This window comes from Triturus cristatus, chromosome 8, assembly GCF_964204655.1.
Source record: "Triturus cristatus chromosome 8, aTriCri1.1, whole genome shotgun sequence".
NCBI classification, from domain to species: Eukaryota; Metazoa; Chordata; class Amphibia; order Caudata; family Salamandridae; genus Triturus; species Triturus cristatus.
The window spans coordinates 619,639,649-619,928,006 of NC_140591.1; positions in this window are offsets into that span (position 1 = coordinate 619,639,649).

Sequence of the window (288,358 nt, forward strand, 5' to 3'; positions counted from 1 at the left end):
GCGGGATGGAGCCTGGGGGGGGATCTGGTTGGGCATTCCGTGGGGATCGGATACTTGAAGGGGATCAGGTGATGATCTGACCAGGGGATAGGAAGGGGCTCGGTTGCGATCAGTTCGGGGATGTTTGTAAAAATGGGGTCCAGGAGATGGCCCTTGATGTGGGTCGGATGTTGGTTTTTCAGAACAAAGTTAAGGGAAGTTAAGTCTTCCTTGAGTTCTCCTGCTAGTTTGTCTGACGGGACATCAAAATGGACATTGAGGTCTCCTAAAACTGTGAAGTTGGGGGAGAGACATGCTAAGGACGTAATGGTTTCCACCAACGAGTTGGCGAACTGACCTTGCGGTCCCGGCGGCTGATATACAAGGATGCCTGAAAGTGTTTTAAGCGGAGAGAGGTGGATTGATAAGTGGATGTTTTCGCAATCCTGGATCGGACTGTCTCTAAAATAGCACGATAGATGCGTTTTAAAGATGATCGCGACTCCCCCCCCAATCCCAGATGGTCTATCATGATGTTTGATTAGATACCCCAGTGGCAGTGTTTGGACGATGTCAGAGTCCGATGTTGTATTGATCCAAGTTTCTGTGAGGAACAGAACCTCAAGGTCTGTCTCAGACAGGAGTAGGTTAATTTCTGCACTATGTTTGGGGAGGGATCTGCAATTAAGTAGGGCCATCTTAGCCCAAAGCTTTTTGGGAGGAGTGGGGGGTTTCAAGCTAAAAGAGCAATGATGACAGCTCGTTTGTCGGTCTGCTAAAGAGAGCGAGTGAAGACATGAAGCCAAAATGGGGTTCCTAAGCTGAAGGAGGTGCTTTTGCGAATAGCTGATTGGTGCTGGAGTAGGGGATGCAGGGGTCCAGGGCCCTGGGCCCGGTCTGGCGCCGACGGGCGCAGACGGGCTTACCTTAGGCACACCTTCGGCGCGCTGTCGGCGCGCCCGCTGCGCTCGTCCGCTGCGCTTCCTGAGGGGTGTGGCCATTTATACTGGCGATTGGCGGGAGGGGCTAGCACTAGTCTGCCGACCCACTCCTCCTCCAATATGGCGACCCACACCCGACAACAGCCCCAACTCGGCTGCGGCGGCGAAAGAAGGCGTCAGGCGCCTGCCAACTAGAGACTCCCAGTTCTAAAAATAACGAATAATAAGCAGAATGTTGCTGGTGCATTTGAAAGCCTGAAATGTATGACTAGGTACTCAAAATGTCCTCTCCGTGTTTTGCAAGTGATTTTCCTCTGATCCCCTGATCATATATGCACTAGATTATGAGCTCACCTTAAATAAAGGTTAATGAAGATTTTGGAAGTCTGAAAAGCGATACATGACTAAGTGGTGTAGGGATGAAGTAGCGTGCAATATTAAATCTTCATCCAGATTTTCCTTGAGACATTGATGTAGGACCACATCTGCTTTAACTATTAATAGGTGTCTTCTTTAATGTAGCATAGGCTGCCAGGTACCAAATTAACAGCAGACCCATACTATGAAGAATTGGGAAGAAGGGTGTCTGTTCTCTTGCTAAACTATACAACAAGGTGATGGAAGGAATAATTGAAGTAATCGCAGCCACTGACGAACACACAGGCCTCATTCCAGACCGATGTTTTTGCCCACATTGCCATTCTATGCAGAGACCTGTCATATGCAAATCCATCTGGACAGAACAGTCCATGTCCCCTTAAGATGGAGCACAATCAACCCCGACCAGTTTTGGCCTACTTATATCTCGTTAGTGAAGTATCCATGTGTGGTCCATTGATGGATTTGAAGGCAAGATGAAGAATATCCCCCACAGTTTACTGACAAGATGGGGTTACTGTACATACCTTAACCGTTGTAATGAATGTTTGACGTATTCCTATCGTTTTCATTGTCCGAAACAAACACCCCTATTAGATCCTATTGATTGCCTTTTCAGCTGTTCAATGTGGTCATCTTTCGCTTACCTGATGATCGGGTACATAGGTGGCTAGTTGCCAAATGACCAGGATAAAATCCGCTTGTGTGGGGTAGATTAATTTGGGAATGGCCAATTTCCATCTGTTCACTATGACTTTGGCCATGATTTTTATATCAGCATTAATCAACGATAGTGGCCTGTAGTCAGTACATTCCAGAGAGTTCCTATCTAGTTTACGAATTAGGGAAATTCTAGTTTTGATGAATTTGACCTATAAATGCCCTTCATCTAGAGCACCTTGGAACACCATGGCTAGTAAGGGAACTATCAAAGGTTTGGTTATTTTATGGAATTGGGTTGGGAAACCATCATATCCTAGGTTTTTATGAATGGCCACCTTGTCCTCAGATATGCCCTTATGCATTGCCTCTGACTGGTCTGGTCAATTTGGGGATTTGCAATTGGCTGAAATAGTATTTTTCTTACCTTGTGTCTGACTGCTCTTCTGAGGTGTAGAGCATTTCATAAAAAGCCTGACTAATAAGTCACCTTTAGTGTTACGTTGCAATGGTATCGTCCTGCTGGATTGGACCTATTGGAAAGGGATGGCCATTAATCTGCCAGCGTTTCCTCTGCCTTGATAGTGTCTTTGTTGTAGGTGGAAAAGGGATATCTCTGCAGCCGCTGTGCATTTTTCATTCAATTTCATTTTGGCCTGGAGTATTTATTGCAGTAATGTTGATGTTGGTCATGATGAACAATGATGGATTCAACCCAGATCTGTAACTGGGGGTGAGTGTCTGAAAAGTTTCGGCACTCCGTCCATCATCTCCTTGTGTTTGCTTTGTTCTCACTAAGTTGGCAGGGTATGCCCAGACGTAGATGCCTTGTTCACTTTGCCACTGGTTTTAAACTAGCCTGGCTGAGGAGGCGTGTTACCCCGAAACCGGTCCCAGGATGCTTGTTTCCGGTCCAGGGAAGACCTGGCTTGGCAGTTCAGGCTTGACTGTTCCCATTAGAAACAGGCTCAAGACTGATTTGCATATGGCTGGGTCTGAACTGTGGTGACGAAGTGAGCTAAAGAACTAGGATGGATTCAACTCAGATCTGTGACTGGGGGTGAGTGTCTGAAAAGTTTCAGCGCCCCATCCATCATCTCCTTGTGTGTGCTTTAGTCTTTTTGAGTAGGCAATCATCAGTGTTTGGGTTTGCAACTGTTGCCTAGTTGCTTGTGCTTTCTTTATCTCTATGGCCCAGTCTCTCATGATTGCACATCAGATGCATGCCTTTCCCTGGCCCTCATAATGTCTGGGCAGAGGTGAACGATCCTTTGTTATCATTCAAGAATTGTTCTTCATGCTTTTGCAATCTGGTTTTGTCCTGCTGGTGTTTGATTTTTGACACGTTCATACACCAGGACTCTGGTCAGTGGCAGTCAGACCCTTGACTGAGTGCAGGTCGACAACATCATGATCAGAAACCCCCCTGGGTATTATTGAAGTCACCGCTATGTCACAAAACAAATTAGATTTCAGTCAGACATAATCGATATTAGTACGCATACAGTGGGGACATGAGTTAAATGTATCATCTCTATGGTGGTATCTAGTAACCAAAAAACAGTACGAAATCCTTGGGTCTATTCAAAGAACAGTGTAAGTGTGTGGCAAGCCACTACCAAACATTAACAAAGCTATTAACACAGAACCAATGGCTATACACCACAGCAATGACTGTGGGCACTTCCCTTTTCAGGACAAAATCCCTCACTCACCAAAGGTGAAATGCTTCATCATATGGGATTCTCCTCTCAAAGGAACAACCTAATTCCTTCGAGGGCTACAACCCCCTCTCTGAGAGGGAGGAGCTCAGGGATGTTTTCAGATATTGGTAGGATGTTCTAAATCCACATATGAAGAGTAAATAGTGTGAGTGAGGGCGCAGCGCAAAACAATAGTAAATGTGAAGGAAGTGAAACTAAAACTGGCTAGGGAGCGTAAAAAAGTATGCTTTATTCCAATACACCCACTGCCAGGATTAAAAAACAGTGCACCAGCGTTATGGATTTAAACCGCGTTGGTGGAGTGGAAATTAGTGGTCAACATGTTTCAGCCTAGAACCCAAACGTGGGCATGGCTTTCATCAGAACCTATAATGGTGCTGCTGCGTGAAATGTGTAAGTGATTGAACAGAAAAAGGATACACAAACAGACACGTTTCTCAGTCCATCTGTTCCTTAGGGAAGAATTACCCATAATAAGGAAGCCAAAAGACACCAGAGGTCATGTATACACTCATCAGAATACTGCATACGATGATGTCAGAAGTGGGTTCTGTACAGATAAGTACAGTCAAGGCTTAAATCCACCTATGAGCCGCCAGGTAGGACTACTATCCACACCCAATGCTAACTGCCTCCATTCATTTGATACTAGTATGATTGGGCAAAAGATGCTTATCTCAGAGTAGGTATGGGGTGGGTGTCCTTCTCGAGGTGGCAGCGTTGATATGTATGGGTGACAGGTGCTGACTTTGCTGGTTGAAACCAATTTGCCATTTTAACCCCTCTATGCTCTCGGTAGAACCATTTACGGTATAGTTAAGTCTCTGTCCATGGGCCAGCAGCTTTCTCTGTTGTATTGCTGCAGCAGATGGATTCACAGTCTGGTCGTAGAGTAAGTGGGATGGTATTGGGAGGCAGGTGGGCACAAACATCATCACAAAAAGAAACAAAAAGGAGGGCTTAACTGAGATTATCTGTTTGTGTTGTTTCCTCGTTAGTTCTTCTTGAATGACTCACCTGAGTTGGCTGCCGCCTGCCAAAGACGGAGTCTGCTTTCAATGTCTATTGATTGGCGCCACCGTCTCTGGTACTTGGTGGGTGCCATCAAGCTCACCCCACTTTCAGTTGTCAGTCTAGTCTTGCAGCCTATGGCAGCGATGGTGTTAAGTGCAGGGGTAAGAGTAATCACATCTTACGTCTACAGTTTGCACTACTAGGCTGCTAGGAAACCTGATTCAACCAAGGGGCATATTTACAATAAAGTAGCCAAGCATATAATTAAGCTAAGACGGCTAACGACACGCTTCAACACTTTGGAGATGCAGGGCTGCACCATATTTACTAAAATATGGTGCAGCCCTGTGTTTCCTCCTGCACTGGCGCTAACTTTAGCTAACTTAATGCAGCACTCATAGAAGTTGGAAAATTGCATATTTTTTTAAATTATTGTTTATGTGCTGGAAGGGGGATCTTCCTGCACAGAAACAATCATAGGCAATGTGCTGTTTCTATGTGTGCTGTGAAATAAAGCATTTCTCTTCATTTTGCCTGTTTAAGACCAGGTTTTCCCTGGTCTTAATTTTGGCACTGCCTCCTATTTACGCTGCCCTTGTAAATAGGGGGCAGCGTCAAAATCAATGGGTGTTGCGGTTGAATGCCCACTGAAACACCCATTGCCCACCCCTTCACGCTAAACACAGCGTGAAAGGGTGCCTTATTTACAAGGCAGTGTTAAGCCACATTAAGTGGTTTAACGCTGCCTTGTAAATAAGGCGAGCCCCTATTGCCATCGCAACGCCACTGAAAGTAGTGATTACAGGAGATGTATCAGAGGTGACAATCATTTCTGTATGTGCCGGAACCCATCAATGCATCTGTCAATTGCTTCTCATGGTCAGGCCTTGCTGTGAGTCATGGCCCAATGTCAATGGGCAGCCCTTTGTCTCTCTTCTTTCTGTGTCCGTGACCTGATTTGGTCACTGTATGTTCAGCCAGTGGTCTACTGTGTTTTGCCATGTATTGAGCCATTTTAAATGAATGTCATAGCCCTTAGCCTGCTGCCTTACCGAGAGCCCCAAGGAGATGCAGCCATGCTTCTCAGCACTAAACCACGACCCTATGGACAGATCTTGTGTTTTTTGGGCGGGCTGGATATTTTTCCCCTAGTGTCAGACCAAGCAGTGATTGATCCATTGTGAATACAAGAATAAAGAGCACATATGCCTTTGTGAACATGCTTTCAACAACAAATTTACAAGAATAATACCTGGTAATTTCACGCTAATTTCCCTGTTTAGAGAACCAAGATCAAGAACCTGGGTCCCTGATTCCACATATGAACTGGGTGTCCATAAAGTATAATTGACTTTGGTTGCTAAAGAACTAAGGGGCATATTTATGAGAAAGTGGAGCAGCGCAGCAGTCAACCTTGCTGCGATGCTCTGCATCACAGGGAAAGGGCAGGTGTGAGCCGCATTTAAAAGCCTACAAAGCATTCTTGTCCTTGTCCCTGCATTGACTCTGCTTTGGCTACTTAGTGCCAAAGCAGGCCCCCTTGCACCATGGTGCAAAGGTGCCTGTGTTGCATGAAGGATTGTTTTGTGTAGGAAGAGGCACCTTCATGCAAAAAAAAATCCTGAGAGGCAAATGCTACTTTCTATATAGAAAGAGGAAGTAAGGGGAGAAATAAACATATTTCTCCTCGTTATGGCTCCCCTGGGAAGGCATATCTTTTTGGTGCATTCCCAGGTTTACTAGTCCTGATAAATCTGGGAATGTATCAAAAACCATGGGAGTTGTGTGGGAACATGCAAGCAATGCCCATGGAACACCTCCCTGGCGCAGAGTAAGGCAAAGCAGCGATTTGTGCTGTGTTGCTTTACTCAAGATTTACAATGCCACTCATGGCCATGCAAGGTGGCCTTGCATGGCTTCTTAATCTCATTTTTGAGTTCTGTCACTCTTGTACCATGTTGCATGGTGCAATAATGATGCAACCGGGCTCGTAAATATGCCATAGAATGAAACTTACATGACTGTGTCATAATATTATTACTCATAAATACTAAGACATGACTATGTGAGATTTGAGATGATTGTTTCTTTAATTGTAAGAAAATCACACATTTGAATGAAGAACATTGAGTTTGCTTTTGTTATGCAGCGGAATATTTTGTGAGTAATATACATTATTTAAGAGACATTCAATCATTATAATTCGAATAAAAAAGATTAAGGAACTCTTGAGCATATGTTTGCCTACCTTAATTACAAATAATTACATTGAATGGACATAAAATTGGAGTAGCACAGAATGGTGGGATAAATATAACTGGAATGAAAATATCCTTCCCTTTCTGGTGCTGTGCACCCTGAATATCAAACACAGAATATCAGTGGAACACATTATCAAGGACAAAATAGCGATCAAAATATTGAGCAATAAGTCTATATTTTCTATGCCTAACTCCACATCTGTGCACATACTCTGTACATATATCATCAAGGTAAATAGATGTGGAGCTAGGAATAGTAAATGCATATTTCCCCATATGCACTTGCCTTTCCAAAATTTGTCCCCCTATATTCTGTCTTCAATATTTTTGTACCGTGAAATTCTGGGGGTCGATATTCAGTAGTACAATCCTATCTGGAATTTGTACACTTTGAACACTCTAGCAATGGACTGTGAGATACCATTTTACTACACCCACAATAGCCATTGCTGGTTTTATTCTTCATTCTGCACTTAGGAGAGTTGTCACTGTCATCAGTAGAAAAAACAGGAATTAAACTAACAAAAAACATTTCAAGCAACAGCATGGATTGTTGGAGTAGTTGGGTGTTTCGTGGGAAGGAAGACAAAAGGTTCTAAAAACGAGCAGACAAAGACACTTTAAGGCTTTGGAGAAGCTTTTGAGCAGTATCCCTGGAAAGCTAGGACAGTTCAAGCTTTTCAGGCATACTTCTGGAAATGTTCTGTTAATTGCTATTTCTGACACAGTGGAGCCATTTTTGCACCCATAAATGCATTTTCAATAATTACACTTGGTGAGATGCCTTTGCCTTTTGCCAGGACACATTTAATTCACAGAGAAAATATTTATCCATGCGGAGAAAGCCCATGCCCCAACCAATATATGCGTGCTCCCCAATTCCACTCCGGAAAGACATTGGGGCATTTTTACAAGGACTTAACACCACCAAAACATCCCTTTTAGTGACATTCTGGTAACGTTAACTCCTTCGCCTTATTTACAAGGCGGCGTTAGGCTTAACACGCCTTGCAAATAATGCCCATGTTCACGCAGCAGTTAGCGTGAAAGGAGCGGCCAATGGGTGTTGCAGTGGGCATTCCACTGCAACACCCATTGCTTTTTGATGCTGCACCATATTTACAAGGTATGGGAAAGCGCCAAAAATAAGACCAGGAAATACCTTGTATTAAACAGGTGATATGTGGAGAAATGTTTTATTTCTCCTCGTATTTTGCTCTTTCCGCATGTGCTGCATTCTACAGCACACATTGATAGAGCAAATCACCTGTTAAGATTGTTTTTGTGCACAAAGGTGTCCCTTCCTGCACATAAACAATCAGCCCTGTAACACAACCACCCTAGCAAAATGACACTAGGGTGCCTGCGCTGGTGCTAGGCAGCTTTTTAGCACCAACGCGAGGGGGAATACAGGGGTCTGCTTTAATTTTGTAAATACGCCACATCCCTGCATTTTAAAACTGACGGAGCGCGGCATTACCAATTTTGGAGTGACTCCACACTCCGCCTGTTTATTGTAAATATACCCCATTTTCACTTGCCTCTGGCATGAGAAAATCTCTAATCATTTCTAGAGTGGGAAGGGTAAGAGACGATTTTGAAAATGCCATAGAACACTCGACATGCGTGTAAGTAAAAGGATTTGCAAGTGGAAGATAACTTTTTGTGAATACCGTGCTCTCGTAATATGAGTTAATGCATGATTCCGTCAGATTTACACATGCGAATGACCAAGCGATTGAAGTCTGTTCTCCATTTCACCTTTGGAGATATAAATCAGATGCCTGTGCAATATTTCAAGTCCAAAACCAGCTACAAGCGTTTTAAATGGTGTGGCTTTTTTTTTTTTTAGATCCTAGCACATTTGTACAGAGCACTCTTCTAGCTCAAGTGATGTGTGAAGTTTATCTGAATTATAAGATCAAATCAAAATATGAATTTGTTTGGAAATACAGTCTTTGAAAAATAGATGTTTACCTTACATCAGACGCTTTAAAACATTATAAATAAATCAAGTAACATAAACTAAATGTAGCCAGACAGAAAAAAATGGATGTCCTACAAGGGGCCGACATCCATTTTTCATTCAATATTCATTCCTTACATGACCTTTGATGACTTTAAGCAGATATTTTGCCTTTAGAGAAAGTAATGATATAAAGTATTGATTGAACTATGGCATGCTGGGCCTTTTCTTGGAAGATAATAGTTTTCTTGAAGAGAAATGGGCTTATTTACAAGGCCATTGCGCCCCCGGTGCATCACCTTTTTTGACTCTCCAGTGGCGCAGTGTGCTGGCCCATATTTACAAAGCCAGGTAAAGTCACTCTGCGTGACTGTTCACGGCCTTGCAAATATGGGCCCCTTTCACACATTACTCTGCATGAAAGGGGCGTTCCATGGGTGTTGCTTTGGGTCTTCATCCACAACTTCCATGAAACTTGATGCATTCCCAGGTTTACAACATTTTGTACAACTGGAATGCATCAGTATCGAGTATTTCACAGTAGGACACATGCTGATGCACTCCAGACACAGGTGTTTACCCTGCAGTGATTTTGTCACCCACTCCCCTGTTGTCTTGCATTCCTTTTTTTAAATGTATGGTGCCCCCCCCATGCCCATACATTTCTTTACGGTTCTCCTTACTCCCCACCATGCCCTTTTACAACCTGCTTCTGCTGCGTCATTCAATTGCAGGGCAGGCAGCACGATGCCTTTCGGGACCTAGGATGCCGCACAAAGGCAACTTCCTTTTCCATGCGTACAAAGATTATTCACGTAGGGGAACACAATATCCTCAACCATGCAGACAATACCCATGCCTAGATAGATGTTTGATGCAGGTCCTATAATCATCAGTCACCACCCCTGCCCCACTCTCTCCTCATTTGGGGCATTTGCCAGATGTTAGGGCAAACAGCACCCTGCTGCTTGTCTTGCGTAAGCGATTGCTCTCAGTCCACATCTGTAGGCTCTGTGTACCTCCAGTTGTTATCTCTCAATGTCTCTCTTTCGCGCTCACATCATTTTGAACTGCAAATACTCTGTTTGCCAAGTTAACCTTGGCAGAATCCAACACGGTGATCTGTGCAACTCAGGTGGGGAGGCTCTACCTCGCCTATCTTTAAAACATCAAAAGTTTAAGACAATCCTTTTCTTTTTGGAAGGAAGACTTTACCAAAAGAAAGCAAGTCTTTGTGCCAAATAAACTATTTACTCACCTTGTCACCTATTTTGGTTAATGTTTGAATGGATTTTTGAGGCTGCAACAATAGCCCACCCAAGGCACAAAAACAAATGTAACTTTATGAGGTTATTTTCCATGGTAGACATGTAAATCATCTAATGTGAAGATGGGTAGTAAACATTTTGCATGTCAATAACATGTCTCATTCCGAATGCTGCAATTTAATGTTATTAAACTGTATCTGCTGGATTAAATTGTAGTTTTTTTTAAACTGTTTTTATTATTTTCATGTTCAAGGCATAGATATTTCTGACATATTGAAGCATATACATATAATCATTACCTTTGCATTAATGAAAATTGTGACACTTCGTTTGATAAAATCGTAAACATTTCCTTAGACTGGTAACTGTCTTCACATTACATTTCTAACTCTCCTCTGTTTTCATTATCTGAGTCCTCCTCTGCTTCGAGGTCGGGGGGTTCACACATGTATCCCCTGTATTTATTCCATGCCCCCCATATCTTGTTCCATTTCCCCGGACAGCCCTAAATTGTAGTTTTTAATGATCAAATAATGTATTTCCGAGTGTGCATAAACATGACATCTTAACATTTATACTCTGCAAAGCCAGCATCCCTTCTGTTCCTCCAGCAAAATTCAAAAAGACTCCAGCCAGGGATTTGCCTCATGAGCAGTCATTCATTTCAATGAACCTGTCCATGATGTCTTGGAAGGTATTGCTTCTTCTTCCTCTTACTAGAAAGATCACTCTTTCCATAGTCATTGGTTTACCCATTTCCTCCATCAGCTCCTCAGTTCATGGAAGGTTTTGGTTCTTCCTTTCAATTGAAATGTCACACTTTTCATAATGATTGCCTAAACCATTTCTCCCATCCTCTTCTCAGTTCATGGAAACTGTCACTTCTTCCTCTCAATTGCAAAGTTAGTCTTTTAAGTCATCGACATACCCATTTTCTTGATCCATTCCTTAATCATACGATTTTCTTGAGACTTTTAATGCCACAGTGCTGCGTTAGCTTATTACCAGTAGGTAAAGCGAATACTTCTGAAAATTCTGTAGACACCCAGTACAACTGGATGAAAGACCCTATAGAATCGATGACTCTAGGAGGAAGCGGGCAGTCACTCTTATGCTACCCTCCTTCCCCAATGGAGTGAATTACTCCAAAAAATCTAAAGGTATCACCATCCCTGTCAAACAACAAAATCAGTCTCACCCAGACCGATATCCATCCGAAGTGAATATTACATAAAGTGCCAACTGTGAAAAAGCCTGAGGTCTGTTCAGGAAGGAATACCTTCTCCACTAATTCTTCGCACCTTAGATAGAAAGGCACTACAGATATTTCCCAGTAACTGCCCAGACTGAAGTTGTTATATTTTATTCAGGGCACCGGCAGGACTATGTTTAACTGCAAACATATTCTATATCCCTAATGAAAGAGTTCATCTGGGAGGATTCCTAGACATTGGTGCTTTACAAAGCAGTGCTCAACATGTAAAAAAACATAAGAGCAGGGGCACAGCGTTTTTCTTAGTAGAACTCGACCACTGGCATAGCAAAGGTGCCATGGGCCCTTCAGCAAGCAAAGAAAAAGAGCCCCTCCCTTGGTTTCATAGCAAGAAATGGTTATTATTGAATGTATGATGTTACTACGCCATCTATTACCCCGCAGTAGGTTACAACGCGGACGTTACATCGTCCGCGTTGTTACCACTCATGGCTTTACATGGCAAGTCGTTTCTACGACTTGCGCTAGATGGCCCGCTGGATTTAGGAATAGTATAAATTACTATTCCTACTCCAGTTAGCGCAACAGCAGGGAATGTGTTGGATTTAAAATCCAACACATTCCCTGTTATTGCGCGCCATCTAGCGCAAGTCGTTGAAACGACTTGCGATGTAATGCCATGCCTGGTAACAATGCGAACGATGTAACGTCCGTGTTGTTATCTACCCGCGTGGTGTTACCAGTGTTGTAAACACTGTTTCCCGTTTTTATTGGGGTGCAGTGGTCCGCTCAAACATCAGGCCCGATGCCACAGCACCTTCTACACTATTGACAACTACACTGCTGCACTTGTACATTATGTGTCATAGTGGATACTCAGGATACATGCATGACCATTGTGTGCACTGAGGCCAAAAATAAAAGAGTCTCAATACATGGAGAAGTCAGGGATGCACACTCGCCAGAGCTTTGCTAGAGACCTTTTCCCAAAAATGCTTATTAGCGGCACAACAGTAATTTTGGGAAGTCTTGCCAAGATCTGCATTGCAGAGATGGATGAGAACACACACCTCCACTGCTGGGCGGAAAATCCATGCTAGGGATAGATAAATTCAGCTTCCTAAGCAGATGGAGTTGGAAGGAGACCTTGTTAATTCTGAGAAGTGTCTTGTCAAAACTGAGGGTTGGTCGATGTTCAGAACAGGATACGTGCCATATTTCACCACCAGATAGTAAATACCCAGGTGGAACTGTGTTTAGAACCATTTTTGTACCATTTGGGAAGAATTATTGGAAAGAATATGTAAGAATTTTGCTTTGGTTGGACCTTTTTAAAAAGATTGAGATCCTCAAAATTGGTTGACTTTTCAGGGAGAGATTTTAGGCTTGTTGTATTCTCCACGTCTGAGAGGCTTAGATCTCGTTGAGCATCCTTAGCGTGTTGGTATATATGAATGTCTTTGTTCTATAATATTATGAGGAGAGGTACCAAATTTATAAAGGCTATAGTGAGACGATGTAGCCTTTTGGAATACCACAATTATCTGTGAGAGTAGATGATTCAAAGGGGCCCACAAATTGAGGTCTTGAGAAAAGGAAAAATGGGAACCCTTTCAGAACAGTTCTACTGAGTGCATTCTGGATGATAGAATCCATAAAAGTGATTTGTGGTCCTGCTTATCAAACCCTGCTGAGAGGTTAAGAAGGAGGAGTAAGCAGGCATCCAGGATTTTCCACAGATAATTTAGGATCTGGGTTGTGGCTGCATGTGGATATTCCATGGAAAACACTCTTTGTGTGTTGTAAAATAAGTGTGAGGAACCCCGACAGTTAGAAAAAGTGAGTCTAGAAAACTTTAGAGAAGACTGTTGCTAGATCTAGTGATTGTTAATCGGAGGTGGAGTACTAGTAAGATAGCTGCCGAAATGAGCTGCTACATAGCAGCAGGAAATGCTTTTTTAATTGTTACAGAGTTGATGGACTATAATAGCAGGGACTGTTAGTGATATTGAGGAATGGGGATAGTGGTTTAAGCTCTGCTAGTTTTTGGTTAAAAACTCGGCCTAGTCCTTGGAGTTCAACAAAAGATGTCTGCCTAGGACAGGGGTCGATATAAGCCCAGATGCACTATTCTGATCCTAAGAGGTTTCCTACCCTGTTATCTTTGAAGATGAATACCATATTTAAGCAGGGGGTTAAAAGCGGTTTGGAAAACAAAGAAGAGGTATTTAAATGAAAACAGAACCATTGGATAAATAAGAACCACAGGAAGTCAGGACAACTAACAGATCCATCTAGGTCTCAGTGACATGGTTGGATGCTTGTCTGTAGGTAGCAGTGTAGGCAGAAGCAGGGGCCAGGCACTCAGGAAGTGGCATAGCCATCAGATGAACAGACGTCTCAGAGGAGAGCCTTCAAATACAGATAGGTCTCATAATAGGATCAGTGGAGGTCTGGTGGGGTGGTCAGTAGCAGGAGTGGAAGATGGGATCCACAGACAAATCTTGGATGAAATAGGCAGCATGAGTAGCTAGGAAGCAGAGCCACTTCAGTGCTGCAGGAAAAGAGAATAACAATCTGAGGATCCGGGTGCAGGCAAATGTCATGCTAGTAATCAATGTATCCCACTTGGAGCTGATGCAGAATCCAGGCCGCCACTGACTAAATCAGCCCAAAGGTGAGAAGTGGGAGAAAAGTGTTCCTTCACTATCTCCAAGCTTAAGGCAACAATGGTTCTCATTGGTATGATTTCGCAAAATAATTTTAGAATAAAATGACTGAATAGCCAGTGTGCTTAATAGCATACAAATCAAAATACAGCCTTCTTACTGAAGAATAGATATTTATATATACAAATTGTAACCAAAATGCATGTAAAGTCATAGTTACTAATTACAACACAGAGCAATGTATCCCCAGTGTCAAAGCTAAACAATCACAACAGTCAGAAAGCGACTCCATTACGAAAGGACTACTCACTTGAGGAATGGAGAGGTTTTGGTTCCTAACTACATGAATATTAACCTCCAATAATCCATGGACCATTAATCCATTACTTTAATGAATTGATAATTGGAGCAACTTGGTCTCCCAACTATGACTTCAGGCACTAGATGTCCTTTTTAATATCTGCTTACTTGTACGGTTTGGCCTCTGACGGAATCTTGTATAAACTTTCTAAGATTATTCTACATTGCTCTTATATGAGTATTATGAACTTTGACCTTGTGGTCAATGCTACATTGGTTTTCTGTACTGTGTTCATATGTTTGTTTGTGGCCTAAACTTATTTACATACTGGCTTGTCTAAGTTTTCCCCAATACCGGATTACTGTGATTCCTGTGTCCTTTTACTCTTCTTTGGGGAACAGATGCTTGGGTAACATTGTTCACATCTGTTTGACATTCCTATTTTTCTAATTCTGTTTTGTCCTGCACTTATACGTTGTATTGAATAAATTAGTAACTGTACATTGTACTTATGCTTTCCCTGTAATCATGAACTAGTCTCTTAATTAGTTGTTGACAGAAGCTTCTGGTGTGAGGGCGAAGTTACGGCGGAGTGGAGGGGTGAGGGTGATGACAAGGAGGTGGGGAGGGGAAATGGACAACAAATAAAAAAATGTAATAAAATAAAAAGAACTTACCTTTTGCCTGCCACCAACGTGTTATTCATGTCCTCGCTGCAGCGCACGCTCTGGATGCGGTCACCTTCTTGCTACTGGCACTCTCCTCGGTGCTGACTCGTACAGAAAGGGAAGGACTTCTTCCCTTGTAAAACACGAAACCAACCAATCCTGGAGCTTCACCACAATCCCAGGGCTGGTTGGGGCAGTTCAACCCAGTGCTCATTTTGAGGCTGGGCACCTGCGGCCGCAATTCCTCTGCTGTTTCTCAGCTTTGGGATTGCAAGCTGTGAAGTGCGCAGGTCAGATTGGCCGGCTGGAGACGCACCGGAAGGAGGCTACATCCTTAGTGCAATTGCACTAATCAGCACCGCCCCTGCCATTGTGCTTTAACAGCATGGGCCTTGTACACATTAACATTTATTTATTTATTACCATTTTATTAATGTGTGTGTCAGCTGCACTTGCAGCAGGGGGGCGACACTCCTCCGCAATAATGAGGAGCTTCCACCGATTGTTGATAACTAGGCTTGGCATGCATTCTGTATACGGGCCTCATTTTCAAACCATTCATTAAAGCGTACCTTGTGCATGCGTTTACACTCCTACTGACAGTAATGATAATACCCCACTGCCTGCTGTGGAATGGGAGCATTCTCGACTCCCTGCTCCTGTTATCAACAAAGATTTTGACTGCTGATTGTGACTAGCTTTCTTCTCTTTCCTTTAGCGCGTTGACATCAGACAGTGACGGTTCACCCACGCTGCCCTCACTGATTTTGGTACTTGATTGTGCTTGGCACTCATCTTTGCAGCCGATTGTGGCTCAGCTAGTGCATAGGTGGCGAGTTCCAGTGGTAAGTGAAAGGAGCAAAATATATTTCTAGGGCCTGTCATGTGAAATTCCTTGAATTTTGACTTACTATTTTTATTTTCTATATTTTCTTTGCTTTGTTTTTGCGAATACAGGACTGCACCCTGAGTGAGTAGATATTTTTAAATTTTCATATTAGCGTTTGCATGTGTGCCAGTATGCATGCCTTTGCTCCCTAATCCTTGTTCTTCAAGGACTTTCAGGTAAATTCTTCCATTGAGTATCCAATTCAGCAACATCCACAACACTTTATCCACAATTACTTCTCATTTTGTTCATTCTTTTTTCCATACATTCTTACAGGACATCTCACTATCCACCTTGTCCTGATGAGACCCTAGTATCTTACCTAGAGGGCTGAAACGTCACTGCCACACCCTAGTAACAGAAAAGCAAAGATTAGCCTTCTTTCACTTTCTGATTGTTTAAAATTGTTTGGCTTTGTCACTAGGGACACATTGCACTGTGTTGTAATATGTTACAATGACCTTTCATGTATTTTGGTTATACTCAAGTAAGGGGGATGTATTTTTATTTGTATTCTATTAAGCACATTAGCTATTTGGTAATTTTATTCTATAAGTATTTTGTGAACTTATACCAATGAAAACCATTGTTGCCATAAGATTGTTACTTACCCAGCTTCCCATGGGTTTAAGGGTTGCTCTTGTAGCCTGATAAGAGACCGTCACTCTCTCCAGCATTCTGAAGTATGCATTGATTCCTAAGAGGAAATTTGCCCCCTAATAACCGACTCCATGGGTCATAGCACACACCAGTTGCTTATGGTGACACCACTCAGTTGCAGTCACAAACAAATGAATACATTTTATCTATCACAAATTGGGTGTCACTGAAACTCTTACATATCCTTGTTCCTTAATCCAATCACAACTTTGTGACAACCATTTAATCAAGTGTCCTTGTTATCTCAGTGTCCTGAAGAGAACTCGACATTTCTAAAGAGTTCGAAACACCTTCAACACCAAAGCACACTAATTATCGCTGGCTTAAAACTGTTTGCCATTTTCATTGATTCACATATGTGTGCATTATAAACACTCATAGAAAGTTGTTGTCCGGAAAATTGTCACCTGTTCACTTCTGTGTGTTTTTTCACCTCGGGACACTGTGAAAATTAGTTGATTTGTCTGCTTTTTTAACATTGTATGTGGCATTTGTACAATTTCTATGTGGCCTAAAAATTACTATACTATTTGTGTATTTGCTTTACTTTTCTGGTTTGATTAAGAGCAACCATAAAGCTCGAGTATAGTGGTGGCTTTACTTTATTAATTGTATGCTTAAAATATATTTCTATGCTTATCTATAAAGTTTGTATAAATGATTTTCAGGTGAACCCTTGATTTGAGTATATATATCAAGTATTCCTGAACACTCTTAAAAAGAGAATGGGTTAGGAGGAAACAGTCTTTTTTTTTATTTTTTTATAGAAACCTTTATTTGACTTCAAAGAGTTACAGACATGGGCCTACAACGCCTTGGGCCGGCCACTTATTAGCATGAGATATATCATTCCACCGTTATACAGATTGAGCAATCCGAGGATCTCGTCAGTCCGTCAGTACTCCCAGTGAAGGCAAGAGCAGTAGTTAGGTGACAATATGAAATACGGTTCCAATTTTCGACTTAAAACTAATAAACATTACACACAAACAAGGCAATAAACAGTGTGAACATCAGGACGCGCTCCCCGGGGTAGGAAATCAATGACCTGCGGCCGAGAAGGGAGGGGGGCCTGGGAACAGAGGAAAAATCAAACTGTAACCTACTCATAACCTAACGGGTGAGGAATGGTCAGCTAGGGGGACAAAGAAACATCCGATACAATAGTCAGGGGAGGGGCACAGATTTCTCCGCGATAAGAATTCCACGGACCCCACACCCCAGTCCATTTCCTAGGCTTGCCTCTCGCTACATACACCGTCTTTTCCCTAAACATGCACCAATCCATATTCTCCTTCCACACCGAGACCGTGGGCGACCTCTGGGAACCCCACAACTGTGCGATGTTTCGTTTAGCCACCATATTACCCAAAGTCGCCCATTGCGTCTGCGCCAGAGGAAACAGTCTTAAAATGGTTTCACTAATTTTTCTCAGAATGCTACCAACTGGTGAAAATCAGAAACTTGGTTTCCAAATGGCTGTGTTCCTCATTTTTCGTTCTAAGCTCCCATCTATGTAATCTATATTTTTTGTCTTTGGGTGAACTTATTGAAGATCTTGTCATCTTATTTCATGAGTTTACAGATGGCATCCTTATTTATTTGAAATGTGTTCCCCTGAATCTATGTCGAAGACAAAATCCTCATTTTATAGCTTTTAAGACTAAACTTTGCATCCTTACCCCCAAATTCACGCTCAGCAACCAATCTGTTCTGATTTAAAGCCTCCAGGTTTGTAGGTATAATTCCAAATTGGCTACTTCTGCTAAATCCTTGTGTTTCCTACTCAGTGCACACATAAACCTCATAAGAAAGATCAATGATATGGCCAAATCTAGCGGATTTGGGGGCATATTTACAAGGGTGTTAAGTCCTTCACCTTATTTACAAGGCAGCGTCAAGCCACTTAACATGACTTAACACCGACTTGTAACTAAGGACCCCTTTCACGGTACATTTAGCGTGAAAGGGGCAGGCAATGGGCGTTGCGGTGGGCTTTCTGCCACAATACCCTGACCTTTTGCCACTGCCTCCTATTTACAAGGGTAGCGTAAATATGGAGCAGTGCTAAAACTAGGGAAAACCTGGCCTTAACATGGCAAAATAGGGATAAATGTTTAATTTCTCTTTCTTTTAGCTGTTTCTATGTGAGCTGCATTGTGCAGCACACATAGAAATAGCACATCACCATGAAGGATTGTTTATTTGAGAGAAGGTGTCCCTTCCTACACATAAACAGTTATTAAAAACATGATGATTTGCAACTTCTATGTGTGCTGCACAATGCAGCACACATAGGAGTTACAAATCACCATTAGTGATTGTTTATGTGCAGGTAAGGACACCTTCCTGCACATAAACAATCCTTCCCTCAACGCATGCACCCTTTCACTATCTTTTATTTTATTTTTTATTTATTTGAGTTTTATATAGCGCTGGCTAGACCCAGCGGTATCAGAGCAGTTTACATAAGGAAACAGCATGTTACAAGTTACAAACATTTCACATTAGTTACAGCATGATTACGTAGTCAAGACAGGAGTTACTAGCGAACAAGAAAATCAAGACCCAAAAAAACCAGGGAGAGTTGGGAGACCACAGGAAGGAGACAGCAGCGGAGAAACTGACGAGACATATGTCCGAAGACCGGCTGGGTAGGTGATGGCCATAGCCATAGTTGCAAGGGTGCCTTTTTTGGTGCTAGGCCGCTGAGTTTAGCGGCAGTGCTAGGGAAAACACAGGGATGTGCCGTATCTTTGTTAATACAACTCATCCCTGTGTTTTCAAAATGGCGGAGTGTGGCGTTAGCAATTTTTGCTTAACGCCATGCTTCGCCATGCACTTGTAAATATGCCCGTAATGTTTAAAAACTCAACAATTTGAAGCATAACCTCTCCCTTGAGGATCTAAAGCTACCATTGAAGACTTGGATTTGGATCTGTTTTTCTCATTGGCTTTCTGAAAAATAGACTTGGCCCACTTACAGCCGCACTTTCCGCTGCTGCCAGTTATTTAACAAATACTAAGAAATGGGACCATATAACCAGCACACTTGCTCACCTTAAAAAGCTAAAGCTGTTCCATACAAACTGCTTCCCTCATGAACAAAGCTCTGTAGCCCCAGTCACAAATATCTCTCCCCGAAACTGTCCATTATTGGAAGCTCTCACAACATACGCAGCCAAAGAAGAACTTTGGTCATTCGAATTTGAAGTCTACACTTCGCAGATACTTCCCTGGTAATTCTCCCAGAATATGATATGCCATTTTTCTTCCTAATAAGAATGCTCCTTCTTTTCAAATGTTTTAATTCCTTTCAAAGAACATGATCACTGGGAAACATCTAGCTGGGCTGTTTGATCTCAAGACTCAGGCATACCATTTCAGTGTGGTTCCCACTCTAATTAATTCTCTCACTCTGCTTTTATCCCTGTACCTTCAAAGCTGGGATGAATGCATGAGAACTCTTTCATTTATCCTTTTTACTTTACCCTACTTGTAGTTACCTTGAGATTAATGTTAATGTATACGTGCGTGCCTGATTACATTGCTTAGTTGAGTGGGTGATCTTCCACTATTTGCAACCAAAATGTGAATTTTAATGCTGCTTTTCGAAACGAGATCTATATATTTTTGATACCTTGTACTGTATAATTTTTCCATACCCTGCTTCTCCCCGTTTCAAATGCTACCTGTGGTACCCTAAATGCCTTATTTTAACTGTAGCTGCCCAATGCTGAATTCTAATGGCCTGTTGAACCATGCAACGCTATTTGCTTTGCAGGGTTCAAACTACAGTCTTTGACAAATGGACTGGTGTAACTTGGGGTCTATGAAATTTGTGTAATTTGCTAACACATAATTATGCAAACATTTGGCAAAACCATGCAAAATTATGTGAAATGCAAATCTGTCATTTTGTGCTATCGTTTAGCTTGCAATGCATCTTCACATCAATTTTTGACATGAGGACGCATGTAGTGCTAACAAAACAATGCAAAAGAAAGGTGTCCTGTGGCTCCCATGCATTCACAGTAAATTGTTCACCAAAAATGGCGTGGAATTATGAAAAGTGGCACAACAGAGTAATTGTTGGAATTTCACATAACAACGGTAACGTAAAAATGCCTCAAATTATGCAAATTATGCTGGTGCAATTTAAATTTGTCCCAGGCCTAATAGCAGCCCTGCTCAATAGCTGTTGACTATATACTGGACACCTCTGTATATGGTCGCAAATGAGGTTAACACCTCAATTGAGGCGATATCTAAATGCAATAAGAGGGATGAGGTATTTACTATAACATCCACCCATGTAAATATAATCAAGACAAACCATGTGGTTTGGTTGATTTGATAGATGATACTCCCATTTCGCCCATAGCACTTATGGCAATTGCCTTAATAGGATTGTGCCTATTACAAATTTGGCCGATTTGAACATTGGGGTTAATACAGTGGGTTCCCCCATGAAAATTTCCACACGAGAAGTCTATAAGTCAACGATTGATTTCACAATGGTTTCTTCGACGGTCGAAGGTAGTTTTAGTAGTATTGATGCCAATTTTAATAGTTTTAATGATCACACCATTTTAACTGGTACAATAACCTTGAACTTTAGTGAGAAGGTCACTCATCCGGTAGTCGATCGCCTTGTATTGGCCAGAAAAAACGGTTACCAATTGAAATGGGCCCAAATAGATAGGTTTAAATTCATCCCTGAAATAATAAAAACAACACAAACTAGTATTGAAAGGTGTTTGGACTTAAGCATAGCACCATCAACTCTGGTTCTCTCATTTACTGATCTCTTGATGCATATAAACACGGCTTTTACTCGTAAAAGCAATGGAAAGGGCCTCATACAAAAGGGATGGTTTGACTCCATGTGTAGCAAGGCTAAGAAAGCCCTTACCATTGCTCTCAAAACTCGACCACATGACCAAACCCAGGTCGCCCTCCTGCGCAATCAGTTTAAACTGGCTAGAAGAAAAAGGGACTAAACACTAAGGAAGGAAATTTGGGGAAGGCTTGCTCAAGCAACTAAGTCAGGAGACAGTAGAGAGTTCTGGGACATAATTAACTCTTCATATTTTAAGACCCATAAGGACCCCTCACTGGATATAAATGTTGGAGAGAATGAGTGGATAGAGCAATATTCAAATATCTTCACGCCGGCTGCATCCCTTGTTCTCTGCTCAACCGGCCATGTGAACAATAGAAAGGCATCCTTATCATTTACACTTACTGAGGTTAGGAGGGCCCTATCATCATGCAGTACAGGAAGAGCCCCTGGCCCGGACGGGGTCCCAATAGACTTCTTCCAGGACAACTACGACCTCTGGGTTCCCTTACTGACTAATGTTTTTAATAATATAGCAATTGTAGGCCCCCCTCCTCATGGAAAACAAGTATAATAGTTCCTATCCACAAAAAAGGGGGATAAGAGTACTCCTAAAAATAATAGGCCTATCTCCCTTTTAGATACCACCGCGAAACTCATGGGCCATCTGCTCTAAGCTAGATTAGAGACTTGGGCAGACGATAGAAATATATTAATGCAGGCCCAGTATGGATTCCGACTGGGTAGAGGTAACTGTAGATCAGTGCCGCAATCTCTCACTGATTATCGATAAATATACCATGGCTAAGGGTGGGAAAATCTATCTTGCCTTTATGGATCTTTCAGTAGTGGTTGACTGCGTTTGCCACCCAAAACTCTGGTATATTATGGGAGAGATGGGGATCGACCCTCCAATAGTTGATTTTATCCGGCAACTATACTCGGAAGCATCAGCATCGGTCAGATACGGAAAAAACAGGGAATGTACCCACCTTTTTAAGATCCGAAGAGGGGTAAGACAGGGTTGTGTCCTCGTGCCGTTCCTCTTCTACATCTATATGAACGGCGTAGGGAACGCTTTCTTGGGTGTAACCCCTGATCTCCCCGAGTCTGAGTCTATCCAGATCCCAATTCTGGCTTATGCAGACGACGCAGTCCTCATTGCTAGAACAGGGATAGGGCTGCGTTGTCTAATTACCACTTATGCCGCCTTCATGGACTCTCTTGACATGAAGGTTAACCAGTCAAAATCGTATGTAATTGTTGCCGGGGGGGGTGTTCGAGGTAACCTATCCCACCTACATGCAGAAATAGGGAAAATCGAGGTGGTGGAATCCTTTCCCAATCTTGGGGTACTCTTTGATAAGAATCAAACGTGGGCTAGATTAATTGAAGCAAGGGCCATGGGAATGGAGAGGAGTTTGGGAGCATTAAAAGCATTTATTTTCAGGATGGGCATGAAACCTTTGGCCACTATTAAGCATATTTACCAGGCTAAAACGAAATCTGCGGCCATATATGGAGCGGGTGTATGGGGTTTGGCACACTCCGAACGACTACAAATCACTGAAGATAAGTTTTTTAAATATGTGGTTTCCCTTCCCCAGTCAATATCAAACTATGTACTCCATCTGGAGCTGAGCTTGCCCCATTTCACAGATTCAATTAGGTTGGCTCCTCTGCTCCTGTGCTTCTCAATTTGGCGAAGGGAAATTCTCCCTGTAACTCAGAGTATAATAAAAGGTTGCCTTAGCCTAGACAACTCCAAGAAAATCAGGTGTATTAACTACGTCGAGCAAGAATTGAGGGGGTTGGGGTTAAATGTACTGTTTGCAGGCCCGATGTCTTGTAGGTCAATGTCCAAGCAAAGACCGGTTGACACTTTTATGCTGAAAGCGCAGTACACTCATAGGGAGAAGAATTACAGGAAACAGTCTTCTTTGGCTTATCAACCGCACCTACCTATTTGGGAAGGCGGTCTCCCCTATTTAGAGGAGGTCACAATACCACATCATAAATTTATATTATTACGGTTTGGGCTAAATTTGATCCCACTAATGCTGGGATTTCCATCGAAAACCTTTAACCGTTCGGATTTGTCAAAGTGCCCTTGTAACAACTCCTCTACCCAAACTGACCTTCATATTTTGTTCTTCTGTGGCTATTACCTTAAAGAAAGGAAAAAGTACATTGTACCGATTTTAAAGAGCCATTATTTTGTCCAATGTAGGGTTGCACTATTCTTTTTAAAATCTCTACCAGGCCCCCTAGTGTGCTTCTCGCTAGCCTCATTTTTTTGGGCTTGTAGCAAAGACGGAAGTCTTTGGGACTATAAAAAATGTTTTAGGGTTGCTTATTCATTTAATCATATATACTGTCTTTTTTTTCAAATCTGACTTTACAATTTTTAGTATTTATAAATTGAAATCCTGCATGAATCTAAAAACTTTTTTCGTAAGAAACTAGTTGAAATGGTTATTATATTTATGAGAATTGTTTTCTTTTAACTATATTGCTGTTTCTGTACTATTATGATCGTACTTAAAAATGATCAAATAAAGTTGAAATACGAAAATAAGGACAACTCTGTCAGTGTCTTCTGAATGCGATCTACAGGCCTTAGACTAAACATTTGTTTTCTACTACCTAGACAAATGTATCAAAAAGTGAACATGAGTGTAATGTTAGTTTTATTTGAATTACTAACCACTTTTTTAAAGCACTGGCTAACCACATGGGATGCAGAGGGCTCCACGGACAACATTAGAGCATTAGATTTAAACAATAGAACAAGAGAAAGGAAATAGAGTAACATAACATGCATTTTTGTAAAGCTTAGGTTGCCTCTGTGGTGTATCTTGATGCCTAGTTTTTGGAAAGATGAAAGATGAAGTAGAACTGCATGAAGTCGAACCTTTGACCATGAGGTCAAACACAGATCCCTGCATTAAGATGCTGTCAGATCACAGTAAGAGAATAATTTCCTAAAGAGAGAAGAGAACAGATGAGTCTTCTATGAGTTACAGAATGGGACCAGGTTAAGAGTCAGTCTTATATTTGCACTCCTGGGTGGAAAAAGTGATAGCTGCCTCTGCCTCTTTGCTTTCTTTTTTTTTTTTTTTTTTTTAATTTTATTGCACATAAAAACTCAATACAAACATGGGCCTACAACCACCAGGGCCGGCCGCTAATATATACATGTTCGACATCATCAAGGAAGAAATAGGCCCCCTGGGGCTCAGCCGAATTAACAAATTACCGAGTGCACCTCAGAGGTTGTCAGGATACATAACTTTTAGAAATACAAACAAAGAAAGAAAAATAAAAGAACACCAAAAAGCAAGGCGGAAACCATCGAAAAAAGGGCGTCTAACCACGGCCGGGGGATCACACAGTACCTACTCCACCCTCGGGTGGTCAATGAGGATGATCAAGGGGGGAGGTGGGGGCGACGGGAGAGCCACAACCATCTACAGGTGAAATGCAATAGTCCGGGAACCTCAGGAGCAGGGGGACAAGGCAGCATCGGATGTGTCCACGAGGGGGGGTGTGCAGATGTTCCCTCGGTACGTGTTCCACTGGCCCCAAATTCTACCCCACGCCCCCGGCTTACCCCGAGCCACATACACAGTCTTCTCTCTGCACATGCACCAATCCATGTTCTCCTTCCATACTGACACGGTGGGAGGCCGCCGGGAACCCCAAAGCTGTGCAATGTCCCTCTTAGCAACCATGTTCCCAAGGGCCGCCCACCGAGTCTGAGCCGCATTATAGTCATTAGTCTCCCACACGTTCAGCAAACATCGGCGAACCTCAGGCAACAGAGCGACCCCAGTGACACATTCCATGACAGCATGCACCCGGCGCCAATACTCCGCCACCTCACCGCACTCCCAAAGAACATGGAGAAAAGTGGCGCTGAGCCCACAGCCGCGCCTACAGAGCCCGTCTTCAGAAAAACCCATCAGAACTAAACGAGGGCCCGTCACGTAAACACGGTGGAGAATTTTAAGCTGGACAAGACGGAGACGCGCGGGTATGGCCACCTCCTTAGGGGAGGACAGCGCAGACTGCCAATCCTCATCGTCCAGTTCCACCCCATCCCGGATCCACGCCTCCCGAAGACGCACGAGGAGATCCGCCCGAACGTTTATTTGGTTTTTATAGATAAGGGAAATAGTACTGTCGGGCAAGTGACCGTCGAGTATGCGGTCCTCGAGTGGCGAAGACACAGGGACTGCAGTCTCAGCCCCGATGGCCGAGAGCAAAGCGTGCCGAACCTGAACGTACCGAAAGAACTCCCTCTCACTCAATTCGTACTCACTCTGCAGCGCAGCGAAGGATTTGACCGCACCCTTCACCCAAAGGTCACCAACTCTGCTGATGCCAATCGTGTCCCAACGCTCGAATCCCTTCGTCGTCCAAAGGCTTCCCAATCTTTCAGACGCAAACAAGGGGGTCGCACCCGTCAAACGATCATTCCAGCCCATGGCCACATTCGCAGTCTCCCACAAGCGTACTGCAATCTTAGTGGGACCGGTTAAGTTCCTCCCAGCCGATCGAGAGTAAAGCGCTCTGTTAAAGTTGCCGCCAGGCAACAAAAATCTATCCATTTCGAAAGCCGGATTAGGACCAGGTGCGTACGTTGCATGGTTAATAGCAGATAGCTGGGAAGCCCAATAGTACCTCCTGATGTCCGGGAGCGCGATGCCCCCGTCGTACCAGGGGAGAGTCAGTTTTGCAAGAGCAATACGTGCACGACCGTCCCAAACAAGTCTCCTTTGTAAGCTCTCCACTTCCCGGAAGTAGGCCGCCGGAATAATATCAAAGGAGTTCTGAAGTGCGTAAAGGAATCGGGGAAGAGACATCAAGTGCCGCACGACCGAGGGGAGACAAGGGAAGCTGACGCCAACGGGCCACGTCTAACCTCAATCTCCGAAGTGGAGAGAGGAGATTACACTCGTAGCGGACCGCCGGGTCCAATGAGACGTACACCCCCAGGTACGTAAAGCCGGAGTGGGACGCCTTAATGGGAAAACGAGAAGGCAAGAGAGGAAAGCCACCGGATATAGCATAGACACAAGATTTGGACCAGTTAATGATCAAACCAGAGTTCTTGCCGAAGGAAGTGAGGATGTCAAAGAGCACATTGAGTGACTTACGTGGTGAGGTGAGGTACAAGAGAATGTCGTCCGCGTACAACGAAACACGATCCTCGAAGCCAGGGGCCAACTGGATCGCTCTTATCGACGGTTCCCAACGAAGCCAAGCAGCGAGCGGTTCCAAAGCCAACGCGAAGAGCAGGGGAGACAACGGACACCCCTGCCTAGTGCCCCTCCCAAGAACAAAAGGCCGGGAAACCCTCCCATTAACGACAACCTGTGCCAGCGGAGCAGCGTATAAGAGTTTAACCCAATTAATAAATCCCGCCCCGAAGCCAAACTTTGCCAGGGTGGCCCAAAGATACGGCCATTCTATCGTATCAAAGGCCATCGTGGCGTCCAAGGAAACCAAGATAGCCAGCTCTGAAAGATATTCCGCCCTTGCAAGTACGCCATGTAGGCGCCGCAAGTTAAGGGCCGTATTCCGTTGCGGGATAAAACCGGATTGGTCCGGATGCACCAGATCGCAAATAACAGTAAGCAGGCGGTTCGCAAGAACCTTGGCAAGGATTTTCGGCTCGGCGTTCAACAGAGAAATAGGCCTGTACGAGGCGCAACGGTCCCGGGGCTTACCGTCCTTGGGAATCACGACTATAGTGGGCAGACGTTGGTCATCAGGGAGAGAACCAAGTTCAAGCGACTCCAAGAACATACGACGGAGAAATGGCGCAATTTTATCCGGTTGCAGTTTATAGAGTTCAATCGGAAGTCCGTTGGGGCCCATAGCCTTGCCTGAGCGAAGGGAGCGAATCGCGGTAGCAATCTCGTCGACCGATAGTGGGGCATCCATCTGCTCACGCTCATCCACCGACAAGCAGGGCAAAGCAATATCCTTCAACAAGTGACGAGAGTCAGCCTCATCTCTAGCCGACACCGGGGAGTACACAGCACAGAAGTAGTCCGCAAAACACTCCACAATCTCACCAGGGTCAGTCACACTCACTCCCTCCGACGTCTGAAGCACGGGGACCACTCGATTCACTCTCTCCTTCTTATCAAGCCAAGCAATTAATTTACCCGCCTTATCCCCAGCATCATACAGTCTACCCTGCTGTTCCCTATACATTGTCCGAGCAGCATCTGTAACAAGGGACTTATATTCGAACTGCTTCAGGCTGAGGGCGTGGAGCCCGTCCTGAGTGACACCCGTCTCCAAGGCAGCCTCCAACCCCGATATCTCAGCCTCCAACGCAACCACTTCCCCGTTCTTAGGGATAGGGCGTGTCCGCGAAGAACCGTTTTGAAAGCCTCCCACAGGGACACTGAGGACAAGACGGACCCTCATTCTCAAGAAACTGATCAAGCGACTTAATGAGACCCTTGCGAATCTTGGGGTCATGCAAGTACCATGGGTTAATGGGGGCGATCCGCCCAGCGGATCGCATCCCGGTATCGAAGAGGAGCCACAATGGGGAATGATCGGAAATGCCCCGGGCCAGGTGCTTAACCTCCCGGACCCGGGTGGTCTGGGCTGCGGGCATAAGAAAATAATCTAGTCTGGAGAGACTCCCGTGGGCCCCGGAGTGGAATGTGTACTGACTCTGTGTCGGATGTATCAACCTCCAGCAGTCCACTAGACCGAAAGTGTCCAAGAACCCGCCGAGCCACGCCTGGGCGGCAGAGAGGGCTCTGGGAAGGTAACGATCCAACTCGCCAGAAATCACGGAATTAAAATCCCCACCCACAAGCAAGAGACTATCAGGAAGTTCAAGTAACATACGACCCACATCAGAGAAAGTGGAGGTCTGGAGGCCCGGGGAAACATAGACCGAAACCAATGAAAGAGTCTGCCCCTCCCACCGTCCAGTCAAGGACGCATAGCGCCCTCTATCATCAAGAGTGACTTTGTCGATCTCAAGCGGGAGGGAAGATCGCAGCAAGATGCCCACCCCTCTGGATCCAGTGGTGAAGCCAGAGTGTGCAACCAGTCGGTAGCCCCCCCTGTTCATAGCATGACATACATTGCCCACCAAGTGCGTCTCTTGAAGAAATACCACATCAGGGGCCAACCCCACGTTTGATACGGTCCCCCAATCCGTTGACGTTCCAAGACATCAGTTTCAACCCGTCCCCCCCATCCCAACACAAGAAGCTGGAGTCCCCGGGCACGCAGCCAGACACCTGAAACTAAATGGAAACAAACACACCGCCTTGAAAAGAAAAAACACACCACCCAACAACCACTGCCACCCTCCCACCCCCATACCATTGCAACTCCCCCACCCTGCACCCCTGCGGACAATACAGCCCCCCCAACTTGCAGTGTGCCTGTCGCCCTAACAATCCCATGCTACAAAAAGACCCTAGAGGAGGAAAGGGACCCGTCCCCGCCCGCACCCAGACGAAACATTAATAGACAAAATATACAATTGAAGTGGAACCTGGCTGAGCGCAGAAGGAAATGTCAAAGTGGAGGACCAAGAATCATTCCTGCAGAGGCCCACCGCCCTCAGCACCGCCAGTACGCCCGGGTCGTTCGCCCCGGTCCGGCAGGGAATCCAACCAGTCACTCACGGTGTCAGGGCGTTCAAAAAAGATAGTCCGATCTTCATATTCCACACGAAGCCTGGCAGGGAAAAGCATAGAGTATTTGATTTCCAGATCTCGAAGACGGCGCTTCACCCCCTGAAAGCCCATTCTCTGTTTCTGAACGAGTTGGGTGAAGTCCGGGAAGAAGTTAACGGAGGAATTCTCATATTTAACTGGGCTGTGCACCCTCGAGGCCTGCAGGATCGCATCCCGATCTCTGTAATGAAAAAGTTTTTGCAATGATAGGCCTCGGGGGAGCTCCTGGTCGAGGCCTACCGCCCGGGACACGATGGGCACGCTCCACGGCGAAGAACTTGCTCAGGCCTGAAGGAGCAAGATGATTAAGGATGAGATCTTCGACCTTGAGGTCCACCGGACGATTGTCGGAAGTCTCCGGTACACCTATGACACGGATATTGTTGCGTCGTGCCCGACCTTCGAAATCCTCCAGCCGCCGGGACATCGTGTCGTTTGCAGACTTTAGATCGCCAAGAGTTGCCTGGAGGTCTGATACATCCGTAACAAGAGTGGATGTCCTCAAGTCCAGCGATTGAACCCTCTCGTTAGTCTTAGAGAGATCCGCCCGAATTAATGTGACATCAATGGCAACCGTGTCGATTTTACGGGCCAGAGCCTCGTACTGTTGGGCGATGGTCTCCCTTATGCCGTTGATGGCGCCCATAACGTCCTGCAGCGACAATTCCGTGGGGACGGACGGGCCCCCACCGGAGTCCTCCGTGACGGCAGTTGCTGGCCCGGGGGATCCTTTACCCTGGGTATAACGATCGAATGATGTTACTCTGGACTGGTCCCCCACGCTGGGATGTCTTGGTCCTCCGTTTCTCGGGATCCCCCTTGCCCGCCATCTTGAGCGATGCTCACCGGTGGGGTCCGCCCGGACCGATAGCAAAGGGGCGCCAGCAGATCAGACACAGACTGTCCGAGAGCCCACTCGGAAGAGTTTGAGAAAAAGGCACAAATCAGTCCAGAGCAAAGGCCGGAGGACGCCCCAGCCGAGCGAAGTAGCTCCTCGATCAGGCCATGCAAAAGTGCAAAAGCGAAACTGAAAGTGGGGGCGCGGTCATTGGCAAGGCTCCGATGCCGTTGTTGTTCAACTACTCCCCGGCCCCACAGTTCACCAAAGCACCGGGCACAGCTTCCAGGTGGGCCTCCAAAGTGCAAGACGCTGTATTTCAGGGCTCCCAGGTCCGATTTACGTTTTGAAAAGAGTTATGGATTCAGCCAAGGTTCATCTTCCAGAATCCGTCCCAAAAACCAGGATAATGTCAGGATACGTTGCGAGGAGCGGCAAGGGTCCGGGGAGCCCTGTGCTCACGCGACCATCTTGGATGCGCGCGAAGCTCCTCCCCCTCTTTGCTTTCTTGGTTCTGGAAGGTGCAAAAAACAGGGTCTAGGAGGTAGGGTGGCTTGATTCGGGTGGTATTTCTCCAAATTTTTGCCTGTTTCCTCCACTTTTTGCTATATATTTTTGTTGGCCTTGGGACTCTGAGCCCTTTACCACCACCAGCCAGTGCTGAAGAGCATGTGCTTCTCGCCTAAAACATGGTGAAATTAGTATATACCTGATTGGTGTTATAATTTACTTATAGGTTCCTTCAAACTCGAGGTATAGTATATACCTAGGGCCTGTAATCTAAATGTTACTTGTGGGCCTACCAACACAAGTAGTCTTTCAAACCTACCGCAGGCCTGCCATTGCAAGGCCTACGTGTGCAGTTTAATGCCACTTTGACTTGCCATTTGAAACCACTTGCCAAGCCTTAAACCCCTCTTTTAGTACACATAGGTCACCCTTAAGGTAGGCCTTATGTGGCCCTATGGGCAGGGTGCTTTGTAACTAAAGGTTAGGACATGTACTTTTAAGTCTTACTTTTCCTAGTGGTAACAAACAGCTAAATTTGTTTTTCACTACTGTGAGGCATGCTCCTCTCAAAAGCTAGCATTGGGAATTCCTTGACACACTTTTAAACTGTAATTCCTGATTAGAAAGGTGTGGCTAAAGCATGTTTCATATCTTTGGAATGGCAACGATAAATCCTCTTTAGTGGTAAAGTTGGATTTGACATCACAATTTTAGAAATGCCACTTTTAAAAAGTGGACATTTATCTGCTCTAAACTGTGTTTTGCGTGCCTGCAGCCTGTGTCCAATACATGTCTGGGCAGGGTGACAGCTACACTTTGTGCATTCTCTCTAGACAAACGCAGACACAGGAAGGTGAGGCTCATCTGCATTCTGAGCACTCATCTGCATTCATCTACATTCTGATGGGTGTGCCTGGGCAGGGAGAGATGGGAGGGGCTTACACTTACACTTCAATATGAAGTGTCCTGTCCACACACAAAGAGTATCTTTGAAGTCACCCCTACATTAAAGGCACTTTTGGGTACAAGTACTGGGGCTCTGAACCTATCAGAACGGTACACTATTGGACCTGGAAAGAACTCTATTGGATTAAAGATTGCTGTGCTGTAAGGATTGCCACTTTGCTATGACTGACTGTCTGAGGAACTGCTTCCCTGCTTTGCTGAGCTGCCCTGCTGCCTACTGATCTCTGCCCTGTTGAGGACAAGGACTGGACCCATCTCATTTGAACCCAGTGTGACTATGAGGGCTGCTGACTTGCCTCCTGTTTTCTGGAGTCTCAGGGACACAAAAGACTTCCTACAATCATGCTGGTGCTGCTGGACTCTGCCATCTGCCTGAGGTTCCCCCTCCAATCCTGGGCCTCAGAAACGAGTTCTGTGAATGTTTTGCTACAAAACCGACACATCATCACCACTGCACCAGTTGGAACCGCTGCATCGCCCTTTGACACCGACACAGAGGCTGTTCAATGGCAGCGGATCTACAGGTGTTATGTTTGATACCAAGTTGTCTTTCGAGGCACAAATCAATTCGGTTACTTCCAGTTGTTTTTTTATCATGAAAATATTGAGGAAGATCCTTCCTGCCATATGCTTAGATTTGAGGAAGACGGTGGTGTCAGTGTTGATTGCCTCAAGGCTGGACTATTGTAACGCTCTTTTCTTGAGTGCTCCGAGGCGCAGCATTAATTAACTTCTAACGGCTCAGAATGCAGCAGTAAGAATACTGCTGGGTATTTCTACGTTTGATTCAGTCTCCACCGCCCTGGTCTGTCTTCACTGGCTACCTGTTGCCAAAAGGTTTCAATTTAAACTACTTTGTATTGAGGTCAAATCTCTCAACAATGTGGGGCCCATACAACTGAAGAAAGTTCTAAAGCCATACACTCCAACTAGAGCTCTTAGATCTGCCAAACTGGGAACTCTAATTGTTCCCAGAGTTAACAAGGCTAGATTGGGAGGTAGGAGTATCTCGGCCACAACCACCAGCCTATGGAACTCCTTGCCTACGATGCTGAACAAAGAATCAAACCTTCTTAGATTCAGAAAGAGCCTAAAAACGTGGCTGTTCAAAGCATAATTCCTCCTTCCGTTCTACTCTGACCAGTATAATCAAAGGCAGCGCCTAGACACCCCAGGGTATTTGTTGCGCTTTACAAATTTCTCATCATCATCATCAGGCTGCGATGATGATGCTCTGCACTGCTCAACAACAATGGAGGGCCTTCATCTCCATGGAGCTCAAAAACGCTGCGAGAACCCATTGCATGAATCGAAACAAACTCATTATGATCTCGACATCGATGCTTGCTCCATCCAAGGTACTTTTTCAGCGAGACATGCGTGAGTCTTGGAGCCGACCTGCCCTCCATCACGGTCAGCCTGAATTTTCGATTTGTACCGGTTCCTCACGACCTCAAGTCACCTTTTAATCGCAAGTGACTTCTAAGCCTATTTTTGCATTTAATCTTTAAAAATTCATATCTCAACGTCTACTGATCGGATTTTTGAAATATATATATATATGTAACTCCTAGAGCGTGTCATGTCATTAAGGCCGAGTGAGGCCGAAACGCGTCATGGCGGTTGTGGTTATGGACGAATAAACTTAAAAATTATTGCACGAAGATTTGGGTTCGTCTCCGTTTGTTCCCGGGAGAAGGGAAGTATTGGTGAACGGTGAAAAAGGAAATATATATATATATATATATTATTTATATAGATATATTCTCAAATGTAAATGTAACAACCTATACAACCACACCACTTTGCAAAGCCTCATTGGCCGTATTTGCTGAATCGAAATTTTGAACATTAATACGCAGGAGACACGACCAGGTCACGCATCATTCACACTAACCTTTTTATGGTGACGGCCGCAATGGCAGATGGCATCACAAAATATCTCGTTACCGGGTGATACAAATAAGGCTGCACCCAATATTTTATACAAATGAGACCTGCCAGGCAGAACAAATATTGGGAATTTACAGAGTGCAGTCCTGAAAATTAAAATTCCCTATGTGTACCTTTTGAGATGTGTGGATAGAAATAATATTGAAAATTATGGAAAAATCTATTATTTTCACATTTTACACTTAAACATGTGACCGCCATAATTGCCCAATGTATGCAACTTTTGTAACTTTCTGTGTGCTTAATTTGAGACAGCTGTTGTAGGTGGGGCCCACCGGCACTCATTTTTGGGGATTTGAACTTATTGAGCCTAATTGACTTTTACTAGGGCCACTGGAATAATGTGGCAGGTGAGAGCCAAATTATGTGGAAGGCTTGAGTAAATTATATGGCAAGAAAAGGCAAATTATGCGGCAAAATGCAGCACATTTTTTTGATAGTATTACTTCCTTATTTTGTACTTTTTATACTTGTAAATACTGTCTGGGCATTGGTTGCATCTCTTTAGTACCAGTTTAAACCCAAATACAGCAATAAGCAAAAGAAAGGTGACCGGTCAACCTTTGCAAAGGGCCTTCACCTGCATGCCAAGATGCGTTGCTGTATTTTTACTAATTTTTGAACTGTTTGAGCTAGAAGGATTTTTTTTTGTTAAAATCTGCAGATTATGCAGCAGATGATAGATTTTGTAGCAAAAGCAGTAAGTCTATAATGATGTGAAAAATACTGCGGCATAATTCCAGTGGCCCTGACTTTAACCCAGAGCAAGAAAGAGATAAAACAATAGGGGGGAAGAAATAGGAAGAGAAAGACAGAAATAATAACAGAGGGGAAAAGCAGGGACGGAAAATAACCTATAAGAGTGAGATAAAGAGGCAGAGGGTGTCTGGTGGTGGATGAAAGAGGCAAGAGGTGAAATGAGGATTAACCAGCCTTGATATTCGCGACCCCAAGCTTCAATAGCACCGGCTGCCGCCTTCTGAACAAAACTTTGGGCCCCAGTTCTTATTCTTTTATAAATTAAGCACTGAACTTAACTCTCAGTTTGTTCGCATGGAATACAGAGGAGACAAGTTCCTTTGACAGATGATTCCATAAGAGTGTTTAACATGAGAAGGAACCAAACTTTCTTTATGGGTGGAAAGAGATCAAACCAAAATGTTTATTTTAGCTGCTCTTCTGCCTTCAGATGTAAGTTCGAAGCTGTACACCTGAGGGTAGCAATCTAAAACCGCTCTCCTGTTGTCCCAGCTCTATTTCGCAACCTGTGCTTACCCCCCTTTTTCATATGCACCAAACCATACAAGAAAATTACATGTGTTTCAGGGCATCAAAACATCTATTTGTTTTGAAGTGTTCCTTTGTTCTTTGAAGTTGTGTTTTCTATTTCCCCTGATGATGCTAACATATTGCCTGCTTGAAAGGCAGACAGAGCATGGCAGATGTGTTGGGCATGTGGGTGCTGCGGAAGGAAGCGGTTTCCCTTGTGAAGGTAACCACATGAAAGCAGGCAGGACGTCCTTTGCTTCTTGTTTCACGTGGTGTTTCTGCATGGAAACATTTATTCAGCAAGTTGTGGTATTCAGTGTTAGCTAGAGCAATGTGTGCAAAAGAGATCAGGGTGATTTGTGGCAGGAATATTCTGCGCATGCAGTATTTCTCTGACAATCGCAGAATAGAGCGGTTTGTGACCGCAAGAATGCTTTTTGGGATGTACAAGCCCAAATTGCGAGTTACCGAATCGCAATTTGGGTTTTGCGATTCGGTTTTTGGAAGGGGTGTGTTAAGGCGTCCTTTCCTAATACCAAATTGGAATGGTGTGTATAAATGTTTTGCGACTGAAATGAAGTAGAGAAACATTCGCAATTTACCTTCAATTGAATGTTGGTGGTAGCCAATTCGCAAATGGGAAGGGGGTCCCTAAAGGACACCTTACCCTTTGAGAATGGCTGACTGCATATTTTTTAAGAGTTTCAATTTATTCTTTTTTAATGCACCCCATTTTCCTTTAAGGAAAACGGACTGCAATTTTAAAAAAGCAAACTGCTTCATTTAAAGACAGTCACAGACCATGGTGGTCTGTTGAATCGCAATTATGAAATCACTAGTCCTAATCATCGTACATCTGACCCATAATTCTTTCGCAATTCCCCTTGGATCCTAGGTTCTCCACTGCAAAATAATGCTCAGCCTGACAAAGGGCGCTCCACCCAAACTGCGGAAGCCTAACTAACCTGTATGAGTTAAGAAAGTTATATCATACTCTAGACTGCCATAGCAGTCTCAAGACTTTGAATGGCAGTCCACACAGGGGAGTGGACTTAGGGCAGTCACACGGCTGGTCGTTTAGTAGGAAAATGGAGGTAGGCCTCTTTCTGTCTTTAAAGCTCTGAGATAGGAACACACTACTATTAGAACTGATAATTCAGTAGACTGAGTCTGACTAGGTGAGTGGGATCGTTAATGCCACAATCTTCGATTCTATCTGAGAAGTGCGTGAACATGTGCTGGCCTGCACTTGTATGTTCCTTGAGCAGTTCTTGGATCATACATGCTTTAGATGGGGATTGACACTTTCTTTGATTATATCTGGCTAACCTCTACATAACATCAAGCCCTCTCATGAAATTACTGAACACTCTCTTGTATTACACATTACCTATGCATGGTCTTCACTAGTCTCTATGGGTGATACCAAATCCTCTTCTTCCTGTTCAATGTACATCTTTAATTACATTCTCAACGAAGGATCGATTGGATTATGAGTCAACTATTTTGAAGTCCTTCTGCTACAAAGGATGAGGTCTGTTTGCTGCTTGGTATGAGCCAGTGGATGGATTATTTATCATGCACAACTATGGAAACTGACCTTAACATTGCACGTCATGCATCAGTTCTCACACCCAGTGTTTTTTTCAGCAATGTATCATTTTCCTTTAGAGTACTGTTTCAAAGCATCTGCTCATTGGTTACCCCAAATCCCATTCATAAGAATAAGGGGTGGAGGAAAAACATTGTCTAATGTTACTTGAACCCTGATTTGATCTAAGGTGTCGCCTAGACTCGGTTAAACAAGAGAAATTGTATTGTACATGCCTAGAACATGCAAGCAAGTAGGCAAGGAAGCAAGCAAGCAATGAACCACATTGCAATGCGTGGGGATTCCAGCTGTTTCAACTAAGTCCTTCAGTTGCTAATGCAGACCCCAGTTTTATGTTACCACTCTGTTTTAGTAAAGATAAATCTGTGGGGAACTGGACCCACTCAGCTCAATCCATAATATTATTTTTTTAGCTCGTCTGTATGTGCCAGTGGCAGAAGAGTTTTTTTTCTAGTCACTGCACATTATTGGTGAACTTTGTGAATGAACCATCAGATAAAAAGTCTGAATTTACAAACGTGGCACAATTAAACATGACCCATATCGTTCCCAATATTATTATGACTTTTCATAAGCAGTATTGATGAATGTAAATATTAAGGCATTTACTAATACAGATCTTTTGAATTCATATTTCCCTTCAATATTATTAAAATAATATGATAGGAGAGGCACAGAAGTATATGCATGACATATGTATTTTAAATATGGCTTAATAGAAGGTTACCATCATAAACAGAGTCGTTTCCTGGTAAACTAAAATGATGTTGAATCAAAAGTTGGGATTTGATTTGAACACGAAGCGAAGTGTTGATGAAATACGTGTTGGCAAACAATATAGTCAATGTGAGAGAATGTTTGAATTATATACAGCTATCCTTAGCTAAATAAAGAAACGTTGAGTGTTATTACATGGAATAGAAATGCGCGATTGTTGCCTTGATATGGTGAGGGCGCCAAGTGTACTCCTCCTAATTTAATTACTGCAGACAAAATAAAAGGAGTGACTTAATTTAGCACACATTTGTGTGCATTTAAAAAAAACGTGTGTGACCCTTGGTCGTGTTTACTGAAGTGATGGACGAGCCTTGAAGTGTTGACTTCTCAGGTTTCACATTCAATGGCCTACTAAAACCCCACACGCCAGCTGGTACAATGCACCTCCTTTGCTTCCATGTCACAATATTTCAAATGTGTATATTTCCATTACACTGTTTGAAAGACGCCCACAGTGAACTCTCTCAAGGAATGTGCAACGTTCATATTTTTGTTTTCCAAGAAACCACAATATCCTCCGAGGGCGTCAACACCTCTGCCACAAATGTGATCTTTTAAGTCAGAGATGTGGAAAGCTTTGGACTCCTGAGCTGAGTTTGGCGGCGCGTGAGTAATTAATAGTTGAATGGTGTTGTAATTGATTCACAAATACACAACCTGTTAGGATGCTGCCAGCGTGGACTGGTAAAAAAGTCTTATTTCCAAGAAAGGTAGGGTTTGATTACTATGGAGCCTTCAAATGACCCAAAGAGTGATCATTTTGTATGTGTTTTCTTTTAACCAATAGTTTATCAAATGTCTGCTAACAAAATGTAGGCAACAGCATTTTGAAACCAGGGGCTTCATGTAAGCCTAGGCAGGTTGCAATTAGTGGTCGCAAATTGCACACCTACTTTTTGCTACCTGCCTGAAGTTTTGTGATACAACGTATATGCTATTAGGTACATTACAAGATGGCCACAATACATCCTGCCTAATGAATGACAATTAGGCAGGCAGCTCTTAGTTACCCCTTTGATTTGTTATGCAGGCATAATGGCCTCCAAAGCACAGCAGACCTCTATCCATGCATCAGCGATCCCAAACGAGAGGCATATTTTAGGTCTTGCCTAGACAGTGCATGCCCTGTCTCTGCAAGGCATTTTGTTTAGAGACAGTGGGTTTACAGCCCGCCCATAGCTTACCATTGTTTAACTTCAGTGTCATTCTCATTTGCTTCGTTCTAGGGTGGTCAGATTCTCAAAACAAAAATCCAGGACAGGTCATAGACATAAACGTAGGACTACAGTTTGCAGCCACGCTCAACATAAAAGTAGGACTATTTGACAGTTGTCATAGACATTGAAAAAAGACAACAATGACTGCCTCCTCCACAAACACAGAAGAAGAATTCAAGACAACAAGCCAGAGGTTTTTTATTGGCTGTAATCTTTGCACCAAAAGTCACGCAAACCCAGCGCAAAGAGCTGCCTTGGGTTTTAATTTCCAACACAAATCCTGATTTGAATTGGAAAGTAGCCATAAAGTAAAATAGCAGTACACACTACTTTGCATCAAGGGGGTGTACATGGGGGTTCCACGCTACCACCTGTGAATTTTGATGGCAATCTCTAGTGGGAAAATTATTTTACTTTGTCAAAGCATAGTATTTTGAACTAGAAAGGGCACCCTTACAGTACAAAACCTATGCTTGACATGCACACACTCTTGCATTATAGTGCAAAGGTGTGTGCACTGGTGCAAGGCAGCCTAATGTGTGCTACCTCTAGGGACAGAGCAGCAGAGCCAGATCTCAGAGCTATGGCTCTGTTGTACTGTCTCCATTTCATGCAACGCAGTAACTTTGGTTACTGCTCTGTGTGAAAACTCAGCAAATCTGCCCCTTTGTTTCTCCAGGAAAGACACTCTCACATGGAATGGCCAGCAGTATGAATGACATGTGACTCCTACACCTTGTAGCCCACATCTTATGTATATACAGCACTCTGATACCCTGAAGGATCATGTTCGAGCTTTATAAAACTCTGCAAATAAATAAATACATATTTCCTATGCACTGATGTACAATGTTGTATAATTCATGGTCTCTATATGATATGCAAAATTATGTGGCAGGTGGAATGCCACATTGCCTGGTGATGGGTGACACCAGTATCCTATGTGGTTCTCTTTGTACTGCTGAGTGCAGAACCAACACTGGTAGCTGAAGAAGCTTCAGTGACTCATCAAACCTTCAAGTAAGGCCCCTTGCAGCATCTTTGTTTAAAAAAATAAGCTACTCCGCAAAAAGCAGAGTTGCTTTGACCCATTCATGTAGCCCAGAGGGATCCACTCCTCCTAGTGTGCGCACTATGGTTGCCTTTATTTTCTTAGTATCATCATGATTTTCTGACCCTGACAACTAAATAAAGACAGCAAGGCAAAGTAAAAAATTATAGGAGATGTTTTTGTTTAAAGTAAATTTAAAATGTGATGACATTGCTAATATTTGCCTCTGGGAAAGATGGCAGCCCTAGGGGCCACATCCAACTCTGACTTCTGCCTAGCAAAGTTTAAACAAATGTCTGGTATTTGTTTGGGCGGAGGGGTGGAAACACAGCACAGGCCAAATAACAAAGAGAAAATGTTGCATAGCCGTTTAAGTACATACATTGTGAGTCTTGTGCAGGTATGCAGGCTGGGAGGGCAAGTCTCTTGTGGCTGCTGATGAATCCTGGCTGGAGCAGCTCTGATACGGAGGAAGGATCCTGACTTGCTGGCGCTGTCAGGGCTGGGGAGGGGTCATGCAGGTTGGTTCCAATCCAAGGTCCTTTCACTTTTGGCTGCTGCATAATTCTGCTGCAGTCTAACACTCGCTTTAAAAGGGCAGAGCAGAGTCACACTGGTGGCTGGCTGGATCTTGCTGTAGGTGGTGACCTCTGACTCCATTCAGCAGAGAAGGGTGCGCTGGTGCTTCGGACACGTGCTGTACCAACAGCTGGCACAATGACATTCTTGCTGGAGCAGGTCCTCATGCCACCTCCCCCTGCAACAGTTCTCCTGTCCAGCTTACCCGCAGTCAGCTGCCCTCTGCTGCCTGTCTACCTGCTGCCCTCTGTTTGTGCCTCATTTGCTTCTTTTTTGCTCTGTTTTGCTATTTCAGCTTTTTTTTCTGCCCTCCCGTTTTGCCATTTCTGCTTGTTTTTCTAGCCCTCTGTTTTGCCTTATCTGCTCGTTTTCCTGCCCTCTGTTTTTTTTTATTTGTTTGTTTTTCTGCCCTCTGTTTTGCCTTTTCTGTTCATTTTTCTGCCTTCTGTTTTGCCTTTTCTGACCTCTGTTTTGCCTTTTGTGCTCGTTTTTCTGCCCTCTGTTTGGACTTTTCTGCTTGTTTTTCTGTCCTCCGTTTTGCCCTTTTGCTCTGTTTTGACTTTCTGCTCATTTCTCTGCCATCTGTTTTTTTCTGTTTTGCTTTTTCTGCTGATTTTATGCATTCTGTTTTGACCTCTCCTGCTCTGTTTTGCCTTTTCTGTCCATTTTTCGGCCCTCTGTTTTGCCTTTTCTACTTGTCTTTCTACCTTCTGTTTTGCCTTTGGTGTTCATTTTTCTGCATTCTGTTTTGCCTTTTCTGCTCGTCTTTCTGCTCTCTGCCCTTTGTTTTGCCTGTTCTGCTCATTTTTCTACTCTCTGTTTTGCCCTCTTCTGCTGTTTCCCTGCCCTAGGTATTGCCCTTTTCTGCTTGTTTCTTCCCTCTTCCCACTGTTTGCCTTCTCCAGCTGTTTCTCTCCTTCCACAACCCAGCACCCTGAACTCCACCCTGGACCTAATTAATGGAGGCCACACCAAGACCTCGTTCCAGCAGTCCTCGTTCCAGCTCCCCTGCAATAGTTCTCCTGTCCAGCTTGCCCGCAGTCTGCTACCCTACTCTGCAGTCTACCTCATGCCCTCTGTTTGTGTCTCTTGCTCTGTTTCGTCTTTTCTGCTTTTTTCTGCCCTCTGTTTCTCCACTTTTGGCAAATTTTTCTGCCCTCTGTTTTGCCTTTTCTGCTCGTTTTTCTGCCATCAGATTTGACTTTTCTGAACATTTTCTTCCCTCTCTTTTGCCTTTTCTGCTTAGTCATTTTTCTGTCCTCTGTTTTGCCCTTTTCTGCTTGCTTCTTCCCTCTTCTTCCATCTTCCCACCATTTCCTCAAGACTTGGCTTTTAGGTGGACACCTCGCACCTTAGCACACAGATACCCCCAGGGGTGACAGTGCCATGCTCTACAAATGCTGATTGATTGATTGCTGTGCTGTAGCGAGAGAAGGGAAATCCCGAGAGAAAATGTCTCTCTTTAAGTGATTTACCTTCCCACTCTAGCGCTCCAGAAGTGAGAAGTGAGCATGCACACATCATTTTGACACCAGTGCGCATTCCCAACACAGACACTACCCAAAAAACTGGATATTTCTTTGCTCAACACAGTCACCACCCAAAAATCAGGTCAATTATTAAATTTAGAGAAAAGCGTCAGTACACTTCTCCAAAAATCTGGACAGTCCGGGGGAAACAGGGACATCTGGTCACCCTACTTCATTCCCATTTGTCACAGCATGCCTGTGCGATTTCCTCTCCTTGTGTTTGGCCCACCCATGGACCTTGCACCAAATACTTGTGTGCTACTTTTTTTGTGCTCAATCACTCCATATGAGTGCTTGTCTTTTCATGCCATTCCCAATATCGGCTTCCCAAACACTACAGCATGTGTTTCTTTTGCCTCCCACCTACTGATTTTGCTTCTTTCCCCCCCTGCCCCCATCCATGTTGCTTCTTTCCCCTTTCCTCACCTTGTCCTTGTTACTTCTTTTTCGTCCCCTGGCCATGTTGCCTCTGTTTCCTCTGCCCCCGTCCATGTTGCTTCTTTTCTGTCCTGATGGCCTCTGTACATGTTGCTTCTATTCCCTACCACCTGCCACCATTCTTGTTGCTTGTTTTTCCTCCCATCATGTTCCCCGGTCTGCTTCTTCTCCCCCTCACCCACCCGCCCCTGTTTTATCTGTTTCTTCTCTCCCACATGCTACGTCCCTGTTTCAGCATGTCACTGTTTTGTCTCCAATCACTGTTTTGTCTCCAGCCACTGTTTGGTCTCCAGTCACTGTTTCTTCTCCTCCCCCCAGCTGCCCCATCCATTTCCTCTCCCCCAACAGACAAAAGGAAAACAAGCATTTGCAATGCAATCGGTCTCGCCTTTGGGACCTTATATTTTTTAGCAATGCAGCATATTAGCCTGGGTGCTGAAACATCTACTGTTCTTTAACCTAGAGGCTAACTTGCCTGCTGAGAGGGAAGGAGTGCACAAACCCTGCAGGATGTGTGAGCGTCTAAGACGAACCAGAAGCAGCCAACCACGGAGCTGAGTGTCCATCCACCTAGAGAGAAATGTGCGTGCTCCTGGATTTGAGTACAGTCTTTTCTCGGAGCGTCTGCACCACCGCACTTTTGTGAAGTAGGCGGGTGACACTTTTAAACACCTCTTTCTATTTGCGATTCAAAATAAGAAGCATTACCCCTTTGACAAGTCGGAAAAGCTCTCCCGACTAGTAAAATTGATCTAGCAGATAACAATGCACTTGCAAAACACATTTATACATGAGACCCAATCTTACTGAAATGGTGTTTTAAAATTTCCCCAAAGCAGTTCCTATGAGTTTTGTTAAGTAACAGCCATTCTTGACCAGTTTGTGCGACCTTGAGTTGCCTTAGGCTGAAATGGAAGATAGTTGTCTCCTGTACTATGAAGTAAGAGGAGGAACAGATAGCTGAAAACGAAACAGTGCCTACTAGTTAAAAACTGTATCTGGCTGCACAGCACAGAGAGACTGAAAGATCGGGAGACAACAATACTCCGATGCAGTAGAGTGCGAGAAAGGAGTATCAAAAATCAGGTAGTTCTAAAAGCAGAGTTCAGCAAGACACCCTCCGAGCAGTATAATCTATCCACGAAAAGCTGATAATCATGCAGCAGAATGCTATTTGTGCACAGGTGCGCCCAAATAGAACAACTTTAAACGGCTTCAGGATGAGGACATCAATTAAAAATACAAATTGGCAAGGGGACAAAAGTTCAGCTATGAAAACCTTTCATCAGAGCCCTGATCTCCTGCTGTTGGTGCGCGACAAGAAAAACTTGAGTGACTCATCCTTTTAAAATGGTTATTGTTGGGAATTTGTGACGATTGTCAACCTTGGCAGCAGTTACAGTGATTTCAAGGCTTAGTTGCAGTCCCTATGGGCTGAGATCCAACTACAGTCTGGGAAGGCATGGCCAGGTCAAAGTGCATCATGACGGAGGCTGAGCGTCTGTAACTGATCTGAATTTCTTTTGTTATTAACGCCAATATTTTGCAAAAGCTTTCGATTAAGGGCCTACCACAAAGGTTACCGCCTTCCAAAGATCCTTCAATCAGTCCATATGTAAGAAAATAAACATACACTGAGCAATACCAGGTGTAGCTCGAAGCACTTGGGGGTGAAGGCATTTTGCGCATATATATTGTCAAAATATCTTTTAGACTCCAGAATTCAACCCAAGAATGAGGCAAGATTATGCAGCAATTCACGAACGTCAGAAGAAACAGATTGGTGACGGGACTGAGGAGAGAGCAAACAGAGAGCCTGTTTATGCTATCATGGCTGTGGAAGTCTTGATGCATCCTCCCTGTGTTTGATCTTGGTAAGTTGTATGCACCTGTGCTTTGACGAGTAGTAGATTCTTAATGGACGTATCTGAGGCGCCTGAGGGTAGGTGAGGTTGGCACAGGCTGTGAGCCTGCTTCTCACTATCTTCGAACAGGTCCTGGCTGCACTCAGGCATAATCTTGCTCGGAGATACCAGCGGTGAGAGAGGCCGAATGTATTTTTGGCCCTAACATGGGGGCCAGATTCTATGGGTGATTTTACGAAGTCTGTAATCTTTATTACGCTGGTGCCCCTTGTAATGGGGGGCTGTTGAGCTATTGCTGAAACTGATTTAACTCCTGTGCTCCTGAGGGTTGTCAATGGCTCACTCTGTCCGGTTTGCATTCGCCTTGCTCCCACATTTATGGGTGGATTTTAGGCTGCCCTGTATTTTGCCAGACCTCATACTTCCGAGGGAGGAGGGTCCGCTGAAATGGGTTGGAGGAGTGTCAGTTAATAGGAGTTTAAGCAGAATTAATGAGGGGGTACCGTGTCAGATGGGCAAAAGCCGCATCAGCATAAATGGCGGCCACCTCCGCACCTACCGGCGACAGGCTGCTGAAACGGTTCCCAATTGGGCTCTCCATTTTTACCCTACGAGTGGGGGGGGGGGAGAAGAAACTTAACTCATCAATATAGCACCTGGCACTGCTTTTGGTGCAATTTTGCAGTGACTCGTTTGTCAGTTTTCTATATGGCAGACAGGAGCACCCGTAACATCACACAAGGACGTGGTCATGTGTTGAATCCCAGGATGTTGAGCGGGTGTGAGGCTCAAACCTGCACACTCAGTTCGAAGGTCGGCATCTATAGACTTACTCCACATCCTCGTCTACAAGACCTGAAGCATGTTTAATATCATATATAACGAAATCACAGGTGGTGCTCATTTGTACTTGTAATGTTACTTGTTTTGTTCTATACCCGGATGAATGGACAGAAACAGCAAAATACCAGTTGCGCGCACACTATGGATTTTTAGCAAAAGTGTTTTAAGCCATGCCCTCTATCACATTGGCCACGCCCCTATGGGAGACACCCCCCAGTTTTTTCATCCTACTTAAAGCCCTACTGCAAGTGAATATTTACCGATACATATTGGGCGGCCCTGCTGGAATCCGTTTTGTTGCCGGTTTGGACACCTGCACACATCTCTGTTGATTTGTCCATGTTGCTGAGAGTTAGCAAGCTTTAACAGTAGAGCAGCACTTACCGGCATCATCCTTGGTCCGTGCCACATTGATGCTGGCTGCGGGCCAGCGGATCCGGTGCGGAGGCTGATCTTCAGAGCTACGAAGGGAGCGGTGGGCTAACTCGCCCCGTCCCGTTTGGTTTTGGGTCCTGCTGGCGGACGGGTTTGTATGCCATTGTCTTACCCTCGCCACTTCCGTCTCTCCCGGGTGGTAGAAGGTGGCTCATGAGCAGCTCCCGTGGCTCAGGTTTGGCTGCTCTCAGTTTTTTGCCACCTCCTCTTGTTACCTAAGTTGCGCTAATGCGCTGTTAGCGCTCTCCTTACAAATAATAGCATACGGTGTGTTCGGCGCAGGCGCAGCCCCAGAGGTATCACGCGCTTGCAAAATAAACAAGCGCTCGCCATGACGTTTTTGTTTCACTTTTTCTGCCGTCCCACTTGGACAGCCTCGCCTGCTAAAAGGTTTCTTATCATTATGGGGCCATGTGTTTGGCCCCATAAAGATAAGAAACCTTTTACTTCAGAAGGAAAGCAGGCGAGGCCGTCCAAGTGGGACGGCAGGAAAAGCAGAGCGAAAACGTCACCAACAGCTCTTTCCCAATGGCTGGCCACCGTTTAGCATAAACGGTGACGCCGGCCAATGGGAAAGAGGGGTGGGGCTTAAAGCCCTTTACTGAAAAATCCCCAAAACGTTAAATCTCGCAGCGAGACTGCGCATGTGCGCAGCCTAAACTAGCGAGACCTAAAAAGGTGCTATGATGCGACCAGCACTGCCCACTACATAGTGCTTTTTTGCCGTCCATCCTCCCGTTCACCACCCACACATGCCCTCCCATTCACCACCCCCACCCAACTGACATAAGCCAATAGCTTACCCATAGGCAAGACCTGTTGGATTGACCAATGCGTGTTTAAAAAGCAACCCATAGCACTTAAATACAGAGGTACTGCTTTAAAAGAAAATATTTCCCCTTTAGGAAGACATCTGTGGAGCAATCATGGTTCTCCTCTGAGGCGGCAAACAGTTTTGCCTAGGGAATCTGTGCTCTGAAGGCATCTAACCCTTTGCGAATCAGATACCACCCTGACCCGGGTGTCAGTATCTGATCAGTGGTTTGCATTCACAAATCTTTGAAACATATTGTGAATTGAAATTATAAGGAGGTGTTACTTTCTGACTCCCCTCTATTCACATTACAGAATCAGTGACAAAAGTTTGCGAGTGGGAAACTGATTTCTGATTCACAAAAAAGGGTCTTGGTAACTAGTAAAAGTCACTCTACAGTCGTAAACATTGTGATTTTTGAAATCACATTAAATTACATAACCACCTATAGCTAATTGTCAGTGATGTGCCATTATCAAATTATTTTCTTAGTGGTGTGCGAGTGATATGGTGAATGGTTAACAAATTACAGAATGAATATGTGATTTGCATAGGACACAGCTCCAAAAATATATATAAAGTCATTCAACTCTTAAGGAGCACACCAGCAGGGAAGTGAAAGAGAAACAAGCATTCATTAAGCCAATGTTTTTTTTTTAACAGTAAGGGGATTTTACAAAACCCAAGTGCAACCATCTCTATTACAAAAGGAGAGGTGCCCTTTTGTGGCAAAAATGCAAGCTTTACATACTCATACATAACAGTTAAAGCTGAGGCTGCATCAGTACAAGCTTCCCTTTCCTTGAAGATATTTGAATGCTTACAATAGTTGATCTGAAAGTGGGTAAAACACTTTTCTACTACTAAAGAAGCTTTTAAACTCTGACCTACCAAAACAACAGCCTAATCTCTGACCATAATCCACCCCTTATGTACCAAATACCCTAATGACCCATGGCAACAATACACATAAATATTTACCCCATTCAAACACTAATTACTTTCCAATACCTCACATTTACCTATAAAAGACACAGTATATATGCCCGCCAGCTAAACAGCAACCTTAGAGTCTTCATACAAGGAGGGAGGGAGTATCTAGAAATCATCTACAGTTGGGTGGGTACTACATCTGGGGCCTGATGAACTTACATGCATGTCACAATTAGTGCATACCAGCTTTTTGTGACCTGCCTGTGTTGTTGCAATGTAAACTATGTACTAATAGGTTGTATCATAAAATTCCTATTCGAAGGAGGTTGCAAAATGAGCTGCCTAATGTATGTTAATTAAGTGGATTGCAATTTGTAACCTTCAGAGATTGGCAGCATGTGCAGATATGGGTCCAGTGCTTAATTTGAGCCAGTAGTTTCAGTGTTCAGCACTGGCATTTAATTTTCCCTATAGGCACCAATAACAGTCTGCCACATGGTGACACTGTTTGCCTAATTTAGAGATTAGCACAGCAACAGTTGTTTTTTAATTAAATAAACATTAGAAATGACAAATACCTGTAGCCTAAGCCATTCTTATATATTTGGGGGCCTAGAATAGTCTAATTGCCACACTTAGGAATGTGATGGTTAGTAGTTGTGTTGGTACTGTCATTGGCAGCACTGACAGGGGCAATGGATGGTGCAAGGTGCAGTGGTATCCTGACAAGAGTCATAACACTTATTTTATTTACAAATTGAGTACTATATGGGGCTCCGCAGGTATAGCACACCTTCATCCTTGTACTTGCATTCCCAAACAAGAACATTTTTTAAAAGCAGACAGTGCGCATTAAAGGGGCAGGTGCAACTTTAAAAAAATTACAAATTCCTTTTTGGTAGCCATTGTGGAGAGAAGGCAGTCATTGTCTGGCCTGTAAGAAGTAAGTATAGGCCCATGCCATCAGTTGCATGATAAACAACAGACCCTATTGGAGTTCAGTGGGGTCCTCCAATCCTCTGGGACCTGATATCACTCCTTTTGCTGAATCAATAATAGCTATATCCCTATATATGTGCACAAACCGTCTGGCAATGGAAAAACTAGACACCATGTGCAGTTTGTGAATATGTAGTGCACAAAGTGGCAATGGTAAAACAGGAAGCTAGGTCGAACCTTTGAATAAAGGCCTAGCAATAAGCGGCAAGAACCTGTTGAAATCAAGCAGAGCATAAGCTTGGGAACTGGGCACGGTGGGCCAGGCAGGGCTAAAACTAAAGAACATATATACCCTCATTACGAGTGGCCCTAAATGGAGTGATATTTATCGCCCCTGATAAAATCTGACTCCCCAGAGTCTGAATTTACAGGGTGTGATAAATATCACCTCATTATAAGTGGGGAATAACATGCAGATTTTGGTGCTTACTGCACCATATTCTACATTTACTGATCAATTCTGGGCCTTTTTTTCCCCCACAACTTTTGTCAGGTTTGACATGTCAAAATCTATCAAGGGAAAACTTCAACAGTCCGATGATTATCACGCAAAAAATAATTCCGATCTCTGTGCAAACACAAGTTTACACAGGGATAGGAATATAACCCTGAACTAATACTGAGGGCCTTGGAGTCCATGAGAATAGAGGAAGTCTGGAAAATGGCAGCATGTACCTAGTGGTGGTACACTAGGTATTGTGTAGAGCTGATGAAGAACACTTAGGGCCAGATTACAAGTCTGGCGGCCCTTGGATCGCCAGACTCATGGAGGCGCGGCAGTGGAAGATCCAGCCACTGCAGCACCGCTTCACGACTGCCCAATTACGACTCAGGCAGTTGAACCACACTAGGACTGCGGTTCTCTGGTGTATGAGTGGTGGTCAGAGGTCACAATATGCTTGGCAAGACCGCCACGCTCTCGCCAAGAATATGACGAGTTTCCTCTCAGCCAGGCTTTCATGCGGATGCACACACGGGGGTATAACATGAGCCCCCATGGGTGTATGCACTTAGGTTTCTGCAATGTATAGAATTGCTAGTCCATGCCGTGCAGGAACCTTGTGAGGCGTTTCCTTTGCGGTGCCTTTTTAAAAGGCACCACTGCCTTTTAAGGGGCACCACTGACTTTTAAAGGGCACTGCAGGGGGAACCGCCATGCTGCCTGCCTGCCAGACTGCGAACAAGTTGTAATCTGGTGGGCGGGCAGCGTGAGCTTTGGAGGAGCGATGCCTGTCGGTTTGTGCAGCCTCACCACCGATCTGCAAAAATCTCATAATAGGGCCCTTAGAGAGCAAGGTATGGTGAGTCTTCAAGGGGAAAGAGGAAATCAAATAGGGTCTGAAAGTGGAAAATAGAACAGGATGGGCAAGTCAGCAATAAAACTGGAGGCTACGTAGTTTGGGTGATGAAAAGCAAGTAGAGAGCAGTGCTTAGATGCACTGGTGACCCGCCTGTGCTGTGAAAGAGCTGCTGTCTTACTCAATGTCTACCATCAATCTCCACTGTAATTAAACCGTCCCCTTTGTACTCTTCTCTTCTTGTACAAGCAGCTCCACTTTCCATTCGTAGATCGTCTTGGTGCTTGGCTCTTGCAGAATCTGTGGGCCCTGAGGCTGCACCGCAAGTATGGTTGAGCAGAAAACCATATTCAAGAGGCACACAGTAAGACTTCTTCTAGCATTTGTGACTCACGCCACCTTCTTTTCTTTTTATAACACGTTTTATTTTTGGAATAGGCAAAAAAACAAAACACAACTGTGATAATCTCAGACCTGAGGGGCCATCATATCAACAACAATTTTGACTCTTAATGCAAGCAGAGTTATCCACACCAAAGTATATAGGCAAAATCTCTAAACCAACGACAAGAGTAGTTGCAGTCCCTTCAAATAATAAAAGCTTCCCATCACCTGGTCACTGTCTTGGCCTAATTCCTTAAATCCAGTCCATGCCCTCCAAATGCGATCAAAATATTGAGGGCTTCCCCACATCTTCTACACCAACTTTTCCATTGCTGCACATGAGTCCACGCCTCTGTCTCACTCATGTACTGGTGTGTATCCCACCAGTGCCTTGCCAAATCTCCCTCGGTCACTATGTATGCTGTGGCAATTAAGGAGCACTTGGCTCTGGAATATCCCACTGTATCCATGATCCCCAGTAGGATGAACTTGGGGTCAAACACTAATGGTATTCCCACCACAGCCCAGCATTGATGGCAGTCAATCAAATATGCTTGTGTGCCCAGGCAGGTCCAAAGGATATGATAGAGGGAACCCGTAGAGAAACTACAGTGCAAACATGTAGGGTCTTGGGCTCATCCCATATGTCAGAGATGCTCCAGGGAATAATAAATACGATGAAATTACTTAAATTAGACCAGGCGAAAGCGTATGGATATTGCAAGCGTTCTCGGAGCCATTTGGCGGGGGTCGGTGCTGACCACCCGTGTTCACCTATTTAGTATGGTGGGGCCGCGGGCGTGCAGCTGGCACCCCGAAGGCACACCTAAGGCAAGCCCGTCTGTGCCGGTCCGCGCCTGGCCGCCACCAGACGCCAGACCTGCTGTCGGTTTGGTCAGAGATAAGCTCAGCTATTCCGCTGGCGACTTGCTGGCTTTTAGGGAGGCAGTGAAATTTTGTGGACATCCTATGGAAAAGCTGCCGGAGGGCCCTTTTTGTTGTAAATACTGTGGCTTCAATTCTTGGGCCACTTACTTGCCTTCTATTATGCCTTCCTCCCCTGGGCATAGTATCAAAATCTTCAGTCTAAACTGTCGCACTCTAGCGAAGAACTTTCTTGATTTTCACGAGCTGCTGCAGGATGAATCTCCTGATCTTCTTTCTTTAACGAAGACCTGGCTATCAGCGGATACTGTGGCTGTGCCCAGTGTCCGTGGGGGATCTGAGGTGTTTGTGACTGGAGTTTTATACAGCCTAGAAATACCATCCATGCCCAACTCATCAGTGACTAATTTACATTCAAATGGGTTAAACTCGAGAAGAGCCTCCAGTCTGTCCTTGTAGCTCCTCATAGCATGTTGCAATTGAAGGTAACAATATAATAGTGAGGAGTGCATTCACAAGTGTGGAGATGCCAATCAGGTCCCCCTGACGGAACCCCTAGAGGTCCACTGTTCCTGCCAGTCATGTCCTGTGCCAAAGGGGCGTTGCCCTGTGAGCGTGCCAGAGCATCTCATATGACGAAGTGCCAGATACCAACAGTGGATCAGGACCTGCGTAACAGGTGGCAGGGAGCACATAGGCGTCTGAGCATACAGAATGAAGAGTAACACATAGGACTGGAACAGTGATAGCTCCAGTCTGTGGGACGGATCATCCCTGTCTGCCCGAAACCAGTTGTTTATATTGATCAGCTGCGAGGCCCATCCCAATACTGCCTCGAACGTAGAGAATCGGCACTTTTCAGAAAACACCCTAGGGATCTTCCCATCCTACCAAAAAGTAGAAATATGTGTCAGCATGGCTGTAAGGAAAGTATGGGCAGTTGATAGGGATAACGCTGCAGCATGAACAGGAGGCAAAGAATAGACACCATCTTAAATAGTGCCCCTTGGCCTGTGATGGAGAGTGGCAGCCTGGCCCACTTGTCCATGTCTTTCCAGGCAGTGGCCACTAATGGGACTATATTAAGATCCCAGTATCTTGACTGGGAAAGGGCTACAGTCATACCCAGATACAGAAACTGCCTTATGCTATTCGAAGGTTCAATGCTCCCCGAATGGGCACCAGGGTTGATTTGTTTATTTCTTGACTTTAAGCCCCAAGACCTCCCCATACATCTCAAAGATGGCCATGAGCCTTGGCAGGGAGTCTTGAGGCCTCCGGAGAAAGAGAAGCATATCATCTGCGTAGAGCGATATGCGATCCTCAAACCCCCCCAATCGAAACCGCTACGTCTGACATCAATTTGGATAAGGTCTGCTAAAAGCTCCATCACCAGAGCAAACAATTTGGGTGATAAGGGGCAGCCCTGCTGGGTGCACCGTCCATCTGGGGAAATCTTGGAGAGGGCCCCATTAACATGGAGAGGAGGTTGGCCTAACTGCTAGGGCGGTCGACCTCGAATCTGAGGAACTGGGTTTGAGTCTCAGCAATGACGCTGAACATCCTGTGATTCTGGGCAAATCACTTAATCTCCCCGTGCCTAACAAAAATGAATGTGTCCTCATGTAATGCAACTGGTGCTATGTAAAGCGCTCTGATACCCGATTTGGGTCAAGTTCGCGCTATATAAAACTCTGTAAAATAAAAAAATAATGTATTTTAAAATGGACCTGAACCCACTCGTCTGTGTACACTATGGAGACTGCCTGCTGGCCCTCCTCTGCATTAAGAGGTGCACCAAGGTCCCCGCGTTCCTTTGTCGAGAGCCTCAGTACTGGCAGGTTCAGAATTATGTTTCTATTGTGCCATCAAGTGTTTTGGATTGAGAAACCACTCAGCCAGTCTCTCCCAAGAGAAAATTAACTTCGACCGCATTGAACCCTAAACACACCCTGGGTGCAGTGACGTCAGGAATTAGTCCTGACATTGTGGACCTAGTGTGGAAACATGGGTGACTGATGACTCGTGCTGGCAATGTGCTGAGGAAAGGGCGCTATGGAGGGAAGAAGCAAGGGATGTCCATCACAAACCTATTGAACTGCCCTGGAGGGATGTGGTTGACGAATGAGAGTCCCCTGGGACTGCAGTTGACTCTGACGGGGGGGGGGGGGCAGACTGTGGGGCCAAGTCCTAGCTGCAAAAATTAACTGAATACTGATAGAACTGAGGGTGCGTGGGTGCTTGTGCTGCCGTGGGCAGAATTAATTGCTCTTCCTTGCCCCCCTTTGGTCCCCTCCACTAATTATGTTTTTCACACATTCTGTGAGAAGACTTTGGCATGCATGGACACAGTTATAGTTTTTTTAATTAACTGAATATTAGTGTTATCTTATTGCATTTATTTCTCCTGAAAGTGCGTCCATAACTCCATTCCCTTGTGGATTTTCTCTTGCTCCTGCCTGCATAGCATGGACTAAAAATTGTAAACTCAAGTTACTGATTTAGTGTTCACATTGTACTGTATTGTTGTATCATTTGAAATGCTAATAACCAAAAGTATTAACTAAGTGTGTTTGAGTCCTTAGTTCCATGGAGTTATCTATGAGGACCAGGAAGGAACCACCAGCTATAAAATAGATTTGCTTGGATCTATAGCTTGAATCAGTTCAATATTAAGCCTATGTGCATGAGCAGTATGTGGAAAAAACAGTTACTGTCTAAAGCAAGAGGAAAAGGAAAACTCTTAAGTGATTTGCCTGTCTTCCCTCCAGTTCAATCTGTGGGCCTAGTCTCTTGAGAATATTCACAGGTGCGGTCTACAGTAAGGCTTCATTGATCAAAGTTCTTCTTGAAGAATGTTACCAGAGTGCATAAATACCTAACACTACAAGACAAGAGGCAGAAATGCATAAAATGATCAGTACCACAGGCTTGCACACGAGATGCAGTGGTCTCTTTTCTCACCCCCTCACTCTCAACAAATAGTTCAGCCAAGGTAACAAACAGCATACTGTAATTCTAATTTTAAATGTAAATATATTTATATAGTGCCTACTACCCCTGATAAGGCATTGAAGCAGTTTTCGGCGAGTAGCAGTAGAATGAGGTTTAGGATGAGTCAGAGAGTGGAGGTAGGGGATATATTGAGAGAGGTATAGGATGAGACATACAGTAGTGCATTGGAGGGAGTTGAAGTTATTTTTATTTCTTTCTGCAGTAAGAGTAAAGTAATAAATATATAGATACATAATTATATAGAAAGGGTATACATGTATAGGGACAATAAAAAAGAAATATAGAATTGTATTGCATAAAGTTCCGTATGTGTAAGTATGGATAGATACTTAGAAATTCAGACTTTCATATGTTGCTGTATGTAAAAGCTAATTTATTGTGTATTTTTATATTTTTTAATTTTATATTTACTTAATGTTTATGTTTTCTTCAATATTTCAATAGTGAAGCACTTATAGATACAATTGCTATGATTACATTTACATATTGTGATGGATAAATATAAATAAACAGAGACCCATAAGCATCTAATCAAATAACTTATATGAAAACTATGCAGAAACCTATATACATGTTAAGCATAAAATAATATACAAATATATATATATATATATTTGTTTAACCATAAATAATGTATACATTTGTTAGGCAGACATAAAGAATATCTATATATGTTTAAACCATAAATTACCTACAGGCGTTTGCCAGTAGGTAGTTATAGTTAGGACCTATTATCCATAGGAAAATCGTAACATTCTATTCCCAATAACTTTGGCGCCGGTAGACTAATCTTTGCGAAGTTTTCAAAACTAATGACCCGTTCCGGTCAGCTCCTATCCTGAAAGTTTGGGGGTGATTCGTGAACCGAGGCACAAGAAAACAGAAAAACTAAGGCGGAAAACAAGAAAAGGGGGCAGGGTAGAAACACCCTGACCCCCTAGGCCTACAAGGACCCCCAGGACCAAAAGAAAATCAAGGAATTAATTCCTCAAATTAAAACGTGCCACAGGGTGTGTTTGCACTCATGTGACCTCAGGCCCCGCCCCCTTCCTTCACCACTGTGCAAACTCACCCCCTGGCAAGTTGTAAGTTGGGGAATTAATTCCCCTTGAATACTAAGGGTCCCTGGGGGCCAAATAGCCCACCAGGTACCTCCAGTATGCGCCAGGGAGCTGCATTGCAGAGAGGGGTTTAGAGGCCACTCCCCTTTTTACACCTCTCTGCAAAGCAGCTCTGTGACTCTTAATGGAGTTACCTGGTGAGCTAGTTGGATCCCAGGGACCATCAGGATTCAAGGGGACTTCATCCCCCAACTCAAAACGCGCCATGGGGCGCGTTTGCACAGTGGTGAAGGGAGGGGGCGGGGCATGAGGTGACATGTGTGCAAACACACCCTGTGGAGCGTTTTAAGTTGGGGAATTAATTTTTCTTCAATCCTGAGGGTCCCTGGGGGCCAACTAGCCCACCAGGTACCTCCAGTAAGCGCCACAGACCTGCATTGCAGAGGTGGTCCAGGCAAAGCCCCTTTTTACACCTCTCTGCAATGCAGCTCTGTGGCGCTTACTGGAGGTACCTGGTGGGCTAGTTGGACCCCAGGGACACTCAGGATTCGAGGGGACTTAATCCCCCACCTTAAAATGTGCCATGGGGTGTGTTTACACAGTGGTGAAGGAAGGGGGCGGGGCCTGAGGTGACATGTGCAAACACGCCCTGTGGCGCGTTTTCAGTTGGGGAATTAATTCCCCTTCAATCCTGAGTGCCCCTGGGGGCCAACCACCCCACCAGGTACTTCCAGTAAGAACCACAGTAGGTGTAGGTGTTTTCACTGTATACTAAGTGTCTTTTCGCATAGCACTGGCTCTAGGCCTGGTTAATCAGAGTCAGTTACCACCAGTACCCGTCTGAAAAAGTTGTGGGTACAGGATGATTTTGCAACAAGGCCTCTTTCTGCTCCTCTGTTGGTTCTTTCTGGACATGTCTTGCTTCTTCCTGCACTTTTCTTCGTCTATGTGGACTTCTGTTGCCTCTTTCTGCATTTCGTTTGCTTCTTTCTGTGCGTTTTCTCTTCTTTCTTCAGATGTCGAACCTCTGTAGGCATAGTTAGAAACTAGCATTTAAAAAACCTTAGAAATTCACTTAAAAAACCATAGGTTTCAGGCATGTTATAGTTAGAAATTAGCATTTAAAAAACCTTAGAAATTCACTTAAAAAACCATAGGTTTCAGGCACGTTATAGTTAGAAATTAGCATTTAAACAACCTTTGAAATTCACTGAAAAAAATATAGATTTTAGGGAAAGTTATAGTTAGTTGGACATTTCACTCGTACAAAACCCGTGAAATTCCCCCATTGTAGTTAGTTCAGCTAACTATAACTTACACACCGCCACTCATCCATAGAGGTACTCAAACACCTAGTCAGTCATGCAAATAATTATTCATACTCCCTTTTACTCACCTATACAGTTATACACACACCAGCTCACTTAGTCATACAAATACTAGCACATTCATACGTTCCTATACAATCACTGATACAAGAAAACACTCATCCATGCAGCCACTCTCACAATCACACACTCTTACTTATAGACATTTATGTACTCTAACACACATATATACTGCCTTTTATATATTTAGTTACTTACACATGTACAAATGAGATATTCATTCACTCACTAACACACCCATACACACACTCACCCACCCATACAGTACATCACAGATGCACACTTCAAACTATGCACCCAGTGAATCACCCACTTACACATTTATGCACAGAGTCACACACACCCCACCCACACAAACACTCAGGCACCCATACAGATACTCAGACAACCAATCAATAACTCATATAGACACTTAAGTAGTTATTCACAAACCCATGCCATCACTTACACACCAACAGACAGACGGATACAGATATTTACACAGTTTAGTCACTAGCCCATGCATTCAGTAACATTTGTTTAATCACTCACTTATAGAGTCAGTCATGCACCTAGTAAAACATTCATTCAGACACTTATACACCCACTCATTCTTCAATATGCCTTTACCTATATATATTAAACATATTTAAACTTTACAGAAACACAATCACTGGATGATGTCATCAGTGATATCATTTGAGATGTCATCAGTGATGTCATCAGTGATGTCACTGACCATGTCATGAGTGATGTAATATGTGACATCATAAGCAGTGCATTGCGGGGGCACAAGTTATAGTTAACTGAACTAACTATAACGGGGGAATTTCATGGGTTTTGTACAAGTGAAATGTCCAACTAACTATAACTTTCCCTAAAACCTATGGTTTTTTCAGTGATTTTCAAAGGTTTTTTAAATGCTAATTTCTAACTATAACGTGCCTGAAAACCTATGGTTTTTTCAGTGAATAGTATATATGTACACACAGTGTACATTTATTTTTTGAGTGTAGTGGTCATGTAGGAAAAAGCCAACTCTTGAGTAGTCTTCTGAAGATCAGATAGTAATCTGTGGCTCTTATGTTTGGGGGTAATGAATTCCATAGTTTGTCTGCTTGAACAGAGAAAGATATTCCACCCATGGTTATTTTCTTGTATGCTGAGGTTTTGAGGTGAGGTGCTAACCTTGAGCGGAGGTTCTTTCTTTGTATGTATTTGGTGATTTTATTCCTGATAAAAAGTAGTCCTGTTCCATGTGTTGCTTTTTTGGTGATACATATAAGCTTGAAAGTGGATCTTCTGGCAACCAGTAACCAATGTAGGGCCCTCAATGCAGGGGAAATGTGCGCTTGTGCCTTTACATGTAGGAGTAGTCTGGCAGCAGAGTTCTGAATTCGATGTAGTTTTTTCGTAGTTGATAAAGATGATCCGTGGTAGTGGCAATTGGCTTAATTAAGTTTAGACAGTACAAGAGAGATAGTAGCTTGGACCTTGTTTGGAATACCTAGGTGGGGGAAGATGTGTTGCAGAATCTTCATAGCAATGAAGCGTGATCTTGCTAATTTGTCTACTTGGGCATTCATTGTTATTTTGAAGTCGGTGGTAATTCAAATATTTCTTACTTCCTTGGATACTTTAGGAGGCGTTCCTAGATCATCAGGCCAGACGCAGAGTGGGTCATAATCTTTCCAACCGCCACATGTAAATATTTGGAAGCATTCAATTTGAGGTGGCTCCATGTCATCCACTGATCAACATCTCTGAGGCAACTGAAGTTTTGTGAGATTCCAATAAATCCAGAAATGTTAAATAACACAGTTAGCAATATGTAATATGATAAAATCAGCAATTGTGTAAAAATGACAGATAAACGCTCAAAAGGGAGCTTGGTGCATAAATGTAACATAGGAATGTTTAATGTTAAATGATTGTCTCTTTCAAAGATAACTACGCCACATTTTGTAAAAAGCCAATAAAATGTTTTTTAACATGAAAATTATTGAAGATTTATTCTCCGTTTTCTCAGAAAATGGTGAAGTTGGTTTTCAGAGTTGTGCTGTGAATTGCTATTAGTGTCCTTCCAGTACATGTTTTGCTTATCAAAGCTTATAGGAAGAGCAGAAAAATGTAATGTTCTACCCAAGCATATGAATACTTTATTTAAATATAGAAATGCACATCGAGCTTTCTAATAATATCATTGAAGAAGAGTGAGCTCTCCAAAATCACGTAATACATTTAGCTGAATCCTGGGTTCACTCACACACAACGTTTTGTGTGGAAATGAAAATACATTGTAAATCAACTTCATCTTTTTTCCGAAGGCAGTAAATGAAAGAAATGTTCTTGCGCGGACAGGGTACATTTACAACTCTATTGGCTGCAATGGAAACAAGATGTGAGATCACGCCCAGGTACAGAGTTTTCACCTAGATGTAACCAGGTGTGAGCACCTTTGCTTCAGTGTCTGGTACCAACTGGTATTGATTCAGCCAGGCATTTTGCTGCTTTGATAAGAATGTACGTCCAATAAAACATTTAAAGGTATTGCACAAGAAGTGACAACATATACAGCGATTTTTATTTCTTGTCAATTCAACGCAGAGGGTCGTTTAAAATATGTTCTTAAGCCTCTTGCTTGAATTCTTGAGTTAATATTATTTTGTGTTTTTTTTAATTATATTTTGAGGTGGGTCGAGGGGTTGGCCATGAATCAGTTAAGACTTGGTTACCTGCTATGCTTTCTTTCAGTCAATGAACATATTTTCAATTTCCATCGGCTTCACATTTAAAACTAAACCTTTGTGGGCACATTACCGCAGGCCAGGAACGAAAACCTCAGATTTAAATTGTCTTATACTTTTGAATAGAGCGCTCAGTGGTTGTTTTTTTTTAATCGTGTTTGTAAAATACTTACCACAGAACTGATTGCGTCGATCACCGACTGCGGATTATGCAAGGAAGTCATTAAAACATGCAAAATAAAGCGTGCTTGTCCGTGGCAATTACTTCCAGCCAAAATGTTGATCAACATCTGACTTTCATTAACAGAAAAGTGGTGCGGACAAGCTCAGGAAGCGAACCGATGGTAAACAGAGCGCTGTGTTCATTATTTTCCTGAAAACTGCATTTGTTAACATACTTTGTCCCTTGCATAAGTAAATGTACACAGATCGCCCATCAGTTTGAGGAAGTGGTTTAAATTGTATGGCTCGAAACGTTAGGCTTGCAAAAACTAATTACAATTTGTGACCCCCCCCACCCCAATTTGAGATTGATTGGAATAAGAAAAGCAAGACAACTTACAAACTCGCAGAGCTTCCTTCATCCTCCTACCCTTAATATTTACAGATTTGGCACATTTGGATTACGTGACAAAATGGTAAAATCACATATACTACCCCAACAACTGTTAAAAAAGCCAGCAAATTTGGCTCCTCGCTGGCCTGGATTAGCTATTTTCTTGCTAACAGAGGTCAGTCTGGTTGGATGCCACCTTTTACATCTGACCATAAACAGATCAAGTTCAGAGTCCACAAGGGATCCACTTTGAGTCCAACCCTTTTTAATATCTACAAGACACCCCTGGCCTCCTTGGTGAAGACCTTTGGGGTCTAAATAGTGTCATATGTGGACGACACACAGCTCTTTCTTGCTATGGATAATAACACACAGAATGCTTTTGGAATGTTTAAGAACAGTCTACGCCCTTCTTTCAGTGGATGCGGGCTGGCAACTTACAATGCTAAAATAACGGAGATTCTGCTATTTGGCTCGCCCCCTCCTATTTAGGATGAGGATTGCTGGTCCAGCTATATTTCTCCACCCCCCACTCTAGCACCAGTAGTCCATAATTTAGGGGTCAACATCCCCAGCCAGCTATCCTTAGGTTGGCAGGTGGCGTCTGTGGTAGGTTGCTGTTTTGGGCTTTGAACATCTGTAAAAAAGGGTTTGTATTTGCTCCTTCTAAAGGCCCCAAAAATGTGATACGTGCTCTTATTGCCTCTCTTCCTCACTATGCCAGTGCTCTTTATTTGGTACTTTCAGCCTTTTTTCTGAGGAGGTTACAGTTGGTTCAAAACGCGGCTGCAAGGCTACTGTTAAAAGTTCCTAGGCAGATGGACATAGGCCCTTATCTAAAGGGACTCCATTGGCTGCCTGTCAAGGAGAGAATTCTGTACAAAATTCTAACATTAGCCCATGGAACTTTCTATCAAACAGGCCCTAGGTATCTCTCTAGAAGGATCACTCGTTATCACCCAGCCAGAATCCTCTGCTCTTCGGGTGCAGGGCTGGTCATAGTACCAACAATAAGGAGAAAAAAATGGGATGATGCGTCCTTCTCTTATCTTGTGGCCCGGACCTGGATTGCCCTCTCTCTGGACTTGAAGGTGCTAAAGGATGAAAATTGCTTCAGGGGAATACTCAAAACCTGGCTGTTTAAAAAACAGACTTTTAGTGATTCAGTTGCATGCGAATTGTGTATACGGTCCTAGCATCAGGACACTCTTGAGTTGCTGTGCCCTTTATAAATCTCTGATTGATTAACTGATTGATTGATTCGGGAAGCACATCCAACGGCAAGAAGTAAATTTGCCCAAAAGCCTCAAAATCCAGATACAACAAACCCCATGGTGATTGTTTTCCAGATCAGCCCTAAAACTCTAGATTTGACATCCATTCCACATCTCCTTAGAATCTTACTAAATAAATGTATAAATAATTTATGAAGGCTGTGACTCACAATATAGTGTCAAGAGTTGTTGAATCACGCAGCAATTTTGAATTTTGAAAAAGCCAATGGATATACTGGAGCGATGTTGCACCTTCTCACAGCCCCTCAGAAGGCAGAATGTGTACTGCAAAATAGACAGATACTTACGCAGATAGGTGAACCTGTTCCTCACCTGCACAGTCAGCGAAGAACACATGATTGTCATTTAGGGGCCACCAGGGGTCGCACCTGCTGCCCCTAGCTTCCCCCTTGCAACCCCTAACACTGCTCTTGCGACCCCTGAACTCAATTGTTGATTTGTGTCACCATTTAATGTAAGAGATCGGGTCGATATGTGTTCCTCTCACTGGCCTGCCCTTGCCCGGCCTTTAAGACCACATATATTGCAGTTACTGTTATCGGAAGAGCGATATTACCTCAACGCAGTACAGTGTGCAAGAACTTTCCTCAGCTTATGCTGCACATGTCTGTCCTTACGTGTCCACTTGCCACGCATCGCTTGTTCAGCTGGCACGAGGATTGCAGGCCTGATGTAAGCTGTGGTGTGGCTTTAACTGCTTGACCAGCACTGCACTACCCCACGGCCTCTTGCCCACTCTGCGGCCTTTGCCCCAGGCTTTCCCCAGTAGTGGCTTTCAGGCTCCTGCACTATTTGTCAGCTGCCTGATTAAAAGGCCTATCCTTAGTCCCCTGCTGCCACCTTCACTCCAAGTCTGGAGCCATGTCTCACAGGCCTTGCCGATGCTGTCCTTCTTAAACTGCAGGTAAGGTTGGAGACACTGAGGGCCAGATGTAGGTGGCCAAATAGCGATCTGTAACGCTGAAATTAGCAGAATTTCAGCGTTTGCAATTGTTATTTGGCTGCGAGCAATGTAGGTGAGTTTAAACCTACTAGCAAAATAAGGAATCGCAAAATTGCGATTTCTTATTTTGCTCTTGCATTTAAGGAATCGGAAATTGCGATTTCTTAAATGCAATGTAAGTAGCACAAAAGAGAGTGCACTTTAGCCTTAAGGAATCGCTAATTACCACCAACTTCAAGTTAGTGGTAATTAGCGATTTCCTTCACAAAAGCACATTTCTGCTTTTTTTTAAAGTTCCATGTGGCACACATTTATGCCCTTAGGGCATTTATGTGCGCCACATGTGCACACATGCACATTTCAGGGGTGCAACAGGGTGTCCTTTTGATACCCTGGTGCCCTTGAAATAGCACCCGCTATTTGCCAATCTTTAATAGCGAATCGCAAATAGTGAATATCTTTCCATTCATTCCTATGAGCCTACTAGCCCATAGGAATGAATGGGTAGGTATTCCTTATTAGCTAATCTCAATTTGGAATAAGGAATATTAAGGAATCGCTTATATTTTAACGATTCCTACCTACAATAAATTTTGCGAGTCCTTAATAGCGAATCGGTAAAATTCGCCATTAAGGAATTGCAAATTTGATTTTACCTACATCTGGCCCTGAGTCTATTGTGGGGTGCCTGTCTTCGGGGCAGCATCATGCAGGGCCGACAGTGGCGCTGGTATGAAGAACAAATAACTACTGATAAAACTCTAGTATAAACAACCAAGCAGTGTCTTTGTATATTTCTGCTTATTTAATCGATACACAGCTTTTTAGAATTTCAGTCATTAACAGTGGCGGCTCCTCCACTAAGGTGGAGGAGCATCACCCCACTGCTCGTTGAGCAGTGCAAAATAAAAATAAAATGATAATAACAAGACGTTAATATCATTTTATTTTTCTTAGCGGGACTCTGACTCCAGCCAGGTCAGGCGGGCGGGGCTGGGCTCCACCACATCAGAGGGAGCAGGAGTGGTTTACACCTCCTCCCTAAGTGCGCATAATGGCTTGGTCGGCCTTCTGGGGCTGTCCAAACAGTCATGCTCACTGGGCATGTTCTCCACTGGGCTGTTGCAGAGAACATGCCCAGCCTCCCAGTTACGGCTGCTCAGAGCAATCACGACGCGGCTCCTGCAGCGTTGTGATTGGCTGGTAGAGTCTGGGAGACTATGTGCTTCCGGTGCTTTGTGAGGACTATGGGAGAGACGTGCAGCGGCAGTGGTGTAGAAGGTAAGTTAGTTTTTTATTTTTATGTCATGCCTCCCCCTCTCGCACCTTCCATCCCCGTACAGAGGCAGCCGCCACTGGTCATTAAGAATTGCCATTTGACTGTTAAACCAAATAAGTGGCATGACTCAACCTTCTTTTACGACTCATAAAAAGGGTGCGTGCCCCACACGTTTTCTCCTGCTGACTGCTTTGAGTCTTGAAGAGATCCTGCAGCGGACATCTTACTAGATAAGTTCAAATATTTTGTCTGAGTCGAACTTCGCTTAATTTGTACTTGATAGGTGTGCATTCCTGCCTTTGCCTGGGTTTTATTCATTCGTATTATATGGATTTCTGTGCTCTGTTTTTATTGGACCATATTTTTGTCTTACTCCACTATGCAGAAGCACTTCATGGAGGCATTTGACATATGCTTCATGCAGCACTACGCAAATACTACAATACTATACAGTGGGCTTTTATGTGTAGTATTTACCATGCATGATAAATTGCCTTTGCTATGTTCATGATTCACCTCTGAAGTCTGCCGCTATTCCTGTTACACGAGTGGATTTTTGGAGTGTACCGTTCTCTGTGTAAGGTGACAGGCAATATAAAAGTGGGGGTCACATAGAAACATTGATAAAGTGGCAAAGAATAAGGGTCACAGGACAACTCTACCTGGTGTATCGCACAGAACTCAGGAGGGACATGTAACTATTACTGCACTTTCATTTAAGTATTCTCAACATATTGTCAAAATAAAATGAATATGAATAAAATCTAAATTATTTATTAATGGAAAATGTGCAGTTATACAGTTCGGAAGACTACTGGAAATATACAGCATGAAAACCATTTTAAACATTCGTGTAATGCTTTAAAATTGCAATTATGTCGCACATGTGATGTGACAGCAAGGTTACACACACACACACATGGACCAGTTTGTCTCAGTACTTTACATATAAGGAGGGGATGTGGTCCAGAAGCTAAAGTCTCCCTGAAACTTTGACAGAGGGGTTGTAATTCCAGTTTTAGCGCTTCACCAAATCATTAGGCAATTCTAGGCAAATCACTCTGTCTCCCTGGGTCCGAAATGTAAGTATGTGTGATTGTGAGATGTTATTTACACATACACGTTACTATTATTTGTTCCTATTCGATTCACATTACATCATGGTATCTGTAATCCAGTCTCAATCTCATCAGAAATCAGTGGTGTAACACAGGCCCCCACAGTCCCCATGGTGAGGGGTGCCCCGAGCTGCATGTGGCCCCCTCAGCACAGTACTCTGGCCTGACAGCTCCGGATTAAATCCAGAGCGGGGGCCTCTCCATGTACCTTGCAGGGGGGCCACCTCAAGTTTTGTTTCGCCACTGCCACAAATACCATAAAGTTCTATGTTTGGCACCTTCAGGTAAGCAAAATAAAGTATTTCCGGGTACTGTCTCTGGTGTAGCATTTGTTGGGGAAAAAAGGCTGCCACAGGCTTATTATAATCTTGTGAGGAGCAGATCCTTGTACATGTATCTTATCTCTATACACAACGTTCAGAGTCAGTGTGATGGTAATGGGCTGAGAAAATGGGGGTGACAGTCAGGTTTTCTAGTTCTGGGATTGCAAGGTTGGGGGCAGATTGTGTTTGAAATTCAAAAAGACAAAGGATCAGAATGACAGGCAGGAATGGATGGTGCTTGAGACATACACCATGAGCCTATGGTGCCAAGACTTTCCTTAAAGTGTGTTATCTTATTTTGATCAATTTAATTGTTCAGAGTATGTTATCACAATTCTGATTATTTTATCACGTAAAATAATTATGAGCTTAATCTTTTATTTGAACTTGTGGAACAAATGATAAAGCAATTCTTCACACAATGGCCTTCCTCAAACGTTACTATGAAAGTACTGAGTATTTTATGAGAGTCCTTTCAGAGCTTCTGGCGTTTTAGCAAATGTAAGTGTTAAATTAAATGGAAAATGCACTATTTCACCTCTGCTTAATTTCAGCCAGTGGTTTCCGGTCCTCAGCACCAGTATTTAATTGTCAACACCGGTACTTATGACGGTCTGGCACACGGTGGTGCTGTTTGACTAACTTAGAGATGAGCAAAACAACACTTCTTTATTATTCAATACACATTAAAAAGCACTAATTTCTGACACCCAAGCCATTCTTATAGCAATGGGACCTGGGATAGTCTGAATTGTCACACTTGTAGGAGTGCAATGGCTAGTAATTGTGTTAGTGCTGTCACTTGGAGCACTGGTAGGGGTAATGAGTGGTGCAAGCTGCAGCCTCCTCCTGGCAAGGGCCCTGTCACTTATATTTTTAACAAATTAAGCACTGTATTTCACCCTATTTTGTAAACATGTTTGTGGGGAAGAACCCACACCATGAACCACCCTAGAAGAGATCTAGTTCACTCGCTACAATTCCGAACATGTTTTACGCCCCACTACTTTCAAACACCATGTCAGCATCTTATATAGGTGGTATAAAAAATTGACATTAGTCTGTGTTCTTTTATTAATCATGTTATTGTAATGCTATTGGGTTTAAGGTCATGTAACATCAATTCCTGGACGATTCAGGCTCATAGATCATATGATGTCACTTCCATTGAGGTTGATAAGGTCAAAGGGTAGATAATGTAACTTCGCTACCCCAGACATTTTGGTGAATTGACGCCCATGGCAGAATGGAGCCATGTTACAGTTTTTCATGAGATTCAGTAGCCTACATAGCACGCACTAACTTAGCAATGCTATAAGTTAGTGCATCATCGCAGGACATCACATTCCCATATTTCTAAAGAGTGCTGTCTGGGGTGCATGCGCTAACAAACAGAATTAATCAGATAGATCATGCATTGTAGATAGCCTGGTTTCTTTAAAAATGCACACTGCTCAGTTCTGCAGCTGTGGGGAGACCCTGAATTAGTAATTGAAAGGCCCCCAGTAGGTCGTTTTTCATCAATTATAAAAAGTAAACAAGAGCTACTACATATGGCTTTTGGAGGTCACTTACCATCAATGAAACCAGCTAATTAAGAACATCACTGCAATGATTTGGAAAATCGTATAAGTGATCATGATGTACAAGATTATTATTTAGTGTATCACAAAGTAGTACAAGCTCATCTCTGGGTATTTCAATTGCCTATACGTAAAGAAGTCTTACTTGAGGGTTTCGGTATGTACAGTCAAAGACCTATAACATGGTTCCTATTCCAGAACAGACCTGTACTGTACTGAACAATACCATAAAATAAAGAATTGTTTATAGTAAATGAAGTAACATATAGTTGCATGCTCTGCACGCCTTTTCTGCATTCACAGAGTAAACCAATTTGCCTCTACCCATTCCATCAGGTCAGGCGAAAACTGTGTAATACAATAAGTTTAATTACTTTGGATGAATATCCTAATACTTCAGAATAATGCTTTTTAGGTTGAACGTTAATGCCAGAGCCATTCACCCCAACTATAGGGCAACTGAAAAGAAGACAAGAGGCTCAAAGGAGGGTGTATGAAGGTAGTGGTCTTTGGATTCTATGTAAGAGAAAAATATTTTGTTGCAAACAATGGATTATGCAATAGTCTTGTCATTTGTTACTAAAATAGTTGTAGATGTTGGGTGTTGTATCATCTGGGTTTAACCCCCACATCACAGGTGATTGTAAGTGAGAAGAAAAAATGTGATCCCTTACACCCAGAAAGACAACTTGAGAGCACTGATTTAAATGAGTCTGGATGTGAATAAAATCATTTAATAAGTATTATTATCCAACAGATACTTTTAATTCACAGAACAATGTTCAGCCAACACGTAGTTCGCTCTGGCCAAAAACCTACATTCTTTTTCAAGGCTTCCATATAAAAACGAACTAGGTTAGTGCTACACGGTAACATATGTCCTCTTGTTATCACAGGTATGTTCCATTGAGCATTCATGCCCTCGTCACATTGTTGTGTTGATCACCAAATTGTCACTCAGCCTCCATCTCTCTTAACCATTCTTTTATGATAAATGTATGGTTATTCTGGAGTCATTAAGCCCCAACTCATCTATTGAATTGTGGCTTTCTGAACAGTGGAACTGGATGTGTGCATCAACTTCACACTATTAGTCCATGTGCACTGGGATATTATACATTAAAACTAGTCCTGCAACTTTGCAACACTTGGCTCAAAGAAAGTTGTGTAATACAACATTGCCTATTGTATGCATTGTTGTAATACGGTTATATAGCAAAAACATTCAATATCCATTCCTGCCATGGCTTAGGTATCTCATAACCTTCCCAAAGTAAAAAGGCTTGATACACCTTTTTTAATGTTAGAAAAAAAAACACCCACAAAACATTTATCTAGATCTTTTTTTAAAAACGTATGCATTGTCTAAAGATGATGTACAAATGTACATGCACCCTCAAAGTAGGGCAGATCATCTTAACTTCCAGTAACTCAGACTCACACTGCTTGTTACATGTGCATGCACACACATACATACACACATACACACACACACACACACTGCTCACTTTGACACCGCCCACCAAGACTATGCAGGTGTTCACCTCTTCACCATCCAGACCAACATTAGAGAGCGTAGCACTGCCAACCATGACAGGGTATACCTTGTCACTCCCCACACTGACAATACAAACTGACCACAATGACACTGTCAACTTTAACTCGGAAATATTACACTGCTCACAGTAACAATGAAACAACATGACAGTGCATTTCCAGACCGTGCCCACTATCACTTCAAACTATGAGTCCTCTGACTACTTAATGTGACACTCTCCACCCAGATATTCTACAACTTGACACTGCTGACTCTAACACTGACATCACAGACTCTAACCCTGATGATTGTGACTCTGTTGATTGTGATACTACCAAATGTGACTCTTCACAAACTACACTACAAACCCAAAGAGTGTAGAATCTCACACTGCACGCTAACATTGCCTACCCTGAATCTGAACCATGACATAGCACACCATCATTGCACAGACCCTTAAGGCAGTGCGTAATTTGAGCCAGTGGGGGCCACTGTCACTCATTTTTGGGGACCAGCACTTATTTTTCTGTATTGGACATTTACCAAGAGAAAGAGAGGATAACACACAAATGGAAAAGAAGCAGGAAGAGAGACACAACAAAATATCACCAAGGGAGAAAGCAGGAACTTGCAACAGTGAGATAAATGGGCATGGAGTGTCTGGTAGTGGATTACAGACGCTTGAGATAGATTCCAGACTAAACAGCCTTGGCATCTGGCATGCAAGCCATTTAATAGCATGCAGTCAGGCTTTTGGGCAGAGCTTAGGGATCCGACACCCATTATTTTACAAATTAAGCAGTGCCTAAAGGATACAAACAAAATATAAACAATCAAACTGGAACAAGTTCCTTGGAGTGGGACGATTGAACACAGAGTGCACAGAAATTGAATTCAGAAAGATGTAAAAAGTTGAACATAGACCAATACCTAGCCAAAAGATTCAAACCATTGATAGACTCTATGAATGGTCACACCTAAGTTACTCGAATATAATAGGAAACAAGTCCCGCTTATCCTGTATGTGAAAGTAATAGTCTACTGGGTCAGAAAGAGATATTTGAGAGGTCGACTCACCTATAACATATCATGGCATGCTTCATCATAGGCAACCTCTCACAGTGGAGTAGGACAAAGCCCCTCCAGCGGTCTAAACTAAATAAAATTGGGAATTCTTGGTTATTACTTTACAGGACATATTTGTCGGCCCAGATTCAAGATTAAAAATAACTAGGGGTATAGCGAAAGAATGTTCCTTTAGTTTAGGGTACCCCTGATATAGGTTAAAATTGAAGTTGTGGTTTTACAACTTCGATTTTAACCTAGACTTTGGCTCTGTTTTAGAGTTTGTCGACCATGTTACTTCATCACAACTTAACAGGTATCTCCTCTGCCTTGTCTCAAGTGCCATGTGATATAATGCACTTGTAATAATGCCACCTGGATATCTGTCAGATTTGTGACAGAGTAACCCATCCACCAAACTCTAAATAAGGCCTTTAGCACATGCAACTGGGAAATCAGAAGACATCACTCGGTCCTTATCATGCTCAGATGTCTGTCCATTGAAACCAGACATTATTTCGAACTGGCCTTTATTGTTTAAAGATTTTTTCACACTCTGGCAACTAACGACCTCAACCAAAAACTGCCAAACCTCAGAGAGTCCTGGTGATTAAATAGGACTTACATGATTACTCCTTCCTTTATACAACCAAAACTTTAAGGCAATCATTTTAATGCAGCACACCAAAAGTATTCAAAGCAATCCGATTTGCTATCAGGACAAATCCTTCCTATGACACCTTTAAAAAAAAGTAAATGCCTAGTTGGTCAATGCTACTTCCAATTACGACCCCTGACTGAAATCATAGTTGCGTACTCAAGAAATCTATACGCATCCTAAAAAATAAACAAGAGTTGGATGGATGTTGAAACCCCTTTCATTGATTTATGCTAGTAACAGAGTTAGGTGAGTCTATTTTGTAAATCTTTTGGAAATCAATCTGTCACATGCTCGGATCCCTTTTACGCCATATAATAATACTAAGTACATAAATATTCAGTACAGCACACTTCGACACTGTACAATATCGCAAATCACTCTTATACAACAGACAGTGCTCACCATGAACATGCCAACCCTAATTGTGAACATTCTAAATATGCATATGTTGTGTTTGCAGAACCTGACACTGCCCAGAGTATCACTGCCAGTGCTGCCACCCAGCATGCTGACACTCCAACCCTGATGCTGTGCAGTTACACTATCCTGCAACATGGACCACCATGCTGATAGAGCGCCATGTTATTCTGAAATTTGTAGGGGTGCATCATAATCACTGTTAGTCCGCACCCATATATTGAGTGGATTGTATTAACGTGTGGCTTAGAAATGTAATACTAAAACAGCATATATTAGAGTGAATAGAAATGTAACCATGTCATTTATGAAGCTCAATGTAGTGTTTAATCGAAAATGTATTAGGACAACGCATAATGAATTGGTTCCTGTATAATGTGATGCATTAGGTTTAAACGTGCACCATATTAAAGTTTGCACGTGTAAATTTGCTTATTCATATATGTCATTTAATTAATGAATATCAATGCTTATAGTGTGATTTTAGAAATGTGTGTTTAAATTGTGTAAAGGCCTGATCGCATATACGTGTAAGAGAAAGGCCTATTCGTTTCTTATGTTAGCTGAATATTGTAGGCTGAATTTGGTTTCCCTTGGTAAGGCTTTGGGTTTCAGAGACGTTAGAAGATCTCAGAGAAGTGGAAAGTTTCTCGTTCCCATGTTTCTGTTGCAGGTGCAAGGACAACTAGCTCGTTAGAGAAACTAACCCTTTGTTTCCGGAGTTAGGATAGCATGAGAAGCCATCATGGCAGTATACTGGATTGCAGGGATGATACTTTTGGCGGAGAAGGTGCCTGGGACTCAAGGACAAGCTAACTGATGTTGGATGGGATACAAGTTTCAGTGTAAAAGTACTGGAAGTAGACCTGTTTGGAGAGGTGTGCCGGAGGGCATGTTCTAAGTTTTTGGGATTTTGAATTAGGGAGAGTGCCCTGTGGGTTGAGCAGTTGAGGCTTAGATGAGAAGCTAGAAGGAGCATCTTAGAACGAGCTCTGAGCAAAGTGAGTGTACTTCTAAGGAAGTCTTCACTTCTGACACCTTTTACACTCTTGCCTGGGGAAAATGCTAAGTAAGGATGTCACCTTAGAGATAGAGTAAAGAGAGACTAACTGATTTCCTTTTTAGGTTAATGACTTCTAATATAGAGATTGAAGCCGTTATTGTGTGTCTAATGCTTCTAGAACTGACTATTCTTCTTATTCTGAGTCGGATGAGACTCCTGCGTAGACTCTTCTTTGTATTTGTACCCATTTATTTTCTTAACCTCGTGCTGAGGTGTTTGTACGTGCAATTATTTTTGGCTTTGTAATAAACCCTTAAAATTTAAGATTCGGGGTCGGTGGTCCTTTAGAGTCCTTTAGAGTCCAAATTTGTTTTGTTTAATTATGTGTTAAAATTGGATTTCCTCCCCTCTACACTGTTTAGCAGATAAAAAGATACTGGCGACCTGAGAGGACTCTTGGTGATGGTAAGACAGATACGAATCCGGCTTTATCAATGCCATAATCATCCTTACACTGCATCAGCTCACACTGCACGTTTATTTATTTATCCAACTTCGAGGCTGAGCCACTGAAATTATGTATTTTTCCAGGCGTAGCTTTTTTTGCATAATTATGGATTTGCCTCATTTGCCCAAATAAATTGTTTCTAACTCAAATGTTTCCAAATTTACTAATAGCGCAGTAACACTTTTTGCTATGCAGAAGTCACTGTCCAAAGTTTGACTGCTCACCCTTTCGGTGCTTCTTGCTATATTTGGGTATTAAACTGGTCTAATGAGGGCCCAGACGGTATTAAAATGTGTAAAAATGAAACAAGAATGAAGTACTAATTTAACAACATGTGCGCATTACCCAGCATAATTTGCCTTTTCTCGCTGCATAATTTAGTCAACCCTGCCCCATAAATTGCCCCTCCACAAAACAAAACAATCTCAGTGCAGCACATTGCTCCAGTTTATGTCACTCCTGTGATGCAAACCTGGAGCAAAGTGTAGGAACTTTTGTCAATCTGTGCAGTGGTGTAGGTAGACCTATGCCGCCCGTGGCCGTGTTTAGAAGTGGTTGGGGGGGGGGGGGTGCTGGAGATCTCCTCGGCAGCTGTCCCGCTCCCAAAACTCGTGCCGCCCGGGGCCGACTGCCCCCCATCCCACCTTGCTACACCACTGAATCTGTGCCTAGATTTCTTATCTACACTAGCCTAAAAGAACAGTTTGTGTTTTTCTCCTACTTTATTTAACTTTTGTGTTTTTTATTCCTTTTATTCCCATGATGGATCCTTTCCCACTTATTATTGGTACTGTTAAGAGAACTATACGCCAATATGCGGATTATGTAGATCAAACTGATAAGACACACAGAAGACTCCAAAAACATTTAAGGGCATTATTAAAAATGCTTAAAAAAACACTTCTCTTGGGGAACAGTTTACATTGAAATTGGAGTGTGATAATACTGGAAGAGCTGTACAGCGTTGTGTATTTGGAAGTGGCTGTACACAGCAGAAAAGGAGAGCCATCTGAAAATGTGTTACATATCCACATGGAGGACTGAGATGCATGGGTACAGGTAAAGCTTTTGCTTTAAAAAGGCACAGGCAATCCTGAGAAATGTCTGTAAATAAAAGTGATTTTGGAAAGAGTTCTGGGAAAGCGGTTGAACCTGCGCTTTTTTTCTGTCCTCATTTTCGCGAAATAGGATCACATTTCGTTTTACTGCTAGTGAAAAAATAATTTCTAGTTCCTCGAAAAAAGTTAGATATTTGTTGAGGATTTTAAGATAAATGTCCTCACCTATGGCTATTTGAAGGCAGTGACTAATTGAACATTATTTTATGTATGTGAGTGGGCCAGGACCTTGTTCACCTTTACATTCCTTGCCTTTCTGCTTGTTTTAAGTGTAATTTTAATGCAATGTTTAATTTCGAATGGGGTTAGCTTTTAAAGTAGTAATCGAAAAAATGAATAAAAGAAAAGGCTTCTGAGAAAACATTGGACAACAATTGTAACATTCACAAGATCTTGAAATCCTCCCCAGCCTGAGAATTCATGGAAAAGTTTGTCATTGTCATAAGCACGTAGTATCAGCAAAGAAACTGTAGTTTCAATTTTCTTTCACAAGGAGAGGAAGGAGGGATTGGTGCTTCTGGATCAAGCAATGAACTTCAAGCATTGGGTGCACATGCATAAGCAGGTTGGCTTGTTGTACATATTTTATTGAAGGTGAGGATTTCTAGTAGAATGGCGTTGGGGCTTCAAAGGCTCCCCCGTACCAAAAGCTTCAATTTCTTCTCCAGGTAGCAAAAGTGGTTACAGGAATTAAGCTTCTGAACCTTGCAAGCACAGTTGAAGATAGATTTGGCTACAATGGATTGTTAGCTAACTCCATAGTTTGATTTGGAGTTCAAGTCATAAATGCGCTTCCCCGGCATAGAACTATTGCCCTCTTACCCACCGTTGTGCTAGCACCTTTGAAAGAGGTCCTTCGTTGTCGACTCCTGAAAAGGAAAATATAATTTTATCAAATTCAAGTAGCGACAGACACTGTCTGAATTTCATGGCAAACTAGTCATTGCCGAAGAATCTCTTGGCTTCCTGTGAACATAATATCATATTTCGGTCTTTATGCTGTGGAAATCTGGATTTTTCTGATCAGTTATGTCCCCTATCTTGGACCCCAACGGTTTCATGTATGAATCATAAGTACATGTATGTTCCCTCCAGTTCCAGTTATGACATGTGCGTACACCGTCAACCTGTCCTCTTTCAGATCCGCCATGAATAGGCCGGATATTCCATTCCTAAGTATGAAAGGCCACCGGCTTTATATGGTTCACTTATGCTATTTTACAGTCCAGGCAAGTAGGCCCTGATTCTGTCACCAAACCCTTTTTGCCTTCTGCCTCTGAAAGCTCCAGTCTGAGCCTGCATCTGTGACCATGAACTTTGTCTCATTCCCTGCGCGGCTCACGAAGCCTGACATCAGCCTGCTGCCTGCCAAAAACTGTATTTCACCTTCGAAATTATCTGCTCCGCTCCCTGCCCGATGCATTCCTGTCTAGTAGTTTAAGTAAACATTCTTCCAGTTACCGAGCAAAGGCCCGGCTTCTCTGTCTTTATACAAGTAATTCATAGCCCTATTACTATGGAAGATTTCTACCCACGCATCTAGTGTAGACACTTAGACGCTTGTACACGCACTAACAGTCAGTATAGTCAGTATAGAATAAGATTCTACTCTAAGAAGACCTCTCTTTTGGATAACTTAGTTCTTTAAACATAGGATGTTAGATATGATTTGGGATTAGGTTGACTTGACCCTCCAGACTTCTGTCGCCACATGTAGAGCTAAATGTCAAGTCCCCTTCACCCCCTAGTTGCACGTCAATCACACGTCATGCTGCTGCGCGCGCATTTCTGCCAAGTATTTCTGCTGACATTGCGAAATTCTTTCATGTAACCACCCTCTTATGACATCACTTCTGATGACGTTTTTTTAAACACACCCAGTTACGCCTATCTTTGCTACGTAGGAATATATTATCCCCACTATCAATTGTTACGCCTCTTGTATTTGCTTCACTGTAATGCCTATTGTATAAAAGTAATTGATTGTCAATAACGTATGTACTTCACTTCCTGAACCTTCGTGGTGATGGAACTTGGAGCAACCGATTATAATCGACCATTGGAATAAAGCCCATTCCGAACCTCTAATACCACGGATTCTGCCTCTTATTTACTGAGCTATTTTATTATGTTTCTGTATCAAATTAAGTCCCGGTAATTAAATTATTTACCACATGAATGGCGCCCGAACAGGGACACTTTCTCATCTCACGCGCCGGCGGTGCGTTGCAGGCCCGGTCTCCTGCCACAGCTGGACGGACAATAACGCGTACCAGCAGGATTTCCTGTATCTCCCTCCGGTCAAGCGGGGGCGACTGAGGCTGCGATCAACACCCAGACGAGGCGGTGAGAAGTGCGAAGTATCCCGACCAGAGCCTAGCTGAGAGAGCAAGATCCGAGGTATACAGAGGCCCACCAGTTTCCGAAGTCCCTAGTCGAGTCCGGTTTCCGAAGTGTTCGAGTCGAGTCCAGTCCGGTTCAAGTTCAGTTCAGTTTCCGAGGCCTTCCGTTTCCGAGCTACCCGGTGAGTACCATTACTGGGGAGGCGTTCTGACGTGCACATAGGTTGTGCCGGTCAAGACGGGTTTGGGTACACAAATCCTGTCTGCACTGTTTCAGCAGTGTATCTGTACTGTTTAGCAGTATATCTAGTACATCAAGTATATAAATTCAGAATAATTCAGTTAAAATCGAGAATTATGTTTAGTGATTAAGTTTTCCTTAGATCGTCATCATCACTGTTGCTCAGTTAAATGTTAAATGTTAAATGTTTTTAATACGTTCTGCATATTGTGGTATGAATGACTGTTCATTAATGTGTTTACTGTATTAAGTTTGTTCAAAATCAAGTATCAGACCAGTTTTTAATATGCCGCTCTTTTCGAAATTAAGACAGATCACGACAAGAAAAGGGGTACTCGAAGAAGCCGTTCCTATTCCTCCTAGGGACACTCCAGGGTACTTCATGTATCATAAACATGGCTTAGACGCTATATTATTTCTTGATTTGTGGGTAGACTACACCAAGGAATTACCAGAAAGTCAGAGGTGGCCCGCAGCTGGGACCTGGGATGCAGAGTGCATCATGAAAGTAGAGGAAGAGTTATGGAAAAGGAAAGTCAGACAGTCACAGAAAGACGCCATTGAGTTATGGCGTAAAGAATCTCATAGACGTACAGAAAAAGCACTCCGACAGGAAGAGAAAAATAAAGAGAGTTCAAATAAAGTCCGAGAAAATCTATTAATTGAAGAAGGTACCCGAGTGAAATCAGAACAAGTAGACAGACAAAGAAATGCCCTTATGAATGGTATGTATCCCCTTCTGGCTGAAGGATTACCTAAGGCTACTCCAGAGATACCAAAAGACTTGCCAACCCCATTATTTCCAATAAAAGTACATCCTAAGGGGCATCCTAGAACCGCAAAAGATGTTTTTCTTTCCTCATATTTAGATGACGCAGCTCCCGAGTATGCTAATCCCGCCCCACATAGACCGCCTGCCAGGGAGGTTCAACGCCAAGATCAAGTACCCGTATCTCTACAGCAACAAGTCCTGACACAAGTTCCGGCAAGCACATCTGTTTCTACATCTGTTCCTACAGCTACTTCTGTAGCTGTGTCCACACCTATAGTTGCTGTATCACGTTCAACGAATCCTTTCACACCCGATACCCCAGACGGGGCTACCGGAGGTGCTACCAATATTTTTTCTACGCCACCCAGAATAAATAAACTTACCTTTCAAGAGTCAGCACATTCACGTACCCCCAAACTCATAAATGCCCGTACGCTTAAGGAACTTCTTATAGATTGTAGATATGACCCTGTGCCCGGCAAAGAGGACGAAATGATCATGGCATCATTACGTATCAGACGAGCCGCGGTGTATTTAGGGAAGTTACCAGGAATGACTGCGCATCTAGATAATATATACCATTTTGTCCAAACAGGGCGAGATTCAGACTGTATTAATAGAGCTATGGAATACCAGAAAGTGGAGATACAGGGGGAACTGTTACGTTTCCTTATAAATTGTGTGATCAGAAATCAAGACCGACCGGGGGTAGACCCGGAAGCAATGCAAATTCTTACCAGATGGAGCCAGAACATATCAGAAGGGAGACATGATAAGCAAAATTGTATAATAGCCATGTGCCGAAAGATCCGTAAAGAAATAGAACGCCTACACGAAGAAAGATTAGCGGTAGACCAGTTCGAACAAAGCGAGGAGGAAGGATCAGGACTGCCCGCAGGACAGTCAGACACCATAGCCTATGTAGGTAGAGGAAGATCTTGTAATAGTACTAGATGTTTTATTGACCCGATACGTCCGATATGTCCAAATAATAACAGGAATTTCCAAACACCTATAATAAATATAAGGTCCCCCGAACATTCGTTTCAGGTGGCTGACAAATTACTCCGAGAACGAAGGGGTTATCATTTTCTCGATTCTATGGATGAACAAGAATTAGCCAGGTCAGCCGTTCAATGGGTTGATAGTCCCGGAATGTATGGTGATGATACAGTAGCACACACATTTTTGAATCTCACCCCAGATGAACAGCGTTTAGCTGGGATTTATATGATTCAACAACTCCTTATACTATATCAGAGTCAGCATTCAGATCCCGGTCCTTTACCTGAAATACTGACTGAATTACTCAAGAATAGATGGAAAGGTTCAGGTACTAAGTTAATTAAAGAAATACTAGAATCAAGAAAGCAGTACATTCTTTTTGTATGCCCAGAACATGTCTCACTGCCCATCAAGGAAAGAACCACGTATTACATGGACAGACAGAATCCCTTACGAGAAGTACACCCAATAAAAGGCGAGGACAATGAGTTTAAACGCGTATTTGTATATACGCCCATATCGAAAATAGAATTGTTAGAAATGAAGAAAGTGGTACCCAGTCATGACAAAGACCCAGCAGGTTTTCACCGAGAAATTAAAGACATGTTACTCATGGGAGAGTATACCTATCCCGACATTATGACAATATTAAAGGTATTAATGCCTGCTGGCATTTATGAAAAACTCAGGGAAAAAGAGTGGGAGGTAGGCGACCAAAAGATAGAATGGTCAGCATTAGAAGCAGAAGAAAAGGCCCGAACTGCAGGAGCAGGGCTGGGGGATAAAACTAAAGCACTACCAGGTTTACTAGTACAGGTACTGCCACGTTTATTAACTACGAAAAAGGAAGATTGGGGTACAATTTCAGCCTGTAAACAGAAGCAAGATGAAGACACTAGTGATTTCTACGCCCGATTTGAAAAATGTTTTGGTATAAATAGTGGCATAAAAGCAAGTAGCGAATCATACCCACATCTGTTCGTGACAAAATTAGTTGAAAATTCCTTGCCTCAAGTGAAGAATAGAGTATTAAAATTCGAGAGTACCTGGCAAGGTAACACTCCATCACAAATGTTACAAATGTTACAGTACCATCACAATAGAATTAGAGAGGAACAAGAACATGAACAAAGACGCATGAAAGACACGAAAATGAAAATGCTAGTCTCCCAGACAGTTCCAGCTGAAGGACATAAAAAGGGTACGACACATTCCGGTGATACAACAGGACCTATAAAAGGGATATGCAATTATTGTAAAAAGCCAGGTCATTACGTACACGATTGTCCAGTTTTAAAACATAATATCGCCATAGGTAATACAAAAGAAAGACCACGGCCACCTAGACGAGATCAGAATGAACACGGAGCCCCGCAGCATGCACAGTCCATGCCAGTTCCATCACAGTCTATACAGTTTGTGCCAGCTGCACCAGCGTTGCCTGTTGCTGCCACACAAACCACAACACGACAACTGTACCAGACCGCACAGTATGACTATCCTGATTATCAGCGATACGCATGAACCAGCCTAGAGAGGGAAGTTGACTTACCCCTTATTGAGGTCCCTGTAGATCAAGAAGGACCTTATGTACATAGTGAATTATTAGGCCAAGATAGAAAATTTTTACTCGATACAGGGGCAAGTCGAACAACCATAAAACGTAGTGAAGTTCCAGGGGCACCCCTCTCAGGCTCACAGAATATTTCCCTTGGTTTTTCAGGAAAACCTATTGTTAATGAAGTGTCACAGCCTCTTCCACTTACGATAGGACCTTTGACCCGAACTACAGATTTATTGCTTACTAAATCATGTCCAGAAAACTTGTTAGGTATAAAAACACTGAAAGCTCTAGGAGCTATAATATGTTGTTCTCCGGAAGGAGTAAGATTGTTTTTACGTGATTTTAAAGGTCACTATGTGTCCAGAGACATGGATCCCCGACTGCAGACGTTACCTACACATCTATGGGCACAAGGCCCTACTGATGTTGGTTGCATGAATATTACACCATATCGAGTCACACTAAAGGCAGGAGTGGTGCTACCACGAATGAGACAATACAAGTTACCACCAGATGCTGTAGTGGCTTTACTGCAAATCATTGACGAACTTATTGCCCAAGGAGTGGTTGTGGAAACAGACTCCAATGTATGTAATTCACCGATAATTCCGATTCTTAAACGAACAGATCCGAAGGCCCCGCCAGTATATCGACTGGTTATTGATCTGCGCAAATTAAACAAATGCATTGTGCCACAATTCCCTGTGGTCCCAGATATCTCATCATTACTGACAGCTATTGATTCCGAAGCAACATTCTTTACTGTAATTGATCTCAAGAATGCTTTTTTCAGCGTCCCAATAGATCCGGAAAGCCAATATTTGTTCGGATTTAGTTTAAATGGACGTAGCTTTAAATTCTCACGCGCACCTCAAGGATTTACAGAAAGCCCCAGCATCTATAGCCAAGCACTGAAACGAGAACTCGACAGTATCCACATGCCAGTCAACACTGCCTTGCTTCAATATGTCGATGATCTGCTGATCACCGCGAGAAGCGAACCCGAATGTGAGAAAGCATCACTGACAGTTTTACAATTTCTAGCCGAAAAGGGGCACAAGGTGTCCCCTTCGAAGCTGCAATTCTGTGTCCAGCGAGTTGTTTATCTTGGACACTCGCTGTCCAAGGAGGGAAGGCAGCTTACACCCGACCGCATCCAGTTAATAGCTAACATGCCAATACCCAAGACACAAAAGGAGGTGCGGGCTTTCATAGGCCTCACTTCATATTGTAGGCAGTGGATCCCTCAGTATGCATTTCTAGCAAAACCACTCATTCAATTGACAACACAGGAGGCAGCCACATCGACTGTTCTCCCTTGGACCCAGGAACATACACAAGCTTTTGAAAGCTTAAAGACAGCTTTATGTCAAGCACCTGTTTTAGCAACACCATGTTACCATAAGCAATTTACACTCTTTGTTACAGAACGCGAAGGTACTGCCTTGTCAGTACTCACACAGGAACAAGCAGGAGCACACAAACCATGTGCTTATTTTCTAGTACATTAGATCCCGTAGCTCAGGCTTTGCCTGCATGTCTGAAATCAGTGGCAGCAACAACTTTAGCAATCAGACAAAGCGATGCTATAGTGTTAGGACATCCATTGACAGTACAAGTACCACATGCAGTAGAGGTTCTTGTAAATAGAACGCAAACACAACACTTGACTATAGCGCGACTTACAGGATACGAACTAACATTGTTTCAGCCACATATAGAAATCAGACGTTGTAACACATTGAATCCTGCCACACTTTTACCTGTAATCGGAACAGACCCACTAGCCCATGACTGTATTGAAGTTATTACAATCACGACGAAACCCAGACAAGACTTAACCGATGTCCCATTGTCAGACCCAGACCTGACGTTGTATGTAGATGGTTCATGTATGAGAAAAGGTACAGGAGAACTAGTGGCCGCTTACGCAGTCACAACAGACACTGAAATCATTGAAACAAATTGCATAGATACCTTGTCAGCTCAAGCCGCAGAGCTCATCGCTCTGACACAAGCCTGTATTCAAGCCACAAATAAAAAAGTCAACATATACACTGATTCACGTTATGCATTCGGAGTTGTACATGATTTCGGCGTGCTGTGGCGAGAGAGAGGTTATTTAACTTCTCACGGTGCCCACATTCAGCACGGACCCCTCATTCATGCCTTATTAGAGGCAATACATCTACCAACTGCAATATCAATTATGAAATGTAAAGCTCATACGAAAGTTACTGATATCATTTCTCAAGGCAATGATCTAGCTGACAGAACAGCTAAACAAACTGCTCAAACTCAAACATCCGACATGACAAAGACAATAGTCCTGACGCCAACACATTGCATGACGATTAAAGATCCTACTCTTGACGTAATTGACATACAGACACATGCTACACCGGACGAAATAAAGAAATGGACTGAATTAGGAGGGATCCAAACGGATCAAGGATGGATGATGAAGGAAAAATCTGTGTGGTTCCTTCCTGATTCAATGGTCCAAGTCATTATTAACACTGTACATAGTCCCGCACATCTAGGAGAAAAAGCTATGCTAGATAGCATTCAACACATTTGGTTCAATAAACATTTACGAGCAGCAGCTAAACAAAAAGTTCGTACCTGTATGATCTGTTGCCAGTTCAACCCAGGAAAAAGCGTTCCCGTAGAACAGGGTGGATTTCAGCCTCCTGATCACCCTTTTGAAGTCCTCCAGATGGATTATATCCAGATGGAACGATGTCGAGGATTCAAATATGTTCTCGTAGTTGTTTGTGCTCTTTCCCGTTGGACGGAGGCATACCCGGTTTCAGATTACACTGCCCCGACTACTGCCAAACAGTTGGTTCGAGAATTCTTCCCACGATACGGTTTACCACGTGTTGTTCATTCAGATAACGGCCAGCCGTTCTCATCCGAATTAATGAAACACGTCTCACTTCTGTTAGGCTATCAGTGGAAATTCCACTGTGTCCGACACCCCGAGGCAGCAGGTCTCGTAGAAAGACATAATCAGACTCTGAAAATTAGATTGTCCAAGATATGCAGAGAGAAAGGTGTCGACTGGGTAGTAGCATTACCAGTTGCACTCTTTTACACAAGAATGGTAGCACACTCTCGAACAGGGCTATCCCCGTATGAAGTGATCTTCGGCAGACCACCAAATATGTGGGGGACGCCTATACCACGCAAAATAACTGATATTGACTGTAATATGCTGACAGATTACTTGGCTTCCTTGATGTCTGCACTACAATCTTGTCGTTCACAGGTAGCTGCAGCTTTTCCTGACAACACTGAGGTGAAACCCCATGACGTAGTTCCGGGAGACTTGGTCCTCGTGAGGAACTTTGATCGAAAGACTCAGCTGGAACCTAGGTGGAAGTCGCCTCAGCTGGTGTTGCTCACCACAAGGACAGCCGTGAAGATCGAGGGCAGAAAAGGCTGGATTCATTCAAGTCATATCAAGAAATTTCATGGACTACCAGCAGATGTGAATACCACACCTCGTGTGTCCTCACCCATTGACTCAAAACTTCCTTTTGTTGAAAAGAGTAATTCCGAACATTATAAACTAAAGCTCAGGTCCAATCAGTCAAGCAATTTGATTGTTTAAGTCCTCTCCGAGGTGAAGCGGTTGAATTGTCTCTGACATGTATCCCTTGGACCTGAATAGAGATAGCACCCGAAAAATGTTGAAACGACAGGCGTACTGTAAATCACTGCGTAGTCATTGCATAGTGACGTTATTAATTTTGTTTTTCTTAAGTCTTTTAATAATTACTGCAAGTATATTGTTGCACATATATTATCCTATTTCTAGACATGTTTACAATGTTACTACTGAACATTCTTTTAGTGAATTACCTCCGTTTGAGTTGTCTTATAGATTTGCGCTGCGCAATAACACGTTTATTAGTATGTTACATCATTCCCATCAGGTTAGCAATGCTACAAATTGTTGGATATGTGGCCGACTCCCTCCCTATCAGAATTATAAAGGAATTCTACCTCTCTTTCCATACCCGTTCACACACAACGGCTCCTGTGGAGCATGGTTTAGTCTAATTAATTCTCTAGATTCGAATTCTGCAGTTTATCAAGATAACTGGGTATGGGGAAATTTGAACTTAGTTTTGCTTAAAGTCTGCTATCCTAACAAGGAGGGACTTCCCCAGAGAACAGGAACTGATCTAGAAAATGAAGTGTATGGATTAGGTAATTTTACGCTTAATCTTATGATCCTAAATGTCGAATCCGAAGCTACTCCAATTTTGCCCGCTATGTCAATATTTCCAGTAAAAGGTGAATTATGTGTAAGAAAGAATGGTTCCATACATATGGGCCATAGTAGATGCACCACTGTAGTAGAGTTTAGTGATCAAGGCAAGTCTACATTTAGAGCTTCCCGCCATTCTTATTTCATATGTGGTCAGACGGCATATGTACGTTTGCCTCTAGATTGGGATGGTACTTGCTACATTGGATTCCTTTTGCCACCTGTTTTCCTAGCTCCTCCTGATTATCACAGAAATACTCATTTAGTATATAATAGAGTAAGGAGAGATCTCCCAATTGTCGATTACACTGAAACAGCATGGGAAAAATACACAGATTTCAATAAAGGTCTCTTTCCCTATATAGGTACCGTTACTAATAGTAAGCTGATACGTAGATTAACTAGAACCCTTGAAGCAGTAGTGAACGAAACTATTTCCGCCTCAGGCAATTTAACAGAAGAGCAGTCTGCTATGCGGATTGTTGTGCTTCAAAATCGTCTTGTCCTTGACGTCATCCTGGCCGATAGGGGCGGAGCTTGTAGGGTCATCGGATCAAGCTGTTGTATTTTCATACCAGAAAATTCGCCATCTGTATATAAAGCCATAACTCGCCTTCATAAGATTGTAAGCCAGATACACCAGAACCCAGGCACCTGGACTTGGTCCGGTTGGTTTTGGAGTGTATTATCTACCTTTGGATGGAAGGTCCTATCTTTCCTAGGTATTGGCCTTCTCATACTATTCAGTTGCTGTCTATGTCTACAATGTGGACCAGCGATCTGTGGTCTGTGTGCCACATCGTGTATTCCACCACCAAGATTTCGTTCGTCCCAGAAGAAGAAAGAAGAACAAATGATGCTATATGAACAGATCAATGGATTGATGAAGATTGATATCTCTTAACGGGCAAGTAGGGGACAAGGAGGGAATGTGGAAATCTGGATTTTTCTGATCAGTTATGTCCCCTATCTTGGACCCCAACGGTTTCATGTATGAATCATAAGTACATGTATGTTCCCTCCAGTTCCAGTTATGACATGTGCGTACACCGTCAACCTGTCCTCTTTCAGATCCGCCATGAATAGGCCGGATATTCCATTCCTAAGTATGAAAGGCCACCGGCTTTATATGGTTCACTTATGCTATTTTACAGTCCAGGCAAGTAGGCCCTGATTCTGTCACCAAACCCTTTTTGCCTTCTGCCTCTGAAAGCTCCAGTCTGAGCCTGCATCTGTGACCATGAACTTTGTCTCATTCCCTGCGCGGCTCACGAAGCCTGACATCAGCCTGCTGCCTGCCAAAAACTGTATTTCACCTTCGAAATTATCTGCTCCGCTCCCTGCCCGATGCATTCCTGTCTAGTAGTTTAAGTAAACATTCTTCCAGTTACCGAGCAAAGGCCCGGCTTCTCTGTCTTTATACAAGTAATTCATAGCCCTATTACTATGGAAGATTTCTACCCACGCATCTAGTGTAGACACTTAGACGCTTGTACACGCACTAACAGTCAGTATAGTCAGTATAGAATAAGATTCTACTCTAAGAAGACCTCTCTTTTGGATAACTTAGTTCTTTAAACATAGGATGTTAGATATGATTTGGGATTAGGTTGACTTGACCCTCCAGACTTCTGTCGCCACATGTAGAGCTAAATGTCAAGTCCCCTTCACCCCCTAGTTGCACGTCAATCACACGTCATGCTGCTGCGCGCGCATTTCTGCCAAGTATTTCTGCTGACATTGCGAAATTCTTTCATGTAACCACCCTCTTATGACATCACTTCTGATGACGTTTTTTTAAACACACCCAGTTACGCCTATCTTTGCTACGTAGGAATATATTATCCCCACTATCAATTGTTACGCCTCTTGTATTTGCTTCACTGTAATGCCTATTGTATAAAAGTAATTGATTGTCAATAACGTATGTACTTTACTTCCTGAACCTTCGTGGTGATGGAACTTGGAGCAACCGATTATAATCGACCATTGGAATAAAGCCCATTCCGAACCTCTAATACCACGGATTCTGCCTCTTATTTACTGAGCTATTTTATTATGTTTCTGTATCAAATTAAGTCCCGGTAATTAAATTATTTACCACAATGCTTAGCATATAAATCCTTATACAACTCTGGACCGTAGTATATCAGACTCAAATTTCAGTGGTGTGCTCCTGGTAGAAAGCTTCGACCTTCAGCTGATAGAAATGTGGTGATTCCCAGAGTAAGTGGGCAACTTGGGGAGGCAGATGTTTTACTGTGCTATGGGGAAACTGGAATAGTCTTCCTCTGCATATGAAAATCATGCATTTTCAGAAAGCCCTTAAAGCCAGGCTTTTTTCAACTTCAGAGTTTGGTTTTTTGCTCTCTCAATCACTGCAGCTTTTATGCTAGGACGCCTATGGGCTTTAGGGCGCTTTATAAATTCCTATTTCATTTCATTTTATTTCTTGGGAGAAAGCACAACATGCTACTCAAGGAAAACTCGAAAACTGCTCAGTCTGGAAAGTCAAACCCAGAGTTAGCATGATCGGATCCACAACTTTGGACTTCTATGCCTAAAGATGTCACAGCAGCATGGCCGGAGAGGCCATATAAACAATTGGGCCTAGGAGCCCTTGAAGCCCAATTCAGTTTTTAAAGGGCCAGGACCTCTGCTAGACCTTCGAAGAGACTCATCAACTTCTCCGGGCTTATGGCAGCAGGCACGGAAGGGGCTTTGGAGGGCGGGGAAAGAGAGAAGGAGAACAAAAGGCAGGCAGGCCGGCAGTAGCTGGTTTGAACATTTTTGCCAGGAATATTTCGGTTCCCAGTCTGGCCTAGACTCTGTCCATCAATGTTTTTTTTACCTCGCGGAATACTACAACATAGCCTGTTTAGGGAATACCTGCTGAAAGGCACCATGTAATAGGCTCTTGTTGCCCTCTATTGCATCAAACTTTGTTAATGTATAGGCCGTGCTTAAAAATGCTTTAGTCAATAGCTATACCTGGACTGCAAAGCAATTTCAGCACTAAGGTTACTGAATTCGTTAACAATTTTTCTGAAATGTTTTGAGCTCTCCCTCATAGCCTAAAGGGGGTTTAGTGCGTTGCATATGGGTGTACACAGTAAAAAAAAAAAAAAGGTATGTTTAGAATTTTGTTTTAAAACCAAACTGGTATTTTCAGTTTAGAAAGTGTGTGAAAGTCTCTTGTACAAATGCAATACATGCCACTTGCACTTTTCAAAAAAATATTGACATTCGTGATGAGGCAATGGAATGCAATTAATTTTTTTCGCATAGTTATATGTAAAATGTTATGAGAACAACTGAACACGAAAGAGTAAGGCTATTATTATTATTGTTAAATTAAATAATGTAATTTCCAAAAACAGTCTGGGTTAGGGTATATGAGGTCTTGTCAGTGCTTAATTTGAGCCAGTATCCGCAGGTGGGACCCCCTTGCACTCACTTTTGGGGATCAGCACCTATTTTTGCTAAACAGACACTGATCCAGAGCAGGGGAAAGAAAATGGAGAAGGAAGGAGGAAGAAAAAGACGGAAAGCTATGACAAAGGGAGAAATCAGGTAAGAAAAAGAACCTGAAGTAGTGAGCTAAAGAGGCAGGGAGTATCTGGTGCTGAATTAAAGAAGTATGCGATGCAATCAACGCCACCATCCTTGGTATTCAGCACTTACTCGTTTTCAAATTACACACTGGGTCTTGTGAGCATCGATTTGGAAGAATTCATAAAAGTAACTAAAAGTTTGTTTCAGGAGCTGTGCAAACAGATGTTGAATCAGAGGGTCTAAATCGGATTTGTATTGCACCAGAAGGAGAGAAGTTTGGATGTGAAGCTGAGAAGGTGTGTTTGATCTTCTCTCTGTGCCCTTTTGCATCTTCTCCACCTTTCAGGTGTACCGCCTCCCATTCTTTTCACCTATGTATTTTCTTGAAAGCATATTCTGAGGGGCTTTATGCAGCATGGAAATTCAGGAAGAACTATGCCACCAGGACGGAGGGAAGCAAATGTTTCTGGTGCGATGATAAAGCAGGTGCAAGGGCTGATTGTAAATATGGATCAGCTAAAGGTGCCGTTTATCACCCATGCGCAGGGTGTACATGCACATGCAGGTGCTGGAGACCAGTGCTTTGATGGTCAGAGGGGGAGCGTCCCTGTTGGATTTTGAATAAGGGTAGAGTGTGGGAAATTGGGTTGTTGGTTGAGCTTAGTGTGAGCCCTTCTCAAGCAACAACAACAGTCATTAAATGAACTTGTGCTTAATCTTCTGGTAGCTTGGCACAAAAGCAGTCAGGCTGAACTTAGAGGTCATGTGTAAAGCATTTATGCAGCATGTAAATAGCAATAAGTGAAAACACAACCAAAGAAAAATCCTACACCCAATTAAAAAATAGAGTAACATTTAATAAATTATTTGACTGGAAAACAACAAAAATCCAATTAGTAGAACCAGTGAAATGCAATTTAAAATATTTAAGTTAAGTATAGCACCCTGAAGCACAAAGTCCCACTTGTGGTTATCTGGTTGTGCAAGACCGAGGGAAAGTCACAAGTTCAAGTCGACCGCAATAGAGCATGCACCAAATACAGGGACCAGATTAGCCTTGCTAAAAAATTTACCTTCTGAAGTCCAGAGTGAAGAGTTCTGTTCACGGTTGAGGAGGTTGCATGGAGCAGAGAGAGTGTCGTGGATGGTTGTCGCTGTAGCCTGAGGAGCAGTTTGGGCATTGTTCATGGTTGTCACTGAGGTGCGAAGATCCTGTAGAGCCCCGGGGGGGGGATGGTGCTGGAGATTCCTGTTGGGAGTCCCCATGGGTCTTCAATTTGGCAGCTCAAAGTGCAGGTCTTGTGCTGCCAACCATTGCTGGAGGACGCTGAAGCACAAAAAGTTGGGTTCACCAGTGCTTCGCATTTGGGGGCAACGTGGGCAGCAAGACCTTGGTGCAAACAGGCCCATTAGGGTCGCAAAGAGCCCATAATGTAGGAAGTTCTCCTTTTCTTCTACGAGGAGCTCAACTGATGCCACACCAAGGGTCCAGGATCATGTAGACACCTTTGAGGATTGGAATTCACTCAAGCAGAGGACAGAAGTTATCAGGCAGGTCCAGTTGCAGGTCTAGGCAAATCCACAGCAGCAGGCCAACTGGGCTGGTGCAGGGAGGCCTCTTGAGCTTGTTGTGTCCTTGTAGCTCAAAACAGGAGGCCAGTCAGCTGAACCTTGGAGTCACTCAGGTAGCCTGGGATGAAGGGAGCAGGCCAGTCTTCCTTCTCTGATAGCAGGCCTCAAATAGCAGGGCAATCCTCTGACAGTAAGGCACTCCATCTTATGTAGTACCCACAGGCCCAGGAGTGCACTGAAGAGTGGGTCTAAGGGTTCAATTTTTATACCTAGTGTCCACTTTGATGTGAGAGAATCTTTTGGAGACTTCCCCCTAAAATAGTTTTTGGAATTTCCTGCCTTCCTGCCCTGGTCTGAGTCTGCCTGCAGGCATGATAGGCTAGTGGGAAGCCCTTTGTGTGAGCAGTGGCAGTGTCTTTGAAGAGCAAGTGTGCCAGGTGATAGTTCAGCTCCTCTCATCAAGTCACGACAGCCCATTTTGGCAACAATCAGACCCTCTTTTGTGTGGCTGTCTGGGAGAAATTCAAAAAGACCAACTACCAACTACACCTAGTCATGTGACACAGAAACAGACTACAGTCACCAAATGGTTTGAGCAAGAAAATGCTAATCTTTGGAAAGTGGCAGTTTCAGATTTATGGCTTAAATCATGAAAGAGGGTTTTAAATTATAATTCCTCTGACATCAAACATGACATTCCTACCTGCTCCCCAAAAAACGGTTATTAAATGTAATAAGGTAACCCAATGTTATTTTATGGGAGAGGTAGCCCTTCCAATCATGAAAAACACATTTGAAAGATTTTCAATTCCAGGACATGTAAAACTTAAAAGTACATGCCCAACTTTTTGAGTACAAAGCACTCTGCTCTAAGGGTTGTTTAGGGCCTACCCTAGAGGTGACTTATGCATACTAAAAAAGAAGGTTTGGGGCTGGCAAAAGGTATATAAGCATGATGAGTGGTTAATCCTGTTGAAGTGTGTAGTGGTAAGTGATTCAAGTACATGAAAAAAGTATGGGAACTGTGATCCTATGTGCAACTGAGGCATTGTTGGTGAATGTTGGGGCAGGGTCAGAGAGGTGTCAAAAAATAACTAAATATTTTGTAATCTGAATTTAATAACATTATCGGACGATATGAGTTCGGATCCTCTCTGTTCTTATCTTTTTTCAAAAAACTAACTATATTACCCCGTCTAAAAGTCTCTGGTATTTCCCCCCCTCCAATAGAGAATTTACTAATCGAAGAAAAATTTCTTCAATTGAGCTAATAAAGATTTTTAAAAATTCAGGTGGATACCCATCCGGGCCACAGGCCTTGCCGCTTGGTAGATTCTTAATAACCCGCTCCAATTCCTCCATAATAAAGGGACTTGCCATGGATAATTTTTCTATACCTGAAAGTGTCGGTAATCCATTATTCTGCAAAAAACTTTCTAGTAAAGTCATGTGAACAGTCTGTTGTTGGCCATAAATGGACACATAATGCTGTAGCATTATTTCCCCAAATTTGACTGGGTCATCTGTATGCAGGGTGGTTAGGGGGCATTTCAGTGCATTGATTTGATTTATAGCAGCTTGCTCCCTGGCTTGCCAGGCTAAAAACCTGTCGGTAAAATTGCTTTCCTCATAAGTTTTTGGGCGAAGTTGCTGAAAGGAAGCTTCACTCTGAGTGTGGTAGTTAGCACTGAGTTCCCGCTTAGCCTGATCGAGCTGGCGCTGGTTAAACACAGAGGGGTTATTAAGAAATGCAGAATAGGACATTTGGACTTTCTGTTCCAAAATTCTCGTCTTCCCTAACTTTTTTTTACAATTTCTGCATCTTTACCAATAATTAACCCCCGGATAAAGGCCTTAAGTGTCTCCCATACCATGCTCACAGATGCAGACTCGCTATTTCGTAGTAAAAATTCCTTAATTTCAGTGCCAATAAAACCCACCCAGGCCTCTTCATTAAAATATTGTCTGTTCAACAACCAACGTTTAGAGGATCTAACACAATTTCCTAGCTGCACCTCAAGCACCAGCATAGCATGATCAGAGAAACCATTATGTAGAAATCTCTGCTGGTTAAAACACAGCCTCCGGGAAACCAGAAACAAATCAATCCGTGAAGAGGTGCGGAATATACCTGACCAGCAAGTATATGCTATTTTGGATGGAAAGGATGCGCGCCAGGGATCCTGTAGATTTAAGGTTCTTTCATAGTGTTGTAAGGTTCTAAAGGATTTAGGTTTCAACTGCCGTTTGGCCTGCACTGAGGAATCTATTTTAGGATTCATTAGGACATTGAAATCACCCCCCAGGATCAGCTCACCAGGAACCTGTATTAGGGACTGACACAAATCCTCGTAGATCTTAGAGTTGTCCTCAACTGGGGCATATATGCTAACAAAAGTAATCGGTCTCTGGCTTTGTCTAAGAATGCAGGTAACCCAACACCAGCGGCCCTGCTGATCTATCTCAAAATTAAGAACCTCCGCCTGAAGGTTTTTTATTTAAAAATATTGCTGTCCCCCTATGGGAAGCAGAAGACGAAGAGAATCCCCTATAAGCTGCCCAAGACCTAAACATAGAACAATCTGGCAGTTTTACAGCTGGTATATGGGTCTCTTGTAGAAATATCACCACCGGGTTTTCTGTTTTAATCCATGATTCAATTGCCCGCATTTTCTTTTGATTTTTGAGACCATTAACATTAAAAGAAACCACTCTTAGCAAATCTTTACTAGCCATAGTTAAAACCTAACCAGAACCTAAACCCGATAAACATCCTACCCGGAGTCAAACTAGAATATGAATGTATAAAACATAAATGCATTTGCAATAAAAGGACTTCATTTTTTGTATACTCCCATCCCACCCCACCTACCCCCTTCCCCCAAAATGTGGACAACCCCCCCACTACAAACAGAGTGTCATGTAATTACACCCGAGTGATCTTACCCCTAGCCCCCCCAGCAATTCTCAATTTTATCAAATATATTGAAACATGCAAGCAAATGTATGATCCAAGTAACAAAACCCCAGTTAAGATCGATCATAATTAGAAAGATACCTGGACCTCCCGGGGACAGGGGCGAGAAAACACACCTACCTGACCCCACAATTTATAACAATTTATAACTATGACAGTAACTAATATTTTACCTCAAGTAGATCCTTCTAAGCCCTGGAGCCCTGTAAAAACTCTTTCCCCATCTAACCTGGGTGTCAGCAAAGCTAGAAATTACTATCAATAAAGTACACCTACAAGCAAACATGCACAATAAGGATACAGCCCCTACTATAATCAGTTTAGCAGCTGAACACACAATATAACCTTAACTGGGCCTTCAATGAAAGAAGAGATGGGTAAGCGTAGCTTAATCCACCAAAACCCCCCAGTATCCTAGCCCATATGGTTATAATAATAAACAGAATCTCCCCCTAAATCCCAGAGCCCTGCAAAATCTATTTTTGTAGTTCCTGGGCTTCATCCAGATCAGAGAACATACAAAATTTGCCCTTAACCAGGACCTTCATTTAGACTGCTGGGCGATGGATGCTTGTGCCCCATTCGCTTTAAATAAATGGAGGATCTTGAAAAAAATTCTTTCCTCCTACGCGCCGCCGCAGCAGTCATATCTGAAAAAATGCGACATTTTACAGTCTCATTCACTGGAAATTGTCTCTGCTGGACTGCTTTAGACAATATCCTCTCTTTTATGTGATAGTCTGCAAAATTTAGTAGAATTGTCAGTGGTACCGTGGAATTCAGGAACAGGTGGGCAGGGACACGGTGAACCCTGGTGATGGTGAGATCACCATCAAACTCTGGGATAACCTTTTGTTTGATAAATGAGTCTACCCACTGCAGCGTTTGCGAGCCCTCAATTCCTTCCGGAATTCCCACTATCCGGAGATTAGCCCTCCGAGAGTGATTTTCTAACTCCTCCAGTTTGTGCTCAAGGGTGTGGTTACTTTTAGCCGCCGCTTTGGCCTCTCCCATTACTATGGTCATCTGGTCCTCTAAGGCTGAAATCCTAGCTTCTGCCTCCTGTAATTTCGCTGGAAGGGTTGACATTGTGCCTTCGATATTCTCTAGGCGTTGAAGAGAGGCAAGTTCAGCTTTCTGAGTTCTTTTCAACTCGCAGACTTCCTCCAGGATTAAGTTTTGACACTCATCTGAAAATCACCAACTGGTTCCAGATTGGGACTGGAAATGATCTGGGGAGGGTCCACAGCAGAAGAGGAGCTCCCTTCAAAAATCCTCTCAGGAAACATCACACCAGTTAAGGATACAGGCTCTTGTAAAGGAGCCTGAACCTGGAGGTGAGTTGGTGACCTAGCTTGAAAAGTCGATGTACTGGAGGCACTAGATGTGATGACGGTCGGTTCTGGTACATCAGGACTTTCTGGGACTCCCGTGCTTCCTAAATATCCCGCTTGTCTCCCTATCTGATCGATCGGGAGAGTTAAAGATGTTGTCTCATCCTGATTGGATATTTGGTCCAGAAATATTTCCGTGGTTGCAATGGGACCAGTTTTCAAAGACGCCTGCGGTTTTACCAAACTCAAAGGGGCCACATCTGCAGCTGCTGGTGTTAGGGCTGATGGAGAAATAACAGCCGAAGATTCCTTAGAGAAGTTGAGGGCAGAGCTAGAGCCAGGAGAAGGGGACTGCAGAATTGCTTTTTTCAAGAATAATGAAAATTGTTTAGCCTCTTTTGTTGCTATCGCCTTTTTAAGACCTTCGGACCCTGAGATCTCTTGTGGGGTTAATCTAGGCATAACTGTTGCTGTGTTCTTGTCAGCCACACCCACTAAGCCAGACTGATCCAAAGGTGCAGCAGAGGCTGGGACCTCATCCTCTGAGCTCTCAAAAGTCGAATTGAGGTCAAGCAGATTTGGAACGCTTTCCTTGCAGGCCAGTCTGGCAGTTTATTTTATTTCCTTAGCCTGGGCACGACGAGTTTTAACCTTGAGACGGGCATTGAGTAGTTTCCCCATTCTGGACACAGTTCCACTAGGACGCCTCCTTACCACTCCTTGCAACCCTTTGGAATAGTGTAGTAAGTGCTAATGAAATATACCACTTTTAATTAAACATATACACCCAATGAGGGATAGAGTTTGAAAAGCTTCCACAGGCAACTTCTCCCTTGGTACAGCGTGGAGTTGGGCCTATGAAATTGAAGCAAATGGGGCCAGAGTCTATACTATTGTCGGTTAAAGCAGGGCATGCAAAGGCAGCTAATGTGAGAAAAACAATGAGGCCCGAATCTATATCGTTTAAAGCAGGGCATACAATATACAGAGGTGCCGTTTAATTTATACAGTCAGGAAGGATTCACATCCTATGTCCAAAGCTCGCTATTATATAGCTGCAGTATGGTGAAGAATGCAGCTGAATCATTCTAAACAGCCTTCTTGCTTTTAATCTTTGAGTGCTTCACATTTGTTCCATATTAGAGATTTATTTCCTTTGAAGTATTTTGAATGCTGGTGTACATCCAAACGGCCGCCACCGCCACGGTCTTTCTCGCCTGCCTCTCCTTACCTCCGGCGGGCCCCCATCTACACCTGGTAGATTATCGTGAAGGTGTTCGGGGGAAGATCGGGTGGGAGAGCTCATAGCAGACACCGTTCCAAACACCGCCAATCGGAAAAGAAAATGCGCCGCTTTCACTTCGCTTCGCTGCCCCAGAACTAGCCGCACTCCTTCCAAGTTAGAAGAGCGAGAATGCCAACCTCCCGCACACACGCCAGGTAAATCCCCCATTGCTGGGGGTGGGGCTCAGATCACCTGTGGCTATGCGGCGTGGTGCTCCGCAGCCATTCCTCCCCGGACCATCACCAAATTGTTATCACTTCGGTTTAATCGATATGCGGCGCAATTGATCCATACGGATCAGAATGGTGTTATTGCTGTTCGGCAGCTGGCTACCAACACACATTATCTAACTGAGGCTCTCGACTATTTTGATACACAGAGGATACCCGCATTAGTTCTTCTATTAGACGCCGAGAAGGCCTTTGACCTTGTTGTGTGGGAGATATTGTTTAGGATTTTAGGTCACTTTGGTATTCCCCCCAAGATTATGACTTTGATTCATAATCTATATAATAATGCTGAGGCTAATGTTATTATCAATATGTCGGTGATTGGGCAGGTTACAGTAAAACGGGGCACAAGGCAGGGGTGCCCTTTATCGGCGGTTTTATTTGCTTTTTTTATCGAACCGTTGGCGATAGCAATAAGGAACTGTGCTGATATCTGTCCCCCATTCCATCTATGGCGAAGTTGAAATTATATGCCGACGACATTATGCTTATTTTTAAACCAGAGATAGAGGTTCAGGCTAAAGTTTTCCAGCTTTTTGAAGATTTTGAGGCTTTAGGTGGGTACCGCATTAATAAAAGGAAAACTGAAATCTTACAATGTGGCAGAGCAAGCTGGGATCTGCACCCTGATATCCTTCCTTGTGTCAACACCAAACCTAAAAGATATCTGGGGGTATATTTCTCCGAAAAAGTTAGTGATCTATACCATCTAAATTTCACACCGCTCCTTCAAAAAATTCAGGCCTTGATTTTACGCTAGCACTCTCTCCCTTTATCCATCCTGGGTCGGGTGGCCTTGATTAAAATGTCTGTTCTTCCTTTGTTTAATTTTTTGTTTTCAGCTATCCCATGTATTTTATCAGGTTCTTTTTTTACCCAAGTAGAGTCAATGTTTACAGCCTTCCTTTGGGCAAAAAAGTAATCACATATTGCACTTAGCACTTTATATGAAGAAGTGGAACAAGGAGGCTTAGCTCTTCCGAACCTCAGGAATTATTACTATGCTTATTTTCCACAATATTTATCTAGATTCAAACCTGAATTACAGTTAAATCCTTTTATCAATAGTTTTTTGGATCTCATGTGTAAGGAAAGTCAGATCCACTCCCCTCTCTTAATTTTTAAATCCCCTAAACTGGTTCGCTATAAGTGTCTCCATTGTTTTTTTTTAAAAACGACAGGCACTTTATAAAAGATATTCCATCCCGGTAATCAATTCAGCCACCCTACTATCCAGCATTCTACCATTAGCAGGTATTTCGCAATCCTCAGAACTTACTGCAAAATGGACCTCGGTAGGTTTCTGTAAGGTCTCAGACTTTCTGAGGAATGGAGGATGGCTGACGTTGACCGAAATGTCGCCAGTGACCGTTAATGATTTTATTCTTTTAGGGTCATATAACACCCTCCTTAAATTCCTTGTTGAGCTAGATGTTTCTCAAATTGGCGAACAATACCAGCTGGTTACTGAACTCTTAGAGGATACATCTGGCAGAAACCCTGGGATAAGGAGAAAGCGTTTAGCCTCAATCAGGGGATTGGATCTTGGACAGAAGGCAATTAAAAAATGGAAGGACCATGAAGATTTTGAAATTTCTGTTAATTTATGGTCGGTCGTTAATAAACTGAATTTTAGTACATTAAGAGGGGCGAATTGGCGAAGGATGTTGTTTTTTAGTAAATGGCAACTTTACCAAACCCTCTTTCTCTTTCAAAAATGTATGCCAATCACTCAGTGAACTGTTTTCGCTGTAACATTCACCCCGCTAATTGGTCGCATATTATGCTGCAATGCCCTAAGATTCAGAAGTTCTGGGAGGATATTTTTTGCTATTTGGAAACTGAATGCTGTATTCAACTAGTAGTGAATGATTTGTTAATTATTTTCGGTTTTGACCCAGATCTCTTCCTTTGTGACCAATTGGTAAAATCTTTATACATTGCAATGGCAGTAGCTAGATCACTGTTATTACAAAGGTGGCGTACTGATTCGATTCCCTCAGTCCTGGAGTGGGCCCATAAGATGCAAGTGGTTAGAAGAAGTGAGCGCACTTACGCACTTTGGGTGGGGGGTCTTAGGAAGTTTGAAAAAATCTGGGTCACATATTTCGATTAAGCTTGGGAGGTGGGGGGGTTATTTTTTTGACTGTATTTCTCCCTGATATTTAAGTGCTTTATGTAATCTATGTAATATTTATAAATTTTTGGAAACCTAATGTTATGCCCGAAGGTAACTCTCCATTTTTTTTTTTTTAATTGGATGTTTCGATCTTAATGTATTTAATGTATTGCAATATTTATGGACTTCGATAAAAATTATATTAAAAAAAGAACTAGATATTTAGCAATTATTTTGTGGATCTTCACCTATATATCATATAATACACATTTTAGGCAATGAATTAATGCAAATTAAAGAACTAGATGTGAATGCACTTTTTTACATTATGATAAACCAGCGACATCCAAAAGGAACCAACTTTGCTCTTCTAATTAATATTGTGTTTGTATTATTTACTCTGTATCTTTTCTCATGTTGCTACGATCATGAGGTTACTCCTTCCTTTGAAGGAAGCCTGAAGCTCTCAATATTTCCCTATATATATGCATGCAGTCATTACTTTATGCTTCTCATCTCTGAGCTGATTAGTTATCCTTGCTGAAGTGGTGGTCCAACCCTAGCCTAGCAGTGGATAGATGGCTTACTTATTCTAGACCCTTTCAAAGTACCTAAGAAACCATTACCTCACATGTAAATAATGTTTCTTTCTACAGTTTTGCATTCCCACATTGTACGCAAACTCAAAAAGCCTCCTCTGTGTTTCCAAATCCCTACATGAAAAACTCACCTCTCCATTTCTTTTGAATGACCCTCGACTTACTTTCCAGCCTCTGCATGCCTCCTCTCTCTGAACACAGCTTACTTTGTCACATGCATGCTTGCCTTAATCTTTATTGCTGTATTTATGCAGCGCATACTCATTTAGTTTCAAAACTAAAAAATAACAATTTCTCCTTCTTTGAAAATCATGCCTAACAATTCCAAATGTACTCTATCTTATCTCTTAACCCCAGCCACCTGCATTAAAACACATAAAATCCCCCACTAATGATCACACCTAATCCCTGTTAATTTTATCCACTACAGAGAAACTGGACTATGCATATTGAATAGTTCTCTTGACATGACATGACTTATCCCAATAACCAATAGCTACTAGATTAAACACTTACTTTGAGTTTCAGAGCAGTGCGCCATCCAGCGTAAAGCCCTTCAGTGCCTTGTCAGAAGTAGTAATTGCTGAATTCTTGCAAGTACAATACAATATATCTTTAAAATGTACAGTTGGCCAACTATTCATTCATAAATTTACTGACACAGAATAAACATCTTCAGTACATACTTTGGCATTCTATCCTGTGTCCCAACTCAGGGCAACATTGAGCAGCAAAAGCAGTAAAAACTGACACCTTTAAAAAAAAAGTCATATTTGCACAAGCCTAAACATTATTCAAGCCATCATCACAAAAGGTGCTGGGGCATTTCCAAGATGCTAGTTGTACTTTGGTTTCCTTGTCTACATCACTTGGCACAGAGGTAAAGGAGTTAGGAGTAAAACTCAGAATCCAGAAGACGGATCATGAAGGCACGTCTTCAGGATGTCCCTGCTTGGGGATGCATTCTAATGCCACTTCAATACAATGAAATTTGGAACATTTGAAGAACTTTCATGCTTGCCAATATGGGGTTCTTTTACTGTCGTAGGACTGACTTTTGTTAGGTTGCTTAACATGCATGTACACCTTCAATGTGGCAAAAGATCATGTGGGCAGTGGAGGAACACAATGGCAATGTGCTGAGAGACAGTTTCAAGCAGAGTTGGGGAGAAAAGAAGGCGGAAGAAAGAAGGTGAGTGACAGGCAGGGATTGGAAGGGAAACGAGAAAGAGGCAGAGGAAGAGGAAGAGGAAGAGAAAGATAGCGATTAGAAAAAGGGTGCAAAGAGAGAGAGAGAAAGAAAGTGCATCTTGGAAGTCCACAAACTGCCCACCACATTCATGCAATAGATAGGACCTTATCGTGTTGCAAAGATGCCCAGAAATCAATGGAGTTTGCTCAGCTTTGTTTCAGCGGCCAGCAGGCAGCCATGCTGCTCTTGGGCTCGATCGTTGTATTTTTTTTATTTAGGTTAATGGAGACGCATATTGTGCCAATACAGAACGTTTTGCAACCTCATTGTGTTGTCCAAAAGTGACTTCTCTTTCAACCCTACAGAAAATCAACAACCAACAGTGTGTTGCACCATTTGTGCCTGTCAGTTCGGACCCCAATGCAGAAAATTACCTAGTGTTTACTGTAGATGCTTTCCAGCTGCTTCCAGGTTTATTCTTCAATGGATTTGTTGCAGCTCCAACAAATTTATCATTCCTATTTAGATTGGCTCATCAGGATGACACCATTCACACTAAGAAGGTCTTATACTAACATTTGATTAAAGGGAGATCACAATTATACCCCTGTGCCAAGTTTACTGAGCAGTGCATTTCTATCTGACCTGAGCTCAATCATTAAACATCTTCTTAGCTGTCTACTCATACCATTCAGAAAAGGATGCCTAAGCATTGTTCTTCCAGTGCATCTCACACTTGAAAAATATCTACTAAAGTGTTTCAGAGGCAATTTGTCTCCCTTACAAACCTACCCCCTGTACATGGTTGCCTCACTACGATTCTTTGCTTGCTCCAGTGCTTAATTTGTAACAAAAGAAGTTCCAGGGTCCTTGTCAGGAGGTCACTGAAGCTTGCACCATCCATTGCCCCTGCCAGTGCTGCCAGTGACAATGCCAACTCAACTACTAACACTCACACTCTAACAAGTGTGACAATTCATATTATTCCAGACCCCCAAAGCTATGCGAATGGCTTGGGTGGCAGTTATTAGTCATTGTTAATGTATAGTCAATTAATAAAAAAAGCTGTTGTTGTGCTCATCCCTAATGAGGCAGACTGTGCCCCCAAGTGGCAGAGTGTCACAAGAGCCGGTGCTGACATTTAAGTGCTGGTGCTGAGCACCGGAAACCACTGGCTCATATTAAGCACTGGCTCTCCCCCTTATTCTGATGGCCAGAGGTGTAAATTGATCAACTTTTGTATAATTTACCAACTTCACTAAACTTCAACAATATGTAAAAACTGTCACAAAATAATGTAGAAGTTTTTTCACAAAATTATGTTTTGCATTAGCCTTCTCTTGCTAAAAGCGTTTTGCTGCAGGTCTTTTTCCTCAGCAAATCTCACTTTTGTGGGATTTCTCCCCTAAAAATGTATTTTTAAAACAGTGCACCCTTTCTGAAGGTTTCAAAGTTTAAAAAAAAACTTCTCAACGTTTGTGAAGGGAAATTTGTGCAAGTTCGTGTACCACATCAGTTTCAACTCCTTCTAGCCTCTGGTTCGAAGAATCCATGGTAAGCTCTTCCAATACGAAGACTTTCCAACTTCGCGATGAAAAGAATTAATATGGATACCCTCTGATCGCACACAACTTATTTAAGAAAGGACGATCATGCCCTTTTGTTGCCACCACATAACATAAGCACTGATTCACAAAAGCATTTACGAGTATGAGATGTAGTACTACAGAATAAATCTTTTAGATTCTGCTACATGCCTTTGCGAATTGACCCCATAACATCTAAAATGGCAATAAAATCATAATATTCAGGGAATATTCATATACAATTAGTACAAACAGAAGGCATTGTGCCTTCTTAGCACTTTTTCTTGTTAGCAGTTGGAAACTTCAGGAGAAGTTCACAAAGGCATGTAAGAGCATGTAAAAGAGTACTCCTGTAATACTTCTTATCATAGTCATAAGTACGTTTGTGAATAGGCTCTAAGGTGCTCTTCGGCAGCTAAGAGTAACATGAAGTGATCCACAGGAACAAGAAAGAAAGAACGGCCGAAAGAAAAAAGAATGAAAGAACGGGTAGAAAACATCATGTACTATTCACATTGACCCATAGACAAATGTATGCACAAATATAGACACAGACAGGAAAGAGGCAGAGGGCAGACTGATGATTAAACCAGGCCAGACAGAGGCTTTGCATGTTTTGTCCTTGTTTACAGGAGTTTTCTTCTCTCGGAAGGAAATGCACAGTAGGAAGGAACTTGGCTGGATAATTATACAGACATACATCCTGTAATTTAACATATTTATGACAACAAGTTTAACCTTCGCGAAGGCTATTGTCAGGAACTTGACATTCTGGTGCACTTCTGAACGGTGTCCAGATGGTAATATTTCACAGATGCGAATACAGGAAGAAGCCATGGCCTTAAGTTTATGTCATCCACATTGGAACGCATAATCTAAAGGAGACAATATCACAGTTTTGAAAAGCCTTCATAGAATTATTTCCTTGACATTTAGCACTTTTCATGTTAGTGCAATATATCCAATTTTTTTAAGAACGTTTTGTATTTATTATTTATTTTATTGAGTTTAGTTTGACAGCAAAGTAGCGCAACATTGAAACTTTTTTTTTGTTGCTAATTGAGTCATAATTTTGTTAATTAATTAAATTACTTAAAGTTGATCTCCACAAGTTCATGATAGAGCTGTTTTTCTCTGTATTATAGACTCTACTAGTAAGTAAATGCTTTGGCACTACTGATAGGTTTACTGTAACTACAGAACAAATGTATATTTTAGCAAAACATGATCCGAGATATTATTGAGGGACACTCAAGAAGGTATCTCTGACGACATATATAGATATATATATTTTTTTTATAAAACGTGTATCTCTTCTAAAAACAAGAAAAGAAACTGTGGCTCAATACAGATTCCAAAAGCAAGAGTTGGGACCGCATTCAGGCATTACTAAGTCGCCATCTTAGATTGCTACCAACAGGAGTTTAGAAATAGCGACTGAAACCTTCAGTTGCCGCCCTATTCTTAAGGGAGGAGTCACCAAAAAGGCAATATAAGTTTTTGTTGGGGGTTCAAAAATCTTTGTGCCAAAGCTTGTTACATATCAAGCATTTGATCCATCCGGACAAGTATCCCGAAAATAGTAGGGTGAATCTAGAGAGTAGGGGCAGGCACATTGGGGCATATCAACAAGGGCTTTATCTCTGCTTTTTTGGCTTTAAAAGCCAAAAAAGGAGAGATAAAACTAGCGCCCTATCAACAACAGGGTGCTAACATGCAAATTTGCATGTTAGCACCCTTTTACTCTACGCTTTCCCTTGCATCTCTAATGAGATGCAAAGGGGGCGTTCCAGAGTAAAACAATAGGAGAAATGTCGCTAAGCGACATTTCTCCTATTATCAAGAATGTCGCTAACCCTGTTAGAGACAAAAAAAGCAGCGCTAACCGCGGTTAACGCTGCTTTTTTACGTCTGGTATTTTTCTGACTTAGCCATGATATCCTATGGAAGGAGGATATCATGGCTAAGTTTGCCTGTCCCTATCAACAAGGTAACGTGAGATTATCGCTGGCTTTCCAGCGATAATCTCACGTTAGCCTGTTAGCGTGAGGATTTTTATCGCTAATGAGATAAGCGTTGCTAATAGCACGCTATCTCAGCGATAAAAATTCACGCTAGCCTGCGATAATTATCCTGGCGCTAAGTGCGCTTAGAGATAATTATCGCCGGTTGTTGTTGATATGCCCCATTGTTCTGGGAAAAAGCTGAAACAGACCTTTTTTTTAGATTACAGTCTGTGAAATTAACCACTACAATATACGACTCCATTTAAAGAGTAATGCTGTGCTTTCTTAAGTAGACATACAAAGACTATGGGAAGCCCTTCATAAGATAGATATACACTATTGGGGTGGGGTGTCAGCAGCCTTTGTACCTTGCAAATGTAACCATATTTCTGAGAGCAAGTGTCAGCACACTGTCCTGTCAAACAAGCTACATCCATATACTCCGGTGGGATGTCAGACTTGTGAAGCATTTGACAGTCAGAAAGTTTAGTAATGAAACACAGCTGCCAAAGGTACATGTCCCGGTCTACTCCAGACATGATGTTGTATGTACAATTTAAATTACAGTGACTTAATTCAGAGTGATATTCACCCTGCAAGATAGGGATAAAAATATAGAATGACGAGATAAGCATAGCACAACCCCAGAGTGCCACGGTGCTATGGTGGTCTTCGCCTTCAGGTGCACCATCAACACTAGTGAGTACTATGTTAACTTGCAGGGTAGTGTTCCTGTACTGAGTTCTATTTCCTCACTGTTCCTCTAGTCAGGCAGTGTAACTAACACAGCAGTGTTTACACTAGCAATCATAGATGGGGTAGATGACCAGACCACAACATTGTGAATGATGGGGTCCACAGGAGGCCTTTCTCCGATGAAGACACTTAGCCCAAAAACAAGCATCTACTTCCTCATGGAAGACCACAGCACCAGGGCAGAGATTGTGCAAAAGCAATTATTCTTTTTATTATGCTCCTGATTCACAAACGAGCAATGTCCATTAATCAAAAGGAGAGACATATCACTTTCCAATTCTTTCTATTTTAGTCTCAAAGCATTTGGGACAATCCTGAAAATTAACAGTCCATTTTTAATGTCCATTGTTCATTGCCAATCAGAAATCAGCATCTCTCAGATGTCATATTCTCATGTTTAAGCATCTTGAAGGACGTAAATATAGTATAATGAAATAAAATACAGTGTAGAATGAGAGGGTTTTTGGCCTAGCCTAGGGCCATCCTTAGGTATGTTTTTCCTGACCCATTTCCGAAGGATTTTATGTTGGCAAGAGCACTTGGATTTCACTTCCTACATACTCTATACTCAAAGTTCATCAATATTTTCCATCGGATTTCAATATCCCCAAAGATTGCCTTTAGTAGGAAAACATCCAGGGCTTAACACAAACAAATTAGCAGGCCCATTGAAGAAGTTGATGTGTAAAGAAGATATATCGGGAGAAAGCTAGCAACATTTTAATAGGTTTGTGAGGATTAGGTGTCTGAGACATCTTTACATTTTTCTAAAGAATCTAATTTCTAGTTTAAGAACATAAATTCAGATGGATTATGAGTCCATAGGTATTTCCTTTGAGTCAATTTCCTTTCCTCAGTGGAAAACATTTACTCTCACTATTGTATGTTGTCTTCTAAATGGTTTATATGTAAGCACATTAGTGGGGATTACTTGACAAATCATACCAATTTCCCCTTAAAAAGAACATGGAACAATCTGCTGATTTCCAGCAGGATCTTGATGACAGATGTCTTTGCTCTTCTGAGACTATATCAGGCTCCTCTTTCACTTAGTTTCCTGTAGCAGTGTTCTGTGCAAGTAGATGTATCTTTGCTCCTTGTCAACATTACAGTGCTACTATTTTTTACAGAAATACACGTAAAATGAGAAATAGATCTAGGAAACAATATCTAAACATTAGTCTCATACAAAAAATCAAACTCCATGAAACATTTTTGGATTCTTCTAAGATTTTCCACAACATAACGACTATAATTTTGCTCACACTTTTCGTTTTGTAAGGAAGAGTTAAGGGTCAGACTAGCAGCTCAACGTACTATGATGCGTGGGAAAATAATTACTAAAGTTGATCTCCCTCCTGACTTACAAAAAGAACACATCTGTAAGTTGTCAGGGATAGAAGAGTACAGTCCGATTTTGGAGTAATTGGAGTTAAAATAAAAAACTTAAATCTTATGCTTTGAGCTGCCTCCTACACTAGTCTAGCTACTCATTATTGCTCATTATCTTCTCTGAACCCCCCTCTCTTTCTTGTCCTCCTTTGACAAATCTTGCCCACGCTGCATTTAAAAGATAAAGAGCAATTCTTATTTCAGTGCTAACACCTACTAAACAAATGTAAAATAACCTACAATTGCAACTGAGTTGTTACCCAGCAGGAGTAATGCCAAAACACAACTGAAGCTCTGATTATGATATGGGTAAATCGTGAGTCAGTTACTGACCACCAGTAAATAATATTACCCCTGGGTATTGTATTTACAGGAATTTGCATGACCTCATATACAAAATCTTCTTATGCTAAACGAGTAAGTAAATTTGGGAACGGTTTTTATGCACCACCTGTGACTGATGCAGCCACACCTAGCGCTGACCTCGTTGGTGCTGAAAATAACTTATGGGTTAAAAGCATGTGCCGCAGAGTTCCTTTTGTGTCTAGCAGTTTTCAGGCAACAATACAAATGTCATGATAACTCTGGGGATTAATGTTCCTGCTGAAGAAAGATCAAAGTTTTGTGTAGTGGCAGTTTTGACTCACCATAAAGTAGCACAGAGGGGTTAATGTGCCTCCAGCAAAGAATGTGTACCATACAGATCACAGAACTAAGCGCCTGATTACGAGCCACAATGTTATTTATGACCCCTGATAAATAAAGATACCACAGGGTACACTGTTTATTGGATGAGATAAATAACTCTGATTAAGAGTTCATGGGGAATAACATGCAGATTTTTGTGTTTAACACACTGTTGCAGAGTAAAGCATGGTAAAAATATTTCGTATTTGCTTTCTTTCCTTACTACTCTAACCGTACTGGGCCCTTTACAATTTGACAATCTACAGTGTTTTCATTTACCATGGAGGCAATAATCTTCTGGTGAATCTCTCTCCGCCGATAGGTTGGATGGAAATTAGGGTGACCAAACTCCACGTTAGCTGTCCAATGACGATTATTAATTGACAGCCAAATCACAAATTTAGATTCAACACTCTCAGAACCATGTTATAGAAATAAAGAATAGCAATATGAAGACCCAACCACCTAAAGAAGTTAAGTCGATTTTGGATAATACAAACCAACAGCTCTGCAAACAAAACAAAAGACGCAGTACCTGATGTTGTGTCAGAGCTCGAAGATTCTCCCTAAACATATTCAGTCTTTAGGAAACAGCACATTTTTAAGGGAAGAATCAACAGGGCTCAATAATAGACTAGACAGATAATTGATTAACTTGAATATTGTATTAAAGATTCAAAATTCATTGCCACAAGTAATTTCTTGAGGAGTTTAGTTGAGAATATCACAGTTTGTTTAAAAATGCCAAACATTTAAGCAGGTTTTCTCGGATGGTTATAATCAGAAAAAACTACAGAGTTACAGAGTCCAACCGCCTTTAAGGTAGAAGGATAGTTCACTGTCAAACAGCTCATGTCCTACGAAGATGGAAAAAAGGGTTTCAAATTAAAGTTCATTAAGGGTGAGTCCATTACCATAAACAAAGAAATAAAAGAATGACAAATGGAAATAGGAAATAGTTCAGCCAAGAAGGTGTAGTCCATCACCGACCGATTGTAACTATAGCAAGGCAGTCAAAAAGCAAAAGATAGTTCAAAAATCGATCAGCATAGCATTCTCTCGTACGGGCAAAAGAAAAAGTATGATGTTGCCCCTCCTTTAGGGTGTCTTCTTTTGTAGAGTTTTTTAAATAGTCCCAATGAGGTGGCATCAAGCCACCATCGAAAGACTATCACTTGTCCATATTCGCATGGTATCACCTAAGACACTTGCAAAAATAAGTTTTCCCATGTTAGTCATGAGAAACAAAAGATTGGAAAGTCCACATAGGCCATACACTGGCGGAAAAGAAATACAAATTTGCATTCTACAGAAACATTCAAGAATGTCGTGGTGTACACATGTACAGGACAAATAAAGCAGCATTTCACTAGTTGAAAATGAACCATTGTATTAAGTCAGGGGAAAGGACAGTATTAGAAAAATCATTTTGAAAAGGCCTTTAAATTAGCATCACACGTTTAAAAGAAATTAGCTTTATCCACCTATTGATCATCTATTTATTCGCTTATTTATTTATCTATTTATTTAATTTTTTAACTATTTATCTGTTTATTTAATTACGACTCTTTAGGACCTTCCATCATCCTCAATGTACATTACATTTTACATATTTAATACTTTTGTAGATCCAATTTTATCCACTCTATCCATGATTCATTTAGTCTAACCCATCCTGTGGTAATGAACAACCGGAGTTATGGATTTTTAAGCATACTATATACAATATCCCTCTCTTCCGCTATTGGCTTCTTATCTTTTAATTGATCCCTCCTTTTTTCTTCCTCTCTCCTCTTATGTGTAGTTTTCTCTCCTTTATAGCATATTAATAAATGTATTGACAATAGACTCTTGTGGGTCCATTATGTTGTGCTACTCTTTTATGTATTTATCCGTCTTTAATTTCTCAATAAAGAATTACGACACAAAAATATTTAAGAAATGAGCTTCAAATATAATGCAATTAAATTAATTCACAAAAAGCTTATGTAGAATGTTCACTATTAATTATTACATGAAAATAGCTAACATTAGAAATACCTTACCACCACTATTTGTCACAATGTTCATATTAGTGCATATTATTTTTAACTTGTATTACAAACATTGTTTTTATATTTTCATAAACTATTGAAGCTCGAGTATCAGTATGCAAAGTTTCAAGATTGTACTTTACTTCTACACGTTTTTGCTCCGACTTCCCGAACTGGTGTGTTCTCAGCAAAAAAAACATTTGGAATCCTAGGCCACTTTCCTTATCATCAAAATTCTATCAATATAAGTTAATAAGCAACATATGCATTAGAAATTCATTAATGCAACTTTATTTATATGTATAAGTATTGTCTTGTGTATATGTTTTCTTCATCTTCACATTTTAAAGCACGCTTTTACGGTGCTTCTACTACACTTGCCTTATTTTCAAGTGTCACTGTGTCTAACGTGTGCAAAGTGTGCTTTCAGCTTTTTATCCTTTAGTTCTGAAATGTGTCGTAGTTTGTGATTTCTATAATCCTGCTGCATCAACACCAAGAAGTTGATAAAAGGAGAGAGGGGATCTAGAAGACTCACGTGATGCTGGTAACCTCAATAGGAGCCTTTTATTAGGTAGTCCCTGAGGTTACTTATAGTTCAAGAGTTAATCAAGTCCTCTCCCAGGCTTAGCCCAAGAGAGGACCCTGGTTCTTGATGGCAAAAATGATTTTCAGTAAACCATCCTCCTCCACAAAATGGCTGCTGAATGAGAGGTGGACCTCAGGTAAATAGTGGCAGTCAAGACAGGCATTTAATTCAACAGGCATTTCCCCAGTGGGCTGGAGCTCCTGGATGCTGTCTTTTGTATGGCAGTGGGCTTCTCCTGGTGCCTCCGAACTTTTCCACAGATCCCGAGGTTAATTGCAGCAGGCACAGGAAGCCTTCAAGAGAAAGAGAAAGACAGAGGAGGAGAGAAAGTGACCAGAGCGGGAGAAGAGAGAGTACAGGAGAGACTGAAAGAGAGAGAGAATGGATTGGTGGATAAATAGAAATAGAGTATGCGGGAATAAGAAGGGAGTGAGGCTGGTTTGAGCCTTTTTGATTGGGCTGCTTTTGGTTCCCCAGTCAGGCTCCGCTTCTGTTATACACCGCGCAGCACCAAAGCAAGAAATCGAAGCACTCTCATATTTTCATTATTTAACTGCACACCCAGAAAGTGCTCACATAGGACCCTATTTACGAGGCCCTTGCACTGCCATTGAATAACTTTTTGTGATGCAACTGTGGCGCAAATCATTAAATCATATTTGTAAAGCCACGCAAAGCCACTTTGTGTGGCTTTGAATGGCCTCATAAATATGGATTAAGACAAGGCAGTGCAAATCGATGCATTGCCTTAGTCTGCACTGGGAAGGTGGGCCATGGGCATAGTGGTAGGTGTTTCCATGCAACACCCATGGATTTTGACGCATCCCCAGATTTCCAAGACCATGTACACCTGTGGATGCTCCAAAACCTTACGCCTTCCAAGGGAGACGCAACAAGCAGAAATATCACTGTTTCTCCTCCTTTTTTCCTCTTTCTACGTGTGCTGCATTCTTACAACATACACTATTTAGAGTAAATGTTATCCACTGAGGATTCTGCAACACCCACAGAAAGAGGAAAAAGCCAATTCTGCATGCAACACAGGCACCCTTGCTCCAGCTTTGGCGCTAAGCTGCTGAAACTGCTCCAGGGTAAGGGGGAAAGGACAGGAATGCGCAGTATGCCATAGATGCTGTGCATTTCTGCCCTTTCCATTTGACACAATATAATCTGCCCATAGTGTCTACAAGCAGTTTTGAAAATAAATGAGGGGCGGACTGTATTACAAATTAAATTCTATCTGAAAACGTGCCACAAATCAGCAACAATATGTACTGTTTCCTGTGTGGAAACATTAGAAATTACCAGGGTAAAATATTTTTTGTAAATCCACTGAACGGACAAGAATTCATATTTTGAACAGTCTGGATGTAACGCAACATCAGTGGAAGAAGAATGAAGATGACATTTTCTATTTTGTTTCATTTTGACGCTTATCTTTTGTTTGACAGCATAGAACCAGTAACATAGCCATACCAGGAAATATAAAAATGCTATCCACGTACATCCAAACGGTATAGTTAACATCTTACTCTCTGAAGTTCATAGTAGGTGATTTCTAGGCCGATTTTATGGTCCATAAATACATTCAGCACTTTCACATTTCCCCAAACTCACCTGACTATTTTAGAAGTCAACAAAGCATTCATCCACTCCTCAAAGTTATATATATGTAATATCTCTCAAATCCATAAGGTTAGATATGGTTCAGTTGAGTCCTTCCACTGTCGAGAGATTTGTAATTGTGCTAATAAAACTACTATAAACGTAAGATTATCGTTTAGCTCATTAGTAATACCAATCACAATTATTAAAATCAGAACTCAAAAGAAGAACAATTGGCAGGGAATTTTTATAAAATAGCCTGTCCCAATAAGGTGAGGCGTCTTTTGCAAGCTTCAAGGGCTGTCTCCAAGATGTGGCTTGCTGGATGAACACAAATAAACTAAAACTCAATGCTAACAAGACAGAAGTGATCTTTTTCGGTAAAGGCCCCCCTCCCCCATCTGATCTTTGGTGGCCGGTAGAGATGGGACAACCTCCCTCGCCCAGCCACTCGGCAAAAAACCTGGGAGTGCGGTGGGATGACAGTCTGTCTTTTGTATCACAGGTCCAGCAAAAAGTCGGTTGCTGTCTGTGCAAGCTAAGAAATCTACGTAAGATTCTGCGACTCTTGCCAGTAACTTGCCGAAAAACAGTGATCCATGCCATGGTAACATCCAGGCTGGATTACGCTAACAGCCTTTATCTAGGCCTACCAAAATACCTTATACATCGTTTGCAACTGGTCCAAAATGCGGCTGCGAGACTATTAATGCGGATTCCTTTCAAGCATTCGGTCTCTCCACATCTTCTCTCACTTCACTGGCTACCAGTAGCAAATAGAATAAAATTTAAGGCACTTACATTGGCTTTCAGATCTCTATATGGCACTTGTCCAAACTATCTGAAAGCCCGATTGCCTAGGTACACACAAACCCGCTCTCTCCGTTCCAACAACCGGGTTCTGATTGCAGTTCCTAGAGCAAAAAGAGCACGGCTGGGAGGACGGACTTTTTCGGCAAATGTGGCGTCACTCTGGAACAGCCTGCCCCCTGCTCTTCAACAGGCCCCTTCTGAAGCCTGCTTTAAGCGCATGCTGAAAACCTGGCTTTTCGCTCAACCACGCTAGGCGCTTACACCTCTAGCTCTCTTGGTCAACATTTATATCTTGTTCTGCAGCGCCGGGACACCTCCTTGTGAGGTAGCTGTTTCGCGCTTTATAAAATTCTGTATTATTATTATTATTATTATTAGGTTGTCTAGCAGAACAATTTGAGAACATGTGAGCTTGATTTGCCACCTGTGACCTACATCTATGTCAGTGGCCTTCGAGTTAATTATCTATATGGCAATTTTTGCAAGAGTAACATAAAAATCAAAAAATTGCAAAGGTGCTGAATCCAGCTGAATCCAGCGGCGGCTCCTCTGCTATGGCAGAGGAGCATCGCCTCCCCCCACAAAATGACAGGAAAGGAAAAATAAAATGAACACTTGGTTTATTTTTCCTTTTCCTGATGTATCTTGGGGCGGGCCTGGTAGTGAAAGGCACTGAGGGAAGGGGTAGTGGACTCCCCTCACTGCGCATGATGGTTTGGACGACTGTCTCAGGCCGGCCAAACAATCATGCGCAGTGAAAGCTCTCTCCAACCCAGCAGGTTTGGACTGAGCAGGCACGGACTCACAGTCTGCCCTGGAGCACAAATCGAGGGCGCTCAGGCCAATCCTGAAGCTGCTCAGGCCTATCCTCAAGCTGCTCTCATGCACTAGAGCAGCTTCAGGATTGGCCGCAGGGCATTCTGGGAGCCTGTGCCTTCCTGAAAGGGTGAAGAAGAGCGTGCAACGGGCATGGCTGCAGGTAATTTAAAAAAAAAATGTTTAATACCCCCTGACCTATAGTCCCCACCCCCCTCCTCCAGCATACCGACCACTCCTGGCTGAATCTTAAATTTTGCAATAAATGTACAATACAAAATTTATTGTGTAGATTACTTAAAGCCATGACAATAAAAACATTTTTTAAAAAAGAAGAAACATATTATACAAAGGCAGAAGAGGATAATGATTCCTTACAAGTCCATATAGTATAGAAGTAAACTCTTGGTATACAGGCTTTCTCTCTACCTTCTTCCCTTTCCCTTGTCTTTTATGGGAATAATAAATGAGTTAAAAATCCACCGTAAAATGGATTAAGTGTTTCAGCTAAGAAAAAAAACTCGATTACAGCGTGGTCAAACTCTGCAATGCATTAATGTCCGTGATCCAAGAGCTAAGAGTTAACAGTTCATGACCATCTCAGTGCTTGGTGTGAGTTTTTAAGGAAGTCCTATTCTTGCCAATTCGAGGGGCACCATAGTGGTAAAAATCCAGTTCATTGCATGGCTGCATGTTCTTATACCATGAATTAGGAAAAGTGGCTTTAGTAAGGATCGGCGGGAGTCGAGCAACATCGGACAGCTGCACAGTAGATGTAGAAAAGTTTCCAATTTGTAGCCGCATAGTCTACACTTGACTGCATTAGAAAGCAGCGGCCAGCTAGGATTAAAGTCTTTGATTTGTAATGCCAGCATCCTTACTGCCAAGATTTTGGTCGGGCAAGCTTTCCCTATTGTGCAGTTAAGGAAAGGTTTTGCCCCAAGTCCGACTTGGCTGTCATTGTTATATGATGCTGCCAGGGCCATTAATGGCGGTGCAGAATTAATTTTTTGCAAGTCTGTGTTCTTGGAAAGTAGTTTAGTCTGTTTTTTCATTGTGCTTTTTATTGCAGTAGACGTCAGTGAGGAAGTATTTAGAGTGGTCAGGTGGATTTGTAAAGTTACTACTGCCGTCCTTAAATAGGTGGACCACGGGTTGATTATATATTTGAAGATGTCTTGCAAAATGAATTTCAAGGTACTCGGCATTGCCATAATGCATCTATGGTAGTCCCCATACAAGACCATGCAATGCTCTCCAGGCCGAATTCAAGTCTCACCATGGGTCCCCTGGTGTAATAGGGCAATTTAAACACTCCTTTATATATTTTTAGGTGTAGTTTTTCAATGGTTTTGGTGAGTTGACCTGGAAAGGCCTCGCTGCCGTAGGTAACTGCAGATGGTAATACTGCCCTGAGCACCTTTCTGATTGACACTGAGGAAGAGCTTTCAAGGGCTGTGTATAATTGACAGAGTCTAGTAGTTATTAACGCTGCCTTGTTCTTTAAATGGCGCTTGTGTGTTGTTGATGCACCATTTGCAGAGAACCATGTGCCCAGATAGTTATAAGATTTGTCTCCAGAGATTTTTAAGGGACCCAGGGACCAGTTATTACTTATTTTTAGTAGTGTCCTTCCAAAGGATAGCACCTTTGTTTTGGCTTCATTTACTTTCATCTTGTTTACACTATTGTATAGGTGAAGAGAATTTAATGCTCTCTGGAGTCCTATTTTTGAGTTGTCAAGAAGGATGATGTCATCCGCGTATTGCAATATTGTGATCTTAGTATTGCCTATTTTGGGGGAGATTAGGTTAGCGTTGATAAGTGCCGGGGACATGTCCGCTGTATATAAATTAAACAACATTGGAGCAAGGACACACCATTGCTTTAGCCCTTGGTTGGTGTTAATCTTCTTAGTTACCGCGGTGTCTGACAACTTGACACTCACCCAGGTAGATGTGTATAACGATATCAAGACTGATGTGAGCTATAGTTTCCCTGACTGTGACATATTGCCAGGGACAAACTATGTGGGTAATCTTCCGAGCCAGCAGTCAAGTGTAGATTTTATCATCTGCACAAAGCAGAGATATTGGTAAATATGATTCTATTTATAATGGTAATTTACCTTTTTTGAGAACACCCTTTTACGTGCACTTCTCCAGAATGGAAAAGAGGCACCTGGCATTATTTTTTTAATCATCTGCACAAAAAAGGACAATTGAATTAAAGTCTTCTGTAGTTCACTGCATATAGCATTTATGCATGCAGCATTAGCTAACGGAACTGTGGAAATACATTCTATGAATTCTTGAAGTGTTACTGATGAAGCCATATCCCCCAGCTGCTGTCGGTTCATCCTTAGTCAGGATCTCTATTATATAAAGGTATTGATTTTCTTTTGTTGATTGGAATTACAATTTTCCATAAAGTTGGCGTAGAGCTCAAAATAGAATTTTAAATAGATGTTCACAGTCTCGAATGTAGTGGTCTAATTGTGCCTTTCCTTATTACGTATCATATGTATTAATCCCACCAAACATCTGCATGAACTCACATACCTCCGCCAAAACCCACACCCCACAAATGACAACTGCCAACTCCTATTAATTTAAACTATTACAAAGAAACTGGAGTGAATGCATGGGATGGTTTGCTTGAGTGCATAAAACTAATCCCAGTAGCACTGGATTAACCACTAACTTTGAGTTCTGAAGTGGCATACTGCCAGTCATGAAGCGCTTTAACACCTCATCAGGAGCAGTAAGAGATATATAAAAAAAAAAATAACAATACACTACAAACCCTTAACTGTTCTGCAATTGTTTACACATGCAGGGTCTTTTTTCAAAACTGAACAATAATCACAAAGTAAGTATTCCCAGCAGTCTTTTAATCCAGAGATCTACATTCTATCTAGATACATCAATTAAAGCTAGTTCATATTTTACTTCACCAAAAAGCAGAAAGCCATAGGGCACCACTGAAAACTTATCTTAGGGTACAGGAACACTTGATGGATAGTCCCATAGGTAGTATCCTAAGACAAAGAACATCACTAAAGTACTGTGTTTGGCTGTTATGCTCTGTCAGGCTACATATGCCTTCCATGTCAGCTGTTTCATGTCCTGTGACACAATGACATGTGTGACACTGTTATAAACAGAATGGTCCTGTGATTGGTATGCATCATCAGAGCTGACCCGTCACCTGCCTAACATTGGTTTCTGAAGCAGCTGCCTGGTAGGTTTGCACAGCTGGGGCGGGAAGATCAATGGGGCAAGCATTGCATAGGTTTGGCTATGAGGTAATGTATAGTGCTACAACCACCATGTATCTGCTTCTAAGTGTCCGACTTGGTCTCATGTGTGCCTCTATGATCATATACGGAGGTTTTTTTTTTTTTTTTTTTTTTTTTTTTGAAACCGTTTATTACAAAATTCAAAAAATATACAGAGATGGGCCTACAACCTTCAGGCCGGCCGCTAGCAAGCAAGAGGAGCATTGGATACAAACAATAGCGCCCATGCCGCGGCGAAGGGAAATGCACAGGAGTTAGAAGCGGTGGTAGCCACACCATCCGAGCACACATAACGGTTTCATTTTAATATAAATAACAACAAAAGAACAAATCCACAAGGCAACCCACAATCGAAAACAGCAGCATGTGCTCCCCTAGCGGGGGGGACCCTACCAATCCATAGGAGTAGCAAGGGGGGGAAAAAGGGCAAGACTGGGATTAGGTGGACTCAGTGCCCGGGACCGGGGAGATAGACTGGCTAAGGGGATGGGGCCGGTGACGGATCGGGCAATAACGGCGGGGTACAGATTCCCCCGCGGTAGGCGTTCCAGGGGCCCCTATACGTTCACCCATGTCCCAGGCTTACCTCTCGCAACATACACCACTTTTTCCCGAAACATGCACCAATCCATGTTATCCTTCCATGCCGAGACAGTCGGGGACCTCTGGGAACCCCACAGTTGAGCTATGTCGCGTTTGGCCACCATATATCCCAGATTCACCCACCGCGTCCGTGGTACCGAGTAGTCGGTTGGCTCCCACACATTCAACAGGCATCTCCTCGCTTCGGGCAGCAGCGACACACGCGTAACCACCCGCAGGACCTCATGCACACCACGCCAGAATCGCTCCACCTCCGGGCATTCCCACAAAATATGGAAAAAGGTCCCCAAAGAACCACACCCACGCTTACACAGCCCGTCTACAGCATATCCCATACGCAGTAGCCTTGGCCCCGTGACATAGACCCTATGGAGTACCTTGAGCTGGACGAAGCGAAGGCGGGCCGGTATGGCCACCTCTTTCGGGGAGGCCACCGCCGATACCCAGTCCTCGTCATCCAGCTCCAATCCATCGGCCACCCATGCCTCACGAAGGTTAGTCAGCAGTCCCGAGCGGTCATTGATAAGTTTTTTATAGATCAATGAAATCGTGCTGTCCGGTACATGTCCATCTAGCACTCTATCCTCCAGAGGGGAATACTCCGGGATGGAGGCAACGTCCGGGAATACGGAGCATAGCGCATGATGGATCTGCATATACCGAAAGTACTCCCTGTCCTGCAACTGGAATTCTGTCCGTAGCATCTCGAACGTTTTGAATCCCCCCCTCGTCCAGAGATCACCCACCCTGCTGATGCCTATCATGTCCCACTTTTCAAAGCCCTTCGAGGTCCACAGGGAGCCCAACTGCTCAGATGCGTATAGTGGCGACGCCCGGGTCAAACGACCTTTCCACCCCATCGCCACATTAGCCGCGTGCCACACTCGTACCATGACACGAGTGGGGCCCGTCAGACGTGCGTCAAGCGAGCCGGAGTACAGCGCTCGGTTATAATCACCACCCGGCAGTAAAATCTTATCCATTTCAAAAGCCGGGTTTAGAGCGGGTCCGTACAGGCCGTGATTAATCGCAGCCAGCTGGGAGGCCCAATAATACCGTTTGATATCCGGGAGGGCGATCTCCCCGTCATACCACGGGAGCGTCAGCTTCGCCAAGGCGATACGCGGTCTACCCTCCCAGAGCAGTCGGCGCTGCAAACTCTCCACCTCGCGAAAGTAGCGCGCCGGGACGACGTCCATTGTGTTCTGCAGAGCGTACAGGAAACGCGGCAGCGACATCATCTTAAACAATGCCGCCCGGCCTAGCGGCGAGAGCGGCAAGCGCCTCCAACGCGCAACATCCTCCTTCAGGCGCTGGAGGGGGGGAAGCAAGTTCTGACTATATCGGGCCTCCGCGTCCAGGGTAATGAAGACACCCAGGTACCGAAATCCCCGCGGGGCGATCTGGATAGGACAGCCCCGCGGAAGGATAGGGTCCTCCCCAGAGAGAACATAGACGCACGATTTAGCCCAGTTGATGATAAGGCCGGAGTTAAGACCAAATGAATGCAATACATCAACCAGCACTATCAGTGATTTACGTGGGGAAGCCAGGTACAGGAGGATATCGTCATCATATAGAGATATGCGGTCCTCATACTCGGGGGTCCAGCGGAGACCACGAATAGAAGGTTCCCACCGCAGCCACTCCGCCAGGGGCTCCAAAGCGAGCGCGAAAAGGAGCGGCGATAACGGGCAGCCCTGCCGCGTGCCCCTGCCCAGCTCGAACGAGGCCGACACTCTACCGTTGACCACGACCTGCGCCAGCGGGCCAGAGTACAACAATTTTACCCAACTGATGATTCCTGGGCCAAACCCAAACTTCGCGAGCGTCGCCCAAATATAGGGCCATTCAAGCGTGTCAAACGCCATAGTGGCGTCCAAGGACGCCAAAATGGCCGGCTCTCGTATGAACGGGACACGTGCGAGCACCCCATGCAAACGCCGCAGGTTAAGCGCTGTATTGCGATGAGGGATGAAGCCGGACTGATCCTGGTGAATCAAGTCACACACTACGCCGACCAGCCGATTGGCCAACACCTTGGGGAGGATTTTGGGCTCTGCATTCAATAACGAAATAGGCCGATAGGATGTGACCCGGTCCCGTGGCCTCCCCTCCTTATGGATAACCACGATAGTAGCTAGACGCTGGTCTAGCGGGAGGGAACCCGCCGAGTGGGCCGCGAGGAACATAGCACGGAGATGTGGCGCCAGCGTATCCGGTCGCAACTTATACAACTCGATGGGAAGACCATTAGGGCCCATGGCTTTGCCGGAAGCGACCGATCGTATGGCGAGGGCAATTTCTTCGGAAGTTGGAGCAGCGTCCAACGACACTCTGTCCTCCTCCGAAAGGGAAGGCAGCGCGATATCCCTGAGCAGGGCGTGGGAATCCTCTTCAGAGCGGGAGGACACCGGGGAATACACCCCACGGAAATAGTCTGCAAAGCAGGCGACAATTTCTTCTGGTTCAGTGACACACACACCATTCTGTTTCTCAATCAACGGGACAACTCGACTCGCTCTCTCCTTTTTGTCCAACCATGCAATCAATTTACCAGCCTTGTCACCCACATCATACAATCTCCCCTGTTGCTCTCTACTGAGGCCCCTGGCCGCCTCCGTGACGAGGGCCTTATAAGCCGATTGCTTGAGTCGAAGAACATGTAATTTGTCATCCGTCACCCCATATTCTAGATCACCCTCCAACTCGGTTATCTCCGCTTCAATACGAGTCACCTCCTCCCGCTCGCGCCTCCGGGAATGGGAAATAAGGGACAAGGCCTCTCCCTGAGTACCGTCTTGAACGCCTCCCACAATGAGATCGCTGATGACACAGACCCCACATTCTCGTCAAAGTAGCGCTTAAGGGATTTAACCAGCTCTGCGCGAATGGTGGGGTCACGCAGGTACCAGGGATTAATCGGGACCACCCTACCCTCTCCCCTCGGAAAAATATCAAAGTGCAACAAGAGTGGAGAGTGGTCCGAAATACCCCGTGCCAAATGGCGCACCTCCCCTATCCTCCCAACGTGCGCCGCCGGAACCAGGACATAATCTAGCCGTGAGAGACTACCATGAGCCCCTGAATGGAAGGTGTACTGCAGCTGCGTGGGATGTTTCAAACGCCAACAATCCACCAGCCCCAAGGTATCCAAGAGGCCAGACAACCAGGCCTGGGCACGGGGGAGATCCCTAGGGGGGTGACGATCCACAGTTCCGGAAACCACAGCATTAAAGTCCCCCCCCACCACTAGAATCCCCTCCGGAAGGCCAAGGAGGAGGCGCCCCAGATCCGCAAAGGTGGTCGTCTGCAGCCCCGGCGGGACATAGACAGACACAAAAACGACCACTCTGCCCTCCATTCTACCCACCAAAACCGTGTAACGTCCCCTGTCGTCATGGTGCACCTCATCAATCTCCAACGGGAGCGAGTTCTTAACCATAATGCCCACACCCCTTGAACCAGACGTGAAGCCCGAATGGGCCACAAGGCGGTAGCCCCGTCTATTCATGGCACAAAAGGAGTTGCCAATGAGGTGTGTCTCCTGCAGAAAAACTATATCGGGCGAGATTCGCTTCAAGAACTGCAGGACCACACCTCGTTTTATCCTGTCCCCCAATCCATTAACATTCCAGGACAACAAGCTCAGTCCCCTACCCCCCATCATAAACAGAAGCCATCACTCGTCCCCCAGAGAGCACTTTAGAAATGATACAACGATGTTTTTGCCTTGTGGTAGAAACGAACAACACCCCACCCCAACCCACCCACCCCAACAAAACTCCCCCCTCCCTGCACCCCTGCATGAGCCCAGACAGCCCCCCAACTTGCAGTGTGCCTGTCGCCCCTATATAGTGAAACTAGCTAGACCCCCTAGAGGAGGAAAGAGCACCCCTTCTAGACCCCACACAACCTCCAAAAGAGGGGAAAGAACAAAGACAGAAGCTTTGGTCGAAAGTGGCATCATAATCGTCCAGAGTGAGGTCCAATATCCACCCCTGAGTCCCGATCCAGTGGGCCGTCTCCTCCCGCCGCCCCCCCCCCCCCACCATCCCGAGCACTACCCCCAGACAGAGTGTCCAGCCAGTCCCCGGCCGCTTCGGGACGATCAAAAAAGTGCGTGCGACCATCCACCTCTACCCGCAGCTTGGCTGGGAAGAGCATGGCGTATTTTAAGTTCATGTCCCGGAGCCGGCGCTTAACACCCAGGAAACTCAGTCTCTGTTTCTGGACCGCTTGAGTGAAATCGGGATAAAAGTTCACCTCCATATTTTCCAGCTTCATCGGCCCTTGCAGTCTGGAGGCTTGCAAGATCGCGTCCCTGTCCCGAAAGTTAAAAATCCGGGCAATGAGAGGCCGCGGAGGGGCTCCGACCTTCGGCCTTCCCCCGGGAACTCTGTGGGCCCTCTCCACTGCAAAGAATTTACTCAGTCCCCTAGGCTGGAGATGGGTAACGATCAGGTCCTCTACAAAAAGATCCGCCGCCGCTTCGTCCCGTCCCTCGGGTACTCCGATGATGCGGATGTTATTCCTCCGGGCCCGACTCTCGGAATCTTCCAGGCGCCGATCCATAAGCACACTCGCCTGACGAAGTCGGCGCACCTCCGTTTGGAGGGCCGCCACCTCAGTCGTGAGGCCCAACGCGGTGTGGGCCAAAGAATCGACCCGGTCGTTGGTCTTGGAGAGATCAGCCCTCACCAGGTTGACATCCACTAGGATCGCGTCGATTTTATGGGCTAAGGTGTCAAACCGCTGGCCCACCGAGGCCTTCATCTCAGCAATGGCGCCCATGACGTCTTGCAGAGTCAACTCTGTGGGCAAATCCGGGGCATCCGGAGGGCACTCAGAGGACTTGTGCGGTCCACCGGGAGATCCTTTCGGGAGGGTGTAGCGGTCCATGATGTTGGCCTGATGTGCGGTGCCACGCCGGGTCGACTTGGCCTTCAACCGATCGCCATCTTGTTTCGTGGCCATCGTCGCGGGTCTCACCCCCTCACCAGCCACACAGTAAAAGGCAAGCAATCAAGGCCACGGGGTCCGGGGGGTCACCCCAGGACGGCGGAGCAGGCCACAGCAGGCAGGCAGGCTGGGTCACCCAGCGAGGCCACCCCAACACAAAGAGCGCCGCGATCCCACTTGCAAAGACGGCAAGGGGGCGCGAAAGTGAAAGTGAAAGTGCGGGGTACGCGACTCGCCAGGCCCAGCCCGCCGTTGTTGTTCACTTTGCCACCGGGTCGCCCCCAAACGCGAGTCCGGGGTCAGGAGCGAAGGAGGCCGCAAACTTCAATCGGTGCTCACTCCGGCACCCGAGGTCCGATTCGAGAACGGGAAACGGGTACCACCTCGGCTCAGGCTCACCGACACAGTCCCCTCAACCGATGCAGGATGAAGACAGGATAAACGTAGGAGGTCGCGGAGGTCCTCGGGAGCCTCGCACCTACGCGGCCATCTTGGTTGCGCGCTAGGCTCCTCCTCATATACGGAGGTTTTAAACTGGAAATAAAGTGCTCCAGACAGCCTTGCTTTATGTGGGCAAAAAGAACAGAGGAGGACCACGTGCAAAACACAGAGTGTGCTATAACCGTAGGGGATCCCCTGCAAGAGACTGTAAGGGGGCAACACTGCAATCATCCGGCCACCCATTGTTTTCAAGCACCTTGCCCTTGCAGACTATACCCAACATATCAGCAGGGTTTTCAGTGATAGAATTAGCTTCAAGAAGATCAACATGTTCTGCAGGCAGGGAGACATCTGGGCATTTCAAAAACATTTTTGGTATCATTGATTTACAAAATCGGGCTTCCAAAAGAAGACATTTCTAAGCCCCCTGACATGCACTACTTATCTCCTCCTCTACAATTCTTATTACTATCTTTCTCAGTTTTCCTCCCCTTCTTGCTCTCCTTACTTTCCAAGTTTCCTTTCTCCTCCTATTACATTAATTTAGTCCAGTTTCCCCTACACAGGCATTCTCATGCCTCTACCATGTTCCCTCTCACCACCACGTCTTTTTCTATTACATCTGTGAGAGACGGTTTTGTCCTCACCTTTATTTGTTCTGGGTTTCTTTGCACCTCAGTCTTTCATAATTTCACTCTCTCATTTCCAATTGTTGCTTACCACCAAAGCTGATGCTTTCAGTCTCTAAACTCTTGTCCTTTACTGTGCTCACCTCTATTTCTCCCAGTTTCACTCTCACCCTCACCGCTCATTCTCCACTCCATACCCAAATTTTCCTTTCACCTCTACACTTCATGTTCTTTCATTTCTATACATCCACTCTCCCTTTCACAATCAACTCCCTTTGACCACTAAATATATCTATCTCTTCAGTTCATCTGTTTTGTCTAGCTTTTTTCCTCATATGCTGTCCCTTTCATCACTCAATGCAACTTTCATCACCCATCTCTCTGTACTCTTCTCATTTCTGCATCCTTAGTCTCCCATCTACCTCCAAGGTTACTCCTCTTTTTCATTTTTGGACACTTATCACAGAGTTGGTATCCTTCACTTCTTCCTCTGTTATTCTCTTACAAGCATCTTCTGACTTCCCAATTTCCTCCTACTTTTATCATTCACGGTTTATTTCAGCTCACTCAACTACCTACATCTTCCCTCATTTCTTTCCCCTATATAATCCATATTTATACATGGCATCTCTCTTTACCCTTCTATTACACCACTTATACATCTAAGTCAAACCCCCTAAACTCCTTAACCACTTGCAGTGGCTATCTCTTTTCCTTTCTTTTTGCCTTCCACTCTTGCACAGTCTGCTGCTTATTCTTGCTTTGCCATTCTTTTTACTCTTTTCATCCTTTCTGTTCCTTATTTGCTTTATGATAAGTGCTCTGCTCTTTTATTACCATTTTCTTTTTATTTAGGTATTTTCATGTCTCTTTCATCATTCTTGCATCTCTTGCTTATTTTCCCGCTTTGTTCTACCTCTTTTGCTACAATTTTCGTTCAGTGACCCACTTTTTTCTAATTCTAGTTTCTCATCCCTTTCATTTACTCCCTTCTTTTTCTTTCATACCCTCTTACTTTTTTTACCCCATGTCTCTCCCTTCACCTTCATTTAACAGAACCATCTCCTTTGCTGGCTGTTTCTTTGCCCCGCCCCTTCTTTTTTGCTCTTTTTTGTATTCTTAGTCTTTTTACAATGCTGAATCCTAACTCCTCTTCAACCCCTAACCCTCAGTTCTATCAGGTATGTCTCATTGCTGGGCCATATATGACCCTCTTTCTCTGTTCCTATGATTAAATTTAACACTTGTAATAAATGTCAATAACAAAATCAGCAATAGACAAGATTTTCAAAGAACGGGTACAGTGCAGTCAGTAGCAGATCAAGATACTCAAAAGAGGTAGTCCATTGGCAGCAGCAGAGTAACCTTCACTCACAAACCCACAACAGGTACTATACAGGTAACAGCATTGCAAGCATCAAACATACACACACACACACACGTCCCCCACACAAACACACCCTGGCGATATTAGGAGAAGAAATTAAAATATTCCCCCACTGAGAATAGGTCCAGCACAGTCAGCACCAATGTAAAATTCCTTGACGCACAAGAATAATGAAACACATGGATAAACTGGAACCTTCCCTATACAAAACAAGGATGGCAGGTTTGCTTCACACACAGAATAGCTACAACAGAAGCAAAAGCACTGGAAACTTTACTCATGAAGAAAAGGCAGTACCTGGGTAGGAACTTTGAAAATTACTCTCAAACAAAAAGTGCATTACTGTGAACAGCAGTTTAGGCCTCCCTGCTTCATGGGCAGTGGCACTTCAAGCTTCTCTCATACTAAACATCAAACCTATGATTAACAGCTGTAGAAGGCTCCCTCTTAAACCAGATACAGTACATGAAAGAAGGAGCACTTCACATATCCCTCACATATGTGATGCAACATGGGCAACATGGGGAGCAAGGAGCAATGAGAGCTGCCTTCACAAGAGAGGTATAATATTGGAGGCAGTTGTTAAAGCACCAAAATAGGTAGACTACCACAGCAGCAGAGCAACTTTATCTCATAACACAAGTGATGCTGGAGCAGGAAGAATGGATAGGTGCACAGCTGCCAAGTGACAATATGTCACATGTGACCTTCAGCCATTCTGGGTTTTTCTTGAAGAAGCGCTGTGCAAACAGGATTACTAATGTCTAGGCTTTCCTGTTTTGGGTTTAAACCTATAATAACTGATAAAACTCTACTGAAAGGAAAAATAGCCTTCACCAGTGTAAACATCAAAACACTTAAAAAAAACCTGCACAACCTCAAACTAAATGCCAATGAAAGAAAGGAAAAAGAGAGTGAAAGAGTCTTTTTTATTTTTTCCTGAAGGGGCTAATACAATGTTGCTTTGTTATTCAAGGTAGCAGCAAGAAAGACTGGGCTAACATTATTCATCTTGAGGTTTGTTGTTTTGGGGTGTCACTAAAATATTGTTTCTTCTTTCTTTTGCTTTTTTCAGTTTTGTGGTCTTTGGTCTATGCAGGGTTTAGAAGCATGTTTTAGGTCTTATTTAATTATTTTATAAACTGTAGAGAATCAGGAAATATCAGAATCATATTTGATATTTTGACTACGTTTGATTCTTTCACTGATAGGTAAAATGGCTGGTTTCAGAAGAATCTTTCCAAATATGTATCTTCACATTTACCTACAGACAGAGAATGGGTGAAACTATTTGATGCATCAGCCTCCTTTTCTCAGTATTGATAGTAGGTGAATTGCCAAACACCCCAGGCTTTAAACATTCAATTCAAGGTGTAGTGACAGGTATATGTGAAAAGAGTGCTGTTATCAAACATCTGGGATAGTGGTGAAAATATGACACAAGACTTTTGGAAAATATCGAACACAGTAACACTTGGAATGCTGATGCAAAATGTTCTTACTAAGTTCAACAAAGATTGGAGTGATATTGTTTGCATTCGCAGTGTTTCAGTTACGTATATGAAAACATTTTTGATGATCTGTCAAAATCGATACCTGAGCTGAAGTGCTTCTCTGTAAAAGATCTTTGCCACTTGTTAGGGGGCATGCTGAAAGCATCTTTACAATCTACAGAGTTAATGAAGAATGCTATTGAATATGTAGTTCATTCTGGTGCACTGTTTCATTATGCAAGGGAACCAAAACGCAAATATTTCTCATTTTGTCTGGCATCAAAGAAAGTGTCATCCCAACTGTGTCATTTAGCCTGTAGTTTTCTTTCCTAGATGCTGTGAATGCTATATAATGCACGTAGCTGCGGTTTACAGAATTTTTGCTTAGTGGTGATGCCGAAGGCAAGAAATGTCAGAATCTTCAGTCGCATATTGATACTGATGTGAAAAAAAGTACACTCTACTGCATTCTTAGAGTTTTATCGGAAAACATAACTGCTGTAGTGGACATAATCATACAATTAGAGTCTGAAAGTACCCTTGTCTTGCAAGCGTTCCGCCTAATTGGTGTAGTCGTTTAACATCTCCTTGAGAGTAGGCTGGGCAACACTTTTAGTGACTTTGACCCTGCAAGATATTCCATGTTAGAACGCTTGCCACGTGGTAAGCAAAAAAAGGTGTTGAGGAGCAATTCAGGAAATGTCATTTTAGAATGCATGAGAAATGGCTTGCAATGATGCATAGAAATGTCCCTTCACCAACCATGGCATTTGAAGTCAATGAAGCTTCATTGTTGTACTCTGCTCAAGTTCTAGATCCCTTCCATAAAGGGGAATTATCTCCAGACTTTTAAAAGTACTACTTCATTTTTGGCTGCTTTAATAAATCTGAAGGCATATGCACCCAGTTCAATGCATATGTTGCAGAACCTGTCCCAGAGAATCGCAATCTTCAGGTGCAACAGTATTGACATGGAAAGCTATGTCAGTCGACAGAGTTAGCACATTGTGTACCGGCTGTTTTGGCGATGCCTGTCTCAAGTGCCAATGTTAAGAGGGCCTTTTCACAGATAAAAGTTTACATGGGAAGAAAAGAGCGAGCGCGCATTACCAAAGACTCACTTAAGAAGTATTGCATGGTGCAATACAATAAGTTTGATTTATTAAAATGTATTTGGACCTTATACACACTGTACTTACACTGTCTATATAAAAATCACTATCAGTGCAGAAAGCAAGCAATAATAAATGCAAAACCTTTCATAAACACCGGAAAACACTCTTTCTGTTGTTTGTGACGTGTAACCACTGATAACCACTGTTTTTTAAGGTATTGAAACCACTGGAATACACTGACAAAACCTCATCAGAATTTACCAAAAATAGAAACTAAAAACAGGAAAGTCTACCAATGTCATATTTTAAAAGGTAAAAATAAATCTTCAAGTACCAGAGTGCACAGTGATGTGTGCTAAAAAAGCTGGAAGTTTCCCGTTTGGCATGTGTGGGCATGTATGTACATGTGCGGGTATCTGTATCTGTTTGTATATGTGTACACTGCTCTATCAAACATTCTAGGAACTAGTGCTAAAATGTAATTAAATAGACTTCTGCGCTTAGCAGTAAATCTCAATGTGGTACCTGGTGCAGTTAGGTTATGTATTGCAAGGTGAATGTTTTTAATTTTGACAGTGGCACTATGAGAGCTGCAATATATAGGTTTCTGAGAAATCTGCAGTATCAAATATGTTTTTTAAGCATCATTTATTTTTATCTTATTTTACGTTGGGTGCAATTACAGTGCATGTCATTTGAACAAAATTATATAGTCTTTTACCTCTAAATGAAAGATGCACAAATTACAGTTTTGTGAGTTCATAGTTTGTTGCATAAAGAGGTCACATCATGCTAAAGGAGCTGTGGAAGGGTCAGTGCTTTAAGTAGGACAAAAGGGTGTGGAGGAGGGTGTATTTAAAAGGGGAAAGGTCAAAGAAGTGTAACTAGAACTGTCTTTCCAGGAGGGGTGGCCAATGTAATTGTGAGTGTGGCTTAAAAAACATAGTACTAAAACCATGTGCATCACAGAGTGTGGTACCGTTGTACTGTCTGAGTGCCTCATTGTGAGATTTCTGTTATTGCATCCAGACACATCATTATAAGGAAACAGGCCTTTTGCAGGTTCACCCCCACTTTTTGCCTCCATTTTGACTACTAAGTACTGGTGTAATGACTCTGAAATGCCCTAAGCCCTGCTAATCAGGACTCAGTGATAGATGCTCTGACCCTTAAAATGGTAAATGTTTATTTGGCTTATATCCAATTGGTATAGCCTAAATTACATGTAAGTCCCTAGTATATGGTGACAGGGGTACCCAGGGTCTGTAAGTTAGAGTGTCCCCTCAGAAACTGCAGCACTTATTCTGCCACCCTGAGTGGGACAAGGTAAAGCATGGCTCCCAGTCTGCCACTGCAGATTGGACTAGTAGTTTTAAACTGCTACCTTGACTTTGCCTTCTAAGGTAATGGCAAAGCTCAGCCCTCCCATTCCAATATCTGTGCCACCCCTCAGGTAGGCCTGTCAAAGTAGGTCTGTTGAGCCCTATGGAAGGGTGCTATATATTAAAAAGTAGAACATGTACTTTTACATGTTCCAGCAGTAAAAACCTCAACTTTTTGTTTTTACTGTGGAAAGGTTAGTAGCCTCATTGGCAAGTACAATTTCAGGCTGACATCTCAGCCCTACTAACTTCTGAATGGGACTACTAAAGTTGGTACTCTAAGGTGGCAAACTAATCAGTGCATTACATCTAATTTAATGGTTAAATCAAATTTAATGTCACTGGTACCTTTAGAAGTTGCCATTTTGGTTGACCAAGATTTCTAGTGCCTGTTTACAGTTGCACACACGGTCGGTCCCAGAGACAGTCTTTTGCCTTCCAGGGGAGATGTGTGAATAACACCCAGGAAAGATAAAAATAGATGCGTGCCACTGGAGAAGGTGTTACCTCTTCCCGGCAGGAAGCCTCATGGGTGTTGGCCCAGAAGGCAAGCTTCAAAGGTTAAGCCGCCTTTGAAAAGCAAATGGGGAACACTTGGGAGAGGGGCTGCCCTATTGTTTAGGTGAACGGGCTGGTACTCAGGAAAGAGAGGGGTGACCAGTTACTACACCGGTTTTACAGGGGAATGTAACCCTCTCTGTAGCCGCACCTTTGAGTTGGGATAGGGAGCTCGGAACACAGAGAGCAGGGTTCTGCCATGTTGGAAGTGGGCAGAATGGTGCATTCTGGGATAGCCAGATGCCACACTTTCCAGGAAGTGGTCTTCAAGAGAAAGGAAACGTGATAACATATTGGCAACCATTAGCATCCTTCCCTGAAGGTTTTTTCTTCTCGCATAAATAGGTCACTTCTGGTACTGAGAACTCATCTAAACCTGAAGAAGGACTGTCCTGCTGCACTGTGGACTGCACTTGCTGAACCTGGTGGCCAGCAAAGGAGAGGGACTCTGCTTGTGTTGTGTCCTGCTTGTGGAGAAGTGATCTGTGGAGCCAAGCCGAGCAAGAGACTCAAAGGGTCAGTTGGCTGACCTCCTGTTAACAGCACAGGTCCACAACAGCTGAAGGAGCCTGCTAGAGTGAGTTGTTAGCCTACATTTTCAAACAACCACTTCTTGTCACCATGCAGCATCAGAGACCAGGACCCGACACTCAAAGTTTACCAGAGTTTGCTGGACCCTGGAGAGTTTCTGGAGTGCAGCTTGGTTGCCCAGAAGTTGAGATATCCTCCAAGGAAGGATTTGGCTGTGACTGTGATGCTGGGTGACTGGTAATCCTGTAGTGACAGGATTTCTGCAAGGACTGAGAGGACTTTGAGGGACTTCGTCCTCTGTTTCCAGGGCTGGCTCACCAATCCCTTGGACCGAGGATTAGCTGCAGGAAGATGCCCATCGACCATATTGCATCTAGAGCATCCTGTATCATTTGCATCAGGACCACTCCAAAGGAACCTACAGCAAAGAGATAAAAGTACCTGGAACTCAGTGAATACTGCTCCTACCTTTGAGGCAACTGTTTCTGTGGATGTTGTTCTTCCCCTGACAGGCTCTCTGCCAGAGTTCGTCACCTAAAGTAACTTTAAGTAACAGCTTTGACACTTGCACAAAGTTTTCCTTGAAAGAGTTTCTAAGTATCATGTTAGTTGAATTTGCCAATGCTTGTTTGCGGATCAGTGAAAAAAACTATATTTACTATGGCTTGTAAATTCTATATCTCCTGAAAACTTCAGTTGATCTTTTTTGTTGTGGCATCTAAAAATATAGTCTATTATTATAAATTGGTGTTTTATTTCTTGAGTGTCAAGTGTATTTCTTCTTCATTTATTTTGGTGCTGTTTAAATGCTTTATACTTGTTCCTTTGTGTAAGCCTTACTGCTCAAAGCCATAGCTACCTAGGGTTGAGCTTGAGGGTTTTTCAAACAAAATCAACTGGTCCTAAGGAGTTGGTAAGTGTATTACACTGTGAGGTCCCCCAGAATACAATAATTTTTCTTCCCACATCTTTCTGAAACCCTCCATCTGCATATTTCACACCTAATCTTTCATCTTGTGCACCTTTTCACTCTCTCCTTCACTTCACCAACATCCCACCTGTAAGCACTTCATTCTTTTTTATCCTGTATATATTTTAACATCCTTGTACCTCCTTACAATACAATAATACAAAACAAAGCACTTGGAAAGCTCACAGCTACCTCTAAGGAGGCTTTCTGGGGCTAGCAAAAGAATTACGCACAGGGATTATTCTAACTGAGGTTTATGCAGGCATCAAAGAGTAAGGTTTTTAAGCTCTTTCTAAAAACAGTTTCAGACAGTCTGCTTCTCAAACCAAGCAGAAGCGCATTCCACAAATTAGTTGCCAGGAAGATGAATGATGTGCATCCCCTTCTGGCCTTGTGAATTTGGGAAAGTTGTAAGAGTTTGAGTTTGTTGGATCTCAAGGATCTCTCCTGTATGTTAGACTTGATGCAGCGCTTGAGATAGAGAGGGCCTTTTAGTTGTAGGCCATAAAGAAAAGGAAGTTTGCCTTAAACATGAAACTTTTATTCACTGCAAGCCAGTGAAGATGACATGGGTGTCCTAACACCGCTACCCGGGCGGGAATCTTAAGAACTAACCTGACTGCTACATTCTGAATGATGTGGAGATACTTAATCAGAAAGGCCAGGAGCCCCAGATACAAGCTGTTGGCGTAATCCAACCTGGACAAAATCAAAGCATGGGCTATCATCTTGTGAACCTCCACGGCGATAAGATGCAGCAAATTTATCAGGGTTCTAAGAGGAAAATTGCAGGTGGCGGATTATGCCTTGATTGGGGCTTGAAGGTAAGGTCGGAGTCAAATTTCACCCAAGGTTTATTACCACAGAGAGACAGAAGGGATGGGGGACCCATTTCTGATGGCCACCAAAGACTAGATTTGGGGGTGGACTAGATGTCAAAGAAAAGAATCTCAGTCTTATCTGAGTTAGGTTTTAAACATCTTGCATTAATCAAGTTCACAAACTGATTTAAGACAGAGTTTGAAGGAGCCCAAGGACATGGGTACTTTTTCCGGGAAGGCCAGGAGGAGTTGAGTGTCATCACGTAGGGTACAATGCTCACTCCTCAAGAATCAACTAGTTTTGCCAGGGGCTCCAGGCATATAATAAAAAGTATGGGGCTGAGAGCCGAGCCCTGTAGGACTCCGCATTCTAACGGTTTTGACGCAGAGGTGAAAGGTGGAAGGTAAACAGCGTTGGAGTGCTCACTGAATGAAAGATTTCAACCATTACAGGGCTAGATCTCTAATACCGATCTTTTCAAGTATCTCAGGCAAAGTAGCATTAGCTACTGTATCGAATGACGAGGAGAGGTCAAGAAGCATTCCCATGACCGGGCTATATGAATCTAGATTTTCTTTAATGTGTTCTGAGACTTCAAGTAGAGTGGTCTCTGTACTGTAGCCAGCACGGAATCCCGATTGAGTGCCATGGAGCAGATGATAGACTCCTGAAAGTATGATTTCTTCCTATTTACATTTTTCTCAAGAAATTTAGCAACCGTGGGAAGGAGTAATATTGGTGTAAAGTTGCTAAGAACCTTAGCGTGTGCCTATGGCTTTTTAAGCAGGGGGAGCAACAGAGTTTGTTTCCAGTTGAAAGGAACCAGCGTCTGGTCAAGGGATTCATTTAGCAGTCTATTAAAGATGGGTTTCACCAAGGGCAGCAAGTTTGAGGATGGTTGGGGGACAGGGATCTAGAGGAGAGCCAGACTTGCAATTTGTGAGTTCCGCTGCTGATTCCTCAAAGGGTATGTGAGCAAAATTAAACAGTTATGGGCCGAAAAGGGAGTAGGGCGTTGCTTCTTGATTAGCAGGGAGGATGTGGCACAGCAGACAGAGCTGCCGACTTGGAAGCTGGGGATCCAGGTGTGAGTCTCGGCTCAACAACCTGTGATTCTGGGCAAATCACTGAATATCCCTTTGCCTATGGACAGCGCCTGGATAGCCTCACAGGTGATAAGCTGCGCTGTATAAATCTACAAATTTAAATGGAAAATTTGTGGGACTCTGTGTAGGAGAGTAGGATCTGCTTCACATGCTTACCCCCACTGTTTGCTAGTGTTTCACTGTTTTTCGACTTTAGTCTGGCTGGGACTTTGCTAATCAGGGCCCCAGCCTAGCTGCTTCCTCTCTAAAATGATTCCATGTACTTTAAATCTGAGGTGCCCTTATAAGTCCCTAGTATATGGTATACTATGTACCCAAGGCATAGGTACCCCAGAGGCCTACCAGGGGCTGAAGCATGTATTATGCCACCCCTGGAAAGCCACCCAAAATGACACCACAGGTCTGCTACTGCAGCCTGGGTAAGGTGGTGCATGCACCCCTTACAGAGATATAGGTTCACTATATCTCACCATATATACACCCATATAAACCTATAAGTCACTCCTATGGCAGGCCTAATCAATCCTGAAGGCAGAGTGCTTGGTTCTTATGTGAGAGGGTGCCCCTGCATGAGCAGAGCCCCTCTGCTGCGTTCGGAGACCCTTCTCTGATACTGTTTGTAGTGCAGCCTGACCATATACACTTAAGTGCATTATAACCAAACGGTAAATGCTAACTTTGGACTGGCTGCACGGAAACATGTTGTGTTTGGTGTCAAACACCTTGGAATCATACCCCCACACCAGTAACTGGTGTGGGAGTATGATCCACCCTTCTAGAGGGAGAGACATGACAGCACTGGTATATCCGGTAGAAACTTAATAGAGCCCTGGCATCACAAAATGGATGCTGCAGCCACAGACACAGGTCTGGCCTCCTGCTGCTGACCGAAACTCCGGCAGGGGAGGCCTGGACAATAGGTTTCCTGTCACAGGGAGGTGTAACCACCTCCCAGACAGGCTTATTTGTATTGGGGCTGGGTGGGAGCACTTTCTGAGTGCTTTGAAGATCTGCACTGGGGGCTCATTTGGTGTCCCTGTGCATAGTCCAGCTCAAACCGGTTCAGGGGCTTCCAGCCCCTGCTCTGCTGAAAAACTGGACAAAGGAAATGGCTGTAGCCACCCCTCTTTCCAAACCCCCCCAGAGTATGTACAACCCCCTACCTTAGTATAAGTATGGGACCCCTGTCCTTAGGACTTTAGATTACCCTGGACGAAACTCTGACGCTGAATCCTGGACCTTTGACGCTCTGCTCAAGACCAGAGGACTGAAGCAATCTCCCTTGGGGTCAAGGAGTGACTCCCCTGCTTGGCAGGCAACAACAAAGCAATTTGCCAGTCTGCATTATCAAAGCTCCCGCCGGACTCCGAAGTAATTACAGCAAAAGGAAGAAGATTTCCAGACATCTCAGAGGCCGACCCGAGTCCCCAGCAAATCTGAGACCCACAGCCCTCGTGAGTAGCGTGGAACCGGAACTCCTGTTCACCGTGCATTTCTGCAAGTGCATTGACTTCTCGATGTCTCTTGAAGTCGAGCTTGGGCTGACATGTAGCCCCCACCTCAAGCACTGAATCCACCAAAGATTGTTGGCCTGGTCATTCCGAATGACCTGTGGGCCGCCATTTTGTGTTTTGTCTCGAGGTCCCTTCGCGATCCCTGGTCAGTAGACTGGTGGATCCCTGAGGGGGTAACTTTGTATTTCCTTGGCCTTTTCTGGTTGCTCCAGACGTGCCCTGACTTTCATCCAAGTGGTGAGTCCCACAGATCTTGCTGGTCTGCACCAAAGCCTCTTTCTCGTTTCTGCGTGGGTTGCTGTTGCCAAGGCTTCTTGTGTCCAATCCGGGCACCGATGCTGCAGCACTCGACACCCTTTATGGGACATGCCGAATCCAGCTCCTGGTTGTCCTCGACGCCTCCTGGTCCTCATGGCTGAAGAGTCAAGCTTCACATCCTTCACCTGAAATCACCTGACATCGGTGGGAATCTGCTCATCGCCTTCCTGGTCACTGGCAAGTGACCCAGACTCTGTCCCCTCTGCTTTCAGGTTCTTCTCATCTTCGATCCAGGCTTGTATCTCTTCGGACACTTCGCATCTTCACAGCAGCAGCACTTCTTCGCCAGCTCCCATTGAAATCGATGACGCGACCCGACACCAAAAGACACCTATGCGCCCGGCTTCCCTGGTGAGGTAACATGAGTACTCCAGTGCTCCCGTGGGTGCTAGCCCTAGAACTTCCTAAATCCAAAAGGGTTTGGTCCTGACTCAATTCTACGTGTCCCTAATCTTTAAAAATCTAACAACGACTTTCCCCATAGAAGCTAACGGGAGCTCGCGGCTGTGTTCACACACTGCACACGGCCACCGTGGGTCCCCTATGTCACTACCTTGGGTGGTTCCTTGGGCTCTCAGCAATTCTACAGGCTCGAATGCCTTGTGTCTAGTTAATTTGCTTTTTCCGAACTCATTCACGGATGGACGGAGGCTTTCCAGATCACGAAATATATCAGATTGGCACTAGTACGACTCCAACCGACGGGTGGAAGTCGAGATCAATACATCTTTGAGGCTCCAAACCGGCTGGTGGAGTTCCTCATGAGTTATTCCCCTTACCTGACAAAGAAATTATCATATGCAGGGATACCTATAAATACACTTTTGGGCTGCCATCTCCCCCCTTCTGCCCTGAGGAAGACCCGCCTGGACGCAATTCCACTTTTGCGCTACATATAGCGTCGAAACGTCGGCGTATTACGAATGTCTACACAACGCTTAGGATCGCAGCCCCATTCATCATTGGATCATTAAGCACATGTGCCAATAACAAGGACATCTATGAATTTTCTTTTTCCCCCCCTTTTTTTTTCTTTGCACTAATTGTTTCTGTATATAGGGGACTGTCTTTATCACTAATCACCACATGCCACTGGTCACTACAGTCACGTTCTGCACATTGCAATTGAAATTATAAATTGCGACAGCCTTTATTATTTATTATTTATCATTACTTTTTGAATTTCTCTTAAATACAAAATAAGTCTTTTCAAAATAATTGTCTTTGTGTGTGTTATATCATTTATATTTATTATACGTAAGCTGCTGCTACTCGTTGAAAGTAACTGAAAGCCCGACAGAACCATTTGTTCTATAAAATACCTGCGTCTCATGGGAACAGTCCAGCCTGAACTGCCAGGCCAGGTCCCCCCTGTTCCGGAAACAAGCATCCTGGGACCGATTTCGGGGTAACACCCCCTCATCAGCCAGGCTAGCTTGTATCCAGTGGCAAAGTGAGCAAGGGTCCCATGTCTGATCAAACCCTGCCAACTTAGGGCAGGAAAGCAAACACAATAAGATGATGAACTGAGCGCTGAAACTTTTTAGGCACTCCCCCTCAGTCATTATTAGATCTGGGTTAAATCCATCATCGTTCTCCTGCTCATATTTAATTTTATAATAATAGATTAAATATTAATTATATAAAACAATTAACATTAAATTAAATATAAACATATATTTTAAAAGTTGAAATAATTGTATTTATTATTATTACTGCCTACAGGGTGTTATTTTAAGTCCATTCCGACATTGTTTTCTATGGGAGTGTTTTCCAGTACATGAGGTTAAGCTGGACTGCATTTATGATTGTTTTGGATCCTTTTTCGCTGTAATAAATTTAGAAGTGCAGTATGTGAATAACAGTGGGCTTAGTCTTTTGCGGGTGGGTGTTTGTCCCTCCCTAAACCTCTCATTAGCCCTCTCTACACCCATCCCATTTTGGCGAAAGTATTCCCTATTTTCCAACACCCCCCTAGGTTCCAACCACATTTACTACTTAAACATATACAAAGGTGTGCGGAGATCTCTGCATAGAAAAGAGAGGAGAGGCTGAGATCCCCACATTTGCGAATATCGTTTTGTAGTAAGTGATACCACTAAATGTACTATAAATTGCAGTTTGTGAATAGGCCCCATTGAGTGCAGTTTTTCATGTAGGAGTCTCAGAGGCTTGCAAGCATAATGTTTTTATTAGTGCTTTGAATTGGCCTTTTGAATATCTGAGCACTATACAAAACAGCCATAAACTAGATATTATCACAAATGGAGATGTGAAAATAGCATTTAAAGTTTTGGTATACTTATTGCAAATCACATGCATATCTATTGCATATTAAAATGGTAGTTGACTGACTCAGAATGACACATGTGCATTGGAAATGGGCCACACCAGTGGTGCAATTGGGCAGCTCCCTCCTAAGAGAACTTTTGGGCACTGGCATGGGGTATTACACAGGCCCTTGCCGCCCCAGTGGTGTGGAGTGTGGGGTGGGGGGGCAAACCTTTTAGGAACCGCCCCCTTCCTTGTCCCAGTTTTAATCCTAGGGATATCTGGAAGATATGGGAGTTTCAGGAACCCCTCATCATATTCTACAGGAAGCCACGTCATGTTGTATTACGTCACTAGCACAGCATTTATTTTTTTGCTAATTAAGCATTGCACATCTCAGAAATATTACCTTCCATGCACTCACTCACATATCACAATATTTGATGCTGCAGCTCCGTTTTTTTACAACACATGGGCAGGGACTGAAAGAAAGAGATGCACAAATGCATAGGGACAACCAAGTAAAGCCCATATGGACAAAAGAAAGCAGAGAGCTATTTTGTTTTCATGGTCAAACCGCCCTTTGGGGCTTTACTACTTGCTGATGTTGCCATAAACTGTTCCCTGGCTAATTTATTTGCCACAACAGAAGGTTGGCTTCCTGTGCAGGATTTGTATTTATTCCTATTATTAGATTTGCCATTGTCGGGCAAGTAAGGCTCGGCAGCTACAGCCCGCATTTTATATTATACACATCAAGTGAACTACGTTACCCAGTGTTAATGCCTCGCCGGAAGCGATGCTCACAAATTAAGGGAACCTGGGGGCATATTATCAAGACAGGCGATAAAATTGTTTCCCCTAAAACTGCGATAATGGGCTTGATAATATGCTCTATGGAATTGCAATTGAAGCCCATGTTAGACGCCCTTCACATCTAACATGGGCTTCAATTGGAATTCCATAGAGCATATTATCAAGCCCATTATCGCCGTTTTAGCGGCAGTTTTCTGCCGCTAAAGCGGCGATAATTTTATCGCCTGGCTTGATAAAATGCCCCCTGTTGAGTTCCCCGCTCATACATCAGGCCGTTGGCTTGAACCCTTACCGTATTCCTAGCCCATCTCTCAAGATAGAAATGTGTATCTGTTTTTTATTTGATGTTTTTAAAACCCGTAATTACGCATCCGCAAGAAAGCAGATTTACAGGAAGCACTAGAGGTCTCACTCGGGCTTCAATGACTGAAGTTTTGTGTGAAAAGAAACAAACAAGAAACGCAAAATCCTCGTATGTAATTAAAGTGCGCAGAAGGGTATAATTAAAAAGAAATGCTCTGTTGTACAACATCCGGAGCAGCCGTGCACAGTTAAGGTCTTAGCTAACTTCCTGCCTTGATTGCCTTTTGCATAAAAGGACAGGGGCCACCTCAGAGAAGAGCTTGGGCCAAAGCAAGCAAACCGTATTTTATCAGGATTATTGAACTCTGTTGGCAGTATACCGTTTGCTGCTTGACGTTAGCACCAAACTACACCAGATTGTGTGTTTTTTGTAGTTGTGGGCTGTATTTTATTAGCACCCAACCTTATATATTGTTGAAATCCACTAAGGGCACAGCTATTCCCCTTGCCATTTAAGAAATAACTACGGTGGAACTCGAATATGAAAACATCCCGTACCCTCTTTAATGTACACAAACCGTAAGAACACCGAGAACAAAATAGAATACAAAAAAAGCATTGGCAAAGCCATCAGGTCTAGTGTTGGCCGCTAGGCTTTTCACAATTCTTATTTTGTTCACTCAGGGTTTTTGCAAAACTTTATTGTTTGGGAAAAGATGCACAAATTACCATAGACGTCCCTGGCACTGAAGAGAACTACTTTGTGTGTGGATGTGCTCCTTGTGAAAGGGCGTCAACTGCAAAAGCAGCAAAGCGCTGAACGCAAAAGCATCAAGGTGATGGACGGAATACTTGAATTAATCTCGACCACTGCCAATTTCTAAGACCACATCCCAATCCAACGTTTTTTGCTCCCCACGCCACCTCAGTTTAGACCCAGCCATGCGCAAATCAGTCTTGAACCTTCTCCTCATGGAAACAGTGCTGCCCAAGCTGCCAGGCAAGACCTGGCTTGGCACTTCTTGCTGGACTTTTCCCATGAGGAGCAGGGTCAAGAGTGATTTGCATATGGCAGGGTCCAAACTGAGTTGGCGTGGTAAGGAAAAGAAAAATGGGTTGAAGTGCTACCCCATGCGATTGCCAGTGTCTAGAGTTATTGCAAGCAGCCTATATCACCTTTTGTGTGTTTCATGTACCGCCCTAAGTGGCAAGGGTATGCCCAGGCGTGGGTCCCGTGCTCCCTTGGGGCCTGATTCGCATAGGGCCTCCGCGCTCGTGGCAGAGGCCCCTCAGTCGTGGGGGAGTCTCCGTTCGCAGGGCAAAATCTCCGCAATGAGAATTTTCATTTCAGAGCAGATTTTGCAGTGAGTGCGGAGACTCCTCCACAACTGCGGAGCCTCAGCTACGAGTGCGGAGGCCCTTGTAAATCACTGGAACCAAGCTGTACCCAGCTGATGAACACATAACCGGTCCTGGGTTGCTTGTGTTCCGGTTCAGAGAGGACCAGGCTTGGCAGTTCGGGCTGGACTGTTCCCATGAGAAGAAAGGTCTAGACTGATTTGCATATGGCTGGCTCCCAACTGAGGTGGCTTGGTGAGCAAAATTACGATGGGTTGGAGTGCTACCCTGAGTGATTGCCAGTGGTTAGACTTATTGCAAACAGCCTCCCCTCACGTTTTGTGTGTTCCTCGTGACAGGGCAGCATTCCATAACACACAATGAAGTTAGCCAATGGCTGAAGTGGGCTGACCCATTGCCACATGATGAATGCTGGAGTGGGTGAAAGAAAAATGTGAATGACACAACAACAAGAGGTCCGGCTGAAAACCCCTATAACTTTGCTATGTTGTACACATACTTTTAGTAAAATCAAAATCTCTTGACCAACACGAGACCTAAAGAAGCCAATCAGTTTGGCATTGGCTGCCAGCATCTTGTCTTTGCAAATTCTTTTTTTTAAATGTTTTTGTAAATCATTGTTACAGACAGATAAAGAGGCTTGCAAAGACAAACAAAAAAACAAATAGATTTGCAAAGACAGCTATAGATAGATGTGCTAAGAGATAAATAGGTTTGCTAACATAAATATAGACAGGGTTGCTAAGATGGATAGATAGATAATTGGAATAAACGGCCCAGCTTTAATTAGCAATATAATATTTAAATGTCTATATAAGCACAACATACAAGACCACTGAAAGCAAACTAGAAAGCCATACAAATTTGATTACAAGTATAATTGTAGTCCTCAATTAAAATACATGCCTGTATGACATACAGGAGTGTAGTTATAAATGCACTTTGTTGTGTGCAATTTAAAATGGGGATTACTCTATAACGAACATTTTCTTTTTTTTAGTTTTAAAAGAAAGTTTATTGAGATTTAAGTACAACAAAATTATAATAGAGCAACATGTGTAGATTCAAACTAAAATGCTATCATTGTCATAAGCGAGGGGAAGAAATAAACAAAGAAAGGAAGGAAAAAGAAAGGGAAGGGAGTGAGGATGATTAATTAACAGAGCAAAACACATATGCTAAGAACGTAATCATTGGTATATAGAAATATGCAAAAAGAGTATACAGATATACTAAATGTACAAGAACTTCTCCAATAACAGTGCACAAATAAATATAAAACACTCTATATGTATAAATACTTAAAACCATCAGGAATATTTCACGGAGGCTTGGGAACTTCTTCCGCAGAAGAAGTATGGAAGGGTAGAGATCGTGCAGCTACATTTAAAAAATTTGTGATTGGCACCCATAATAAGTCACGTTTAATAGCCAGTGTAATGGGGTAAACATAGGCCCTGTCCAACCTATGGTGATAACAGACCCCATACCACCAAGCTTGAAAAGAGACTTTTGAGGCATCCTTCCAAGATTTAGTGAGTTGTTGAAACGCTACAGCTATAAGTAGATCAATAATGGAAGTACTAGTAGTGGAAGAGGACCATATGTCTGAGATACTGCCTAAGAAAATATGTGAAAAATTAAAGGGAAAATGTGTAGAAAAAATGTTGTTGATCTGTTGCCACACATCATTCCAAAATTTATAAATCACGGGGCATGTAAATAACATATGTTTAAGATCTGCCATTGAAGCTGAACAAGACCAGCAAGTGGAAGGAATAGAGGGGTCAATCATATTTAGTTTAGCAGGAGTAATCAAAAGTCTATTGTATATAAAAAATAATGTTTGAGTTGTATTAGCTGCTCTAGATGACTTCCTTATCTTAATCCACATTTTTTGCCATATGGAAACAGAAAAAGAGTCGTCTAAATCTGATTCCCAGTCTTTTTCTACTTTAGATTTATCTCGAGTGCTAGAAGTATCCCGTAACTTCTTGTAAACTTGGGAAGCAGAAGAAGATGCAAGCAAATAAGGGAGAGGAAGAGGAGAAGAGTTGGTATGGATGATGGAATCAGAAAGGGAATCATAACTATTTTGTGCAGCTGCACTCAGTAGGTTATATTTAAATTCAAAGGAAATTGGTAAAGAAAAACGGGATTGAAGAATTGAAAAGGAAACACAAGTACCTTTGTGAAAAAGTTGGTAAGTCCAACTAAGACCAAGGTCCCTCCAGTCCTCCCAAAAAAGCATCCTGTTTCTTATTTTAATAAGGGGGTTATACCACAAGGAAGATTGCAAGAAACGAGAGCGACCATCTAAACCGTCCAGGAAAAGAGGAGAAAACACTTTCCGAGAGTTTTTAAGAATAGGAAGAGAGAATCTCTTGGGAATATGAGACAGTGATACGAATTCTTCAAAATTGAAGGGGTGAAAGAAAGAATATTCAAAGTCTACCCACAAAGGCTGAAAAGCGATATCAGACAACTGGGCAGATAATAGGGAAACAGAATGTTTAAGAAAAAATGAGATATGATAAGAAGCAAAATCCGGAAAATTAACTCCACCCAACTGCTTAGGACATTTAAGTTTTGCAAAAGACATCCTAGCCTTCTTCTGTTGCCATAAGAATTTCGATAAGATGGAGTAAATATTTTTATAGCAAGATTTAGGGATATTAATTGGAAGATTAGAAAGATAGAACAAGATTATTGGAACTAACATCATTTTAATAGAGTCCAGTCTGCCCCACCAGGATAAAAACAAGGGATGCCACCGAGTTGTAGAGTCTTTTAGAGTTGTTAATAGATTTTTAAGGTTTAGTGTTACAGTGTCCTTAACTGAGGATTGAAACCACAAACCTAAATATTTGATTTTAGAAGGGCTCCAATGAAAAGAGGAGGCCAAAAAATCTACATGGAGACAAAATTTATTTAGAGGGAGGATTTCACACTTATCAACATTAAGTTTATAACCTGATACTTTCGCAAATTCAGAGACTTCAGATAAAAATGATGGAATAGAGGATTGGCGGTTGGAAATAAATAAAAGTATATCGTCCGCATAGGCAGAAAGTTTCAAATGCTTATCCCCATAGGGAAAACCGGTGATATCTTTATTCTCTCGGATTTTTGTCAAGAAGGGTTCTAACGCTAAAATAAAAAGAAGAGGAGAGAGGGGACACCCCTGTCGTACACCTCTAAAGAGGGGAAACGAAGAGGAGACAAGACCGTTAGCTAATATAAAGGACCTAGGAAAGGAGTACAGTAAAGAGATGTAGGCAAGGAATTTCGGGCCAAAACCAAACCAAACAAGGACTGCAAACATAAATTGCCAGTTAACCCTATCAAATGCTTTCTCGGCGTCTAATGCAATAGCAGCTAAAGAAGATTGGTAGGAATGAGATTTACTTAGTACATTAAAAAAGAGTCGAGTGTTGTCAGAAAGGTGACGACCCTTAATGAAACCGCATTGTTCCCTACCAATTAATTTAGGTACAATCTTGTCGAGACGAAGCGCTAGAATTTTTGCAAATATTTTGTAATCCAGATTGATTAGAGAAATAGGCCTATAGTTTTTACATAAAGTATGGTCCTTATTTTCTTTAGGAAGGAGACAAATTAAGGCTTCCTGAAAGGAGCCCCCAGATTGTTTGGACGATATAAAAAATGAGAATAACTGATGGAGTTTAGGAACAAGTAAATTGGAGAAATGTAAATAGAATTCTATCGTGAACCCATCTGGTCCAGGAGCCTTGCCTTTTTTAAGCACTTGAATAGATTCCAAAATGTCTTTAGGACCAACAGCTGCCTCTAAAGGGGCAACATCGATATCTGGAAAGGAAGGGGAAGGGATAGAGGATTAATAGTGATCAATGTCAGTTGACAGAGGAGGAGACTCCGGAGTATAAAGATTTTGATAAAAGTTAGTGAATTCCAGTAGAATATCTTCATCCTTATGAAGAGTGACATTAGATGAAGAAACAATAGATTCGATTCTAGTACGTTCTCTTTTAACTTTAAGATATTTGGCAAGAAGATTACCTGCCTTATTTTGTGCAGAATAATACTTGGCACTGGATTTGAGTAAAAATAAATTTGCAGATTCCGTGGAGAGCTTATTAAAGGAGAATTTGGCTTTGAGAAGCTTATCCAAATCAGAATGAGACTTTGTTAAGTAATAGGAATGTTCCAATTGCTTAATTTGCAAGTTAATCGATTGTAAGGAGTGAGAGGCGGCACGCTTTTTACGAGAAACAAATGAAATAATGAAGTCTCTAGAAGCAGCTTTAAAAGTGTCCCATAACACCTGAGGGGATAATGTAGGAGACTCATTTTCTGTGAAAAATAGGGATGAAAATTCAAGGAAGGCTGGGGTAAATTTGGGATCTAATAGGAGAGAGTTATTAAACCTCCACCTTCTAGTACCTTTTATGGGGGGGAGTAAATCCAGGCGTAAAGAAACTGGGGCATGATCAGAAATTAGAATAGAACCTATTTCAGAGTGGCGAATATGTTGAGTCAAGGCCTTAGAAATGAAAATGTAATCAATCCGGGATTGGGAAGAATGAACCGGTGAGTAGTATGTGTATTCCCTAAGTGTAGGATGGCAGAGTCTCCAGGAATCAACAAGAGAACGTTGGGAAATAGTGGAAGTAAATTGAGTGTGCATGGAAGAGGGCGAGAAGTGGCAGTTGGACCTTCGATCTATAATAGGATCCACAATTGTATTACAATCCCCCCCCAAAATGAGATAGTCATCAGAAGATTGCATCAAAGATGTGAGCATCTGGGGCCAAAATAATTTATCCTGTATGGTAGGAGCATATACATTAAAAATAGTTATAGGGATATTATCAATCAACAAAGATACAGTCACCCACCTACCATCAGAGTCATTGGCTTGACTTATAACTTTGATATTTAACCGTTTATGACAGAGAATAGCAACACCATTACGTTTCCCTGAGCCAGGGGATGCGAAAACGTGACCCACCCAATTACGACGCAATTTGGTGATTTCGGCTTCTTTTATATGAATTTCCTGTAATAACACAATATCCCCCTGTAAACTTGCTAAATGGGATAAAACACGTTGCCGCTTAATGGGGGAACCCAAACCTTTAACATTCCAAGTAAGTATAGTTATCGACATCTAAACAATATAACTTATATCAAAAAGTTGTGTGAGAATCAAATATGTACAAAGGCAATAAAATACAAAGCATCTTATAAAAACTTGAGAGAAAATGACATTGCTCTTAGAGGAGTAATAATAGAGTAAGGAAGAGAAATAGGAAATAAGAGAAATTCTTGGAGAAAAGAGATTGTAAGCAGAGAGGCATGAAAGGAATAAGTTGAGAGTTAGAAATAGGGAAGAAGAGAAACAACAGAGATAGAAAAAGGGCCAAAGAAAAGAGCAAAAAGAATAAATAATAAGTGGGAAGGGAAAGAAGAAACATGTAGTGCAAAAAATAAGAGTACAAAACGACAGACACAAGTGATGAGGAAATAAGGTAACAAGTAGACATACCACAAAAAGGAATGAATAACGGGGTTGGTGAAGCCACATAAGGAAGACGGGACACTGAAACGGGAGACTCCAGGACGACGGTAAGGAAGGGACATCCGCTAGGCAAGTTGAGGAGAACAAGGAACGACGAAGGACCACAAAAAATCGCTACCTGATGGAGGAAAGAAGAAGGAACAAGTTAATCCGACAAAATGGTACAAAAGACATTAGGGGAGAAACTAAACATCATTAAAGGTGAAACAAACAGGTACTACTACAATACATAAAACCATCATGACTGAGGCACTTCCATGGACTCTGTTCTGCAGCTGTTCAGAAATTGCTGGAGTAACATTGGATCCTCATAACTGGTAGTTTTATTATTATGAGTCACTTTAAAAAGACAGGGATGGAATAAACCATAGCGTGCGTTTATGCTGCGTAGTGCAGGTCTCATCTCCAAGAACTTTTTCCGACAGTCAGCAGTCGCTTTAGCATAATCCTGGGCGAAGAAAAGAGTAGAACCATTCTAAGCAATTTTCCCTCGTTGTTTGGCAGCCTGAAGAACTCTGAGTAGATCCGTATACTCCAAAAAGTACAAAATGACTCCTCTCGGCTTAGTAGATGATGAGGGAGAAGAACGGGATAACGTACCTAAGCGATGTGCTCTTTGGATATTTAATGAGGGTGTTTCAGGAAGACCCAAAAGAGTTGGTAAAAAAGATTTGAAAAAAAATCGGGTTAGCACCTTCAAGGCCTTCAACTAATCCGTAAATGCGCAGATTATTGCGCCTATTTCGATTTTCCAAATTTTCAATCTGTTGACTAAGTTGAACAACCTCCTTAGAAAGAAGAGGAACTTGAGCCGTGAGATTTTGAACAGAGTCAACCCGTACTTCTAGGTCTCCAACTCTCTTTTCAGTGAGAGACCAGTTGGCTTCCAGATTCTGAAGTCTGACGTTAGTTTCTTCCATATGCGGCTTGAGAGCGCGAATTTCGTCAAGAAGGAGCTCCATAGATATCGGAGATGAAGAATTGGTGGGAGAGGGTGGGTTAGCTTTTACCCGTTTGCCAGAAGTAGATGGTGACGCAGAAGGTATCTTGGAGCTTTGTTTGGCGCTTAAGCGAGAAGTAAGTGGTGCAGTAGATTTGGTGCCACCAGAGTCTTTGATGCTATCCTCAGTATGCTCCTGTAAAATATCGAAAGGATTATAGACCTCTACACTCGCCTCGGTGGAAGGACGAGCAACACTAGAGTTGCCGCGAGGCATGGTGATATTTAAAAAGACACTCAGAGTCCCTTGAAAATAAACCAAGTGAAGACTTGGGAAAAAATGCAAAGAAAGTGAAAAAACACCAGTCCAGACAAATGTCAAAAATAATGTTCCACAGTAACTGCAGGCATAGAGGAAATGGCAACGATGGAAGGAACACCAGAAGACCAAATAAAATAAGCGTTGCCCAAAAGAAAGAAAAAGATAATGACAAAAAAGGGTAGCCAACTGTTAACCAGCATCGTCATGCAGCCCTAGGTGTGAAGCAAGGGGTCGATGAAAAAACAAAATGGCGGCCGCGACGGTGAGGGAACAGAAAAAACGTTAAATTAGGCTTGCCAGGCTCACCCTTTGAAAAAATAGTGGCATCATTCCGACGAGCGGCAGTTCCGATTGCCGGAACAAGCAAGTCCGACGTTTTTTAGTGATGAAACATTGCCAGCAGAAGTCGCGGACCCTAACGTCTCGGCGAAGCTCCCGAGAACAGCGGCCATCTTCTGAGGCTCCGAAGCCACGCCCCCCTATAACGAACATTTTCAATTGGACACAATATGGTATGTTGTGAAACAGCAGCAGTCAGATAAGGAAAGGCCACTGAAAAGGAATTTACAACGCCAATAGCAGGAGACAGGAACTGATTAGTCTGGAATGTGCCCTGTGCTCACATCTGGTAGTGTTCTACTATCACATCAGGCTATAAACATAATGGCAACACTGAACAATAAAGTCAAAACAAAGCATTGTCACTTAAGGGAACTATCTTGTGGATGTGCTTGTTGTGAAAGAACAAAATGCAGTCACTCAAAGTGCTGTTAGCCAGTGGCTAAAGTAGGCTGACACACGGCACTGTGCTGTATGCTGCAGTGGGAGGAAGCAACATGTGAATGACACAACAGACCAATTGATGAAGAGAACTGTTTGAAAGATCCTTTAGGTAAGTATATTATAGATTTGTTTTTAGTCAAATCAAAAGCTCTTTGTAAACGGCAGACCTAGAAATGAAGGCTAATGCAAAGAAATTTAATTAGATACCATAAAAAACATGGAGGTTTACACCAACATAGTTGAGGTAGAAATGCAGGCAGAAGTCGTACACTTTACGAAACAAACCCTCTGCCATAGGACTCAAATTGCACCTCACTGAATAGGCCCAACTTGGATGAAGCCGTCATAGGGCTGCTTAAGATGCAGTCTAGAGGAGAGCTAGCCAGGCAGTTCAGAGAGAGTTTGGAGTCCACCCATTACTTACCATTGGTTGGCTGCATTGCCACTCTCATTTACTTACTTCTTGTAGGTCAGCTGGCATAAGCTCCCTTTCTCCGCCTGTCTTTATCCATCTCCTGGGGCATGACTGCATTACTTGTGTGCTAGGGATGCTCCATTGTTTCAGTGCTACTTTTTTCTTTGGGCTTAAGCACAAGAGTGCAACTGTCTCAGCGGGCTCCCTCCTGTACCTCTCACTTCCCACGCCTCCACCTGTCCATCTCTTCCTCTCCTGTGTTGCTTGGTAACCACCCGCCCTCCCTCGATCTCTGTGTTATTGCTTGACTCAGCCCTTTCCTCCCATACCCTATTCGTTCTTGCTTGTTCTCAGTGCTTCCCTCCCACCCTCTGTTGTCCATGTTGCGCCTGCCTTCCCACCCTCTGTTGTTTGTGTTGGTCACACTCATCCTCCGTGTTTACTACCCATCTGCCCTCCCTCAGTAATAAACAAAAAAAATGCACTATGACACAGTTGTACTTTTTACCCGCCAAAAGCTTTCCCTCCCTACGTGCTGCTCTCATCCTCCATCCTACCACACCAGCAACAAAAAACATGCAATGATGTGGCCAGCACTAGCTGCGTCGTAGTGCTTGTTTTTAACTTCAGCAAAGTTTGTGTATTTGTACTGTTCTCAATTGCATCATGTGGGTAGTTTGAATGCAGTCCGCATTAATCACAATTCTTTAAACTTATACTATCAAATAAAGAGGTATGCCATTAAATTTGGAAATTTAGAGCAAAATGCTATATAAAAAGCCTTCAATTATGCTAGTTAAAATGTCGACGCAGCATTGTTCGGACAAACATTTAAAGGGAACACTACACTGCAGAAAGCAAGGGTTAAGAACCTCATGGGGCCATATTAAACAGAGTGCCCCGGAGGCACGAGGGGCATGTTTGCCCCTTCTGTAAAACAGATGGCGCAGGCGCACATGTAGTGCCAGCACTATCATTAGAGGGTGCCCGCCTATTTGCAAGGGGTCATGGCCCCATGTAAGTGAGGGGATCACTGTGCATCTGTGCCGGCGCTGTATTATGGACGCAGGCGCAGAGGCAAACATGCCTTCGGGAGGCACACTAAAAGTGTGCCACAAAAAGGCGGAGCACTTTCAGTGCACCTCCTAAAAGCAGCCCTCTGGAAGGCAGAAAGAGATCCGATGGACTGCCCAGACATCCCCTTGCAGGCAGGTGCAGCCATTCACTGCCCCACCTGCAAGGGGATCTCTCTCCCCTCTTAAAAGCGCAGGCGGGTTACTGCCTGCACAGTGAAACATGGAATGACTTTGAAGCAGACACTCTGTATTTCACTTGAATGCTCTGCCCTCAGGGCAGTGCGGCTGCCCTGGGGCAGCACATTCACGATCATAGGGTGACTTTCCCTGTTAGTGCCCGGCGCACATGTTTTTTAAAGTGCACCGTGGCGCAAACTGTGAAGGTGTGCCCTATGTGTAATCGGGCCCCTGGTCTCATACCCTCTGCAGGCACCATTTCCAATGCTCCAAAACAACGTAACACTATCACACAGATAGGAATTGCAGCTTTACAAACTGTATAGTAGTAACACTTTCTTCACATAACACGTCTTTTAACTAAAAAAAACTAGCTTAAAGACACAAATGCCACTTTGTCTTCAGTATAACAGCGCAAAGCAAGTTGAACAAGCCTCCAAGTTAGTTTACTGTAAAAGCTTGAACTGAATCATTATTTTATTGTTTGTTATTGTGTAGTCTTTATACAATGTATTTCAACCCAGGGGTACGTTTCGCTTCATTAGCTCCCATCCTTCAGGTATGGAGATTGCTACCATGTAGCCTGGATGCCGGTCTCAGCATTAATGAACTGCATGTATTGCAGGGTTATGGAATAGAACTAGTGATGAAAAATAACACCGATTCTGCAGTTCTTCTTGCTCGGCTTTCTACTAGGAACATGTTCTTTGCAGAAATATGCAGGTTACCAAAACCTCAAGTACCAAAAAGATGGATAAAACTGGACTCACACTCATTAGCAGCAAACATGTTTTTCACAGTGGCATACACATAAGCCCCAGCAGCCCCCGTGGTGCGGGGTGGGGCCCTCAGCAAAAGCGGTAGGTGGTGGGCTGGGGAGGGTGGACCCTTGTGTGTACTTTGCAGGGGCACCCCTCTCAAGTTTCGTTACGTCACTTGGGCTTCAGCCATACGGCAAAGGGTGTGCTCCAGTAACAACCTAATACTTGTGAGACTTTCAACAGTTTTCTTTTTATGTCTGGCATTAACCAATCCATTTCGATTTTACTAAACATATATAGAGAATATACTTACTTCATGCATTGATCTGTGTTCATTCACATGTTTCTTCCACCCAGAACAGCAATCAGGATGGGACAATGGATCAACACACTTCAACCATTGGCCAACTTCACTGTAAGTGACACATTCTGAAGGAGCACATCCACCCACAAAGTAGTTCCGTTCAGTGACAAGGAGTACCATGGCAATGTGCACTTTTTAAAGTCAAATGGAAAAGAAAACATGCAAAAAGGGCATTGACAAAGCCAAAAGTCTAGCAGCCAGCCAGACCTATTGGCTTGTTTATATGAGAGCCCCATATATTCTGGGCTATATTTTAACTGATTAGTTATCTCTATGGATATCTGAAATGCGGCCTGCCTTTTGGTAGAAATCTGGACACCTATATAACTCTTCCTAAAGCCCATCACAGAAGTACCATGATTACAGTATGCCAACTTCATCCATATTCAGTCACAAGTGCCCAAGTACCAGTTTGTTTTGCCACTGCTGGTTAAGGGGAAAGGAAATTGGTTGAAAACAGCAGCAGAGCCTGACGTCCCAAGCTCAGCTTTCAGCAAGGGATACCCTCTATCGCTACATATAGCTCCATGTTATGAGTGACATTTTCAGCATATCCTCAGCCTTAAAGCCGTCAGCACATTGCATGTTTGGATTCACATTAATGTCCTGATTACAAGTATAGGTGCTCTATACCGCACCATAATGATACCACGGAGCATGTTATTTATTGTGTGCAATAAAAAGCACCTATTACGAGTTCTGGGGGAATAACATGTGGATTTTAGTATTTAGCAGACCAAAGTCTGCATGATACATTAAATACTGTATGCTTTTCCCCTGTTAAAATGTCACCAGGTTTGACCTGCCGAAATTTAACAAAGGTTAAGGTATTTAAAGCATCCGATAATTATTGAATGCGTTAAATAAAACTCAACTGTAATTCTGACGCCTGTGCAAACAGGGGTTCAATCAATCAATCAGTAGATTTGTAGAGCGCTTCTTGTCACCCGTGAGGTTTTCCAGGTGCTGTCAGGGTCCAGTTGATTAGCCGAATAGCCAGGTCTTCAGGGACTTTTGGAACTCAGGAAGCAATGGGGAGGTCTGTAGATGAAAAGATAGTTCATTCCATGTCTTCGCTGCTAGATGGGAGAAGGAGCGGGCTCTGCCTCTGCCTCTGCTATGTCGGATGTGGGGGGTGAGGGTTAGAGAAAGGGATGTGGACTGATGGAAGTTTAGGAGGTGGTTCAAGTAGGCGGGTGTGCAGTTGTGTAGGACCTTGTATGCATGGGTCAGGAGCTTGAACTGAAATCTTTTCTGTACAGGGAGCCAGTGGAGTTCCCTAAGGAAGGGGTGATGTGGCTTCATCTAGGGAGATCCAGGACTGGTCTGGCTGTGGCATTCTGAACATTCTGAATGGTCTGTAGTCATCTAAGGAAGTGAGCTGCCATCCCTGTGTAGAGAGCATTGCCATCGTCCAGGCGGCTGGAAATGAGGACCTGAGTGATGGTACGTCTTGAGCTCTGGGGCAGCCATTTGATTATCTTAAGAAGAATGCAGAGGATGAAGTACCAGGAGGAGGACACAGGGTTGACCTGAGCCGTCATGGTTAGTTTGTTCTCCAGAATGATGCCTAGGTTCCTAGCGTGGTCAGTGCGGGCAGGAGCAGGTTTGAGTTCTGATGGCCACCAGTATGAGTCCCTGGGGGAGCTTTGGTTTCTGAAAATCAGTACCTCTGTCTTCTCCATGTTGAACTTCAGGCAGTTGTACTTCATCCAGTTGACGATGTCTGTCATGCAGTTGTGGAAGTTTATCTTGTTGTTGGTAGTGTCTTCGGAGAGGGAGAAGAGGAGTTGTGTGTCTTCAGCATAGGATATGATGTTGAGTCTTTGGGTTTTGGTGTTGCTGACCAGAAGTGTCATATAAGTATTGAAGAAGGTTGGTCTGAGCGATTATCCTTGGGGTACGCCACAGATGATTTCCTTGGGTTCATAGGAGAATGGTGAAAGGGCTCAGCTGTCGTTAGTGGCCGTGATGAGGGCTGTCTCTGTGCTGTGGTTGCTACGGAATCTTGATTGGGAAGACTCGAGTAGGAGTTTCTGTTCCAGATGTGAAGAGGGTTGTTGGTTGTTGGCTTTTCTAATGCTTTGGATGGAAACAGGAGCAGGGAGATCAGTCAGTAGTTGTTGAGTTTTCCGGGGTCTGAAAATGGTTCTTTAGTAGGATGTTGACTACCGTGTCTTTCCAGTTCTCAGGGAAGGTGCCAGTGACAATTGAGGTGTTGAACAAGGTGGTGAGAACGTGGGTGATTCTGGCTTCACCTAGGTTGAAGATATGGTGAATGCATGGGTTGGTTGGGGCCCCTGAGTGGACCGAGTTCATGATGGAGGCAGTGTCCTGTGGGGCAAGCTGGATCCATTTGGTTAGTCAAATGTCTGTGATGGTAGCAGGGTAGTTGTGTTGCTTGAAAAAGCCAGTAGCCTTAGGCTGGAGTTTGAAATTTCTGTAGATGATAATGATCTTGTCGTGGAAGAAGCTTGCAAGGTTGTAACACAGTTCCTGAGAGAGGGCAATCTTGATTGCTACAGCTGAGTGATTGGAGAATTATTTGACGATGTTGAAGAGTCATTTGCTGCTATTGGAGCTTGATTTGATGCATGAGGCTAAGGCCTTTTTCTCAGATTCTCTCAACTGTCTGTGGTAGAAGTTGCAGGCTGTCTTGAAGGCAGTCTTGATGGTCGTGTCCCTGCTGGTGTGCTACTAGCTCTTTTCCAGTTGCTTACAGTGTCTTTAGCGGTTCTTAGGTCTCCAGTGTATCAATTAGCCTGCTTGGTGGACCTCCTGTGATTGTTGTTGCTGATGAAAGCAATGCTGGTGGTGCAGTTCCTGATCCAATTGTTGAAGTTTCTGACATTTTGGTCTTGGTTGATGGGAGAGATGTGGTTGGTGGTGCCGAGGACCTGGGGTGAGGAAGAGGATGCCAGGTATGAGGGTGAAGATGAGGTCCCAAATATTGGTGGTGTTGAGAAGGGTGCATGCAAGTTGGTGTTTTTGCTCAGGTGGTGTTTGTGGTGTGTTCAGGTGGGGCAGGTGTGTGGGCTGGTGTAAGCAGGTAAAAGGTCCTACTGTGTAGCGTGGGTCAATGCAATGGCAGTGTTTGTTGCGGCTTCCAGGATCAAGGGTGTAGAGCTTGACGATAGTGTATCTGGGTTCATGGCAGGAGGGCCAGGGGTCGTGGCACTGGGCACAGGCCAGGCACAGATGGGTGCAGACAACTTGCATTTGGCAAGCCAGAAAACTTGCAGCCTGCATTTAGTAGGTCCTGGGGTGGGCAAGGGTAATGTTGTTAGGAAGAACGGTGAGCAGGAGAACCTGGGCAGGAAAACCCAGGCAGCCACTGTGTCTCTGAATCAGAGTGAACCATGCAGAAACTTGAGGCCACAGGCTAGAGGCAGGCTAGGTGCCCAGGTGCCTACTAGTGCAGTCATGCTATGGCCTGCATTAAGTAGGTCTTGTGGTGGGCGTGGCTTCTGTTGGCGGGAAGAACGGTGAATGAGTAAACCCGGGTGGGAAAACACAGGCAATGGTGGTGTCACTGGATCAGGCTGGAACAAGCAGAAACCAGAGATCACAGAAAAGTGGCAGGCTAGCTGGCCAGGGTTTATGCAAGGACTGAAAATAAGCACCTACTCTTAATCTGTCCCTTAATGTTAAAAAGCAAGAAAACAGAAAGAGTTGTATTGCAAAGTTCTGTTGGATAAAATCACTATAATTGTTGAATGTGCCTCATGATATGTGGTAATTTTAAAGTTGTGTTTCCTCGAGTGGTTTGTCATCTAGATTGTAGGTTACCCATAATTTAACCATGAACTATTGACAGTCATTAGGGTTGGCTTTTACAGAGAATATGCACAGAACAATTTTTAAACACTTAGGGGCTTATTTACAAGGAACTTGCACTGGCAGCGCTGGCAGTACTCCACATTTACAAGGTGATGCATCTAGGCTGATGTTTCACTTTTTCGAGTCCTGCGGCAAAATATACATTCACCTGCACTGGCTGCATTGCATAAGTATTAATATATGGAAGGTAGGTGTTCCATTGTAATTTCCAATGTAAAACTGACGCATTGGTATTTATGAGTTAATTGCAAAATTATGCATCTCAAGCAAGTGTTGCGCAGAGTCCCAAATGCGTCAAATTTCCTGCGCCCCAGTAACCCAGGTGTAGGAAATGATTTATTGGCTTTGGCATATAAAGAGAAGCCAGACAGAACAGTATGGAAAGCACAACTATGCCATGGAGGTGCTGATTTTGCAGCTGGGGGTCGCAAGGAGACATCCACCCCTTCCAGCCCCACTCCACCACAAAGGCAAGGCAGGAGAAGGGAGTACGTTTATCGATAGCAGACCTCCCTCATTGATCTCAGGGAGGATGAGGTCACCACCTACTACCAGCTCAGGAGGGAGTCAATTGTCCAAGTGCTACACCAGATAGCGGCAAGGCTGTAGGCACCAACTCCCAGGTCCACCAACATCCCTCTGCAGGCCAAGCTCATGTCTGTCCTCCACACTTTGGCATCTGTGTCATTCCACACTATAACAGCCAGAGTGTCCTTGATGCTATCATCTGCCTTATACCACAGTACCTCCTCTTCCCCATCACACAACAAATGCAGCTCGAGAGCACGCAAGGCTTTTATGCCTTTAACGGTTTACCACAACTGCTGGGTGCCGTGGACTAAACACATGTGCCACTGATCCCCCCTGCAGCTACATCTCATCTCTACAGGAACCGGAAGCACTCATAATCAATGAATGTCCAGTACTTGATGGACCATCGGGGCATGTTCACCAATGTGCTGACCAAATACCTTGGGAATGTGCATGAGGCAAACATCGACAGGCACACCATCATGAATGAGTGCTTTCAGAATGGGAGATATGGGAATGGGTTACTGGTTGATATGTACATCTGAAGTACATGACAGACCTAATGACAGTAAATAATCAATTACCTAATGGACATATCTGTGTGTGCTACCTGAGACAGTGCATATGAAGGAGGGGTGAACATCATACTTACATGATTCATCAGGGCACATGTCCAATGCAAACCTGCAAGTCACATGTGTCAAGATATGCTAAGCCACTACCTGTGTGTCTATCAATAGTGTGAAGAACCTGAGCAATGCAACTCTTGAAGAAATGCCTTATTGCAATGCTCTGCGCAAGTACGGGCTGACATGGCTGTTGTCTGGGTGTCCAAATGTAACATACACCTTATGTACTCACCACATTACATTTCCAAAAGGAAGTTAAGAATTTGAAGGCTCTGTCATCAGTAGGTAGTGAAGCAATGACATCAGTGGTTCCACAGGTACACATGTATGTGTGCGTGTAAAACAGGTTCGTACTGGTACAGCCTACCTATGAATGGCAACAAACCTAATTTATGATCGACATACTCTTACTTACAGTGGCAATGGACCTACAAAACACCTATCACACAAAAGATACAGCCCAGATGTGGCTGGCCCATTGTGTCACTGTCAAAAGTAGCAGGTCATACACATGTTTCAATCCGACACTGAAAACAGGATTAGACATGCAGAATTAATTGTGATAATCTTAATGTAACCAATTGTGTACAATTGTGGTAGAAATGTGAAACAGTCATTCAGTACAAATAAAAGACATGTACTTGAATGTGGGTTGGTCAATCAACATGAGAATTTAGTGAATTTTCTTTCTTTGTCTTTTCAGCTGACCATGGATACATTCTTCAGTCATTGGCCGTAACCCGGTTTGCACATCCCCAGATAAAGGGCACCTTCAATAATGCACTGGGCAAGACATGGAATATGGTGGAGCAGATTTTCAGGGTACTGAAATCTCGCTTTCCCTTTTTGGACATGTCCAGGGGTGATTACTATACTCTCTCCCTTACAGTTTGCAAAATTAGCCTGGTTTGTTGTATATTGCACAGAAATCTGTATGCGGACAAATGTCCTATGGGGGCAGTACCATGAGGTGTAGGAAGCAGCAGATGTGGATTAGGATGCAGACGAGGACAGAGTGAAAATGTAGGCACAATTGCTGGGACACCATTGTGCAGTACTTTTTCAGTGAAACCTGAATCAGTTTGATGGCCATACATCCAATTTTTGTTTTGAAAGAGTATTAAAAAATGTAAATAGATGAATGAACACTTCCTTTGTGTGTGCACTTTCATTTTACAGTCACTGTAAACATCAATACACTCACATCTCACCTAATTGTATTCGGCCCTTCAAAAATGTCTGTAGGTAGGTGTTATTTTCACCCCAGAACACCATCATATAGTCCAAAACATGTTTGCATATCAACTACATGAGCCAAATGTATGTGTGTGTGTGAAAGACATACATCAAACAAAGGTAGCAATCTGAAACAGTGTGCATATGTCATGAGTATATGTGGTGCAACTGTGTCCTGACTGTCAGACATCCTACCACAATCCAAAGGGAGTGTAAATGTAAACAGTGTGCAATCAGTGCGTGTGTTGCAAGTCATTACTTTTTCCACCGTTTTACACTTGTGGTGGCCAGAATATTGACCTTATTGTACCATGACTGTGAACAGAGGGCCATATGATGTGCATGAGGAAACAGTGCAACCTAGTTAGTCAACATATGCCACACAAATGTTTGCAAGCACATACCAAACTACGTGTGACATCTCATGTATCACATACAGATGTGGACTCCTAACCTCTGTCTGTGCTGGATTGGCTACCTAGCCACATTGCAGCCAAGCTTTACCCACTAGGCAAGGATGCAACCGTTAAGTGCAGGATTTCATATGACCGTGTAGCTCTGTCTCACTCTAAAACAAACAATGATATTACTTCTACAGCTCCATCAATGTGTGCTAATTTGTTTAGGACACAAAGCAAATCTAATAGCCAAATACATGTCAAGGTATAAGTACATGTGATGTTACTCCTGGCAAGGTAGCATGCACTGATGCATCCAAGGAAAGAGGTGTGTAACCTGTCAATAAATGCATAGATGACCATCTGGTGTGAATGCATACCCACATTCTAAGTTCACGTAAGCCCTCTCTGTTGCCGAATAATGTGATGCATGGAAATGCTAAACATATTTCTACTTGGAAGTCATCACACTTGTTAGGCCTACTCAAGCACAAGATATTGGCTAACTGTTTTGGCCGATGCTTTTCTGTAGGTGTAATGTGCATGTGTCACTCATATAGTGGCAGACACCGAGCCCAGACAGTAGGTGTGTGGGTACTCCTATATAATATAGTGGTTGTTGGGTATCACAGTCTGCTATATGATGTCATGCACATATGAACAGGTGACCCATTGGCCTAGCAGCATACCTTTCACATCTATACAGTCACTCTGTGAGCTGGATGCCACATACGTTGTAGACAGGCTGAAATAGACACTGTATACCATTTCCAGAGTGTGTACTGCATCCATAAATCATCCTTTGTCAGTAATGCAAACAGATAGTAGAATATTCAAGTATGGGCTACATCTTGTATGACAATGTGATATAATTTGCATAGGATTGCAATATCTGTGAACATAAAAATGTCTACTACCCAGATACCTACATCAAGGAAAGCATAATAAAAACTGTAATACATATTGATTATTTTAAGATATCCAGATTTGACAACATGTCTCTAAATTTCACAGAATATATTGCCTGTCCTAGTGGCCGTACCATGAACACAAAGAGTTACACATATGCACACTGTTGACATACGCATGCAACACATTCCAAGTCTACAAGCATGTCAGCAAAGATAATTTGAGGAAGAAAAGTGATCCCTGCATTGCACCAATCAATTCACTGTACCACACACAAAGGGATAGTTGCGTCAACGAAAACACATGCACTGCCCATTTCTCTAGCGAGGTGTCTGACAAAAATGACACTTTCATGGGAAATGTGACCCTTTAGTAGGAAATCTGTCAGTTTAGTAGAAAACATGACTCTTTAGTAGGTAGCATGATGCTAGTAGGAAATAGGGCGCTTTTGTCGGAAAGGTGACGCCTTTGTAGGAAATCTGACGCTTTGGTAGAAAATGTGACGCTTTAGTAGGAAACGTGAGGCCTTAGTAGGAAAATGTGATGCTTTTTTAGGAAATGTGATGCTTTAGTAGGAAACATGATGCTTTAGTAGGAAGTGCAACACTTTTGTACAAAATGTGATGCTTTAGTAGGAAACGTGAAGCTTTAGTACAAAATGTGATGCTTTAGTTGGAAACGTGTTGCTTTAGTGTGAAATGGGACGCTTTAGTAGGAAACTTTATGCTTTATTACAAAATGTGACACATCCACCCAGGAAATGATGGAATGACTCAGCCATGTTACTAACCAGGAAGTGTGAAGTTTCTTTCATTTTCACTTACAGTCTTTTTGTTTGTGCTGGCTGTTGGAGGTGTTTGGAGTGTGCTCTTGCAAATTGTAGTGTTTTTTGGTCTTGTTGGTGTCTCTGCTGTCTCTGTTGTGTAGGTAAACTGTTATTTGTGTATTGGAATTGAATTTTGTTTTTGTTTTGTGCACTGTATTATCAGGTGTTTGTCCATTTAGCGGTTTGTAGTCTCAGGGGTAGGGGAAAGGGTTACTTTTTGTGGTGTTTACGTTTAGGGTGGGTAGTTTGTGTAGGAAAATGTTGGGCATGGGGAGGGCCAAGAATATGTCAGAGGAGGAGTCAGGTGGCCTGCTGTGGCTGCTGGTGCACTACTTTCTGAACATGATTCACAGTGAAGCTAGGGTGAGCAAAGGCTATCCTAAACGAGAGAGACGGGAGCGTTGGGAGAAGGTGCAGTTCTAGATGAGTCAGATATTCAATGTCAAGCATAATGTCCACCAACTTAAGCACTGATGGGCAGATGTGGTTAGCTGTGAGGCAGATCTCCTAGATCACCTGGGGATTTAAGTTGGCGAGCCTACTGTTAAGTTCTTATATGCCACGAGCTTGTAGCTGTGTGACTTTTACAAACATCTTTAAATATTTCTTCAACAGCAAGGCCCAGATATGTATTTGGGTTTGTATAGCATGATACAGGCTAACTCAGTTAAATAAGCAGAACATGCCAAAGGTGCCTGTTCACACTGGTTTTACAATAGCCAAAACAGAGCATGCAGTGCAGGGGAGGCACATAGGTGCTGTGGGATCCATCCGACACTGTGCCGGGGGAATTGTCACCCGGCCTGCGAGGTCATTACTGACTCCAAACTGAGGGGGCTACCCACCATGTATGTTGTAGGGGAGTGCGCTCACATGTCATCAGGCCACAGGCTGAACAGAATGTATACTTTCCCCAAAAAGTGTTGCAAATACATGTATATTACAAAACTTGTCATATTTACTTTATGAGCCTGTACATTGCTTAAATGATCATTGTCCATTTACAGTACACTGGTCACATGTAAGGAGCTAAGTGAAGAAGACACACACGCATAGATACTGTCTGATTTGTGTAGCATTGTTCAGAACACGTATTGACTTGAGAAGGCCCCAGCAATATCATACTATGCAGAGTGTGGTCCGTCAAATTGGACTGTTTACATAGCCATCAAAGCCAGGCACACTTGCACCATGTAGCAAGCTAGACTGGTCTTGTACCTTGTCTGCACTCTGTACACCTGATATGAGATGTGCCTTGTAATATCTGAAAACACTGCAACATGGCATACATATCTCTATCAGAGCATTCCAACTTTGCCTTATGCTACATGTCCAACATACAGATAATACCAGGCATTTGTGAAGTCAAAGTACTGTGCTTCACATGTACCCAATGTACATGTTCAGTATTCACAGAGCAATGTACCAAGTTTTTACACCCATGGCAAGATGGACAGCTTCAGAGATCCCAATGCTACCAATGGTTGTTGCCTAAATGTTTCTGTGCTCTGTAAGGATTGTGTGTGTTCTCATGTATTGGTTGCACTGGGATGTGTAAGGGGTATCATCAGTCAGCGGAAACAAGCTTTACCTTACATGAAGATTCACAACAGAAGTAGCACAAAGTTGCATGTGCAAATGATAGGGGCAAAATGCAATGTGAAATCATTTTCAATGTATGCAGGCCATGATGGATGGATGGATGGCTCTGAATCTTCTGTGCTAATGTTGTGCCAGCTATGGTGTGGATGCGTATGGCGCATGTACCATCACCTGCCTCACAACTAACAGATGATCATAAGTTGAAATGTCTCTCATCCATACTATAGACAGAAAGTGACAACATGTTACCTAAAATTTGTGACAGAAATGTTGCATGGGATAGGCTGTGATTTTCCTGACACAGTGGGGCAGATTTATGTTTGACATGCGCCTCATTTACGCCGCCGTTGCGTCACTTTTGTGACGCAGCAGCGGCGCAAATCCTGCGCCATGGTGCGGGGTATTTACAACGTGACGCATCTGGGAGTTGCATCACGTTGTAAAGCCCTGCGCCACATGTAGGCGTTCCTGGGCAGGTGGGGCGTTCCGGCGCAGGAACGCCTCCTAAAAGTGGCTGAGTGAAATCTACAAGATTTCACTCAGTCACTTTTGAGCCCATGCTGCGTCAAAACCCCGCGCCTGCTTGAAGCAGGCGTAAGCATTGACGCAGCATTGTGAAGATAGGGCCCCCCAGAGCATTGCTGGAGCTGCGGCGCGCTTGCGACACAACTCCAGCAATGCACCACTTTTACGGCACAGATGCATGACGCATCTGTGCCGTTTTTGCCCCATGGTGCGCCGCATTATAAATGCGGCGCATCCATGGTGGCGGAGCCGGGGCGCAAAATAACTGGCGCATCCCTGCTGATATGCAGGGATGCGTCAGTTATTATAAATATGCCCCTAAATGTTTTCCCAAGTCAAAATTTGAGCATGACACAGGTGTGCTTGGGGTATAACGCATATTCCAGACAATACTATCAATTGTCAACAGCACTTTTACTGTTGATGTGTGTACAGTGAAAATCTTTTCCAATGTAATTGTCCTCTTATTTTGTGTACACATCATACTATGCCCAGGTCTACAGAATACGTTCATCCACTCTACCAAAATTGGTACAGTAGCAATGGTTGAAGGCATCTCAGACATTCATGCCACTCAAACAGCTACCTGTTTGGGATCCATACATGTACCTATAGTTCAGCGTCTAGCCAAAGTTTGAACTCCAATGGACTTGGGTGACCATGTGAGCAGGCTCGGCATACCGAAACATGATTCCTTCCTGGTATAAATACTGCATATGTATTTATGAGGTGGCATAGTTGAAATGTATTATTCATGATAGCAAAACACGTTGCAAGTTACATATCCTCATCTGTTACTGTGAGTGTGTAAGTCCATTGTCCACACCAATGACTTACTAGGATTTAATGTATATCATTGACATGTGAGATGGGGTGACAGAGGAGAAGTTTGGAAAATGCCATGGTGGTGAAAAGGATGTTGTCATGAAATTCAATGTGAATTGAAGGGATGAACTTAAATCTGCCTGTCTGATGCACGTTGCTAGGGTAGGCATCTACATGGCAATGTATGGTCAATTTTGTGAGGCAGGTCCACACAGGCTGTGAGATTCCTACCTCAGCGCAGACAGATTAGGCATGAGTCAATGTGACACATGCCACTAATCCACACATGCCAATGCAATTATATGCCGGACATATGCCCTCATATACCCACTATCCTATAATCGACATATGTTCATACCTTTGTAGTGTTTTGTGAGGAATAGGGCCAATATGCTAAGTACCATGGGCATGTATGCACTGGGTTGTCAGCATACAGGCCATTTTACAGTCTACCTACTGCTGCCATTACTCATACTGTTTCCCCCAGAATTTTCAACATTGAACCTTTTCAGGCTATTACCTGCAAGATACAGCACAATATACTCATACGTATGAGATCTAGAGCATGCATGCACAAACTCATCACATGGATAAAGTATGAGTTGATGCGCATCTAGGTAACAATCTGTACTTAATTTAATGATGTAATCTATGTAAAAGGATTCCAGGTATGTCCATGAGTCAGTATTGGAGAAGCATCCAACATTTCTGTGGATTTGGGGCCAGCTATCCACACTCCATCTATGCTTCAACTACCTTGCACTGAGTCATTCTATGCTGTAATGTGTGTGGCTTTGTGTTTTTTGCTCTAGTTAAGAATTGCTGAGGCACAATAAGTGTACTTGCTATCCATTGCTCATTTCACAAAACTGATTGGCCATAGATTGTACCCTCTTGCATGCTGCATGGCAATCTCCAGGGAGTACTTAGATCGACAATGTGTTCCATTCTATGTGTATACAACATCATTGTTCCGAATCCCTCTTACTATTCACATGGGTATACGTTGATTAGAACAGGCGTTGCCATTTGATGTCCCTACAAGGCCAAGAACTGAGTAGTACTTTTGTATTGCAACTTTAGAAGAAGCACATACTTCTTATGGTGGTTGGTCATGATTTGTCTCATATATGTATTTTTTTGGCTAGACATGCCACTTGTGCTGCTAATAGTAATTCATGTGTATAAAGTCACAAGGACAACGCTCTATGCCCATGGGGACCAGGGTCAGGATATGTGCTTCTATAAACAATGCCCACCATGAGAGTCTTTTAAACCTGATGGAATCCTCTCTGTATGAGTCAAGGGAAACCTACAATGAATGGGTGAATTAAGATACACCCACTGGAACTTTCTCAATTGGGTTAAAAGATACAGACTATGTGACTGGAGAAGTTTATATTGCTAAAGTATTTTCTCCTCATGTATCAATACAAAATATGTACTTGATTTTATAAACAAGTTCAGATGACGCAGTGGTTAACGTGTGTATGTAAACATTACAATATATACAAAAAAGTCAGTAGGATTCATTCTTGGTTCATCTATTAAATTTCACAAATATGCATATGCATGCATTTTCTCATATTGCAGATCAACAGTAATCACAGGACCGAAGGAGGTATGTTGACGTTTCGACCCCTTGTGAGTGAAAAGGGTCTCTTCAGGACTAGTCATCTGGCTCAATATCAATCTAAACCAGAGGTCGGTCTGTGCCCCAAACTCAATCAATCACTGTACTGATTTTACAACCGTCATATCATGTAGTCAATTGAATGGCTGTAATATATGCAGAGGTGTTGCGGAATTCATCAGGACATATCTAAGAGGGGCTTCTGCTCAAAATATTATGTGGTCTCTGACCTGGTAATGGAAGTGGTCAAATCCCAAGGAAACCTCAGGTAGAGAGTACTTTGAGCCCTATGCCAGGGCCTGAGCTGATGCACCACGTTCGGGGACTGCAGGTGACTGCCAGTGGATCCCATCCTTGGATTCAAATTGGACCACTGGATGGTGTTGTTTCATTTAAGATATTATTTTGAGCGCTTAACTGAACAGAAGCACCACTTATATAGGTCCTGGTGAACCTCCTTTGGCCCTCCTCTCTGTGCTAAGATCCTCAGGATCCTCATTCAGGATTGGCAGCTGGTCAGGAGGCTTTGGTACATCCTCTGCATTGAAATAGTTATTTGCTAATGGTGATCTTTTTTAGATATTGACATGAACAATCTGGTTGATATTAAGACATTCTACCAATTCACTTTCAGGTCAACATTGATGCATATGACACCTATTACTCGTAGGTATTGAGACCAAGTTGCACTGTATTTGCCTTTCAGGTTGCAGTATCTCTGCATTTTGTTAACACAACCACTGTGTGACAAGGCTGACTTGTCGTGTCATGACACATATTGCAACACAGTTACGCATTTCGCTGGGCCAGCCATTCCTGCATGAGTGATATAAGGTAAGTCCACATCTGCCTTGGTGATTTTCCTTCTTTTTCATGATACTTATACTGACTGTAATTTTGACATATTGACACCACTACTGTGCACATTGCACCTAGTCCCTAGGGTGCTTGCATTCCCTGTGACCTGTACTCAGCCCAAAGCTCCTGTGAAGGTGATGTGGGTTTGGTCATTAATTAGTTATACCAGGGGGTTATTTTTTCACACATGTCCTGCACACCTCTCGACAGCTTCCAACATTGCAACACTGCAGGAATATGTGAAGGCATGCACTTACCATGGGGTTCATATTTGTGTACTCATGTGTTTTCATTGCACACACAGTTGGTTCCATATTTGTGGACAATGGGCACTGAGTATCAACTTTGAGGGGATTTTCTTTGTCAAATTAGGTAGATTGCTAGCACTGACGCTCACCCCATTTCACCATTTACAGAGTTGGTTATCTGAAGAGTATCACACATCATTTGACTCAGGCACCATCACTTGTACGTGTACGTGCTTCCTCTGGCAATCCTCATTTTTGGCCAGGGACTCAACTTACTCCCGCACACTGATGGAACCCAGATCATACATTGACTCTCATGTTCATACTACATGAACAATATGCCTGACCATATCAAATGGACGGACGTGGCTGACTGTTTTGAGGGCTATGGGTCAATCTCCAACCCACATGGTAGTCCTGGAATTAGTGACATTTACCTACCCAGGTTTGCCACACAACTGGGTCCATCCACCTCAGCCTTCAACTATCCCTGACTCCTGGCCTTTCTGGTGGCAAACTAGTTAATCCTATACCTTGACAGATCCCTGTTTCACATCCTCCGACTTTGACATATGTGGCATTGTGAGACAATTTCCCTTCAGACTCCCATCTGCGATGTGCCGTTGTGAGACAATTTGCCTTCAGACCCCCTGCTGCAATGTGCCACATCTTTGCCCAGGGCCACATCACATATGGGTTGTAGTACCCCAATGGTCCTCTCTGTCATTCCTTCCAAGCTACTACACAAGTGTGACACTGTCAGACATCAGTGCATGCGTATTGGTAAGGCTACCTTGCAGAACGCTTATCCCTACTCTCTCCTCCTTGCTATGCAATGTCTCCCCATCAAGATACAGTGGTAGTTCAACGCCCACAGCCAGTACCTACAATTCACTGCACTACCATGGGCCCAGCAGGGCCACACACTATCTTTTGTTTCAACACACCTAGTCCTCTGGTGTGCAGCACTTGCATTCACCCACACACCTAGTCTGATTTAGTGCATGACTGGAGTTCGGCTGTGTGCTCTCACCCCGCATGTCAGGAAAGCTGCATGCTGTATAGTTTCATGCAGGTTACTATACACGTGGCTCTTGCATGTTCCTATGTGTTGATATTTCACAGTTTCTCCTCTGACAAGCCCTTTCCATTCCAATTCCTTACAGTCCAGATTTGTGTGCATGGGCCAAGTAAGACACAAATGTCTATTTGTCTTTTCTTATTATAACCGTACGGTTACTTAAAATCTTTACAGTATGACACAGTAACATCTTGGGCGTTACAACAAACAAATGATGGACGGAATGCTGACAATGCATACATTCTCCCCCAGTTAAATCCATCGTTCTTTTGCCCACTACACCACCCCAGTTCAGACATGGCCATATGCAAATCAGTCTTGACCCTGTGCCTCATGGGAACAGTCCAGCCCGAACTGCCAAGCCATGTCTTCCCTGGACCGGAATCAAGCATCCTAGGACCGGTTTCTGGCTATCAGCCGTCATCAGCCAGGATAGCTTGACTCCAGTGGCGTAGTGAGCACGGGTCCCACGTCTGGGAATACCCATCCCACTTAGGGCGAAAAGCGTTACAACAAACAAATGATGGACGGAATGCTGACAATGCATACATTCTCCCCCAGTCAAGAGATCTGGGTTAAATCCATCGTTCTTTTGCCCACTACACCACCCCAGTTCAGACATGGCCATATGCAAATCAGTCTTGACCCTGTGCCTCATGGGAACAGTCCAGCCCGAACTGCCAAGCCATGTCTTCCCTGGACCGGAATCAAGCATCCTAGGACCGGTTTCTGGCTATCAGCCGTCATCAGCCAGGATAGCTTGACTCCAGTGGCGTAGTGAGCACGGGTCCCACGTCTGGGAATACCCATCCCACTTAGGGCGAAAAGCGTTACAACAAACAAATGATGGACGGAATGCTGACAATGCATACATTCTCCCCCAGTCAAGAGATCTGGGTTAAATCCATCGTTCTTTTGCCCACTACACCACCCCAGTTCAGACATGGCCATATGCAAATCAGTCTTGACCCTGTGCCTCATGGGAACAGTCCAGCCCGAACTGCCAAGCCATGTCTTCCCTGGACCGGAATCAAGCATCCTAGGACCGGTTTCTGGCTATCAGCCGTCATCAGCCAGGATAGCTTGACTCCAGTGGCGTAGTGAGCACGGGTCCCACGTCTGGGAATACCCATCCCACTTAGGGCGAAAAGGGTCAAGACTGATTTGCATATGGCCATGTCTGAACGGGGGTGGCGTAGTGGGCAAAAGAACGATGGATTCAACCCAGATCTCCTGACTGGGGGAGAATGTCTGCATTGTCAGCATTACGTCCATCATTTGTTTGTTGTAACAGTAACATCTTGGTGCAAGTGGCCTGCATTGTCACAGTCAGGAAAGGCAGGGTCCATGTGTCCATACATGATGTGTTGTTCCAGTCCATCTTTTTGGCTTTGTATTCGGGGCCTTGTAGTTCTGGTGACTCATGTTGTACATTCCACTAAGTGCCAGTATACAAAGGTGAACATGGACTGTTGCTGCACTTCACACATGGAAGGGTTAAACATGATGGAACTGGACCAAGGTAAGCTGCTGGGCAGTGTGACTTATATTTATTTGATGTTCAATGGTACATGACCCAGATTCCTGCCCTTTGCCCTGCACACAGCGCAGTGGAGCACTGCGACATAGGTAGCTGCATTGCACAACATTACCATTTTGCCCACATTGCCCCTTGTTGCAACTTACCCAGTAGGTCTTGTTGTTCCTCTTGGCTACCATCATCCTGTCCCAGAGCTCTGCCACTGGCTCCTCTGGAATGACAGCTGCCACTGGCTCCTTCAAGGCATCCAGCTACTCTTGGGGAGCTGGGCCTCCTCCTCGGTCATCATGGCAGCCTTCAGCTTGCTGGCTAGTTTCTCCCCTTTATCCTGCACTTATTGTCATGCCAGCATTTTGTACAGTCGGTATCTGTCATCTTTGCTTGCCCCACACTGTTGAACTTGTCCACTATGGACTGACAAATGGCCTGTCTCTTCCCTAATGGCAATTTTGAGGTGACAAAGTTGGTCTTCTGTCACCTCAGTGATCAAGATATAATTCTCCTCCTCACCGAAATTGCATTTCCTCTTCTCCTGGGTCTCTGTCTGGACATCCTGCCTAGTGCTGGGTTTGTTGGGGTAGTTGTCCTGGTGGCTGCTCTCTACTGCCCGCTCCATGGCTGCCTTCTGTGAACCGTACCAAGTTTTCTTTCCAAAAGCATCATTTTCTATATGTTTTTGTTGCTTCACTCACTAAAAGTGACTCTAACTTAGTTTGAGTCAGATTAAGTGCCTCAAACTAACCTTACTTTTGCTCCTAATGTGCCAGTTTCCACTGCAACATCATGCCCATGGAAGTGTCAATTTCTTTTGACACAGCCTGAACTTTATGCTATGGTGCACTATACCGTGAATACAGTGCACCCTTGGCATTCAAAGATGACATTGTGAAATGCAAGTCCTTTTGACGCATCACTACTGTAATGCAGCAATGCATCACTTTTTGTAAATGAGGCCCTAAATCTTTCCCAAATGTAGAGAAAATAACATTTGCGGTCGAGAAGAGAGCTGATTGTTAATGCTTCTTCAGTCAATGGCCTCTCTTTGGGTGACTGACTACTTGATGGCACGGAGGCTAAAGTATTCTAAATATTGAAAAACACACAGTGCAACTGTGAGCAAAACAAAAATAATTGAAAACGTTTCAGAGGCTACATATAATGTTAAATATGGCGCATTCTTGCCCTCGTCATTTCATGCAGAGCAGCACAGTGCAGGGCCAGCTTTAGAGGCAGTGCGACTGGTGCGGCCGCACTGGGCACCGACCTGTGGAGGGGGGCGCTGACCTCAATGGGGGCACTGTTTTGAGTAATAACTTATCATTGGAGAGATGAGGGGCACTTTTGCCTTGTAGTTTGAGCAAATCAGAGGAGGCAGTCATGGGGAGTGGGGGCGTCAAAAATGATTGTCACACCTGGCGCCACCAGCGCTAAAGCTGACCCTGAGATAAGTGCAGCAACGTGTCTTGCTGCATGACATATTAATAAATCTGCACCCTTGGGGCCATATTTACAGTGAAGTAACAAAGCGTGGTGTCGCAAGCCATTTGGCTGCGCTGTGCTGCGTTACTTCCGAAGCAAAGGGATGCGTCATATTTATAACAATATGATGCATCCCTGAGCTCTCCACAGCACTGGCACAAAATTGGCTGCCATGCTCCAACACAGACACCCTTGCATCATGGTGCAAGGGTGCCTGCGTTACGGGGATGATTGTTTATGTGCAGGAAAGGACACCTTTCTGCACAAAAACAATCAAGAGAGGTGTTTTTCTCCTTCTATGTGTGGTGCAGAATGTAACATGCATAAAAAGAGGAGAATTAAAAGTATTTCTCCTCTTTGCGCCTCCTTACGCCTCCCCTGGGGAGGCGTAGAAGTCTGACACATTCTCAGGTCTACGAAACATTGTAAATATGCGAATGCGGCAAAATCCATGGGTGTTGTGTGGGAACACCCATAGCAACACCCATGGAACGCCCCTTTCACGCAAAGTGCTCCGTTAAAAGGGGCCATATTAACAAGGACATGAAAAGCCTTGCAGGGTGGCTTTAGGTGACCTTGTAAATATGGAGCACCACAGTACGCCACTGGTGCGCCACAAAAAGTGACGCAACGGTGGCCCAAGGGGCTTGTAAATATGCCTAATGGTGTTTAGCATGTTGTATAGATATGGCAGTGTGCATGTATTAAGTTTATAAAAATAAATGCTCTGCACTTACCCAATTTGGTGTTTACTGTATGGCAAGTTTAACTTAATTTAACATGATTTGCTTCTTTTAAAGGTTTTGCCTCTTTTTACAAGCTAGATGGCATAAGTAAATTTACACTGGACTCAAATGCCATTTGCTCAACCATGGACTAATCTGAAAGACATATTCAATTACTTACCAGTGGTTGGCTTTACTATAACTTTATTTTGCGTCCTTCTTTTAGATGACTTTCTTTGCTTCAACCTGTTCATCTTGTATTTCTTCCTCTGAAGGAGCTTTGCCTCTTTTCCATCTTTATGATTGACGGCTTCTGTGCTTCCTCTGTTCTCGCCAAGGTTACTACTTTCTTTTGTTTGTTTAAGCCTCCCATGAGAGTGTATTTGTTTTCTAGCTGTCTCCCTCAGGACCTCATGGGCGAGCTGGGCCCAGGTCCAGGGCACCTATCTTCCAAGGGGCACAGCAAGGAGCCGCCTGACTTGATGTCATTCAAACACCAGCTCGTCCATCCGACTTGGATTGAATCGGGTACAGTTAAAGACTTTGTAGTCAGTCCTTAATGTACCTCAGTGTAATTGCTAGCACCCCACCAACCCCATGCCCTCCTCCCATCTTCCTCATACCTCAAGCCTGCACAATGCAACGAACCGCAACACCCACAACAGACACCATTTTTCATTTCCACCAAGGGGGCTCTCCCTGTCAATCCGATTTAGGGCGGGTCCTGGTCTCCCTCATGTATTTTGCTCCCCCACACAATGCTATCTCTTGCCCATGTGCTTCTCTCAACCCACCCATACTAATTTTGCTCTCTCGTGTTAAACAACAATCTGTTTCCACCAGCCACTCCTTGAGTGCTGGCTTTCACACTCACCCCACCCCTATCCATTACTTGTGTCACAGGACATGTGACCCTGCTAATAAAAGGGGCTGGGGGCATGTGCCCTGGACCAATTTTAGATACAATACCACTGTGTCTGTGTGGTAATTTTCTGCGTATGAGGGCATAGGACCCGACTCTTTATAATTACTCTTTTTACGCATGTTCTCTCCTTCCTGTAACTTTTTCTCCCCTCAGCAATATGTTGCTTTACACCAAACCCCACATCTTTTAAAAAAAATCTCTTTTGCACTACATTTTGAGAGTGCTTTTGTTCTACTTTTGTCTTTAGGTTTTTAAGGCATCCTGGATCGGTAAATAAAAGGAGAAGGCTGTGTCTTTTCGCAGACGCATGCATGAGCCTACAAAATGATGTGGCCTCCGCATCATTTTCTTAGCCATACTACACAGCAACCGCAATGCTGTACAGCATGGCTAAAAGCATTGTCAAAGACAATAGGTCTTAGAGGTGAGACCTATTGGCGCTGCCAATGACTGCTTTGTTGGAGCAGAGACTGTGTCTACTGGAGAAGGAAGATTACTGATCTGCAATAGTCGATCTCTGGATTGGCAAAGGGCAAAAAGCAATGGCAATATGGCCAGAACTGCCGACTTTGGAGCTGGAAAACCAAATTTGAATCCCGGTGATGGCTCAACATCCTGTGATTCTGGGCAAATTCATTAATCTTCCCAATGCCTATAAAATGAATCTGACGTAGTGCAGCTGGTGTTCGTGGAAAGCACTCCAGTGCCTTTTGACCGAGTTCACGTTATATACATCTGCCAAATAAATCACCTCTAAGTAGCACCTCTAAGGGAATTAGTCCTGCTGAATAAATGGAACGTGTTGTAACATCGACTACAATTTTTTACATTTTTGATTTTATTTTCCATCATTCCCTGTGGGAGGTTTTGGCCACGCCAGATTATATTTTTGCATCTAATTATGTGGTGGGATACATTATTAATTATAACGTGATATCACGTCCATTTAGTGAGCATAATCCTTTAACTGGTGTTGCTCTTGAGCCACATGCATCTGCCAAGCTATCCACCCTAGGAATTTCACTCAGTTAGTCTATTAAAGAAGGAGGTAGGAGACTTACATGCCAATTCCTTGTGTCACCGTGGATGCGCCGTATTTACAATACGGCGCACCATGGCGCAAGGATCGACAGATGCGTCAGAAATTCTGAAGCATCTGTTGACGGAAAAGTCACACATTGCTGGAGTCGTGTTGCAAGCCCGACGCAACTCCAGCAATGCCCAGGGGCGCCCTATGCCTAGCATGCTGCGTCACTCCTTACGCCTGCTTCAAGCAGGCGCAGGGTTGTGACGCAGCATGGATGTAAAAGTGACTCAGTGAAATCTTGTAGATTTCACTGCGTCACTTTTACGGGGCTTCCTGCGACGGAATGCCCACCCTGCATACATCAAACCTGACGCAGGTTTAATGTGGCGCAGGGCTTCACAACGTGACGCATCTCCCTAGATGCGTCACGTTGTAAATCGGCCGCAATTTTTACGCTGCCGCTGCATCACAAAAGTGACGCAACGATGGTGCAAAAGTGAAGCAAGGGGCTTGTAAATCTGCCCCTATGTTGTGAGGTGATTGGTTCTGTATTGTGATTACAGTTTCTTTGCATAGTATTTTTTAATTGGAAAGAAACGTTTACGACTGACATTTTTTGAAGGTCACCCAGGTACTGTTTCTAACATCCTTGTGGCACCTTCGACAGCTTGGGTAGTGATAACTCCAGTAGGTAGTTTGATAGATCATGTAATTAGGCTATTTGGAATCTTCTCGGTTTACTTCTGGAGTTCAGTAGCAAACCAAGAGTAAGATGTTGCAAAATATTTGTGATCTGTGCTCTACATGCTGTAAGTAACAGGTGTTACTGGTACCTATTTAAATTTACCCATTTTAATGTTTCTCAATTCACTTACCTCGAAAGGACAGATGACTGGGTTCACCCTGCTGTGAATCCGGTTTCTGTTGTCTGAAGATTAAATATGAAGTCACATGCAAGCATTAACTCACAGATATAGCATGCTGGCCATGGTATAATAATATAACATGCGATAACATTCAAATAGTGACATAACATACTTGCACTCTCAAAATGAATCAAGTGTAAACAAGTGGATACAATTATTGGAGGGCTATTGAAATACAGTGATAAGCTCCTTAATATACATTTGCATGTATGGAATTAATGGCGGACACAGTCAACAATGGCAACACATAGAATAATAAGGCAATCACTTCAGGACAATGCAATATGGGCATGAATGGAAAAGGCAATACAAAGGCTCAGTTAATGAGGGAAATGTAGTGTTCTGGAACTAACACGGCACAGATGCACTATTGGGGCGACTGCAGATGCAGAAACAATGATTAATTTATAGGGGGGATGTGTAATGAGGGCATGGCTAAAAGCAAGGCAGTAATGCCATCAAAGCACGTATACACAACACAAACGCACACTCTTTAATGGCATAAAAACTGGGAAAATTCACCTGATGGAATTAATGCAGCACGAATGGTTTTATTAAAAAAGCATAGAACTTAAATGGAATTTAAGAAGGTCGGCTCGAAGGAAGGAGTCACTGTTTTGTGTACATTGTGGATTTAATTGGCTTCCGATGCTGAATGATGTTCACGCAAGGGGTTTAATGGTCCTATTTGCCGGTGGTGTACTGCCGAGAATAATGCTATTTGCGGCCTCCTGAGTGGTTAAACAGCATTGCCACTTCCTTAGACATCAAAGGTTTTGTGATAGTAAAACTTTTTCTGTATTTAAATGTTTTTAGAAGGTGTATCGTTTTTTAAAAAAACTGGCAACATATCATTTCGTCAATTACAATAAAAACACTAAAACGTTCCATGGCAAAAGTACAGTTATATTTCGAAAGAACATATATCAGCCAGAAAAAATGATTATGTCAGTAACTGACTTTTCCTCACTCTGGGCCAGATTTATCAAATGTTTTGCACCACCGTTGAGCCATGCAAGGGGACACAGGGCAACCCAAAACCTGGGGAGAGGATGTGGTATGACGGCTAGAGCTGCAGACTTTGAAGCTGGGAAACAAAGGTTGGAGCCTCGGGGTCGCGTCCACATCCTGTGATTCTGGGCAAATCACTTAATCGCCCCGTGACTATCAAAAAAAGAATGTGTCTTTGTGTAAAGTAACCGGTGCTCAAGTAAAGCGCTCCAATACCTTCGGGTCGAGTTTGCGCTATATAAATCTGCAAAAAAAAAACTAAAGTGAGATTTACAAAGCAACAGAAGGCCACATTGCATGGCTCTGCAGTGCTTGGTAAATCTAGAGTAACACAAGGCAGCGCAAATCACTACCTCGTGCTACTCAGCCCCATGGAGGCATTCAAAGGGTGAAGCGTGGGCGTTTCCATGCATAAACCCATGAATGTTAGCACATACCCAGATTTACCATGAGTGGTAGACCTGGAAATGAGTCAAAATGCTATTTCTTCCCATGGGAAGCGGCACATGTAGAAAGAGGAAAAAGCCTCAAAGTATTGTTTTTGTTCAGGAAAGTGTACTTTCCTGTACTAAGACAATCCTGCCTGCAATGCAGGCACCCTAGCACCATGATGCAAGGGTGCCTGCATTGGCGCTAGGCAGTCAAAAGTGCACCAGCGCAAGGAGAAAGCAGGAATTAGGCTTATCTTGATAGCTATGACACATTCCTGCCTTATCCATTCCATGCAGCACAGCAAGATATCTTGCTGCATTGCGTTGCAGAAAAAAATAAAAAATGTAGCCCTATATTCCCATCTCTGCATTTGGTTACATAGGCCGGCAAAGTTGGTTGTTTTGGGCATATAGTGACAAAAAGTGAACATTTAGAAAATACATTTAGTGTCTCCCACAATAGAGGAAAGGATTGCTTCAACTAACTTTGGTTTTTAGTGTGAAGGTATCATGTTTGACTTGTCTGCAGGAGAATCTCATGTTGACTTTTCTGTTGTTAAGTCACTCAGTGGTATCCTTCTGTAGAGCACGACTAATGCACTTCATGCTTTTTCAAAGAAATACTTTGTAACATAGAACCTTTTAAACCTCTTTCCCCATAATTATGTCTTGAAAAACATTCCTATGTCTCATGAATCCACGTGAGAAGGAGGCTATTAAGTGACACGCTTTCGGAGAAAACAAGGGTCTGATTTAGAGTTTTGAGAACAGCTTAATGACCTTCAGGGCGATGGAGTACTTTACTCCGTCACACTGACGTACATCCCATCCACTGAATTTAAAGATGTCCTCAGGCCCCACAGATTTCTCTCTACGTTGACAGGAGTTGCCCTCCGATGTTCGGGTAAATATAAATATTTTTCTTGTTCCTCACTACCAGGTTTTTCCTGGTGGTGAAAGACAGAAGCAAAACATTACACAGTCTGCTCTAAATAGGGCAGATGGTGTAACGTCATTTAATCGACGGAGCCTAAGATGGTGGTGTTAATGGAGTAATTCTGGTCCTCAATCAAACATGGGGGCATATTATCAAGCCAGGCGATAAAATTATCGCCGCTTTAGCGGCAGAAAACTGCCGCTAAAACGGCGATAATGGGCTTGATAATATGCTCTATGGAATTCCAATTGAAGCCCATGTTAAATGTGAAGGACATCTAACATGGGTTTTTATTGGAATTCCATAGAGCATATTATCAAGGCCATTATCGCCGTTTTAGCGGCAGTTTTCTGCCGCTAAAGCGGCGATAAATTTATCGCCTGGCTTGATAATATGCCCCATGGTGAGGTACTCATATGTGGGACTAAGTCCACTCGTACCATCAAAATATGTTGACTTAACTCCTGGCTAGCTCAAAGTGCTCCATCTGGGCCCCTAAACTGACAGGGCACTGGATGGTGTCTGCAACCTCAGAACATGACAAACCTAATTCCACCAAGGAATTCGTGGAAACAGATTCTATCGTTCTATTAGTAGCTCAGGCATGCCCAGAAGGGAGACACAAGAAATACACAAATTGCCATTTCAAACATTTATTGAATCAATTGTACTCTTGTGTAATATACGTGTGCTGCAATGATTAATAGACTGGAGCAAAACAATGTTACCAGCATTACAAGAATGGTGAACAGAATGAATAATTCAACCATCATGCCCTTTTTATTGGATTATATGGATACATATAATTGAACTCCTGCCTAGTGCTGCCTATCCTGTAAAACATAGGGCGTGCGCTTCTGCCAGAATACCTTAGAGTGGTCCAACACCCCATTTACCTATAGGGGTGTGTCATCAAGCGGCCTGCCTTGATGTAGAACAGGCCGCTGTACTCTTCAGGATGGCGTTGGAATTCAGCTGGGATAGAATTCAGGCAAGGGGCGTCCTTCGACAATCTATCGAGATGCTCCTCTGTTTAAACAGAGATGCAGTGTTGTTTGTATAATAAACTGCAATAATTAATTCCGTGCCTGAGTCATGGTCCTGTTGTCATTGTTGAATCTATCCATCTAGAGGTGACGTCAAAAGGACAACAACTAACAAGGACATTTTTTGCTCAGTGTACTAAGTCCTTGAATAGACTGTTCTAAGGCCTGATAATGTGCCTATGAAGAAGTGTAACTGTAAGCAAAACCATTTTTCTCATGAGGCAGTGCAAGCAAATATGAGTTAAAAATCCATCATTTAAAAATATGCCAACTTTAAATGTGAGCATGTAAAATGGAAGTGTGTGTACCCGGGGCCTATGTAACCACACAACAACGTCCTAGGCAGAATACGACATGTATAACCAGTAAGGTTATAAAATGGTCCTCACCCGCATAATTTTGTGGTGAGGAAGCTGAAATATTTATGCACATTTCACCACACAATAATATAGAAGAGTGCTAAATATTAACCTGAAACATGCATAATGAGTAAAACCTTAGAAAATGTGCCTTTATTTAATGTACAAATGTGAAAATTAGTGTTTATTTTCTGCAGAAAGCTTTCATTTCTACCATTCTCCACTTGCTAGGCTTCACTATTTTTTTATTCAACTCTATCCCTTTAGGACCATAAATGCTTTTCATAAAATAGTGATTTAACGTTATAATTGAAATCTAGGGCTTCACGTTTTGCGAAATGTGCAGTTTCCTGAAAAAATGTATTCCTTCTTTCCTCACACCATATGACTTCACTGTATTCAGATTGTTTTCTTTGCCACATATACATAATGAGACAGTGTATTAATGAAAAAAATGCTTACTGTAGCTTACACTTTATGATCTAACTAGGACATACCAGAATATGAATGTTTTATTTCATAGAGTAGCTTATTCTTATACGATGGGACACCGGACAGCTAACTGAGTAAGCTTGTGAAAGGTTCTCATGAGAACTTTCATAGATGTAACTTCTTGTAATACGTTGTAGCCATTTCTAACTGACTTCATGCTGACTTGGATGTTTACCGTGGGAACCGAGGGCAAAGACGACACACCATCAAAAGATCTCTCACCATTGGAAGACGATGACACATTCATCTGTTTTTGCAACATGTTTTAGCTACTTTCTCTATATTATGCATTTCTAGCTAAAGAGACACACAATTCTCTACTCATTTCCTACCCTGTCATGCCTCTTGCCACTTTGCAGTACTAGCCCAACTTGCCATAAGCTACTGCTTACAGTGATTTCTTTGTTTCTTTGCTCCAAAATCTTCTTGCTCTTTAACAAAAGTAAATCTTTATGGGTTCTTGTTAGGATAGGATAGGTCCTTTTATTTAGAATAGGGACTATGCTCTGAATGGAAAACACTATTTTAATTTCTCTATGCTTGTTCTAGCCAAACTTTTTTCTTATTATTTCTGTAAATGACTTGCCACTAATTTGAATAAAAGAAAAAAAACACAGACTATTCTACTAAGATGAGAAAATCAATGTTAAAAAACTGTGCTAACCCTCTCTTTATTGACTGAACATTAACTGCAATTATTGACATAATGCTCCATTTGAAAATGGTGGCAAACAATAATTGGCCTAGAAAGGCGTTGAACTTTCAATTTCCCTAATTAAGTTCAAAGTGTTGTCATTTGTGGAAAGTTTTGCAAGATTTCCGTGCTAGCAAATCTGGTAGCAGAGGATAGGTTATACACCCTGAATGGTGCTATAAAATAGTACCCAGACAATAATTATAAAACTCTTGACTCCTGAATCCTGTGTCCAGAACTTGAAGATCCGGCAAAGTAGTACTCAAAATTGTTTAAGATTTGAGGTGTGAATATTACTTGGGCAAATGTGTTGTGGCTGTGATTGTGTATTTTCTCTGGTTCTGATGAATATTGGTTAGAATTAATGGATGAGGAAAAATAGTCTGATAAGTGTTGAAAAAGGTGTTAGAAGATTCCAGACTTGGTGTAGTCAAAAGATCCTGAAATAAAATAATAATTGAAAACTTGTTTGCAGGGATTTTGAGGTGTGGTACCTCACCTGCACCAGTAACATAGAGTGATTATATTTTTGTGATTGATTAATATTGATCAGTGTTAGTTGAACCAAATTGTGCAAACAGGGGAAGCTGCATTGATTTGGATGATTTCACAGTGGTCGAGATTTCACTAACGAATGCTGAAGAGATTCTTGTGTGTATGTAAAAACTTTAACTAGTTAGTAAGAGCATACAAAGTTTGAAGAGTTGAGAAAATTATTTGTGTAGGTACGGAGAAAATGTGTAAGGGAGGGTGAGCGCTGCTAGGAGTGAAGTTGTGCGTCGAGCTGGGATTGGTTGGTTTGTGTGCTTTCATGCTGTGATTGATTGATGACATAGCAGTGTCGCACTGGGATTTGGATCATTAATAGTGAATCTTGAATTTGGATTAGTTATCAAAAGACCGTGGAAATAATGGCCAGAATTTGATTGGGTTATCAGAAATTTGACATATTCAGAAACAAAATCATAACATTTGATAAATCTTGTTGTTTCAGATTTAAATTTACGGATCAGAACAACTCTCTCCTCCAATCACCCATTTTGAGTTCAAACTTAGCCGTTGTCAGTGATTTTATTTTTCCTTCAGATCCTGACACTGAATGATTAGTAGAAACTTTAGCTTACTTTGGATTAATACAGAGAGTTAGCAGTCCCACCTACTGTGGGGGGCATACGCTTGACGGGATCTTTTCCAATAATCTCAACATTACCAATCCAAATCCATCCCTTTGACTTGGACAAAACACTATGCGGTGAAGTGGCAGATTACATCCTTGGAAATAACTCCCTAAGCACCCCTAAAAACAGTGTCTTATTAGAGAGTGGCATAAAAAAATGCAAGCTATTGAATTTAACTCCCTACCTACCAGCAGACAGTGTAGAACAGATGGCAGAAGACTACTCCATTTGGATGAGCTCTGCCCTGGATATCAGCGCTCCGGCTAAATATGAGGCCATAAACTCTAAAAGACCTTTCAACTATGGTCTGCCGAAATACTTAGGGGCATATTTACAATAACTGGCTCATCCCTGCATATCAGCAGGGATGCGCCAGTTATTGTGCGCACAGCTCCTCCACAATGGATGCGCCGCATTTACAATGCGGCGCACCATGGGGCAAAAACGGCACAGATGCGTGACGCATCTGTGCCATAAAAGTGGCGCATTGCTGGAGTTGCGTCGCAAGCGCGACGCAGCTCTAGCAATGCTCTGGGGGGCCCTATCTTGTTAATGCTGCGTCAATCCTTATGCCTGCTTCAGGCAGGCACAGGGTTTTGACGCGGCATGGGCCTAAAAGTGACTGAGTGAAATCTTGTAGATTTCATTCAGCCACTTTTAGGAGGGGTTCCTGCACCGGAACGCCCCCCCCCTTGCGCAGGAACGCCTACATGTGGCGCAGGGCTTTACAACGTGATGCATCTCCCAGATGCGTCACGTTGTAAGTACCCTGCACCATGGCGCAGGATTTGCGCCGCTGCTGCGTCACAAAAGTGATGCAACGGCGGCATAAATGAGGCGCAATGGGCTTGTAAATCTGCCCCTTCGAGTCTCCAAGGAAGATTTTCGGAGGCAAGAGCACAAATGGCACAAAGACTACGAGCGTTTAGAGAATGAAAAATACAAACGTCTGGCTGAACACAAAAAGCGTGTTCTGGCTGCAAAATCTACCTATTATTCAGAACAAATCAAAATAGCCAGTGATTATAGAAAAACTAACCATACCCTCAACCTGCAATGCAGCGGCTAACAATCAAAGTTTTTGTGACTCACTAGCTAGTTTCTTTCAGGACAAAGTTGCGACCATCTTCAATAAATTCACCCTCAGAGGCGGCCTCTGGATTCATAGGCTCGGAGACAGTGACACTACACCTGATTAAAATGTTGTTGCAATGTTGAAGGCTAGGGTCTTTCCCTTGCATTAGAAATCAGCCTTAGTTCTTCCCCTACTGAAAAAAACCAATCTCAATAGGCTGGATTTTAATAATTATCACCCTATCTCCTGGCTTCCCTACCCTGCAAAGCTAGTAGAGAAGGTGATGGACGTGCAACTTGCCCCCTTCATAAACACGAACCATCTCCTGGTTCGGAGTAAGACAAGGCCACAGCACAGAATCTGCACGTGTGGGGGGCACTGAGGAAATTAGGCTGACACTGGACGGGGGTAGAGATGAAATCCTCGTCCTGTTAGATCTATTAGCTGCCTTCAATGCGGCTAATCATGCATTGCTGGTTGACTGTATGCAGACCCTGGGGATAAAGGGCCCAGCACTCGCTCTCTTGCATAGGCAACAAGTGATGACAGTCAGAGAGTTCATTTCAAGACCCTAGTCTTTGCCCTGTAGAGTTCCAATGGGATCATCGTTGAGACCGACAATGTTCAATATGTAGGTAACTCCCTTGGGCATGCTTCTAAAATCTTTCAGGCTGTCATTAGTATCTTATGCTGATGACACACACATTGTTGTCTCACTTGCCAAAGACAAGGCCAAAATTGGGTGATACATTAAGAAACTGCGTGAGTGCAGTAGGTAAATGGATGGATTGTAACTGCTTGAAATTAAATTCATCCAAGACGGAGGTTATCCTATTTGGGAACAACCGATCCTTCTGGTCCCCAGCATGGTGGCCTCTGGAGTTAGGAACATTTTCAATCCCGGTGTGGAAAGTAAAACACGTTGGGATGATGCTGGACACTGACTTGAATACAAAAAAAACCAAGTAAATAATGTCACTTCGGCGTCTTTTAACGCTCTTAGCATGAAAAAAAAACAAAGGATACATACTAGTCGATCTTTTAAGAACAGTGGTCATCGCCCTTGTACTGACGAGAATGGACTATTGCAATAGCCTCTACTCAGATCTTCCCATGGGTCCACTGAAAAAACTTCAGACTCTCCAAAACGCCACGGCTTGATCCCTTCTGAAGATCTCTAAATTCCATTCAGCGAAAGCAGCCATTAGCAAACTCTGTAGTGCCAATCGCTCCAGTACAGCTGAGTTTATCCCAAATTGAATGACCCCTGCAGATATTGCAAATCACCCTACCAGTAGGAGCTTGACCACAAGTTGCTGTTCCAATGTTGACTTCTACAGCCATGGTGCCCAGTGCAGCCCCAGGACCTGTTATTAGTACTGCATCTGTAACTCAGGTAGTAGCCAGTGGCATTGATCCTCCATTTGAAGAAACTAGACCTGAGACTCAAATAATTACCATAGTTGTATCCACATCAGGATTTGTCCCAACTTTCCAGAATGCACAGATAGTTGCCTGGAATCCACCATTAACAGTGCAAGTCGTTATAGATGGGGGAGTGATAGGGGCCGATTCACAGAACTAATGTGAGACAAAATCCTAAACTTACTACTTTTGGTATTCACAGAAGGCATTTAGTAGTAGTAAAGTTAGGATTTTGTCTTACGTTTGATTTAAGACAGACTTAAGACAGACTTAAAACAAACTTAAGACAGACTTAATACAGACTTAAGACAAAATCCTAACTTTACTACTACTAAATGCCTTCTGTGAATACCAAAAGTAGTACGTTTAGGATTTTGTCTCACATTACTTCTGTGAATCGGGCCCATAGTACTTACAAGTTCATTCTCATCTGAAGAAATAGTTGCTATGGAGAAAGGAGATATACCAGCTTGGTATGAGGAAACAGCAAGATTTAGTAAGGCAGAGAATGTACAGGCAACTGAGAATCAGATATTGAAAACGAAAAGCCTATAAATATCTCACAACTGAAGGTTGAATTGGATGAAATAATACGGGGTGCATAGAGTTCGAATACTTAGAGCAGTATCAAAGGAAAGAATTAAAGTGCCTGTGCAAGGAAGTTATGAGGAGAGCTGCTTTAACTCATGACAAATTAACTGAACTCGCTCAGAAATATGTGTGAGACCTCACAAAAAATGTGCATCTACACATAAGGTGTAGAGTTCAATTAGATGACCTGTCATTTGAGAACATGAGGATTACAGGACTGCGACTGCATATTATAGAATTGGTTAAGTGCATTTGCAGGTGAGGTAAGTTTGAAAAATTAGAGGTCAAATGAGTCAAGAAACATGAGAAGAAAAAGAGGGAAGCAGCTATTGCAGGGAAGTAAGATGAAGGGAGTGAGGTAGATGCTGCCGCTTATCCACTTAGAGAAATAGCAGGAGGAACATATGTCCGTGCCCCTTGGAGTCGTGGTGATTTGGCTGCATTTACAAACAATTTTCCCAAATTGAAAGACAAGCCGGTGCAGTGATATGCACAAGTCGAAAGGTTTGTAAAGTTTCCAAAGGTACTGTGACGTTTTGTGACATTGTAGTGTCTGCAGATCTATGAGCTGAATGTAAAACTGCACTGCAGTGGCCTAGAGAGGAACCAGAGAGAGTAGCAGGGATATATGTGCTTTCTCCTTAAGTGATGGAGAAGTATCAAGCAGTTATGACCTTTTTTGAAGGGCAGAGTGCCTCCGAAAGATCTGGATTGGCTTAAAATGAAAAGAACTACCCAGGTGCCAAAGGAGACTGCATGAATATTATGAGAGATTGTTGCAGGTATTTCAGCAGTGTAATGGATGTGAATATCCTTAAGAATAGAATATGGGGATTTTTGTGTCCCTGTTTGTACTAGGGCTGAATCCAGAAATCTGTTCGCACATAAACCAAATTGTGATCTGCTGGCAGAATAAGTCACTCGACAAAATCTTGAGGTATGCTAAATATTGTTTTGATGAGTTGGATATGAAGCAGAAAAAGATTTTTAAAAAGTTCATGTTGGCTCAGACAAAGCTGGGTCACAAAGGGTTTTAGAACCCTTCCTTTGTAGGGAACCAAGGAAATATGCAGAGCGGTGTGATGCTGCAAAAAGGTTTCCAAGGAAGTCAAGGAGGAATGCCCATGTCATAGGGAAGAAGTAAAGGTGTTCCTGGGGTTACAGGATCAGATGTTGGCACTATGAAAATAGTACCGCTTGTCACATCTGTCAGAAAATAGGGCACTTCAAGAGGAAATGCTGATATAATCCTGAAAATCCAGGAGTAAATATGCAATTGCCACAAGGTATTCAAATGCAAAATGTGCCCAGTTTGAGAATGTAAATGTTAGCACAGGGACAGGTCCCAATGATGCCAATTGTACCTGCACAGATGGGGAATCATAAATTTAATTTGAATCAAATGCCAAAAATGAATACAAATCAATTTCAGAATGCTATGCCACAATTCCAGAACCCAAACCAGAATACCTTACAACAATTCCCACTATTTGAATCTGATGGTTTTGGTTCTGTTAATTCCCAATGATGGTGCCTGAGAAAGGAAGAAGATTGGGTACTTGGCACAGTCTTAGAGGTAGACCAGAAGGCCCATATGTAGATGCAGAGGTTTAAAGCCACCCAGTAACATTTCTCATTGACACTGGTCCACTGAACAGTAGAAGTCCCAGGCTTACCTCAGGGAAAACAATCCAAGTTGTAGGAGTGACTAATAAACAAACCCAAAACCAAGTTCCTCAAAGGGTACCAGTAAAAATAGTATCCTTGGAAGAGAAGCACCAATTTTATGTTTGCGATTCAAGTCCTGTGAGCCTGCAACAGAGAGATTTACTGTGCAAATTAAATTGCACCATTTACTGTACACCGGATGGTGTAGCATTCTAAACACATGGGGCCTCATGTAGGTAGCCAAATACCGGTCGGTAACGGCCGATTTTCGGTAATTATACCGTTACCGACCGGTATTTTGGCTATTGGTATGTAGGGGGACGAATTTTGGTTTCGGAATTTACCGAATCGGTAAAATTACCGATTCGGTAATAATACCGAATCGGTAATGTTACCGAATCGGTAACTTTTCCGAATCGGTAATTTTACCGATTCGGTAAATTCCGAAACCAAAATCGAGATGTAGGGGGAGTGTGTGTGTGTGTTTAAGAGTCGGTATTTACCACCAACTTATAGTTGGTGGTAAATAATTAATGTATGTGTTAATGCATTTTTACGCGCGTAGCAGTGTGCAATGTGGCATACATACATGCCCTTAGGGCATGTATGTGTGCCACATGTGCACACATGGCCGAATCAGGGGTGCAACAGGGTGTCAATGTGACACCCTGCCACCCTTGTATGTGTTCCCCCCATTACCGAATCGGTATTTACCGATTCGGTAATGAGGCATACCTTCCCATCAATGGGAAGGTATGCCTCATTACGGAATCGGTAAATACCGATTCGGTAATTACCGAATAGTAACGAATCGGTAAAAAATACCGACTCATTACCTACATACGAGTTACCACTTCTAAAATACCGATTCGGTATCGTTCGGTATTTTAGAAGTGGTAACTGGTATGCTACCTACATGAGGCCCATGATGAGGATGTGGAATTCAAATTGATCAGACAGAAAACAGAGGCAGGTCTATTTCCTTTGTTAACTGTTGATGAATTACCTGAAGATCAGAGAGAAAAAGTGAATGCCAAAGTTTGGGATTTTACAGGGAACGAACATCAGACTAATTAAAGGTATAGAACCAGTCCAAATTATGGTGAAATCAAAAGCTGTTTACCCTAGAAGACCACCGTACCATTTGACCGCACAAACGATTGCAGGTATACAAACAGTGATAGAAGATATGTTAGAAAAAGGAATCCTTAGAGAACTAATTGGAAGTGTACATAACTCTCCAATTATGGGTTTACAGAAACCCAATAGAAAATATAGGATAGTTCAGGATTTACGGAGGATAAATGAAATTGTAGTACCCTGTTGTCCTGTGGTACCAAATTCAGCCACCATACTGTTTAAAATTCCAGGTACTGCAGAATGGTTTACTGTGATCAATCTATGTCAGGCTTTCTTCTCTTTGCCATGGCATGAAGAGAGCCAATTTCTGTTTTATTTTGTCTTCCAGCAGAAAACATTAACATGGTGTCATGTCCCTCAGGAGTATACAGAGTCATTAACCAGATTTTGAAAAATAATCTAGAGACCCTGGTAATGCCATATCAATCCGCCATTTTTCAATATATAGATGATTTGCTTGTGGCATCAGAAAAGCAAAATGCATGCAAAAATGACAGCATTGCAGTCTTGACTCAACTGGCAGAGAACGAACAAAGTCCTTCCAGGGAAACTGCAGTACTGTTAAAATGAAGTTCAATATCTGGGACACATCATTGTGAAGGGAGCTAGAAAAGTGTCACCAAGAAGCTATTTTGCGGATGAATCTACCATGAACTCAGAAAGAAATCAGGATGTTTTTGGGAAAGGCTGGCTACTGTAGACAGTGGATAACAAACTTTTCCTTGGTGGCAAAGCCTCCACTGGGACTAACACACAGGGATGTGTCTGATCCGATTCCATGGGGCAATTAATTAATTTATATATTTATTTGTAAAGTTTTATATAGCGCAAACATGAACCGAATGGGTATCAGAGTGCTGTACATCAGAAAAAGGATGTCACTTAGATTAGTTACTAAGCAAGTAAACACCCTAAACATGTGTAGTAAATCAACCCCAATACAATAAGACCGAACCCAAACATGAGGAACATGTAACGAGAACATAAGTTGCACCCTGAAAATGTCTCAGACAAATGAGGTAGCCGTATTGTCTCTAGGGTATAAAAAGTTAGTTATATTGTCTTCAGGACGATTGTTGCAGCTGTTTATTCAGGAGAAATCCTTTGACTTGTATTTTGAATGAGAAGGTCTAAGGGTTGGAACGGACATCGGGCGGAACAGCGTTCTAAATTCTTGGGGCCAGACTAGAGAAGGCGCGGTTGCATGTTCTTTTCTTTTCAAATTTGTGCGGTTTCAGCAGAAGGGTGGGGGAGCTTCTTAGGGACCGAGACATAACAGAAAGTTTTAATTTTTTTGCCAAGTAAGTGGGGGTATTATGATGTAGTGCTTTGTGCATCAGGCAGGCAATCTGGAACCTAATTTAAGACCGGGCATGATAACCCCATCCTTTTTTCCAGAAGATAAATCAGGTTTTCGTGTTTGACAGTATCAAACGCTGAGGATATATCAAGAAGGATAAGTAGACATAGCAGATTTTGGTCAAGTAGACTCAAGGCATCATCAACAATGTGGGTTAGAGCCGTTTCAGTACTATTTCCTGCTCTAAAACCAGATTGGTATTTGTAAAGCAGCTCAAACTCTTCGATGTGATTGCAGAGTTGTATGTGTACGCATTTCTCAAGAAGTTTATCTAGTGTCCTAATTTTGGAAATAGGACAGAAATTGTTGGAACCACATAAGTCTACATTAGGCTTTTTTTGGAATGGGTGTGACTTGTCCCATCTTTAGGTAGTCAGGAATCCTACCCTGTACGAGCGATTCATGGATAATCAAGGACCAGAGTGGGAGATGGCAGATCTAAAGGCCTTGAAGAATTTGGCCGGCAAAGGATCATGGAAATGATTAGAGGGTTTTAATGACATTACGACTTTTCGAAGCTCGGCATCGTCAGGAAGTCTGAAATTGTTCCATGATGCATTATTTTTTTGAGTAAGGTCTATGCCACTGTAGGACAGAGCTCTCTTTGAGGTTTGGCAGGTCGATGTAATGGGCTGAGTCCGATGAAGCCTATAGATGTTGAAGTTCTAGTTCAATATTTCTGGACTTTTCTATAAAGTGTGTGGAGAAGACCACTTTCCTGGGGAGAGACATCTTGCGAGCAGATTGTAGGGCAGTTGAGTGGTTAGCTTGTTGTTTTATGATTTCAAATAGTTTTTTACGTCTGTTTACAGCACTGTTTAGTTAATATCTAAAGTGTTACGCTTTCGTGCTGCGGATGTGTTTATTGTAAGAACTTCTTGCTCTCCTCAACTGTTTGAGGTTAGTTAAGGAAGGAGAATGACTCCATAATCTACCAGAGAGCCTTAGTTTGCGATGCTCCTCATTGATGGACCCGTTGAACCAGGGTTTGGACTGTTTGACCGGTATCATCTTGAGTTGTTTCGGAGCATCAGTGTCGAGTATATTAGTCATGGTATGTCTATAGTGTTCATTAGGGCATCTAAATTGGTCATGTTAGGGGTTGGAGGGAGTAGGTCATTACTAACAGAGGTTAGGTCCATTGAGTGAATGTCTCTTAGATTCCTAGACCACTGTTTGTTCTTATGCGGTTTACCTGGTCTAAATATTATCTTTTCTAGTATGCGGAAATAGATTATGTAGTGATACAACCAGTCACACAGTGAAATGCTTTCCAGTTGTATCATGTTATCCTTAGCTCTTATTAAATCAAGGGTGGAGCCCTTGTTGTGGGTGGGTTCATTGCAAACCTGGGTGAAGTTAAAGTCTGAGAGGAAAGCCTTGAAGGTACACAGTGAGGGATCAGTTGTATCATTCCAGTGCAGGTTGAAATCCCAAAGGAAGATATGGTTGGAGGGTAGGTCAAAGTTAGAGGCTATGATTTTCATCATTTGCTCGATGAAAAGAAGATTGTCTCAAGGAGGATGGCAGAACATGTGGAGCAAACAGACATTCCTATTGTTGTTCCAGATTTCAACACCAAGGTGTTCATGAGAGGACATCGGCACCATTTGTAAGAGTCTCATTATGAGACTGGAGCGATAAATGTATGCAATACCACTACATATTTTAACAGATCTATCCAGTCTGATGATGTCATATTTGGCAGGCACTAAGATGTCCAGAATTGGCGCGGAGGAGTCGTTGAGCCATGTTTCCGTTCATGATGTCTAGATCATGTGTAAGAAGGAGAGGCAATATCAGCCGCGTGTTTGACCGCTGACCTGCAATTAAGGAGCATTGATTTGATGTGCAATTTAGTTGCTAACGTTTCTAGGTGTGATGTGGGGACATGGACTAGGTTGTTCTTGCTCATGGATCTGTGCTTGACAGTGGTTTCTCTAAATGGGTTGGAAGGTAGAGGTTAAATATTGACTGCTGAGGGTTGAGAAACACTGTGAGGGCCATTTTATGACAGAAGGAGAGAGTAGATGACATCCTCAGACAGATGGTTGGTAGTCCTAAGGGGTCTGGAGTAGTGATTAGGATAGGGTTGAGTTTTCCCAAGAAAACTGAGCAGGTTTTTCCTGGGCAAAGTTATTCTCATGCATTGCTTGCCTGTAGCAGAAGTACTGGGAAGATTAGTCACAGGGATCGAACTGATCTTCAAAATGTTTTCCATCTTCATAGAGAAGTGTAATAGGTTCTGCAGGCTATCTTTAAGTAGTTGGAGATCATGCTTGAGGTCAACCAACTTATCTTCTACAGAGGTCAGACTAGGGGTAGATAGTAGAAGAGGCCCCTCTGGGACGGTGGTAGTGGGGGGAGTTGGGAGTCCCCATAGGCAAGGAGGCAGGCGGGATTGAAGTCGTGCAGTTGCGGGCTCAAGGCAGGTGTACTGGGGGAAAAGTGTTGGTGATGGGTAGGAAAAGTTAATCTGTTAACTACCTGATTGTTGGGTGTAGAGGCAGTGGACACCAGGGGTACTGGGGAGGGGTGAGAATTACATGGGGCGAGGCAAGGGCTGGTGTCAGGTAGTTGTTAGAGCTGCAGCTTCCCCTATTATTAAATGTACCGACTTCAGGCGGGGGCACATTGTGATTCAGACACATGAGAGTAACGGGGCGGACAAATCCCCTAAATCTCCTCAATTGGTGTTCATACAGATAATGTTGGATATACTGGATCCAGGATCTTCATCATTTTTGTGCTTGTAGTTTTCAGAAGGATGTGTGTCTGAGATATGATGAGATGGGGGAGCGACGATTGCTGCAGTATAGTTAGATGATGTGGCATGCGGCATCAATGCTGAGGGAGGGCTTTGATTCGGAGGTCTGTCCTGCCCAATATTATCCAAGGTATTTATAAGCCTCCTAAAGACATTGTCAAACTGATTGAGATTTCTGTTGGATGCTGTATGAGGCTGATTCCATTGTTATATAGGGATATGGTAAGCTCTTCATTGAAGTCTGGTAAGGGTATTAAGATTACCCGGAATAGATGAGAAGTTTTCTTTTTTGATTTAGAGGTTTAGACATTTCTCCATTGAGCTCTTCTGTTACTGAAGAGGATGAGGTCATTAATCACAACCCCCTTGGACTCGCAGAACTAGGTGTCCGATACTAGCGTTTCAGGGAACCTTTTGAGTAGATTATGCTTGAAACTTTTCGCTGCTTTCTTAGAAAGGTTAGGGGGGTAGATGATCTAAGAAGCGTTCCGCCCTACTTGCGAGAACAGGTTAGCCTTAGAGTAAGCATTAGTTGGTGCCATGTTGGGGATGTACCCAACGAGGTTGCTTGAGTGCAGATCAGGATATAGACTGTGCTTGAGGTGCAGACCAGGTTAGTGACTACTATCTGTCTTATGATTCTAGAAAAACCCCTGGAAAACTGAAGACTGATTCAGAGTGAGGACAGGTGTACAAAGTGTGTGAACCAGCTGTGCTTTTAATAGAAAAACATAATTTGAAAACAGTCTTATGTTTGTGTTAGACAAAAACTACTCAGGCCGCCATCTTGGGCCAGAGAAGACATCCAGAGCAGGCCAATAAAAAGACCCTCTAAAATGGCATCTGAAAACCTCATGACACCCTGCTCTCCAGACCTCAGGGAGATAAACAACCAAAGAATCAGCCTACAAAGTCGACAGCACCGATCTCCTGCTCATTACATTCATTGCTCACAACCCGGAGACATTGATGGGAACAAGTGCCTTGAATGCCACCAGAGGTGGGCGCCGCACAGACACAAGCACACGGTCCGTGCTGCCCGCAGGAAACAGGTTGTATGGTGTGGCCAGTAGCCTGGAGTTATTGAAGGAGAGAAGCACCATTAAGAACAACAGAGGGGCGTGCTGCATAGAGCCAAGCAGATGGTCCATACCAGAAGCGGTTCGCCCTCAGCCGGGAATCCAAATACCAGAAATAGGCCATCAGAGAGGTCACGGCTCACATAGGCCTGGTGGGTCAAGCAATAAAGGCCAGTGAGACCGCGGAAGCCTCAGGCTCGTGAGACAGCCGCCGGCCCCCGGTCAGCAGTCTCCTCACCATTCAGCAATATGCCAGCGTGGAAGCTGGCAGAAAGCACTCATCAAGCTGTATGCAGCAGCGGCAGGCTTCATCTGCATCCCCCTGTTGTGGAGCCCTCACCATCCGGTCGAGCCTAGACCACTGATGCGAGGACTCCCGAAACTAGCAGGGCGGAGTCCTGGATGACCACACCCAGGAAAAACACGTCCCCCAAGGTGCCCACAACCATGAGTGCCGAGCCTCAGAGTGGGGGGGGTGAGGCAGGATAGGCTCATGAGAGGACGGGTCAGTCTCCTGAGGAAAAGGTGGTGGGCACCACCCTGCGCTGATAGTCCTTGCCAAGACCGACCAAGGTGCCTGTGTGGGGGCGCATCCGATCACTTCGAAGAGTCGAGCAAGTGCCCTGCATTCTGATTGGGCATCTAGAAATGGGGGACTCCCGGTCCAACAAGGCGGCCCTCTGGACGATCTAGTCAACAAGCATCACAATAACCAGCGCGGCCCCAGGAAGCGTCGCCGTCTCGGCAAAGGGGTCAACATCAATCAACGGACCCGCAAGAAGGGCAGAAAAGACAGTCGAAGCTTCGGAAAAGTCACCAAATGCAACCGCTGTTTCGGAGGCGTATGTCGATGAGCCCACGGACAGTCATACCACAAGTATGGATTTTTGTTTAATTAGTTTAGTTCTTAGAAGCTTTCCTCAAAATCGTAGGCTTGTGCAGACAGAGGGGAGAAGCAAGGGTTTGATGGGCAGGGGTTCCCAGGGATTTAAGCCAATAGCGATCCCTTACCCCTAGGAGCCTTACTTGCAGCTCCTTCTCATTCAGCCATATTGTAAAGATTCTAGTTAGCTCCTCTATAATGTTTAGAAGAGTATGATGTGCAGAAGCCTTCCTCGAATTGAAAGATAAACTGTGTTGTGCCTCGGCATTAGGAATGCCAGATTATACAAAAGAGTTCACACTATTTTGCAGTGCGAGAGATGGGTGTGCTCTCACGGTGTTGACACAAATACATGGTGGATCTCGAAAACCTGTGGCTTATTTTTCTACCACCATTAACTGTGTAGTGGCAGGACTTCCCGGTTACCTTAAAGTGTTGGCTGTGGTAAGTACTAGTCGGGAAAAGAGCAAGAACATAGTGATGGGATACTCATTAACTGTCAGGGTCCCTCACTCTCTGAGTATATTGCTAAGCAGAACAAAGACTCAATACATGACCCATAATAGACTGACAAAATATGAGCAAAGTATTTTATCTTCAGAAAATGCTGTTTTAAAATGGTGCACCATGTTGAACCCTTCCATGTTGTTGCCTGTAAAGGATGACAATTGTGATGAGAGTGAACATGGCTATCTAGATGTCACAGAATTGTGCACCAAACCCTGCCCTGACATTAAGGATGAACCCCTGATTGAGCCAGAGCATGTGTTGTTTGTAGATAGCTCATGCTTGAGAGGTAATAATGGCACACTTCGAACAGCATATACAGTGTGCACCATAAATGATGAGGTCGAAGCTTCATGGCTCCAAAAAGTGTTCTCTGCCCAAGTTGCTGAATTGCTATTACTAGAGCCTGCAGTTTAACTGCTCAAATGAGAGTTACCATATTTAATGACAGCCAGTATGGGTTTAGGGTAAGCCTGGGCAAAGCACTACGCTACGCTCGCGTAGTTTGCGAAGTTCGCGCTACTTCACACTGCGCGAATTGCATGTAGCACAGTGCGAACACGCGTAGCGTAGTGTTGCGTAGTGCTGCGGCCATTTTTTGCTTGCTCGCGGTCCTCAACATCAAGTTGGCGACCGCGAGCAAGCAAAATGACATCCCGGCGAGACTTTTTCCTTGTTCGCGATCAGCAACATCAAGTTGGCGATCGCGAGCATGGAAAATAAACCTCCCGGCGAGATTCCCAACGCGAGGAGGTCAGGTTTCTCATTGCGATGAGAAACTACCAGTTCGCATTGAGAAAGCTGCTGCTCGAGTAAAAATCTACTCGAGCAGCAGAAAACTACAGCTCGCACTGTGCAAGATGCCATTTTCAATGATTGCACAGTGCCGGTTGCTTGTCCGCACTGTGCAATCATTGAAAACGACATCTGGCACAGTGCGAACAAGGTACTACGCAGTTCGCGAAGTGCTAAGCGGAGCTCGCATAGTGCGAAGTGCACTTTGCGTAGCTTCGTGAAGTGCTACTTCGCGAATTACGCCCAGGGTTAGTTTAGGGTAGTCCATGATTTTGGACAGTTGTGGTCACAGCAAGGCTTCCTCACATCGTCAGGAACCCCTATTAAGAACAGAATGAAAGTCAAGAGCCTACTGGATGCACTACAGCTGCCAGGAGAAATTACTGTGGTGAAGTGCTTAGTTCATCAAGGAGGAAGCGGATACGTTGCCATGGGCAACAGATATGCTGACTTATTAGCCAGAGACTGTGCTCTGTTAGCCTGTTCATTTAATGAAGGTTTCTCATGTGAGTCTGAAGAGGAGATTTCTTTTGCCCTGTTGATGCAAATCACTGATACGTGGGATGAGCTGAAGAGGGTTCAGGGAAATGTGTCAGAAGCAGAACAGAACAGTTAGGTAAAAGCAGTTTGTGAGAAAATGCAGATTACATCTGTACACCAGCAGATGGGAGACCAGTACTAACAGACAGCTTGTTGTTTTCAATGACAGGTCATTACCATGGATGCACACATTTGGGGATAGATGCCATGGGGAGTGTTTTCAGACAGAGTTGGTATAACCCCAGATTCAGAATGCTGGTAGAAGAGGTTTGCCCTAGGTGTCTAACTTGTCAACAGCTAAACGTAGGAAAGCGAACACTTGTCACACAAACACACCTAAGGAGATCAGATGGCCCATTCAATAGGATGCAGATGGATTTTATTGAGATGCCTGTCCATAACTGACTGATATACTAGCATTGTCTATCACACACTCGTATTTGTGTAATGCCCATTTTCATGGCAGCGGATTGCCGCATCCTGTCATCTTTCACTCATTAGTGTGTGATCGGCATTTACGAACCATCCGTGTCAATCACGCTCACTCAAACTTGTAAACATAAAATCGCCATATCTCTCATCATTGTGGAAATTTGTTTAAAAATACACTCACTCTGTACTTGCTCAAACAAACACATTCCTTACCCCGTTTTGGGAGAGGTTAAACTCCTCGTGGGACCTCACCACACATCGGGGTAGCCCTGTAGTCAAACTCTGCTTTGCCAGAATAGTATGATCGGTCATGTAAATCAGGATTTTAGTTTTTGTACATTTCAGAAAGCCCAACCGGTAGACCAGAATAAGGGATGGGAGAAAAGAAACATACAAAGACGGTGAGAATAGAGATGGAGGCCAACTCCAGAGTGGGGTGGCACTCTCTCATACCTTATAGTTGTTGTTCAGCAGCATATTTACTCATGCCATCAAGGGTCCTGCCCCTCGTATTGTCCTACTTGGAGGGGATTCCACCGCTTGGAGCTACGAGTGTTCCGCGATCAACCATTATAAAGGAAACTCTAATTCTGAATGGTGACGTGTAGCCCCGCCCATTTTTGGGGTCGCGTAGTTCGAGTCATCACGACTTCCGAGGGTATCATGGGTAATGTAGTTCCTTACTAATAGTTTTACGCTATTATAATGGTAGGATACTACCCTTGACTATTAAATTAGTGTCCGTGGGGTTTTCAGAGGTAATTATTTTATTAAATAGTATAGTTGAATAATTTTGATAAGGATGCGTTATCCTATCACTCACGTTATAGTTTGATTTCTGTCAAGGCGACTCGTGATGGTGTTCAGAGCCCCGAGATTGTCATGTTAATTCTGACCGTAGGATTCAGTGATTCGCTATCCTGATGGTATAGACGAGGTCTGCTGGAGCAGGATTCTGTGGCTCACTATCATGGTGGTATAGACGAGGTCTATTGGAACATGATCACTAGCCCCTACCGAGGACCCTAAGTGTAAATGGCAGTACGATTAGCGGTAACATGGGAACTGTGGTTCGAAACGACGGTTATACCTCATATACAAAGATGCGATTTGTGTGATATTACTGACTCCTGATGTGGAGTTATCGGTGTTCACCTGCCGATTTGGAGTGGCTATTTTGATTATGGGGAGGGGGTCCCTGGTTCTGTCACGTTAGTAAAGGCTGTGGAGTTGAAGTTGGCCAATGTGACTCACCATATAACTGGGGTAACCACTCTTTTGTTAAGTAAGGTGAAGGTACATACTATTCCTTACTCATTGTGTCACTTACCCTGCCACGGTAATAAAGCCCGTAAATGTAAAGTTGTGGTTTTTTTTGGTGGTTTTGTTTAGGTGGCCGTGTGACTCGTCTGTATTTTTAAGTAACCTGGCTTTTTATTGGGTTTATCACGGACAGATCTAATATACATTACTCCAAATGTGACTATCACATTGATTTCATTGATGGCTCTGAACACCATCACAAGTCGCCTTGACAGAAATCAAGCTATAACGAGAGCCATAGGATAACGTATCCTTATCATAATTATTCAACTATACTATTTCATAAAATAATTACCTCTGAAAACCCCACGGATACCAATTTAATGGTCAAGGGTAATATCCTACCACTATAATAGCGTAAAACTATTAGTAAGGAACTACATTACCCATGATACCCACGGAAGTCGCGATGACTCGAACTACGTGGCCCCGGAAATGGGCGGGGCTACACGTCACCATTCAGAATTAGAGTAAGCGGTGGAACCCCCTCCAAGTAGGACGACACAATGGAGCAGGACCCTTGATGGCGTGAGTAAATATGCAGCTGAAAAACAACTATAAGGTATGAGAGTGCCACCCCACTCGGGAGTTGGCCTCCATCTCTATTCTATGTTTCTTTTCTCCCATCACTCATTCTGGTTTACCGGTTGGGCTTTCTAAAATGTACCAAAACTAAAATCCTGATTTACATGACCGATCATACTATGAGAAAAGTTCGAGCAGGGTATTCAACAGTTAGGAAGTAATGGTGCTCAGCAGGTGAACTCAGATGTATATTATGGTGCAAACAGGGAGGGGAAACCCCAAAAAACCCTCAAATTGTATAGGAAAAACCTACAACCAAACAATAAGAACAATCCTGCGCACACATACAGTTTATCAAATCAAAGTTGACATGGGTGAGTACAGAAATGACAAAAGAAGCATCCGCATATGAACTGGTGATTCTGTTTAATAGGCGTAACCAGCCGACACGTGTTTCGTCATGGAAAGAGTAGACCACGACTCTTCAGGGCTGGGAAAGATACAAAACATTTCATGCTAAAACATAGGCCACAAAAGCAATAGTTGCAAGATTGTGAAAAAGACAAAATCGTAGATTAACTCGCCTATCTTAGAACAAAGGAAAAGAGAACACCACTAATTCAAGAGGGTGCTGAGTGACGTGCTGTTAAGAGCAAAGGTGTTGAGTCAACCTTCACCACCACTCGGTGAAAAGAAACGAAGAAAGGGAAGAGAGGAAGAAAAGGACAAAATTATTACCAATGCACAGCAGAAATCCACCAGAACACAAGGTCAAGGAAAAAAGTCTAGTAAGAGTGCAAAGACGATTCGGGGAAAGTGCTCAGGATCTCTATAAGTGCAGAACCAAAAATTGCATCCATACCTGTAGCTTTAGCCAAAATGACAGTGGATGCTAGAAAAAATGTATAACGGAAAATAATTTAAAAACTACGTGTACAAAAAGGCATAAACAGTAAACCCAACCTAACGTCAGTAAATAAGGTTTACAAGAGGATCTTACCCCTCAACCGGTGATAATTCCAACCCGGCTGGGTAAAGCACTAGGTGAGAACGGTAGGTCAATCAGGCCAGACAAATCGGTTTAATCTCTGAAAAAATGGAAGAACACCACCTAGTGTGAGTGGCCAGAAAGTTCATGTGTAATACGTAGGCAAAACTTCATGGTGCATGAAAACAAGCCATACCTTCAAATTCAAGCAAAGGTAGTCATCAAGATGCCAGCCGCCAGTAAAGTGAAATCAAGTCTAAAGTGCAACGTATTCAACATGTATTGGCTCAAGCCCGTAAGTATAGGGCAAAAGTTTCAGCACAAGAAAGTCTATGCGACCAAAAAATCTGAAATAAAAACAAGGACCGGAGCCCAAGTCAGGCAACGACAATACATCCAAGAATGCTCGTACTGAATAACAGAGACACCGTGCCAGTGTCGGTACCTGTACAGAGGAAACAATACAATACGGGACTTACATAGTGAAAAGTGTGTCAAGACGTCCTGGCGGCATCCATTCGGTGTACGAGTGATTCCGAGACCAGTAACCCGGAAGTGCTTAAGTATCCGGAAAGTGCCCAAACACTAGAACGTTACTATACGGATCCTGAGTGAAACCGGAAGAAGGAAGACCGAAACACAATAGAACTCCCCACAACTGTGGAGCAAGAAAAGGTGAATATCAAACCTAATCGTTATTATTTGTGAATGTAAGTGGGTCAAAACCAAAAATCGAAACACCACCAATGTTGTTACCTGCTACAGCACAACCGCCATCTGTCATATGGTGAAAAGAGGATAATCACTACAGGAGAGCAGCCGCAGATACACGTGGTGCATTGCAGTCCCGTGATAGGGACAAGTAACACAAAAGTGGTATTAGTAGCTAATAATCTAAGCCATTGTCAATACTTTAAAGAGAGGGTATGGTGTATAACAACAAGAAAAGCTAGTCAAAACAATGTAAATATCTACAGAGAGCCAATCGAGTATTCAGTCTAGAATAAGTGCTGAAATCCCCTAGAGTAAAGGGATAGAGTATGCCTTTTTAGGAAGGTTAACCTTCCTGTACTCTATCCCTTTGCCTACGTATTACACATGAACTTTCTGGCCACTCACACTAGGTGGTGTTCTTCCATTTTTTTAGAGATTAAACCGATTTGTCTGGCCTGATTGACCTACCGTTCTCACCTAGTGCTTTACCCAGCCGGGTTGGAATTATCACCGGTTGAGGGGTAAGATCCTCTTGTAAACCTTATTTACTGACGTTAGGTTGGCTTTACTGTTTATGCCTTTTTGTACACGTAGTTTTTAAATTATTTTCCGTTATACATTTTTTCTAGCATCCACTGTCATTTTGGCTAAAGCTACAGGTATGGATGCAATTTTTGGTTCTGCACTTATAGAGATCCTGGGCACTTTCCCCGAATCGTCTTTGCACTCTTACTAGACTTTTTTCCTTGACCTTGTGTTCTGGTGCATTTCTGCTGTGCATTGGTAATAATTTTGTCCTTTTCTTCCTCTCTTCCCTTTCTTCGTTTCTTTTCACCGAGTGGTGGTGAAGGTTGACTCAACACCTTTGCTCTTAACAGCACGTCACTCAGCACCCTCTTGAATTAGTGGTGTTCTCTTTTCCTTTGTTCTAAGATAGGCGAGTTAATCTACGATTTTGTCTTTTTCACAATCTTGCAACTATTGCTTTTGTGGCATATGTTTTAGCATGAAATGTTTTGTATCTTTCCCAGCCCTGAAGAGTCGTGGTGTACTCTTTCCATGACGAAACACGTGTCGGCTGGTTACGCCTATTAAACAGAATCACCAGTTCATATGCGGATGCTTCTTTTGTCATTTCTGTACTCACCCATGTCAACTTTGATTTGATAAACTGTATGTGTGCGCAGGATTGTTCTTATTGACCGATCATACTATTCTGACAAAGCAGAGTTTGACTACAGGGCTACCCCGAAGTGTGGTGAGGTCACACGAGGAGTTTAACCTCTCCCAAAACTGGGTAAGGAATGTGTTTGTTTGAGCAAGTACAGAGTGAGTGTATTTTTAAACAAATTTCCACAATGATGAGGGATATGGCGATTTTATGTTTACAAGTTTGAGTGAGCGTGATTGACACGGATGTTTCGTAAATGCTGATCACACACAGATGAGTGACAGATGACAGGATGCGGCAATCCGCCGCCACGAAAATGGCCATTACACAAATACGAGTGTGTGATAGACAATGCTAATATTTCACACGCAATTTCTGCGTTTTTGTCACTGTCATAACCTTTTAACACGGGTTAAACAACACAAACGCATGAATATGTGAACAATTTCGAACTTAAATACAACGGTGTTTGTGTGGTGTCTCTCTTTTTCCTTCCACAGATGGAGTGGATATACGAGACACACTAGTCCAAGATAAATAAGGAGCAGCTATCTGCCCTTATATAAAGTAGTATAGGGAAATTCTCTTCTACTTTGGATTCCAGGGGGCACCCAGTCCCACCCTGAAGAAAGTCCAGCACCCTTTATGGGGCAACAGCGGACTGAAACATGTTGGCAATAGGGTCCTAGGACCATAATATCCCTATCGACCCATTTTTCTGTTTTTATTATCCCTGACAGATCCAAGAATAAAGGAAAAACGGGTTCTGTCTGTGGACTTTGATTCTTTATCCCCCTGGCCAAAAACATCTCCTTAAATGCTCCCTGAAAGATGGTCGAGCCCACCCTGACTTCTAGGCGTCCGGGTGTCCCAATGATGAAGCATGACACCATTAGGGTGTGTGAGGGAATATAAAACAAAAGGACGTGCCTCCTTTCCCACTCAGTAGTGGCGTTACAGAGGTAGCTTTACACAGGGTTTTTCACCTAATGATAGTTCAGGGATTGTTCCAGGAGGCTTGACCACGTATCAGTGGTTAGGGAATCAGGGGAGTACTTTTTGGTGAAACAGTGTTACAACACGGGAGGGTGCACTCCCCTCTTTAGTTCCTCTCGGCCCCTCACTAAGCTAGGAATATTTCTTGCTTACTTTGGGTATCCCGTTTTGAGCAACGCACATCTGTGGGGCCTCCCACAAATACATACGTATAATATAGCCTAACATTATGAATACACTTGGATCACTTACTGCATATGAATCCCTAGGATTAGGGTATTCAGACGAAATGGCATCAGCGATCTTGGCTGGTCCATCATTATTACCAGACACTAACATAAATCAAAGTCTGAATTAGGCACAAAACTGGGACGAACTGAAGGAACTTAAAAGAACCCAGATGAAGATCCTCCTTCATGGAGCTATCCTAACTGAATATTTATGGGGGAATGCTGCACCCAGGGGCCTTTTGGACACCAATGCCCCAAGAATCTTTCTGGATGACCAACAGTTTAAGAAAGAGTGGTCGCTAATCGCGTGGCGGTGCACCCGCGACTGGTTGATACTGTTATGTTTTCTTACATTCATTTATTACATGCACAGCTACTCAGGAGTGTCCCGGCGCGAGTCTAGTGGGGTGCCATAGTGGACTTCAGATAAAAAGATGAGTTTTCAGGTTTTTTTTTAAAGCCACTGGGTCCTTAATAGTATGCAGAGCCAGCGGGAGAGCATTCCAAGTAGGAGTTGTCTTCATGGAAAAGGAGCCACCACCGATCCTCTGCCGCTTAAAGCGTGGGACTCGGGTAAGGTATAGAGATGAGGAGCGCAAAGAGTGTGCAGGGGCATAAAAAGACACCCGCCTCTGTAGGTAAAGAGGCCCACATCCGTGAAGAGCGCGATGGGCCATAATCAATTATTTAAATTTCACTCTGGCTGCTAATGGCAGACAGTAATATAGACGCAGCTGGTTCTGTACACTGTCCCTGGCTGACAGCTGCGACAGTAGACCGGCTGCGGTGTTCTGGACCACCTGTAGCTTCTTCAATAGATAGCCCGGGATGCCAGCAAAGAGGGCATTGGTATAATCCAGCCGAGACATAATCAGCGCGCATGTAATTGTTTGTCTCGCCGCTGCTGACAGAAGGGGAAAAAATTTCTAAAGGATTTAAGCAGGTCGAAGCAGCCACCAGCCAGCTTCTTAATGTGTGCTGCAAAAGAAAGCTGTTCATCAAACCAGACCCCGAGGTTTTTTGCCGGTTTCCGGAGGAGGTCAGACATGGGTAGTCAGGAGGCCAGAGCTGCTCTCGGAAATTCGGAGGAAAAGTGCCAAATAGCAGAATCTCAGATTTCCCTTGATTGCATTTGAGCTGTGCATCCGCCATCCAGTTAAAAACTGAGGCTAAGCAATGTTGAGCCTGAGATACAGAGCCCACCCCTTTATCCCAGCTGAAGAGCAACTGGGTGTCATCTGCATATGCCATCCCCTTAGCCCCCAACTCCTCTGCTAAATATATCAGAGCAGCCATATAGATGTTGAATAGAAGGGGGCAAAAGGCAGACCCCTGCGGGACACCCGTTGAAACCCCCTGAGGGGAGGAGGAAAAGGGTGGAATCCAGATCTGCTCGGTCCGAGCTTCCAAAAAGGAGCGGAGCCATTCCCACACAGCATCTAACAGCCCAATCCTGGCCAGACGAGACAGAAGCAATGGATGCGGGGATACTGATATTAATACAGCAAAACGCCTCTCAGAAGTGATCCTAGTTAAGATAAAAACCAGCGAAGACGCACTGATGACGGAAATAAAAATCACACTATACAAGAAAAAACTAGAGGAGGTGCACAAAGAGATCAGTGAACACAAAGGCTTTTTAATGCAAAGTAAGGTGAACAAACTGCAAAAAGACCTGAAAAAGGTCTCTCATGAAAAAGTATATCCATACATCAAAGAAGATTACAGAAGCTAGGAAAACTCAGACACTGGATCTTCATACCAAGGAGACTCTAGCAATTCAGAATCAAACCAAGAGGGATGGTCCAGTGACAGCTCAAATAAGAGCTGGAGAGGCAGATCAAGAAGACCAAGAAGAGGAAACTACAATCAGGGCTATCAACCACCGGAGATGTACCCATGGCCAGGTGCGTACGGCCCGGTTCCTTTCCACGGACCACCACCATTCCAGGGACCACAACATTACCAGACAGGACCATTCTTCCAGCCAAACTTCAATAAGAACCGTTTTTTAGGACAGGGCGGAAGGAGATGACAGATGCTTGCACGATTTCTGGTCCTTTGGAGATCTTTGGGACTGTAACGTGCTGAGCAAAGAACTTTCAGACCTTAAGCCTTGGCCTGCTTTATTTGGACAATTTAACGGCTAATTCGGTTATGCAGAGCCAAATGCATTAGAGAAAATCCAAATAGCAAGAACAGGTAAATATAATGTCCTGCGATTTGAAGTGATTGATCCAGAAATTCTAAACTTTTGATGAAACAAATGCTAATATTAATTGCAAACAAAATTTAGATAAACAAATATTTGATTAAAAGAAATTACGAGTCTTTGGTTTTTCGATGAAGAGAATAAAGGATTCTGAATCTTAAAATGTTTTTAGCTAGTTCTAAATCACCATCAACCAATACAACTAATTGGTCCGTCGACTAAGTGGGTGGAGTGCCTTGATGTTTGGGATTAGGAATCTATAGGTAGAGACTGTTAATGTATATTCTGTAAAATAACTTTTCCTTCCCTTTAGGTTATATGGTACCCCCCCACATGTCCAGCGGATTCATCATCCTCCTGTGTGCAGATACAAGTGTGTTAGTGTGAATGTTGGTGTTATGGGCCCCACCAATAAATGCCTGTGTGAATGAATAAGTGTGTTAACGGATCTGTGACACAGGGAGGATCTGTGAATTTGCCCCAATTCCCCTTTCTGCTGGATCAGTTTTTCCTGGTAGCAGAGTTATGGTTTTATTGCATTGGTTTGGAGATTATTGCTTATAGATTTGATTACTGCTTATTGATTTCTTATTTTTTGAATATCGATTAGTGATTGCGGATGTTTGGATGAGTATTGGTTTATGTATTAACACTCTATGTAGAGTTGCGTTGAGTTCTATGTTGTTTTTGTAGACTTCTGGGATGTAGGAAGTCGGAAGTTTGTAATGATTCCGTAGTAGGGCAGAGGTAAGCGCTGCTCTTGGGAAAGACGGAATTATTGTTGCCCTGTAGGTACACTGGGAAAACGTGTGACGATTGAAGTTGCACGACGCATTGTCAGGGTTCGATTTGGTAACATCGTCATTAGGGACATTTCTGTGTGAAAGAGGTGTATGGGTAGCGAAGGCCACCTGTGAAATTCTGGTCTTAAGTAACAGGAGACCATTGGGAAGCTCTGATTATGCTTATCACTGGGAAGGTAATAGGTGGTCCCTAAGCTTGTTAGAAGGATAAAGTAGAGGGCAGTGCTACTTTATTAATGAATGAAATAATCCCGTAGTAGGGCAGATTGTTGCGCTGCTCTCGGGAAAGACAGGATTCTGTGTGAAAGAACTACATTTTCCGTATGAAAGTGTGTGAACGAAAACGGCATTCACCTTAATTGTGAAACTCTGGTTTTATTTCTCAGGAGCAGTGCGTCACCAACAGGTGTCTTATTACCGGAGAAACGGTTAGTTAATGCTTGCCAGAAGGGTAAGGTAGAGGGAAGTGCTACTTTATCAACGGATGTAATGATTCCGTAGTAGGGCAGATTGTCGCGCTGCTCTCGGGAAAGATGGAATTCTAGTGAAAAAGGTCAAGACTATCCTTTGTTAGCAAAACAGATAATGGTGGCTTATTTATGTTGTTACTAACAGAATTTAAGTAAAAGTGAATGTAAGAAAGTTTGCCGATAAATTTTGTAAAGGAGGGGTCAGCAGAAGCAGGAGTAGCGAGAAAAGCTGACGTCAGATAGACCGCGCTGGGATTGGCCAGTCAGTAAGAAACGTAGACGCTCCTGATTGGTGCGTTAGTGTGAGCCGCACTAGGAGTGGAGAATTACAGGGTGACGTAGATGCTCCGGATTGGTGCATTCGTGAAAGTCGCGCTGGGATTGGAGAATTGCAAAAGTGACAGGACCATTCTTCCAGCCAAACTTCAATAAGAACCGTTTTTTAGGACAGGGCGGAAGGAGAGGAAGACGTGGCAGGAGGAACAACATGGGAAAACAGGTCCAATGGGAAGACAGCAACGCACCAGTGAGCACACGGAGCATGACGAAAGGACCAACAGCGGAGACAAGCACATCCCGGGATTAGTGGTGAACCTCACGGATATCACCTTAACAACAGAAGAAATCAATGTCCTAAACAAGGGACTTGGATTGGTACCGACTGCCTATCTGCATAAATTCTAGATAAGATGCGAACTGAGTGAATTTTTCCGTAAAATAATGATAAAAACATTCTTCATGGACAAAGAAACACCGAGGGATGATCACAACCACACATCCTTACGTCTTAAGTTGAACTTCTTTCCTCCAGCATCTGTGATGCCCCCGGAGGTGATGGCCTTTGAGGAGGCCATGTCAAAAGAGGTCGAGGAACTACCCATCAGAAAGGGCACAATTGACAACTTAAGCAGAAAAGAAAGAGAGGCCCTAAGAAACCTCAGCACAGGAACTGATATTACTATAAAACCAGCAGACAAAGGTGGTGCCATGATGAAACAAAGGACCACGGCCTATAGAATGGCCTGCATGAACCTACTGGTCGATACCAGGTACTACAAACCTATCAGCAGAGATCCTACTGCCCGCCTTAGAAAAACTATAAGTACATTCACCACGGAAGCACTGGACCGTGAGTGGATAAACAAAAAAGAACATGAATTTTTGAACTGTGATGACCCAAGAATACTGTTTTTTTACACGATACCCAAAATTCATAAGGGTAAAAACCCCCAGGATGGCTTATTGTGTCCGGGATTGGGTCCCTGCTAGAGCCCCTGTCCAAATATACTGACTGGTTCCTCCGCCCTCTAGTCACATGCATCAGGTCTTACATACAAGACACCAAACATCTACTGAATGTCCTACAAGATGTCACATATGACCCGATGCGTAACATCCTATGTGTTTAAACGTGGAAGCGCTTTACACCAGTATCCCACAGGAGGAAAGCATTTGAGTAATTTAAACACTTCTACATCAGGAAGACTGGACCTGGGACGCCCCAGTGAGCTGGGTAATCACACTGATGCACCTAGCACTAAAAGAAAACTTCTTTAGGTTTGAGGAGCAATTATATCTCCAGGTCCACTGTACATCGATGGGCAGCACGTTTGCACCCAGTATAGCCTGTTTGTATGTGGGACAACTAGAGGAAGAGCATATCTGGACCCCAAACCCCTACTCCGACAACATAAAGGGATGGTGGCGCTACATAGACGACATCTTGGTGGTCTGGGAGGGAGATGCAGTCACCTTGGTCAACTTCCACACGTGGGTAAATCAACTCAAGCCACACTTGAAATTTACCATGAACCACAACCAAGAACAGGTATCATTCCTGGATGTTAAGATAAGTGCAAAAAATGGTGGGATTGTTAGTTCTCTTTTCACAAAAACAACTGATAAAAACAGCCTATTACATTTTAATAGCGCCCACCCCCGCGCTCTGAGAGAAAACTTGCCTATGGTCCAATTTTTACGAATTCGCAGGAATTGTGTGGACCTCAATGAGTACAGAGCAGAAGCAGAAAATCTGGCGAGGAAACTGGAAGAGAGATCTTACCCAAAGAGGATCATTGAGAGAGCGAAAAAATCGATCCCATAACACACAGAGGGAGGCTCTGCTGGAATCACACCAGAAAGAGGAACAAGACACACTTATATGTGTGACGACTTTTAATGCGTCTGATGGAGCAGGTAGAACAAAATGTTGTATACCTCCTCTATTTTGCATGAAAAGACTAACTATATAACCTACTGATTATAATTTACTAACTGGTTTGTTGTGTGATATTAATTCAACCTTTTGCATACGCCAATTACACGTGGGAAATTGCTATTTGCATGGCAAAATAACTCAAATAACGTACGCATATTAATAGTAGCACATGTGGTAATTAGATATCGCATGATTTATGTTACTTATGTGATGTTTGCATTCCTGATTGGATCCTAAAGGTAAATATTATCGCTTTAAATGTTGCTATATGCTAGGAAAATACTAATACATATAGGGATTAGTGAGGATATAACATTAAATTCATCATTTCTTTGTATAATTATTCTTTAGTGTTTGTTTCGCTTAAGTTGACATTTGGGCCTACCGTAAAATGGAGTCGAAAATCGAGTTCAGAAGTGGCCACCGTCTCATGAGTGCGATGTCTACCGCGCAGACTCGGATGGCTCCGTGAACTTCCTAACGACCTGAGCACCCAATGTCTTCGGTCAAGGATAGGATCTTGGTGGACTGCCAAACTCCAGTGAGTAAAAACTGGTTTAAATGAACAATTGGATCATACAAGCAAACCTAAAACATTGGATCATATGGACAAAACTTACGCTACGGAAGTGAACCAGCAAAATCCATGACAACTCAATTAAATAAAAATCGGACGTTTTCGATCAGCCAATCACAGACTTTCTCCGCCTAAAAATGTTTCCTGTTATCCCGAAATGTATTATATAAAGAGTAGTAGAATAGGGAGGGGTCTGGCATTTTCCATTTTTCCTGGCATTCGGCGGTTACTATGACTGCACACCCTCTTTGACGCCACAGGCGATGACAGATGCTTGCACGATTTTTGGTCCTTTGGAGATCTTTGGGACTGTAACGTGCTGAGCAAAGAACTTTCGGACCTTAAGCCTTGGCCTGCTTTATTTGGACAATTTAACGGCTAATTCGGTTATGCAGAGCCAAATGCATTAGAGAAAATCCAAATAGCAAGAACAGGTAAATATAATGTCCTGCGATTTGAAGTGATTGATCCAGAAATTCTAAACTTTTGATGAAACAAATGCTAATATTAATTGCAAACAAAATTTAGATAAACAAATATTTGATTAAAAGAAATTACGAGTCTTTGATTTTTCGATGAAGAGAATAAAGGATTCTGAATCTTAAAATGTTTTTAGCTAGTTCTAAATCACCATCAACCAATACAACTAATTGGTCCGTCGACTAAGTGGGTGGAGTGCCTTGATGTTTGGGATTAGGAATCTATAGGTAGAGACTGTTAATGTATATTCTGTAAAATAACTTTTCCTTCCCTTTAGGTTATATGGTACCCCCCCACATGTCCAGCGGATTCATCATCCTCCTGTGTGCAGATACAAGTGTGTTAGTGTGAATGTTGGTGTTATGGGCCCCACCAATAAATGCCTGTGTGAATGAATAAGTGTGTTAACGGATCTGTGACACAGGGAGGATCTGTGAATTTGCCCCAATTCCCCTTTCTGCTGGATCAGTTTTTCCTGGTAGCAGAGTTATGGTTTTATTGCATTGGTTTGGAGATTATTGCTTATAGATTTGATTACTGCTTATTGATTTCTTATTTTTTGAATATCGATTAGTGATTGCGGATGTTTGGATGAGTATTGGTTTATGTATTAACACTCTATGTAGAGTTGCGTTGAGTTCTATGTTGTTTTTGTAGACTTCTGGGATGTAGGAAGTCGGAAGTTTGTAATGATTCCGTAGTAGGGCAGAGGTAAGCGCTGCTCTTGGGAAAGACGGAATTATTGTTGCCCTGTAGGTACACTGGGAAAACGTGTGACGATTGAAGTTGCACGACGCATTGTCAGGGTTCGATTTGGTAACATCGTCATTAGGGACATTTCTGTGTGAAAGAGGTGTATGGGTAGCGAAGGCCACCTGTGAAATTCTGGTCTTAAGTAACAGGAGACCATTGGGAAGCTCTGATTATGCTTATCACTGGGAAGGTAATAGGTGGTCCCTAAGCTTGTTAGAAGGATAAAGTAGAGGGCAGTGCTACTTTATTAATGAATGAAATAATCCCGTAGTAGGGCAGATTGTTGCGCTGCTCTCGGGAAAGACAGGATTCTGTGTGAAAGAACTACATTTTCCGTATGAAAGTGTGTGAACGAAAACGGCATTCACCTTAATTGTGAAACTCTGGTTTCATTTCTCAGGAGCAGTGCGTCACCAACAGGTGTCTTATTACCGGAGAAACGGTTAGTTAATGCTTGCCAGAAGGGTAAGGTAGAGGGAAGTGCTACTTTATCAACGGATGTAATGATTCCGTAGTAGGGCAGATTGTCGCGCTGCTCTCGGGAAAGATGGAATTCTAGTGAAAAAGGTCAAGACTATCCTTTGTTAGCGAAACAGATAATGGTGGCTTATTTATGTTGTTACTAACAGAATTTAAGTAAAAGTGAATGTAAGAAAGTTTGCCGATAAATTTTGTAAAGGAGGGGTCAGCAGAAGCAGGAGTAGCGAGAAAAGCTGACGTCAGATAGACCGCGCTGGGATTGGCCAGTCAGTAAGAAACGTAGACGCTCCTGATTGGTGCGTTAGTGTGAGCCGCACTAGGAGTGGAGAATTACAGGGTGACGTAGATGCTCCGGATTGGTGCATTCGTGAAAGTCGCGCTGGGATAGGAGAATTGCAAAAGTGACATAGACATTCCGGATTGGTGCGTTAGTGTAAGTCGCGCTTCGATTGGATAAAACAACAGAATAGTCGTAGGAGAAATCTAGCGATACTGAGAAAAGAGGAAATTATGTATTACGATCCACCAGAGAAAGAGAAAAAGTCCTGGTTCGGAAAGATCAAGAACTTATTTAAAAAGGACAAACCGATTGTGCCTATAGAGGTACAGTTACTTCCTCCAGCGAAATCACCTGCATCCTTTATGGTTGCGAAATATGGCTATCATACATGTATTTGGTTAGACAATTGGGCAAAGTATACAAAAGATGATGGAGTTTTAGCATTTCCGGAACATAGTTCATTCAATTTAGCGGTATTGAGGAATTTGAGAGAAAGAATGATGAAACTAGAACCAAGACCTAGACCTACACAGTTTGAAGCATTGACAGAATGGGAAGATGAAATGTATGACAGACAACGACAGTGGAGTGGCGGAAGGTACAAATATATGTTTGGTAGATCGTATGGACAAGAGAATTATGATGATAGAATGAAGAGATTGCGAAGTGCAAATATGACTGATAAGTTGGTCCCTATGAGAAATGTCGAAGAGACAACTAGTAGAAAATGTACTGAAAGAAGAAATAATACAGGATCGGAAGTTTGTAGGTATAGTGTGCATGAGTCGGAGGATGATGTTCTTGAGGACATGTTTTATAAAAATCCACCCCCGTATCTACCAAATTCAACATTATTGACATCAAGTGCCCCAGTAAAAGAATCACCACAAAATATAAAGTTCAAATCAGTACCACATGAGGTAGGAAGGAAAAATCCCTTCAGAGAAACAGAAAATACTCAACCTAGTAAAATGGCAAATGAAAATTCAGCTGAATTAGCCAGAACTACTTTAGAGTTAACTGAAAAGATTAGGGAATTAACTAAAAATATGGAAGCTGTAACTGTTCCTGTAACAATAGGACCTGTAATGCCAATTTTTGATAAACAAAAGGATAGTGAGCATTGTCTGACGATTCCTTATAACAGTAACAGAGAAAATGAAATACAAAGAAGAGATACAAGAGAAAATTCATGGGGACAAGCGGTAGGAATTTCTGAACAAAGTACTCCTAAAACTTTGACAGTAAATCAGAGTCTAGCAAACAGAGCAATAATGACAACAGAATCAGTACCAGGATCACCAAAAGGTTTAGAACAGACACGAAATGAGATGATTCCAGTAGGTCCTACTTCTGATGAATTAAGTGAATGGCTAAGGAGTTTACAGCAAACAAAAAGCTGAGCCTACACCTTTAGATGTGTCCAAATTAAAAATAGTGTTAGAACAATTAATAGTAGGGACTATTCCTACGGAAAAATTAAAAACCTATCAGGATGAAGAATTAATGCTTTTATGCAAAAGTATAATGTGGAGAGCGAGAAATTTACATGAAAGATTAGAAGAAGTAGCAAGTGAAATGGGTGTCGACTTCGAAAAGGTAAAGTCATTACAAAAACCATACAGAGTAGATTTGTCTGAAAAAGACATTGAATATTTGAATACTACAGGATGAACAACTCAGATTAAAGACTTAATTATTTTACTGAGAAAATGGGGCGATGTAGACAAATGGAAAAGTAGATGGTTTCAAAAACTAGATAATGCAACAGATAAAACGTTTGCAGCTTACCCAGTAAGAGAAAAGGAAAAGGTAGTAACTGAATGTCCCATGAGAGAGATTCCAGGCGGAGGCTATGTACATGTCCCCTGGACCAGACAATATATTTTGTCATTTACCAATGACTTTCCACGATTGCGCAAGAAGCCAGTGGAGTGGTATAGGCAGGTAGACAGGTTTGTAAAATTATCAAAAGTATTATGGATTAATTTGAATAGTCTATTTGACATAATTGTACCAGCAGACCTATGGGCAGAATGTAAAATTACAATAGGATGGCCTACTCAAGAATACCCTAGAGATCCAAAGACAGGTGCCCCTGATCCAGAAGTTATGAGAAAATATGAACAAGTAGTTACCTTTCGGAAAAATAAAGTACCCCCTAAAGAAACTGATTGGGTAAAATTTGATAGAACTCATCAGGAAGTGAAGGAGTCTGTACAAGCTTATTGCAAAAGGCTGTTATTAGCCTTTAAGCAATACAGTGGTGATGAAAATTTGAGTGAGAAGGATTTGAGTCATTTTGTATATCAATTTGTGTATGGGTTGCGACCTGAAGTAAGTGAAATGATCAATCAGCATACAGTAGACTGGCAGAATAAAAAGATAGATGAAGTTCTGAGACATGCAAAATATTTTAGTGATGAGATTGAAGCAAAGCAGTGTAAATTAAAAGAAAAAGCCATGTGGGCTCAAGTAAAAGTGGCAGAGAGACAGGAAGCTCAATTGATTGAACAATCAAATGGTATGGGCATGAGACAAAAACCTAGCATTGGAAAAGGGAAAGGACAAATTAGTCTAGATGAAGCCAAAAATATATGGCCATGTCATAATAGCGGAAGAATAGGGCATTGGAAAACTGAGTGTACATTTCCCCCAAGTGCTAATGGTGATAATGCATCATTGAATTCACAGGTGCAGAATGAGGTGAGTTGTCAACCGCAGCGACAGCAGCAGGTTGTTGCCCAACAGAATCAGGCGCCAAAAATGCCTTTTCCACAGATCGTAAATCCTCAGACAGGATTCTACAACGAAGAACAGGTAACTAAGCTGCTGCGCGCTAGTGTTGTTTCTCAATATTGGCTACAACGCGATGAGAGTGAGTCAGAAGAAAGTTATTGACGGTGCCGAGGGGAGGAAGAAGAGTGCATACTTGGTGCAACTCTAGAAGTAGACCAGACAGGCCCTTTTGTGGATGGAAAGGTAAATGGCGAAAACATTACTTTCCTAGTAGATACTGGTGCTACTCGTTCAACTGTTAGGTCAGCTGATGTTAAAAATCTTCCTCTCTCGGATGAAACGATCCAAGTAGTTGGAGTATTCAACAGACAGATAAAAACGTATCTCACTGAACCAGTTAAAGTTAACATAGGGAAATTTTCTGATATGCACCGTTTTGTCGTGTGCGATTCAAGCCCTGTAAATTTGTTAGGGAGAGATTTGCTGTGCAAAATGAATTGCACAATATTTTGTACTCCAGATGGTATAGCTTTTGAGACCCCTGATGAGGATGTACTGTATAAAATGACTATGGCTAATATGGAACCTGAGATTACCGAGGAGGCATTTGCTGTATTTGACCCCGAGGAATTGCCTCAAGAATTGAAAAACACAGTAAAAACGGAGGTATGGGATTTCACTGGAGAAGATGTGGGATTAATGAACAATTTAGATCCCATGAAAATTGCTGTAAAAGAAGGAGTAAGTTACCCGAATATTCCACAGTACAAATTGACACCCGAGATAATTACAGGAGTTACTCCTATAATAGACAGGATGATTAAGCAAGGTTTTCTGAGAGAAATAATGAGCAGTCCATGTAATTCACCAATTATGGGTCTGAAAAAGCCTAATGGAACTTTTAGAATAGTACAATATCTGAGAAAAATAAATAAAATCATTGTATCATGTTGTCCCATTGTATCAAATCCATCTGTCATTTTGTATCAGATTCCTCATGATGCAGAATGGTATACAGTGATTGATTTGTGTCATGCTTTCTTTTCCATTCCATTGCACCCTAACAGCCAACAAATGTTTGTGTTCCGGTTTGGTGATCGTATTTTGGCATGGTGCCGAATCCCACAGGGGTATACAGTGAGTCCCTCAATACTCAATCAGATATTGAAAAAGTCCCTAGAAGATTTAAAAATGCCCGAAAGTTCAGTTCTGGTCCAATATATCGGCGACCTGCTTGTGGCGTCAAGAACTCGAGAAGCTTGTGTAGTGGATACCATTGCATTGTTGAATCATTTGGCAGATGGAGGACTTAAAGTATCCCCATCGAAATTACAATTCTGTCAGAAAGAAGTACAATATTTAGGCCACAAAATTGAAAAAGGACTGAGAAAAGAATCAAAATAATAAAAGGAATGAGAGGCCCAATGACTCAAAGAGAAGTGAGAATGTTTCTTGGAATGGTTGGATGTTGTCGTCAGTGGATAAGTAACTTTTCCCTGATTGCAAAACCTTTGGTACGTTTGACAAGGAGTGATGTGAAAGATCCCATTAAATTAAATAAAGAAGAGTTGACGGCTTTTAAACAATTGAGAGATAGTTTGTGTGAAGCACCAGCACTTGGCATGCCTGACTATGAGAAAGAATTTGAGCTCTGTTGCAGCGAAAGGAGTGGATGTGCACTTTCTGTGTTAATATAGAAATACGGAAAATTGATGAGGCCGATTCCATATTTGTCAGCTATATTAGACCCTGTAGCTGTAGCATTGCCTGGTTGTTTGAAAGCTGTAGCAGCTACTTGTAAGAGTCTGGAACAGAGTGAAGGAATTGTGATGGGATGTCCTGTGAAAGTGTATGTACCCCATGATGTGGCAATCCTGTTAACAAGGAGCCGCACTCAGTTCACGACGCATAGTCGTCTAACTAAATATGAGAAAGTCATCCTAGGTGCAACGAATGTGAGCCTTGTGAGATGTCTTAATGTGAATCCCTCAACGTTGCTGCCTGATGCTGAGAATGTGGAAGTCAGAGATGATGTGGATCATGACTGTTTGGAAGTGCTTGATTTTGGTACCAAACCACGTCCTGACATAAGAGATGCACCTTTGACAGAAAGTGACTATGTGATGTTCGTGGATGGATCGTGCTTGAGAACGCATGAGGGAATTCTGAGTGCAGCGTATGCAGTATGTACAGTAGCAGCTGTATTGGAAGCATCTTGCCTGAAAGGAGTAAAATCAGCCCAGGTTGCTGAACTTTTTGCATTAACAAGAGCATGTAAGTTGGGAAAGAATGTGAGAGTGACTATGATAACTGATAGTCAATATGGCTTTGGTGTAGTGCATGACTTTGGGCAAATCTGATCCCAAAGAGGGTTTTTGACATCGAGTGGAACTCCTATAAGGAATGCTGAAGTGGTTGGAAAATTGCTTGAGGCGATACAGCTGCCTAAGCAGTTAGCTGTGGTAAAATGTGCTGGTCATTCAAAGTCTAATGACTATATTTCAGCTGGCAACCAATTTGCCAATGATATGGCTCAGTATTGTGCACACAATCAGAACTCTGTGAATCGGGGAAGAGAAAGAGAAATAAATTATTGTCCCTTGTTGCTTGCTAACAATGTGAATACATGGGAAGAAGTGAGACAGTTGCAGGAAGAAGCAGGAGATGAGGAAATGAGACAGTGGGTAAAAGCAGGATGTGCACCACTGGAAATAGATCATGTGTGGGTTTATCAGGATGGTAGACCAGTCATGCCTGATGGCATGGTTTCTACCATGCCACGGATGTATCATGGACAAGCACATGTAGGGAGAGATGCTATGATAAGACTTTTCAAACAGACATGGTATAATGCAAAATTTAGACTTGTAGCTGAAAGCCTTTGTCAAAGATGCCTTATATGTCAGCAATTCAATCCTGGAAGAAAAACAGTGGTAAGTCTGGGAACGATAGGACGAGAAGGAGGGCCTTTCATCAGAATGCAGATTGACTTCATTGAAATGCCCCCCTGCAACAGGTTGAGGTATGTTCTAGTGATGCTTTGTTTGTTCTCTCGATGGGTGGAAGCATACCCAACAAGAAGAAGTGATGGAATTACAGTAGCCAAGCTATTATTGAGAGAGTTCATTCCTAGGTTTGGTTTTCCAGTTACGATTGAGTCAGATAGAGGAAAACATTTCCATAATGAAATCATGAAATTAATTTGTGAAGCATTGAATGTACAACAGAAACTACATTGTGCCTATCACCCAGAGGCTTCTGGTGTGGTGGAACAAGTAAATGGCACCATTAAAAACAGACTCGGAAAAATGTGTTTAGCCACAGGTTTGAAATGGCCTGATGTCTTGCCTCTAGTACTCATGACTATTAGATCTATTCCAGATAGGAATACAGGCTTGAGTCCCCACGAAATCGTGATGGGAAGAGCAATGTGACATGTTTTCATACCAGTCAACAAGCTATTGCCTATATCTGATGACTTGGTGTTGGATTATTGCAAGGTGTTGGCTGATTCCCTTCATTCTGTGTTCCATCAGGTTGGATCGGATGCCACCACTCTTGAAAAGAAGCCAGCTTATGACCTGAGCCCAGGTGACTGGGTGAGAATAAAAGTGCACAGAAGAAGAAATTGTTTGGTCCCATGTTGGGGAAAACCACGTCAGGTGATTCTGACCACGACGACAGCTGTAAAATGTGCAGGAGTGAAGAACTGGATTCATGCTAGTCACACCTTGCGAATTCCAAATCCAGTGGATAACAAAGAAGGAGAATACTTGGAAGAATCATATACAAGTTCTGAATCAGATACTGAAGAAATAAGAACAAGACAAAGTCCTGAAAGGGGGGAGTCAGAACCAAGTCCAGTTCTAGCACCAGAGAATCTTCCATTAAGAAGAAAATTGCAGATTTCTGACACCAGCTCTGAATCAGACACTGAACCAATACAAGCACGTAAGGGTGAAAATAAAATCAGTGAAGAGACTATCAGAGAAATTTTTGATAAAGAAGTTCCAAAAGAAAAGTCAAGAGAAATTCCACCTGAAATAACAGAAGTAGATGGTAAGGTATCAGATACAGGGAGAGAGGGAAAGCTTGTCGCAGAAGACCCCGAGGAGATGTAGGGAAACCATACATTCAGATAGAAGAAGGGACAGTTAGCAGGAAGACTGTGTGGAAGAACCATGAGGAGGGACAGAAGTAGGTAAGGAAAAAGAAGTAGTGGAAGGAAAGACTACTGAAAGTAAAGGTTAAGTTGGAACTGAATCGGAGGACAGCAATGAAGAAGTACCAGAAGGTCGAGTCTTGAGGAAAAGAGCATGGAGAACTGAGGGAAAGGAAAAGTGAAGTAAGTTAAAAAGGCCAGCAAGGGATGAAAGTTGGCCAAACAAGATAAAGAGATTGAGATACAGATTGACACGAGTAAATTCATCCAGAGCTGAACAAGTGAATGAGGTGCCTAGTCAAAAGAAACCAAAAGACATTGACCAAACACCATCAGAGGAGAGCAAAAGGACTAGAAAGTCCAACCAGAAGTATAAGTCACCAGAATGGTCAGATATGGCACTTCCTGAAGTACGTGAAGAGGTAGACAGCCAAGGAGATCTAGAGGTGACTGTACCAGAAGTGGTTGAGGAGGACAAAGAATCAGAAATCCTGAGAGTTATCTTGTCCGACATCGGGGAAGAGACGGATGTTCAGGAAATTCTGAATCAAGATTGTGAAAGAAAAGGGAAAGACGTTCAAATGCCAAACTGAAGAGACAAAAGTGCTCTAAAGGGAGAAAACTAAAATGTACCAGAAAAGACATAAAACTGAAAGAACCAAGTAGGTGCTTAGAGCCTTGGGTTAGACAAAACTAGTTGTGAAGTAGAAGAGGCTAAGTCAAAAGACACTGATCATTTTTCGAAATGGCAAACACAGAAAGTAGAAAATCTAAATGTGTATTCCTTAGAAGATGGTTCAAAATTTGTTGTTGTTGTACAGGATTACTAATGCTTCTGTGGAGTGCGTTAGCTTTAATGGTTTCATTTAAGGTTACATTAGAAACAATAGACGGAAAGAGTGAGAATAAGACTGATGTAGAAAAGATTCAAAAGATTTACCCAACTAAAATAGATAGAAATTATAACTGACTTTTCTAACAATATTTTTTCTCAAACAAGTAGAGGCAAAAAGGGGGGCTTAACAATAATAAACTATCTTATTATTATTGCAGGTCCAGCATACATGCCCATCAATCAGTGAAAACAAAGAGGTATGCAGTTCCTAAAGATAACGCAAGGTGTGTTAGAATCACTAAAGGTACCGGGGTGATACTGTGAAATTGATGAAATGGGCAGGAGTGAAGGTTACTGCTTCTGGAAAAGAAGACCCTCACACACCCAACAAGCGGGTGTCTTGCTTCATCACCGGGTCTTTGCTCCATATCGGGCCGGCGGTGCAATGCCCGATCAGGCACCCAATGGGGCCTTCCTATCGGAGATATTTATTTCCAACGCCGATGAGTGAGGTGTGTGGGGGGGGAAAGTTAGTTATAATAATTGGTGTAGGTGCATGTGAGGTGAAAGGTAAGTGTACTAAAACAGGGGTAGGTGATCCACTTAAAACAATTTTAATAAAGCATGGTCACCATCCTGATTAAAATCAAAATAATCCGCACATCTCTCACCTTTAGGTGTGTGAGTAAATGTGCTAAAAGGATCAAAGGGTCAACATGTTTCTTGCCTTGTATTATATTAAATGGCAATTCTTCAGGACCAATAAACAAAAATATACGGCTACCTGCACCTTTTTGGTGGTGGCCACAACCTGTAGGAGGTATCAATGGTGGACACACGTACAGCACCCTAAAAATGTGTGGTACCGCGAGTAATAGAAGAAACACAACCTGCAGAAGAAAAATGAAAATTACAAGTGAAAGCATTATCATAAAAACCAATCCGAGGCATCAGGTTAACTTTAGACAATAGGTGATGTCAGAATTGAAACCGTGACATGCGTCGATTGTGAGCAATTGTTTGTAGGACTTACTGAGGGCTATCAGCAGTAAATTAATTATAGACCAACTCAAAGACCAGCCCAGGAAAGGCTACGTCAAATTATCAAGAGTAGTATCGCAAAACCCACCCTCATAGGCTGTGTTGAATACGAGGCCAGGATGGGAGAGCACTAAATTTTAGTGTCCTAAAATGAGGAAGTTAGATAAACAACAGACAGGTGAGGAAAAAGGAGGAGCAAACATTGTAAGGTATTGAAACCTATGTTGCATTAGGCCTCATGATATATTGGGGAACAGAGGAAAACAATCTGCAATTGAGCCCCACGAGGGCAAGGAGCAACTCGAGTGGTAAAAAACGCAATATCACAGGGAGTTAACATGCATTTGGCTGTGTCGATACAGTGATTGACGCATTGCCAGCGTAAAACCAGTCATACTCTACGTCAGCACATTCATACAGCAGAGAAAAACGTGTGCGATGATATCTTGCCACAGATAATTGAGGTATTAAGGTGACAAACAGACCTAACGCATACGAAACACGTATACGAGCAGCCTCTATTGGTCAGAGCGCCGTAGATTATAAATCGGTTATGCGGGTACATCCTGATGGTAGGAAAGATATAAAACTCAATACTCACGATTCTGTATTGGAGGAAACTACCGTGTACCTACAACCTCACCAGCCACTGCAGTCTGGTGTTCGTACGCCCGACTCGCTCCTGGTAATGAGAGTAGGTCAGCGTGCAGCGCGAGTGCATGGAAGGCGGGGACATCCGGTGGAGGGAGGCGTGCCCCCGCAGTAACCACTAGGCCGCTAACCTCGCTGGGTGTGAGTCGGGAGGGACGCGTACGTGGTAGTTCTGGTAACTCGTGCGCGGGGAGATCAACCCTGTCGCTCGAGTGATGGTAAAAATACCGGCAATCTGTTAGCATTAATGCAAACAGCTTAGTAGTGGACTCCCATTGTGAAATGAAAATAATGAATATTTCCGTGAACTGAAAATCATTGTAAGGCGCACTAGAACAAATTCAACGACTCTGCTTATTAATGTGGGGTGCAAGTTTACTTAATACAGCTAGAGTTATAGGAGGCAGCAAACTTGATTAAGTAAGCATGCTTCACGGAATATCCTCGTTGAGGCCAGTTGCGTCTGCAGCCAATCTTAGGACCCAACGTTGTTCGAGTCTAAAGAGGGCTTTTTTCGACATGTGGGGGTGGGATTCTAAGACCACCCATTGGAATGAGGTGGGAGCATGTCGTTCCAGGTGATAATGGGTCGTCATTTTGGTGTTTGTTCTGGCGCATCTGAAACTACTTTTCTGTTCCAGCATGCGGGTCTTGACTGCACGAGTAGTCATGCCTATATATGGTAGACCACATGGACATGTCATCATATAGCTGCAGTTAGATGAGTTGCAATTGGTGTGCTTGCAAATACTCCAAGTCAAGCCGTTAGGAAATACCAATTCTTTACTGATGCGTGTCTGGGGACACATAGAACAAGCCCCACAGGGATAATGACCCTTAACTGGAGGCAAATCCCACAACATTCTTTGTGACCTAATAGTTGGTTTCTTAGGTCTGGTATGTATTAGTAAATCCTTCAGATTACTAGTGCGTTTGAATGCGAATCTGGGAATTTCTAAATCCAAGTCTCCAGTATTAAGAATCCCCCAGTGTTTTTTAATGATGGCCTTGATCCTGTTGGAATCAGGCTATCTCTGACACAGAAGTTCCCTTCCTGCATTTACTTGTCCGACTTGAAGGAGACAAGATCACTACGAGTCTGTACCGTAAACCTACAGATAGGAATAGCCTCCTTTTATTCAGCAGTTATCATCCAAAGTCGTTGAGGGAAAATTTGCCCTTTTTTTGCGTATCAGAAGGAACTGCAGTTCTGTGGCAGACTACCAGAAAGAGTCCGCAACCCTCATGAATGATCTGATCAAGCGAGACTATCCCACACAAGTAGTGTCACGAACTCGCAAACGAGCAAGAAACAATAACAGAGAGAGCTTGTTAGATATTAACATCAAGGAACCTGATCAATCCATAACGTGTGTCACCACTTTTACCCCTGATTCCAACAGGATCAAGGCCATACATACATACCAGACCTAAGAAACCAACTATTAGGTCACAAAGAATGTTGTGGGACATGCTGGAACATAAAAGTAGTTTCAGATGCGCCAGAACAAACACCAAAATGACGACCCATTATCACCTGGAACGACATGCTCCCACCTCATTCCAATGGGTGGTCTTAGAATCCCACCCCCACATGTCGAAAAAAGCCCTCTTTAGACTCGAACAACGTTGGGTCCTAAGATTGGCTGCAGACGCAACTGGCCTCAACGAGGATATTCCGTGGAGCATGCTTACTTAATCAAGTTTGCTGCCTCCTATAACTCTAGCTGTATTAAGTAAACTTGCACCCCATATTAATAAGCAGAGTCGTTGAATTTGTTCTAGTGCGCCTTACAATGATTTTCAGTTCACGGAAATATTCATTATTTTCATTTCACCATGGGAGTCCACTACTGAGCTGTTTGCCTTAATGCTAACAGATTGCCGGTATTTTTACCATCACTCGAGCGACAGGGTTGATCTCCCCGCGCACGAGTTACCAGAACTACCACGTACGCGTCCCTCCCGACTCACACCCAGCGAGGTTAGCGGCCTAGTGGTTACTGCGGGGGCACGCCTCCCTCCACCGGATGTCCCCGCCTTCCACGCACTTGCGCTGCACGCCGACCTACTCTCATTACCAGGAGCGAGTGGGCCTACGAACACCAGACTGCAGTGGCTGGTGAGGTTGTAGGTACACGGTAGTTTCCTCCAATACGGAATCGTGAGTATTGAGTTTTATATCTTTCCTACCATCAGGATGTACCCGCATAACCGATTTATAATCTACGGAGCTCTGACCAATAGAGGCTGCTCGTATACGTGTTTCGTATGCGTTAGGTCTGTTTGTCACCTTAATACCTCAATTATCTGTGGCAAGATATCATCGCACACGTTTTTCTCTGCTGTATGAATGTGCTGACGTAGAGTATGACTGGTTTTACGCTGGCAATGCGTCAATCACTGTATCGACACAGCCAAATGCATGTTAACTCCCTGTGATATTGCGTTTTTTACCACTCGAGTTGCTCCTTGCCCTCGTGGGGCTCAGTTGCAGATTGTTTTCCTCTGTTCCCCAATATATCATGAGGCCTAATGCAACATAGGTTTCAATACCTTACAATGTTTGCTCCTCCTTTTTCCTCAGCTGTCTGTTGTTTATCTACCTTCCTCATTTTAGGACACTAAAATTTAGTGCTCTCCCACCCTGGCCTCGTATTCAACACAGCCTATGAGGGTGAGTTTTGCGATACTACTCTTGATAATTTGACATAGCCTTTCCTGGGCTGGTCTTTGAGTTGGTCTATAATTAATTTACTGCTGATAGCCCTCAGTAAGTCCTACAAACAATTTCTCACAATCGACGCATGTCACGGTTTCAATTCTGACATCACCTATTGTCTAAAGTTAACCTGATGCCTCGGATTGGTTTTTATGATAATGCTTTCACTTGTAATTTTCTTTTTTCTTCCGCAGGTTGTGTTTCTTCTATTACTCGCGGTACCACACATTTTTAGGGTGCTGTACGTGTGTCCACCATTGATACCTCCTAGAGGTTGTGGCCACCACCAAAAAGGTGCAAGTAGCCGTATATTTTTGTTTATTGGTCCTGAAGAATTGCCATTTAATATAATACAAGGCAAGAAACATGTTGACCCTTTGATCCTTTTAGCACGTTTACTCACACACCTAAAGGTGAGAGATGTGCGGATTATTTTGATTTTAATCAGGATGGTGACCATGCTTTATTAAAATTGTTTTAAGTGGATCACCTACCCCTGTTTTAGTACACTTACCTTTCACCTCACATGCACCTACACCAATTATTATAACTAACTTTCCCCCCCACACACCTCACTCATCGGCGTTGGAAATAAAGATCTCCGATAGGAAGGCCCCATTGGGTGCCTGATCGGGCATTGCACCGCCGGCCCGATAAGGAGCAAAGACCCGGTGATGAAGCAAGACACCCGCTTGTTGGGTGTGTGAGGGTCTTCTTTTCCAGAAGGAGTAACCTTCACTCCTGCCCATTTCATCAATTTCACAGTATCACCCCAGTACCTTTAGTGATTCTAACACACCTTGCGTTATCTTTAGGAACTGCATACCTCTTTGTTTTCACTAAAAATATTTTTTCAAAATTATTATTCAAATATGTGAAGACGATGGATGTGAGGGATTGCTACGTCTGCATGCAGTTGCCTGCATCTGTATCTGAGGGAGTGACATACCATCACCTCCCAGTAACATATGGAATACCATGTAGTGTATTAGCAAGTTTGTTCTATAAAATAGGGAGATTAGAATATTATTTTTCAGATATAGATAACATATTTTCGCAAGTACCAGTAGTCAATAAACTAAATAAAGTAAAACCTGCTAAAGTGTTAGGTGAATTTTTCTTAGAAACTAAAGAATTAACATTAGAGTCAATATTTAGAAACAATTTAACTTGTAGTTTAAAGAATGAGGATACAACTTTCTTAGATATGGTAGAAGAAAGGAGATTGAAAATGCAAAAGAAGGTACCTGAGGGAAAAGAAGAAAAGACAGTCTGGGGTGCTGAAAGAGAAAAAACATTTGAAAGGAGAAGCTAGTCCAACAATGGCTTTAGATTGGCCTCAGAAAGGAAAGCTGTGTATTAGAAGAAATCAAACTGCATATGATAACTATTTTGTAGGTACAAGTGATTGCCATGATATTGATAGAATCATGGGTGGATGGGGATTTAAAGGAGGAAATGATCCGGTTTTTCCTGGATTATTTTTTATCTGCGCGAACAAAGCTTATTATTAATTACCTGATCACTGGTATGGCACATGTTATCTAGGCCTGGTTTTCCCAAAGATATTTCATGTGGGAAGAGGAAAAGATGGTGCACATGAGATAGGTAGACAACTAACACGTAGGAGAAGAGAATCTTGGACAGAAATTGTAGGAGACATTTTTGGAGCACTGATACCGGCAGTTGGAATATCTCTGAATGCACATAAAATTAGAAAATTATCAACAGTAGTGGATCGCTTGTCAACAAGCACTGCTGGAGGATTTTTATTGGTAAATACTGAAATGGTTGCCATGCGAGCCATGGTAAAGCAAAATCGGCTTGCCCTTGATATAATTTTGGCAAAAGAGGTTGGAGTCAGTGGAATACTGAAAGTTCAACATTGTTGTACTTACATTCCTGCCGAAAGTCAAGATTTGAAGACGTACATTAAGAATATAACTGATTCGCATGAGGAATTTGTTCCACTGGAGGTTGAAGGTATCTGGGAAAAGATTGGGAAAAAGTTTTCTAATATTAAGAACTTTTTACAAAAATTAGGTAGTACCTTTATTAGTAAAATTCTGTTTCCAGTAACATATGTGATTATTTTAGTATTAATTCTGAGATTAGGATATCTATGTAGCAAAAGAAGAAAAATACGAAATAACACAAGAAGAGAAATTGTAAAGAAAAGAGAGAAAGAAAGGAAAGAAAGAGAATTTGAAGAGGTTGAATTAGAAGAGTGGAAAGAGAATATGTATAGAAAAACAAGAGAAGAAGAGACAGGTGAAACAGTAATGTGATCTAACAAAATATTAAGAGAACTGAATTCATTTCTACTTGAAATTTTTTTTCTCAATTTTTAAGGTAATGTGGTGATGTTAAAAATCACCAAAGGGGGGATTGATGGAGCAGGTAGAACAACATTTTGTATACCTCCTCTATTTTGCATGAAAAGGCTAACTATATAACCTACTGATAATAATTTACTAACTGGTTTGTTGTGTGATATTAATTCAACCTTTTACATACACCAATTACACGTGGGAAATTGCTATTTGCATGGCAAAATAACTCAAATAACGTACGCATATTAATAGTAGTACATGTGGTAATTAGATATAGCAAGATTTATGTTGCTTATGTGATGTTTGCATTCCTGATTGGATCCTAAAAGGTAAATATTATCGCTTTAAATATTGCTATATGCTAGGAAAATACTAATACATATAGGGATTAGTGAGGGTATAACATTAGAATCATCATTTCTTTGTATTAATTATTCTTTTGTGTTTGTTTCGCTTAAGTTGACATTTGGGCCTACCCTAAAATGGAGTCGAAAATCGAGTTCAGAAGTGGCCATCGTCTTGTGAGCGCGATGCCTACTGCGCAGACTCGGATGGCTCCGTGAACTTCCTGACGACCTGAGCACCCAATGTCCTCGGTCAAGGATAGGATCTTGGTGGACTGCCAAACTCCAGTCAGTAAAAACTGGTTTAAATGAACAATTGGATCATACAAGCAAACCTAAAACATTGTATCATAAGGGCAAAACATACGCTACGGAAGTGAACCAGCAAAATCCATGAGAACTCAATTAAATAATAATCGGACGTTTTCGATCAGCCAATCACAGACTTTCTCCGCCTAAAATGTTTCATGTTATCCCGAAATTTATTGTAAAAAGAGTAGTAGAATATGGAGGGGTATGGCATTTTCCATTTTTCCTGGCATTCGGCGGTTACTATGACTGCACACCCTTTTTGACCCCACAGGCGATGACAGATGCTTGCACGATTTCTGGTCCTTTGGAGAACTTTGGGACTGTAACGTGCTGAGCAAAGAACTTTCGGATCTTAAGCCTTGGCCTGCTTTATTTGGACAATTTAACGGCTAACTGGGTTATGCAGAGCCAAATGCATTAGAGAAAATCCAAATAGCAAGGATAGGTAAATATAATGTCCTGCGATTTGAATTGATTGATCCAGAAATTCTAAACTTTTGATGAAACAAATGCTAATATTAATTGCAAACAAAATTTAGATAAACAAATATTTGATTAACAGAAATTATGCGTTTGTGGTTTTTCGATGAAGAGAATAAAGGATTCTGAGTCTTAAAATGTGTTTTAGCTGGTTCTAAATCACCATCAACCAATCCAACTAATTGGTCCGTCGACCAATTGGGTGGAGTGCTTGATGTTTGGGATTAGGAATCTATAGGTGGCGAATGTTAATATATATTCTGTAAAATAACTTTTCCTTCCCTTTAGGTTATAAGGTACCCCCACACATGTCCAGCGGATTCATCATCCTCCTGTGTGCAGATACGACTGTGTTAGTGTGAATGTTGGTGTTATGGGCCCCACCAATGAATGCGTGTGTGAATGAATAAGTGTGTTAACGGATCTGTGACGCAGGAAGGATCTGTGATGCAGGGAGGATCTGTGAATTTGCCCCAATTCCCCTTTCCGCTGGATCAGGTTGTCTAATGACATCAAGAAAATCATTAATAAGAAGTGGATAGTCTTGACCTCAAACAAACTGAAGTTTGAGAAACCGATGTTGTCATTCAAACGGAACAGGAGTCTTAGGGACTCCCTCATACACACAGATCTCCAGAAGACTAAAACAACACACCAACTCACACTTTGGAACTAGCCAAGAGTCCTGGGCCACTACCAATGCAGCTCCTGCGTGGCTTGTCCCTTTACAGAACACACAAAAGAAATAGATTTAGGCATGCATCATGCATGGGAAAAACGGTCGCACACGAATTGTAACACCGACAAGGTAATTTACCTCATCAAGTGCCCTTGCCAACTCATGTATGTTGGGATGACAAGGAGAAAAATAAAGGTGCGTATAAGCGAGCATAGGAGCACAATCAGAAGGGCTGTTGCATCAACCAGACTAACAGCTCATTACATGGAGAAAAAACATACAGACGCTGATCTATGGTCGACAGTAATCGAAAAGGTGAAGGGCGATGGTGACATGACTAAAATCCTACTGGAACGGGAACACCAGTGGGTCTATAGATTAAAAACCCACATCTCTGGACTAAACGATTCTATACCATGGAATCAACTAAAGAGAAACAGGTAGTGGAGCTGAAATCAATGTGATAGTCACATTTGGAGTAATGTATATTAGATCTGTCCGTGATAAACCCAATAAAAAGCCTGGTTACTTAAAAATACAGACGAGTCACATGGCCACCAAAAAAAAAAACCACAACTTTACATTTACGGGCTTTATTACCGTGGCAGGGTGACACAACGAGTAAGGAATAGAATGTATCTTCACCTTACTTAACAAAAGAATGGTTACCCCAGTTATAAGGTGAGTCACATTGGCCAACTTCACCTCCACAGCCTTTACTAACGTGACAGAACCAGGGACCCCCTCCCCATAATCAAAATAGCCACTCCAAATCGGCAGGCGAACACCGATAACTCCACATCAGGAGTCAGTAATATCACACAAATCACATCTTTGTATATGAGGTATAACCGTTGTTACGAACCAAAGTTCCCATGTTACTGCTAGTGGTACTGTCATTTACACTTAGGGTCCTCTGTAGGGGCTAGTGATCATGTTCCAACAGACCTCGTCTATACCACCATGATAGTGAGCCACAGAATCCTGCTCCAACAGACCTCGTCTATACCATCAGGATAGCGAGTCACTGAATCCTACATTCAGAATTAACATGACAATCTCGGGGCTCTGAACACCATCACGAGTCGCCTTGACAGAAATCAAACTATAACGAGAGCGATAGGATAACGCATCCTTATCATAAGTATTCAACTATACTATTTAATAAAATAATTACCTCTGAAAACCCCACGGATACTAATTTAATAGTCAAGGGTAATATCCTACCATTATAATAGCGTAAAACTATTAGTAAGGAACTACATTACCCATGATACCCTCGGCAGTCGCGATGATTCGAACTACGCGACCCCGGAAATGGGCGGGGCTACACGTCACCATTCAGAATTAGAGTTTCCTTTATAACAGATGACCGGGGAACACTCGTAGCTCCAAGCAGTGGAACCCCCTCCAAGTAGGACGATACGAGGGGCAGGACCCTTGATGGCGTGAGTAAATAAGCAGCTGAACAACAACTATAAAGTATGAGAGAGTGCCACCCCACTCGGGAGTTGGCCTCCATCTCTATTCTCACCATCTTTCTATATTTCTTTTCTCCCATCTCTCATTCTGGTCTACTGGTTGGGCTTTCTAAAATGTACCAAAACTAAAATCCTGATTTACATGACCGATCATACTATTCTGACAAAGCAGAGTTTGACTACAGGGCTACCCCGATGTGTGGTGAGGTCTCACGAGGAGTCTAACCTCTCCCAAAATGGGGTAAGGAATGTATTTGTTTGAGCAAGTACAGAGTGAGTGTATTTTTAAACAAATTTCCACAATGATGAGAGATATGGCTATTTTATGTTTACAAGTTTGAGTGAGCGTGATTGACACGGATGTTTCGTAAATGCCGATCACAAACTAATGAGTGAAAGATGACAGGATGCGGCAATCCGCCGCCACGAAAATGGGCATTAAACAAATACGAGTGTGTGATAGATAATGCTAATATATCACACGCAATTTCTGCGTTTTTCACTGTCATAACCTTTTAACACGGGTTAAACAACACAAACAAACTTAAATACAACGGTGGTTGTGTGGTGTCTCTCTTTTTCCTTCCGCAGATGGAGTGAATATACGAGACACACTAGTCCAAGATAAATAAGGAGCAGCTATCTGCCCTTATATAAAGTAGTATAGGGAAATTCTCTTCTACTTCTGATTCCATGGGGCACCCAGTCCCGCCCTGAAGAAAGTCCAGCACCCTTTGTGGGGCAACAGCGGACTGAAACATGTTGGCAATAGGGTCCTACGACCATAATATCCCTATTGACACATTTTTCTGTTTTTATTATCCCTGACAGATCCAAGAATAAAGGGAAACCCGGATCTGTCTGTGGACTTTTAATCTGTATCCCCCTGGCCAAAAACATCTCCTTAAGTGCTCCCTGAAAGATGGTCGAGCCCACCCTTACTTCTAAGCGTCAGGGTGTCCCAATGATGAAGCATGACACCACTAGGGTGTGTGAGGGAATATAAAACAAAAGGACGTACCTTCTTTCCCACTCAGTAGTGGCGTTACAGCGGTAGCTTCACATAGGGTTTTTCACCTAATGATAGTTCAGGGATTGTTCCATGAGACTTGACCACGTATCAGTGGTTAGGGAATCAGGGGAGTACTTTTTGGTGAAACAGTGTTACAACACGGGAGGGTGCACTCCCCTCTGTAGTTCCTCTCGGCCCCTCACTAAGCTAGGAATATTTCTCGCTTACTTTGTGTATCACGATTTGTAAAATCATCACACAGTGGAGGGGTATTTAAAAAATAAATTGAGAGCTGGAGTGGGGAGGGCGCAAGGGAGCAGTTATAGGGATTGGGCAAGGGTTCTGAGATAGCCTTTACCATGAATATGCCCTTACCATGCATGAATTTACAATGAAAAACATTGTTAAGGTATGTGTGGTAAAGGAATTTTCGTGGTAAAGGTTATGCGTGGTAATGGCATGCTTTGCAACGGAATGCCTTGTAAAGACATACACCCTTGTGGAGTCTCCAGAACTACCCTTTATGGGGAGTTCGATCTTCCTCTTAGTTATTTGACTTTACTTTGAAATCTACTTGCTCTTTTCCAGAAGGAACTCTTTATGGGTTCGTGTTAGGATAAGATAGGTTAGGCTCTATGATTTAGAATAGGGACTATGCTCTGAATGGAACACACTGTTTTTCTTTCTCTATGCTTGTGCTAACCAATCTTATTTCTTATTATTTCTGTAAACGATTTGCCGCTAGTGTTAATGAAGAATCAAAAATACTGACCAATTTACTAAGATAAGGAAATAAATTGTAAAACTTCACCAACCCTCTCTTTGTTTACTGAACATCATCTGTAATTATTGATGTCTTGTGGTGTAATGCTCCATTCAAAAATGGTGGCAAAGATTCATTAACCTGGAAAGGTGCTGAACTTCCAATTCTGCTAAGTAAGTTTAAAGTGTTGTCATTTGTGGACATTTTTTAGAGATTTCTCTAGCAGTGGCATGCTTTATCATTAGGCCCTCACGTTAAAATGACTGTGCTTTAGGGTGGGCTCAAACAGACTTCTGAGAGCTCTTCCATATTGTAGAGATGAGAGAAGCTAAAATTATCTAGGGTTTATCCATGCAAACAATATTTAATGATGATCATCCTGATAAGGTTAAAAACAATTAGGACTGGAGTAGTACTGTAATGGACTCCTGAGAATAGTAATGGCCTCTACATCCTCTGTTGTGCTCTACAGTCGATGGCCATTGTTGATTGTCCAAATAGGTCATGTGGCTTTGTCAGGACCAAAATATCTTTAAACAACATGCACTGGAACCCTCCAATGATTCCCTTTATAGCAGTTTGTTTTTTTATGCTAAACATTCAAATACATGCCCACTCTTATGCAAACTGACATATGAGGCAGGACACATTTGTGCGTGGTGGGACCGTCCCTGCAGTAATTCTTTCGGTCTGTAAGGTTTACCTATATTGCCATCTGAGCCACCTCCATCTGTCTCCTTTTCCTCCGTGTTGTTTCAGTGTACTTATCGTCCACCCATCTCTACATGAGGTGGGCGAACCAAGGTTTTTGTGACAGAGTACCCTGTCCACTAAGCTCTAAATTAGGGCCTTTAGTTATCTGTTGTGCACTTGGTCTTGTTTTGCACACTTGGGCCTTATTGCAAATGCTCCAGAAAATTGGTGGTTAAATCTTCCTTCCAGGGATTAACGATACCAGGAGTTAAAATAGCACCATCCTGTAAGGTGGAAATATACTTTGGAGAGGGTATTTATGCCAAATGCTTGAAAGTGAGTACCTTAACCTTTCCATGTTGATGGCATGCTTTACAAATTACTTCACAAACTGGCAGAGGGGGCAAATCTGACCTGTGACGTGTTATCTGCAGAGCTATGTGGAGTTTACTAGGTAGGAGGGTGGTTTCTGATCAATTGGCAAGTAAATATAGAAGAGCCACAGGTTTTTGTGACATTAACTATTTTCCCTCACTTTGGTCCAGCTCACAAACGATTTTGAACGGAGCTGCTTCATGTAATTGGTGGTAATGTAAAGCAGTACAAATACATTTAACCATTTTTATGATAGCAGGTTTCTGGAGGTGATAATATTGGTCCAAAAGGTTTTTGCATATTTGTTGTGTGGCATCATGTTGTGATGGTGTTGCCAGTGTTGGAACCGACTGGCTAGGCGAGCGCGTATGCGCACCCCCAACGCTCCGGAGATCCCGCTAACAATATCTGAGGCTTTACCTCACAGAGGGGACTGGGGCAGGCTACGGGACTGGGAAGATGTAGGGATCACTACTATAGGGCACCTGTTTGAGGAAGGTAACCTTCTACCTTTTAACGGCCTATTGGAGTGCTATGACCTACCACGAGGGGACTTTCTTCTTCATGCAGCACTGACAGCAGCCATTAGAAAACATTGGCGAGAGAGGATGGCGGATCCTCAGACCTTCCTTGCCTGCCAATATGTAGTAATGGTGGCGGGAACATTTAAGGTGGTCACGTGCCTCTACAAGAGGATCACCTGCAGCCTGAGACAGCCCCTGACGTCCCTGCGACTCAAGTGGGAAGAGGATTTGGGTGTACCCATTGAGGAGAAGCCATGGGGGGGACTTGGTAGAAAGTGCCTGGAAATGTTCTAGGAATGCACGCTTCCAGCAGATCCACTTCTATGTGTTGCATAGGGCGTACCTCACCCCGGGCAAGGTGAATGAATACTTCGGGGGCTCAACAGCATGTCCACGGTGTAACCTGGAGGGAGCAGGGTTCCTCCACATGCTTTGGGACTGTCCACATCTGGGAAAGTACTGGAGGGGTGACGTCTGAACTGGCGGCAGCGACGGAGAGAGAAGTGGCACTGACACCAGGCTGTTGCTTATTACATTGGCTCCCGCATACTGCCAAGACCAAAGTCACTAGCAAGTTTATAGACCTGGGGCTGGTGATGGCCCAAAGGGAGATTACCGGCCACTGGAAGGCAAAGAATGGCGCCAGCTTAGCGCGATGGTCCAGGGAGTTAGTGAAATGGGCAGAGGCGGAGGGGAATTGCAGATTGCGAATGGCCAGGCGAACTGGGAGCGACAAGACCCTGGAGACAGCGCGCGCATGGGTGGCACCGGTGGAGCTGGTGAAACACCCAACGGCCACCACCGCTGGCACGCCTGAGTGGAGGGACTCTGCAGCAGACGACTGACTTTGGGAGGTACTGATAGATTAGAGAGCTGAGCGCAGATAGGGCGGGATGACCCTGAGAGAACATCTGTCCCTGACGCCGAAACTTGAGGTTTGGGATATATAGGACACAGAACATCACAGTCCTGCTCACAGATCCATCAGCGTAACATTGTTAACCCAGCGACATGCCTCGGGGGGTTGGGAGGCGGGGTTAGTTGAGGTTGAGGGGGAGGGAGGCTTGTTAGAGTTCCTTTATATGGTTGATGACCGGAGAGATTCCAACTAGTAGATCTTACTGATTCATACTGCAGGACGGAGGATGGGGTACGGGGGGATAACCCCATTTCAGGTCACATCACCCCACGTCAGGAGTTTTTTTTTTACAGACAATGATGCTGAGAGGTGGAAATATAGTATCCTGCTAAGTTATATTACTGTTTCAGATGTGTCCATTCGCAGCCCTAATTGGGTTATTTATTGTACCTCTGTTTTTCTTTTCTAACTTTTAAATCTCAATAAAAATGTGTTTAAAAAAAAAATCATGTTGTGATGGTGTTGTGTTCTGTTGTTTTTTGTACTGCTGTGTTTTTGTGCTATTTTATTGCAATATGTTGTTGTGGTCATTCTGTTGTGCTCTATTTTGACTGTTCTGCTGAGTTATGGCCTGTTATATTTTAGTTGTGCATTTATCTTGATTTATATATATATCTTTTCATGTTATGTTCTATTGTTTACTTTAGATATGTCAACACATGCTACTTCATCACCAGCCAGAAGTAGTAAATGCCTTTAAAGTCCATGTGACAAGCAACCATTTACCTCATCCATAAAGGCTACATGTAAGGACCCTGCAAGGACGACAGTATATTTACTAGTTAACAGGAATAAATAGAGACACTGTTATTCTGTTTGCTGGCCAGCTCCAAAGCCAAACTACGTTTCAGCAACAATCTCATTGGTTGATGCCCAGGCTTGGATTCTAGTCATGAAAATTCTTCCCAGGCACCTCAGCATAACAGTCTATTAAGGAGATCAGTTATACCCAGGAACTCCTTTGTCTCATTTTTTTTTACAAAACAGGGACAAAGGTGAAAGTGACCACAAAATCAGAATGATTGAATTACTAGAAGTGGTTATCATGTTAGTTATCAAGTGTCACCTTTGAAAGTGATGGGGTGTAGTGTGCACCTCAAATTCCAGTGATTAAGTGAAGCAAGTCTGATTTTGTCTTGTAGGGTTTGGGAGGGGGGGTCTCTCTCTCAGAAAAAATGAAAAAAATAAAGTCAAATAGTGCATTTTAAAGTACTATTTTCAAAATAAATGTGATCAGAAGCCTTAATCTCTGATGGGGCTCTCACTAAATATTGAAGTACCTTCCTGGTGTGCCAAGCCAATGAAGATTGAGGTTCCCTAGGAGTTGTTTTAATCAATGTTTATTGATGGTGGAACTATGCATAATGAAATACACTGTACCACGAGTAAATAGTAAACCCTTTGAAAAGTGCACACCTGATCCAGGTCATACAAACAGATAGAGTACTCATAGGTTGATATTCACAGCAGTCAAGAAGTCACATTTACATTATCATAGGTGCTAACTCTCAACATAACCTAAATATTTACACAGAAACAGAAACAAACTACCACCCCAACTCCTACTCTCCCTTATGACCAGGTATCGCATTTAGTTCAACATTTATAATACATGTTTGCCTCAATATTTCTGCAACCCATTAAGGTCGTCATTATTTCTGCAACCCATTAGGGTCATGTCAAGAACTCACATTTCTTAAACCATTAATACATTCACATGGTTAAGTTCATGGTGGATCTGTTTCACATTTGCCCTCTAAAGCCTGCAAGATGCCGTCCCATGCATCTAGAGGAGGTTATTTGTAATTCCTCTGATGGAGGACCATTAAAGTAGACAACTGCTTCTGCCCACTTCAAGACATCCTGCAACCACCTACTTACAACTGATGCGCTCCTTGTCTTCCAATTCATTACTATGTTTTGTTTAGCAGCGATCAACAATGAAAGAGCCTGGCCCATAAGCTCCGGACCTGTTCTAGAGACACAATTCGATGGTTCTGTTTTAGCAGCATGGAAGTGAAGAGGGGAGAACATTCGTTAGTAAGCCAATCAATTAATTAAGAGTCTTTTTAGACATATAGGAACCACAGACAACTACGTAAAGATAGTTTGATTTATTACAAAGCCAAAAATAACTGAACGTAAAGGCACCTCAAGACGAGAGTATAAAAATACTTCGGAATTAGCATAAAGCCAAACCTGCACATCCAATTGAGACAATGTAGCATCAGTGGCAGCTGGTGAGGTTGACCTTGGGGTGGGGGAGCGGAGAGCGGCAGCAGGATTTTTTGGGGAGTCTGAAAAACACAATAGCCAAAGGATTGTACATAATATGAGTTTTGCAATTTCACAACGGGACAATTTATATTAAGTATAAGGGCTAACAGAGGCAGGTAAATCATGAATTTAATAAAATGCCTCTTTTGCATCTGATTTTGTAGCAGCCATGATAGTTAGACAGGCAGCGGCAGGATGGAGTTCTGCGCTTCTTCATGTCAGTCAAGAGCTGTGATATCATTTGTGTACCTGATGGTGGAGTGACTGAATCTGTGCTTCTGAACTACAATATGTCAGACCGGATGCCAGTGAAAAATGCACACAGAAAGCCTTGAAACTAAAGTGAATCTGCACTCGCCTCGTTGACCCGTGTGTGCAGTGAACATGTGATACCAGCTGTTGGGGGGAGAGGGGCGCATATCATATAGAAAAACCACGCAGCTTAAATGTGAGATTGCTGCTCCTGCTCCTAACATGATGCTGAAGTGAATTCTATATCCCATCCACTGCTGTGGCCCAGTGCCGAGCAGTGCTTATATAGCACTTGCGGTTGCACACTTGTGCTTCATGGCGCTCTGAATAACAGATGCTACATTATCTGAGCCAATGGTACTCATTTTACTGACCTTGTAATGCTGAGCCAGTACTTCTTGATGAACTTCGCAGCAGGGGGAGACAGATGGGCTGTGGACATGGGGCTGTGACTCTGGTGGTACATGAAGGTGGACACCTCACGGTGTTTGTGGGGACACCCAGTTTAGATCAGGGGACGTGCACACTGGTGTGTCGCATGGTGGTAACAACCCTTCTTTGCACTGCGCTGTCACTAGACTTGCCTGTGGTGCGAGGGATAACTGACAAAAGGCCCATTGGAATGATCTCCGCCTCATTGCTGTTATTACCGGGGAGTGAATAGCTCACAAAATTACTGCAAACAACAGCAAGCGCTGGGACAGAGGCCTGCATGGACTACAGACCACCATGTCAGCATTCACATCGGCAAGGTGTTGTCAATGTGACCCCCAGCATCAGGTTTATTTTGTACCCCCAACACCTACCCCAGAGTGGTTGTACTCACACTACCCTGATACACGATGAAGACATCCCCTCCAGCCTAACCCTTGTTCATCCCTGCTTGCCCCAAAGGCAGATTTTATCCAAGGTACACCTTGAGGCAGAATTTTCCATTACCGCTCCACGAAACCTGTGCATCCAGTGCCCTCCTTCCCTCCACTACTTACTCCTTTAGGGAATCATACCGGGTTTAAACCGCAACATTCCCTCCTCTCGTGCCTCCACATTCCAAAAAAACAAACACTCACCTTTTGCACAGCTGTGATTTGCTAAAATCACCTCCATCATATCCTCTCACACTTTACTCTGCTGGTTGTTTTCTTTTTTCCTTTTGGGAAGTGGTCCAGGGAGAGTGCTTGATGGAACAGCGGTAGAAGCGCTAATCCTCTGTAGATTAAGCCATGTACCACTGATAGCATAAACATAACAATTATTCAAGAAGCAGAATGTAGAGGGTCAAAAAGCATAAGTCCAAATTTCCCTGCATTGAAGGTTTATGAATAAGGAGCATTAAGCTATTCCTACACTTAAGTGACATCCGTACTCAAGCATCTTCAGCCAGGAAGGTAAAAGGTGTCAGGATGTGGAGTTTTTCCTAAGAAGTCTATCCACAGTCAATATGTCATTTAGCATAAAGCTACGTAGAGAGAGCTTGTTCTAAGATGCTCTCTCTCGGAAGGCAAAAAAGAAGTGGGCACTTTACCTACTCCCATCATCACATTATTCGTAGATAACTTTCCCAAGATTCATTGCAGATCATGCCATCTGCTCTGGATACAATCCTAAAGGTGTTTTTCCATGAGACAATGGTGTTCTTTCTTGCAACATTTTGACCTTGGTTCCCAGGCCTTCTCCTGTGTGAATCACAACTACCTTCCATTATCCACTCAAGCCACACGCCACACGATTGTAACTTCTTCTCTTCTTGTCTGACTAATAAAACAAAGACATTATTCTAGCTAACAAGAACTCTTCTTTCACCTGCAACCCAAAACGTGAGAAAGAACAAATTCCACAATGCACATGAAATTCAAACTGTTAATTCTAAAGCAAGAGTGTATGCTGAAACTGCATTTCAGGCCTACAAAGTTCAGCTAACATAAGTAAATATTATATGAGCTTTTACAAATTTGCAAAGAAAAGAAGGCACCTCCAATTAAAGCATTTACCTACCTGTAAAATGACACAATTTATAAACACATTAAGTACATGAATAATTGTCAGTTTCACAACACAAGTACTTCACATTAATGTTTTCTGCTAGTTACATTTACTTTCTACGTTCATTCTCTATGTTACTTTTCAATGGCCTAAACTCTTCACATTTCAGGTTAATACATTGCAAAATTCTAATACTTCATGTTAATACAACAAAGGATTATATGTGGGTATGCTCTACATGTGTGCTTATAATGCTTCCCTAAAAGTAAAATGTGATTCCTGCTACATCAACACTAAATCTATAGGTCAGAATGCCTGATTCTGCAACTTAGTTCTATCAAACTATCATAACAGACACATCTGGGGGTTCAAGAAAATTGTGAGCCCAATGACATTTTTAACTTCTTTAATAAGGGCCACTATATCCTACCAATATTTCTGTATATGACAGCATTCCTAAACCATGAAATGGAACCATGTGTCTCTATGAATTCATCCGGGGCATATATCATCGGCTCCTCGAAGGATTCCAGAAACTCTATGGAGAGATAGAGAAGCCTGGCGAGTGTAGTTGATTTTCATGAATTTAAAACACATATTTCTGGTAACTGACTTAGGATTGACAAGCATTTTCCCCTAGGTGCCATCTGATAGTGCAACTTCCATAGATTGCTCCCACACAAACTTGTATCCCACTGGGCAAAGTGTTCTGCACAACTGGGAAAGAGAGTGTGTAGCAGTGCCAAGACTCAGCATCATTGATGTTTCTGTGCAGGATGGTTTCTCCAGCAAACATGTTACGTTGGCCACCTTGAATAATTCAGTGTGTGTCATAAACCCATCGGTTACCTGTCCCTAAGCATGCCAAATGGCATATATGTTATTTCTGCAAATAAATCCAAGTCTCTGACAAGACTCTTTGATCAAAATGTTTAGTAAGTAGAATAAATCTAGGTAGGATCCACAATGGTATGTACGAAACATAAGGAATGCCCTTCCCTAGTAAATGCAGATATCTAAGCCAGCATCACTTGATGATCTTGAGGGCTGTAGTAATTGTTTTTACAGCCATCTTAGTGTGTAGTATTATATTGACCAGAGGAGCTCTATTTGGACATGCATTGACCTCTATAATGTCCTGTTTCAATGGAGTTACCACCCATTTGGTCAGCCAGACCAATTGAGCTGCCAGTGTTATATTTCATATCGGTACTCTAATATAGATTTAGAGAACATCGCACTCTTTCCATACATCATCTCCCCTTCATTTCGTATGAACGAGCCTTATAAGGACATAACTCCAAATAAAGACAGAATGCCTTATGGGGACTGAATGCCTTTTAAGGACTGACGCCTTTTAAGGACTAAACCTTTCCCCTAGTTCTATGACGAGGGTGGGTTCTGCCCGATCGATATTGCTAAGACGTCATCCTTAGCACATATGAATAATTTATGAGTACATTCTCCAGGGGGGCATACTTCACCTCTCCTATCTACGCACAAAGGTTTAGTCGCCAACGTCATCCTCATACTGAACAATGGGTAACATACGCACATAGACTGTATAAATACAGCACCTCTTGCTATCAGTAGTCAGGAGCGAGCCGAGACTTCAAGGCCGACACACTGACTATGACGCTGCGGCTCCGGCATGCCATCACTCCAGCTGACAGTGGTCTAACTATACCTGACAGGGCGTCCATCTCAAGTCCAGGACGAAGTCCTACACTCTCACTATTCAGGTATGGGGGTTTGACTAAATCCTAGTGGGATTCCTGGCTCTTCGATCTTAGGCTATTAGGCTATTAAACTCATAGGTACATTAGCTCTTTTGCGCCTACTTACATGCTGGGTACACTCAGGTACGTCTAGTCAGGCATCTTAGGAATACGCACTTTATTGTATAAATGCATTTTACATTCATGTATGTGTTCATGACTATTGCAAAATGGTAGAGCAATACTATTACTTTGTATTCACTCTACTGCTGGTTCTATATCTCTGCTACTGTATTACAGTTGTGGCAGCAGCTATGTTTTACATGAGAAGAACAGCGGTACAATAAATTCTTATTGTAAACACGCCCAACTGTTTCTTCTGTGTGTCTCAAGCAAGCATGAGTGACTGGGTGAAAAGTAGTATATTGTTTTCACGAGTCTGAGGAATCAGGGTTTGTTGTGTTCTACGGTTGCCAAAAACTAATCTCTCTGATAGAAGGAGTTTCTAGTGGCACTGTGAGCTAGCTAATGCGAAAACAGGCTAACATACTCGGCGGGGTGTACAGAGTCAGTCTGCCACCAGACCCACAGTTTATGTTATCTACAAATGCGCAGGTCCTGCATGAAGGTTACAATAGGAACTACACTACATGGCGCCCAACGTGATCTAATGGCCCAACGTGGTCTAATGGCCCTACGTGGTCTAATGGCCCTACATGGTCTAATGGCTTATTTGTCAGTAGAATCTTTGCAGCTCAGTCGTGCTTATTCTAAGAGACCCTACTTACAACACCCAGAGACATCTTGAGTGAGTGGGACGAAACTCCGCCACAGCTGAGTAGGCGAGCTATCCTATTTATTGGCTGTTGGTTATTCAAGCTTGAAGGAAATATTCCCAAAATTGTGCATAAAACCTTTGCATTAAACCTTTACTTAACTTCCTTGGACAGTTCTTCTGTGTTCTATACACGATGGCTGACAAAAACTGAGTCGTCAACCCAATAAACAATCCAGCCCAGGGACTTAATCAGTCTGGTGAGGAAGATGTAGATGCAATAAAGAATTGCAGCCAAAGTGAGACAAACTCTGACAGTTAAACTTGTCAAACATGGGTTACCACCCAGAGGAAGTGTAGTAATATTCGTGATAGAGGCACACGAAGATTTCAAAACAGAGGTGTTGTGCTCATGGGTTACATTCCCAGAAGCAGATGCTCTAACAAACACTTTTCATTATTACACACATGAAGAAGTTCCAGCGGCCTATACTCTGTTTGAGGAGACTGAAATTCCGCTTACTTACCAGGAACATATTTTCTGGTTTAATGGCGCCCTACCCAATACATGAACAAGAGCAAGGCTTGGTCCTTTAGGAAGACCAGGAGCAACATGGCCGATATTAGTGACCTATGCACCACATCCAGACATTGACATAATGCCAAGTGATGAACTGCTTGTTCAACACAAAGAGTTGATAAAACCCTACAGAAACATGACACACTTTGTTACTAGCGGTCCAACCAACAGTAATTACACCAACTCCAGCTCCTCCACAGAGCTCAGGTACTAAAATTACTCCACAAACATTACACACGGTAATGGGCAAAGTGCCCACAAAATGTGGGTAGCTCAGAAAAATAACCCAGTTAGAAGCAGCATTCCCAAATACAACACCATTTGAAAAACACAGGATGTTAACAATCTGTTTGCCCATGGGGATTACACCACAGTTAGAGGATTGCACCTCTTGGGGTACAGTCTTTGCTGCCAAATATACCAGAACTCATGGTATTCCGTCATTAGCAGTAGTACCAGATGTATTAAGACAAATACAAAATGAGTAGGGAGCAGAACCTGCCCTAAACTTAGGGATGAAGTTAATAAATAACTACGACCAGGTATCAGCCATAATACTAGCTAACATTAAAGGAGATGCAGCATCAGTGGCAACCCACCAACGCCTAAGGGAGGCGGCCCGTTATTACAGGGGGCTGAACTACCTAAAATAATTGAAACTGCGTATGCAGAATTAGGCAGGGATAGTTTGGGGGGAAAAGCTTTAAAACCTCAACTATAGGGCAGTCCCAAAATATACACTTCTCTGCAGACACCTACGTCTTTTAAAAAGAATTGGGATAAAAAAAGGAAAGCTTTAAAGACAAAAGATCTCAGTCCCAAGGTAGGTCCCAAGAGGTACTACCTTAGGAATAGGGATAACATTAGGAAACCTGACAGGTATCAGGATACTGATACACGTTCCTCTTGTTCCTTTCAGAGCTTGAAGAAAAGCTCCGAAAGAGAAGGACGGTCAGAAAATAGAGAGGAGCGCAGACAGTCCAGAGACAAGCAGCGCGCTCAAGACTTTACTTCTAAAAAAGAAGATAAGCAAAATCCAAAACCTCAATTTAAGAAAAAGAAAGTTGCTGGTCTAAAATTCAGACATGCACAGAATTCTGAGGACACAACTTCTGAACGAGGAATGGGCTCTGACGATACTAGACAGTGCGGCAAAAGGAAGAATAGCTCACCTGAACCTAAAGTAATTTCTGGTGACAGCGGAGTTGAATGATTACATCAGGGTGGAAACACCAGACACCAGGGTGAGCATCCCACATGAGTTATATGAAATAACACTCCGGATGGAGGGGGACAAGCCCAGGAAAGTAAAAGGTCTTTTTTGGAAGAACTAATCATCTGGTTATGACATCGTGTTTCCAGAACAAGATTGTCCGCCTTCATTCGTAATGGAATGCCCCGGGGAGAAAGTATAATTTTTCCTGCATTTTCCAACCACGTTCCCGTTCACCTTAAACATACATATGCACAGTAGTGGGCAGTAGCCCAAGCCCTGGCATTGTACAAAAATCACGCAGGGTGGGATGAGAGCTCAACCTACCAAGCGATTCCGTTAAAAGTTTCACCTAATGCTCAGAGGCAATATCCAATAAAGCAAGAAGCTAAAAGACAGGTCAGGGAGATCTTAGATCAACTTGAATACCAGGGGGAAATTGAAAAATTTACCTCTACAATGAACAATCCTTGGTTTCCTGTCGCTAAACACGACAATACATATCGTCTAGTTTTAGATTACAGACATTTAAACTCATGCACAAAGACATTTGCTGTCCAAAATGCACATAGTGCCGCACCAATGAATAACATTGTGCGCAAAAAATAAGAAACCACACTTGATGTCTCAAATGGATTTTTCTGTCAAAATATACCACCTGAAAGCAGGTAACTGATGGCATTCAGCTCGTTAGGTTCCCAACGACAATTTTGTAAACTCGCCCAAGAGTACAAAGATAGTCCCGGGGTATTTTCAGCTAGAATATCAGAGTTACTTCAAAAATTTGATGAAGAAGCGCTGTCCTATGTGGATGATATTTATCTGACATACGATGACTTAGACAAGGGTACCAGGGTAAGCACCATAATTATGGGATTTGCCAGAGAGGGCTACAAATTTAACTTTAAAAAATAAAAAATAGCCAACCTCAATGTCCTATTTTGGGGATATGAGCTGTCAAGTGAAGGCAAACGTCTGGCAGCCAACTTTTTAGAAAAGTGTGCGCTGTTCCAGCCTCCGAGATCATTAAAAAATTTACAATTAAAACTAGGGTTCCTAAATTTCATCAGGACATACATTTTAGATTATGCACAAAGGGTAAAACCTTTCTATGACTTAATAAACCCTGACTTTTCAGCCAGAGATTGGACACAAGAACATACTAATATTCTTTTTTTACTCCAGGAAGACATGATTGCTTCCAAACACGCGTAAACGTACACCCCTTACTGATCCGAATAATTGCTGGTCAATGCGGGTACACTTATTTGACCTTTAATAAGGGAGAAACTGTACCAATCGCTTACAAATCACACCTGTACACAAATGCAGAAATGCATTTCACTTCAACAGAAAAAATACTGACAGCCGTTCAGACTGCTGTGGCAAAAGAAAGAGCACTGGCTCAGGGAAAACGCATTATTGTCGTGACTCCAGTACCAGCTTTAAAGCGGTTACAAAAGCCAGCGTCCCAAAAGTGAAAGCATTACATCCAAGATGGATACAATGGGCTAATTCTCTTACTGCAACAGACGTTGAATACAGATTTGATCCAAGTTTAAAAACACAAGCATTCCTGCAATACAAACAAGAATATCCTCTACCAAATAAACTCTTGCCTGTTGAACAATATAAATATATTATTTATACTGACGGATCTGCTCTACCAGCGATAGGAAGTAAGCAGCAATATTTTTTGGCATGTGCTATCGTTAAAGGTCGCATGCGTGACGGCAAGTTCCATCCTAGTTGCACAAATACGCAATCTCTAGGAGACTGCACGGCTCAGTTGGCAAAATTAAAAGCACTGATACTGGCACTTGTAAATACAGATCGCGAATTCCCCACTCTAATTGTGTGGGACCACTGCTGCTCCTTACAAACGGACGGGGCTTACAGATATATCATGGTTGCAGTGTATTTATGATCGAGATTCCTATGGGTATGGCCTCAGCGTTCGGCTGACGCTCGAACTGTTATAAAAGATTTACGAGTCTTTATAGGCACATACGCAGTTAGCACGTAACATTCTGACTGTGCCCTGCGTTTAGCTCTCGGGCTTACAAAGAGGCCATGGAAGAAATGGGCATAGCATTGCGGTTCTCATCTCCGTACCATCCTGAGGGAAATTTGGTTGTGGAGAGAAAAAAAACAGGACTTAAAGCAATCTTTAACAGCTAGGGTATTAGGCAGGGGCGGTAGTTGGGTCACACACCTTTATGGGGTACAGCGGGCATTAAACAACCAGCCAAGAGGCTCTCTAGTTACTCCATATGAGGTCCTCTTTGGGACACGAATGTGGGTACCTGATCTTGATTGTGAAGGCGCAGTGGCGGATGAAAAACCATTTGATATCCATGATCGTTTGGCTGTTTTACAGGATCTAAATGAATCCAGGAGTAGACAAAGCAATGTTCATCTAAAGCAGACCACCACTGAGGAAGTCAAGTAGTCACGGCTAGACCTGTCTGGATCCCAAAAGTGGGGATCTGGTCAGAAAGAAAACTGCGGACAAAAAGGAATTTGGACCCTCTTACAGAAAACCTGTACCAATCCTTGCAGTACACAGAACAAGAACTGTGCTGCTCCCGCCTCTTGCCGGAAAAAAGGAGAAAAGATTTGTCTCAATCGACCTAATCAAACCACACTATGTGGCCAATACTAAACAGCAGGCCTAGTGGACGTCCTCCTCTAGCTACAATCCAAGAAGTTCAAACAGAAAGACTCATCACGATTGAAGAGCCACCTGTAAGGAATGAAGGACTAAGCAACACTGGTATGGAACTTGTTCCACTTGAACCGGACATTCAAAATTCAAGATGAAAATCAGAATAATTCACAAGTTACAATTAGACCTAATACAGACGTCTACATCAACATGCATCGTCGAAAGGAGAATAACATTTCAACCAATCCCGATGCAATTCCTACAATTGATCGAACTGCTTCTGGCTATTTCATTAACTTTGACAGGTTTTCTCTGGAGCCAAGTGAGCCGAATTTGACGTCAGCCAAAACACCTTTAGAGCAACAAGCAAATAACTTTTTTCTCTTTCTTCAAAAGACATACCTGGTATCACCTTGGATTGAATTCTGGGTTATTTCTAGGATATTGTTTTTTCTTCTCTGGCTAGGCTTAGTATTGACTTTTAGTATGCTTATCAATGGACACTATCTACAAGGTTCCACAGCACAAAAGGTCAACATCCTACTGAAGCCACATCCATCATCACATTGTGAACAAAGAGACTTGTCATCAGTGAACATTACAGCAGTTCTAATACCCGATGGTATAGTATGGAACTAGGTTGATTTCAACATTTTCGGCCCGACCGAACTTAAAAAAATTAATCACGTATTTAAAATATTATTGAGTGATATCATTACCTCCAGTACATTTTCTAATGATTGGGACACTGGAACAGTAAATAAAATGTTGTCTTATTTAGAGAAAACTTTTGCATTTTCTAATAATGAAATGTTAGTGGGTTCTTCAGACTATGACAAATTGTACTGTTACCAACATTATGGTCATAATTTCCTGCACAAATCCATTTCACCTAGGAAGGTATTTGAGTAACATCAGTGGGAACATTGCCCAACACCACCGACAACTAGTTCACAAATGTTTGCACCGAAATTTGCATACTTTTCAGGGTTTAACACCACAGACCCAGCCTCATTTTATTATAAGGTTGCACCAACACGAGCACTGAAAATTATGTTGACAAACACCAAACAGATTTACTCTGCTTCCTTTTTGGCCCAATTGTCTGAACAGGGTTTCAACCTATGGAAAGACGAAATTGACTCAAAATCGATTTGGGGTTCAAGGAACTGGCAAGTCCAGGGTACAGAGGCACTATTTAGAGCATGCCTCATTCCACAGCAGATGATCTTTTTAAATGATACTGTGCAACAGACAGACTGTCTTGGAATAGCCAAGATAAAGGACCTGAACGCTCCAAGGTTACCTACACCATCACAGGGGTGGCAGAATTCTTCTATAAAGGAAGGGACAACAGTTGATGACGTACTAAAATACAATAGATCAGACACAAATTGGAAGGAGTGGGTGGTTTGGCCCTTAGACACAAACACGTCATAAACAATTCCTGAACATCACCAAGGGACTCAGTATGCATAGGCCAGACCCACGTTATGTACAGAGAGCACATCCAGGGGTAGTGATATCCTACAGTGTTGGGAAGTTGTGCCTAGATTGGCTAGAAACCTCAACAGTTACAGAAGTGAAGCAACACTTAGCTTCATTCTCACAAGACATGGATCTTAGGGACTTTTTACTAGGACCTGGAAACAACTTTAAAAACGTTTCATAAATGCAGGCATTTATGCTGCCTATAATGAAATCTGGAAGATTTCCCAAAAAGAAGCCGCAGAGAGAATACGGAAAATAGACCGTATAAACTTAGAAAAAGCGTTAGTTGTGGTTGATAATGGGTTAACAACTTTGACCTTCAGAGTATATTCATTGGCCAACATTGTATCTTCTACTATTGACATAGTGGAACAGGATTTAGCCATATTACTACACTGCCAATCACAGTTATGTTCTATTATGTTATTGAGCTGCAATCTTTGCGTGCAGGAATCGTGCCTTGGCTTTTTATAAACAGTACGTCTCTGTTTTCTGTTTTCAGAATACAATCTAACTGATACACAGATAAAAATGGCACAAAGGGGAGCAAAATATACAATGCTGCAATTTGAAAAACTGGATAGGCTACCATTCACAGTGGCTGAAATACCATCAACAGATTGGCTACTACATGGCCAAATCACTCTCCCGGTCACGATCTTTCAGTTTCATTACTGCCTTGAGCAAAGACAGATAGGCATATATGAAAAATTGGGTAAAGAATACATTAAGAAATCCTGGGATTTACCATATAGATTTCGATGCCGGAGTGGCGATCGAGAAGTGTTTCTTAGTGGTACTAACTGCAAGAATGCTTTAAGTCAGCGTTTCCCAAACTGTGGTCCGCGGACCCCCAGGGGTCCGTGACACATTCCCAGGGGGTCCGCGAACTGGAGTGCCTTCGAGTCAGCTATTTTTAAATATTACGAAGCATTTAAGCATACAAGCACTCTGAATGACAGCGCAGGGGCGGCGGGACCAAAAAAAATCGGGCCAATCACCATTTCAGCTTAGGCCGGGGAAGCTGAAGGGTGATTGGCTTATTTTTTCATAGACGCGCACGCTCCCACGGCAGTGCGTCTTCCCTCTCGTCTGCAACCAGCCCAGGAGCATTTTGCCGCCCAATGCCCTGTCTCCGCTTCGCCTCGCTAAATACCTGCATTCTGGCACCTCGGACCACTACTAGAGCACGTGAGTGTTTATTTCTTTATCATTAATTTTAAAAATGTTACATTTACACCTGTTGGGCAAGGCCAGGGGAATTAGGTCGTCGTGTGTAGGCCGGGTGTACCAGTCGCGCAACACCCATTGTACTCCCGTTGTGTGTGTCGGCCCTCAGCCCGGAATGAGACTTCACCCGAGCACTTCAGAGGTATTTAAAAGCCCATTTGCACGTTATTGTGGCCTTACTGTTTCACCCCTTCTAAGAGCCCCGCAGCTGCGCAGGGCTCTTAGAAGGGGTGAAACAGTAAGGCATCAATAACGTGCAAATGGGCTTTTAAATACCTCTGAAGTGCTCGGGTGAAGTCTCATTCCGGGCTGAGGGCCGACACACACAACGGGAGTACAATGGGTGTTGCGCGACATTTATGTGAGGCCTGGTAATTGCCGGCGGAAAGAAACGCTGCAGCAGGTGCTTCTAATCTAAAAAGCATAAAAAACTTTCAAACACGGACCCAGGAAGCCAGCGGCCGGTGGGCTTTAGGGCGGTGCGACCGGTGCCACCGCACCGGCCGCTGGCTTCCTGGGTCCGTGTTTGAAAGTTTATTATGCTTTTTAGATTAGAAGCACCTGCTGCAGCGTTTCTTTCCGCCGGCAATTACCAGGCCTCACATAAATGTCAAGATAACTCCTGTGATTAATTATCTTCCTGGAGAGAGATCAGCATTTTGTGTAGTTGAGGTTTTGACTTCTGTGAAGTTAGTGCAGAGGGTTAATATGCCTGCTGCAAAGAACGTGTGCCAAGTAATCACAGAGTGCGTATGTACAGATCAGCAGGTTACTGCTTTCAAAAGAAACCTCCTTTTATTACTTGCAATTTATAACTTTAAGAAGCATGGAGCGCCAGGGCCGGCTTTAGGGCGGTGCCACCGGTGCCACCTTTCTGGGGGCGCCGTGCTTGAACGTTTATTACGCTTTTGAAGCACCTGCTGCAGCGTTTCTTTCCCCCGGCAATTACCAGGCTCACATAAATGTCACAATAACTCCTGTGATTAATTATCGTCCGAGACAGATCAGCATTTTGCATAGTTGAGGTTTTGACTTATGTGAAGTTAGTGCAGAGGGTTAATATGCCTTCTGCAAAGAACGTGTACCAAGTGATTACAGAGTGCGTATGTACAGATCAGCAGGTTACTGCTTTCAAAAGAAACCTCCTTTTGTTACTTGCAATTTATAACTTAAATTCCTAATATAGAATAGTGAGCTATTGACTTTCATCCCAGAACTGCATACACACTGCAAAGAATACATTATTAGAAAATTGATTAATGTTGCAAAAAGGATTAATTTGGCAGAAATCGATTCTTATTATTAAAGAGAACTCCCAACTATGCAGTTTCTTTTTCGACTCTGAGTTTGGGCTCCTCCACACCAAGTACTCTTAAACTATACTGCCTACCAGTATGGATGACATGTGACTCCTACACTTTTAGTCTTTTGGCTTATGTAACATTTCCTATACACTGATTTACACACGTATGATTGATTGTCTCTGTGTAATGTGTGTGTGATGCAAAGTGCTCGAACACCCTGCACTGGTATGAGTGGCGCTATATAACTAATTCAATGCATCTGAGAGAGTGTGGTTATGGAGACTTCGTCACTGTTAAAGGGTGCTGGTGAGAGACTCCCTGGTGGACGTGGTCATTGGGGGGGCGCCAACAAACATTGTCGCACAGGGCGCCACCAGCACTAAAGCCAGCCTGTTTTAATTTTTTGACATTTAAATTGTAAAAATTGCTTGGGGGTCCCCGGACTCCAGTAGTGATTCAGTGGGGGTCCTCAGGAGTCAAGAGTTTGGGAACCACTGCTTTAAGTGGTTCTCTCATGTTCAAAGATATTATTTTACACGGATCTTGTAATGGTTAAGTTTCAAATCTGTCTTGCCACATGAAAGGAACTCCAGCTGCCGTGATCATGCCAGCATTTGAGCTACTTTCAAATGGGAGTTACTTGATGCTGAGCGATCAAGGTTGTTGTGGGATGCTCCCGGGCATCGCATATCTGGTCACTGTGAACCCCAGGGTTACTTGCTGTATGCAAGTATTGTTTCCTCTAACAAGTACAGTCATGGAGGTGCCAATATGGCCTCCACTGAATGTTTCTTTTATACAGTTTGATGCTGTGAGCAGAATGAAAGCCATGCTTTTACAGCAAACCGTGACTTTAACCTCCGCTCGAGAAACCTTTGAACTCCAAGTCGCAAGGACCTCGACAGAGATATAGGCACTTATTTGTACCAACTGCCCCCTACATTTCGTAGAAATGGTGGGACGTATCTTTAATATGTCAGATACGAGCTACATTGTACACATATTTAAGACCATATACTTCAGACCAGTCTTTGATGACTGCATCGTACCTGTCTTCCGATGCCTGTTCTGAGGAGGAGAATGCGAGTTAGACATCTGTCTGACACCTGACATGGAGACGCCAGCGGACTTAGACTCCAGTATGGAACCCATGTGGTTCCATGCACGACTCTGTCCCCAGCGTATTCCCATCTTGACGCATGCCTTCCTTGAGGAACCGTAGGTGCCTTTCACAACTGAATTGAATTTCAGCTCCAGCATTGGCACCGAGGTATTGAATTCAGCCCCAGCTACCTCCACAACAGCTGTTGGCAGTGAGGAGTTTCATCTATGCACACTTGACGTGCTATGCAAGGTATTGCAGTGTTTGTCCCCTGCTGTAGCAGGCAGCAATAATGTTATGTTTCCCAGCCAGGACTTCTAATCTAAATCTGGCTCACCATGTGCTGGGAACAAATTCAGAAATCTTCTTTCCCCTTTTCAAAATAACTATTAAAATTGACAATTTCAACTGAGCATGGCCTTCTTCTTGCAGTAGTTCAACTTGTGTGATCGAACTCATTTAGAACTGTGATTTGTGGAACTTTACAAAGAAATGTCAATCTATTTCCAAAGAACTTTTATCGCCTCATTTTTAAACTGTTTTTAAATGAATCTTGTAAACGTTTTTAGAAACATTTTGAATGACTTATTGATAATATTATGCACTGACACAGTTATAAATGTGTATCTCGAAATGTGTATTATTATTGTTAAGTATAAGGAGGAGTGGGTGTTATATTTCATATTGGTACCCTAATATAGGTTTAGAGAACATTGTCCTCTTTCACTACATCATCAACCCTTCATTTCATATGAACAAGCCTTATAAGGACATAACTCCAAAAAGGGACAGAATGCCTTATGGGGAGTGAACACCTTATAAGCACTGACGCCTTTTAAGGACTAAACCTTTCACCTAGTTCTATGACGAGGGTTGGTTATGCCCGGTCGATATTGCTAAGATGTCATCCTTAGCACATATGAATAATTTATGAGTACACTCTCCAGGGGCGCATACTTCACCTCCCCTATCTACCCACAAAGGTTTAATCGCCAACGTCATCCTCATACTGCACAATGGGTAACATACGCACATAGACTGTATAAATACAGCACCTCTTGCTATCAGTAGTCAGGAGGGAACCGAGACTTCAAGGTTGACACACTGACCAGAGATGCTGCAGCTCCAGCATGCCATCGCTCCAGCTGACAGTGGTCTAACTATCCCTGAAGGGGTGTCCAACTCAAGTCAACTCCTAGGCTCATTAGCTCTTTCGCACCTACTTACATGCTAGGTACACTCAGTTACATCTAGTCAGGCTTCTTAGGATTACGCACTTTATTGTATAAATGCATTTTATATTCATGTATGTGTTCATGACTATTGCAAAATGGTAGAACTATACTTTTCCTTTTTATTCACTGTACTGCTGGTTCTATATCTCTGTTACTGTATTCCAGTTGTAGCAGCACATATGTTTTACATGAGAAGAACAACGGTACAATCCATTCTTATTGTAAACACGCCCGACTGTTTCTTCTGTGTGTCTCAAGCAAGCACGAGTGACTGGGTGAAAAGTAGTATATTGTTTTCACGAGTCTGAGGAATCAGGGTTTGTTGTGTTCTACGGTTGCCAAAAACTAATCTCTCTGATAGAAGGAGATTCTAGTTGCACTGTGAGCTAGCTTATGTGAAAACAAGCTAACATACTCGGCGGGGGTGTACAGAGTCAGTCTGCCACCAGACCCACAGTTTATGTTATCCACAAATGCGCAGGTCCTGCATGAAGGGTATAATAGAAACTACACTACACCAGATAGATTGATTTCAGGCAAACCCACCCCCATGTGCAGCGAGATAGCAATTTTCCTCACCGCTAAATCTTTTTCCATTGCATGCCCATACTAAATTGAGTAACAGTTTATCCAGTGGCGGCTAGCATCTGCGGGGAGGGCAGGTGCCCATGCGGAAAATAAAATAAAAATTTATAAAATCAACCTTTTTGGGTTTGTTCCCTTGTAATAGTTACCAGTCTTCGTGATATACCCAAACCTTCCAGACATAAAAGTATTTTATGTGGGGGGCACTGCAAAACAGAAGACACACAGTTGATGGACGGAACGTAGAACAAATCAAAACATTCAGCCCCAGTCAAGAGATCTGGGTTAAATCCATCATTCTTTTGCTCACCATGCCACCACAGTTTAGACCAGGCCATATGCAAATCAGTCTTGACCCTGTGCCTCATGGAAACAGTCCAGCCCGAACTGCCAAGCCAGGTCCTCCCTGGACCGGAAACAAGCATCCTAGGACCGGTTTCGGGGTTTCACCCCTCATCAGCCAGGATAGCTTGAATCCAGTGGCACAGTGAGCCCGGGACCCACATCTGGGCATATCCGGCGCACTTAGGGCGAGAAAGAAAAAGACACACAGTTGATGGACGGAATATAAAACAAATCAAAACATTCCCCCCAGTCAAGAGATCTGGGTTAAATCCATCATTCTTTTGCTCACCATGCCACCCCAGTTTAGACCTGGTCATATGCAAATCAGTATTGACCCTGTGCCTCATAGGAACAGTCCAGCCCAAACTGCCAAGCCAGGTCCTGCCTGGACCGGAAACAAGCATCATAGGACCGGTTTCGTGGTTTCATCCTGCATCAGTCAGGATAGCTTGAATCCAGTGGCCCAGTGAGCCCGGGACCCAGATGAAAATCTGGGTATTAGGCTGGATCAAGATTTGACTTTCAAGGTCCAGGCACGCAATGTGGCGGCCTCTTGCTATGGCATCTTAAAGATGCTTCGCAAAGTTCTTCCCCTCCTTCCCTTCCAGGCAAGGAAGCTCATATTCCAGGCACTCATTCTATTGCGTCTAGACTATGGGAATGTCCTTTATTTAGGGGCCCCATGTGCAACCCTCTCAAAACTCCAGACGGTACAAAACTGGGCAGCCAGAATTCTTCTGGATATACCGACATGCCAATCTGCAAAACCTGCTCTGGAATCTCTCCACTGGTTCCATATCAGGGAGAGAGTCAATTTCAAGGCAATGTCTATTGTTCACAAGACGTTAGCCGGAAAGGGCCCTTCCATCAATCACTCTATTGTTCGGCCCTACCGTGCTACCAGACGCCTCCACTCTGACGACCTACATCTTGCCGCAGTTCGGCATTAAAGCTAAAAGCGGGGTCGTCTTTTCTCTTTTAATGGCGCTAAGCTCTGGAATTCTCTCCATTTCCATCTGCGCAAGGAACCCAACCTTCTTGCCTTTCGCAAACTGTTAAAAACCTGGCTTTTCCCCTTTGCCTTGTTGGTTCTCTACTACTTGCCGTTATCAGCGCTGGGATGCCCCGGGTAGCCATGAGCTTAACAAGTGTAGTTTTCATTTCATTTCATAATCCAAGTGGGAATTTTGGTCTAGCCCCCACCAGGCTCAATGTTAAGTGCAAGGGACTGTGGTCTACTTGCCAATGTCGCTTTGGGGTTTCTAATGACCTCTTTGAAATATCAACCAATGTTCCCATCTCATTTGCTCCTACACCATTACTACTCCTAACAGTATTAACAGGCACTGTCAAAGCATGCACTCATGAAATATTTTTACCCTCACTATACTATGGGACCAATTGTTACTGGAACTGATAATGCCTCTTCATTTAAATTCATTTGATTTATTCTTTGTGTCAAATCATCTTTTGCCTTATTAACTGCTTCTAAATTTTTCTCTTGGGAAGACTGAGAATCTTCAATCTGAATCAAAGAATCCTTTGGAGTAATTTTTTTCCTGTTCTTCCTGATATGGTGGAGGTCTGTTTAATAATAATTCATCTAGTAATTCATCATCAATTTAATTTGGGTCTGTATCTGTACATTCCACATTTTTTTTTTCTCTTTACATTTTCCTCCAGCCTGATCCTCAACAACAACAACCGGATATAAACCTTCACCTCCTGCAATCACATCTCTCCTCCATTTTTTCATCTGAGCATTCCATTTCGCTTCTGAATATCTACTCACAGTATTTCTATGTTTATTTGCAGATCTGTCTCTCTCTCTTTTATACGCTTCATGTTCCCATTCCTCAAGCGCTTCATACTGCATAGGTCTAGGATTTCATCTGAATTGATTCATCTGATATCTCAAATTTTCTAAAATCCTCACATTAAAAGTACTATGCTCTGGGAAAGACATATTTCCATCTCCTTCTGTATATTTAACCCAGTTCTCCAAACATGTACATGTATGATATCCTCGTTCTAATGACATAAATGAAGCAGGCATATCAGCTGATGGCACAGGAATTCCCTCTCTTATAGGTATGGGCTCATCCTTTCTAAACAAGGTCCTCATCATTCTCAACAACTTCATTCAACAACTTCATTCTATTTTTCTTTCTCCCGCTACACTAAACTCAATAACAAACCAGGAAAATTCTACTCATGCTATTCATTCACACTGCCCAATTCCAGCGCGACTCACACCAACCAACCAATAATATCACCGTTTTCTCTGATGACGTTTTCGCTAACTGACCAATACTCCTACTACTGATCCTCCCTTTACAAAATATCTTGGCAATGGATTACAGAATCTTTTTTCAAAGAAAATAAGATTAGAAACAACATAAAACAATCCTGCTTTGTCTGCCCGACTAAAAAAAAGATAGATTCAATCACTCATAGAAATTCTTTTGCTACTAGCGGAATATCGACCAGCGTTACTCCACTCTCAATCAAGTGAAAGACCCCTCAGGTCTTCTTCAGTTGCGCCTTCCAAAGGCACCCAACAAATCACCACTATTACTAACTCCAGAGTTCCCTATGCAAAATTAATAACTTCTTTCATTGCTTAATATCACACCAGCAGATAAAGCTCTTCTCAGTGTGTACTATCCACACTATCCTCTGCCCATTAGGCTAAAACATCCCGAGATCTTAGGCAAGTCCGTACCTGAATTTAAGGTCAAACGACGGACCACTACATATAACAATAGTACAATATGTTAATCATCAAAATCCTTAATTCCAACCTATTAATTTGCCAAATGAATTAATTAAATCATCAGTCTGCTACCAAAACCGATCCAGGGATCAGGACTAAATACATTTCATCACCTGGACCCAATTCAATACTTTGCAAGTCCCTTTCACACTGGTATTATGCTTGCAGACGTCACACATGACCTGTAAACCAAACTTACAAAATCTTCATTTCCATATCATCTTCGTATTATCCTTTTGTGGTGATGCAATCTTTATTATGTAATCAGGGTTTGGCAAAATTATAATTGGATCTAGAAATAAACCATTCTACACTCTTCATATAACCAGTCAATAAAACTAATAAAGACAAACTCATTTATGAGTTAATAATGTTTATCTATAATAATGTGATTGCTCATCAAGTACAATACAGCTTGAATCATAAATCACCATACAAGAGAAAACATCAATGGAAATGACATAAGAACATCTAAAATGCAACGCTCTGAGTGAGTGGAAAAGTATAGAGACAAAAGAGTAGAGACAATAAGTCATTTGCAAAATAGTTATACAAATTTAGAAATTCATACTAACCCAAGATCAAGAAATTTGGAAAGCTACCCCCTGGCCATGAGAGTAAGCAAGGCCCCTCAAGAAGAGTTAAGGAGCAAAGTTTTAGAGTCAGGTGTCAGCAGAACATCAGCCAGCCCATAGAATTTTGGAAACAGCAACACAGCTCTCTCCTCTCGCAAAGCAGGAAAATCACGCCTTCAAACCCCACCCCCGAGTACCTGTAGATATACTCTAAATTCTCTAAAGTCCAACCCACATTGTGTCATAACACGCAATTTTCAATTCATTCTATTTGTCAAAACAGGGGGTGTTCTATCACACCACTCTTGACATGACAAATTTCGCAAAAAGATCGATTGTTCGTTTATTCATTTTATCAACTTCCAGCCAAAGAAATACAAATTTCAAGCTTCCATAGTTTGTACGCTTCCTCCATCTCAGTCATGTATCAACTTTTGTGCCTTTATTGTTTCAATGTGCTGCTCACTGAGGAAGTGTTCCATTTTGTATTTCAATTTGTTTCTTCCAGGCAACCTTGGCAGACACACAGGGCTTGCGAAGGACAGTTCACATTTTTTCCTCTCCTTCTACATTTTCTAATACATTTTTTTAATTTCAAAAGCAGAGAAGAGCAGAGAAATCACACTTCTAGGAAAGAAAAATATGAGTGTTATTTATCGTTTATAAAGCCAAACTATTAAAAACACCCTATGTGATGCATATTTTCTCGCTTTATCTATGCACACTTTTAAAAGATTATTCTTTTTATTCAGTTTAGCGTAAAAATAAAACTAACAGCTTTTAGTCTGTTATTTTCACATGCATTTGTGGCCTACCACAGCACTTTAACACACACTTGTGCAGTTTTCGTTTTCTCCATTAGCCTTTTGCATTTAGTTTGCACATGACTCGATTAGTATTTTCACACAATGGGGGTTCAATCCGAGCAGGTTTTATTTCACGAAAAAAACCCTGCTCCATCAGTACAAACCAAGTATTCTGAGTGGGACAAATCCCACACATTCCCAAGCCAAAGCAAAACCATAGCTAGCCTAGTGTGGACTATGGCGTAGCTAGACCTTATGCTGCCCTTCGCGGTAACTGCTTTTGCCGCCTGGTCTCCGGAAAGAGCAAGGGGGCGGGGGTGCTGGCAATTCCTGCGCGACGGCCACAGCTAAAAGCAGGGGGTGCTGCCCAGAAAACTTGTGCTGCCAGGGGCAGGCCCCCCCTTGCTACACCACTGAGTGGACATGGTGTACCAGTGAATAGGAAGAGCAATGAGTTCTCAAAAGCATTTTGGGCAAATAGGTGCAAATCCCATTTGATTCTTCCACATGTCAATTATAACACTCATAACCATGTTGTAATCCCCACATAAAATGCAACATGTGTCTTGGAGTGTGAACATGTGTGGCTTAAGGACCTCCAAGAATTGTGCCTGATTAATGTTGGAGGCATATAGGCACATTACTGTCAGCGGCTCTCCTTCCTTAACCCCTAATATTATGACAAATCTGCCATCTGAGTATATGTGAGTTGAACCCACAACGAAAGGCATCCCTAGTGATATCCATATTAGGAAGCATCCAGGAAATGCCAAACATGTTGTGCCAGATAATTGTCCTTGAAATTTTCTAGGCAATTTGGTAATCTCTGTGGAGGTCATGTGTGACGTCTGCAAGCATAATACCAGAACCTTTCTGTGCTGGAGGTAAATGTATACTCTGTGACATTTCATTGGAGTGCCCAGTCCCGTAGTATTCCAACTAATACAATGGAGAGTGGTAGTCATATGTGTGGAACCATGCACAATAGAAAAACATCCTACACTCCCGACCATAGTCCTGAGTTATGACCACTCTTCGATGGAACTCACCAATGACGTTGTGTGGAATGCTAATATGTAAATGTGCCTGGTTGTCAAGTTTCCCCCAGCAGAGGTTTGGGTGCCTACCTCACTAATCCCCTAAAAACACTCAACAATTCTTCCTACTGGAATTCTCATGGTGTGTCTGTGCCCAAAATATTTATTGTTATGGAGGAGATCATGCAGGAAACGATTGTATCCACATCAACTTGTACCTTCGATTATCATTCAACAACTCCGAGACACCCAGCAGTGGGTGTCAGCCAGTGCTTAATTTGAGCCAGTAGTTTCCGGTGCTCGGCACCGGGACTTAATTGTCGACACCAGCTCTTGCGACAGTGTGCCACGAGGTGGCACTGTTTGGAGATGACCACAACAACAGGTAATTATTAATTCAATATACTTTAAAAATGACTATTACTTGCCGCCCATGCCATTCTTACTGCTTTGGGGGCCTCAGATAGTCAGAACCGTCACACTTGTAGGAGTGTGATGGTTACTAGTTGTGCTGTTATTATTATTGACAGCATACCAGGAGCAATGGGTGGTGCAAGCTGCAGTGGCCTCTGGACGAGAGCCCTGGCACTTATTTATTTACAAATTAAGCACTGGTGTCAGCGACCAATGTGCCAAACCCAGCCTTGAAACATGAGCCACTGTGACATCCTACAACTAGTTAAAGTAATTGTAATTGCATTTGTATAGCGCTTACTACCCCTGACGAGGCGTTGAAGAGCTTTTCTGCAAGTAGCACGCTACTCCGGGACCCATAGAGGATTAGTGTTGAATTAGTGTAGTGAAACATGCAAGTAAAGTGGATATGTTAGTCAGTTATTTGGATTCGGAAGGATAGCAGAAGGCTAGAAGAGGAAAAAAGGTTTGTATTTATATAGTGCTTCTCACCCCTGATGGGGTGTTGAAGCGCTTTTTTTGGTGAGTAGCACGCTACTCCGGAAACCCATAAAGGATTAGTGGTGAATTAGTATGGTGAAATATGAAAGTAATTTGAGTGGTGGATATTAGTCAGTTATTTGGAGTGAGAAGGATAGCGGAGGGATAGAAGGGAAAGAAAGGTTTGTATTTATACAGCCCTGTTACCCCTGATGGGGTGTTGAAGTGCTTTTCTGGCGAGTAGCAGGCTACTCTGGAACCCATAAAGGATTAGTGTTGAAAATTAGTATAGTGAAATATGAAGTAATTTGAGTGGTGGATATGTTAGTCAGCTATTTGGATTGAGAAGGGTTGGGGAGGAGTACAAAAAGGGAAAAAGGTTTGCATTTATATAGCGTTTGCAACCCTGATGAGGTGTTGAAATGCTTTGTTGGCGAGTAGCACGCTACCCATAAAGGATTAGTGGTGAATTAGTATAGTGGAATATGGAATTACAGAAGTGAACATGTTAGTCTGTTATTTTGATTGAAAAGGATTTTGGAGGGATAGAAGGGTGAAGGATTTCTTTTTTAGGTCATAGCTGTAGGAGGAGGCTTTTGGATGAGTAAAAAGGGTTTTTGAAGGGGAAGAGTCAGAGGGAAGAGTTTAGAAAGTTTTGTTTTGGGGGATCGTTATAGTAAAAGAGGTGTCAGATGATGCAAGGAGGGGTATAGTAGGAGAGAGTCAAGAAAGGGTTATTTTGGGGAACATACTAGTGGTATGGGGTTTTGGATAAATGATAGAATAGGTGTTTGAGGATATAATGATTGATGTATAGGGTGAGAGATAGGGTAGTGCATTGGAAAGAGTAGTAGAAAGAAGTTTGAGATGAGTCAGAAAGTTGGGCTAGAAGATATATTGAGAGAAGTATAGGCTGAGAAATAGGGTAGTGCATTGGAAATGTTGAATTAGAAGAAAGTGATAAATATATAGATTCATTGAAAGTATATAGAAGCATAAAGGAGGTAAGTATATGCAGATTAAATATATTAATAGAGGGACAGGTTGAGAAATAGGGCAGTGCATTGGATATGATTTTTCAGGAGAAAAGTAACAGACACACAGATCCAAGTACATGGAGGTACATAGATGCACAATGGAAGCAAGTACATGTAGACCAAAGATAATTTTTTGTTGTTGCTTTTTTTGTTTTTATAACAACATAATTATTCTACATGTTTATACAAAGCAATACAGAAATATAGGTACATATCTATAGTGGAAATAAATGCTTACATACAGAGGGACACATACATAGGGAAGGTATTAGTGAATGGGAAAATGGGTAGCATTTCTGCCCCCGGTCCCGACCAGTTTCGAACAGGCTGAAACAGGCACTCACCCTTGTCCTCTCCACCCTTAGCCTCGACGCCCGGGCTGAAACTCCCTAAGCCTTGGCCATATATATCCCTAGTAGTCAGGTGACCCATTCAGCCAATGTGAACCCTAGCCCTAACACTATCCAATCACAGCACTGCCCTAAAATCTAGAAGCAATAGGAGACCAGGACCTTACAGCCAATCTTAGCCCTAGTCCAAGCACCCAATCAGTTTAAAAAACCCTGATCTCTACGTCCAATAGAGGCCCTAGCCCTAACAGTAGTCCCAACCCTAGTCCAAGCAACCAATGGCAGAGGAATCCCTAGTCCCTACTTCCAATAGAAAGCCTAACCCTACTCTTAGTCCCACACCTAGTCCAGCAACCAATAACACCAGGAGCCCTAATCGCTACTTCCAATTAAAGGCCTAACCCTAGCCCTAGTCCCACCCTAATCCCAACAACCAATAACACAGGAAGCCCTAGTCCCTAATTACAATATAAATCCTAACCCTAGCCCTAGTCCCAACCCTACATTGATTGAATCACAGACCCAGAAACCAATCAGAACCCTCAAATACCCAACCAATGAGGACACTAACCCTAATCCAATAGAAACATCAGATACAACCACCAATCAGTGTAAACATGTACCAAACAATATCAGACTATATAAGGTCCCAGCTACCTCAGACAAGGTTTGCTGGCCAGGTAGTTGGAAGCTGCTCCTCTCTTCAGAAATCTCCTAGGAGACAGACAGGCTCAATCCACACTTTGGATTTCTGCAGGTGAGGCCCTAACAAACTTGTCCTCTAACAACACTATTTGTATAAAGCTTTACTCCCTCTCCTGGCCAAAAAACGAAGTGCACAGTCCCTATTAAACACAGTCTAAACAGTTTACAGCAGATTCCTACATTTTAAATTGTAACAACCACAGGCAAAGACAGGTAAAGACATTTACAAAGATAAAAATAAGATGATGCAATCACAGGTAGGGAAAATCATTTTTTAAACTTTTTTAGGAAAGAGACAGCACTAGTCTGCCTCCTTGCCACTTCCTGGACTCTGCTCACTGCAATCTGGGCACAGGTAGGCTGCAACTCACAAGATGGAGGAGAATGATTTGGGGTGCACCCAGCAAAGCCTTAAGGGGCCTGGGCAGGTGTGAGAGGAGGGCTCAGATTTGCTTGGAGCTGGGGAAAACCAAGAGCAGTCATAGATCTGCTGGCCTGGGGGTGGGCTGGGACTGGGGAGCTGCTCTATTCAGAGATCTGCTAGGAGACAGCCAGACTCAATCTGCATTTTGGAAAGGCCCTGACAAACTTGTCCTCTAATAACACTATTTGTATAAAGCTTTACTCCCTCTCCTGGCCAAAAAACGAAGGGTCCGATTCACAGAACTAACTTAAGACAACATCCTAAACTTACTACCAGTTTGGCATTCACAGAAGGCACTTACTCATTTTGGTATTCACAGAAGGCACTTACTCATTTCGGTATTCACAGAAGTTGGGAGTTCGAACTTTAGGACTCCTAAATGCCTTCTGTGAATACCGAAAGTCTTAAAATTAGAATTTTTTTCAGTTCAGGAGTAGTAAAGTTAGGACTCCTAACTTTACGACTCCTAAATGCCTTCTGTGAATACCGAAAGTCTTAAAATTAGGATTTTTCTCAGTTTAGGAGTCCTAAAGTTAGTCACCATTTACCTGTGTGTCTGTATATGAATGTAAGCTTGTATGTGTCAGGATACAGAGTAGCCTGCCGGTAAAGGCACTGGCATACCAGCGGGGTAGGGGGATGAACAGGGGTGATAAGAGGAGAGAAAGAGAAGGGAACAAGAATTGTAGAGCTAGATAGTTCCCCACCTGGGAACAACAAAAATTGAACTGTAAGGGTCCATGTTGTCAGCGATGATACTGCAGAACCTCTAGTACCAAGAAAAGATGGAACTCCGCTAGATGATCAAGTGTCAACTAACAGTGGGAATTGCTGCTTGACTATGAGCAAAACCTGGAAGAGGAAACCTGGGGCCCTTGCTTAGGAACCTGAGGTGTTCTATGATCCACTAGAAGAAACAGTGTTCACTGCCCACATCCGTTGCACTGTCACGAGGCTGCAGCTGCCAAAGCAGCGTCTTTCGCTGGAGGGTTTGGTCAGTGTTTTGTTCCATCTCAAAGTAGAGTGGTGAAACTCCAAAGTAGTCACATCTGAATCCCGAAGATGTAGTGGGGCTCACCCTCCGCTGTGAGTGTAGGCATGTCCAGAAGTGAACGTGCATCCTCAAGAGTGCGAACAGTGCGCACTTCATCCTTCCAGACAAATTGGAGGCAGAATGGGTGTCCTTAGTTGTATTTGACATTATTGTCTGTCAAGGGCTTGAGAACCCTTCGGCATTGCAAGGTTATCATGGAGTGGTCCTGATAAAGCCACAACCGATGATCCTCAAATTCTACAGACAATTTGTCTCGGGCCGCAGCCATGATGGTCTCCTTTTGTCCCAGCAAATGAAGGCACATAAGGATATCCTGGGTTTGGCGGGGTACTGCCCATTATGTGCAGTTTAGGATGATTTCTTGGTCTATAAGTGTTAGGGCTAGATGTTTAAAGAGGCGCATACCACAGTCCTCCAGGTTACCAGACATCGCCGGTAGTGGGATCCCCTTTATCTGTATGTTTGAGCGACAGGGCCTGTTTCTAGGTCCTCCAGGTGATATCGGAGCTCCTGATTTTTATTGTGTAGCTCCAAGAGTTCACGGCGGTGTCCATCCAATTTTTCGTCTCAGGATCTAGGGTCTGCTCCAGGGAGTTCATTCGATAACCCAAGTCATTCACGTCATCCTTTACCTCTGTGGCTATATCCTGTTTAAGAGTGTTGAAGTCCGCTTGAAAAACTCCAAACAGGTGTTCTAGAAATACTCTCGTGATAGGAGCATCTTCTGCCGCCGACCTGTCAGCAGCCTTGGTGCCCGGTGGTGTCTTTTGGGGTTTGTCAGTCTTCTTCGTGGGAGTCTTGGCAAAGAGGTCCTTCACGGAGGTGTCCTTCTTAGTATTGTGCTGAAAAGCCATGGGGAGGTGGTAAGAGGTCATGTGGGGAGGGAATCGACAGCTATTGCACCCTCGGGGCAGATGGGATATAGGTAAGTGCCCACTTGCCCACTTCTTTACCAAGAGGCTTGGAACCCGGGGAGGCAATCCCTGCTGCACAAAGCATCGGGGTAAGAAACAGCATTTCATAGAAATCTAAGATCCAGGGTGCCTCATGAAAACGCAGGAGAACAGTGCTCAATGGGTGGCTCTGCTGCCCCACTGAAGACAACGGTAAAGGCCCCAACCGGGGTTACAAGATCGTGTAGAAGGTGAGGGAAGGCTGTAATACTCCTCAGAACCCCTTCAGACATCTCAACCGTCTCTGAGTCCAAGTTGCCACGTCCAGCCGGACCGGGGAGAAAGGGGGAGCAGGCGCTGGGGCAGGCCAGCCCGTTATTACAAAGGCTGCAGAAGGTCAAATATTTGAAGACCCTCGCCCCGCACAACTGAACCTGGAGCTGTCCACAGATCAAGGAATGTCCAGCACCTCATCCCCAGACTGAGGTAGGCCCCAAAAAGCCAGGAACGGAATATAAGCCTTGGAGGAGAGTCACTGCAGGAGCAGAATCAAATACTACACCCCCTGGGCTGACTGACGTGCAGAACTAATGGTGAAAAAGGGGGCGGAGGCAAACAATTGCAGCAGTTCCGTTGGGATCGGGTGCTCCTTCATCCTGGTCCCCCAACCACAGCGGCCACAAGGGGCAGGTTGCAGCCTCGATGCAGAGTTGACAGCCCTCTCTTTGCTCAGGGGTGAAACACTATGAGTGTGGGAGGAAGCCACAGGTAACAGGTGCCGGTGGGGGGGCACAAAAAGGGCTGGATGCCCAAAGAAAGCAAAGGGGCCTGCGTCCTCCTCATGGTCGACATGCCACTTTACCCACCACCCATGGCCCGTCGAGCTGACCACCACCAGGAGTGCAAGCCCCCTGGGCGACTGTATGGCACCCATGTCTCCACCAGCGGAAGCGTGGTACAGCATGCCCATGGTGGGTACGCGATCACTGGGCCCCACCACGGGCTGTTCCTCCAGCCGTAGTTACCTACTATCAAGAAGATAGTAAAGAGGCTTTGTTCCAGGGCAGGGACAAATACAAAACAGGCAAGGAAAGACAGCAAAAAGAATTTGAGCAGATAAGAGAGATAACCAAGCCAACCAATGGTAAGCAATGGGTGGCCTGAAAGCCCCTGTAAATTCTTGGTAAAGCCACAATAGATGTTATGCAACAAACAGCTTATGCAGTCTGGTAGGCTCAACCACAAAAGACTCAGGAGTAACTAGAGGCCCTTCTGCATCAGTTCTTTCTCAAACTCTCTGAGTAGACTGTATACCCACCGAGGTGGCCAATCAAGGCTTTTAAATTGGCAGCACCGCTAATCATGTAATGACAGGACCAGTTCATCTATAAATGTGCATTTGCTTCTTTCCAGCCAGTTTGAAGGATCAGTGTTATCATGTTAAACAAAAGAAGGGTAGGAATGATGAATGCACCCCTCTGTATCTCTGTGTGATGCATGAAGCTTATAGGTAAGAGCAAATAGAGCTCAGATGAGCTCACATTACACCATACCTCAGGGAACTACACTGGCTCCTGGTACACATTCGCTCAATTCAAACTCTGTACATGCACAATCAAGGCACTACACAACTGAGGTCCTACCTCCCTGAACAGTTGCACCTTATTCCACCACTCACCCAGACACCTCTGCTTAGCTGGGCTCCTACTCGCACACATTCCAGGCATTCAAAGACATTCTCAGGAGAACAAGTATTCTCTTTCAGTGCTCCTACAATGTGGAACAAACTCCCACTCCCTACCAGTGCCTTTTCATCTCTTCTTGAATTCTGCAAGAAGCTGAAGACCTAGCTTTTCAATTAACCAACCTACCATAGGCTGGGCTAGGCACACACACCTGCTCAGTGCCAGAATACCCTTGTGGGCGATATTGCGCTTTACATATATACGTGACATAACATGTCAAATATACTGGTAAAGAATCAATCAATCATGAGCACTAAAGAGCAGTAAACATTAAAAAAACAATTAATAGAGTGTTGTGTAGGTCTAGACGTTGCTTTGCACTGTACTTGACAGCAGTCAACATTCTGACACTTGCAGTTTTATGCATGATCTTCTTGCATTGTGAAATCCAAGCAATCATCCCTTCATGTGTTCTAACACACTTGCCCCAAATCATCATCATCATTATCATCATCAAAGCAGCTTTAATTTGGCCACCAGGGCCATAATATCACAAACATAAACATATAAAAATATAATAAATAGTTAATAAAACTTTACAACCAGCTCAAAAGATAAAAAAAAACATAACGGCAGCATAAAAATAACACGAAAGTTAAGATAACATTTGGCATATTGATCACATTGTACCCAGGAATTTAGCTACAGACACAACAAAGATGGGTCTGCGGTCCGAGCTCAAAATTTGTAAAACAGCACTGGTGTTGCGCACACCCAAATTTCTGCAAGTGGGGGCCAACCAGAGTCTGCATGGGTGGGCACAGCTAGGGCAAGCAACAAATACATGAGCAACGCTCTCCATTGAGAAAGAGCATCCTGGACAAATGTACGAGTTCCCACTAGACCACCTTGAAGTGAAAACTCTCAGTGAGAGAGCGCCCGCTCTGAACAGGAAGTATAACTTCGGGTCCAGAGGAATGGACACCAAGTCCCAGTATGGATCATAACTGCTCACAGGCTTACAATAAAGAAAGTCAAAGGTCAACCCAGAAAGATCAGCCTAGAGCTAGAGCGTAGTGGGCTAATTCTGGGGTAATCCACAACTGCCTCCAGTATAACACTGGACGCAGCCTGGATTTGTCTATAAGCCTTTTATGCCCATATCATGAAAAAGCAGGAGCAGGATGGTAAAAGGACAAGGTTAAGAATACATTGGTTCTCAATACTAGTTAGTGGCTCTACATTAGAAAGCTTCAACAATTCAGCCCCATAAAGGGGTGATGCCAGAGCCTTGGCCTTGTAGAATCGGCTTTTAGAGACCCCTCCCGACTGGAGGGTCAAAGCCAGCGGTGCAGGGGACACCTAGAATCTACGGGTTCACCTTGATTACTCATGCATTACCAAAGAGACCAGGACAACTTAGCTGTGGAGGAAAGTAAATTTAATTTATTAGCTCGAGCTAAGGACAGGGTCCCAGAATGGTACAAAGACAATTCTACGGAGACTGCTGCTTCACTCCGCAGTGCACACATAATTATAGCACTAGCCATAGCCTTTACACATCCAACAAGAACCTCATCAGTCTCAGGTGGCGTAATCGTGGCCAGAGAGCGTCGGTCTCTGATTGCACAATGTACACAGCATCTTGCTTCAGCGCCCAGATGGCGTGGTCACAGAGCACAGCTGATGGTGTAAGAGGCTGAGTTACCAACAGTGGACAGGATGTGGCTAAGTCTCTGGCACAACCGGGGGAAGGCGAGGTACACAAGCAGCTTCTGGAATCGGCTCAACCGCAAGGAGCGAGGAGGGTTAAGCAAGTTCTAACAGGGACATAGAAAGCAATCCTTCACCAGGTTGCTGAGAGCCATGGCAACACTAAATGGAGTCTCAGTGGCCATTTTAAGCATAGTTCAACAGTCCCTCCTTTTGCCATGAAGAGGCAACTTTCAGTCATCACCTAGGTCAATGTCCATCATATTCTGGACCTCCTTCTCAAGCATCATCATGGCATTCTGGTGGGGTGAATTTACTGGCTTGGATGTTAAAGAGGTGGCACAGAGGCCACATAGCGCGGGCATACATTGAACACAGAGGCAGCAAGAAAAGAATGCGGCTGCAATGATGGCAATGAAAATCAATATCTTCCATCCCCACTGAGAGACCAGGCCCCAAAACCAACCCGTTAGGGACCATGAACCCTCATACTGATGGATGTCGGAAACAATCTTATGAAGCTTCTGGATTGCTTGATAAACTGTTGGTGCATTATATATACACAGCAGCTGGTTCTGATCAATTTACAGACTCCTCCACGGCCCGCTAGGATTATGTCAAGAACCATCCGGTTCTGCAAAGTCATGAGGCGGTCCGCTTGAAGTTCAGCAGTGATGTTACTGAGAGCACCGGCAGTCACGTTGATGGTGGCCTCTACCACTCTTGTAAGGTGTTGTATATAGCGACTATTGACCACAGGGCCCCAAAAGGGGAGGAACCCTTTAGCAAAGTCTCCAAATTCTTGGCCAGCCGTCTCTTCAGCGTCAATTACACCTCTCTTCTGGATGTGGTGTGTTGCATTGGCTGTGTTTGTTGGGGGAAGCAACCAAGCGATATAACAGGTGCCAGCCCATGACTTGGGCAGCCAGGTGTAGGCCTTGCTCCCGCACACAAAATAGGTATTGAGCGAAGCCACCAGAGCTGTGCTAGTCGAGCCATTAAGCTGGAGCGTGTAGGCGCAGTCACTCTCCCCCACCCATACTGTTCCACTGCTCTCGATGCAGTATCATCCAGAATGTGGGTAGACAGGGAAGTCCCTGAGGGGCGGCAGCCGTCGTCTCCCTCCACTGCCGGTGAGGCTCAGAGGATAGAAAGACCCATGGTTCATCCTTTTCGGGTGAAGTCCTATTCATATTTGGCCACTCCATAGCCAACATGTGGGTGAATGCTTGCTTGCTCCTATTTTTCCCTGGGGATCGTGTAGATGGTTTACCTGAATAGAAGGCATCAAAGAATACCGTAAACCATCCGTAGGCTGAACCGGCTTGAGAAAAGGGAGCGGGAATCAGGGACTTCCCTGTGCCCGCAGTATGGGGCAGCAACCCACATACCCAACAGTTTGTTGTATTCACCACAAGCTGGTGCTAGTGTAACATCTGAATGAAAGTATTGTTATAAAATTCTGCCCTTCTTGTTTGCACATGGGGGGGCAATGACACATGCTGATGAGGCGATTCTGTAGAGGTAGGAGACTCAGGTGCTGCAAGGGCTGCGTGTGTTATCCACCCGAGGCAGGCCAGTACAAGTAAAATAATTATGAGTACAAGTAGACAGATCGTGTACCGACCATGTATTATCTTTATGTACTTTCTCTTCTTCATTTTCCTGTCCTTTAAGCTGTCAGCGTTCATTTTTATCACCGTCATGCCTCACCCGGTCTTCCCTAGTTGCTGCCTGTGATTGTTGGTTGCTTCACCGGACAGTGATTCCTATTGACACACTCTGGTCCGCTGCACCGGTACCGGTCGGATATATCCGCCAGCAAATGTCACAACCCTGCAGCGAACGTCAGGCCAGGTGAGGTAGAGGGCAGAGACCTTTGTCTCGTCAGTCCTTTTTTTTGGTCAAAGGTTGTACCTGGTGGACCCGGGCATTGTTTGATCAGGAAACAAAGGCTCCGGCTGTTGAGTGTCCCGCAGCCTCAAACGCGGAGGAACAGCAGCTTGCAGGATGTCGTCGTGCTCTCGCTCAGATGCAGCCCAGGCAACGTTAGCGTCACTGAAGGGTACAAAGCGTGGGACTTGTTCACATTCGTCATCTCCCAGGCCTTCCTTGACCCACTGGTCGTATGGCAGTGGCAGAGACACTCGTTTGCAGTGCGTCACGTGTACCCAATTCTTTCTTCCTGCCACTTTCACTGCAGACCTGGTAGCCAACAACACTTGCTGGGGCGCTTTCCACCTCGGCTCCAAGTTCTTGGTCCTCTGGAAGTTGCAGATGCAGACCCAATCACCAGGCTGGATGGTATGGCCAGGGCCCTCGGGTTTGGGTGGCAGGATGTCCTGTACCTGACGATGAATAAGACGCAGGTTAGTGGTCAATTCATGAAAATAATCAATCAACAATGGGTATTCAATTTCGATATCAGAATATTTCTTTGGGCGGGGCACTCCCCAAACATTAGCTGGTCGACCAAACACTATTTCATAAGGAGATAGTCCGGTTTGGGTATGTGCTGTGGCTCTAGTGGATAAAAGGGCAAGGGGCAGGGCGTTCGGCCAAGACAGTCCTGTGTCAGCCTGTATTTTAGCCAATTTCAATTTCAATGTCCCATTGTGACGTTCAACCAGACCCGCTGACTGGGGGTGATTGGCGGCATGGAACTTCTGTTTGATCCCCATCCCTACACACACTTTCTTCATTATTTCTCCTGTAAAGTGACTTCTGTTGTCGCTCCAGATAATTCTGGGCATTCAGAATCTGGGAAAGAATTCCTTCAATTGGATCATAGCAGTGCTGATAGCAGTGTTGTCCTTAAGGGGGTATGCCTCAATTCACTTACTAAAGGCACACACAACCACCAGGACATATCAGGGGTTGTTGCATCTTTCCATCTGAATATAATCTATTTGGAGCACCTCGAAGGGGCAAGATGGGGGCACAAAATTCCCAGCAAGTGTTGGTGTGCCCTTACCTGGGTTATGCATCAAACAAATCATGCAATTCCTGACTAGCCTCTCAGCATATTTTGGGATGTGCTTGTTTTGCCATACCAGAGCTAGCAATATGCAAATACCTTTAGCACTAATATGAGCTGGGCCATGAGCCATAGTGACCACTGGCAAGACATAGGCATCGGGTAACAACCACCGCTGTTGTTCAGACAGATCCGTCCAACAGCCATTCTCATCTAATAGGCCTGTTTGCTCTTCCCAGAGAGTCTTTTCCTCTCTAGTTGCCTCTGCCTGTATTTCCTTCACATTTTCAAGAGTGTCCTCATGCATCCCTCCCTCCGGTACCCAATTTGAGGGGCCAGCTACATACATACGGGTGGAGACATTTTTTGCTGTTTCCTTTGCAGTCTGGTCAGCAAATGCATTACCTCTTCCTATGTCATCTGTTACTTTCTTGTGGGCGCTACATTTAATCACAGCTATCTTGGAAGGAAGGGTCAATGCTTCTAACAGTCTGCTGACCAGTTCACCATGTTGTATCTTAGTACCGTGAGAAGTTAAAAATCCCCTCTCAGCCTACAGTCGCCCAAAATTATTGCCACTCCGAAAGAATGCTGGCTGTCGGTGTAGATGTTGACGGCCATCCCCGTACTCAATTCACACGCTCTTATCAGCGCCACTAACTCAGCGGCCTGTGCTGATTGGTAAGGTATCCTCTCACTCTCCCCCACTGTCTGTAACGTGGTGATAGCATAGGCGGCAGTTGTGCTACCATCAGGAAGTTTGAAACAAGAACCATCCACATACAGGGTACTATCAGGATCAGTGAGGGGTGTGTCAGTCAAGTCTACACAGCTTTTAGTCTCTTCCTCCGTCCGGAGGACACATCATGCGTATCAGAACTAGTGTTACCATCAACAAAGGGTAACAATGTGGCTGGATTTAGTGTAGTGCAGCGGCGGATGGTGATATGACTGGCTAAGAGTTAACTCATATCCGGACAAACGTGCACGAGTAAGGTGTTGAGTTTTTGTCCTATTCAATAAAATATCAACTGCGTGAGGAACCATAACTGTAAGTGCAGTATCAAGAACCAGACCAGCAGATTGGCGAATGGATATGGCAGCTGCGGCTGCTGCTCTCAAGCAGCTGGGCAACGAGTGTGCCACGGGATCTAGAACTGCAGAAAAATACGCACAGGGGCGATGTCTGTCACCGAAACGCTGTGTTAATACTGACAATGCGCAACCATCACGCTCATGTATGAAAAGAGTGAAGGGTTTCTGATAACTAGGGGTGCCTAGCACCGGGGCCGAATACAAGGCTGTTTTCAGTTCTTCAAATGCATGCTGGCAATCATTTGTCCAAGGAAGCGGGTGAGGAACATCTTTAAGTGTGAGGGCCAACAAAGGTTTAATGAGTAGAGAAAAATTGGGTATCCATTGGCGGCAGTAGGAGGTGATACCAATGAAAGCACAGACCTCTTTCTGCGTTTTTGGTGGGGGCATTTAACTGATAGTCTGTATTCATTCGGGGTGAGGCGGCGTCTCTCCTTCGACAGGAGATGACCTAAGTAGGTAACCTCATGTCGACAATATTGGAGCTTGGAGAGGGAAACTTTGTGACTGAACTGTGCCAAATGTAGGAGCAATTTCATCTTAGCTTCTTTACATAATGCCTCGGTGTCTGCTATTATGAGCAAATCATCAACGTACTGGAGTAATGCGGTACCTTGAGGTAGGGACAGGGAATCAAGTTGGCCCTTGAGGGCCTGACTATAAATGGAAGGGCTCTCTGTATATCCTTGTGGAACTCTACAGAACCGGAAACTACGACCTGCCAATGAGAATCCGTAAAGATCCCTTCTCTGTTCATTAACGGGTATACTAAAGAAGGCATTCTTCAAATCAATGACAGAAAAGAAACATGACGACGTGGGGATCATAGTGAGTAAGGCAGTGATTTCTGGGACCACAGGAAACTGGGGAACTACTATTTTATTTATTTTGCGTAAATCAACGACAAAACGATAAACAGGGGGCTTGGAAGGGTCGGTGCATTTGAGGACAGGCAAAATTAGGCTGTTACACACATTTCCACTTGTCTCTTCAACCACGCCCTTGTCAACAAGTTCAGAAATGATCTGGAGTAATGCCCTCTCCCCTTCTTTGGGTATTTTGTATTGGGGAAGTCGGGGAAGGCGAGCATTTTCCTTAAGGGTAACAGAAAAGGGGGGTACGGACAAAAGGCCTACATCAGTATCATCTTGGGTCCAAAGGGTGGGAGGGACATTTTGAAGTTTCTGGGGAAGGGGATCTGAGGAGGCTAAATATACTGGGTGTGTGGTAGGGGGGCCCATAGTGATGTAAACACCATCAGGAGAACAGTATATGGTGGCATGTAATCTTTTCAATAGATCTAAACCCAACAAATTTTCTCCACATGTGGAAGTCAAAACCAAAGGGGAATCAACCGTGTAGGGTCCTATTGTTAGTTCCAGTGGTTGTGAGATGGGGCTAAACACTGAGGTACCAGAAAACCACACAGAAACGTTATTTGCGCCAGGCAAGGGGGCCCCAGGGACTTTAGACCTAGCAATAGGACTTTTGGTTGCACCAGTGTCGACCAAGAATGGTGCCGTAGAACCCAGTGTTGTAACGTGAACATACGGTCCCTTCTGGTCAACAGGAATAGGCACGGGTCCCTTTCCTTGTCCTTGGCAATCCTAGTGGGACAGAAACCCCGTCCCTTTTTCGGGCTCATAATCCTCAGTAAAATAATTGCGATCTTCATAATTGGCTGCATCAAATCTATTCTCGTGCATAAGGGGGTGCCTGTCCTGTGACTGAGTTCTAAGTCCGCCTCGTCCTCGTCCTCTCTGGGGCCGTTGCCCTGTGAAGCGGTCAGCAGGAGCTGAGTGGTTCCGGACTAACAAGGGACACTCATCACGCCAATGACCCTCCTGGTGACAATAAGTACACTGATTGGACCCCAGCGGTGGGCAAGGAGTTACGGGGGCAGGTTTCTGAGCAACTCGTTGAAACTTCGGGGCACCCCTGTTTTGCGTCTGGGTCGGGTATGCCTGTTGGAGTAATACATTTGTTTTTAGATCTTTAGTCTTCTTATCTGTTTTGTCTCGCTCTTCATTCTCCCTATTCTCATAATACTGGGTCATTGTCAAAATGCCAGACGGGGTGGAAATGGGCCAGACACTTTCCGACATTTTGAGCTTAGTCCCAAGTTCTGGTAACAAATTGGACACAAATGTATCCACAAACAGTTGCTGTCCCCCCTCTGAAGTCATATCCTGTCCACTATAGTCGATGAACGTGCTTTCAAATCGTGTGAAAAAGTCTGAGGCACTTTCATCTTTCTTTTGCCTGCAAGCAGCTAATTTATCCCAATTAATACAGTGAGGTGTCAACATCTTTTTCATGGCGGTAAGTATCTGGGCCGGAAGGGCCAAGATCATGGGATCAGGTTTCTCAACGCCAGTTCGAGCTCTGGCGGCCTCCCCAAGTTGTTGCCAACTGTGGCCAAATTCTGCCTGATCATTATGACGTATTTTAGACCATACTTCAGTCGGTACTACCTGCCCCATTAACATATCGATATCTGCTAAAGTCATCACGCAAGACTGGAAAGGGTTTGAGTCAATTCCTTGTAATAACCTGTTGGATTTTTACGCGGGTCAGGCAATTGGCTTTTAAGCTGGAGGACAACAGACCTTTTCCAAGGGACATGGACCCACATTTGCCTAAAACCTGCGGTATGTCAGGCTGGTCACCCATGGGAGCAACGCGGTCCCTCCAAACAGGCTGTACCTCCCTCATTGGAAAACCCTTATTCAGCATGGCATCAGATAAAGAGTCCCTAAAGGCTACTAACGTGATCAGATCGCAGAATAGTGTGAGGCCTGAACTTCCCCCTTCGCAACCTTATTGTGAAGGTCAGACAGATCTGGGGGTGGACCTGATTCTACCAAATCTAGCCACATTTGGGTCAGTATGTCACACATATCACAAAAAGTTTCAATCTGATGGATGCGCGTCCACTGATCCATGGTCATCCATATATCCTGAGCTGTGTACATAGTGCCATTTCCCATCCACATATGAGCCTGTTGACTCATAGCGAGTTGTTCCTGTGTATTACCTATCTGTCTGCGCAAAGTATGTCGTCTGGGAGTGGGTGGTCTATGCGGAGTTACATAAGGGATATCATCACGGACCACTGACCAAGCATTTGCTAATAGCTCTGCACTGGGGGAAGGTGTTGGATGACTGTCAACAAGAAACTGATTAGTTGTGACCGGAGTTACAGGCACATTGGGCTGGACATGCACGGGACCAGTGGAAGTAGCAACAAGGGAAGGGGAAGGGTGGACCTGCACCGGGACAGTGGCCTGAACAGTCGGGGCATTGGGAACGAGTGGCTGAGGAATCGGACAAACCAGGGCATGGGCAGGGGCAACAACTAGAGCGGCAGCGAGGGCCAATTGTGCAGGATCAAGGACCAGATACATGGTGGGAGCATAAGGTGGAGGGGTGTCCAACATGGAGGAGAGGGTCATTCTCCTTGTCCCGGGCCTTTTCGGGGGACCTTCTTAGTAACGTAACATCCGTCTGTCTGCATTCGATGTAATCTATCATGTATCACTATACCCTCTTCTATTTTCTGATCATCATGATTCTGGGCCTTCTGAATCACACTCATACGCATTGTTTTGGCTTCGCTCTTTTTGAGTTTGATTTCCTTCTGCTTGGACTCCTTGCGCTAAACCAGAAAGGAATCAAACATCGCAGGTCTAACTTTTCTTTGAAACAATTTCTCCTCCAGATTGTCTAATACAGGACGTTCAAAACTACCATGCATTGGCCATTGTAACTCAGCATTACCCTTTGTATACTTGTGCCAGAGTGAGGAAAACACAATCGGGCCAATACCATGTTTAACATAGACTTCATGATTAGGGGTCCCCAAGGGAGGAATCGGACAAGATTCCTCCAATGCGGAGTCCTGTGCACAACAACAACAACACCATTTCCGAAATTTACTAAATCCAGGCATCTCTAGACGCATATCCTGTTTCAAACATCAAAGGGTACAATCGAACAGTTACAGCATATGACTGTACTTACCCCTTGGCTTCGGCTGTTGCAAAAGTCGAACAATACCCAAAACCAAATACAATTCACCAAAGAAGAGGGTCACTTCCACTCTTACCTGACCGTTAATCTTCCCTCGCAAGGCAAGTGTCACAAAGGTCTCGATCTCCAAAAATTAGGAACCGGAACTGGGGCGTCAGTCGGGGCCGCAGTCGGATGGCCCCTAGGAGGGAGGAATCATGCAATCGGAGACCTCGGGCCCACAAGAACAATTTTCAGCCGATGTAGGGGCGCGCCTCCCTTGGAATTCGATCACGGACCACTCACAACCACCAGGCTCGATGACGACCACCGAAGACGCCCCACGTTTTGGCGCCAATTGTAGAACCGGCTTTTAGAGACCCCTCCCGACTGGAGGGTCAAAGCCAGCGGTGCAGGGGACACCTAGAATCTACGGGTTCACCTTGATTACTCATACATTACCAAAGAGACCAGGACAACTTAGCTGTGGAGGAAAGAAAATTTAATTTATTAGCTCAAGCTAAGGACAAGGTCCCAGAATGGTACAAAGGCAATTCTCCGGAGACTGCTGCTTCACTCTGCAGCGCACACATAATTATAGCACTAGCCACACCCTTTACACATCCAAAAAGTTCCTCATCAGTCTCAGGTGGCATAATCGTGGCCAGAGAGCGTCGGTCTCTGATTGCACAATGTACACAGCCTCTTACTTCAGCGCCCAGATGGTGTGGTCACAGAGCACAGCTGATGGTGTAAGAGGCTGAGCTACCAACAGTGGATAGGATGTGGCTAAGTCTCTGTCACAACCGGGGGGGGGCGAGGTACACAAGCAGCTTCTGGAATCAGCTCAACCGCAAGGAGCGAGGAAGGTTAAGCAAGTTCTACCAGGGACATAGAAAGCAATCCTTCACCAGGTTGCCGAGAGCATGGCAACACGAAATGGAGTCTCAGTGGCCATTTTAAGCATAGTTCAACAGCCTCGTAAATATGAAGTGCCGGTGGAATTTGTTTGGTAAAAGAGGCACTATATTCCTTTTGTAATGTGCCCGTTAGCTGCATGGACGTCATTTGGAGGTAGTCTGGGTCGCAGCTGTGACCTCTAACTTGTTCCCTGCTACTCCTGGCACTATCTTTGAAACCCCTGGCCTCAAAGGAGGCACATATTTTGCCCCTTCTGTAGCCATGGGTCGCAAAGGATGTGCTGGGAGTAGCAGGGAGCAAGTTCGAGGTAACAGCTGCGACCCCTGACTACCTCCAAATGACATCCATGGTTAACTGTCTAAGCTTCAAAGTAGATTTTTCAATGTGGGGCTTCCAAGACATACTCCTGCTAAGTAAAATACCCAAATAGGTGAAGCAATCCACCATCTCTGGGGGAGCCCTGCCCCAAACAATACTCTTTTTGAATGATCTATGGGGGTTAAATGATATCAAATTCTCCTCAAACCGATTGAAGAGCTTCTGCTGTCCGCTGGGGATCTTGGAGATCAAGAGGGTGTTATCGGCAAAAAGCAGGATAGGAGTTTTACTTTGAGCCAATGAGTCAGCATCAGCCTCAACTGAAGAAAAAAAGAAACAATATCATTAATATATACCCAAATAGCCCCACAAAACCTTAGATAAAAAGATAAGCAAAACATCTATGCATTTACATCATATCAGAACCACCTTCTAGTGCTGTAGAACAGTAGGAAAGAAGAAACAATGCAGGGGTGTGGTACAAAACCTTGTGTAGGGCAATGTTGGATGATAGATATATACTAACATAGGAGAGTGCAATAAACTGTGGGATGTTGGATAGCAGCAAATGTTGGAAAGTAACTATGCGTTATTTAGAGATGTGGTGATGTGGGGATGCATGATGATGGTCTTGGAAGGTAGAGAGCACAGAGCACTGTGCAGCATTGCACTCCAGATGATACTGCAGCACAATAGGAATCTGTCATAGTAAGACATGTGATAATATTCTTGGGCAGGACAGTGAGGATTGCTAGATAGTGTGATATAGGAAGAGGGAGTACTGCCAAATAATCAGTTATGTTGGATTGTAGGTGATGTGAGATAGGGTGAAGAACTTGAATTCTGCAGACTTAAGATGCTTGCTCCTCGGTGGTGAGGCTGCTTCAGTTCACATTTTCTGTATTATAAATGGGACTCCCGGTTTTATGGAATTGGTATTTTTTTACATTTCTATTTGTATTTATCTATATTGAATTTTGGGCCATCTTATCAGTATTTATCCATATTTTTTTGTATTTGGAGTATAAATGGTGTCATAAAATGGTATTTTTCCACATTTATTTAACTCTTGGAGGTGCACTTGTACTTGGATGTCTGTTCTGTTTTAACAAATTAAGCAGCCACATATAAGAAAACACTACACTCCAGGTACATATTTAGCATTATACTACCAATATATGTTAACGTTTGCCTGTATTTAAGGGCATCTCATCCTGTTTTTTATCTTTCCATGCTGTCTATATGCTCAGTTGTTGCCTTGAATTCTTGAAAGACAGCACAGAGAGTGTCTTACAAGAAGCACCATTTTCAGTATTTTTCCGCTTCTAATAATAAATACAGTTCGGAACTGATTGTTTCCTGTTTGTATTTATCTGAAAAAATAGAAAACTGGGAGCCATAATTATAAATACGGAGATCACAGCCATAATGGGAGGGAGAGGAGGGTATAACTCCTGGTAGTTTAAGTAAAAGACCAAATCAAACAAGCCCAATAGATTTGGCAAGATCCACAGTATAGGCTATAGAGAGTTTGCTTACTTTGGTAGCTTGAGGTTTGAAGGTGTTCAAAAGCAGCCTTGATATGCTGATTGTAGCACAAGTCTACTTCCACACACTATGCCAGTCTCTTTCATTACACTCAGCTACCCACAATCACCTCACCCTACTCAACTCACCAATGTGCCCTTCCAGCTTTATATCAAACTGCCTTGATTCCTTTACTGGAACATTAATCCCAGTCAATTTCAGGCAACCCTATCCATTACTATCCTCAAGTTTGATCTAAATAGCCAGGAAAAGAGGTGGAGCATGAGAGGGCAATGGTGTAAAATCAAACATGAATTATTCTCATGGCACATCCATTAATTTTTGATAATGTACCATGCATTAACTCAAATGAATAACACCACAGTGGAGATAAATTGCTCCAGTTCGCCAACTTCTAAAATTACAAATAGATTCTTATGGGCTTGAAACACTGTTACAAGACCTTATCAGTCCATATCATCAAGACTAGCACCCATCAGTAATTTTTTGTCTGATAAAGTGCAGTCTCATACCAAGGTTTTTGGTTTTATTTTTCAGGGGTATGTGTGTATAATCTCAGGATGCACAAATCCAAGATAGCATTTTAGCTATAGTGAAAGAGCTCGGGCCCAATCACATACTCATTTGGGGAACTGGAATATCTGGCCAGATTTATAAGTCCCATGCATCTGTGTATAACACCAAGTACATGAAAACACAGTTTTCTCTTTTGTCGCCTGATGTCTTAAACAGATCAGTCTTTCAGCATTGCAAAGATTGCATGCTTTGTGTTGATTGTCAGCCGTTTCTGACCCTTTAACAAATCATCACCAAACTGCATATTTGAACGGATTTGGTGAGGATTGGCCAGTTATGGTGTTCTCACTTCACAAACACTGGCCAAGAAACAATATAACAAGTTCCGGCAAAGCTTATAGGTTTGACATTTGTATAGCGTGCTAATTGGGCATGCTCACACTGTACAAATGTGAAACCTGTAGGCTTTGCCAATGCTTATTTGCCTGGCAGCGCTGGAGATTGGCGTAGACAAAAGTATCTGAAAATTGATCCCACAGCTAAAAGGGTTGCTTTTTTCTGTAGCATCAAATTTTAGTTGCTTTTTGTTAGTGTTTACTCCTCAGTGCTGCTGAGCTGCTAGCCAGTGGTTTCAGATGTAAAATAGATCTTCATGCATTTCACTGAAGGTTCAAAGACACACCAAACAGGCAAAAGAAAGATGGTGATACTAAAATACCCCAGTGGGCTGATCCTAAATGTGAGATACATTGTCAAAGCAATGACTGAAAGTTCTGGAGCAAATTAGACCAATGGCTGAAGAAGGCTGACCCAAAGTAAAAATTAAATACAATATGTTGGAAATGAATGGCGCTTCTGCCATAGGTCCCAAACCTAACAAGCATTCACAATGCAATAGGTCTCGCAATTGCGAGATTTTGAGCTATTGGCATTGTAAATAGCAATGCCTTTTATAATAGTAAAAGGCATTGTTATTTAGAATTTCAGTATGCGCAGAATTGGGTAGATGAGTGAAGAAAGGTTGTGCGTGGTTTGAACAAGTGAAGGGTTTTAGGGGAGGGGGAGGCAGCTGGCTATGTAGTGTAATGTCTAGTGAGAACGGCGTTAATGCTAGTTTGCAAGGCATACTACCAAGGGTTGTTGCAGCAGTTTCTTTAAAGCAGTCTTTCCCATTTAACTGACTGATGTGGTCTATGGCTGCGCTGCTTCACCCGACTGCAATCTCTGTCTGTATGAACGCGCTACTTAAGAAAGGGTCGAAAAGGAGTTCTGACTGATCACATTCATTGGCAAGGCAAGTGCAAACGCTACACAATACTTATAGACAAAACTAATACGTACTTTTGAAACGGAGAATGCTATGCAAAGAAAGGTATCTGAATGAACCAAAATGAAATTAAGAACAGCGAAACTCGGGGGCGTGGCTTGGCGCCCGCGGGTGATGGCGGCGCTGATGTGAGGCTCCGGGGCAGTGCTGGGAGACGAGCCGGTTCCCGCTTGCTTTTCCTGAGGACATTCGACTGCAGATGTGTCGGAAGATGCCCTGACTCTGCGCGTCGTCGGTGAAGTGTTTTTGGTGGCTTCGCACCGCTGTACCGGCATACGTAAGTCCTGACAGGAATCTCTCCGGTGCGGCCGCCATCTTGGGCCGCCAAATGACGCGCGCTATGCTGTGGTTTCTCCGCTCGCTACTCAGCGCTCTGTTGCCTGACGTACAGCAATCATAATGGCTCATGTTTCACCCGTCTTCTCATTTTGTCACTCTCGTGCGGGGCCTTTGCATCATTAAACGCTCGTCCTCTCAACAAAACACAGTGTACATCCCAGATGAAGTGCCTTTGCTTTTACTTTACTGCTTCTATGCCATTTTTCAAGCCATAGCCTCGCCTGCATGGATTTCTTTTTGACTTTCCTTTTATTTAGCGCCTAGTTTCATTGAGATTTGCCAGGTGGTTCTCCGCTGTCAGCATCACCATTAACTGTGGTTTCTTCAATTTGACTGACTCACTTCATGCTGTGCAATAAGCGGTCGCCGCTTTTCTGCATTATAATATTATTTGAAGGGGCGCTTGATGGCTGTCATCTGAGATGCTGTGAAGTTGGCTGCATTCCCTCCATGAAGTAGTCAGATATCATCGTGCTCCTGTCTTGCCATATCTTATATTGCCCTCATCCTTGCTTCTTGTGGCCTACACTCTGTCAACATTCCACGGCTCTGTTACCTGAGTAGACTTAAATCATCGCCACGCATGCCTCGTCCTACTAAGCCTCAGATTGTGAAAAATTCCAGAGTTTTTTCTGCTTTCTCACAACTGGAAGATTCTCTTAACTCATCTGGCTCAGAGACACCAATGGATCCCCCCAGAAACCCACATGATAATTCTAAATCTAACACGAAAAGACTCAAGTCAAGTTCTCTCTCACCTCCAAAGCATTCCGGGCCAGTTTCCATGGAATTATTGTTAGACGAAATAAGATCCTTGCGTCCTTTCATGGAAGAGACCAATATTAAACTCCAGGTTCTTACGGATAACTGGTCGCAAATGGAAACGAGGGTAACGTCGATTGAAAAATCTGTTCAGTCGTTCCAAGAGACATCCTCTGTAGTCTCCCACCTGAAGTCACATGTCTCAGATCTTCAACAGCAAGTGGAGCAGTTAGAAAACAGGAATCGACGCAACAACCTTCGTATTTATGGCCTGGCTGAAGGGCTTGAAGGGTCTGACCCAATCGCCTTCTTCAAGTCGTTCCTTCCCAAACTCTTACACTTGACACAAGATAAGACCCTCAACATTCAACGTGCTCATAGGTTGGGCCGACCGCCTTCTTCTACATCCTCCTCTCAGAGACCCAGAGGGGTTATCATCTACTTTCTGGAGTACACTGATCTTCTGCTGGTCCTAGCGGCAGCCAAATCCTCTCCGAATTTAACCTGGTCTGGTTCGTCCCTGTTCTTCGCACAGGATTATGCTAAGGCAACTGCTGCTCGGCGAAAGGCTTTTCTGAATCTAAGAGCTGATTTGCGGGCGATGGGGGCGCGATACGGCCTCTATCACCCGTGTCTATTCAAGGTCACCCACAACAACAAGACTACAACCTATGAGGACCCAGTGCGCCTACAAAGTTTCATCAATGCGCACCACTCCTCTGCTATGGATGCTTCCAGACCGTCATCCTCTGCTTTCGGATGAATACTGTTTTTATGATTCTTATATGGCTTTGCATGTTATGCTGTGTTTCTTTAGAATTATTTCATTGCTATAGCTCGCCTGTATTTCTCTGCTCCTTCAGATGGCGACGTTAAGGTTTCTTTTATTGTTTAACATTATGGCTGTTCCTTGTTCTTCGTGTTCAGTCATGGTTCCATCTTGACTTCCTGGCACATTTTAACCTTTTGTTTTCCTTTTTTCGTCTTACAGGAGTTTGTCCTCGTGTTTTGATGATGTCTCCCGACCCCAGCCTCGCTGCTCCTCGATGTGCTGCCTCACCTCTGTGGTTCCTTCCTCCCTCCACCCTTTCTCGTATCTTCCCTTTGTAGGTATGTTTTTCCCCCATTTCCTTATTTACCCTGCTGGCATATCTGTTGGTTTTTCTCCTTTCCCTTCCCCTTTATCTCTTCTTATGTCTGTGTTCTTGTCCACATATTTTCACGTTGATTTATTATTATTGATCGACACTCTTTGCTCTTATGAGTATTGCATTCTTCTTTTTTCTTGCTATACTCGCTTCTCAATCTATTTCCCCTTTCTGGCTCCTTACTCCAGTGTCTTTATTTTCCTTTTATACTCTTTGCCTTCTGCTACTGCTTTTGCACTTGTCTTTTGTAAGAATTGCATTTCTTGTCCTCCTGACTCCATGTTTCTCTCTACCTCTTCCTTACTTCTAGCTTTCTGGGTCACGTACGACGTTGTTGCATTTTATTCTCCCTTTCTTGGTATGGCTCATACTTATGGTCACTTGTTCACTTTCCTTCTCTTCAACATGTTTCCACTAACTCTTCTTTTTTTCCCCTTCTGTACTTTCTACTTTTTATGGGCTTATCTCTCATTCGATCTGTCACTTACATTTTTTATAAATAAGTTGATAACATGTCATTGAATATATTGTCATGGAATGTGAAGGGTATTAATTCTCCGATTAAGCGTCAACGGATTCTGTCACATCTTGCCAAATTGAATGTCGATATTGCATTCCTCCAAGAAACGCATTTAACTGACGCTGAATCTGTTAAGCTTAAGCGTGGTTGGGTGGGTGAATTGTTTTTTTCACAAGGTGATGGCAAACGCAATGGTGTGGCAGTTCTTTGTCGCAAGTCTCTTCCCCTCCAGGTTATCACCCATGAGTCGGATACTTCTGGTCGTTGGGTCTATGCTAAGTTGTCACTTAGAGGTGTTCAAGTCTCTCTTCTCAATGTATATGGTCCTACCACTGGTGAACCTTCTTTTTGGGCTGATTTTTCTCCACTTTTAACTAAATTTATGGATCACAATTTTATCCTGGCCGGGGATTGTAATCAACCCCTTGATCCCTTTATCGATAGGGAGTCCAAAGCCCCTTATGTCCCCAACAAGCCCCACAAGTTATTCAGTCATGCTATCTCACAGCATAAACTAGTAGATTCCTGGCGCCTCTCCAATCCAAAGCTGCGGGAGTATACTTTTTATTCTCCCTGTCATCGTTCCCAATCACGACTTGACTACATCTTTCTTTCCCACAACCTCGCTCAGTCACTCCTACACTCTGAGATAGGCCCAATATTGCTCTCTGACCATGCCCCCGTCCTTACTAGTGTTGATGTACTCCCTAAAACTGTTGGCCCTAGGAGATGGCGTTTCAATAATTCACTCCTCACAGATCCCAAATTTACAGCCAACTTTACTTCCTTTTTTGATGAATTTTTCCTCCTCAACGATGACGATACCCTCCCTGACCACACTATCTGGGATGCTTTTAAGGCGGCAGCACGTGACTTTATTATAAGTTATGTTGCGAACAAGCGTAAGAACGCCCAAAGGTTTACAAAAAATCTCCTTTCTGACATTAAAACACTGGAACATGCGTATTTTACCTCACACTCTCCTGATAGCTTGACAGCCCTCATTGCAGCAAAAATGAAGTTTAATGAGAAGTCTACAGAAGATGCCTCCTTGTACCTGCTGAAATCTACTGCTAAATTCTATGGGGGTAGGAACAAGGCTGGAAAGCTCCTAGCTAATTATTTGAAGATTAAGCACAATAAGTTAAATATTGAATCTATTTATGACTCTGATGATAATTTAAAGCATACGGATGTTGATATTCTTGCTGAATTTTCACGTTTCTATGAAACCCTGTATACCTCTGAAACCCAATCTACCCCTAGCTCCCTTGACTGTTTCTTCTCCACCATTCATACACCAGCTGACTTTCCTCCAGATCTTTCCTCCTTAGAATCAGAAGTCACACAACAGGAACTACTTACTGCATTGCAACATCTCAAACCCAACAAAGCCCCCGGGCCTGATGGCTTTACTGTCGAATTCTACCTTCACTTTTCTAAACTGCTGATCCCACGACTTCACTCTCTACTGCGTACTTTTATTTCTTGTGGTGCTTCCTCAGGGACTTTCTCCGATGCCCATATTTTCCTCATACCTAAACCCGGAAAGGATGCACAATACTGCAAAAATTACAGGCCCATATCTCTAGTCAATATTGATTACAAACTCTTCGCTAAAACATTAGCGATTCGACTGGACCACCTTCTCCCCGACCTACTAGGAGAGGAGCAATCTGGGTTTGTTAAGGGCCGGTATATTACGGACAATACTAGACTCTTATTTAATATCCTATCAAAGTCCTCCCGCTACCAGCACTCACTTGCAGCGATTGCCCTTGACGCCGAAAAGGCTTTTGATCGTGTTGAATGGTGCTATCTCTTCCACACCCTCACTTGGTTTGGTTTTGGTCCTAGATTTATCTCTTTAGTTTCCCTGTTATATTCCCATCCTAGAGCGGCAGTTTTTGCTAATGGTCAAATCTCACCCTATTTTGACCTAGGCAGAGGCGTCCGCCAGGGCTGCCCCTTATCCCCTTTTCTTTTCAACCTTGCTTTGGAGCCCTTCCTTTCCAGGTTGCGTCAAAACCCTGCCATTCATGGCTTCCAGATTGCGGATTCGCATGTTAAACTCGCTGCATATGCAGATGATATATTACTCTTTCTTTCCAAACCTGCAGAATCCATCCCTGCTTTCATGACTGAAGTAAGAATGTTTTCCTCTATCTCTGGATATAAACTTAATCATGATAAATGTGAGATCCTTCCCCTAACCAAATTTACTTTCAAGCAAGAATTTATTGAATCTCGGTTTACTTGGAGTCCATCCCACATTAAATATCTAGGTCTATATATTACTCCCTCAATTTCAGACACTATTTCTTTGTGTATGTCCAAATGCTCACAGAAAATTGCAGACCTCACGACAAGATGGCATCCTTTATACCTCTCCTGGTGGGGACGTCTTGACACTATCAAAATGATGATATCTCCTATTGTTCTATACACACTCTCCAATATTCCACTCCCCATTCCAGTGAAATTCTTTACCAAGATTAACTCAACGTTATCTTCGTTTTTATGGAATTCCAAAAAACCAAGAATGTCTCGGGCTAGGCTCATACGTCCGGCTTCTGAAGGTGGTGTCAATTTTCCTGACTTCCCTGCATACCAGAAGGCCTTTTTATTGCGTCAAGCTTCCCTTTGGTTACAAGATTCCACTTCCCCCTGCCCTTTATGGCTTAAGGTTGAGCGTACTTTACTCTCCCCCTTCTCTTTTGCAGAATATCTTGCTTTTTCTCGTAAGCCTTCGTTGATTCCCACTCCTATCCACAAATATACTCTTAAGCTCTTACTGTCAGCTGCTCCTGGCCCTCCTGTGACCGTGGCTGATTTCATCTCTTCCACTATCTGGCATAATAAATATCTCCTAATTGGTAATAAGCCCTTTTACTGGAAATCATGGAGATCCCGTGGTTTGATTTGGATTTCGCAGCTCTTTTCTGGTTCCACCTTTGTTTCTTTCTCTGACCTTTGTTCCTCCTTTGGCTTACCCAAATCCATTTTCTCTAAGTATCTTCTCCTCAAGGCTGCTGTTCTGGAGATTTATCTACGACTTTCGGCTTCTTCTTCTCCTCCCCCTATTCCTACCACCCCTACTGTTCGACTTCATTCTCTCCTCCGCATTGCCCCCAAGGCATCTCTTCTTTATAAACACCTTCATACACCCGAGTCACTCAGACCTAAATCCAAGGTTGAACTTCATTGGGAAGATGACCTTGGGATAGATTGGCCGATATCCTTATGGGACAACATTTGGACAAAATTGCGCAAAACTTCCAGAGCGGCTTCGTTGACACAATCCCTATTTTTTATTTACAACAGGCTACTTCACACTCCTTCTACATTACATAAGCGATTTCCTACTACCCCAGACAAGTGTTGGTCATGTGAGGCTCCCAATGCTACCCTACCACACATGCTATTTCTTTGCAAGCATGTACATGACTTTTGGTTACAGGTGTGGGCCCAAATCAATGTTATTTTCCATACTAGCATCCCCTTTTCCCTTACTCACCTTTTCCTGGGCAGTTTGTCTACTAGCTGGAATAATGTAGATATGTCTGCTCGCATTGTTGATCTGCTATTGGCTGTTGCTTTTCAACAGATTACTGTCAATTGGAAAAATGCATCCAGCATTTCTTTCAAAGCGTGGTGGTATAATTTCTGTTATAATCATAGACTTTATAATGCCTTTGTCTTCCCTGTTCACTTGGCAGCTAAACGTGCAGACTTGTGGCTCCCCATTACGCTATATTTAGATAATTGTGCTGCTCGTCTTCCCTTCCATCGCCTGCCCAACAAGAAGTTCCCAAGCCCCCATGATACCCTTTTCACGTTCTGCATATTTTACCATGCTGTTTCATTTTTATGCTCTTTGTAATTTATTGTTTGATCAGGATTGATACAATTTCTTTATTTCTTTTCAATGCCCATGTTCATTGTTTTTGTATGCAATTTCTCTTATACGTTTCATTTGCAGTCCCATTCCCCTCCCCCTTTCCTACCCCTTTTATCTCTCCCTATCTCCCCAATTGATATCTTATATTGCATTTACCTGTTCATTGTTTAATAAAACTCTTTTGAACTAAAAAAAAAGAACAGCGAAACTCCATGCACGCATAGGGAAACAACTGATGGCTAGTGAGAGAGGGAGCAGGAGTTAGAGAGAGGGAGAGCAATTGACAAGCACCAAGGGCAAGGGATAGACTGGGAGGGTGAGGGGAAAAAAGACCGAGAAGGCAGAGTACAGTCATGAGAGGACACATAAGAGATTGTCAGCTTGCAAGCAAGAGAGATTCAGCGTGAAGGGAGGGAGACAGAAAGGCAGAAAGAAGAGACAATCAGCCAGAATGTAAGTGTGAGACAGTCTGAAGGTATATAAGAGACAGCCAGAGTGAGGGTGTGCAAGAGACAGCTAGTAAGGGGGGAAAATGATTGGGACATTGAGAGTAACTGAGAGGCACCGAAGGCAAGAGAGGGCAGATAGTGCGAGGGTGAACCAGGCCGACAGCATGAAATTGAGAATGCAATGAAGAAAGAGGTGGCTAGTTTTGCAATAAGCCATGACTGTGGAAGTAGGGCGCAGGAAGGTCGATGGACAGGTGGGGGGGGCTAGAGCAAAAGCGGGGGGGGGTTTGAACTAAAACTCACCGAAAGTTTTGCAGGAGGAGGGGAAGGGATGAACAGACGGCCTCAGGTAGGGAGGGGAGCGGGAAAGACTGATGGGGAGGGGAGCATGATCGTGAGTTCTGGGATAGCAGAAGAGACAGGCTCAGAGAGAAATGAACTGGGGCGGATTCCGGTTGAGATGTTTTGGGGTGGTTGTGGACCATGTGGGATGGTGTGCAAGGGAGGGAGGGTGCGAAGACGTAGGGCACAGACTCTGTTAGACACTTAGCAGGGGTGAAGAAGTGATGTATGCCCAGGAGCACACTGTGTACTGGGAGCGAAACATGACTTCATGTGTCACTGTTCATGCAATGCTGCGTAATGTATGGCTCCGAGGCAGAAAAAGAACAGCAGGTTAGTGTGCATGTTGGTTGTGTGTGGATGGTGGTGGGTCCAACAGCAGCTGAGGCTGGCTCCCCTGCCCCCACTCATTGTAGGAGCAGTAAACAGGGTCTAGGCCACTGAAGGGGTCTGTCTGTCAATGGGGAGTGAAGAAGTGACCCCGAGTCTGTGCAGCTCGCCCGGGGCAGAGGCCTGTTCGAATGCTGCAGGCTATGTCAAGCTGTGTTGTGTCTAGTAACCACCTTTACAGGGGCCACAAGTGAAAGGAGCACTGGGAGGGTTGGGGGGAATGAGGTTGGGGGAGCTACACATGGTACAAGGGCGAAAACGAGCTCCACCTAAGCTGTAAGACCCCCATATTTCACAATAGCAACTGAAAACAAGTGCATGGTATTGTTTGAGACTTCAGGTTTTAGCCTGCATCGAAATACCTGTAATTTACGGCGCGCTCTGGGTCAGCCTGTGCCCGGACCACGTTACCATGGGGTACAGTGCTTTGTTTAAGAGGTGCTACCACTTACTTTCGCTATCTGTTGTAGAGCAACGAGGGTGGAAAGAGACGGGCGGGAGAGAGGCTCGGGAGCGGAACTAATGGGGCGGTATATTAAACAAGCACTTAAACCAAGAAATTACTTTTTCAGCTCGGTGCAACAAATAAGTAGTCACTACTAAGCTGATGCTTGAACAGCACACGACCATAGCACGTAGAGAAGTCCACGCCATGACTCGCCATGTGAACACCTTCTAACAATGCCCACCAATACCAGACACCTAAATGATCGCTGCTTCTTGACTAACTAGATCATATTATAATTTGTAATAGCAACTGTATAGTAAAGCTATGGCTATATTAAATGCAATTACAAGACAAATATGCTATTTCTATATTTTTAGTAAGTCAGTGAGAGACTGCACAGGATACACAGAGCATGGGCTGGGGTGAGGCTCAGGGGACAGAGGGGTAGAGAGCAGCGGGCAGAGCAGTGGCTTAACGAAAGGTGAGGGGGCTCTCCATTTGCGGGACCCAGTCAGGAGCTTTGAGTGCAGCGGCCTGTCGCCCCTGCAAAAAGCTGGAGGGGGCCTCCTGGAGGTTGTGGGCCCTCCGCATTGTGGAGGCTATGGGGCTAATGTTACCCGCTGGGGTAGAGGGGCAAGAGACAAAAGGGGTAAACAGGGTAGAGAGCACTTATTGTGCACTGGCTGGGCTCTCCCCCCCCTCACACCTGCATTTAAATTGTGGAATACTCACCACCGTTTTGGTGGGCCCGGGTTCTGTGGGTGGTCCGGGGATCGTCTTTCATCGGCGACCAGCGCCATCTTGGATTGGGCCCAGGCTGTTTGTGGCGGGCGCCATCTTGGAGCGTCCAGGCGCTCCTCCCTCCACTTCGGTGCCTATTTAAGGCACTTCTCATTGGTGGTCTGCCTGAAAGGTCCCGTTTTATCGCGCTGCGGTTTGTAAGGGCTGCAGATTTTAATATTTTACTTGGGGCAGTTTCTAGCGCGTTTAGCGCGTTTTTGCGCGTTTGGCACTTGTCCTTGTTTTACTTAACGTGCACTGGCTGGGCTCTCCCCCCCCCCTCACACCTGCATTTAAATTGTGGAATACTCACCACCGTTTTGGTGGGCCCGGGTTCTGTGGGTGGTCCGGGGATCGTCTTTCATCGGCGACCAGCGCCATCTTGGATTGGGCCCAGGCTGTTTGTGGCGGGCGCCATCTTGGAGCGTCCAGGCGCTCCTCCCTCCACTTCGGTGCCTATTTAAGGCACTTCTCATTGGTGGTCTGCCTGAAAGGTCCCGTTTTACCGCGCTGCGGTTTGTAAGGGCTGCAGATTTTAATATTTTACTTGGGGCAGTTTCTAGCGCGTTTAGCGCGTTTTTGCGCGTTTGGCACTTGTCCTTGTTTTACTTATTGTGCACTGGCTGGGCTCTCCCCCCCCCCCCTCACACCTGCATTTAAATTGTGGAATACTCACCACCGTTTTGGTGGGCCCGGGTTCTGTGGGTGGTCCGGGGATCGTCTTTCATCGGCGACCAGCGCCATCTTGGATTGGGCCCAGGCTGTTTGTGGCGGGCGCCATCTTGGAGCGTCCAGGCGCTCCTCCCTCCACTTCGGTGCCTATTTAAGGCACTTCTCATTGGTGGTCTGCCTGAAAGGTCCCGTTTTACCGCGCTGCGGTTTGTAAGGGCTGCAGATTTTAATATTTTACTTGGGGCAGTTTCTAGCGCGTTTAGCGCGTTTTTGCGCGTTTGGCACTTGTCCTTGTTTTACTTATTGTGCACTGGCTGGGCTCTCCCCCCACCCTCACACCTGCATTTAAATTGTGGAATACTCACCACCGTTTTGGTGGGCCCGGGTTCTGTGGGTGGTCCGGGGATCGTCTTTCATCGGCGACCAGCGCCATCTTGGATTGGGCCCAGGCTGTTTGTGGCGGGCGCCATCTTGGAGCGTCCAGGCGCTCCTCCCTCCACTTCGGTGCCTAGTTAAAGTCGCTCTCACCCGCGCAGCGGGACGCGCAGCTAGGACGCCGTCGCTCGCCGGAGTCTTGCCAGAGTCCTGCCCGTCTGCGCCCGTCAGCGTCCCGGAGGCGTTTCGGCGGCGGGCGGGGCCCTGCTCACCGAGAATGAGTAATCCGGGCCCTCATTCGGTGCGGTACTCTTCTAGGGAGCTGCGCTCCTTGAATCATAGGGAGAGCTGCTGTTGTACTGTCTTCCCGGGCCGCTACAGAGGTAAGTCGCGATGTCCGGGATGCGGCTGGCATCCGACACGGGTTTTGTCATCAGCCCCGCCTACTGACAGTGCTGGTGCAGAGTATGCCTGCATGCTGTTAAACACTAGATCTGCACGCAGCCATGCACAACACATCTTTGAGCTCCTCGAGACAGAGAAGCCACTTTGCCTTATGCTGACGGAGACCTGGTGGGGTGAAGCTTCCAATCCTGATGTGGCTATGGCCATTCCGCAGGATTTCGATGTCTTCAGGAAGGACAGAGCAAAGGGCAGGGGTGGCGGGGTTGCATTGATGGTTAAGAAGGGCACGCCCTGCACTATCCTGCCCACTGAGGACATCCGCGGCTCGGAATCGTTGGCTTTTTCAATTGTGCTAGCGCCGCATCAATCAGTAAAGGGACTGTCAGTCTACCGCCCCCCTGGTCCGCTTGGGACGTTTTTTGCTGATCTTGATTCAGTGCTGGTTGGCCTAGCACTGAGAGCAGAACACTGCTTAGTGGCGGGGGACTTTAACATCCGGATGGATGATCCGTCGGACCCCGCCGCTATTAAGCTTTTGGAGGCTATGACTCCGCTGGGTCTTACCCCGCATTTGCAGGGCCCGACCCATGACAAGGGGCACACTCTAGATCAGGTCTTCTCGACCTCGCCTCTAGTGGTGAAAGAGATTCTCCCGGTCTTGTGGTCGGATCACTGGCTGGCCAAATTTGTAATCAGCGGCAACGCCAGGGCGCCATACCCTGTCTCACAGCAGCGGGGACGAGCCTTTAGAGCATTTAGCAGGGTGACCCCTGAGATGCTGGCTCAGGCTGCTGTGACGCAACCTTGTCCTCTGTCTGGCGAGCTAGAGAGAGATCTGGAGTCCCTGCAAGAATGGCTGACGGAGAGGCTGAATGACCTGGCCCCAGTCCCGCCCCCCCGCCTGACATCTAGGCGGGCCTCGGCCCCTTGGTTCACCCCTGCTCTGAAGGCTACGCGGCAGCAGTGCAAGGTGGCCGAAAGGGCCTGGCGGGCACATTATGACAGCAAGGACAGGTCTGCCTACATGGCTGTGATTAAAGCTTACCACCGAGACATCCGCCTCGAAAAGAAAGCCTATCTTGCGGGGAGAATCGAAGCAGCTTCGAACTCCAGTAAGGAGATCTTTACCATCGTTCGAGAATTCATCTCCCCTCGGACTACTGCTTCGGAAGAGGGGCCCGCAGAATCTTGGGCGGCGGATCTTGCGTGTTTTTTTACAGGCAAGATCAAACTTATCCAGGACTCCTTTCTATCGAGTGAACTGGTTATATCGCCGCTGCCCGTGGCGGGCTCGCCTCCCTCAGTCGTGCAGGGCGCCTTATTGGCTGAGTTTCCTTCTCTGCCAGCCTCAGCTTCTTTAGCACTTATGGGCAACTTAAAATCCGGGTCTCCGCTTGACCCTTGCCCTGCTAAGCTCCTGGGTAAACTGGCGGAGGTGGTTAATCCGCTGGCGCACCCTCTTCTCAACCTCTCGTTGAGTCTGGGAGAGGTGCCGCCAGTATGGAAGCAGGCAATGGTCGTCCCGCTGCTTAAAAAGCCGGGACTTGACCCGAAAGCCCCAGCCAATTATAGGCCAATTTCGTTGCTGCCGGCCCTTGTAAAAATTTTGGAGAAGCACGTTCAGTCGGTGCTCTCCAATTTTCTGGAGTCTCATGAGATATTACATGACTCCCAGTCGGGCTTCCGTCCACATCGTAGCACCGAGACCGCGCTCCTTGAGGTTTCTGAAACCATTAAAGGGGTGTTGGATACCGGGGGCAAAGTCATGCTGGTGTTGTTGGACTTGTCGGCGGCTTTTGACACCGTCCCCCATGAGGGCCTGCTCGCAAGACTCTTTGAGATGGTCTGCGGGGGACGGTGCTCAAATGGTTTTCTTCCTTTTTGGCCGGCCGCCGGCAAACGGTCTGGACATCATCTGACACCGCCGTAATGCCGCCTCTGGGAGTCGGGGTCCCTCAGGGCTCTATTTTGAGCCCGACCCTTTTTAACATCTTTATGACCCCTTTGGCGGCGGTGGCGGAGTCATTTGGTGCCCGGATCGTGTCGTATGCCGACGACACCCAGCTCCTCTTCTCTTGCGAGAGAGGGGCTGACTTTGACGGGGAGAGTATCCAGAATTGCCTTGGGGCTGTGTTCGCTTGGTTCCAACGGAACAGCCTCAAGTGCAATTCCGACAAATCGGAGGTACTCTTCTTTGGTTGCGAGACGGAGCCTAGCTGGCAGGCCTGGTGGCCCATCGACATGTTCCCTCCGTCCGGCTCTTCTCCCATGGCTAAAAACTTGGGGGTTAAGATGGACAAGGGGCTGACGATGAAAGCCCAGATCCTGGGGGTAACCGGCACTTGCTTTGGCCTGTTAAAAATGCTGCGGAGGTTCCTGCCTCTCTTATCCGAGGAGCACAGGAGGCTGACGGTGCAGGCTCTGATAGGCTCCAGGTTGGATTATGCCAACATTCTTTACCTGGGCCTGCCAGAGTATCTGCTACAAAGGCTTCAAGTTGTACAGAACGCGGCGGCCAGGGCCATCTTTGGCCTAAGTAGACGGGCCAGTGCCTCTGGGTTGTTGGTGGCGTTACACTGGCTACCCATCCGCAAACGGATTGCCTTTAAGGCTTTGACCCTGGCCTACAAGGCGCTCCATGCGGTGGGAGCTAAACATCTTCAAAAGAGACTGACCTTCTACCATCCGACTCGCTCGTTGAGGTCAGAATCTCTACTCTTGGCGGCTGTTCCGCGTGTGAGGAGGGCTCGCCTGGGGGGCCGCTCTTTCAGTCTGTTGGCCCCACAGATGTGTAACGCACTACCGCTCCCTTTGAGGGGGGCGTTCACTCTCCTTGATTTTAGAAGAGGTCTCAAAACCTGGCTGTTTACTCAATAGGTTTCCCAGTCTTTTGTTTTCTTTTTGTTTATCTTTTAACCTGTTTTTAGTTGTGTTGTGTTATTCTGAAATCTGTTTCCCTTACCTAAAAGCGCCGGGACACTCTTTTTGAGTAACCGTTGCGCTATACAAAAGAATAAATAACATAACATAACATAACATAACAAAAGATAGGGCTAGATAGCATGAGACAGCAGGTAGGGTGCAAAATCCACTCGGATGGAGAGCAATAAAGAGGTAGAGGGTAAGAGAGGGGGTGTAAGGACCAAATACCCTGGAGAAGCAAGAAGCAGAGTGTGGGTAAGAGACGGAGGGGTAGAGAGCAAGAGATAGAGGGAGGGACGAGAGCGGTCCACCCCAAGCCCTATATAATGCCCCTTATCTTGTTACACCCCCTGTCCTGCAAACCACTGCCGTGTTGTGCAGCACTACACTGGTCCTATTTAAAACCGGTACGTGGAAGAACAAAAGAAACAGAGGGACAGTAAGAAGACAGGCAATGAGAGGGGAATTAGAGGGATGACAGAAGACACCCAGTGACATCCTACACACAAGAGACCGCTGAGAGCAGAGAACAGGGGCTGGACAGGCCTGAGAGCCGGGGGGAGGGGAGGTATCACAACAATGGAGAGAAACCTGGAAAGAATGAGGAAGTCACGCCGTCGCCAGAGTTTTGTTGTCCCAGGCTCTGCCCCTCCCACACACACCTGCACTTCAAGCGCTGATGACCACTTTCGGCTTTGTGGCACACACCGCACCCTGTGCGAGTCACCAAGGTCACAGTGTGCGACAGTCACCGCAGCCGCCGTCCTAAGCACAGCGCAGCCTTACGCTGCATGAAACCTTGAATAAAGGAATCAAGGTGCTGTGCGGGGGGGGCTGAAGACCTGGAGTCACCAAGGTCACTGTGTGCGATAGTAACCAAAGCCGCCGTCCTAAGCACAACGCAGCCTCATGCTGCATGAAACCTTGAATAAAGGAAGGAATCGAGGTGCTATGCAGGGGGGCTGAAGACCTGGAGTTACCCCGTGCACCTCTGAGCTCCGTGCCTTCTTTTCTGGCCTGGCTGCTGCAGCTCTGCCGCTCCCTGTGCGCCCATGGGCTATCCCTGCCTCGCGGCAATACACGGCAGGCAGAAATCAGAGGACCGCAAAAGTAAAAGCGGCCCATGCGCAAATTGTTCGGCTAATTAATTAAAAAATAAACACGCTGAGACAGGAGGGCACACGCACGGCCCCCTGTCTCGGGAGTCCCCCTCGTATGGCGCTGCCTCACTGCTGCTGCAGCAGGGAGGAGGGACAGTAACGTCGGCGTGAAGGCAGCGTGATTGTAATAGAGGCCCAATCAAAGAGCCGACTGGCTCGTGTAAACAGCATGACTGATGACGTATTTTGCTCGGCTTTATCTGCCATCCCACTTGGACGGCCTTGCCTGCTAAAAGGTTTCTTGTCTTTATGGGGCCATGTGTTTGGCCCCATAAAGATAAGAAACCTTTTGCGACGAACGCAAAGCAGGCAAGGCCGTCCAAATGGGACGGCCGAAAAAGCCGAGCGAGTACGTCACAAGGAGCTCTTTTCCAATGGCTGGCCACCGTTTAGCATAAACGGTGACGCCAGCCAATGGAAAAGAGGGGCGAGGCTTAATGCCCTTTACCAAAAAATCCCCATATCATTAAATCTTGCCAGCGAGTCTGCGCATGCGCGCAGCCTACGCCAGGCGAGACCTAAAAAGGACAGGGCTTCTCCAACAACATTTACTCTTCATCAAATTTGGCACATTTAGAAGTGTTGGTGCATGTCTTCCAGTTTTGATGCATGTGCTTTCTAATCTGTATCTCTAAGAAAACAAAATGCTTGGGTCCACCCATATACTTTTGCAGCCTTGACCAATATTTTGTAAGTGTGCTAATCTAGGATGCTTGATCCAGATTGGCCTGGAGTGTGCAAAATTAAAGCCACAAAAACTCCACTTATGATCAAATTATAGAGGATTTTTTTGAAAATTAAATAGATCTTCAATTAACAGATAGATATGTATTTGTACAAACACATTTTTGGGTGTGTCTTATTTTTGGTTATGCATCCAAAATTGAGAAAAGTATTGTATACTATTGGTGTTGTACTTGTATAATGCTTCATACTTCTAACGAGGTGTCCAGGTGCATTTGGGAGTGCTATGGATGGAAGAGTGCGCATATGTCATTTCGTCTAAATGGGTAGTGCGTTTATGCTATTTGTGGGAGAACTGAATTGTGCTCTTATTGTGGTCAATCACTGTACCTACGCAAGACATGGAAATGGAAGGGAGTGTGTGATAGGACAATGAGGCATTAGATGCTAGTCAATGGATGGATAGATGTACAAGTGTGGTATGGGATATGTGGGAAGTGTTCTATGTCATCTGTGCTTGCAGAGACTTCGCAGGATGTGTCAAAGCATGCATGTAGTATAAATACATAAAGTATAAAAACTAGGGGTGGGTGGTAATTTCCACTCCTCCTGCAGAGTTCACGGGGTTTTGCCCATTCCTCACTATGAGAGTATCGCAGAGTTCTGGTAAGACTCTGGAAAGAGCTGCGTGGTAGAGTTTTTTCTTGCAAACGAGAATTTGCATACCCTAGTGTGATTTTCACGTGCCTCCCGGCAAAATTCTCTCAGCGCAGCGGTCGCGAGGTCACAACCTTTCACTTTGAGAAAACTGCATCTTGAGTAGAAAATCTACTTGAGTAGCAGAAAGGTGAAGCGCCCTCTGGCACGCCGTGTGGTGTCGTTTGCGCAGATTTTACTCTGTGGAACAAGCTCATGGTGCCAAAAATCAGCGTGTGTGGTGCAAAGTGCCAAATTCTGCCCACTCGCAGGACTTCACAGAGTTTTTATGCCACTCCACGTATTCTGCAGAGTGAAACTCCGCAAGCTCCACCCGCCCCAATAATAATTAGCCAAAAAGAGTCAACGAAGAAGGTGATCGATTATTCTTTAACTGTAGGGGCATGGATTGCTTCAAACTCCACAACTCTGCACTGGCTCTCAGTGAACAATGGGATTAATTTTAAGTCTCTTGTGCTGGCCTTTAAGGCACTCCATAACAGTGGGGCTCAGAACATCAGAAAGAGAATTATACCCTATACCCCAGCCAGGACTTTGAGGTCATCGACCCAACATTAGCTATTGGTGCCTAAATTTATCTGGACTAAGACGGGGGGACGTTCCTTCCAGGTGGTAGCTGGAAGACTATGGAACGCTCAGTCTCTCTCCCTGAGACAAGAACAAGAGCTTCTCAGTTAAGACCTGGCTGTTCCATCAGTAATGGGGACTTGTTAGGATGAGATTGCATAACTATTTCTCTTTCAAGGGGGACCTGTTAGCGCCGGGACACTCCCTGGAGTAACCGTGCACTTTATAAATTCTCCATAACATTAACATAACATTAACATATCGGTCATACAAGATGTTCAGGTGGACATAATAGCTCACACTGGTTTGTTTACACTTGTTCTTCTTACGAAGTTGTGTGTGTGTCAGGATGCATACCTGCCTGTGCAGCACATGTACTTGTGTGTGCTTGCCTGTGTTTGCAATGCATATGTGCATGTGTGTGTGTCAAATTGGTGTACATTTGTTTCTTTGCTGAATGTAAGATCAATGATCACTTTACCAAATCTTTTCTTGAAATGTTGAAAGTGGCCCAAAAAAAATTCAACCTGTTTCACTTGATGACTGATATTTAAATGATCAACTAGTTCCAACAGACTCTATCCATACAAGTAAAGTAGTCATGTGACACTCTGTCTGCCAAATGCCAAGAAAACATGTCATGTGATACTCATCATGGCAACTGCAATGAAAAAAACAAATATCATTAGAAATCAATGGGAATTAAAGAGAGACTTCTAGATGCAGCGTATCATATCCACGAACATTTACATTGATTCGTTTGATTTCCCGTATTATAACCCAGAAAAGAAAAGATCGCATTTCAAGCTAAGATGTTACTTGTACTTAACGGTGCCCTGGAGACGAGAAGAAATAAAGGCTTGTTTATGAAACTGGTAGAATGAATTGGATATGAATCTCAGTGAGGGGGAATGCTTGCAGATGTGCAGGCTTGAGATTGTTTCAGAGTGTGTCAGAATGAATGGCCTGTTTACAATTATGCTGGGATTAGTGTGTCCCTTCTGAGACTGGACACGATGAACCTTGTTGGAGGAAGTTTGAACACAGCCAAGATTGCGCACATGTTGTGGCTTTGTCCTAAATGAGAGGTAATTTGGAGGTCACGGGGGCAAGAAAGTCAGTTAACAGAGGAAGCAAGTAATTTCTCCGGACATCAAACCGATTTTAACAACCCAATAAGCAAGGGGACTTAATTATATAGCTGAGAAGGTCCTCCGCGTGCACCTGCTTCCCTCCACAAACAGATACATAAAAAGAAATGTGGAATCTTTGTGGGCTTCAGTAGCTCTGCTCTTTTATTGCACCTCTGATGAGCATCCTTAGCGACGCCGTGATCTCAGAAAATTAATAATACGAACGCATTGAAGGCACCACCTGCACAAAGTCTCAAAATAAAAAATAAATCGTGTTTTCCAAAATTGATGATTGATTGTATTGTGATCCATCGAAAGTACTTATGAATCCACTAGGTAAAAAATCACAATATCAGTCAATCAAACTTTATTCGGCAATAAAAGTACATAATAGAAAATGTCAAATAATCAGTGCAAACCACGAATAAAATGTATAGAATCACACAATACCCGAATAAAAATACTCAAATCCCAATTTCAACTGCCATAAAAAACGTATCGCTAAAACTCTAAAATGGGAGTAGCGAATAGTCATGACAATAAGTAAATAGGCACTGATTACAAATATATTTTCCTGAGAGTTAATAAATTGTAAATTGATACTTGTATAGCGCACTACTCACCCGCAAGGGTCTCAAGGCGTTTGTACAAATACCGCTGTGGAACCCATCCTGGCTTTCCCTGTGAGGCGTCCACTCCAGGACACCCCCAAGGTGGAGGCCAGGCATCCTTTAGCGTTGTGGGGGCCGTTGTGGAGATTAAGCAAGCTATTGCCCAGAACTGCAGAGTGGGACTCCATGATTGGAATAGGCACGAGGCAAGAATTATCGGGTCTGTGGAATTTTGAGCCCAAGACCCGCCAGGGCGGGGAATTGAACCCTGGTACTAAGTGAAATTTAAAGGACGAAAGACTGGGATTAAAAAGGGGCTCGCATGGACTCATAAAGAGGACAAAAAAGCCTAAATAGACTACTTTGTTGTGAACAGTTATCACAGGGGCATGTAGGGAGGTTTACGAACCACACACCTTGTTGGGGAAAGGATAAAAGAAAGTGGAAAGAGCCCAAGTGTAACCTGGTTAATAATAGTCTCTGTCGGGTATTGTCTGCATAAATTAGATAACACTCCAGTTGAGTTTTGGGGGGTAGAGTATGGTGATTTTCCAAAGAAGTTACAACTG